This window comes from Lampetra fluviatilis, chromosome 27 (assembly GCF_964198595.1).
Source record: "Lampetra fluviatilis chromosome 27, kcLamFluv1.1, whole genome shotgun sequence".
NCBI classification, from domain to species: Eukaryota; Metazoa; Chordata; class Hyperoartia; order Petromyzontiformes; family Petromyzontidae; genus Lampetra; species Lampetra fluviatilis.
The window spans coordinates 8,085,190-8,344,925 of record NC_136301.1 but is presented as its reverse complement, the minus strand read 5'-3'; the positions used below and the strand labels follow the sequence as shown (position 1 = coordinate 8,344,925).

General features: G+C 50.2%; 13 protein-coding genes and 3 pseudogenes across 17 annotated transcripts; 10 read left to right on the top strand and 6 right to left on the bottom strand.

Annotated features, from left to right (window-relative positions):
- The first annotated feature begins 1,250 nt into the window (after window positions 1-1,250).
- DEF8 (differentially expressed in FDCP 8 homolog) lies at window positions 1,251-17,169 on the top strand. Its single transcript, XM_078869184.1, has 11 exons — window positions 1,251-1,821; window positions 5,287-5,378; window positions 6,786-6,935; window positions 7,817-7,958; window positions 8,994-9,158; window positions 9,857-9,984; window positions 10,262-10,375; window positions 10,652-10,732; window positions 12,483-12,623; window positions 13,413-13,522; window positions 13,752-17,169. The coding sequence occupies exons 1-11, from the start codon at window positions 1,650-1,652 to the stop codon at window positions 13,993-13,995; spliced, it is 1,539 nt and encodes a 512-aa protein (XP_078725310.1). The 5' UTR covers window positions 1,251-1,649; the 3' UTR covers window positions 13,996-17,169.
- A 3,225-nt stretch (window positions 17,170-20,394) lies between these two features.
- LOC144942548 (baculoviral IAP repeat-containing protein 3-like) lies at window positions 20,395-26,963 on the top strand. Of its 4 annotated transcripts, none has more exons than XM_078869409.1 (5): window positions 20,395-20,457; window positions 21,710-21,979; window positions 22,615-22,668; window positions 24,324-24,428; window positions 25,351-26,963. In XM_078869409.1, the coding sequence occupies exons 1-5, from the start codon at window positions 20,442-20,444 to the stop codon at window positions 25,446-25,448; spliced, it is 543 nt and encodes a 180-aa protein (XP_078725535.1). In that variant the 5' UTR covers window positions 20,395-20,441; the 3' UTR covers window positions 25,449-26,963. The 4 variants fall into 4 exon arrangements, with proteins under 4 accessions (XP_078725535.1, XP_078725537.1, XP_078725534.1 ...); XM_078869411.1 differs by having other exon boundaries at window positions 25,346-26,963; XM_078869408.1 differs by having other exon boundaries at window positions 24,315-24,428.
- A 2,017-nt stretch (window positions 26,964-28,980) lies between these two features.
- Window positions 28,981-36,405, top strand: LOC144942358 (nicotinamide/nicotinic acid mononucleotide adenylyltransferase 1-like). Its single transcript, XM_078869183.1, has 7 exons — window positions 28,981-29,362; window positions 30,747-30,925; window positions 31,926-32,109; window positions 32,810-32,904; window positions 33,178-33,357; window positions 33,823-34,025; window positions 35,012-36,405. The coding sequence occupies exons 2-7, from the start codon at window positions 30,799-30,801 to the stop codon at window positions 35,339-35,341; spliced, it is 1,119 nt and encodes a 372-aa protein (XP_078725309.1). The 5' UTR covers window positions 28,981-29,362; window positions 30,747-30,798; the 3' UTR covers window positions 35,342-36,405.
- Window positions 36,406-45,571: 9,166 nt separating this feature from the next.
- LOC144942547 (trace amine-associated receptor 365-like) lies at window positions 45,572-48,904 on the top strand. Its single transcript, XM_078869407.1, has 2 exons — window positions 45,572-45,738; window positions 48,040-48,904. The coding sequence occupies exons 1-2, from the start codon at window positions 45,572-45,574 to the stop codon at window positions 48,902-48,904; spliced, it is 1,032 nt and encodes a 343-aa protein (XP_078725533.1).
- Window positions 48,905-56,525: 7,621 nt separating this feature from the next.
- LOC144942457 (trace amine-associated receptor 365 pseudogene) lies at window positions 56,526-60,183 on the top strand (annotated as a pseudogene).
- Window positions 60,184-68,222: 8,039 nt separating this feature from the next.
- LOC144942546 (trace amine-associated receptor 365 pseudogene) lies at window positions 68,223-69,548 on the bottom strand (annotated as a pseudogene).
- Window positions 69,549-83,434: 13,886 nt separating this feature from the next.
- LOC144942545 (trace amine-associated receptor 365-like) lies at window positions 83,435-84,763 on the bottom strand. Its single transcript, XM_078869404.1, has one exon. It carries the CDS (start codon window positions 84,761-84,763, stop codon window positions 83,435-83,437), a length of 1,329 nt encoding a protein of 442 aa, XP_078725530.1.
- Window positions 84,764-97,321: 12,558 nt separating this feature from the next.
- LOC144942456 (trace amine-associated receptor 365 pseudogene) lies at window positions 97,322-100,759 on the bottom strand (annotated as a pseudogene).
- Window positions 100,760-106,214: 5,455 nt separating this feature from the next.
- LOC144942455 (trace amine-associated receptor 365-like) lies at window positions 106,215-108,504 on the bottom strand. The gene is made up of 2 exons (XM_078869325.1): window positions 108,200-108,504; window positions 106,215-107,073 (listed from the first exon to the last, which is right to left on the bottom strand). The coding sequence occupies exons 1-2, from the start codon at window positions 108,502-108,504 to the stop codon at window positions 106,215-106,217; spliced, it is 1,164 nt and encodes a 387-aa protein (XP_078725451.1).
- A 22,027-nt stretch (window positions 108,505-130,531) lies between these two features.
- LOC144942454 (putative ATP-dependent RNA helicase Pl10) lies at window positions 130,532-160,941 on the top strand. Its single transcript, XM_078869324.1, has 20 exons — window positions 130,532-130,553; window positions 131,698-131,843; window positions 134,855-134,912; window positions 135,473-135,523; window positions 136,445-136,642; window positions 137,130-137,361; window positions 137,545-137,731; window positions 138,089-138,264; window positions 139,059-139,158; window positions 139,851-139,986; window positions 140,559-140,653; window positions 141,593-141,691; window positions 142,582-142,742; window positions 144,299-144,443; window positions 145,023-145,167; window positions 145,555-145,736; window positions 145,995-146,112; window positions 146,261-146,411; window positions 146,629-146,807; window positions 148,000-160,941. Exons 2-20 carry the CDS (start codon window positions 131,826-131,828, stop codon window positions 148,092-148,094), a joined length of 2,526 nt encoding a protein of 841 aa, XP_078725450.1. The 5' UTR covers window positions 130,532-130,553; window positions 131,698-131,825; the 3' UTR covers window positions 148,095-160,941.
- Window positions 160,942-164,127: 3,186 nt separating this feature from the next.
- CEP19 (centrosomal protein 19) lies at window positions 164,128-171,001 on the bottom strand. Its single transcript, XM_078869403.1, has 4 exons — window positions 170,822-171,001; window positions 168,543-168,678; window positions 166,275-166,378; window positions 164,128-165,211 (listed from the first exon to the last, which is right to left on the bottom strand). The coding sequence occupies exons 1-4, from the start codon at window positions 170,999-171,001 to the stop codon at window positions 165,029-165,031; spliced, it is 603 nt and encodes a 200-aa protein (XP_078725529.1). The 3' UTR covers window positions 164,128-165,028.
- Window positions 171,002-171,431: 430 nt separating this feature from the next.
- On the top strand, window positions 171,432-178,857 carry RPL8 (ribosomal protein L8). The gene is made up of 6 exons (XM_078869182.1): window positions 171,432-171,511; window positions 173,089-173,231; window positions 174,872-175,013; window positions 176,954-177,172; window positions 177,883-177,998; window positions 178,555-178,857. The coding sequence occupies exons 2-6, from the start codon at window positions 173,094-173,096 to the stop codon at window positions 178,711-178,713; spliced, it is 774 nt and encodes a 257-aa protein (XP_078725308.1). The 5' UTR covers window positions 171,432-171,511; window positions 173,089-173,093; the 3' UTR covers window positions 178,714-178,857.
- A 3,686-nt stretch (window positions 178,858-182,543) lies between these two features.
- On the top strand, window positions 182,544-194,586 carry COPS6 (COP9 signalosome subunit 6). 2 transcript variants are annotated; one of them, XM_078869181.1, is made up of 10 exons: window positions 182,544-182,647; window positions 184,473-184,598; window positions 185,661-185,792; window positions 186,528-186,616; window positions 187,372-187,434; window positions 189,151-189,198; window positions 191,090-191,204; window positions 192,607-192,699; window positions 193,284-193,384; window positions 193,997-194,586. In XM_078869181.1, exons 1-10 carry the CDS (start codon window positions 182,578-182,580, stop codon window positions 194,135-194,137), a joined length of 978 nt encoding a protein of 325 aa, XP_078725307.1. In that variant the 5' UTR covers window positions 182,544-182,577; the 3' UTR covers window positions 194,138-194,586. The 2 variants fall into 2 exon arrangements, with proteins under 2 accessions (XP_078725307.1, XP_078725306.1); XM_078869180.1 differs by having other exon boundaries at window positions 192,607-192,705.
- Window positions 194,587-205,577: 10,991 nt separating this feature from the next.
- FBXO36 (F-box protein 36) lies at window positions 205,578-210,318 on the top strand. Its single transcript, XM_078869189.1, has 4 exons — window positions 205,578-205,730; window positions 207,420-207,528; window positions 208,953-209,125; window positions 210,005-210,318. The coding sequence occupies exons 1-4, from the start codon at window positions 205,635-205,637 to the stop codon at window positions 210,257-210,259; spliced, it is 633 nt and encodes a 210-aa protein (XP_078725315.1). The 5' UTR covers window positions 205,578-205,634; the 3' UTR covers window positions 210,260-210,318.
- Window positions 210,319-212,604: 2,286 nt separating this feature from the next.
- LOC144942364 (55 kDa erythrocyte membrane protein-like) lies at window positions 212,605-231,728 on the bottom strand. The gene is made up of 10 exons (XM_078869188.1): window positions 231,426-231,728; window positions 230,436-230,509; window positions 229,499-229,623; window positions 226,513-226,575; window positions 225,359-225,465; window positions 221,579-221,659; window positions 221,368-221,448; window positions 219,830-220,092; window positions 218,752-218,835; window positions 212,605-217,228 (listed from the first exon to the last, which is right to left on the bottom strand). Exons 2-10 carry the CDS (start codon window positions 230,505-230,507, stop codon window positions 217,076-217,078), a joined length of 1,029 nt encoding a protein of 342 aa, XP_078725314.1. The 5' UTR covers window positions 230,508-230,509; window positions 231,426-231,728; the 3' UTR covers window positions 212,605-217,075.
- Window positions 231,729-236,527: 4,799 nt separating this feature from the next.
- On the top strand, window positions 236,528-253,978 carry LOC144942354 (uncharacterized). The gene is made up of 8 exons (XM_078869178.1): window positions 236,528-236,730; window positions 240,671-242,622; window positions 243,620-243,758; window positions 244,847-245,028; window positions 247,345-247,504; window positions 249,172-249,295; window positions 250,671-251,727; window positions 253,262-253,978. The coding sequence occupies exons 2-8, from the start codon at window positions 242,134-242,136 to the stop codon at window positions 253,511-253,513; spliced, it is 2,403 nt and encodes an 800-aa protein (XP_078725304.1). The 5' UTR covers window positions 236,528-236,730; window positions 240,671-242,133; the 3' UTR covers window positions 253,514-253,978.
- Window positions 253,979-259,736: the final 5,758 nt, after the last annotated feature.

The following is a 259,736-nucleotide window of genomic DNA, read 5'->3' as shown; positions in this document are numbered from 1 at the left end:
ATGCAGTATAAATTACCACGGTCCCTTGCCAATGCAGTATAAATGACCACGGTCCCTTGCCAATGCAGTATAAATGACCACGGTCCCTTACCAATGCAGTATAAATGACCACGGTCCCTTACCAATGCAGTGTAAATGACCACGGTCCCTTACCAATGCAGTATAAATGACCACGGTCCCTTGCAAATGCAGTATAAATGACCACGGTCCCTTGCCAATGCAGCATAAATTACCACGGTCCCTTGCCAATGCAGTATAAATGACCACGGTCCCTTGCCAATGCAGTATAAATGACCACGGTCCCTTGCCAATGCAGTATAAATGACCACGGTCCCTTACCAATGCAGTATAAATGACCACGGTCCCTTACCAATGCAGTATAAATGACCACGGTCCCTTACCAATGCATTATAAATGACCACGGTCCCTTACCAATGCAATATAAATGACCACGGTCCCTTACCAATGCAGTATAAATGACCACGGTCCCTTACCAATGCAGTGTAAATGACCACGGTCCCTTACCAATGCAGTATAAATGACCACGGTCCCTTGCAAATGCAGTATAAATGACCACGGTCCCTTGCCAATGCAGTATAAATTACCACGGTCCCTTGCCAATGCAGTATAAATGACCACGGTCCCTTGCCAATGCAGTATAAATGACCACGGTCCCTTACCAATGCAGTATAAATGACCACGGTCCCTTACCAATGCAGTGTAAATGACCACGGTCCCTTACCAATGCAGTATAAATGACCACGGTCCCTTGCAAATGCAGTATAAATGACCACGGTCCCTTGCCAATGCAGTATAAATTACCACGGTCCCTTGCCAATGCAGTATAAATGACCACGGTCCCTTGCCAATGCAGTATAAATGACCACGGTCCCTTACCAATGCAGTATAAATGACCACGGTCCCTTACCAATGCAGTGTAAATGACCACGGTCCCTTACCAATGCAGTATAAATGACCACGGTCCCTTGCAAATGCAGTATAAATGACCACGGTCCCTTGCCAATGCAGCATAAATTACCACGGTCCCTTGCCAATGCAGTATAAATGACCACGGTCCCTTGCCAATGCAGTATAAATGACCACGGTCCCTTACCAATGCAGTATAAATGACCACGGTCCCTTACCAATGCAGTATAAATGACCACGGTCCCTTACCAATGCAGTATAAATGACGACGGTCCCTTACCAATGCAGTATAAATGACCACGGTCCTTTACCAATGCAGTATAAATGACCACGGTCCCTTACCAAGAACTGTGTAAAAATGATCGCAGGCTGCCTTGGCTCATCGGATTTCAGGGTCGAGTTGAACACCGCGATGGCGATTTAATGATCAGGGAGAGGAGGTGGTTGGTGATGGGGTAAAGACGATCACCACCAGCGCTTGTGCCAGGCTAGGTGTACCCTTGCGAAGGGCAGGCACAGATCTACATGCACGGGATGACAGACGCACACGGAAACGGACTAAACGGTCACATGTGCAGACGCACTGACGAGACACGGAGACAAAGTGACACACACACAACATAGACTCCGCGTCGTCGTCGGTTGGGGGGGGGGGGTTGTCGCTTGCCGGAGTGAGCTGTGGGGAGGCGAGGGGCAGTTTAAGGGAAGCGATTTCGCGGATCATGTCTGAAGACTACGAGGGGAAACTCGAGAGGTTCCGAAGGAGCCTCACGAACCCCTTCAACTCATCCACGTCGTCCGGCACCACCACGACCACCACCCTCCACGACGACGACTCCACCACCACCAACAGCGACATGGAGGAGACGGCGGAGGGAGGAGGCCAGTCGCACGGTGACCACCACTGAAGTTTGTGTGTAGAGTGTAGTGTGTGTGTGTGGTTTGTGTGTGTGGTGTGTGTGCCTGTGTGTGTGTAGTATGTAGTGTGTGTAGTGTGTGTGTGTGTTTTGTGTGTAGTAGTGTGTGTGTGTGTTTTGTGTGTAGTAGTATGTAGTGTGTGTGTGTGTGTTTTGTGTGGACAGTAGTAGTATGTAGTGTGTGTGTGGTAGTATGTAGTGTGTGTGTGGTAGTATGTAGTGTGTGTGTTTTGTGTGTAGTAGTATGTAGTGTGTGTGTGTAGTAGTATGTAGTGTGTGTGTGTGGTAGTATGTAGTGTGTGTGTTTTGTGTGTGGTAGTATGTAGTGTGTGTGTGTTTTGTGTGTGTGGTAGTATGTAGTGTGTGTGTGTTTTGTGTGTAGTAGTGTGTGTGTGTGTTTTGTGTGTAGTAGTATGTAGTGTGTGTGTGTTTTGTGTGGACAGTAGTAGTATGTAGTGTGTGTGTGGTAGTATGTAGTGTGTGTGTTTTGTGTGTAGTAGTATGTAGTGTGTGTGTGTAGTAGTATGTAGTGTGTGTGTGTGGTAGTATGTAGTGTGTGTGTTTTGTGTGTAGTAGTATGTAGTGTGTGTGTGTTTTGTGTGTGGTAGTATGTAGTGTGTGTGTTTTGTGTGTAGTAGTATGTAGTGTGTGTGTGTTTTGTGTGTGGTAGTATGTAGTGTGTGTGTTTTGTGTGTAGTAGTATGTAGTGTGTGTGTGTTTTGTGTGTAGTAGTATGTAGTGTGTGTGTGTTTTGTGTGTAGTAGTATGTAGTGTGTGTGTGTTTTGTGTGTAGTAGTATGTAGTGTGTGTGTGTTTTGTGTGTGGTAGTATGTAGTGTGTGTGTTTTGTGTGTGGTAGTATGTAGTGTGTGTGTGTTTTGTGTGTAGTAGTATGTAGTGTGTGTGTGTTTTGTGTGTGGTAGTATGTAGTGTGTGTGTGTTTTGTGTGTAGTAGTATGTAGTGTGTGTGTGTTTTGTGTGTGTAGTAGTATGTAGTGTGTGTGTTTTGTGTGTAGTAGTATGTAGTGTGTGTGTGTTTTGTGTGTGGTAGTATGTAGTGTGTGTGTGTTTTGTGTGTAGGTAGTATGTAGTGTGTGTGTTTTGTGTGTGGTAGTATGTAGTGTGTGTGTTTTGTGTGTGGTAGTATGTAGTGTGTGTGTGTTTTGTGTGTGGTAGTATGTAGTGTGTGTGTGTTTTGTGTGTGGTAGTATGTAGTGTGTGTGTGTTTTGTGTGTGGTAGTATGTAGTGTGTGTGTGTTTTGTGTGTGGTAGTATGTAGTGTGTGTGTGTTTTGTGTGTAGTAGTATGTAGTGTGTGTGTGTTTTGTGTGTGGTAGTGTGTAGTGTGTGTGTGTTTTGTGTGTAGTAGTGTGTGTGTGTGTGTGTTTTGTGTGTGGTAGTATGTAGTGTGTGTGTGTTTTGTGTGTGGTAGTATGTAGTGTGTGTGTGTTTTGTGTGTGGTAGTGTGTAGTGTGTGTGTGTTTTGTGTGTAGTAGTGTGTGTGTGTTTTGTGTGTGGTAGTATGTAGTGTGTGTGTGTTTTGTGTGTGTGGTAGTATGTAGTGTGTGTGTGTTTTGTGTGTAGTAGTGTGTGTGTGTTTTGTGTGTAGTAGTATGTAGTGTGTGTGTGTTTTGTGTGTGTGGTAGTATGTAGTGTGTGTGTGTTTTGTGTGTAGTAGTATGTAGTGTGTGTGTGTTTTGTGTGTGTAGTAGTGTGTGTGTGTTTTGTGTGTGGTAGTATGTAGTGTGTGTGTGTTTTTTGTGTGTAGTAGTGTGTGTGTGTTTTGTGTGTGGTAGTAAGTAGTGTGTGTGTGTTTTGTGTGTGTGGTAGTATGTAGTGTGTGTGTGTTTTGTGTGTGTGGTAGTATGTAGTGTGTGTGTGTTTTGTGTGTGGTAGTATGTAGTGTGTGTGTGTTTTTTGTGTGTAGTAGTGTGTGTGTGTTTTGTGTGTGGTAGTATGTAGTGTGTGTGTGTTTTGTGTGTGTGGTAGTATGTAGTGTGTGTGTGTTTTGTGTGTGTGGTAGTATGTAGTGTGTGTGTGTGTGTTTTGTGTGTAGTAGTATGTAGTGTGTGTGTGTTTTGTGTGTGTGGTAGTATGTAGTGTGTGTGTGTTTTGTGTGTGTGGTAGTGTGTAGTGTGTGTGTGTGTTTTGTGTGTAGTAGTATGTAGTGTGTGTGTGTTTTGTGTGTGTGGTAGTATGTAGTGTGTGTGTGTTTTGTGTGTGTGGTAGTATGTAGTGTGTGTGTGTTTTGTGTGTGTGGTAGTATGTAGTGTGTGTGTGTGTTTTGTGTGTGTGGTAGTATGTAGTGTGTGTGTGTGTGTTTTGTGTGTAGTAGTATGTAGTGTGTGTGTGTTTGTGTTTTGTGTGTAGTAGTGTGTGTGTATTTTGTGTGTGGTAGTATGTAGTGTGTGTGTGTTTTGTGTGTGTGGTAGTATGTAGTGTGTGTGTGTTTTGTGTGTAGTAGTATGTAGTGTGTGTGTGTGTGTTTGTGTGTGGTAGTATGTAGTGTGTGTGTGTGTTTTGTGTGTGTGGTAGTGTGTATTGTGTGTGTGTTTTGTGTGTAGTAGTGTGTGTGTGTTTTGTGTTTTGTGTGTAGTAGTGTGTGTGTGTTTTGTGTGTGTGGTAGTATGTAGTGTGTGTGTGTGTTTTGTGTGTGTGGTAGTATGTAGTGTGTGTGTGTTTTGTGTGTAGTAGTGTGTGTGTGTTTTGTGTGTGTGGTAGTATGTAGTGTGTGTGTGTTTTGTGTGTGTAGTTGTGTGTGTGTGTTTTGTGTGTGTGGTAGTATGTAGTGTGTGTGTGTTTTGTGTGTGTGGTAGTATGTAGTGTGTGTGTGTTTTGTGTGTGTGGTAGTGTGTAGTGTGTGTGTGTTTTGTGTGTAGTAGTGTGTGTGTGTTTTGTGTGTGTGGTAGTGTGTAGTGTGTGTGTGTTTTGTGTGTAGTAGTGTGTGTGTGTTTTGTGTGTGTGGTAGTATGTAGTGTGTGTGTGTTTGTGTGTGTGGTAGTATGTAGTGTGTGTGTGTTTTGTGTGTAGTAGTGTGTGTGTGTTTTGTGTGTGTGGTAGTATGTAGTGTGTGTGTGTGTTTTGTGTGTGTGGTATTATGTAGTGTGTGTGTGTGTTTTGTGTGTGTGGTATTATGTAGTGTGTGTGTGTGTTTTGTGTGTGTGGTATTATGTAGTGTGTGTGTGTTTTGTGTGTGTGGTAGTATGTAGTGTGTGTGTGTTTTGTGTGTAGTAGTATGTAGTGTGTGTGTGTTTTGTGTGTAGTAGTATGTAGTGTGTGTGTGTTTTGTGTGTAGTAGTATGTAGTGTGTGTGTGTTTTGTGTGTGTGGTGTGCTACAAACCCGGTTCAGATAATTGGTTCTGGTGCTTCCCTTAGGTCGACTCAGCCTCACGTCACTTGGTGGTGATTGTGTGGTGTGGCTGATGTTGCTGATGCATTTGCAGGAACCAGCGACTCCGAGTCTCGGGAGACGGAATCGGAGTGGGAGTTGGGGGCGGAACTGGGGCTCACGGAGAATCATTTTCCTCCCCCGCACGTGAGAGCCCCCCCCCCCCCACAGATCCCCCCCCCCCCCCCTTCAGATACCCCACCACCACAGATTTCTCTCCCCCCCCCCCACAGATCCCCCCCCCCCCACAGATACCCCCCCTACAGATACCCCACCCCACAGACTTCTCTCCCCCCCGCAGAAATCCTCCCCCCCCCCCACAGATCCCCCCCCCCTACAGATACCCCACATATTTCTCTCCCCCCCACAGAAATCCCCCCCCCCCCCACACAGATCCCCCCGCTTCAGATACCCCACCCCCACAGATTTTTCTCCCCCCCCCCCCCCACAGATCCCCCCCCCCCCCCTACAGATACCCCACATATTTCTCTCCCCCCCCCCCCCGTGTGGTCGTGAGTGGTAGTGTAGCGGTGATTGCGCTGTGCTACGAATCCGGCGACCCGAGTTCCATTCTCGCTCACGGCCAACACCGGCGTCGATTATCTGAACTGGTCCTGGGCCTCCCCAAAATGCGGCCGGGCTTGGTGCCGGTCACCCACCCCTCGTGTGTCGTGCCAGGTGCTGCTCACTAACAGCACTTCCCCCAACAGTCTGTTAAGGCTATACGGGGGTGTCTTTGTATCTATGTGTGTGTGTCCTGTTTATACAGTATATCCGTGTCTATCTGTGTGTGTATCTCTGTTGTATATGTAGAGACTAATTCGGAGACGCTAAGAGTTGGAGGCACGTCTTTATTAACAAGCACCAACGGGGTGAACACTTTTATAATAATCAGTCCGTCAATGGTCGGCGACGTTACTCAGTCCGGACAGTTGGTAGGCTGCCTGAGACGACGACGACGACAAGAAGGATGGTGAAGAACGACGAGAAGAATGGTGACGGCTTCAGCAGCACAACAGCGATCCCACTCCATACGACAGCCCTGAGGTCCCCTACAGGGGCCCTTCTTTTACTCTCAGTGTGGCCTGGCTCCGCCACCGGACACGCCCCCTTTCTAGAACCTACCAGCGGGTTCTTGGTGTGCCCCTTCTGTGACCTTTCCCCTGGTGTATCACGTGGCCTGCTGACGTCAGGGCTGCCGAAGCTGCATATCCCCTTCCTTGCCAGCAGCCAGCGCTACGCTGCTACATTACTATTATTCTATGCCACTACATATATATAGGGGAGTGGTATCACCAGTGACGACTATCCGGACCGGTCCTGGGCCTCCCCATTGGTCGACTGAGCCTCAAACGAGTACCTGGTGCGGTGTGTAAACATCGGTAGCTAGGGAGACAAAGGCGGCCGGGCGTGGTGTTGGCCACCCACCCCCTCGTGTGCCGTGCCGGCCTTCATATGTGCTGCTTGCTCACGGCACTTGCCCCAACAGTCTGTTCAAGGCCACGTGGGGGATCTTTGTCGGGTATAAATCCGTGTGTATCTGCGTGTGTGCAGGGCCTGGCCCACGTGAGCCGGCTGGAGGAGCTGGAGCACGCCGTGGAGATGTGCAAGGTGTCCGTGCTGGAGGCCTCCGAGTTCTCGGCTCGCCGCGAGCAGGCCCTGGCCAGGCTCGTCCAGCTCCGCATCAAGATCCAGGAGCTCAAGGCACACGGGGGGAGGGGAGGGTGGGGGTGGGGTGGGGGGTGTGGATGTTATCTCCCTCGCCTAGTATGCAGAAGGTCATGGGTTCGATCCTGAGCCCGACGCCTGTATATATGGTGTCTGCGTCTCTCTCTCTTTCCCCGTGGTCACGTGGATTCTTCTACAGCTCCTCTGGTTTTTCACCTTCCCACTTAGTATCTGGCTTCTGCTATGAATTTCCACTTGAGAAGAAGCCACTTCGTTGAGCAATCATTTGTGGCTACATGGCTCAGTGGGGTTTACCTGGTAAATAATAAAAATAGATATTCTTGCTTGTTTCGGTAAAGTCACGCAGAAGGGAAAAAATTTAATAATATAAATATAAAACAATAAAAAATTGTCACGACGTTTCGACTGCAACACAAGCAATCGTCATCAGGTGTGATGATCAGGTGTGATGATGATTGCTTGTGTTGCAGTCGAAACGTCGTGATAATTTTTTATTGTTTTATATTATTTTATTTTTTCCCTTCTACGTGACTTTACCGAAAGATCCAAGAACCAGAATCGATGCAGTCACGAAAGCTTTAAATAAAAATAAATAAAATAGGGTTAGTTTCATTTTAGTTTACTGAACCAGTCAATTGAGCCCTCCACTGGCTCTCTTGCACTCATGTGGACACCTCAGAATCAGTTGTAATGGGAACGCAGTACCTGCCCCTGTGTAGCGTCTTGAGCCACGGTCGCATTCACATGCCACGCTCATCTACATAGTCAATAACGCCCGTTCACAACCCTCCTCTCCCTCATCTTCCCCTCCCACAACCTCTCTACCCCTTCCCTTCTCCCCCACTACCATCCCCCCCTATCTACCCCTTCACCGCTCCCACTCCCCTCCCCATCAGGAGCCAGAGGACGAGGAGCCGGACGTGAAGCTGCTGCTGGATCACCGCTTCCGCAAGCGGCACAGCCGGAGTGTGAAGCACAGCTGCGAGCGTTGCAGCACGCTCATCTGGGGCGTGCTGCAGACCTGGTACACCTGCTCAGGTGAGCGGGCGAAGCCGGCAGAGTCGACTGTCGTGGCCCGCCCGATCAACTGCTCGCCAGCACAGAATCCGCGAACCGCTTACCAGCACCCGCCACGGTTGCGGGGGTTGCGGAGGTTGCGGGGGTTGTGGGGGTTGCGGAGATCACCGTACAATTTCACGGAGGTGGCGGGTTGGCTCGGAGGTCCGAGGCTTGCAGCTGGCACTGCTGAGAGCCTGGATGCCAATCCGGGTTTGAGCCCTGTGGACCCCAGCAACTACAACAGGTTCTCCAGTGCAAGCGAGTTGATGCTCTCAGCCCAGAGACACGTAAACTCGCATAGAGACCTGTAGACTCTTATAGAGACCCGTAAACCTACATATGGACCCATAGACTCCGTAATCGGTGATCCGGGCTGAGACCTTCAACTCGCTGCACTTGAGATCCCAGTTTAATCACAAGCCAGTCTATACAAGTGCCTGCGGGTTGCTATGCGAGTGTGTGTGTGGGTTTTTATGGGAATCTATGGGTCTTTAGATAAATCTATGGGTTTCAATACGAGTCTGTGGGTGTCTATGCGAGTCATTCGTGACCAGAGTTTAACCCAGTTTCAACTCTGGTCAATGCCGGCACGGCGTCTCTGATCACCGAGCCAAACTGCCACCCTTAATATTCATGCGTATAATTGTGTTTTTCGATTTAAAGCTTTCGTGACTGCAGGGATTCATCTTCTTGGTTCTTTTGGTAAAGTCACGTAGAAGGGAAATAATAAAATAAAACATAATAAGATAATTCTCACGACGTTTCGGCCACAACGCAAGCAGCCGTCCTCAGGTGAAGACCAGGTCTGTCGGGGAGACAAGTCCTGGGCCTCCCCGACAGACCTGGTCTTCACCTGAGCACGGCTGCTTGCGTTGTGGCCGAAACGTCGTGAGAATTATCTTATTATGTTTTATTTTATTATTTCCATTCTACGTGACTTTACCGAAAGAAACAAGAAGGCGTATAATTGTGTCTGTATCAACACAAGTATATAACACACGTCTCCTGCCACAGGCTGCCACTTCAACTGCCACAGCCGATGCCTGGACTCCATTGTCAAGCGCTGCGTGAGGGTGAAGGTTAGCCACCAGTCTGAGTTTGAGCTCCGCATTTGCCCGGAGCAGGGCCTGGACCGCCAAGGCTTCTGCTGTGCCGAGTGCCGTACGCCCATTGCCATGGGTGAGCTTCCACCCCCCCCCCCTCTCTCTTCCTTACCCTAGCCGGCTGCCTGCCTGGCCCCTTCTTCGAGTCCAGGACCAAGACGGTCTCACTCTCTCTCTCTCCCTCCCTCTCGCTCTCCTCTGCCTGTGACTGGCTGCGTCATGTGCATGTATGTTGAACTTTGCGCCGTACGTAGCCGACCGTGCTAATCGGAGGTGCGGGGGAAGGCCATCTTAGCCTCAATTGAGTACCTGGTACGATGTGTAAAAAAAACATTGCCTCTAGGGAGACAAAGGCGGCCGGGCGTGGTGCTGGCCACCGACCCCCCTCATGTGCCGTGCCGGCCTTCATAGGTGCTGCTTGCTAACAGCGTTGGTCCCAACAGTCTAAGACTATAGGGAGGATCTTTGTCTCTGTGCATATTGTGAGATGCGGTAGCGAAGTGGTTAGCACAATCCACTCCGAACCTGGCGACCCAAGCCAACGTCAATGAAAAATATCTGAACCAGTCCTGGGCCTCCCCTAAGTCGACTCAGCTTCAAATAAGTATTTGGCGCGGTGTGTAAGCATTACCACTGCGATAGCGTGGTGCTGGCCACCCCCCCCCCCCCCCAGTGTGTAATGCCGGCCTTCATTGGCACTGGCTGACATCACTTGTCCCAACAGACTGCTAAAGGCTACCTGGGGTATCTTTGTCTCTGTGTGTGTGGGTGCAGGCCTGGTAGCCAATGAGGCCCGTCTGTGCGATTACTCTGGCCGCTACTACTGCCCCAACTGCCACTGGAACGACGCGATGGTCATCCCAGCACGGGCCCTGCATAACTGGGACTTTGAATCTCAGAAGGTGAGGACGGCCAGAGGTGAAGGGGGTGGGGAGGAGGGGGGGGTGCAGGTCAGGTGTGGTGCCCAGGGGAGGGAGTCCCCCCCCTCTTCACTGGGTGGATGAAGCCCAAGAGAGCGCTGAGTGACAAATGTAAGTTATATGAATGTTCTAGAAGGGCTCGAGCGCTGAGCGAATGACAAATGTAAGTTCTATCGATGTTCTAGAAGGGCTAGAGCGGCGAGCGAGTTGTGTGTGTGTGTGCATTTGCATGCGTTTGCGTGACGCCGCTGTGGTCCAGGTTTGCCGGTCGAGTCTGCGCTTCCTGACGCTCATGCAGGGCCGCCCGGTGCTCAACGTGAGGCACATCAACCCGTTGCTCTTCAAGCACGTGGAGGAACTGGCGCAGATCAAGGTGAGCCGTCGGTGAGGCGCGGGGATAGTTGGGGACGGTTTGTGCAAATTTGGCTCGGGGGGGGGGGGGGGGCGGGGGGTAGGCGGTCAAGCAGTGCCAGGGGTGGGGCTAGCGATGCGGTTACTTCGAGTGATCGATGCCAGGGCTGGCTCGGCACGGCTCTGTTCTGCAGTGGGAAATAAATATAGCCACCACCACTTCTAAAAATATAACCACCACCACTTCTATAAATCTTCTCTAAACCCACCTCCTCCTCTTCCTGTGTGCGGACAACAGAAGCTGCGATCGGACATCCTGAAGATGAAGCCGTACCTCGTCACCTGCACAGACGCGCTGGAGTCCAGAATTCTCCTTGAGGTCGGTACCAGTGGTTGCCCAAGTTATTTTGTTTCGGGGTCCCCCCCCAAATTCAGTTTGAAGGCACTGCCGCCACATTGGTGCAACGGTCAGCAGAGCGTCGGGCCTGCGATCCAGAGGTGGTGGCCGGTTCGATTCCATCTCCTGACGCGGCAGTTGAAAGGACGGTGCAAGTTGGTTATTATTTGCCCTTTTTCGGAAGTGACGTGGCCACAAATGATGGCTCAACGAGCGGTGGCTTATGTGGAAATTTCTCGCAACCAAATACTCGAAACGCATGATGTTGATTCTAAATGTGGAGGGGGAAAAAAACGGAGAACCCGGAGAAAAATCTGCGTGACCACTGGGAGTGAGAGACACACAAACTCCAAATATACAGCAGGCGTCGCCAGGGTCTGGGTCAAACCCACGACCTCCTGTACACCAGGCGAGGGAGTTAACCCCCTACCCCCCACCCCTGCCACCTCTTTCCACCCAACAGTAGCAATGGATGCATCGCAGTGAATTGATCGGCAGGTCGCGTGTGGGTTTGGTAAAGCACGAGTACTTCCATCGTGTACTCCCGTAACACAGCAGACGCTCGTTCATTGGACTCGCTTGCTCTGCCATTGCTCGTGCCACTGCTGGGAGAACGGCTTCCACCATAAACCATCATCCACATGAACTCCGGTCATCCTCGCAGCAGCAGCAGCAGCAGCAGCAGCGGATTTTGACTTAAGCCATCGAAAAAAAGGCGGCCACCGTGTCGCGCGCTTTCAGATGCACTTGTGTGGCCGTCTGGAACGCTCTTCTGATATTCGGAAGCCACTGGAGCTGTGCACTTTTGAATGATCTGGATTGAAAACTCATTTCTTTAGAACTGATTTTTGTGCTTAGTTTGTTGTCCTTCCCTCCCCCCGCGCCTCCGAATAGCACGGTTGGCTATGTATGGTGCAAAAGAAGTTCAACCTGTATATGTTCTTTCAACTGCCGCACCGGGAAATCAAATGCAAATGCGGACCCACTGGAGTGCGCTTCTGGTGTGCTCACCACGGCATCACGGTGGCGTCTGCAAGCTTGCAATTAATCTACTTTGTAAATGTTGTTCTTCTGGAGGCCTCATTCATTGGATCTAATTGATAGCTTGTAATGTATCTCTTGTATGTACACTACGGTATGTAGCTTTTTTTTTCTGGAGGCACTGTCACTGAATCGCATTGGCAGCTTGTAATTCGTTTTCCCTGCTCACAGGAGGCTCTCTCATTGGACCTGACTTAGCAGCTTGCAATGATTTGTCATTGTCTACTTTTACTGGTAGGAACCTCCTGGTTACACTAGCCCGCAGGGGATTATTGTGTCCGTCCGTCGTGCAGGGAGGGGCAGGGTGGGGAGGGGTGGGGAGGGTGGGGAGGGTTTGGGTGGGGAGGGTGGGGAGGGGTTGGGTGGGGAGGGTGGGGACGGGCTGGGTGGGGAGGGTGGGGCTGAGTGGGGGGTGGGAGGGGTGGGGCTGGGTGGGGAGGGGCTGGTCACCCCGTGGTGCCCTTATAAAACTCAACGTTTAACCTACTCACGCCGGCTTATGCCCGCCCTCACAGTCGGGCATATTTTCGGAATACACCATGCCGCCGTTGACCCTGGACATTGACTGAGCAACCCAACGTTCCTACCAGCTCCCTCCGCAGGAATGTGTTTTGGAGGCTCTCTCGTTGGACCAGTTTGGCGGCTTGTAATGACTATTCTTGTTCTTGCTGCTGCTGCTGCTTGTCCCCAGCTGCAGGAGAGGCAGCACTTCGTGGAGAATGTGGACATGTACTCCATGCAGGACCTCATCGACGTGGTCTTGGGGCGGTTGAGCTCCACCCTCACAGACGTCCACACGACCTTCGCCAAGCACATCAAACTCGACTGCCAGGTGCACACACGCACACTTGGGTGTATGGGGCCGTCCATAAATGATGTCACGCACCTGGGGGGGCGGGGGGTGGGGGTCGGACATTTGTGACGATGCGTGACGAGGGGGGGGGGGTGTTTGAGAAATGTGACCTCTCATCAAAATGCGCAACTTTAAATAAATATAGACAACGCGTTCTACTTAATTAAATAGACTTTTTGATAAATGTTTTCTCCTACAACATCAGAGTGCAGCGCCACATTAAATACGCACTACAATGACAATAGTTTAAAGCGATTTTTTTTTTTTGGGGGGGGGGGGCAGAGCTTTGTGACATCATTTTTGAGGGGGGTTTGACTTCTTGTGACGCCATGTGACGGGGGGGGGGGGGTAAAAATCGTCCAAAATCGCGTGACGTCATTTATGGACGGCCCCGAAATACACACACACACGTTAATGTACAACACACACAACGGCAAAACACAACGGCCGCTGTTCAGCGCTCGGTGGAGGTGACGTCACCCTGGCGCTCGTGCCAGGTTAGGGGCACGTTGAGGCGAGTAGGAGGAGGTCACGTGAGAGATCCAGGTCAGATGGGTTGACTGACTCCGATGACGGGCAGATGCGCCACCCGTGCTCCCCACTGTTCCAACTATGATGCGCTCCATTTTGAGCGTTGCTCCTCCATCCCCCCAGTTTTGTTGGAGGGCGACTGCCTCCAACTGCCCAGGAGCCATCCTTCACACTAGCTGACACACACCCGCACTTTCTCGCTCTCTCTCGCTCCCTCTCACACTCTCTCTTTCTCAGCGATGCCAGGCCAAAGGCTTCATCTGTGAGCTCTGCCGCCAGGGGGAGGCGCTCTTTGCATTCGACAACCACACGGCCGTGTGTCCCAACTGCTCGGCTGTTTTCCACAGGTCAGCAGCATCACCATCATCAGCAGCACCATCAGCAGCACCAGCATCATCGTAATCCACAGCACCATGATCATCATTGTCGTCATTAGCAGCAGTATCGTAATCATCGGGGAGGCTTTCATCCAGCAGCGGATATATCACAACAATGACAATGATGGTGGGTAATTGTGACGATGGTGAAGACGGCGAAGACGATGATTAGTGTGAGCGTGTTTGTCTGTTGCTGCAGGGACTGTTACTATGACAACGCCACTGTGTGCTCCAAGTGCCGGCGCTTAGAGGCGCGGAAGAAATCCCTGCAGCATGCCCCACGCGGTGGGGGGGAGGGGACCCCAGGGGAGGGGGCCCCTCGAGATGGTGGGGGGGAGGGGGCCCTAAGCGGTGACAAGGAGGAGGGCCCGTGCGACGCAGAGGTTGGTGACGAGGATGGCGATGATGACGACCTTGACAACGAAGTTGACGACACACGATGACAGCCAATCACGTGCAAGCGGTCTTGTATGTAAGCCAATTACAGGGGAGCAGTCTAAAACAATTGACCAATCTTGAGCGGGAATCAAAAGGGTTTGACCAATCACGTTTGAGTGTAAATTACTGAACAATCACGGGCGGAATGCAATTTCCCAATCGCGAGCGAGCGGTCTATGCATTTTGATGAATCGCAAGCTCGCCAGTCGTGGACTATTCACTCTTCCTTCACCTCGTTGACATTTCCCCACTCGGGAAGTTTTAAACTCGCCGTCGGACAGCCCAGGAGATGCAGCGTAGTCTCTACAAGATGCGAGTTCCCGAATTGAAGACGACCTTCACCAGCACGCAGCACTTCCCGTCATGTGAAAATTCACAGCACTGTATTTAACAAACACAATCCATTCTCTTGCACCCCAGTGGTACGTGTCCAACGTTATCCCAACGTTGGCTTGTGGTCGGAACTGTTGGCCCCTAACGTTCCATGTTTTACTGGGATGTCGTCTCACTAGCGGGACGACATTCGATTGTCCTGATTGAGGATCGCGATCCAATTCAAGAATCGGTTCCTTGTCTCATTTGTATTGTTTCTCGAAGGATTTCTCTTTTTTGACGATTGCACAGTTTTTTTGTTCAGTCCGCTAGCCTAATGGAATCGTTACGGCTTGTAGAGTCCTGTGGCGACAGTTTTACGTTGAGTGAACTGCACTTTAAATGTTTTTAAATGAATCTTTGTTCGTACCTGGAAGTTCAGCAAAGCACAAAATCAATACAATCAAAATGTGAAATGCAATTACGAATATACAGTAGACTCTCGAATATCTGCACTGATAGGGAGGATGGCCGTGGATAATTCAAAAATATCCATTTTCCGCGGATCTCTATGCCAATAACCACTAATATAGGTATAAATTATAATTTCGTAAATTAAATGTCACAAAATAAATGATGGGATACATCCCTCAATGAAGCGCAACTGACGATTTCGTTTCTTATTATTTTGTTTTAGAACGAATACTAACAATCGACCGATCAGTGGCGTGCCGAGTGATAACACTTTCTTGCTTCCGCGCAGAAGACTACCCACTAAGTGGATAGCAGAGCCACACCAATCAAAATCAGACTCCGCTGTTGTAAAGATATGCAACTATTGTACTGTAGCGGCAATCGCGTGGATTTCAGATTAACCGGCGCACACACATTTGTTCGTTTTAAGAACGGGACTTGTGATAACCATTTTCAAGAAGAACAATGTTTCACTGTTTTTAGATTCGTACTCTTTGGTTTCCTTCGGTAAAGCATGTCAATGTCAGAGAGCCGGGCGCTAATCTTCTCATTGGCACGCCTCCGGTGGTTGGGCCGTCTCACATTGACATGGTAATCTCTCACATGTACAGCTTCAAATCAAGATTGACGTATAAATTTCTTCTCTAGTTCCGCCCACTTTTACCCTTGGGTTGAGCCCACCAAAAATCCTATATAAACTCTTGTTGCAGCAGCTGTTTCTCCTACGTCAGCAGTCCTCCTGCTGTGTTTGTTTGACACCTGATGACGGTTGCTTGTGTTGCGATTGAAACGTCGTGATCTATTATTTGTGACTTTACCGAAAGAACTAAAGAGTGGATTCCTGCAGTCGCGAAAGCTTCAAATCAAGATTGTTTTTAGATTATTTGGGCTTAATCGAAATTCTATGAGTTATTAATGTACGTCAATCTCAGGTGCTCGGTAATCCGCAAATCGGATAAACTGCATGCGGATGATCAAAGGTGTCTACTGTATATGGAAAACTGATCCCGCAGTAATCGGCAAGAAAATTAATATCGTATCGTGGAAAACCTGGTGATAAGTGATGTTCAGCGGGGTCACCAATAACGATGCAAACCCACATCACATGATATCTGGTGCTGAAATGAATTTGGCCAAAGTCCAGCTCTTGAGAGTGAAAATATCGGTTTGACATGCATGCGACTTACCTCCCTCTCGTATGTACAGCAAGTGAGATAGTGCTGCCCTCTACTGCGTAGACCAGAGGTCGCCTTTAAGAAGGGCTCTCCGAGGTGGCTCTGTGATATCCACTTCCGTGACTTGTTTCTAGCACAGAGGAGGGGTCGCGCATTGCTCTCTGCAGGAGAGTTTCTGAACGGATTCTTCATGTCGTGACGACGCGAGGCCGAAATGATAAAATAAAACTAAATTAAATATCACTCCGTAAAACTCGTAGGCTTTCGCGACCAATATCCACAAGATATTTTCTTTGGGTTCGATCGCGTAAAATATAAATGTGTCGTTAACCTCGCCACCACCCAACACAGGCAGTTAAAAAGGTTTGTCAGATAAACAAAATATGTCAACCCTGGTGGTAATAAGTGGTGTTCAGGCAGGTCACCAATGACTGTGCAAACCCACATCCCAATACATTTGGTGCCGCAATGAAATTTTGCTAAAGTCCAGCTCTTGAGAATGAAAATATATAAAACCAACCAAAAAAATATCACTCACTAAAACGATAAATAAATCGAGATTATTCGCTCCAAATCTCTTGAGAGCCGACAAGCAACTTGTATACCTGGGAAATATTGTCTGTGCTTTCGTCTTGACTGATGTTTTCTTACAAAGCCACGAAGCCAGTGGTTCCCAACATCCCCGCGTAGCCCCTAATACACCCTCAACCGTTCACCTAACAGCACCCACACAGCACTAACGATAATTAAATTATGCACATTTAAATAATTTAACAAACGCAACTAAATATTTACGCTTTAATGTGTTTTATTTTTAAATGCTACCGTTCACTTTAATTATAAGACTGATGATGAAGATGATTTCAACTTGTAAACGCGCCGCACAGTATTTCTCTCGCAGAGAGAGAGTGAGGGAGGAATCGCAGACGAGGACTGTAACGTGGAGTGGGAGTTTCTGCGTTCCACATGGAAGGCAAACCCACGTTGACGATGGATTTGTCCAAACATTCTAGTGTGACAGGGGACCCTCCGAACACAAGTCTCGTCACTCGCGGAAGCTCTTTTGAGTAATATCGTAGCACTGTTATTTGTATTATTATTATTTGAATTAAGTTAACTTGCAATTAGTACAACGTGAGCTTAAGACACGTACGAAATTATTATGGTTCGATGGCCAATGCAGCCTTTGTCTTTGTCCGAATAAAGAAGTCAAGTCACCGAGCTGGAGTCGGAGCGATTGTTTGTTTGGGCGCCACGGTGGCTCGGAGATGTTAACTACCTCGCCTGGTATACTGGAGGTCGTGTGTTCGATTCTGACCCTGACGCATGCTGCTGTATATTTTGAGTTTAAAGTATTGTAATGCTTAACATTTCCACATGATAATCCACTTCATTGAGTCATCGTTTGTAGCCAGGTTGCTTCTGAACACGAGCTATATAGTTCAGTGGGCCTTATCTGGTAAAATAGAAAAAGTTTGAGGATAATACGTCGTTAACTAAAGATGTCTCTGTCTGCTGGCCGTCTGGGTGGAGGGGCAGCTATTCCGTTGCCATGATATTCGACTGCTGGTGGAGATGATGCTTTAATTTCAGTCGTTCCGATAATTATTTTGACACCCACTAACATCCATGCCCCGCCCAATACAATTGCTTATCACGGACAGACGTGCTTTGCACTATAGTGGTAGTAGTAGTGCCTTGCGCCAACAATCCCTACTCCAAGCCAGCAGAAGCAGCGTTCCGTAATTATGAAGATCTTAAACTGAGAGCTCATTTTATCTCCTCGTACGAAATGTTTGCGAGAAAAATATATACAGTATGTTGAACTTATTTCGCGCCGTACGTAGCCAACCGTGCTAATTGGAGGTGCGGGTGAAGGAGACCAAACTAAACACAATAAACTCCTTTTAAAAGTTTTTTTTTTTTTAAACAACGGTTTTATTAACAACTTCGTTTAACTCGCGGTCGAGAAGTACGCCAATGGCACCTGAGACACGTGGCACCTGCTTTTTGTGCGAGCCGATTCCACAGTTTAGGAACCTCGGTGTTTTTGACCTACACAAATATATATAAATAATAAGGCGTCCATACAAAATGTAAATTGCTTTAAAGTAGCGAAGTAATTGATTAATTGATGCCGATTTTCATACAGGCATGCATTGTCACCGGATCTGAGTACGTGTGCAAAATGTGGAATTGATTGGACAACGGGAAGTGGGCGAAATTTTGATTACAAGATTTGACCACGACAAACAGGAATCAAGTTAAGTAAAACCGTTGAAAAAAGCAGAGTTAATGAACGCAAATGTATTGTAAGTGAATACCTCGGTGGGCTTTGGTAGGTTGGGGATGGTTTGGTTGTATTTGTACGCGTTTCGGCGATTTGCTCACATTTCTTGTACTATGCACTCCTGTACTGTGTCTTGTAACGCTCTTACCCCGTGGCCCGGCTGGACATCTGTGGAAAAAATCCTCCAGTAGAAATAAATATTCTGATTCGGAATTGAACAACTCCTCCTATGCGTTGTACGAGAGCCTCCCCTTAACTGATCACACACTATTGAAACCTCCTTTGCCAATAGCAAAATATGATGATTGGTTTTTTACCCTTTTATCTGGCAACAAAACTGACACCTTTTTTTTTACAAGGAGTCATGTTTGCATTGACCACAATACCTGCGGTCATCTGGTCCAACACCATGTGAGACTAGGCTCTAAGAAAAGCTGTCTCGGGTGTGGACCAATCAATTTCAAGGACGGTGCATACGTTATCAGAGTTGTGTTTTTTTTGTTTGCATTCCGACCGCAGGTATTGTGGTTAATGCAAACATGACTCCTTGTAAAAAAGGTGTCAGTTTTGTTTCCAGATAAAAGGGTAAAAAAAACATTTATGATCACACACTGGTTACGTGAGGTCATCGTTTCCTATTTAGATTAAAGGTGACCTGTAACTGCGTCGTAATCGCTGCAGATTTCTTCATATTTCGTATGGCTGATGTAGATCATACCGGTCAACCCATACGGTTTACCCCGTATTCTTGTACGGGGGAAATAAGTTGTCAAGTCCATACGGCGTAAAGCCGTTTGAATACGGGCAAAAATAAAAATAAAATGTCTTGTCTATCTGTGTTTCTCCCTTGTGATGGGATTTTGTCGGATGAACGTTGTGATGTATAAGGGGGCACGGGGTGACCAATAAGGTCTGAATTGGTCTTCAATAAGGTAGGGCACTGATAAGGGATTGACAGTTGCGATGTAGATGCAGAGCTACAACTACAATTTCACGTTCAGGTGGGTCAAGCCAACAGACAACGGTGTCAAGAGCAGCAGCAGAGTTGTATCGCTGCGATGATGTCACCTTCGTATTTGTGGGCATCCCTCTCGCTGTGATCGAGAAGGACATCCAGCCCGTCAATGCAAAGACATCCAACCTCATAATGCAACTCAAGAGAGCCGGCTAAAATCACAGGAAGGATGGAAACATCACAGCAGGTTAAGACTTTACCTGGTTAAAATCACGTCCTTCCAATGGTTGCTCAATTTGTACCCATCTTCTCGGTTGAAGTTGTGTCTGTGTTTTTATATCTGGATGGCTAAGCTCGTGCATTGCCACGCTAATCTCTCACAATACAATAGCCACTTCCACAGCCTCAGGGAGACCATTTCTAGCCCTGCCCTCTTACCCTGAGGCTTCACCCATCTCAGTCCTATATAAGACCTCGTGTCTCAGCAGTTTTCTCTCTCTCTCACCTGAAGACGGTCGCTTGTGTTGCGATCGAAACGTCGGTGATCTATTAATTTTCTCTCTACGTGACTTTACCGTAAGAAGCAAAGAGTGTCTATCTCTCTGTATGCTCACGGGTTTGGAACAATGGTTTTATTCATTTATTATTTCATTCCCATGCGGCTCTTCAGTCGGGTGCAACCGCAACAAGCAAAATATGAACAGAGAACATCTTAAAGCGACGACGCGCAACAGAAACATCCTCGATAAACCAGCAAATCTTCCACACAAAAAAAACCCACCGTCTTACAACGCTGTGTGCAAAAATCCCAGTGTGATGCAAGTCAAACAATAACAACCATAAGACAATTTAGATTAAAGTTATCAGGCCAACTCCGCACTTCCGCAAGAAACATCCCACTGGGATTTTTGCACACAGCGTTGGTGTAAGGGGTTTTTTCTGCAATATGTGCTGTCTTTTCTTGGATTTTCTGTTTGCACTCAGTCACATATTCACTTTAAAATGTTTTTTTGTTCATGTTTTTGTTGTTTGTTTGTTGCGGTTGCACCCGATTCAAGAGCCGAATGGCTCACAGGGCAAAACCTAATACATGAACTTGAACTACCTCCTTGTGGGAGGCGGGGGGAGGAGGGGGGTCGGGGGCGGGGCTTGGGGATCGGGGGGGCGTGACGTCACCGCTCGCTGTACCGGCAGAAGGCGGAAGTAACCCCGCACTGTGCGAGGAGCGCCGTCTCCGCCTTCCACATGGCGCGCCCTGCGGGTACGGTGGTGGTGGTGGCCTCTCTCTCTGTCTGTCTCTCTGTCTGTCTCTCTGTCTGTCTCTCTGTCTGTCTCTCTGTCTGTCTCTCTGTCTGTCTCTCTGTCTGTCTCTCTGTCTGTCTCTCTGTCTGTCTCTCTGTCTGTCTCTCTGTCTGTCTCTCTGTCTGTCTCTCTGTCTGTCTCACGCATTCACTCTCACTGGAGTCGTCTCACTAAAGTCTCACTCACTCGTCTCGCGAGACCCGCTAGAGTCTTAACACTCGTGGCCACAAACGACGGCACAACGAAGTGGCTTACCGCGTAGGTATTTATAGCCGCAGCGATATTCCAAACGCGTGGTGTTGAGTCTATGAGTCTAAACGTGGACGCAAAACAACGGAGAAGAATTCACGCGACCTACGGGGAGAGAGAGAGAGGCGCGAACTCCAAATATACAGCAGCAGGCGTCGTCAGGGTCGAGATCGAACCCACGACCTCATGTAGACCAGGCGAGGTAGTTAACATCTCCTAGCCACCGTGGTGATGATGGTGAGAGAGACACGCAAACTCCAAATATACAGCAGCAGGGGTCAGGGTCGGGATCGAACCCACGACCTCCTGTATACCAGGCGAGGTAGTTAACATCTTCTAGCCACCGTGATGATGATGAGAGACACGCAAACTCCAAATACACAGCAGCAGGCGTTAGGGTCGAGATCGAACCCACGACCTCCTGTATACCAGGCGAGGTAGTTAACTTCTCCCCACCGTGGTGCCCCAAAGAGACTTGAGATTGGGGCGCGGAGAGAAACTCGTTGAAAGACAAAACACGGAGTTTGTGATACGACTGTGCTGGCTATAAGATCAGAGCACACATTTGACAGATGTGAGATTCAACGGCTCAAGTTGCACCAAATTCGACCAGATACCAGATTATAATGCTCACGTGATAAGTTCCAATTAGACCAGCTTTCAAAGTAATACAGCTGAGATTCGATCAGCTACCTTATTAGCCAGTTTAGACCAGGTATAATATACCAGCTGGAGCAGCTCAGATTATATATCAGATTAAACAGGTCAAATCAGACCATATCAGATTAAACCAGATGCCAATCGGATGCAAGAAGACCAAATTCATAATCCACTTGTCCTGCAAGTCATCATCTTCACTCACCCCGCACCCCCCTTTCCCCGACCTACCAAATACCCCGTTAACCCTTGAAACCACGCACCCTCGGTCCTGACCTCTGACCTGCCCCCCCCCCCCCCCCCAGGGTCTGGAGACCTGCTTCGCTCGCACTCGTACACGCTGGCCATGAGCCTGTCGGACACGTCGGTGTTGAGCATCACACAGAGCCTGCTGAGCGCCGGCGTCCTGAACCGCCACGAGTGCGACGCCGTGCACGCCAAGGCCACGCCGCTGGAGAAGGTGTCGGCCCTCACGGCGACCATGATGCGGAAGGGTCCCTCCGCCTACCCGAACTTCTACGGCGCGCTGGAGGAGTGCGACCCAGCACTCTACGAGCAGCTCACGGGAATCAAGGGTGCTTGGATCGTTCGCTCGGTCGCTCGGTCGCTCGATCTCGGAGGCCTGTGAAGTCTGCCGATCGGTTGGTCGGTCATTGGGTCGATGGGCCGCTAAAGAGGGTTTCGTTCTCTACACTGGTCACCCACCCACGGTGGCGAGTTGTTAACTTCCTCGCCTGGTATGCAGGAGGTCGTGGGTTACATCCTGACCCTGACGCCGTTATATTTGGAGTTTGCATGTGCTTTCTCCCCGTGGTCGCGTGGATTTTACTCCAGGTCCTCCGTTTTTTTCCCCCTACATTTAGAAACGTGGTGTTTGGATGTTTGGAGTATTTGGCTGCTACAAAATTCCACGTGATGAGCTAATATTTGTGACCAGGTCGCTTTTGAAAAGAGCTGTATAGCTCAGTGGGCCTTATCTGGTAAAATAAATTGTTTTAGTTTCGTTTTCTCCCACTGTCACATAAATATTAAGATTGCCAATAGTTGTCGCGCCCTGGCCGATGTATCCTCCCTCATCTCTCATCTATCCCGGATTGTGCAACCCTTCGCTCCAGCACGCGATAGCTCATTGCTGATGGGTAAGTGTAAAGCGAGTTGGCATTCACGAGTTGAGGCTAACGATGCTTGCTATTCGTCTCTGTCTCAACAGCCAGAAGACCGCAGATACATCCACAAACGCCGGCCACCACCACTGCTCCTTCGGGTGAGCTCCTTCACACGGCTGTGGTGCCCTCATGGAGCTCCGTCACACGGCTGTGGTGCCCTCGCGGAGCTCCGTCACACGGCTGTGGTGCCCTCATGGAGATCTGGCCAATCCCATTCTGAATGCCTCCCCTCTCCCTGCCGCCCCCTTTCCCTAACCACTGCTACCATTTTGTCTTTTTCTTTTCCATCCTTTTCCCCTATTATTTCCCATTCTTTTGCGTCTCTGTTTTCCCCAATTGTCTTTTTCCATACATTACATCCTTGACACAATTCTCCTTCCCGTGTCGCGCCACAGGCAAGCAGTTGCCATCGTATAACCTCGTATCCACCGCATCTTCGTATCCACCACATCACGGCAACCGTACCAAACGGTTTTCTCACCTCGCCAGGAGAGTGGTCGTCACCGCTCGGTAGAGGAGACCTATAAAACTGGACGAATTATATTTGGTGTTCGCCCCATTCTTAGAGCGCAAGCCTATCACAACGGCTCCTATATCACTGGTCAACAAAAAAAAAACATTTTTTTCTGGCCTGGACTTTTGCAGCTGTTTTAGACTAATTTCAGGGTGCTGATTCCAAATCTGATCTCAGATTTGCTCTATCACATCATTTTTATGCTATCGGCATACCCCATTTTCATTGATTTTACCTGAAATTTACTCTGTCACTTATGATTGCAAGTTGTTGCGAGTCAGTGACTGCTTTAGTGTTAAAATATGGTGCTGTATTTTAGGACAGTGTGTTTATAATATCATTTTATGTAGATATCCACATTTATTTAATATTTTTCTTCTGCAGTTTTTATTGAAAATGCAATATTTGATATCTCAAAAACCTGATGTGATAGACAAAAACTGATGCCAGATTTGGAATCAGCACCCCAAAATTACCTTAAAATCGTTGGAATACCTTAAGCCAGAAAAAAGTGTGACCAGTGTATTTTGTAGACGACTGAAGTCTGCAGTAGTTTCACAGAAAGGGATGAAGATGGAGTAATTTGCTTTTATTTTTTTTTCAAGAAAGGCCAATTTGGACCGTGATGCTGGCCACAGATGGCTTACTAATTTTTTAATGAAGTTGCGGGCTTCGGGGAGATTGCAACGGGCTTGAGGGAGTCAATAGCGTTACTAACATGGGGGCAGCGGGTGCCTTGGCCTCCTCCCCCCCCCCCCGTGGTGGGCAAAGCAATGAGTTGGGGCCCCCTTGACAACCACAATGAGATGTTTTTCAACAGGCGCCACTGTGGCGAGATGTTAACGACCTCAACTGATATACAGGAGGTCGTGGGTTCGATCCCGATCCTGATGCCTGCTGCTGTATATTTGGAGTTGGCACATTCTCCCCGTGGTCGCGTGGATTTTTCTCCGGATCCTCTGCGTTTAGAGTATTTGGCTGCTATACATGTCCACATGATAAGCCACTTCATTGGGCTATCATTTGTGGCCATATCGCTTCTGAAAAAGAGCTATATAGCTCAGTGGGCCTTACCTGGTAAAATACAAATTTAGTTTGTTAACAGTCTTGAGGCTCCACCTGACCGATTGCTGCACCCCCTGAGCTGATAATGTAGTTACGCCACAGGGGGAAGGCCTTCATTTTTCAGTGGATTCATAAATGAGCGATCTGTGTTGTGTTTTTCGTGAGATTCCACAGTCACTTACATCAGCATCTACGACTCCACCATCACGAACTCAATCGTGGGAAATGACAACGAACTGCATCTGCCCACCACAAGTTATCCTGTGGCACGGGAAGAAGGTAAGGCATGGGGCTCGCGGAGTCGGCATAGACTGGGGTTTTGGCCGGGTCCACACGTCAGTTGCTTGCAACTTAATTGCACGCAACTGAATCGGCCGTATGTGGACGTCTCTGCATCCAGATGTGAGGCGTTGCCTCACCGATTGCTCACCGTACAGACGGACGTTGCGTTTGAGCAATCCGCTTACATGACACCTGTGAACTACGATTGGCTGTAATTTCCTTGTTGCGTAACCACTCGCTCAAATGTGGACAAAGTAATTGCAGGTGATGACTTGAGTCGCACGATCTAGAGAGCGACTTGCTCGTGAAACTGAGTGCCCTGCACTCGACGTGTAAGAAATCATGACATGGCCGTGTGGCTGAGAGGTTATAGATGAGAGCCACTGAGCACCACCACCCCTGGGTTAAAAACTCGGATTCATCTCCCCAACCGTGATGAAAGCAGGTTTCCAAGTGCTCGTGTACATCACTCCCCCTCTTCATAACAGTGTCCAGATATCCATCCATTTTTCTATCCATCTGTACATGTCTTGGTCCGTCCATCTTATTGTTTATCTGTGTGCGTGTGCATGTGTGTGTGCCCATGTGTGCGTGGGGAGCGGTGGGAGCGGTGGTGTAGCGGTTAGCGCGCTGCACTACGAACCCAGTGACCCACGTTCAATTCCCGCTCACGGCCAACATCAGTGACAAGTATCTGAACCGGTCCTGGGTCTCCCCTAGGTCGACTCAGCCTCAAATGAGTACCTGTTGCGGTGTGTAAACATTGCCATTAGGGAGACAAAGGCGGTCGGGTGTGGTGCAGGCTACCCACCCCCTTGTGTACCGTGCCGGCCTTTGTAGGTGCTCGCTAAATGCACTTGCCCCAACAGTTTGTTCAGATTATACAGGGGGCCATTGTGTGTCTGTCTGTCTAGGTTAGGTCCTCCAGGACAAGGCTGTCCGTCGTGGAACACATGCAGTGGACAGACGGAGGAGACAACAGCCTCCTTCAGAGGGGACACAGATGCGCCACCTTGAATAATCGTCCACCCTGCTCTGCCTTTCAACTATCTCTCCCATCCCTGCTCCCCAGAGGTCGCAAATGGGTTTTGATTCCTTACCCGTACCCGGCCGCACCAGGGTCGCAAACGGGTACCCGTACCCGGCCGTATCCATACCCTTCCCACCTCTCTCTGATCCCCCACCTCTTACCCCCACTCTCAGCTCTCTGTCTATCTCGCAGTAACCCACTGAAAGATATCAACGAATGAAGTCTAATATAGAAAATTTGCCGTGTGTGTATATAGACACGTATGTGAACGTGGTTAAAATGATAGAATAGGAAAACACGTTTTCACTTTTTAGTACGATCTTTGGTTATTAATCCCTGGACTGCTTTACCATTCTAACATTTCCTATAGTGTTATGCGAGCCCCGTTTCAAAATCATATAATATGTCTGCACTGATGGGAGATGCGTGTGTGTGTTTGTGGGGAGTGGTAGTGAAGCAGGATAGCATGCTGCACTACGAACTCGGCGACCCGAGTTCGATTTCCACTCACAGCCAAACAGAACTGCTAATGTGCCCTCCCCTAGGTCGACTCGGCCTCAAATGAGCACCTGGTGTGTGTAAACATCACTAAGGAGACAAAGGCGGCTGGGTGTGGTGTTGGCCCCACCCCGTATGCCGTGCCGGCCTTCATAGGTGTTACCCACTAACAGCACTTGCCCCAACAGTCTGTTATGGCTGCAGGTACAAAAGGCAGCTATGAAAGCTATTAGTTTTATCTTGTATTTTTTTTAGTTTGTTCCTGAAATGTACCCCCGTTATGCTATCAGCACCAAGTCATTACAGGAAATATCCGTCCGGATCGCTCGCTGAGCAGTGCAACCCTTTTTGCTGGAGAACAGCCCACGGAAGTGGATAGCACAGAGCTACAGCTTGTTATCTCTTCAAGGAACCTCTGGTCCATCGAGTAGGGTACAGCACTTTCCACACACCGCTCTGCGTACGCTTTTGCAGTTCGTCGCATGGCAGCCAAGACAATATGTAACTTCTTGAGAGATGGAATTTTTGCCAAAGCAAGTGCAAAGAGTCAAATTTAACATTTTTTGTTTTGCGTGAAATCACTTGCGACCGGGCTGAGACCATCGACTCGTTAGAGAACCCACTCTAATCACAGGTGGCTAACACCCGGATATTAAAAGCCAGAATCTCGGCAGTGGCGAATTCCTGATGAGGGTCAAGTGAGCGTCACATCAACTCGTCCCTGGACGGGCTGTGAAGTGATGTCAACCTAGGAGCTGTGGTGGAATATTTTAACCGTGGTTTTGAGGTTTTTTTTTTTCGTGAACGAAGCCGAACATTTCAGACAGCCGAGTTGAGTAGCTACAACATACGAGCTGACGTTTTATTCTGTGCTATGCAAGCAATATCAATCGCAATGGTGTAAATGATTAATATTATTTTTCTACCGTTTCATACAATTACGAAGAGATGTATAATTGTGCTGTTGCTTTAATATGCTTGAATACAAATGATGCAAGTGTCATCGTTACACGCTGCCTACGCCTGTTGATTGGTGAATCGATTAAAATTGTTTCTTACGATCGCGAACCACGCACACGCATTATAAGAATCACTTTACACGCATTTTTAATTTGTGGTGTTTTTATATTCTTTGGGTTTTTCGATAAAGTTACGTAGATAGGTTGAAGGTTGAAAGAAACAACAAAACACTACGGCGTTTTGATCACAACACAAGCAATCGTCATCAGGAGGAGAAAAAAGGAAAGCTGCTGAGGCAGACAGTTTTAAAGGTTTAAAATGGGTGTAGCCCAAGGGTCATAAACAAAGTGGGCGGGGCTAGTGATGTTAATGTGAGAAATTAGCATGTTAATGTAAGATCGGAGGGTGACGAGGGCGCGGAAGTCGCTATGTTAATGTGAGATCGCTTCTAAATCAGAGCTATATAGCTTAGTGGGACTTACCTGGTAGAATAACAAAAAAAATTGTTTAGCTCTAAGTGATTTGTTTACCTTTCCCATACTTTTCACTCCTATGCTGTTTTTGTGTTTGTTGTAACGTTGTTACCTGCCTCGACTGGACATCTATTATTTTTCTATCTACGTGACTTTACCGAAAGACCCAAAGAGTATATGCTTTATAGCTCATCGGATTCCTTTTGTATTTTTGTTCATTTTGTCCTTTAATTTTTGCCTGGGCGTTGGCCCCGCCTACTCATCCTTCAACCCCGCCCACTGCTCATTGAAGCCCCGCCCTCTGCCGACGTCGCGAGGCGGTAGTTGTTGACTACGAAAGCAGTGGGAGCGCTCGCTCATCGCTAGGTTTCCGATTACGCTTTAGTGGGAGCGCTCGCTCATCGCTAGGTTTCCGATTACGCTTTAGTGGGAGCGCTCGCTCATCGCTAGGTTTCCGATTACGCTTTAGTGGGAGCGCTCGCTCATCGCTAGGTTTCCGATTACACTTCAGTGGGAGCGCTCGCTCATCGCTAGGTTTCCGATTACACTTCAGTGGGAGCGCTCGCTCATCGCTAGGTTTCCGATTACGCTTTAGTGGGAGCGCTCGCTCATCGCTAGGTTTCCGATTGCAACACCGAGAGCGCTCGCGCTGGTAACGTGATCATCACTTGAATCCGCAGAATGAATAATAAATTATGTTAATGATGAGGCCCATATATGGAGTAATGGAGCGTGGGTTTGTCCGTATATAAGGAAGTCTGGCACGGGAATCGACGTGTTTTTAACGATTCAAGGTTCGATTCAACGGGAATCTACCGATTTTGAACGATACAAAGCTTGATCCATGATCGAACATTTTTTATCGTTAAAGTGATTCCTGGATCTAAAGAGACGATTTGTGGATCGAAAAAGCCGACATCACGCCGCCCCTTGACGCGCATTGGCTTCCTTCACATGAACATAATTTATAATTTATTCTGTCACGGGTTCATTTTAGCCTGTTACAGCGCGCGTCGGTAGAACGCCGATTGACATCGTCTCGGGAGGCCGCTGGTGAGTTACGTTTTCCGATTACGGTCGACGTCTATCTTCTCGCGCATCGCTAGGTTTCCGATTACATCACATTCAGCGCTCACGCGTCGCTAGGTTTCCGATTACAACACATTGAGCGCTCGCGGATCGCTAGGTTTCCGATTAAAACGCATTCAGCGCTCGCGCGTCGCTAGGTTTCCGCTTACATCACATTCAGCGCTCACGCCTCGCTAGGTTTCCGATTAAAACGCATTGAGCGCTAGTGCATCGCTAGGTTTCCGATTACATCGCATTGATCGCTCGCGCGTCGCTAGGTTTCCGATTAAAGCACATTCAGCGCTAACGCGTCGCTAGGTTTCCGATTACAACACATTGAGCGCTAACGCATCGCTAGGTTTCCGATTAAACCACATTGAGCGCTCGCGCATCGCTAGGTTTCCGATTACAACACATTGAGCGCTCGCGCATCGCTAGGTTTCCGATTAAACCACATTGAGCGCTCGCGCATCGCTAGGTTTCCGATTACAACACATTGAGCGCTCGCGCGTCGCTAGGTTTCTGATTAAACTCGTGCGTGGTTACGCAGTCGCTTTTCGCAGTGGTGCATTCGCGAAGCGTGTATCTGTATATTCATCATTTTTCGCGTGTGCGCCTAGCCAGGCAAGCAGGCACGCTCATAATTCCCTTGAGTTGGCGACGTTTCGGGATTTCCTCTATCCACAGCCATAGCCCCCCCCATCACCCCCTAGCGACACTTCCGCCATTGACACGACCGGGAACTCCGTCCAAGAAGCGAAGTGAAACTTGGCGAGAAAGACGCACAAGAAACCTCGCCGGCAGTGGCGACTTGAGTTTCTTCGCGGTGGTAATTCAGCGATAATTAAGGGTCAGCGAGCGGTAATTGGACATCGAGTTTTGTTAGCTAGGGACGTCCACAGGTGGGTCTTTAACGTGCGCTGTGGTGATGATGGTGGTGGTCGTGGTGCGTGTGTTGTGATCGCGAGCAGCACTTCCCACCAAGTCTGTTCAGCCTGTAGTTGTGATGATGGTGGTGGTTCGTGTGATATGATCGCTAGCAGCACTTGCCCCCAAGTCTGTTCAGCCTGTACGGGGGATCTTTGTCTTTGCTTAACAGTGGTGGTGGGGAGCGGTGGCGGAGCGGTTAGCGCGCTGCACTACGAACTCGGCGACCCGATGACGATTCCTGTTCACGAGGTTTACTATCGACGACAGAATTTCTGAACTGTTCCTGGGTCCTGGGCCTCCCCTAGGTTTACTCGGCGTTAAATGAGGACCTGGTGTGGAGTGTATAAACATCAGCAGCGGGGTCGGGCTGAATAGCCCAACATTCTCAAGTCTATACCTCCACGTTAAATATCTATTTTAGTGGTGGTGGTGGTGATGATGGTTTTGTTGTGTGATGCTGTTTGTTTGAAATGGTGGTGGGGATATCGTGCGTGGTGTCGTCTGTGTGATAAGCGCGGTTGGCTACGTACGGTGCGAAAGAAGTTCTACTTAAAATATATATTTGGTGGTGGTGTATTGTGTGTGTGTGTGATGGTGTTTGTTTGAGATAGTGGTGGTGGTGGTGGTGATATTGTGCGTGGTGTCGTCTGTGTACCCAGCCGGGTACGGGTAGCCGTTTGCGACCCTGGTGCGGCCGGGTACGGGTAAGGAATCAAAACCCGTTTGCGACCTCTGCCTCGAACTTCCGTGTGTTCTCTTGGTCCGCGGGTCCCTCTTGCTGTGCTCCCCAGTGTCATGCCAAGGTGTGCCACTCTCCAGGCTTCGTTGCGTGTTCCGTTACTCCCCTGCCCATTGGCAAGTCCGCGGCTCAAACTCTCCATCCTGTCCAGGCTTGAGCTTTCTTCATTTCACTGAATGGATCTCGGTGTTGAGATGTTACGTTCCTCGCCTGGTATGCAGGTCGTGGGTTCGATCCCAACTAACGTCTGTATGTTGCATGTTTCTCTCTGTGATCACGTGGATTTTTCTCCAGGTTCTCTGGTTTATCCCTCTACATTTCGAATCGTACGTTTCGAGTATTTGGCTGCTGTGAATTTCCACGTGATAAGCCACTTCGTTGAGCTATAATTTGTGGCCAGATCGCTTCTGAAAAAGAGCTACATAGCTCAGTGGGCTCTAGCTGGTGAAAGAAAAATATAATAGATTCAGCAGCATTTCATATTTCTTCGCGGACTTTGCGACTGCTCTTTTTTAATAATTATTTTGCGTCCGTCCATTGACAATACCGTGATCATTCAGAGATAGGGATGACACGCCTCATCTGACCTTGTGCGCTCTCTATCTCTCTGTCCCCAGATTCCTCGTGAACGGAGACCTCTGGGCTTCTGGTTGGGTGACTGAGCCGCCGATGTTAGCTGGTGCAAGGATGGGTCCCCCGGTGCCCGTGGTTCTCCTCTCCTGTGGTTCCTTCAACCCGATCACCAACATGCACCTTCGCATGTTCGAGTTGGCTCGCGACCACCTGCAGGCCACAGGTGGGACAGCGAGAGAGAGAGAGATAATCCTCTAGGGCAGTGGAATAACTCTTCCCCTAATTGCCCCCCCCATTACCCTACTGTGTGTATCCTATTCTTAGGTTTTTTTGGTAAAGTCACGTAGGTAAAACATCAAAATTAATGAAAATAAAATAAAATAAAAACAAAAATCACGACGTTTCGGAGGCAACACAAGTCTCCGTCATCAGGTGGGACCGTCACAGACGGAGACTTGTGTTGCCTCCGAAACGTCGTGATTTTTGTTTTTATTTTATTTTCATTAATTTTGATGTTTTACCTACGTGACTTTACCGAAAAAACCTAAGAATATGATTCCTTGCAGTCACGAAAGCTTCAAATCTAGAATGTGTGTATCCTCATGGCATGTGCTACGACTTAACGATGTGATGCAGGGGGTTTGGGGTTGGGTACGTCGGTTGATGTTCGACCCTTTAAATACAATAAACCCTCTCTAACTGCGAGGGTTTACGGTCTTGAAAACACTCGCGGCTGCAGAATTTTAAAACGCAGAAACCTTGTTCCAACGGGGAAAAAATGGGGTTACGTTCCTGGTACAAAGTGCGAGATGCGTACGCAGGCTGAACAAAGACCAAGGGTACATGAGAAGCATCCAGAAGCAACCAGCAGCATCCCATCTTGTGTGATGCTACGCAGAGGCAGGCGTATAACCGCTTATTCCTACTTGCGCTGCGTAGTTCTGCTCACTCAATCGCGTTATATCCAACTCGCATCGGCGTTATAAAAAATGTGTTCCCTAATGAATGAATTGCGTTATATCCAATTCGCGTTATGAAAACACGCGGCATTATTGGAGAACTCACTATACATTTGGTAACTCGCGAATATGCGAAACTCGCCAATCCAGAGCTCGCAAATAACGTGGGGTTGGTATCATAATGCTGATAATGACACTCTCCCGTCCATCCCTCCCTCCCCCTCCGCCCGCCTGCCCGACCCACGTTCGCATGGCACGTCCCAGGACAGTACCGTGTGGTGCAGGGGCTGCTCTCTCCTGTGGGGGATGAGTATGGGAAGCCCGGGTTGGTCGCGACCGTCCACCGCATGGCGATGGTGCAGAAGGCCGTGGCGACCTCCGGGTGGCTCGGCGCCGACCCATGGGAGAGCGAGCAGGGCAGCTGGCTCGAAACCGTCAAGATCCTCAGGTGGTGATTGACGTGGCTCGCGTGGCTCATCATGGGCAGCTCGGAGAAAACCCCTGTCAGCAATGCTGAGGCGACGCCGATTCGGGCAGTGTTCTTCGCTCATTTTCAGGCGGGCGGGGGGAGCCACTTTCACCGATAAGACATCGTCAGTGCGAGGGCCGCCACACATTTGAAACTATTGGGGTTTGACAGCACGATGATGACGGGGTGGCGTTTTCAATTTTGTGCATTGTCAGCGGCCGTACGTCGGGGGCCGCTCTAAAAGCCACCAGGGGCCACACTAAAGACCACCAGGAGCCACACTAAAGGCCACCAGGAGCCACCAGTGGCCCACAGGCCTTGCAATGAAGAACACCGTGATAGAGGATGGATTTGAATCTGGGTTTCGGCGGCACAGCCGTTATTAAACGTGGTTCTCAAGCGTTGCGAGTTGGCGGCCCAGCGACCAAAGGCTTCCAAATGAATCCACAAAGAGGCGCATAGACTCGAAACAGATTTGCGTAGATTTGCATAGAGACTGGAAGACTCCTACAGACCCATACAGTCACACAGAGTCCCATAGACTCTCACGGAGACCCACAGTTTCGCATAGATACCCATCGATTTGCAGAGACTGAGCTGTGATGAAACTGGCTTCTCCACTGCACTGGCTTCTCCACACACCGTCTCCTTCTAATAACGCACGTTTCCCTGCGCCCAGACACCACCACAACCGCATCCTGGAGGAGGGGATTGTGCTGGGCAAAGCTGCCACTTCGGGCGTGACCACGACCAAGCAGGAGGACCTGGTTGACGGTGAGGCCTCCCAGGAACACCGCCACCACCTGCGCCCTCGTCTTGAGATTTTGACCGTCGTAGAAAGGGGGCGGGGGGGGGGGATCACTCGCCGGATAACAAACCAAAAAAATATTTTTAAAAAAATCTTGAAAAAAAAATCTAAATTTTTTTTTTTAATATATATATTTGTTGACATATGCCACCTTTGGGTGGCACCGACTGAACAAGTGGCTCAAGGACCTTGAACACCCACCACCCCCGTGCCCCCCCCCCATCTCCTGCGTTTCTTAGCATCCCATCCTCGTGGCGCCAAACGGAAGCAGAAGTGGGAGAGCGGCGGGTGTGTGGGGAAGAGGGTTAAAACCGTGACAGGGGACGAGCACACGGGCAGCGACGGCGTGGAGCAGCAGCAGCAGGCGGAGTCGGCGGTGGCGGTGACGGAGCCAACGGGCGGCGAGACAGCGCCGGCCGGTGAGGGAACCACCGGCAACTCGCTCGGCGCCGTCGGTGGTCGCAATGTCCAGAGAGTGCCACCGTGTGGCAGAGGTCGCAAACGGGTTTTGATTCCTTACCCGTACCCGTACCCGGCCGCACCAGGGTCGCAAACGGGTACCCGTACCCGGCCGGGTACGGGTAGGGTACGGGTATCGGGTACCTGATTGCGACCTCTGGGATGAAGCCATGTTGCAGGCGCGGGTGGGTTGATTCTAGGAACTTGAATTGTGAGAAGAGACAAGACGTTTGGAAATGAGTGACAAACAGTTACTCACCAATGACTCACGGTCTACCCGTACCCGGCCGCACCAGGGTCGCAAACGGGTAGCCGGGTATCGGGTAGGGTACGGGTATCGGATACCCGGTTGCGACCTCTGCCGTGTGGACCGCTGTGGCGTGACAAGTAGCTGCGTTGCGTGTGCGTGCGTTCGCCGGTGCCAGGCCAGCCGCGCGTCATGCTGCTGTGCGGGGCCGACCTGCTGAAGTCGTTCCAAGTGCCGGGCCTCTGGGACCTGGCCGACGTGGCCGAGATCGTGGGCCGGTTTGGCATCGTGTGCGTGTCGCGCTGTGGCTACGACTGCCCGAAGATTATCTACGAGTCGGAGCTGCTGTGGAAACACCGCAACTCCATCCACCTGGTGCAGGTGGGCGAGACTGGGCGGATGAGACCCCCCCCCCCTCCACAAACACAAAGATCCCCCGTATAACCTGAACAGGCTGTTGGGGCAAGTGCTGTTAGCGAGCACCTATGAAGACCGGCATTGCACACGAGGGGGTGGGTGGCCAGCACCACGCCCGGCCGCCTTTGTCTCCCCCGGTGGCGATATTTTTACACACTGCAACAGGTACTCGTTACGGTGCTGAGTCGACCTAGGGGAGGCCCAGGACCGGTTCAGATAATCGTCACTGGTGTTGGCCATGAGCGGGAATCAAACTCGGGTCGGCGGTTTCATAGCGCAGCATGCTAACCGCGACACTACCGCATCCCCTCTCCCACCTCTCCCATCCTTGCATCTGGTCAACTCACATGACCTTTATGGGAGTGCATAATATCAGCAGCATTGCTTCAACCCATGCGAACGCCAGTTTCGACATTCAGCCAGGCCTGCTTCAACCAATGCTGGTGAACTTTCAGATGGGAAAGCGCGGCAAGGACCCCGCCTCGATGCAAAACTATGTAATGCAACAACTGAAAGTAATCCGTAGCGTCGTTATGAGAATATGTCTTGTACCTGCACACCCAGGCTAGTTAAATAAACTAGACTTTTTCTATGTTACCAGATAAGGCCTACTGAACTATATAGCTCTTTTTCAGAAGCGACCTGGCCACAAATGATAGCTCAACAAAGTGGCTTATCACGTGAAAATGTATTGTAGCAAAATGCTCTAAACTCATTGTTTCTAAATGTGGAGGGAAAAACCGGAGGACTCTCAGACCAATCCACGCGACCACGGGGAGAGAGACACGCAAACTCCAAATATACTGCAGGTGTCAGGTTCGGGATCGAACTCACGACTTCCAGGCGAGGTAGTTAACATCTTGCCACCGCGTTGCCCCAAATAAAAACACTGCTCTTTGCAATGCGTCACCCCCGCCCCCCTCCTTCCTCTCTCCTCTCCCCCCGGGTAGGAGTGGGTGACCACAGAGCTGAGCTCAACGCACGTGCGCCGCGCGCTCCGCCGCGGTGCCAGCGTGCGCTACCTCGTGCCGGACACGGTGGCCGAGTACATCTCCCGGCACGGCCTCTACCAGAGCGACGAGGAGGAGGGGAAGGACCGCTTCGCCCTGCTGGCGCCGCTCGCTCGTCTCCGGCAAGACGCCGACGGCGCCGCAGAAACAACCGCTGACGTCGCAAACGACAACGCCGTCGCCGAAACCACGAACCGCACCACCGGGACGGCCAGCGTCACCGTCACCGGTGTCACCGGCACCGGCGTCGCCGTCGCCGCCTTGAAATAACGCGCAAAGAAGTTGACACGTTTGTTGATGATAGCCGCCGCGCCATGCTCGCGCCGGGTGTGGGGCCCTTAAAGAGAATAATGTGTAAGAGGCAGCATTTGTACGAATGTATGTGGAGTGACGTGCAAACTCCAAATATACAGCAGGCGTCGGGGTCGGAACCGAACCCACGTCCTCCTGCGTACCAGGCGAGGTAGCTGTATGTAATATATGTTGAACTTCTTTCGCACCCTACGTAGCCAAACCGTGCTAAAGGTGCCGGGGAAAGGACAACAAACTAAGCACAAGAGGCTCAAGGACTGAGTTTTCAATACTAGTTGATTTTTAAATGCATGGCTCCAGTGGATTCCTAATATGGGAAGGAAGAGCTGTTCCAGACGGCCGTAGAAGCGCATCTGAAAGCGCGCCATGCGGTTGACTGTCTTTGGTTCGACGGCTAGCCAAAAGCTGCTGCTACTTGCGAGGATGACCGGAGTTCGTGTGATGTTGGTTTATGCTCATTGACGAGATCGGTGAGGTATTGTGGTTCGCTTGTGGTCATGCACTGACAGAGAAGTGACCGAGAGCTGTGTGCGCATGAACGTACGGTTGCAATCGGTTTCTTACGGGTCACGTCGTTTGGGGCGTCAAGTCAACCAGAGGCTTTGTCCCCTCTACCACCCGACGCGGCCAGACCAGCCTGGTTGCTGTCACGTGGGCTCGCGTGCCAAGCGGCTTCGGGTCTTTTCGGCGAACCAGGCGATGGGGATGTAAAGCAAACCACAATTTTTTTGGTCAAAGTTTACGCGACAGCCTTCGCTGGAGGTGACATCGTACAGCAGTGTCGACGTCGCTTTGCTTTGCAAACTCCTTCCTCCAGTCTGCTGGAAAAAATAACAAATCGATTGGCACAATTGGCCCCCTTGACTTGACAACTTGATTTTATTGGCTTTGTCAACATATATGCATTTCACCACGACGATCTCATCCCAAGAGTGTGAATTATGAAACATTTCACTGAATTGTTACATGATGTTCCATTTGACATGTGAATAAATTTGACATTGTGTGTAATTGTATGTTTTTGTGCGCAGTCATTGGTGGCTTTGGTTGAGGATGGGGGGAGTGGCGGTGTGGTGGTTAGCGCACCGCCACCGTGCTAACCACCGCCAGTCAGCGACGTCCATTCATGAGCGTTGGGCAGAGGTCGCAATCAGATACCCGATACCCAGCTACCCGTACCCGGCCGGGTACGGGTACCCATTTGCGACCCTGGTGCGGCCGGGTACGGGTACGGTTAGGCCGTGAGTCACTGGTGAGTAACCGTTTGTCACTCATTTCCCGACGTCTTGTCTCACAATTCAAGTTCCTAGAATCAACCCACCTGCGCCTGCAACATGGCTTCATCCCAGAGGTTGCAATCGGGTACCCGATACCCGGCCGGGTACGGGTAGCCGGGTATCGGGTACGGATACGGGTACCCGATTGCGACTGGTGCGGCCGGGTACGGGTAAGGAATCAAAACCCGTTTGCGACCTCTGGCGTTGGGGCATTGTTTACATTCAGCCTCTGCTGCGCTTTGAAGTGGAGACATCTTGAAACACGTTCCTTCGGAGTGGGCAGATAGGAACTTGGTTGGACAGTGCGGCATTCAGGGGGGGTCAGTTGGATGAGTGGGCATGTTGACCCTTCCCCACCACCCTCTCCGACATCGTCAAACAATCGCGGCGTAGCTCGGTGATCGGTGGGGAGGTGCATGGGTGGGCGGAATTCCGTGTATGCACGACAGACAGACAAATGATCCCTGGTGGGCAGTGTGGAACCTGTTATTCCTACCTGTATTATCAGTGGACTGTATTTCCTATTGCTGTCGTTATGAGGGGTTACATTGTAATAGGTAAAGGTGCAGCCCTGGCATTGCTGGCTCACGCCACTGCTGTCAGAAGAGCCGTATCCAGAGGGATATCTTGGGAGCCCCCCCCCCCCGCTTGCCCCGAGAGGGTAACAGAGATGCAATCGATATTAAGCATTTGTTCAGCCATTTCTCAACAACGTTATCTCGTCCCACTTGCTGTACTGCATTTCAGTGGCGGCTCCTGCAAAATCTCTCAGGGGGGGCAAATGTCTGGATGATTGATAAGGATAAGGTCCACCCATGCAAAGGATAAATTAACAGCTTAAGCATGTAAAGGCAACTTCACTTCTTTAATATTAATGAAAAATAAAGTGACTCTTACAATACATCTTGTTTGTTTCTATACTCACTATTAATACAATCCACTCATGTTTCTTTTATTAAAGATTCCACTAGGTGGCGACAAATAATTTTGTTGGATGAAACGTGCTTACGTATGATGACGTAAGCACGTTAGTGCGAGCCCTCCCGGAAGCCATAGAGAATGCATTGCAGCGCCCCCCGTTCGAAAAAAAAACATCTTTGAATGTAAGTCTATGGGACCACTCGGGGCGATTCTCAGCCGGAGGGAAATCGCCCAAAAAGAGGCGGTACTCCACAGAACGTAGCATGACGCTGATTGGACTATATCCAGAGGCACAGTGACGGCTAGCGTGACTCTGTGGTTGAATGACATTGGTGGTGCGTCGCCCAATCGCCCTAATGAAGAAACCGCCCCTGCTGCATTTTATATATTTTTACACAAACCTTTTGACGGTGGCATTGTCACGCATTGCGACGTCGCCATATCCCAAGGCTCGTTCGCAGGAGCGTGCTGCTACGCTGGGATGTGTTGGCCAAGGATTGGATCCGATGAGAGTTGAACTTCGCGCTGGGAGGAAACCAGAGAGCCCCCCCGGAGAAAAGCCCACCAACAGACACACGCAGACGAGGTGGGATAGTAACCCTCGCACTCCGTTACACACGGATGGCACCGATCCTACTTGCCGTACCTCCTCGTAAATTTGATTCATCCCACCTACTCGAGCTGCACGAACCGTGCTAATGGTCGTGGGTTCGATCCCGACCCTGACACCTGCTCTATAATTGGAGTTTGCGTGTCTCCCCGTGGTCGCGTGGATTTTTCTCAGGGGCTTTCGGATTCACCCCCCCCGCCCCCCCACATTTCCACACGATGAGCCACTTCGTCGAGCTATCGCTTCAATAGTTAAAATAATGGCTTCAATCGAGATTTGAAGTTTTCGTGACTACAAGGATCAATACTCTGGTTATTTCAGTAAAGTCACGTAGATATAAAATAAATAAATTAAATCACATAATGGCTTCCTCGTTAGTGTTGTGAGAGGGTTGAAGGGGGCAATATATGTCCTGGTGTCCGTCTCGTGGCGTCTCCATGGTGTTTGTTGACGTTAATCCGCGCTTTGAATACCGTGTTTCTGTCGATTATACGGTGCTCTGGAAAATAAGACGCCACTAATTTGTGTCCAGTGTCAATAAACGTCATGGTCACGCGCACACATGCACATACCGGATTAAAACTACACAAGTTTTTATTTTATTTTACCAGGTAATGCCCCGACTGAGCTATGTAGCTCTTTTTCTTCAGTAGCGGCCTCGCCACAAATGACAGCTCCACAAAATTGCCTCATCACGTGGAAATGTATAGCAAACAAATGCTCTAAATGCGCGTTGATTCGAAATGTGGAGGGGAAAAAAACTGCAGAAGCCGGAGAAAAACCCACGCGACCACGGGGAGAATATGCAAGCTCCAAACATGCAGCAGGCGTCAGGGTTGGGATCGAACCCAGGTCCTGTATCTGCCAGGCGAGGTAGTTAACAGCTCGCCACTGTGTCACATTGTGGTACACGCTCGCAATATCGGCAACCCCCCCCCACCCACAACTGTGACAACTTGGCAGGGCCCTCCTCTGATGGAGCCATCAGACTCTGCGAGGTTTTCCTGGGTAACAGGCGTGGAACACAGGGAGATAGCGTCAATTTTCCGAAGAACGTGGTATTTGAGGTACCACAGTTTAATCCCGTCGATGTCGGCGTTATCAGACGAAGAATCCGTTCGGATTTCTCGCAGAGCAGCGCAGCGTTCGTGTCGGAGAACAACCTGCGGAAGCGGATGTCGCAGAGCTACCTACGATATCCTTTCAGGTGACCTCCCACTCTCCCTGCCACGTGAAAAGTTCGTCTCGTGACCGCCAACCCGATGTTTTTTTTTAAATCAATCTCGGAGCTGGACTTCTGCCAAACCAAGTCCAGAAGCTAATTGAATTTAACCGGCTGAGTGGTGCTGGCAATGCACGTGGCATGTAATCCATCACTGTGGAGGCAGCGAGGGTTTTGTGGATCGCACAGACGTTGTGAAGCAACGGGGAGCGTGAACACGCAAACTACAAATACACAGCAGCAGCAGGCGTTCGGGTCGGGATCGAACCCACGACCTCCTGCATACCAGGCGAGGTAGTTAACATCTCCTAGCCACTGTGATGATGATGAGAGAGAGACACGCAAACTTCAAATATACAGCAGCAGGCGTTCGGGTCGGGATCGAACCCACGACCTCTCGCATACCAGGCGAGGTAAATTAGTGTATGTTGGACTTCTTTCGCACCGTACGTAGCCAACCATGCTCACCGAAAGTGCGAAGGAAGGACAACAAATTGAACAGATGAAGCAGTTCTAAAGAAATGAGTTTTCAATCGGGATTTCAAAGTCATCTGAAAGCGCGCGACGCGGTGGTCGTCTTTGTTCGATGGATAAGCCAAAATCCGCTGCTGCGAGGATGAGCGGAGTTCTCGTGAAGACGGTTTATACTCCTTGACGAGATGAGCCGAGGTGTCGCAGTTCGTTCGTGGCGAGCACTTTGTGCGCAACGAGTCATGATGAGCACGCAACCTCACGATGTGTTCGCGGTTCGGCCAGCCATCGAACACTCTTCGCCACCGTGGTGCCACAATTATTAAAACGCCGTCCCCCAAATTAGCACGACCTCACCCTGGGAAACACACGAGGACCGGTGGGGAGGGGGGTGATGGTGGTGGGGGGGGGGGCATGAGGGGGGGGGGGCGAGAGTCACGGACATCGCCGGGGTAGTGGGGGGGCAGATAGGGGGGCAGTGAATTGGAAGTGGGGACAGGGGCGTGGAGAGACTGCGGGTGTCACATTCAGAGTGGGGGCAATTCTTGACAGTTCATTAATGATGGGTGTGGGGGCAGTTTTCACGCGGTTGGGATGGGGGGGGGGCTGGAGTGGCAGTCCCGGGGGGGGGAAGGGGGGGAGGGTAGGCAATTAAAAGTGGGGGGGGGTAGGTAAGTCAATCAGGGTGGGGGTAGCTGTCACAGAGTAGAGAGGGGGGTGGAGTGGCAGTGCCGGGGGGAGGGGGTCTGTCATGGTGTTGGGGGGCTGACAGGGGGTGGGCAGGTGTCATGGGAGTGGGGTGGAAGGGGGGGGGGGTGTCGTGGGGGGGGGGGGGGGTGACAGTCACGTGGGCAGTCACGGAGGATAAAGCGCGTGTCGCGCCAGAGGGGTTGCGAGTCGTCCCCTGGTTCGAGCCATCGCCGTTGGAGGAGAGGAGCGGTGGCGCAATGGTCACACCACTCGTGCCTAACGACGACACGACTCGGAGTTTGTATTCCTCTACCCCCCCCCCCCCCCCGTTCTGCACCGGGTTCTCCGGTTGTCTCTCATTACGCAAATAAACGCGCGGACGATGTCAGACTCAGAATCTTCACTGGTACTGCAGGGATCCGATGAGCTATGAAGCGATTTCTTTCACAGGTGCAACTGGCATTGGACAAGCATCCCAATGCAAGAACCCTCCTGAAAACATGAGTCTTCGGACTCGGTGTGTCTCTAAGAACGTTACGTTGTATTCATGGCTCCACTGGCCAGATACGGCCCCCCTCCGTTTCGAGGTCCCCAGACCGAGCACGTGGACACCAGGAAACCGGGAATCAGATTGTTCACGGAAATGCATCATTGAACACGAGCCAATTTTTCTTTGAACGGAGCGAAAAAAAACGCGTTGTTACCGCAAATGGCTCACGGTGAGCGATTGGCGCATTCGCGATAGCAAATGTTCAGAATCGCCCACGAAAACCTCTCTTGAGTCGCGTGATGCTTTATTTTAAGGAGGGCTGTTGGGGATCTTTGCTGCTGCTGTGTGTGATCCGAATCGAGTAATTTGCAGGTACTGTACTGTAATGCTTCAGCATTGGGATGTTTGTCAAATATCGGTTCCACAACACGTGTGTTTGTGTGTGGGGGGGGAGTTGAGCTATGGGAGAAAACTATCACACCCACTCACACTCTGCAGAACAGGGGGAGATCATACAAACTCCACTCACTCTCACTGCGGAACAGGGGGAGATCATAAAACTCCACTCACTCTCACTGCAGAACAGGGGGAGATCATACAAACTCTACTTACTCTCACTGCAGAACAGGGGGAGATCATACAAACTCCACTCACTCTCACTGCAGAACAGGGGGAGATCATACAAACTCCACTCACTCTCACTGCAGAACAGGGGGAGATCATAAAAACTCCACTCTACTCCCTCACTCTCACTGCAGAACAGAGAGAGAACATACAAACTCCACTCACTCTCACACACACTCACACACTCTGCAGAACAGGGGGAGATCATACAAACTCCACTCACTCTCACACACACTCACTCTCTGCAGAACAGAGAGAGAACATACAAACTCCACTCACTCACACTCTGCAGAACAGGGGGAAATCATACAAACTCTACTCACTCACACTCTGCAGAACAGGGGGAGAACACACAAACTCCACTCACTCTCATACACACACCCTCACTCACACTCTGCAGAACAGGGGGAGAACACACAAACTCCACTCACTCACACTCACACTCTGCAGAACAGGGGAAGATCATACAAACTCCACTCACTCACACTCTGCAGAACAGGGGGAGATCATACAAACTCCACTCACACACACTGCAGAACAGGGGGAGAACACACAAACTCCACTCACTCTCACACACCCACTCACACTCTGCAGAACAGGGGGAGAACACACAAACTCCACTCACTCTCTGCAGAACAGGGGGAGAACACACAAACTCCACTCACTCTCACACACACTCACACTCTGCAGGACAGGGGGAGAACACACAAACTCCACTCACACTCTGCAGAACAGGGGGAGAACACACAAACTCCACTCACTCTCACACACACTCACACTCTGCAGAACAGGGGGAGAACACACAAACTCCACTCACTCTCACACACCCACTCACACTCTGCAGAACAGGGGGAGAACACACAAACTCCACTCACTCTCTGCAGAACAGGGGGAGAACACACAAACTCCACTCACTCACACTCTGCAGGACAGGGGGAGAACACACAAACTCCACTCACACTCTGCAGAACAGGGGGAGAACACACAAACTCCACTCACTCTCACACACACTCACACTCTGCAGAACAGGGGGAGAACACACAAACTCCACTCACTCTCACACACCCACTCACACTCTGCAGAACAGGGGGAGAACACACAAACTCCACTCACTCACACTCTGCAGGACAGGGGGAGAACATACAAACTCCACTCACTCGCACACACACTCACACACTCTGCAGAACAGGGTGAGATCATACAAACTCCACACACTCACACTCTGCAGAACAGGGGGAGAACACACAAACTCCACTCACTCTCACACACACTCACACTCTGCAGAACAGGGGGAGAACACACAAACTCCACTCACTCTCACACACCCACCCACTCATACTCTGCAGAACAGGGGGAGATCATACAAACTCCACTCACACACACTGCAGAACAGGGGGAGATCATACAAACTCCACTCACACTCTGCAGAACAGGGGGAGAACACACAAACTCCACTCACTCTCACACACCCACTCACACTCTGCAGAACAGGAGGCGAGCCTACGAACTCCACGTCAGAAAGACGCCCGAGTTTCGAATCCAACCCCGGTGCTTCTCGCTCAGCCCGCGTCGTTGTGCACGCTCACGCGTCTCGTCTCGTCATGGTGTCGTCATGGAATGTTCTCGTCTGTAATGTCAGCAAACATGAACACTGGTAGTCGTAATGAACGTAATAAAAATGCAGGCATAATACAACTCACCTGCATAACAAGTACGCAGTATCGAACGAATGCTCGAATGGTGTACAATTCTGCGTCAAAATCCACTGCTGGATGATGATTTTCCCCACGCCGTTGCCAGTTGTGGCGGTGTTTGACCATATTTGACCACACTAATCAGTGTGGTAAAATATGGGGGAGGTTAGTCAGTTACTAATTTATATAATATATATCTCGTAACTGATGACAGCTGGGCAGTCGTGGCACAGTGCGCTAACCGCTGCGCCACCGCTCCACCCGATGTTACCTTTTGTTTTAATCCCGAGTCTTCTCAAAAGGAAGTGATGAAATTCCGCTTCGTCTGAAGTTGCCCTCAACTGCTTACAACTGGAATAGGTAATTCATTCACTTTCATTCATTCACTCACTCATTGCAGCACTAACTCTGCAATCTTGTCTTTCTCGACAGACCCGGCTCTCGTGGCTGCAACTGCCGTTGCTGCTGTTGCTGTCTGGAGCGGAGCGGTGGCGCAGTGGTTAGCGCACTGCTCCCAGCCACAGCGAGCATCGGTGGCGAGCGATATCCGAACGATCAGCGTGGTCACGTGGGGAGACCTTCATTCAGCAGCGGATTGAGAAAAGACGGTGTTTATGTTCATGTTTATTGCTGCTGCTCCGGCTGCTGTTATCACTTCTGCTCCCGCTGCTATTTTTTCTTCTATTGCTGTTGTTGCTACTGCTGTTGTTGCTGGTTCTATTGCTGTTGTTGCTACTGCTGTTGTTGCTGGTTCTATTGCTGTTGTTGCTACTGCTGTTGTTGCTAGTTCTATTGCTGTTGTTGCTACTGCTGCTATTGTTACTACTGTTGCTGCTACTGCTGTTGTTGGTGCTACTCCTGCTGCTGTTGCTGCTACTGCTGTTGTTGCTGGTTCTATTGCTGTTGTTGCTACTGCTGCTGTTATTGTTGCTACTACTGTTGCGGTTATTGCTGTTGTTAGTGCTATTACTGCTGCTGTTGCTACTGCTGATGTTGCTGCTGTGCTATTATAGCTACGACTATAGCTGCTACTACCGCTATTGCTGATACTGTCGCTGCTACTGCTGCTGTTACTGCTGCTGTTGCGACAATTGCTACTACTGTTGCTTCGGGTAACCGTCGAACAAAGGCGGTCACTACATTGGGCGTTTTCAGATGCGCTTCTGTGGCCGTCTGGAACGCTCCTCATTGCGACATTAGGAAGCCACTCTAGCTATGCACTTTTAAATAATCTCGATTGAAAACTCTTTTTTTTTTAACTCATTTGGTGTTTCCTTCCCCCTCACCCCCGATTAGCACGGTTGGCTACGTACGGTGCGAAAGAGGTTCAACATACATACGTACTACTGCTGCTGTCACTTGTTACTGCTGCCAACATTTTTTCTTACCGCTGTTGCTGTCTGTTACTGCTGCTCCGTATGTCATTGTTGCTCCTCCTGTTGCTACTGCTACTACTGCTACTGTTGCTGCCACTGCTGGAACCCTTGCCTGATAGAGGTGGTAGTGCACTAGATTGAGGCGAGGGTTAAGGTCAGGCCAAGTTGAATGAAATTTTGGTTGAGGTCAATTTTAGGTCATGTCGGGTCGCGATCAGACCGTGTCATGGTTCGGATCAAGGGCAGGTCAAAGTCAAATTTAGATTAAAGTTGAAACATCGTTGGTGAAATGTTCACTTTCAACGTTTAACAGTGGATACGTCTAAGGTCAAACGTGAAGGAATGAGATGTCACGTGGTGTAGAGTTAAATAAAGAAGATAGAGTTGGACGTTGAACATTTAAAATTCAAGGGTAAGGAGCGAGACTTTACATTTGAAGTGAAATGTGAATGGTTGAGGATGAAACGTTAAGTGCGGTATGGTCTAAGGTGGAAAGTTAAAAGGTTAAGGGTGAACATTTAAATGGTAGAAGGTCTGAAGTGAAGGTTGGAAGGTTATTGATGACATATTAAAGTGAACGTTAAGTGTCAAAGGTATAGGGTGAAACGTGAAAGATGAAATGTTAAATTTACAGAAATCTTTAGGTTTGAATGATATAGTTTTACTTTGAAAGTAAAAATGTTAAGGGTGTAAAGGTTAGCGTGTTTGTGGATGAAGGCGGAGAAAATGTTATGAGTGAAGGGTGAAGTTCAGATCGTGCTCGGAGTTCAAGGTTATCAGTCAGAGGTCAAGGCAGGAGGAAGTGTTGGGGTCATGACCCTGGCAGTGCAGTGCTCACTGAGCCAGGATGGCCGCTTCAACTGCTCCGCGCCGTCGCTGGGCTCCGAGGAGAGCCGGGCGCTGGCTTTCCTCTGCTTCTCTCTCGCCGCCCTCACGGTCATGGGCAACCTCCTCGTGGTGGCCTCCATCGCCTTATTCAGGTGAGGGTCAAAGGGGTAACGTGTTTAAACTAAACTTTTGTTTTCATCTACTTGGTTCTTTCGAGAAGACAGACTCTGACCTATTCCTCACCTGAGGACGGCTGCTTGCGTTGTGGCCGAAACGTCGTGAGAATTATTTTATTATGTTTTATTTTTATTATTTTATTATTTCCATTCTACGTGACTTTACTGAAAGAACCAATAAGATGAATCCCTGCAGTCACGAAAGCTTTAAATCGAAATGTTGTTTTCATTTTACCAGCTCAGGCCCTGGCTTTCGTTAATTATAGCTCAACGAAGTGGCTTATCATGCGGAAAATTTACAGCAACCAAATACTCACCTCCGTTGCCAGTAGCATACCTTGGTTGGCAGGTGGTCCTGTTTGAGAGATGGGCAAAAACAAGGATACATCCATTAACTCGATTTTTTTCGATACATCATTGTTTTTGACAATGATCCCTCCCATGACATCAGAACAACGATGTTGTGTTTTACATACATCTAGCCAAAATAAACCATATATCCCGACCACATATCTGCCACATTAATTTCAGGCTTTTTTTTAGGACAATAAAGTGGGCCCTTTCCAAACGTCGTTGACAGGCACATCTCCGATGAGCACGGTTGGCTACATACGGTGCGAAAGAAGTTTCAACATCCATCCATACAGGCGCATCTGATAGGTTTAACGTTAATATTCTGGATGGTGGGGCTATGCAAGTTTTCTGCTGGTTGACTGTTGACCCTTAAGCAGAAGCGGCCTGGTGCCATTGTATTGTTTTTTGGTGGGAAATGTGGCAGCGACCACTTCCTTCCTGAGGGCATCTGGCAGCCTGGAGCAGGTCCCACTGCTGGCTCGCTTGGAGGTCCATTGGCCACACTCCACTCAAGTGGTTCTTTGCGGCCCTGCTGTGCCCCATATCCCAGAAGTCTGCAAAGTGCGGCTCTTTACGTATCTGCTTCGTGACGCTATATATGTATGCATGTCTTCACGTGCATTGCGGCTCTTAAAATATTCCGTTTTGTGCCAAATTCGAGGAAAGAATTTATCTTGTTATTTTTGATGCAAACCCCTGCCCTAGCCGCAGGAACCGTGGGTGGGTGGTGGATCACACATTGGCACGGGTGGCTCCATCAAATTCACGGCCTTTATTTATAACTTTCACGTGACGAGGACGAGAAGTGGCAGCGAGCATGGGAACCAAAGATTCGCCACTCTTGGTAAAGCCTGCCTCTATGGACATCTCTAAACGTGATTACACTGGTCAACACACTTTTTCTGGCATACGGTATTCCAACGGTTTTAATGTAATTTTGGGGTGCTGATTCCAAATCTGGCATCAGTTTGTGTCTATCACATCAGGTTTTTGAGATATCAAATATAGCATTTTCAATAAAAACTGCAGAAGAAAAATATTTAATAAATGTGGATATCTACATAAAATGATATTATAAACACACTATCATAAAAATACAGCACCATATTTTAACACTAAAGTAGTCACTGACTCGCAACAACTTGCAATCATAAGTGACAGAGTTAATTTCGGGTAAAATCAATGAAAATTGGGTATGCCGATAGCATAAAAATGATGTGATAGAGCAAATCTGAGATCAGATTTAGAATCAGCACCCTGAAATTAGTCTAAAACAGCTGCAAAAGTCCAGGCCAGAATTTTTTTTTTTACCAGTGTTATCGACTCGGCCAGGAATCTTTAACCTCCACAATGCATTAAACAGGAATCATCTCCATAGCTCGTCAACAACAGTGGCCCCTTCCCATTGTCTGTGTGTGTCTGTGTCCATGTGTTTATTGAGTTATCCACGAGGCACCGGGTTTGTATGCTTGCTTGACTTCCTTTACTTTATAAACCGTGCAGTGTGCCGTGCATGCTTGTTCAAGTCCCGTGTTTACAATGTGAACAAACGTCCTGGTTTGCCTCGGAAAGTCCCAGGGCTTCCAGAAAGTCTGTCTCCAAATCCCCCAAAAAAGTTATTGGGGAAAATAGATATTTTGTCCCCAGTTTTAAAATCATGTTGAACCCATACAGGCAGAGCTGCCTGAGTAGCGGGCGGAGTTTGCAGAGGAGTGGGCAGGGCTCTTGTCAGAAACAGCGAAGAAGCCACTCTCTGTGTGTGCGTGGCCAGTGATCAAGTGGGCGTGGGCATTACGAAGTAGGCAGGGCAGAGGGAGAGGCTTCCAGCTCACCACGTGTCCCAGTTGAGCCTTCCAGGAATTGTGCAGCTTTACCAAAAGACTAACAACCCCGACTCTTGCCCTCCCGCCTACCCACCTGCAGACAACTACAGACACGCACCAACGCCTTCACGCTGTCTCTGGCCGTGGCCGACCTTCTGGTCGGACTCCTGGTCATGCCGTTCAGCGCCATGCGCTCGCTGTACGGCTGCTGGTTCTTCGGGCGAACCTTCTGCAAGGTGCACACGTGCCTCGACGTCCTCCTGAGCACGGCCTCCATCGCCCACCTGGGTGCCATCGCCTTCGACCGCCACACGGCCATCTGCGACCCCCTGCGCTACCACCAGCGCCTCACAGCCGGTCGCGCGGCCGCCCTGGTGGCCCTCTGCTGGGTGGGTTCGGCCCTGCTGGCCGTGGGGCCCATCCTGCTCGGGTGGAACACGGTGGGCATCGAGGAGCTGGTGGCCTCATCCTGCCCAGACGCCTGTGTCCTCCTAATGAACGCCCCTTTCGCCATTGCCGCTGCCACCTACTCCTTCTTCGCACCGAGCTTCGTCATGGTGGTCACGTATATGCGCATCTACCGGGTGGCGCTGCGCCAGGCGCGGGCTGTTCGCAACGTCGTCCCAGTGTCGTCCGTGGCATGGGAACATAGCGACATCAACTCAAGACCGGAAAAGAGAACGGACCAGAGACGGGATCGTAGTGCCACCAAAACCTTGGGAATAATCATGGGGGCCTTTGTCACCTGCTGGTTGCCCTACTTCTCACTCACCCTGCTCGATCCATTCACGGGGTTCTTGGCTGAGCCCTGGGTGTGGGAGTCGACTGCGTGGCTCGCGTATATGAATTCAGCGCTCAATCCCATCCTCTACCCAGCCTTCAACCGGGCCTTCCGTCAGGCCTTCCGCCTGGTGTTCACATGTGCATGGCGTTCGCGGAACGTGAGGCGCGCCAACCTGGCCTAGTGAAGGATGGGGCGCGCTTCACCATACCTTCCTTCTATGCAATATTGACATCTGATTGTCTGTCAAGATATTACTCTAACAACGTGACCACTGCCACGTCCGTTCGGTTCAAGTATAGATTATCCTTTTGGTAAAATCAAAATTTGGTTTTGGACCGATCTTACGATCTCACCACCACCTTCCGCTTCGTCGCCGACCTCTGGGTGCCACCTCTTTGTTTCGGTAACTCGGTCGTCTTTAGCAGAGACCACTGTGACAGCTGCAATGGGTAGCTACTTAGGTCGCAAGCCCTCGACGTTTCTAGCCCCTCCCGCTTCGACCATTTCACCCCCACAGTCCGGGGTATGGGGCAGACAGTCAAGTAGGACCTGGTCGTTAAGGCAGGAGGTAGGGAGAAGTAAGGAGAGAGTGTTATAGAAAAGGGGCAGGGCTGACTTTGGTGGCAGCACCTCGCCCGTAAATCACGTGCTGCTTCCCGTGCTGGAAGAAGCTGCACCTGGAAAACTTGTTTAAGTTAAAATACTGACCAGGTGAGGTAGTTCCGTCAAGATAGTTGGAAAAGATAGTGAGGTGGCTGATACCACCAACGAAGAAGAAGGCTGAGCGTTTAGCCGAGCCTCCCAGGATACAATTGACGGTGCTGTGGCAAGGCCTGTTCCCCACGTGGTTGCCTGCACACCTGGCTGCGAGACGTCTCCTCAAGGACAGCTGCCCCTGGGCTATCGGCCCTGCACCACTCAATGCAGTCCACACTCAGTGTGCGTGGGAAGCATAACAGTTTTGGAATTTTAAGTTCTACATTATTTTATGGAGTTGCAACCGAGGCACCGAAATAGGGAAGTCTTTATTGGCCACGGTGATGTCTGAGTGATTTTTTTTTATAGACGTGGCATCTAGCGTGTTATTGTTTCACAACTATTAACTAGAGACCTAGAACCAGAGACAAAGAGAGTGAGGCAGAGACGCACAGAGGGACACAGAGTGAGACAGTGACACAGACAAAGTGAGAGAGAGATAAACGTAGGGACAGAAACACGGAGACAGAGTGAGTCACAATGAGACACACAGGACCACACCGAGAGACACAAAGTGATAACAATCCGGAGAACAGAGATACAGGTGAGCCTGAGAATTACAAAGTCGAACTCAACATTCTTGATGAAAGTGATCCCGAGCCAATGCGACATAGAACCGGAGTAGCAATTTCGTGAGTACCGAAGCTTATCAGTCTAACTTTTCTTACATTGTGGTTGTGTTACTAAATAAATGGTGCATATATTAGCAGTACAAGATAATTAGTGGTGATTAAACCTTGTGAATGTTGCTGGGTCACAGTTGGCTTAGAATAGGCCACGCCCTTCGTCAACCTCTCAGAATAGGCAGTCACGTGACTCAATTGCCAGAGTCACGTGACCACTAAAGGAGGTGAGCTGGCAGATAAATTTTGCTTAACTATAACATTTTAATTCGTAGCCATCTTTAATAATAAAATTAACATCAACACATACATTTTTATATATCTTATATTCGTGAACTTGCAAAAGTAGATAATCCTGAAATTTTAGAAAATATTTTAACATAAATTAAAATATGTAAATCCCATGGTATGAGATGTATTCCCTATGCATTTTGAAGAGAGGAAGATCTGTGAGAATAGGGTTTTTCCCCTTTTTTCTGGCAACAAAAAACACCTTTTACAGGAAATCATATCTGCATTAACCACAATACTTGTGGTCAGAATGCCAACAAAAACATACCCTGATAATATATGCATTGTCTTTGAAGCTGATGGTCCACACCAGAGACAGCTTTCTTTTGAGCCTCATCTCAAACGGTGTTAGACCAGAGGACGCCAAAGGCTGGCGTGGCGCGTTGTCGTACCTGTGAGCTGTGAGCCAGACAAATAAACATGACATTTTTGACCCTCGTCAACCTCTCTTAAAAGTCCTTGGGTGCATGTGACCGGTGTTTGGAAGTGAGAGCGAGTCGTGTCACAGTCGAAGAAGGATCACGCAGCGGAACCAAGAAAAACAATGCAGAGTGCTACCTAAACTTTCATTTCATCATTTATTGTCGACCGCCCCGTGTCCTCGATTACGATCACGGCCAGGAAAGGTCGAGGCACAGTGGGCACGGGTCACAATTGCTACCGTGACTCAGTGCGACATGGGGCAGGAAACCCCGGAAAGACAAATACAAAGCAACCCGTCTCTTGGTTAAATGGTTGGCATAACTTTAGGCCATAGGCTAAGATATCAAGTTGTTGGGCGCTTTTAGCCCCCTGTTTCCAGGCCTCTGAAGTTCAAGGCCATCGTCCACTCGGGGTATTTTCAGCATGAGCCGTTCCCTGACACCACCCTGGGCCCTATTCTGCTTGTGCCGTTACCCTGGAAATTGTCTTCTCCAGAGCGAGGAACCACAAGGACCTGCGACTGAAACTCCCATGGACTGACGTGGCGGGTGCCATACAACTGCGGGCGTGTTGTGAAAAGTGGTTTTGTTAAAAAATTATATTGTTGCCCTGATGCGCCTTGCTATTCAGCATTAGGACTTTCCTTCTGACGCTTGACGCATGTAGCAAGTTGTGTCTATGGGACCGATGCCAGTATGAAAATGACGAAATAAGAATAGTCTTCACCCTTTGTGGCAACAACACAGCTGTGGTGGTTTGGGTGATTGATAAAAGAGAGATTCCCTGCCACGGAGTTTTGGTCTCAGCACAGTAATACCCCGATTTACGCCTCCAACTTTTACGTAGTTTCGCAAATACGTCGTCACTGTAATACCATTGCCTGATTCGGGTCGCCTCACCCCGCACGTCGCTGACAGCATCATCCGTCCTTTCTCGTATTCGCCTCCGCCTACCCAGTAAATCGCTTTGATTTACGTTTCGATATTCGTCGCACATTTCAGGAACGCATCCCCGATGTTAACCGGGGTATTACTCTACCGTGCGGGTGGACGTGGCGGTGCGAAAGGAGGGGAGACCGACACCCTCTGTCTCAACCATTATGAACGACACATCTTGTGCTGTGTGTGTGCTGCCGAGAGTGTCATCACCACTACCACCACGTCCATTGAGTTCGCCTCTTGGCACAGAGGTTCACAGTTCGAAATCCAGTGACCTCAAACTCTTAAACTAAACTTTTTATTTTACCGGGTAAGGCCCCACTTAGCGACCTGGCCCCAAATGATAGCTCAAAAAAGTGGCTTATCACGGCATAATCTATCGCAGCCAAATACTCTCAATGTATGTTTCTAAATGTGGAGGCTAAAACCGGAGGACCCGAAGAAAATTCCATGCAAGCACGGCGAGAACATACAAACTCCAAATATACACCAGGTGTCAGGGTCTGAATCGAACCCACGCCCTCCTGTATACCAAGCGAGTAAGTTAATATCTTGCCATGGCGGCGAGATGCAGGTGAGTGTATAAGTAGACCTTAGGATTCTAGATTTGAAGCTTTCGTGACTGCAAGGATTCATATTCTTAGTTTTTTTCGGTAAAGTCACGTAGGTAAAACATTAAAATTAATAATTTCAACCGTGATGATGGTTACAAACTGAGTAATTATTGGAAAAATGTGATTAACCATGCAAAAAAGATTTAACTACACTTATTTGGACCATCTTATTTGACAGACAACTATTACAGGTTATTGATAGACAGCCAGGCTTGTTTTACCATGTTTAGTTTGTTTCTTTTTTCACACTATTGTTATGTAGGCCAGGCTTAGTCACAAACCGTACCTCTCCATAACAAAGGCTCAGCCTCTTAAGCCTCACCTTACCATATTAATAAAAAGTGTGCCGTACTTGGCCCTTTCCCCCTCTCCAACCATTATATATACGGAGTGGTAGCTCTTGTAATCTCTTATTTACTTGATACAGCTGTCGTGGCTGTGACGGTTCCACCTGAAGATGGAAGCTTGTGTTGCCTCCGAAACGTCGTGATTTTTATTTTATTTTACTTTTATTAATTTTAATGTTTTACCTACGTGACTTTACCGAAAAAACCTAAGAATATAGACCTTAGGAGCCTCTGTTGTGTTACCAGTTTCATGGTTCCATTTGAAAACTTACCCACAAATTCCTCGGTGGGAATGGATGGTGCAAATTTATAATTGCTGCCTTGTACTTGGCAGAACCCTCCCTCCTTGAGAGTTGTGAGACTCAGAAAAACGTTCCTGGATAAACAAACGTAATTATATATGTGAAGTTAGTTAGTTTTTATTCGGTACAATCCAGGGAGTCTATGGTGTATGAGCTCCAGGCAAAAGGTTGGGAATAACTATCTACGATGATTACTTTCTAATTAATATTTGTCTTGTTGATCATTTTAAAAATGATCGATTCCTCGAAGCAAATGTAATCAATAAACATTCCAAGGCTGTGAAACGTTACACCGTCCCTTCATTTTAACATTGTCCCTTTCATCCCTCTGGGGGTCGATAAAACAGATACCACTTCGTGTGGAAGTCAACCGTGGTTCCCCTATAGACGATACTCATTCCCGTCATAAAAATGGGGAATTTCCACCACCGCCTCGGGGCTGTAAACTGGAAATCACGTCGTGGATTGTACCACGGGGTGTTTGTTTAAAGGGCTCGTAGACAGCAACAATGTTGTGCCTGGACTTGGGAGTAAAGCGGTTGCTGCTTTAAAATGTGCGAATAAATTAATACATTTTAAAGGAGCTGCTTGGGTTGGATTAAACAAATATAACCTTTTATTTAACAAGATAAGGCCCGTGAGATATACAGCTCTTTTTCAGAAGTGACCTGGCCACAAATGATAGCTCAACGAAGTGGCTTATACTGGTAGGAACCTCCTGGTTACACCAGCCCACAGAAAATTATTGTGTCCGTCGTGAAACCAAAAATGGGAGGGGTGGGGCTGGGTGGGGAGGGGAGGGTGGGGAGGGGCTGGGTGGGGAGGGGCTGGTCACCCCGTGGTGCCCTTATAAAACTCAACGTTTAACCTACTCACGCCGACTTGTGCCCGCCCTCAAAGTCGGCCATATTTGCGAAATACACCACGCCGCCGTTGACCCTGGCCATTGACCGAGCAACCCAACGTTCCTACCAGCTCCCTCCGCAGCAGGAATGTGTTCACGTGGAAATTAACAGCAGTAGCCAAATCCTCTAAACGCACGTGTAGGTTCCGTGAGGTCCAGCTAGTATGGATGTTGACCTTCTTTCGGACCGTACGTTGCCAACCGTGCACATCGGAGGTGCGTGTATAGTTAGCGCGGCTGTCACATTCAGAGTCGGGGCAACTGTGACGGGGGGGGGGGAAGGGCGCAGTTAATTAGGGGTAGCGGAGTTATTACGGGCGGCGGGGGCTGTCACAAAAAAGGGGGGAAAGGTGGTTGACGAGTCAGTCTCGGGGGGGGGGAGAGGACGGAAATTAACAGTGGGGAGGGGGCTGTCATGGGCGAGGCAAGGGTGGTGACAATCATGGAGGTGGGGGGGGGGGGCTCAGTTGCTAAGGGTGGGGGGGAGCTGTAAAAGAGTAGAGAGGGGGGTGCGGTGGAGTGGCAGTCCCAGGGGGGGGGGGTGGGCAGGTGTCATGGGGATGGGGGACAGACGGGATGGGGGGTGGAGAGTTGTCATGGGGGTGCAGACGGGGTGGGGGGCCGACGGGGTGGGGGGGGGGGTGTCATGGGGGTGGGGGGGGGGGTGACAGTCACGTGGGCAGTCACGCAGGATAAAGCGCGTGTCGCGGCAGAGGGGTGAGTCCCAGACTGGCGGGGCGAGTCGTCCCCTGGTTCGAGCCCTCGCGCTCGCCGGAGGAAGAGAGGAGCTGTGGCGCAGTGGTCGCACCACTCGTGCACAACGACTAGACGGCTCGGGCGCTTCTCTCCGTCTGGAGTTTGTATTCTCTCCCCATGTTCCGCATGGCTTTCCACGGGTTCTCCGGTTTTCTCACCATGACTAAAACATACACGGACGATGTCAGAATCAGAATCTTTATTTGTGCTGGAGGAATCCGATGAGCTCTAAAGCTCTTTTTCACAGATGCAACTGGCATTGGCCAAGCATCTTTAGACTCACTATGACTTTCCTGGGTAAATTCGCAAATAAAAGAGGATGGAAAGAGTGAAGGAGCGGAGTGATTTGAGCACTTTTCTGCGAACCCTGCCACCTGAGTTTGATTCCCGGTCACGGATAATTATCAGCGGCGGATCAGTGCTGGTTGGTGTAGTCGTGGCACGGAATCGAACTTGGGTGGGCAGGTTCGTGGCGCGGTGTGCCAACCACTGTGCCACCACTCCACCCCATGTTAACCTTTTTTATATCCCGAGTCTTCTTAAAGGATGTGACAAAATCTTGAAATATCTTAAGTTGCCCTCACCTGGTTACAATTGGAATAATTCATTCATTTTTCTTTCATTCACTCTCTCACTCATTGAAAGTACTAACTCTGTAATCTTGTCTTTCCCAACAGACCCGACTCACGAGGCTGTGACTGCAACTGCCGTTGCTGCTGCTACTCTTGCTGTCGGGAGCGGAGCGGTGGCGCAGTGGTTAGCGCACTGCGCCCTGAACGCGATGACCTCGGTTCAATTCCAGGTCATGGCTAGCATCGGTGGCGAGTGATATCTGAACTGGTCCGGCACCTATCCGCGTGGTGAAGTATGGTCAACCAATCTACGATGACCGACACGGCGTAGGGAGACCTTCATCCAGCAGTGGATTGAGAAAATACTCTTTTTATTCAGTTTTACTGCTGCTGCTGTTGTTACTGCTGCTGCTGTTTCTATTGCTGCTGCTACTGCTGCTGTTATTGCTGCTACTACTGCTTTTGCTGCTGCCATTGCTACTACCGCTGTCGCTACTGCCATCGTTGTTGCTGCTCTTGCTGCCGCTGTTACTACTGTTGCTGCTGCATTCTTGTAGCTTCGACTATAGCTGATAATACTGACAATGCTGATGTTGTCGCTGTTACTGCTGCTGCTGTCACTGCTGCGACTACTGCTGCCGCCATTCCTTCTACTGCAATCGCTGCTACTGCTGCTACTTATGTGATTGTTGCTACTTCAGTTGCTACCACTGCTGCTGCCACTACTGGAAGACTTGCCTGGTAGAGGTGGTAGCACACTAAGTTGAGGTTCGGGTCAAGGTCACGTCAAATTGAATTGTAATCCGACTCGGGTACATTTATTGTCATGCCAGAATCAGAATCGAGGTCATGGTATGGGTCACGGGCAGGTCGAAGTGAACGTTCAGTTAACGTTGAATGGTCGTTGGTGAAATGTTCACTGTTACCATTGAAAGGTTGAGTTGTTATGCGGTTCTAAGGTGACAAGATAAGGGTTGAGTCGTTACGTGGAATAGGGGACGAATCGGAAAGAAGGTTAAACATTTATAGTCGAGAGGTTAAAATGTAAGTTAAGGCTGGAAGGTGAAAGGTCAATGGTTAAAGATGAAATGTCAAACGTTAAAGATTCAAAGTTAAAATCTTCAGGACACTGAAATAATTTGACTTAAAAAGTTGAAAGTTTCTGAGCTTACAAGTTAGCGTATTTTGGGTGAAGGCGGAAATGTTGCGAGTGAAGGGTGAAGTGCAGGTCGGCTAGGAGTTCAAGGTTATCGGTCAGAGGTCAAGGCAGGAGGTCATGACCCTGGCAGTGCAGTGCTCACTGAGCCAAGATGGCCGCTTCAACTGCTCCGCGCCGTCGCTGGGCCCCGAGGAGAGCCGGGCGCTGGCTTTCCTTTGCTTCTCTCTCGCCGCCCTCACGGTCATGGGCAACCTCCTCGTGATGGCCTCCATCGCCTTATTCAGGTGAGGGTCAAACGTGCTTAAACTAAACGTTTTATATTACCAGATAAGTCCCACTGAGTGTCTATAGCTTATTTTCAGAAGCGACCCTAGCTATCTCAAATGATAGCTCAGCGAAGTGGCTCATCATCATGTAAACATTTACAGAAGCCAAATGCAAACATATGTCGATTCTAAATGTGGAAAACTGGATGACCTGGAGAAAAAAAATCCACGCGATCACGGGGCTAGAGACATGCAAATTCCAAATATACAGGCGTCAAGGTCGGGATCGAACCCACGTCCTCCTGTATACCAGGCAAGGTAGTTAACATCTCGCCACCGCGGCGCCCCTAAAGAACAGTAATACCCCGGGTTAAATCGAGGAGATGTTCTTGAAATGTACAACGAATATTGAAACGACGTTAACGCGATTTAAAGGGTAGGTGGAGGCGAAGACTGACACGAGAAAGGACGGATGATGCTGTCAGCGACGTAAGTGTGAGTTGAGGCGACCCAATTCAGGTCGTGGCATTGATAAAACGACGGCGTATTTGCGATACGACGTACAAGGGGAAGACGTAATTCTGGGTATTACTGTGTCATGAAAACACATGGCAGATTGGCCGTGAGAAGGCTACCATCTCCCTCCCACAATCATCAGATGTCGTTCAACGGGGCACCAATTGTATACTTTCAGGGTACAACTCGCCGGTTTTCGCAGCCGCAAGACAATGATGAACAGTGCTCGGTATATGAGCACAGTCGCTGCCGACTTAAGCGCCGATCAGCCTTCTTGGATCGCGTGGTCACCATCCTAGAATCTTACCCAGATCCAGAAGAACGCTGGCAAACGGAATAGAACAACATAGACGTCCAAAACAAACAAACAAAATGCCTCATTCGTGACCAAAATATCACACCTCCTGGCGTTGAAATCTTTGAAGACATTGCTGTGCCATTAACCACATCAGGAAATCAACAGACCGATGCGCACACCTCCGTCATAAATGCGAAATTAAAGACACAAACCACAATCGTGTAATTGTTGGAATGTAACCGAAATTTTTGACCGTATAGTAAACTACAATTGTCTGCGCTCCTTCAACGGCTGAATACCAAAACCCAACGAATTATCTCCTGAAGCCCTCTCATGGCCAGGAGACCTGGAGATTGCCATCCACCCCCTGAACATATTGCGTAAGACTAAATGGAATTGACAACTTTCACGTGACGAGGACGAGACGTGGCAGCGAGCAGCGGTACCGAAGGATCAACACTTTTAATAAAGCTCGCCTCTAAGGACATTTGGTAACGTGATTATCGTCTCAGCCAGGAATGCTTAGTTGTAACTGTCGATTAAACAGGAGTCATCTCCGTCGCTAGTCAACAACATTGACCCCTTTCCATTGTGTGTGTCTGTGTGTGTTCCATGTGGAGAGCGGTGGTGTAGTGGTTTGTGCGCTGCGCTACGAACCCAGCGGTCTGGGTTCATTTCCCGCTCACGGTCAACACAAGTGACAATTATCTGAACCAGTCCTGTGCCAACCCTAGGTCGACTCAGCCTTAAATGCTTGACTGATGCGGGGTGTAAACATCGCCACTGGGGAGACAAAGGCGGTCGGGCGTGGTGCTGGCTACTCACCCCTCGTGTGTCGTTCCGCCCTTCATTAGTGCTTACAGCACTTGCCCCATCAGTCTGTTAAGGCTATACAGGGGATCTTTGTCTGTGTGCATTTAGCGGGATATTTTTTACGTGGTGTGGTGGTAAGCAAATTGAAGGTGAAGGGGTTACCAGCCCCTCGAACGATATGGAGCTAAGTGGAGCCAATGACTGGTACCAGCGGTGTCAAGTTCGGCCTCTCTGGAGTAGGATCGTGAAGGACGCTACTGGGCAGTTGGAGGCAGTGGTCCTCCAACAACAACGGAGGGCAGATGAGCGGCGATCACAACAACGAGCGGACCGCCGGGTGGCTAAAACACAGCAAGCTGGCACAGGTGGTGCATCTGCCAGTCATCTCAGTCAGTCAACCCATGGCACATGGGTCTGTCCCGTGACCTCCTGCCAGCAGGCGTTCGACACTTCACTTGGCCTTAAAGTGCACATAGCCTGGCACAAACGCCATGCTGACGCCACCGCCATTTAGAGGCGAGTGGCGGTTGTTGTTTTGTTGTTGTCTGTGTGATGTGTTTATTGAGTAATCCAAGAGGCATCGGGTGTGTTCGGTTGATTGGCTCGCTGTGTCCTGAGGTCACGTGGACTCTATGATCTGTACATGGTTACCGTGCGTGCCTGTCCCGTGTTTACAATAAGAACAATACGAACAAACGTCCTGATTTGCGCTTCCAAAAATCCAGTCACCATATCCAAAACATAAAATTGATCTGAACTCATGCGGGCGGAGTTCCCTGAGTAGCGGGCGGAATTTGCAGAGTAGGCAGGTCTCATGTCAGAAACAGCGAAGAAGCCACTCTCTGTGTGTGCGGGGCTAGTGATCAAGTGGGCGTGGGCATTACGAAGTAGGCAGGACAGAGAGAGAGGCTTGCAGCTCAACACGTGTCCTAGTTAAGCCTTCCAGGAATTGTGCAGCTTTCCCAAAGACTAACAACCCCGACTCTTGCCCTCCCGTCTGTCTACCTGCAGACAACTCCAGACGCGCACCAACGCCTTCACGCTGTCTCTGGCTGTCGCGGACCTTCTGGTCGGACTCCTGGTCATGCCGTTCAGCGCCATGCGCTCGCTGTACGGCTGCTGGTTCTTCGGGCGAACCTTCTGCAAGGTGCACACGTGCCTCGACGTCCTCCTGAGCACGGCCTCCATCGCACACCTGGGCGCCATCGCCTTCGACCGCCACACGGCCATCTGCGACCCCCTGCGCTACCACCAGCGCCTCACAGCCAATCGCGCGGCCGCCCTGGTGGCCCTCTGCTGGGTGGGTTCGGCCCTGCTGGCCGTGGGCCCCATCCTGCTCGGGTGGAACACGGTGGGCATCGAGGAGCTGGTGGCCTCGTTGTCCTGCCCAGATGCCTGCCCCTTCTTCATGAACGCCCCCTTCGCCATAGCCGGCTCCACCTGCAGCTTCTTCGGGCCGAGCTTCATCATGGTGGTCACGTATATGCGCATCTACCGGGTGGCGCTGCGCCAGGCCCGGGCCGTTCGCAACGTCGTCTCGGTGTCGTCCGTGGCGCGGCAACGTTGCGACATCGACTCAACACCGGAGCAAGGACGGGACCAGAGACGGGAGCGAGGTGCCACCAAGACCTTGGGCGTGATCATGGGCACCTTCGTCATCTGCTGGTTGCCCTTCTTCTCGCTCACCTTGCTCGACCCCTTCACGGGGTTCTTGGCCGAGCCCTGGGTGTGGGAGGCAGCCACGTGGCTGGGGTACGTGAATTCAGCCCTCAATCCCATCCTCTATCCGGCCTTCAACCGGACCTTCCGTCGAGCCTTCTGCCTGGTGTTCACATGTGCGTGGCGTTCGCGGAACGTGAGGCGTGCAGACTTGGCTGAGTGAGGGTCTGGGCGCGCCTCGCCATCGATTCCTTCTCACCGTCTGTCAAGGTCTTACTCTGACATTGTTGTCACCTTCTTGGCGAATAGACAATGCGTCCCGTATATCACAATTTTGGTGTTGGGTCTTCTTCTCCGCGCACAGTCGACAGGTCCTTCAAGGACCCCTCTTCCAATGCCACCACCACCAGCACCTTCCTCTTGCGCGTCTACCTCTGGGTTGCCACTCCTTGGTCTGTTTCGGTAACTCGCTCGTCTGTGGCAGAGGCCATTGTGAACCGCACGTCCCGTACGCGATGCACAGAGACTGAGACGGGTGAGGGGGTTGTTCGATGATTCGTGGAATCACGGGGAGATGGAGATGAACAGAAAGATGAAAAGTGGTGAGGTGCGTGCTTTGGAATTCGACTTAAGAGACAGGAAGAGGAGCACATATCGGATGGCATATGTACGTTAGAGACGCGTCAAACGTCATCGCTCAGTGGATGATGATGTGCAAGATGGAAATTGCACAAAGATACATAGTGATGAACACATGGAATAGAAAACTTAAGAAAAGAAAGTGGGCTTAGGCAGGACACGTCACGGGTATAACGGACACCGAGTTGACGGGTGCTTGAAACTAACGAGGGAGTAGCTGCAAAAGAAGGGAACACATCCGAGAGGAGCGGAACACATCCACCGAGGAGATGGAGCGATACAATCAGAGCGTATGTAGGCGCGATATGGATTGTTGCATCACAAGACCATGCCAGATGATGACAATTTTTCAGTCTTGTGTCATTCAGCAACGGATAGCGCCTGGTTTGTGATAGTATGCTGTTGATTCTAGATTTGAAGCTTTCGTGACTGCAAGGATTCATACTCTTTGGTGTTTTCGGTAAAGTCACGTGGGCTAAATGTTTAATTAAATAAATGAAAACAACTAAATTAAATCACGACGTTTCGGAGGCAACACATGCTTCCGTCTTCAGGTGGAACCGTTACAGCCAGAATCACTGTAGTAAGTGAAGAGAGCTAACCGTAAGACGGAAGCTTGTGTTGCCTCCGAAACGTCGTTATTTAATTTAGTTGTTTTCATTTACTTTATTTTAATTTTTTACCTACGTTACTTTACCGAAAAAAACTGTAGTATGCTGTTGGTTAGGCGTGTGTATGTGTCTACTCTGCCTGGTTTATCTATTCGCGTATGGAAGAGTACATGACGTGATGTGAGCAGTGTCTGTACACGTGTCTTCGTGTGACAGAGAAAGCCACGGTTTCTGTCCCAATACACTGGGGAAAGTTTGCATCTCCGGCACGAAAGGTATTCTGCCTTCTACACGTTCTTTTTTTAAATCAACAGGGTATGCCTTTACACTATGAGACCTCCTTTACCAGTGGCAAAATATAGTAATAGGTTTTTACCCTTTCAACTGGTACAAAAACTGACACCTTTATACAAGGCATCATGTTTGCAATAACCACAACACAAGCAGTCATAATGCAAACCAAAAGAAACAACTCTGATGATGATGATGATATGCACTGTCCTTGAAGTTGATTGGTCCACACCTGAGACAGCTTTTCTTAGAGCCTAGTCTCCATTGGTGTTGGACCAGATGACGCCAAAAGGCGTACAACTTTTTGCATCATCTGGTCCAACACCAATGGAGACTAATGGAGACTAGGCTCTAAGAAAAGCTGTCTCGGGTGTGGACCAATCAACTTCAAGGACAGTGCATATCATTATCATCATCAGAGTTGTTTCTTTTTGTTTGCATTATGACTGCTTGTGTTGTGGTTATTGCAAACATGATGCCTTGTATAAAGGTGTCAGTTTTTGTACCAGTTGAAAGGGTAAAAACCTATTACTATCAACAGGGTATCTCAACCTCTATAGGCCTGCCCCTTCCTCTTTTTGGCCTGCCCCTTATACATTATTCTTGGGGTGGAGCTTCTCGGTTCTGCACCTTTCATGTTTATGCCCCGCCCCCTTCTATTTTAGGCCCCGCCTCTTTCTGGTTAGGTTCCGCCCCTTCCTCTGGACACTGGGTCGGGCCGGTTTTGGTAGAGGTGGGGGTTGTGGAATGTGGGGGAGGGGGGTGCGAAGTAGAGGCAGGGATGGGGTCAGTGGGGGTAGGGTCAATAGGGGTGGGTGGGGTTAGTAGGGGTTCGGGGGGGGTTAGGGTCAACAGGGGTGGGTGGGGTTAGTAGGGGTTCGGGGAGGGGGTAGGGTCAACAGGGGTGGGTGGGGTTAGTAGGGGTTCGGGGTGGGGTCAGTAGGGGTTAGGCGTGGGGTCAGTAGAGGTAGGGGGTGAAGTGGCTTTACGATGACCACAATCCCTCTTAAGAGCGGCTGTATAATAATAGTAGTAGTCGTAAAAGCAATAAAATAATAGATGGTACAAGACGCACAATAATCGTATCGTCCGTTTTTAGAAAAAAATATCGTCATATCGAGATTATGAAGAAGTTCAACGTAAATACATTATCGTCCGTTAAGAAAATTAAGTGTGTTCTTTCCTGACCGAAAAATGTATGTGATAACAGTCAATTGTTAAATGTGTAATACTGGTAGGAACCTCTGGGTTTCATCAGCCCACAGGGGATTATTTTGTCCGTCGTGCAGGGAGGGGCTGGGTGGGGAGGGAGGGCTGGGTGGGGAGGGGAGGGTGGGGCTGGGTGGGGAGGGGCTGGGTGGGGGGTGGGGGGTGGGAGGGGTGGGGCTGGGTGGGGAAGGAGCTGGTCACCCCGTGGTGCCCTTATAAAACTCAACGTTTAACCAACTCACGCCAGCTTGTGCCCGCCCTCACAGTCGGGCATATTTGCGGAAAACACCACGCCGCCGTTGACCCTGGCCATTGACCGAGCAACCCAACGTTCCTACCAGCTCCCTCTGCAGGAGGAATGTGTTTAAATAGCTACTCGGTGAGGCTTTGCGTTACCGGCTACAAAGGTCAGAATACTCATGGCAGGGCCTCATGGTGAATGAACAGCAGTTGAGCGACTCGACAGCGACTCTTTATTCGGACTAAAAATCGAGTATACAGCAAAACGCAGCGATATAAAATGTTTGATACAAAATGTGAATTTTGATTACAAACGTGTGGGAAGACTGGTATCGCGATAGTCGTCATAGCGTAGAAATTGAGATCGTACCATGTGGTGAAAAACTACATCGCGGCAACACTGCAATTATTCGCAACAAAATAAAATCAATACCGTTTGGAAATAATAAAAAGTGTGGCCTTAAAATATACAAATATATAAAACAGGCGACGTGTTGGTGAATATGCCTTATTTTTAGCACACGAAGGGTCAAAAAGGACCATTGCCCGAAACGTCGCCTATCAGAGATGCTTCGTTTTTAGATCACACGCACCAAGCGTTATTGTCAGGGAAGGTGTGGAGTTGTGTTGTAGTCTGCCGACGTAGCAGCAGCAGCAGCAGCAGCGGCATCACCGGATAATTCGTCTTGATTGCCATCGGCCTGAATGTAACATTTGCAGATGATTTGGACATCGATTTCATAATAACCTACCAGCCCCTTTGTCCATCCACTGCTGGGTTAAGGTCTCCCAAAACCCCTGTCGGCCGTAGATGTTGCTTGACCATACTTCACCACACAGGGATCCAGGACTCGGCTCAGATGTCACATTCGCCACTGATTTTAGCCGTGACCGGGAATCCAACTCGGGAGGCTGGGTTCATAGCGCACTGCGCTCACCGATCCGCCACCGCCCTCCATAACAAGCACAGATTCTTTACAAAAGACAATGATCCCCCGTTTAGCCTTAACAGACTGTTGGGGCAAGAGCTGTTAGCGATTACCTATGAAGGCCGGCACGGCACACGAGAGAGTGAGTGGCCAGCAACCACGCCCGGCCGCCTTTGTCTCCCTAGTGGCGATGTTTACACACCGCACCAGGTACTCATTTGAGGCTGAGTCGACCTAGGGTAGGGCCAGGACCGGTTCAGATAATCGTCACTGGTGTTGGTGGCCGTGAGCGAGAATCGAACTCGGGTCGCCAGGTTCGTAGCGCAGCGCGATAACCGCTCCACTACTACTATACATACACACTGACACACACACACACACCTATAAATAAACACACACACACAGTTATAAATATAGCCCAATTTGTATTCTAACACAAACCAATTAACTCCTAATTGGTTCGCCATACTCGTAATCCCCAAGCGTCACACCTTCAATTATCACTCACCGATTACCAGCCTCGGGGGGGGGGGGGGGGTCCGTGAAGAGAGGGAAGAGGAGGGAGGGGGGGCTAAGTGTGGGGCGAGGGGGGAATTATTCCGACTCCCATCACCACTCCCCCCAACCCCCCCTTCTCCACTCCTCCCACCCTCCTATTTCCCTGATCGCTAAGCGATAGCAATCATGATAATGCTGCCGATGTTCATAATATAGAATTTGACGTTATGATGGTAATGAAATCCATGATGATGCTGATGATGCTGATGTTCCTGATGATGATCAGGGTGTTCATGAAATTGATGTTGATGATGGTAATGAAATTCATGATGATGAATGTCGAATTTCTATCGCACCGTACGTAGCTAACCGTGCAAATCATCATCATGCTAATGTTCCTGATAATGATCAGGATGTTCATGAAATTGCTGCTGCTGCTAATAATGTCAGTGCGATTTGTGATTACGACGATGGTTATGCAATCTTGATTTGAAGCTTTCGTGACTGCAGTAATCCATACTCTTTGGTTCTTTCGGTAAAGTCACGTAGGTATAAAATAAAATAAATCACGACGATTCGGGCGCAACACATCATTAGCTGATCCCGAAACGTCGTGATTTATTTACTTTCATACCTACGTGATGGTTATGCAGTTGATGTAGCTGATGACAAAATTGCCTTCGTGAGCAGCTCCTGTACAACAGGGTGGTCCACATGTCTCGTGAACCCCAATTAATTTCCCCCTGAAAATAATTCCTTTGCGTATTCATTTATGTTTTAAATCAACCTTATGTAAAATAAAAAATAGGGAATTCTAGGGAATTCAATGTAGGGGTCACAAGACATTCGGACCACCCTCTGGCTCGTTAACCACGTGGTCAGCATGGGAGTGGAATGGTTTCACATTCGTGACACAGAGAATCGGAGTTCGACGGCGAGTCTGATTTTAATTAACAAAATACACGAGCAGACGACGTCTACTTCACATCTCTGTCTCTCCACATATTAAAACAATGTTTGTACATCCCACCAGCCGCCACACGGGAGGCCTGTGAGTGTCTATGTCCAGATGGCTTTAACTCAAGTAACAAGTATAACCCGTAAAAACAAAGTTTTTGACTATAAATCCTTTATATGCGTCCTCTGGCTTGAGATGGCTGCCACCTATGGGTCAGATGATTGCATGGCAGCATTCAGCAATTGGTAATTAAATATAATATTTTTGTCCTAAAAAGTGAAAAATTTTGGAAAAAAATTTTCACGAACATTAATTGTCACGCACAACGAGTCTGTGTGGAAAATGTCAGCTCGATTGGATCACGGGAAGTGGGTTAAAAAACGACCGAAAGATTTGCACGGTCGTAAGCAAGCAAGTGAACTTAATATAAAAGATTAAAAAAAACATAACTCTGGACCGGTTTCGACATCTAATGCCTCATCAACATCAGTCACAACAATAGGTTTACCTCTTCTTGGTTTTTTCGGTAAAGTCACGTAGAATGGAAGTAATAAAATAATAAAAATAAAACATTGTTTTATTTTTATTATTCTACGTGACTTTACCGAAAAAACCAAGAAGATGAATTCCTGCAGTCACGAAAGCTTTAAATCGAAATAGGTTTACCCTTTCTGGCAATAAAACAGGTGTGAAGATGTTAAAACACGAAGCAGAATCCTTTTTATTTCCAAATGAATCCTGCATGAACATGCAAACAAAAAACATGCTCTGATAATATATGAATTGTCTTTGAAACGGATTGTTCCACACCAAAGACAGCTTTCTTTTGAGCCTAGCCTCTCAGCCTTGTCTCAACGTTTTAGGCCAGAGAACGCCAAAAGGCGAACAGCACAAAGACAATGCCACTATTATGGCATTTATAGCTCGGGGTGAGCAGCTACAACATGGGACCGTTCTTACAAGTATCAAAATATAACAATAGGTTATATGTTAAAACATCAAACACGGATTGCCAGAAAGGGTGAAACCTATTGTTATATTTTGATACTGGCAAGAAAGGTCCCATATTGTCACGTTTGCTCTGGTCAATGCGAGTGATCTTCCAGATGTTTATAGGCAAGGACACCTTCTCCCTTTCCACGTCTCTCTATCTCTCTCTCTGTGTTTTAGATATGGGTCCTAGATCCACGCGAAACTAGAAACGTAATACACAAATTAAAATGACCACTCGGGTCGTGGTGAAGAATCATGCTATGTGGTAGAACCCTACGCAGCATCACTCAACATCTGCTTCGAACAACAAAGTTTCGAACTGTTACAGCCTCACGTCAGTTCTCTGCTGTCGCCCTCTCGGTATGGAACTCTGTCCCGTTGTACATCCGCAACATCGAATGCACTCTGACTTTTAAGAAACACCTAAAGGCCTCTCCTGTTTGAGGCAGGCTTTCGAGGAGTCGTGAGCTTGGCTCCGCGCCTCTGAGTTGTTGACCTGTCTGTAAAATCTGGCGCGTTCTAAATATCTGTTTTAAATATTTACTCGCTGGCTGGTTGCTGGTTAAATGACACAAAATATCCGCAATGTCTCCTTCTCTCCACATACAAAATAAATGTGTTTTTCACACACAAAGTTATCGTGTGCGTCCCTATATCTCATTAATCATATTCTCTACACAACCACGGCAACGCTTTGCGTTGCGTTCTTTCACGCGGCATCTTACGATCGGGAGAATACGGTACCGCATTGGTGATTGTTAAACAACTGCTGCTTCTGTTTCCTGCGGTTTCTGCTGCTGCTACGTGTTGTCCTTTAGCCGCACCTCCGATTAGCACGGTTGGCTACGTACGGTGCAAAATAAGTTGAACATACATACATGCTACGACCGCCGCTGTAATCATCAGCAGCAGCATTATCAGCAGCAGAAAAAGCATCAGCAGCATTGCCATTATCAGCAGCAGAATCCTCGGCAGGATCATCAGCAGCATCATCAGCAGCACAATAATCAGCAACAGAATAATCAGCAGCATCAGCAACAATATCAACATCATCATCAATCAACGAAACTACTATTGTATTTAGCAGGTAAAACCCACTGAGTTCTTAGCTCTTTTTCAGAGGCAATTTGGCCACACAGATCATAGCTCATCGAAGTGGCTTGTATCATCACACGTGGGGGATGTATAGTCGCAGCCTAATGATCGAAGCGTGTGATGAGGGCAAACCGGAGGAACCGAGAAGAATATTAACGCGAACACTACAGGGAGAGAGCGAGAACACGCGGACTGCCAATATACAATAGCATCATCATGATCATCACCGTCATCACGTACATTGGCATCATGATCACCAACATGATGACCATCAGCATCATGATGATCATCACCATCATCAAGAACACTAGCATCATTATCATCACCATCAGCATCATGATGACCATCTGCATCATGATGACCATCAGCATTATGATGATCATCAGCATCATGGTCATGATCATCAGCATCATGGTCATGATCATCAGCATCATGATGACCATCAGCATTATGATGATCATCACCATCATCAAGAACACTAGCATCATGGTCATGATCATCAGAATCATGGTCATAATCATCACTATAATGATGACCATCAGCATCATGGTGACCATCAGCGTCATGGTGACCATCAGCATCATGGTCATGATCATCAGCATCATGATGACCATCAGAATCATGGTGACCATCAGCGTCATGGTGACCATCAGCATCATGGTGATCATCAGAATCATGGTCATGATCATCAGCATCATGATGACCATCAGAATCATGGTGACCATCAGCGTCATGGTGACCATTAGAATCGTGGTGACCATCAGCCTCATGGTGACCATCAGCATCATGCTCAAGATCATCAGAAGCCGAGCTGCGCGTCTCTCGAGCCGGCCCGGAACGCGCTCCTGGCCGCGATGGCCCTGAACGCGGCCCTGAAGTTCGGGCTAAAGATCCCGTAGATGACGGGGTTCGCGGCTGAGTTCGCGTATCCTAGCCACGTCACGGCCTCCCAGACGCGCGGGTCGATGGAGTAGCCGAGGAGAGGGTCGGACACGTTCACAAGGAAGAAGGGAAGCCACGAGGCGAGGAAGATGCCCACCACGATGCTCAACGTCTTCGTGGCGTTGCGTTCGCTCTTCGCGTCCGCCGTCCGTCCTCCTGCCCGGGTCGATTTTCCTGCTGCTGCTGTTGGTCTTCCTCCATCGAATACCGATCCTATTTTTCCTACAGTTCCTATTCCTTCTGCTCTTCCTCCTATTCTTTCGTCTATTCCTCCAATTCCATCCACTTTTCCAATGATTCCTTCACTTCCCGTCATTTCTCCTCTCGCTCCTCCTAGTCCTCCTTCGCACGCCCGATCCTCCTGTCGCCCCTGCTGCTGATCTTCATTCTGTTGCTGCTTCTCCTGTTGCCTCTGGTATCTCCGCTGCTCGCAGGCGATGGCTCTCCCCTGCCGGCGCGCCTCCCGCAGGATCCGCGTGTACGCCACCACCACGAAGGCCGCGGGCCCGAAGAAGCTGATCACCGAAGAGCCGACGGCGTAGGGCGCTCCCAGCAGGAAGTCGCAGCTGTCGGCGCACGACGCCGCCACCACCTCGTCGGGCACGCCGATCACGTTCCAGCCCAGTGACACGGGCACTACCGAAATGACGGCTGCGCAGCACCATGAGAGAGCGACCATCGCGGCGACGTGGCGCGCCGCGACCCGCTGCGCGTAACGCAGTGGGTCGCACACGGCCACGTGCCGGTCAAAGGCGATGCAGGCGAGGTGCAGGATGGAGGCGGTGCACAGCGCGATGTCCAGGCACGTGTGCGCCATGCAGTAGGCCGTCCCGTAGAACCAGCAGCCGTAGGCCGAGCGCGTCATCTTGAAGGGCATGACCAGGAGACCCACCAGGAGGTCGGCGACGGCGAGCGACGCCGCGAACGCGTTGGTGCGAGTCTGCAGCCGCCTGAAGTGCAACACGGAGGCGACCACGAGGAGGTTGCCCAGCACGGCGGACGCCACAGCGACGCTCATTGTGGCTAACCACGCGGCCCTCTGCGCGGAGCTGAGCGCCGAGCCGGGGCACGAGAAGGAGCCCTGCACTAGTGCGCAGTGAGGAAGAGGAGGAGGTGCCTCCCAGCTCGAGTTGCTGCTGGCAGGCGACGAGGGCGCGGCGGCACTGGAGGATGGAGTGTCCATCGTGGGTTGTTTTGGTCAAGTTGAGTTGGCGGTTGCGGCTAGAGTTGTGCGGATAGAGGGGTTGTGGTTGGAGCAATGCTAGACGTCGTGGTTGTGGCTGGGGTGGTGATAGCCACTTTGTTGAGATCGTGGTTGAAGGTTATTGAGATCTTGTTGAGGTTGTGGTTGAAGGTTGTCGTGGTTGAAGGTTGTTGGGATTTTGTTAGGTACCTGGTCGTGGTTGAAGGTTGTTGAGATCTTGTTAGGATCCTGGTCGTGGTTTAAGGTTGTTGAGATCTTGTTGGGTAGCTGGTCGTGGTTGAAGGTTGTTGAGATCTTGTTGGGATCCTGTAGTGGTTGAAGGTTGTTGAGATCTTGTTAAGATCCTGGTCGTGGTTGATGGTTGTTGAGATCTTGTTGGATCCTGGTAGTGTTTGAAGGCTGTTGAGATCTTGTTGAGATTCTGGTCGTGGCTGGAACCTTGTCACATCAGGGATGGAGAAGAGGTGCAGGAGGTGGAGAGAGCATCTGGTTAGCGAGCGCGGTAGGGGGTGTTAATGAAGAGAAGAGCAACACCCTGACGGGCGCTTGCTACACGGGGATGATGGACGGTGACCTAGAACAATGATCAGAATCAGAATATTTATTTACACTGGAGGAATCCGATGAGCTAAGAAGCTTTTTTTCACAGATCTCCAGTAGGATGGAGCGGCAGTCAAGGAATGGAACGTGTTCCAGAGGGCGTCTACCGAGGGGATGGAGCTATGCAATCCGCTCGTGTGCATGTTCTGGGGGGATTAATCATAAATTGCACGATCGCGAGAGGCTGTAGGGGCGCCTTCGGGAGGCCTTCATCCAGCAGTGGATTCAGCATGGTTGACGATCATGATGTATGTTAGCGTTTATAAGGCGGCCAGCGTGGTGCTGGCCACCCACACCCTCGTGTGCCATTCCGGCCTTCATAGGTAATTCTCACTACTAGCACTTGCCCCAACAGTCTCTGAAAGGCTCTACGGGGATAGTTGTCTTTGTTGTAGTTGGGAGCGGTGGCGTCGTGGTTAGCGCACTGCGTTAGGACAAACGTCGACCCAAGTTTGATTCTCTCTCACAACCAGCTTCAGTGACTATCCGACTGGTTCTGGGTCTCCCTTATGTCGGCTCAGCCTTTAAATTAGCACCTGCTGTAGTATGTGACCGTCTGCACTGGGGAGACAAAGGCGGCCGAGCGTAGTGTTGGCTAGACCACCCACTCATGCGATGTGCCAGCCATAATAGGTCCTCGCTAACAGCACTTGCCCCAACAATATGTGATAGTCTCTACGAGTGGGCGTCTTTGTACGTGTCAGTATTTGCAACGTACTTACCTGCATTGCTTTGTGATCCCAACGCACTCCTACACACCGCTATTTATACACATAGTACCTGCACCTATATACAAAAGACAAAGATCCCCCGGATAGCCTTTAATAGGCTGTTCACACGAGTGCGCTCAGGGCACTAACCACTCCGTTACCGCATACCAAAATACACACACACACGTCACACATACACACGCAACAGCATATCAACCAAAAACATAACGTGAAAATGAAAATAATAATCATATTTATAATATATTTATAAAATGACATCTCTCTCTGCACACACACCCAAAGATATCACGCATCTATATATACACACACACGTGTGTAAACATAAACATACACATCTCTACATACACACAAGTGCACACGCCTCCTAACCAAAGCAGTCCCACGCGACCCAATTAATTATCCCCCTCCTCAAAGGGACCCCTCCACCTCCAGTGAGGAGGGAGGTGTGGAGTAGGGGTAAGCGGGATGGGGGGTAGGGGGAGGTGCGTGCAGAATATTTGCTAATGGAATAATTTGTCTAATTACCAGTGGGGAAACAGTACCTGTTGCTTCCAATTAGCGTGGCAAGGAGGTTTGGTGGGGCAGGGGGGGGGGCACTAAAGTCCCTTAAAACCTCTCCCACCCCACTGTTGGGCCCCTCCACTCTTCTCTTTCCCCCTCCTCCCTCGCCCTTCCCCCCTCCCACCCTCCAACAACTTGCACCACAACGCCCCAAGGCGCGCATCGGTGAGTTCAACAGGTTACGGCGCTGGTCACGATACCTGTGTAGGGACAGCGTGGAAATAGAGAGACCGTGCGTGAGTGGAGACAATGAGAGGATAGGGACAGTGCGTGGCCAGGTCGTCACGTGGGATAAGTACAGGAGAGAACCACGGGGGCATGTTTGGGTTGGGCTGAGCCAGTTCGAGAAACAGGGCGTGGCCGGGGGCGGGGCGAGGCCACGCAGGGGGGAATATAAGGCGGAGGCTGAGAGAGCTTGGGGCCGCCCTGGGATCGGGATGGACTGGTTCTACGCCGTTATCGTCTTCCAGCCGTCCCTGTCTCCGTGCCGTCGCTGTCTCCATGCGGTCTTTGCTTGGGTGCTGTCCTAGCCCAAGTATCTGAAATTATCCTAGCCCAAGTATCTGTTGTTATTCTAACCCAGTACTGTATGCTAGTCATAGCTAAGTAGTGTAGGATATGAGAGTACGTAATCTGCGCGACGCGCCCTAATAAATAAAGAACAAAAACAAGGTGTCCGTGAGTCATTACACCTGTGTAGCGAGTCACTCAGAGACACTAGTGGTAGGAAGAACTCTATTTATTACAGCCTTCACAGGTACATGGGGTAACTACACTATGGTCAGGACAGCTAACAGGCTTCTTGACTAACAACGCCGGGGAGGTGAAGACGGTGATGAAGACTCCAGCAGCACGACGGGATCCACTCCAATCAACAGCCCCGAACCTTCGATCGGGGTCCCCTTTGATCCACCCAGCAATTGCCTCGCTCTACCTTCGGCCACACCCTCTTCTAGAACCTACTAGAAGGTTTCCGGGCTTTACCTCACATGCCCCCGCTATCGCCTTTGCCCCACATCCCTCTGTCTGGCTTATCACATGACCTGCTGGCAGACAGGACTGCTCCAACTGCAGATCCCCTTCTCTGCCAGCAACCAGCGCTATGCATCATAGTGACCCATTAAATGTCACTACATCACCCCCCCCTGTGAAAAGAATTTCAGCCATCTCGGCTGACCTCCATACCTCGCGTAGCAGGACAATGAAAACAACCACCTCCATCCCACCCATGAATCGAAAAAACAATAATAACCGGAACAATTTACAATCGTGAAATGCATGGCAATAAACCTGCCCCCCAGGGATACAACACAGCCCGCGAGCACAGGAAGGACCTCAAATCAACCGACAGCCACAGTCCGGCTCGCGTCTGCGGCCACCCGCCAGACGGCGTCGGAATAAATAGAATAACGGGAAGGGGCAGGTTATTTTAACCGAACAGTTTTGGAACGGGTCCTCGTCACCGGGCCCCCAGGCGGGACAAGATTTGTAAATGGCCTAACGGGTCTGGCCCCTCCCGGGAAGAAGATGAAGGGGAAGAAGAAGCAGAAGCGGATGGTGACCGTTCCTCATCCCCGGTCCGTTTGTGGACGGCGCCGCCGGTGGTTCCTCGGGGGCCAGGCGTTGGGATCCTGTCGGCAAAAGAGTCCCACCTAAGGCGCATCCTCTGCAACCATACGCCCGGGCTCGTGGGACACATCAGGGTTTCAGCCATGACAGGTGCACATACCAACGCCTGCGAACGACCTGGATTCACACGCACTGCGGCCTCCTGACTTCAATCACCTCAACCGGGCCCTGCCATGGCTTGTGCAATTTAGGGGACATGCCCAGGGCACCCGGGGGCAATGCAGCCATGCCTTGTCCCCAGGGTTCAATGGGGTTCCGAATTCATGGAATGCTGCAAGCTTTTCATTGGCGGCTTGCCGTTTGGCTAAATTACCCCGAGATGTCTCCCGTGCTTCCGTCAGCCGCCTGATTGAAACCTGCATGGACATGGGCACAGTGACCTTCTTTTTGCCTGGATCTATATTCAATTGAACTTCCATGGGGGGGATCACATTCCCTCCTATACATGAGGAAAAAGGGAGCAAACCCAGTTGAGGCGTGAGGTGCCATTCTGTATGCGGCAAGAACACACGGAACGTGCAAATCCCAATCGGACTGCGCCTCGTTGACCTGTTTGCAGAGCATGGACGTCAGAGTCCTGTGCAAGCACTCTACCATCTCGTCATTCTCGGGATGGTAGGGTGACATCCGGATCTTTTTAGTACACAGGGAGTCGCACACCTTTAATAATTTGGAATAAAAATTCCGACCTTGGTCTGTAAGGAGACGTTCCGGGGCTCCCTTATCTAAAACATAGCCGTGTAAGAATGCGACCGTGATGGATGCGGCTGACTGATCCGGCAAAGGCCATGCCACCAGCTACTGGGACAGGTACGAGCAAAAATTTGTTTCCCTTTGGAGTAATGGAAAATGGGCTGAGGATGTCAAGAGCAACGAGCTCGTTCACACGGGAAACCTTGATGGATTGCAACGGTAGTCGGGCCTGCCTCGGCATTGGCTTTCGGTGAGCGCACTCAAAACAACTCTTAAACATGTTGTGTACATCCTCTGACATTCTGGGTCAAAAGAAGTTGCAGTTCAGGGTCAAAATTTTCCGCACCCCAAGGTACATCAACCGCACATGGACTGCCCGCATAACTCTACCCCGCAGAGCAGTTGGCACAACGATGCAATAACGCTGCACCTCCTCATCCCACCTCATCAGCAACCCATTACGGAGGACCACGAGGGACATTCCCGCTGGACCCTTTCTACCGCCCTTCGTTCCGATGCGATGCCACCATTTTAAGAGGGAGGCTTCCTCCATCTGGAGGCGTCCCCATTCCGCGAGCGTGAGACCAATCGGGTTGTCACAGGGAACGGTTGCTGCAGATGGTGAAACGTCAACCGACGCTGCGACAGTGCATGGCAATCCTGCAACCACAGGTTTACATTGGCTGTCACCCATCAAACACGCACCTTGGCTCCTCAGCGGAAATCGCGACAATGCGTCCGCATTACAGTGACAAGTACCTTTCTTGTAGGTGACCGGAAAGGAATAATCTTGTAAAATTTCCAACCAGCGGGAGAGCTGGCTGGTCAACCCACAGCGCATTTTGAAGAGCCTCGTTATCCGTTCATACAACAAACTGTCTATCATAAAGGTACGGACGCTAATGTTGTACGAAATTTATAATAGCCAATAATTCACGGCGCGTCACAATAACGCTGCTCTGTGGGGGACAGTACACGGCTCCCATAAGCAATGATCCTCTCTACCCTGGTTACCGCCTGTAATAGCACAGCGCCGATTCCGGTGTCGCTGGCGTCTGTTTCCATCACAAATGGTAAAATAAATTCGGGGTACCCAAGGGGAGGTGCGTTAACGAGGCCGTCGCGCAGCGCGACAAACGCGACCTCCTCCTCCCCCCACCGAAATCTTTGGCCTTTTACGGTGAAAGCGGGCAGCAGTTTCGTGATTGTCGCAAACTTGGGTACAAAATGGCAGTAATATGACGCGACCTGACAAAACTGCGAACTTCACCCACCGACATGGGGATTGGCCATGTGCACACGCACACAGTTTTGTTGGGGTCCGTGGCTATCCTAGAATCGCTGACAATGTGACCCAAGTAGTGAACCGATGTCTGCAAGAGGTGACACTTCTGCGGTTTGAATTTAAGATTGGCCACCCGCACCTTGGTAAACACCAAGGCGTCCTCTACAACGCGCGCGATGTGAACACATCCGATCCCTATAAGAACTCACGAACATTTTTGAACAACCGATTGCAATTTAACACAACAAAATGTCTGGCGATCCGTCAACGGAATGTTGAGCACTTTGATCGAGTTCTCAATGCTGGTCCTTCATTCCGGGTGGGTTGCTGTCCTTCTCTGGCCAATGGGGGTTCGCACTGAAGCCCGGGAGGGGTGGACTCATCGGCGGTCCTCTCTGAAGAGCCTCTCTCGGAAGTGCCTGAAAGGTCTTCTGCCGGCGGTCCCTCGTACGTGGAGGACTTTTGGGGCTCCCCTGACATTAGCGACTCGAGAACTGCGGGTGGCACAACACATTTTCCTCGGCATCCGATTACTTTGGCCAACGCCCTGACTTGTCAGACACACAAGACCCCGGCCGCACAGACACTGGAAATGAGTTATCTGGCTGGGGATGCACATAAGGTTTTAAGCACGACCGGTGGACAAACCAGTGGTGACGTCCCATCCGCACTCGCACACACTGTGGCTACCGAGCTTCTATCATTTCCACCGGCCCTTGTCACGGCCGGTGCAATTTGGGGGACGGGTTATGCAGTAACGCTGCTCTGTGGTTGACAAGACGCGACGCCTGTATGCCACTACTCTTTAGATACCGTTTTTAACCTGTGACAGGACAAGCCCCTATGCCTGTGTCACTAGCATGTGTCTAAAATGAAAGGCAAGGAAAAATCCGGATACTCCAGGGGAGGTGCGTTGGTAAGGCACTCACGCAATGCAACAAATGCAGCCTCCTCCCCCTCCTCCCATCTAAACTTCTGGCCCTTTGCTGTCAAAGCATGGAGAGGCTTGGCAACTGTCGCAAAAAAACCTTCGGTAATAGAACGCGAACCCGACAAAACTGCGCACCTCCCCCACCATTTTAGGAGTTGGCCAGTTACGCACACACGCCGTTTTGTCGGGGTCTGTCGCTATCCCGGAATCACTCATGATGTGGCCATAGTACCGCACCGATGTTTGCAACAGGTGGCACTTGGCAGGTTTGAATTCAGGATTAGATGACTGCCCCCTAGATAACACTGAACACAACCATTGCAAGTGCTCCTCATAAGTGCGGCCAAACACAATAACATCGTCAAGGTAAATGAGACATGAGTCCCACTGCAAGCCTGCTAGAACTAATTCCATTAACCATTGAAAAGTGGCCGGAGCTGAATGTAAGCCCATCGGATAGCAATTAAAGTGGTACAACCCTTGCAGCATACGGAATGCTGTTTTCGGCTTGAATGACTCATCCAGGGGAAGTTGCCAAAACGCATCCAGGGAGTCGTCCATTCGCGGGAGCGGGTATTCGTCCGCGACTGATACTTTATTTCATTTCCGGAAGTCGACACAAAACCGCAGCGTGCCATCGGCTTTCTTTACCAATAGAACAGGAGCACCCCAAGGTCTAGGGGAGGGAAAAATAATGTCCGCCGCTAACATTTCCTCCACCGCCAGTTGTACACTTTATTTTTCCCGCTGGCTCAACTTATACGGATTCTGTCGAATAGGAGCTGCAATGCACGTGTCAATATGGTGTTGCAGCAAGGAGGTGCGGCCGATGTCAAATTTTCTTTTACTGAACACCTCCGAAAATTATCGCAACAGAGATCACAACTCAGCCTGCTGCGCCTGGGACAACTAATGGTTCTCCTCACACAGTTTATCAATCCATGCCTTGTCAGCCTCAACAGCATGCACCACCCCTCTTACCACCGTTTCTGCGGCGGATTCGAGCGCCTTGCTCCCTGCTGCCATCGCATGGGCCTGAACCACCACTGTTCCAACACCCACATTAAGGACTTGCAGGAACGGTTCTTGATTTCCCCTCAACAGTGATTGCACCCCGACTAGCATAAGCCTCCGGTTCACTGCCTTAGATGGGGTAAGGAGGACCCCTGCCTCCGGGTCTGCTAGGTCCAAAAGCCTGCGATAACGCAATGGGACCAATGCTTGCATGCTGGGCAGGATCTCTAGAGATTCCCTCACCAGAGCCTGAACCGGGATGTTCTGCGCTGCGCGCTGATGCGGGGAACCCAAGAAAAACACTTGTCGCCCCGATGGCATCTGAACACATCCCTTGTCAGTAAAAATTTGCAGGGACATCCTGCTCAATAGGCAGGGCACAGCCAGCATCTTTGAAATCAATACTGGCCCTGACATCTCAATCTCTCCCAATCTGATGCAAGTTTCTACCTGCCCAACAATTCCCAAACTCTCCCCATTGGCCGCCAAGCACACTTTCCCCACCGGCGTTACACAAAGATTCTTAAAGGGCAACGTTTCAAAAATCACTTCGGATATGATGGTAGCCTAGGCACCCGTGTCCACCAAGTTGGTTGGCCGGCAGAACCATCCCCCGACCGAGGTTTCCCGGTCCACGCCGCCAACCGTGTCTGCTTCCGTAGGGTTTTGTGTGCCTGCAGGCACCTAGCGGCCCACAAGGACGTCTGCGCGTCCTCATAGATCACCGGCAGCACGACTCCCATTTCGGATGCCAGCTCCAACATCTTCTCCGTCATGAGGGAGTCGAGCGCCGCTTGATCCAACCATGGGTTAGGCCACCAGCCCCAGTGCCATTAGTGCACCGCGGTAGGCAAGAGGTGTCTCAGCCTCCCCTCGACTCCGCTGGAGAAACTTGCCACATGTAGTAGATGGTGGGTCATACACTGCAGCCATCTCCTTGTAGGCATCCCGGAGCGTGGCCATCTTCTCCTCGGAAATGGCCAGGAACACTGCTAGGCCATTGTCATCAAGAGCCGTGGGTAATCCTGGCAATGCCTCTTCTTCCGTCCAGTCGACAGAGAGGTATGCCGCTCCAAATTGGCGAGTGAAGGCACTCCACCTCCGCTGCTTCCCATGCAGGTCACAAAATGGCGACCGTAGGTCGCGTTGCCGCCTGCGAAATAGTGGCTGATGACCGCGTGGCTCCCAGTGCGGGAACCACGACCGCAGGTGGCCATTCCTCCATCCCCAGCCAAATCTGCGGCTTGTCCTCGGCCGCATCAGCTTTTGATGTCGCCGCGCCCATCACCGCCACGAGCTGAGTGATGGTCGAGCGGAGCAGGTCTACCTCCGCCACCAGCTGCCGCCATCCCTCCGTGGCTTTTTGCTGGGGAGGAGGGGTTCCCGCCTCCCCCATTGCCGGTGGCACCCGCAACTTCTTTAAAACTTGTTGCTTGGGCGGAGCGGTGGCCACCACCTCCGTCACAGGTGCTCTCTTTCCCGCACCCTTGGGGTTTGTCACCAGGACCCCGGTTCCCGGGGCTGCTTGGGGGATCACTTTGGTCATCCTCTTCCTCCTCCTCTGAAGATGCTACAGGTGGGTTCCCGCGCTTCCCTCTCTTCGGCATTTTATAATGGCCACTTCTGACACCACTGTAATGTGGCACTCAGAGACACTGTCTTGTTCAAGTATGTTTATATATATTGTCTATTACAGTCCGCCCAACTCGATGACATGTTAACGGGTAGACAGTGGGTAACTTTATCTAACTGAGACACGACGTTCACCTATAAAGCTGCCTGACTATATAGGAGCCGATGGAGTAGCAGCTACGGCGACGGTATAAGATCTCCCCGTATGTCTTCCAAGATGATAAGGCGACCCGCTCCTAAACAGTCAGGTCGATCTACTCCAAGATGACGACAACTACGACGGTCCAACTTTGAATCCCCACAGCAGCCCTGAGCCCCGCTCCGCGCTGCCTTGTATCTTCCCCTACGGCTCAGCCACGCCCCTCGACTCAGCCATGCCCCTTTTCCCAAACTCTCTCTCGCTTCATTTGACCCTGCCTGTCCCTGTTGCTTAAATTATTATTTAAGACTACTTGACTCCTTACTGTCCTTACACATACACACTGACACACACACACACCTATAAATACACACACAGTTATAAAAATAGCCCAAATTGTATTCTAACACAAACCAATTAACTCCTAATTGGTTCGCAATACTCATAATCCCTGAGCGTCACACCTTCAATTATCACTCACCCATTACCAACCTCGTGGGGGAGGCCTTGAGGAGAGGGAGGAGGAGGGAGGGGGAGCTAAGTGTGGGGCGAAGGGGGAATTATTCCAACTCCCATCACCACTCACGCCAATCCCCCCCCCCACCCCACTGCTTCCAACCTCTTATTTCCCTTATCGCTAAGCGATAGCAATCATGATAACGCTGCCAATGTTCATAATATAGAAATTGATGTTATGATAGTGTAATGTAGCTCTCAGAGACGCCATCTTGTCTTCTGTATATTTATTATGAATAAAGTCCACTGACAACTCAACAAGTAACCGCGAGTGACTCTGTACACTTGGGTAATGAGACAACTCTATTCAGAGACAACATAGCTTCTAGTCTCAAGACAACTCACAGACGATGGAGACGACCCGATCCAAGGCGACGACGACGACGGTTTCCCACACCAAACAGCCCACAGCTCCGGCTGGTGCTGGTTCTTATCCTCGCCCGGTCCAGCCACGCCTTTATTACCGAATTCTCCTCGCCACACCTGCTCTTGTCAATTACCGCCCTAATTACACTTTCCTGCCATTGGATCCCGTGCTCCCCCTCACGTGACCCTGTCAACGCTCGTCCCATCAATCATCATTAGCACGTCCATTAGTAACTATGGTCCGGGGGAACCTTACTGTCCCGCTATGCTCTGCACTGTCTTTACAATAGTAATGAAATCAATGATGATGCTGATGATGCTGATGTTCCTGATGATGACCAGGATATTCATAAAGTTGATGTTGATGATGGTAATGAAATGTACTATGATATCGAAGTTCTATTGCACCGTACGTAGCCAACCGTGAAAATCATCATTATGCTGCGGCTGCTGCTGATAATAATTCCACTACGATTTGTGAGCACGACGATGGTTATGCAGTTGAGGATGAAGATTTATATGTGTTTGAATATTGATGTAGCTGATAACAAAATTACCTTCGTGAGCAACTCCTGTACAACAGGGTGGTCCACATGTCTCGTGAACCCCAATTAATTGACCCCTTAAAAAAAGTTCCTTTGCATATTCATTTATGTTTTAAATCAACCTTATGTAAATAAAGATAGTTTACGTTCTAGAGAATTCAATGTAGGGGTCACAAGACATACGGACCACCCTCTGGCTCGTTAACTATGCGGACAGCATGGGAGTGGAATGGTTTCACTTTCGTGACACAGAGAATCGGAGTTCGAGGGCGAATCTGATTACACGCTTTTTTTTATTAACTCTGTTGTTGTCGTTGTTATTGTCGTTGTTGTATCCTTAAATCTTGTAACTCAATTTTAACCCACTTACCAATGTGGTATCGACTGCAAACTTGGTATACTTATGTCATACTGATGACAATACTATATTCTATCATTTTTATTTTTCAACATTCTATTTTACATGTTATGTTTCAGCTTGGGTCTAATTGTCCACGATCAACTGACGTTGGCTGTATTTGGCCACGGCCCCTTACGTTATGGCAAGCTTCGGGGCCACTTCCTTGAGTCGTGGAGTTCTGCCATTACTCGTACATTACATTTCATTAAAGCGTGTTTTTAAAAAAGTTTGTTTTAATATTACTATTTTATTGAACAAAATACACGATCAGACGACGTCTCCTTCACATCTATGTTTCTCCACGTACCAATAAAATGTTTACACATCCCATTAACCGCCACACGGACGCCTCGGAGTGCATAAGTTTAGTTGGTTTCAACTCAAGTAAAAAAAACTCTGGACCGGTTTCGACATCCAAAGCCTCATCAACATCAGTCACAATATAACAATAGGTTTGACCCATTCTGGAAATAAACCAGTTGTTAAAATGTTAAAACACCAAAGATAATCCTTTTTTCCCCCCCAAGGAATCCTACATGCATTCACCGCACGTACTTGTGGTGGACATGCAAACAAAAAACATGCTCCGATAATATAAGCATTGTCTTTGAAACTGATTGTTCCACACCAAAGACAGCTTTCTTTTCAGCCTAGCCTCTCAACCTAGTCTCAAAGTGTTAGACCAGAGAATGCCACAGGGCGAACAGCAAATAGACAATGCACTATCAGGGCATTTATAGCTCGGGGTGAGCAGCTACAACATGGGACCTTTCTTGCCATTATCAAAATATAACAATAGGTGAAATGTTAAAACACCAAACAAGGATTGCCAGAAAGGGTGAAACCTATACAGTGAGGGAAAAAAGTATTTGATCCCCTGCTGATTTTGTACGCTAGCCCACTGACAAAGAAATTATCAGTCTATAATTTTAATAGTAGGTTTATTTGAACAGTCGGAGACAGAATAACAACAACAAAATCCAGAAAAAACGCATGTCAAAATTTTTATAAATTGATTTGCATTTTAATGAGGGAAATAAGTATTTGACCCCCTCTCAATCAGAAAGATTTCTGGCTCCGAGGTGTCTTTTATACAGGTAACGAGCTGAGATTAGGAGCACACTCTTAAAGGGAGTGTTCCTAATCTCAGCGTGTTACCTGTATAACAGACACCTGTTCACAGAAGGAATCAATCAATCAGATTCCAAACTCTCCACCATGGCCAAGACCAAAGAGCTCTCCAAGGATGTCAGGGACAGGATTTTAGACCTACACAAGGCTGGAATGAGCTACAAGACCATCGCCAAGCAGCTTGGTGAGAAGGTGACAAAAGTTGGTGCGATTATTCGCAAATGAAAGAAATACAAAAGAACTGTGAATCTCCCTCGGCCTGGGGCTCCATGCAAGATCTCACCTCGTGGAGTTGCAATGATCATGAGAACGGTGAGGAATCAGCCCAGAACTACACGGGAGGATCTTGTCAATGATCTCAAGGCAGCTGGGACCATAGCCACCAAGAAAACAGTTGGTAACACACTACGCCGTGAAGGACTGAAATCCTGCAGTACCCGCAAGGTCCCCTTGCTCAACAAAGCACATATACATGCCTGTCTGAAGTTTGCCAATGAACATCTGAATGATTCAGAGGACAACTGGGTGAAAGTGTTGTGGTCAGATGAGACCAAAATGGAGCTCTTTGGCATCAACTAAACTCGCCGTCTTTGGAGGAGGAGGAATGCTGCCTATGACCCCAAGAACACCATCCCCACCGTCAAACACGGAGGTGGAAACATGCTTTGGGGGTGTTTTTCTGCTAAGGAGACAGGACAACTTCACTGCATCAAAGGGACGATGGACGGGGCCATGTACCATCAAATCTTGGGTGAGAACCTCCTTCCCTCAGCCAGGGAATTGAAAATGGGTCGTGGATGGGTATTCCAGCATGACAATGACCCAAAACACACGGCCAAGGCAACAAAGGAGTGGCTCAAGAAGAAGCACATTAAGGTCCTGGAGTGGCCTAGCCAGTCTCCAGATCTTAATCCCATAGAAAATCTGTGGAGGGAGCTGAAGGTTCGAGTTGCAAAACGTCAGCCTCGAAACTTTAATGACTTGGAGAAGATCTACAAAGAGGAGTGGGACAAAATCCCTCCTGAGATGTGTGCAAACCTGGTGGCCAACTACAAGAAACGTCTGACCTCTGTGATTGCCAACAAGGGTTTTACCACCAAGTTCTAAGTCATTTTTTGCAGAGGGGTCAAATACTTATTTCCCTCATTAAAATGCAAATCAATTTATAACATTTTTGACATGCGTTTTTCTGGATTTTGTTGTTGTTATTATGTCTCTCATTGTTCAAATAAACCTACCATTAAAATTATAGACTGATCATTTCTTTGTCAGTGGGCAAACGTACAAAATCAGCAGGGGATCCAATACTTTTTCCCTCACTGTATATAGATCATCGAAGTGGCTCATATCATCACACGTGGGAATGTATAGTCACAGCCTAATAATCTAAGCGTGTGATGAGGAGGGCAAAACCGGAGGAACAGAAATAATTTCCATGCAACCACTACAGGGAGAGAGAGAGAACACGCGGACTCCCAATATACAACAGCATCATCATGATCATCACCATCATCAAGAACATTAGCATCATGATCACCAATATGATGACCATCAGCATCATCATGATCATCACCATCATCAAGAACATTAGCATCATAATCACCAACATAATGACCATCAGCATTATGATGATCATCAGCATCATGGTGAACATCAGCCTCATGGTGACCATCAGCATCATGGTCATGATCATCAGAAGCCGAGCTGCGCGTCTCTCGAGCCGGCCCGGAAAGTGCTCCTGGCCGCGATGGCCCTGAACGCGGCCCTGAAGTTCGGGCTAAACATCCCATAGATGACGGGGTTCGCGGCTGAGTTCGCGTATCCCAGCCACGTCACGGCCTCCCAGGCGCGTAGGTCGATGGAGTAGCCGAGGAGAGGGTCGGACACGTTCATGAGGAAGAAGGGAAGCCACGAGGCGAGGAAGACGCCCACCACGATGCTCAACGTCTTCGTGGCGTTGCGTTCACTCTTCGCGTCCACCGCCCGTCCTACTGCCCGGGTCGATTTTCCTGCTGCTGCTGTTGGTCTTCCTTCTTCGAGTACCAATCCTATTTTTCCAACGGTTCCTATTCCTTCTGCTCTTCCTCCTCTTCTTTCGTCTAGTCCTCCAATTTCATCTCTTTTTCCTACGATTCCTCCACTTCCCGTCATTTCTCTTCTCGCTCCTCCTCGTCCTCCTCCAGCCCGATCCTCCTGTCGCCCCTGCTGCTGATCTTCATTCTGTTGCTGCTGCTGCTTCTCCTGTTGCCTCTGGTGTCTCTGCTGCTCACAGGCGATGGCTCTCCCCTGCCGGCGCGCCTCCCGCAGGATCTGCGCATACGCCATTACCACAAAGGCCGCGGGCCCGAAGAAGCTGATCACCGAAGAGCCGACGGCGTAGGGCGCTCCGAGCAGGAAGTCGCAGCTGTCGGCGCACGACGCCGCCACCACCTCGTCGGGCACTCCGATCACGTTCCAGCCCAGCGACACGGTCACCACCGAGATGACGGCTGCGCAGCACCACGAGAGAGCGACCATCGCGGTGACGTGGCGCGCCGCTACCCGCTGCGCGTAACGCAACGGGTCGCACACGGCCACGTGCCGGTCAAAGGCGATGCAGGCGAGGTGCAGGATGGAGGCGGTGCACAGCGCGATGTCCAGGCACGTGTGCGCCGCGCAGAAGACCGTCCCGTAGAACCAGCAGCCGTAGGCCGAGCGCGTCATCTTGAAGGGCATGACCAGGAGACCCACCAGGAGGTCGGCGACGGCGAGCGACGCCGCGAACGCGTTGGTGCGAGTCTGCAGCCGCCTGAAGTGCAACACGGAGGCGACCACGAGGAGGTTGCCCAGGACGGCGGACGCCACGGCGACGCTCATCGTGGCCAAACACGCGGCCCTCTGCGCGGAGCTGAGCGCCGAGCCGCGGCACGAGAAGGAGCCCTGCACCAGTGTGCAGTGAGGAAGAGGAGGAGGTGCCTCCCAGCTCGAGTTGCTGCTGGCAGGCGACGAGGGCGCGGCGGCACTGGAGGATGGAGTGTCCATCGTGGGTCGTTTTGGTCAATTTAAGTTGGCGGTTGCGGCTAGGGTGGTGCGGATAGAGGGGTTGTGATTGGAACAATGGTTGACGTCGTTGTTGTGGCTGGGGTGGTGATAGCCACGTTGTTGAGATCGTGGTTGAAAGTTATTGAGATCTTGTTGAGGTTATGGTTGTGGTTGAAGATTGTCTTGGTTGATGGTTGTTGAGATCTTGTTGGATACCTGGTAGTCGTTGAAGGTTGTTGAGATCTTGTTAAGATCCTGGTCGTGGTTGAAGGTTGTTTAGATCTTGTTGATATTCTCGTCGTGGTTGACGGTTGTTGAGATCTTTTTGGGATCCTGGTCGTGGTTAAAGGTTGTTGAGATCTTGTTGGGATCCGGGTCGTGTTTGAAGCTTGTTGAGATCTTGTTGAGATTATGGTCGTTGCTGGAACCTTGTCACGTCAGGGATAGTGAGGAGGTGCACGAGACAGAGCATCTGGTTAGAGAGGGCAGTGAAGGGGTTAATGAAGAGAAGAGCAACACTCTGACGGGCGCTTGCTACACAGGGATGATGGATGGTGATCTAGAACAATGATCAGAATCAGAATATTTATTTACACTGGAGGAATCCGATGAGCTATACAGCTTTTTTTCACAGATCTCCAGTAGGATGGAGCGGCAGTCAAGGAATGGAACGCGTTCCAGAGAACGTCTACCGAGGAGATGGAGCGATGCAACCCGCTCGTGTGCATGTTCTGGGTGGATTATTAATAAATTGCACGACCGCGAGAGGCTGTAGGGGCGCCTTCGGGAGGCCTTCATCCAGCAGTGGATTCAGCATGGTTGACGATCATGATGCATGTTAGCGTTTATAAGGCGGCCGGCGTGGTGCTGGCCACCCACCCCCTCGTGTGCAATTCCGACCTTCATAGGTAATTCTCACTACTAGCACTTGCCCCAACAGTCTCTGAAAAGCTCTACGTCTACGGGGATAGTTGTCTTTGTTGTAGTTGGGAGTGGTGGCGTAGTGGTTAGCGCACTGCGTTAGGACAAACGGCGACCCGAGTTCGATTCCCTCTCACAACCAGCTTCAATGAAATATCTGACTGGTTCTGGATCTGCCCAATGTCGGCTCAGCCTTTAAATTAGCACCTGCTGTAGTATGTAACCGTCTGCACTGGGGAGACAAAGGCGGCCGAGCGTGGTGTTGGCCAGACCACCCACACGTGCGATGTGCCAGCCATAATAGGTTCTCGCTAACAGCACTTTCCCCAACAGTATGTGATAGTCTCTACGAGTGGGCATCTTTGTACGTGTCAGTATTTGCAACGTACTTACCTGCATTGCTTTGTGATCCCAACGCACTCCTACACACCGCTATTTATACACATAGTACCTGCACCTATATACAAAAGACAAAGATCCCCCGTATAGCCTTTAATACGCTGTTCACACAAGCGCGCGCAGGGCACTAACCACTCCGTTACCGCATCCAAAAATACACACACACACACGTCACACATACACACGCAACAGCATATCAACCAAAAACATAGATTGACAATGGAAATAATAATCGTTATTATATAAATATATTATAAATCTATGTCTCTCTCTGCACACTCACGCACACCCAAAGATAGCACGTATCTATATATACACACACAGACGCACATATGTAAACATATACATACACATCTCGACATACACACAAGTGCACACGCCTCCTAACCAAAGAAGTCCCACGTGACCCAATTAATTATCCCCCTCCCCAAAGGGTAGGAGGAGGGATGGGAGGAGGGATGGGGGGAGAGAGTGGGGGGTGGGGGGAGAGAGTGGGGGGTGGAGAATATTTGCTAATGGAATAATTGCTCTTTATTATAATTGTTTATTGTTCCTGGGTAGTAAGTATTATTTCCTAATTGCTTATGCCTCAAAAGTACAGAAAATGGCTATTATTCCCGACAAACTTTGTTTTTGTGACCAGGACATTGATATTTTGAAATGTACCTATTTTCCAGTGCATTCCAGATAGATGCAGTGCTGAGTAAACTTGGAGTAACTTATAGAACATTTTTTTACTTTCCAGTAATATAAATAGTAGTATAAATACAGGGGCCTTAAGCCCACCAGTTCAGTTTAGTTCCAGCTGCCTAAGGGGATACATATCTGCATTTTTCTGAGATGGCATCTAGAGGCTGCAAGCATCCAGCAGATGCATTTTGCTATGTCTGCGTCCAATTTATCAAGACAAGAACGTAAAAATACTCTGTGGAAGCATCTGCTAAGATGTGTGAGGCCGACAAGGCATATTTCGGCATCCCTGTCGGGGATCAAGACAAACCCTGGGCACCTAATTTCACCTGCGAGCAATGCAAAAAAACTCTGGAAGGTAAGATGGACAATTGTTGCTCAGAATTTTATGTTATTAAATTTGTCGAAAATTTTACAATTGTTAAAGTTTTTAATTTTAAAATGTTTTACAATTTTCAATGTTATTGAAAATATATATATCATATATGAAAAATGTTGCGAGAATCTCTTATACATTAGTCATGGGTGACATAAATGTTTTTTTGTAGGATGGTACAGAGGGGAAAAAAGAGCCATGAAGTTCGCTATCCCAATAATTTGGCGGGAACCCACTGATCACTCAAGCAACGGCTACTTCTGCATAGTGGACCCTTCCAAACGTCGGACTGGCAAGAATGCACCTGCTATCACGTATCCAGACCTTCATCAATCACCCCGGTGCCATACTGTCATGAGCTCCCTGTAGCAACTCCTCCGGTTAGAGAGCATCCGTCTTTAGAAGAGAGCAGAAAGTCAGAGAGCGAGGAAAACGACAATTTCAGAGGTGGAGCTGAAGAAAGAAACCCATACTACCCCAACCAAAAAGACCTCAACGACTTGCTCAGAGATCTTGGTCTCACCAAGTCCAATGCCGAGCTTTTGATGTCTAGGCTCAAGCAGTGGAACTTGTTGGATGAAAGTGTGCAAGTCGCAGATCAGAGAACGCGTCACCAACCTTTTTGCAGCTTCTTCACCCGTCAAGATGGGCTCTGCTTCTGCCACAATGTGACCAGTCTGTTCGAGGCAATCAGAATCGCCTGTAACCAGAATAAGGGGCGCCTTTTCAATGACAGCTCATCCAGGAGCCTCAAAGCCATGCTGCTCCATAATGGTAACAAGTACCCATCTCTTCCCCTGGCTCACTCGGTGCAAAGAGGATTACAACAGCATCAAGACCTTGCTGGACGCCTTGAAGTATGATGAGTGTGGCAGGGAGGTCATCAGAGACTTCAGAATGGTGGCATTCCTGATGGGTCTCCAAGGCGGTTTTACCAAGTTTCCCTGCTATCTTTGCCTTTGGGACAGCAGGGACACCAAGGCGCACTACCACAGGCGGGACTGGCCACAGCGGACTAAGTTCTCTGTGGGGTGGAACAACTTCAAGTGGGAGCCACTGGTGGACCCCCGGAAGGTGCTGATGCCACCACTGCACATCAAATTGGGCCTTATGAACCAATTTGTCAGAGATGTAGATAAGGAGTCGGCAGCCTTCAAGTGACTTCAAGACTTCTTCCCTAAGCTGTCTGAGGCAAAGGTCAAAGCCAGTGTCTTCGTCGGACCACAGATAAAGAAGATCCTGGAGTGCAATGAATTCCCCAAGAAGCTCACTAGTCATGAAAAAGTGGCTTGGGACAGCTTTGCCGCAGTGGTCCGTGGCTTCCTAGGCAATCACAAGGTCGAAAACTATGTGGAGCTGGTTGAAACTCTGGTGAAGAACTATGGCAAAATGGGCTGTAGGATGTCCCTCAAAGTCCATATCCTTGATTCTCATCTTGATAAATTCAAGGAGAACATGGGAGCGTACACGGAGGAGCGTACACGGAGGAGCATGGCGAGCGCTTCCACCAGGATATACTGGACTTTGAACTTTGCTACCAAGGACAGTATAACGAGAACATGATGGGAGACTACATTTGGGGGCTGATTCGTGAAAGTGATTTACAGTATAATCGTAAATCTCGAAAAACTACTCACTTCTAAATGTTTTGTAGTCATTTTTGTATTACTTTAGTATAAATACTAGTTAATTTTGATTCATATGTTGTTTTTTCTGACTTTATGTGTACGAAAAGAAAAAAACTTTGCCCGTTTTCTCATTGACAATAGGTCAATTTCAAAATATCACTGTCCTGGTCACAAAAGCAAAGTTTGTAGGGAATAATAGCAATTTTCTATACTTTTAAGGCATAAGCAATTACGAAATAACACTTACTACCCAGGAACAAAAATGGTGTTACAAAGTGTTACCAGCGGGGACACAATACCTGTTGCTTCCAATTAACGTGGCGAGAAGTTTCTGTGGTGCAGGGGCGCTAACGTGCCTTAAAAGGCACCCCCACCCCGCTGTTGGGCCCCTCCCTTCTCCTTCCCCCCTCGCCCTTCCCACCCTCCACCAACTTGCACCGCAACCCCGCAAGGCGCGCATCGGTGAGCGCAACAGGTGACGGGCGCAAGTCACTATACCTCTCTATGCACCCCGTGTACGTGTGTGTGTGGTAGGTGCGCGCTACGAACCCGGCTACCCGAGTTGGATTCCCGCTCACGGCCACCCACACCAGTGACGACTATCTGAACCGGTTCCGGGCCTCCCCAAGGTCGACGCAGCCTCAAAAAATGAGTACCTGGTGCGGTGTGCAAACATCGCCACTGGGGAGACAAAGGCGACCGGGCGTGGTGCTGGCCACCCACCCCGTCGTGTGCCGTGCCGGCCTTCATGGGTGTTCGCTAATAGTACTTGCCCCTACAGTCTGTTAAGGCTATTACTACAGTACTATAATGAGCCAAGAATTGCTGTTTGTGTGTAACGCGCGTGACGTCACTCCACATGCCGCACCCCCCCCCGCCCCGTCATTAATATTCATGAGCGGGTGGCTTTTTCCACTCACGCAGAAGGTCGAGCGGAAAAAAAAAATGTTTCTCGCAAATTCGCTTTAAGTTTGACGTTTCTTTATTGAAAGTGAATCTAATCAATTATTTTACGCTGCAACAAAGTGGCGTTGGTGTTTTTATTTATGTCTTCAGCACTTGAGACAAAAGGTAAGTCAAATTTTTTGCTTCTACATTATGGTAAAATAGACATTTTTCGGTGATTTTACAGATATTGTATCGAATTCCAATTTATCTCAACTCCAGCGACTGATAGCAGAAGAGAATAAAGTATCAGAGCAGTGAATTTGAACAAATTGAAGGTCACTTATATACAGTGCTACAGTGAACTGCAGTGAAGTGTTTGATGACATACTTTTTGTGCAAGAATCACTGCCATAAAATTTACACAAGATACAATTATACTCTGCTCAATTTTTTCGTAAATATTACAGCTTCCGTCCGTGGACGGGCAAACAAGCGGGGAATATTTGTCTTTGTAGGTGCACCTAGCCTGGCCCACGCGAAGTGGTTAGGGGCCGTCCATAAATGACGTCACGCACCTAGGGGAGGGGGGGGGTCAGACATTTGTGACGATGTGTCACGACGGGGGAGGGGGGGTTGAGAAATGTGACGTCACATCAAAATGCGCAACTTTAAATAAATATAGACAACACGTTCTACTTAATTAAATAGACTTTTTAATAAATGTTTTCTCCTACAACATCAGAGAGCAGCGGCACATTAAATACGCACTACAATGACAATAGTTTAAAACTATTTGAAGCATGTTTTATTGGGGGGGGGGGGGGGCAGAGCTTTGTGACGTTATATTTGAGGGGGGGTCTGACTTTTTGTGACGTCGTGTGACTAGGGGGGTGGGTCAAAAATCGTCCAAAATCGCGTGACGTCATTTATGGACGGCCCCTTAGCGCAAAGAGCCACGAACTTGACAACCGAGATTTTATTCCCGGCGATGACTAACGTCATCAGTGGCGAGTGATAATCTACTAAGCCTCCCCCTATGTCGACTTCGGTCTAAATGAATCCCGGGTGCCATGTGCATGTGTGTGTAAACATTTGCCCTGGGGAGACAAAGGCATCTGGGTGTTCTGTTGGCCGCCCCACCTTCCCTCGTGCGCCGTGCTCATTTACGGCACTCTCAGTACACATTCTACGTAGGTTACAAGGGGCGGCTTTGTCTGTATCATACGTATGTTCTGTATTGTGTGAGCGTCTTCCCGATTTTCGGAATAATCCGAGAATGGGGAGCGAGATACAAAATGTCCCCCACGGCAAGTGACGTCATAATAGTGACGTCCCCGACCGCACTTTCCCGCCAAAAGTGGTGTCACGTGGCATCGGTCGACGTCACTCGGGTTAGCACGAAGATATTTTAACGTGGGACATTGAAACTGTTATAAAATATATTATTTTCATCTGAAATCTCCGCCATCCTCGAGTACACGGTATATTTACGTGCGAGTGGTAGTGTAGTGGTTAGCGCTTTGCGCTACGAACCCGGCGACCCGAGATCGATACCTGCTCACGGCCAACACCAGTGACGATTATCTGAATCGGACCTGGGCCTCCCTCTAGGTCGACTCAGCCTCAAATGAGTACCTGGTGCTCATCATCACTAGGGAGACAAAGGCGACCGGGCGTGGTCCACCCTCTCGCGTAACGTGCAGGCCTTCAAAGATGCTTGCTAAGAGCACTTGCCCCAACAGTCTGTTAAGGCTATACGGGGGGGGTCTTTTTCTTTGTATTAACATGAAACGAAAATGCTCGATTTAAATTCACATCAAATTTGTTTAACATACGAGTGAACAGGGAAGCGGTTAGTGCACTGCTCTGTAAACCCAACGACGCAAGTTCGATTCCCGATCACGAATAACATCAGTGGCGAGTGATATCTGAACCGGTACTGGACCACAAACCCTTGCCCCACCCCCTCACAACATGCATTGACCAGCTTGGTGAAGTACGGTCGGACAACCCGCACGAACGATACGCCGTGGGGATGCCTTCATACAGCAGTGGATTGACGAAGGGGCTATGACTCAACCAGTAATGAGTTGGCATTGGTAGCGATTAACAAGCCTCTAGCTTGAGTCTTCCGCCGTTGCCGATCATTGCTACAACGCTGTGGGCTCTCATGATATTGTCTTTTCCGAGATCAAGGTGCTCTGCAAACCTTCTGGCTACCATCAAAGGTTTGTACACGAAGCCATCCAGATATACAAAAAAAGACATAACTTCAACCGTGATGATGGGTACAAACTGAGTAATAATTGGAAAGATGTTGTTAACCATGATAAAAAGATTTAACTACACATATTTGTACGAACTTATTTGACAGGTACTATTCTACTTTACCGAGTGTTGACATCTCCAGCGTTCAACAGTACCGCTTTCTTTTATGCTTATTATCAGCCAACACCGGCCACAACCCTGAGTCGATGTGCACCATTGTTCTCTTTTAGTCTCGCCCCCCCACCCACCGTGCCATTCTCTGGCTACCACATTCAGATAAGCCCGCCCCTCCCCCTCAACTTGTATTTAAGAGCTTGTCTCTTGAATTTTTCCTCACTTGATACAGTAAATTTAGCTGTGACGGTCCCACCTGATGACGGAGACTCGTGTTGCCTCCGAAACGTCGTGATTTATTATTTTATTTCTATTATTATTTCTATTATTTGTATTTTTTTTTGTTTTTTAGCTCTTAAATTAGTGAGTATTACAGAGGCGTTCCTCAATGGCTATGTTCTGGATAAGGGTGCCCCCGAGCGCCTCTTGACGGATTAAGGCAAAAAAAATTTGTCCAAGCTGCTGCGTGAGGTTTGCGATTTGCAAACCTCACGTATGCACGTCGCCATACCACCCGCAACGGATGGCATGGTCGAATGCCTACACCGGACTATGACCTCCATGTTGAGTCACTTTGTCAGCGAGTCACAATTCGATTGGGACTGCATATTCCTGCGGTTCTCGCCGCTTATAGGATGACCCCTCACGTGTCCACCGGCTACTCTCCCTTATTTTTGATGTATGGGAGAGAGTATGATCCTCCCATCGATGTGCAGTTACAAGCCGCGCCCGCCCCGAAGGTGTTCAAAATTTCTGATTCGATTCGGTTCACACTTTGCAAACTTTCTCGAGGCGCGGGAAGCTGCCACTGTTAACTCTCAGGCCAGACAGTTGGCCAACGAGCAGCTCAAAGGTGCCCGTGTTTCCCTGTGCGATTGGTCGCCGGGGGACAGGGCCTAGTTGCATTGTCCACAGGTGCCGGTGGGCACATCTTCCAAGTTGCTGCAACCATGGAGAGGGCCGGTTGATGTGGTTCGGGTTGTGCAGCTGCAATGTGTCCAGATTCGGTTAGGTAAGCGGAGCAGGTTTGTACACCCCTCTCGTCTTAAGCCGTTTATCGCGCCGTGTGAGTTTGTTTCATCTCCATATTGCAGGGGGGTAAGTGTTGGGTGTGTCCGACGAGCTGGGGCGTATGTCTGCCGACGCTGGTCCTCAGGAGAGTGTTTCTGTTCCACCCCCAGGCGCCGCGCAATTGATGCCTCGCACGCGGCCGCTCGTGTCGGCCTCACGTGCTCTGGACGTGAAGGACCCGACGTCCCGGTCTACTACTCTTCGTGAGGAGCCAGCTTCATCGGGTCGATTTTTTGTTCCCCCCGGCCCTTCCAGGGCAGACAAGCCCAAACTGCCTGGAGGGCTGGCATCACAGACTCGTTCGAAGACTCGATTCGCGTGATCCACGTGCATTGCACACTCCCACAACGTCATGGGTTGTCGTACTCGCATGAGTCGTGGCGAGTATTTGGCTGATCCTGCTTGCCATCGAGCTCATAGGCGATGTTACACGTTGTGGGAGCCTTCGGGAAAGAGCTCGAGAGATCTAGAAGGTGGGCGGGGCGAGGGGTGGAACCAGCACCAGCCCAGGCGGATATAATGGGGGCCCCTTGAGGGGCTTAGGGTTCTTCGGGGTTGCTGGTGAAGAAGATCCACGTCGGGTTAAAGCCTTTAGCCACGCGGTCCGGGGCCCAGCTTGTGGTCCAGGCCGGGATAGAGAACCGTGTCTAGTTCTGCCGTAGCATGGCTAGATGGGCAATAAACACCAAAGTGTAGGTTGTGTTATGTTATTTTTAGTTGGTGAAATAAATAGTGTTACTCCCAAGACAAAGTCTGCAACTCAGTTGGGCTCACTACACATGTTTGCATAGAAACAATGGCATCTTGGGGGGAAAGTATGGGATATTTATAATCACGTTTTTGTCTAATAGAGAGAGATAAGACAGTTTGACATAGGCAGTGGAGAGTAGGAAGGGCTTTTTAAAACCTGGACTGGGAAAAGGTGGGGCAGGGAGTGGACAGCACGGATGGCTGGGAGGAAAGTGAGATCCAGGGGTAGGTGACATGGCCGGGTGGCAGCGCGGTTCGGTCTGCGGTTCAAAACTCGCCCGGCCGCCCTGGTTACTGTTGCGGGTGTGTTCACCGTAAAATACCACGCACCAGAAGCCACTGGAGCTATGCACTTTTAAATTTTGATTGAAAACTCATTTCTTTAAAACTGCTTTTTTATACTATCTGGTTCTTTCGGTAAAGTCACGTAGATAGAAAAAAGAAAACACGAAGTTTCGGTCGCAACACAAGCGTCCGTCTTCAGGTTCATCTGCTTTTTTATGTTTAGTTTGTTCCCCCGCACTTCCTATTAGCAGGGTTGTCTTTGTACGGTGTGAAAGAAGTTCTACATACATTCCATTATCACGGTTGGCTAAGTACGGTGCGGAAGAAGTTCAACATACACACCTCCGACTAACACGGTTGGCTACGTACGGTGTAAAAAAAGTTCAACATGCACAAACACTGAATCAGAATACGTATTTATACTGGAGAAATCTGATGAGCTATTAAGATATCTTTCAAAGATGCCCAGTAGGGGCAGATAAGAATGTTATAACAACGAACAATACAAAAACATGATAGTCGTACAAAGTACAAGAAAGGTAAACAAATTACAAACAAATACAACTAAACCATCCCCACCGTCACTGGCGGAGCCAGTGGGGGGTGGGGTGGCACGTGCTCTCTCTAGTAATACATCGGCATTTTGCGACCCCCGCTGCCACTGTATAGAATATTATTACCTGCCAGGGACTCTATGAGATGATAGAATAATAGTCTGAGTCCATAACTGGCAATAAGTAATGGCAAAGCAGTTGTAAGTGACTCAGAATTGTAGAGTACACGACGTCCCTGAAGACATACCTTCAGCGAGCGCGATGCCGATCACACACGGTCGAATTCGACCCTCGATCGATGGCTGCGCCATCGCCGCACATGCGTCGAATAAAAAGCAAGGGACAAGTCCTTACTTACTAACAACTCCTCTATCATGTTTCATTGCCCCCCCCCTACCTGAAAATCCTGACTCCGCCATTGCCCACCGTAAAAGGCAAAGCCCACTGAGGTATTAGCTTACTTTTCAGAAGCGACCTGGCCACTAATGATAGCTCAACAAAGTGGCCCCTCACTATTGGAACCTCATTTTACTGGCAAATGAGGTTCCAATGGTGTAAATGCTTACCCCGAGCTCTCATACTCTGATGGTGCATTGTCTTTGAGTTGTGCGCCTTTTGGCGTCATCTGGTCCAACCCATGTGAGACTAGGCTCTAAGGAAAGCTGTCTCGGGTGTGGACCAATCAACTTCAAGGACAGTGCATACATTATCATAGTTATGTTTTTTGTTTGCATTATGACTGCAGGTATTGTGGTCTATGCAAACATGTAAAAAAGGTGTCAGTTTTTGTTGCCAGATAGAAGGGTAAAAAAACCATTATCAAAGTGGCCCATCATTTGTACATGTATACAGTGCGATAAGAAGTTCAGCATACCCTACATAGACGATATCGTCACATTGTTCAGGAGAGAGTAGGAGGCGCTCTCTTTGTTAGCTGGTGTCGTGGTCTAAGTTTTCCAATGTTGGAAAAAAAAACTCGCAAACGAATTGCAATTCACAAATATCGACATCGCCCTCTACCGCCAGACTGATGCCCACTTGCAGGCCGGTGCTGTGCACACGGGGACAGCTGTCATCGGGAGGTCGTCGCCGCAGTGGCGAGATGTTGACTACCTCGCCTGGTATGCAGCAGGGCGTGGGTTCGATCCCGACCCTGACGGCTGCTGTATATTTGGAGTTTGCGGTGTCTCTCTTTCACCGTGGTCGCGTGGAGTTTTCTCTGGTGCCTCCGGTTTTTTCCCCTCCACATTTATAAGAAACATGCGTTTATAGAGTATTTGGCTGCTATAAATTCCCACGCGAAAAGCCACTTCGGTGGGCTATAATTTGTGGCCAGGTCGGTTCTGAAAAAAGAGCATAGCTCAGTGGGTCTTACCTGGTAAAAGAGAAAGTTTAGTTTCGCGATAAAATGATCAAACCGACTGTTTGGAATTATTGAGATGTAAGGAGCTTAGCGATGCTGGGGCATATAAGTGCTCAATACACGCCGATGAATTTTTAAACACGAGGGGGGCAGTAGAGGAGATTGAGTGACCTCTCACTCACCACAATCACCACCACCATCAACCTCCATCACTTCATTTTCAGAATCGACCTCTATCGCTTCTGAATAAGAATCCAACAGGTCAGTGGGCCTTACCTTGCAAAATACAAATTGTGAGTTTAGTGAAAAAAAGCTTCGTAGCTCATCGGATACCTCCAGTATGAATACAATGTTCAGATTCTGAGTTCTTCAGCCGCAGGTAGAACAAAGTCAACCTGGGAGCCGAACCCCCCCCCCCATCCCCCATCATTACCACATGCCGTCTCACGACCAGAGGTCGCAAACGGGTTTTGATTCCTTACCCGTACCCGTACGCACCAGGGTCGCAAACGGGTACCCGTACCCAGCCGTGACCCGTACCCTACCCGTACCCTGCCGGGTACGGGTAGGGTACGGGTATCGGGTACCTGATTGCGACCTCTGGGATGAAGCCATGTTGCAGGCGCGGGTGGGTTGATTCTAGGAACTTGAATTGTGAGAAGAGACAAGACGTTGGGAAATGAGTGACAAACAGTTATTCACATACCTGCATTTCCCATATCCCCTCCCTTTGATGTTGCTAATCCTGCATAATACACGGGCATAAGTTGTACTAATCACATACCTGCATTTCCCATATCCCTTCCCTTTGATGCTGCTAATCCTGCATAATGCACAGGCATGAGTAGTACTAATCACATACCTGTATTTCCCATAAATATGCTAAATGCCTCTTGATATGCATATTCTTTTGTCAAGGCGCCCTTTTCCCCCCTTCCAACCCAGCTTATATATATGCTCCAAGCACGTGTGCTGTTTCATTCAGACGCTGTCGCCTCGACAGACCTGGTTTTCACCTGAGGACGGCTGCTTGCGTTGTGGCCGAAACGTCGTGAGAATTATTTTATTATGTTTTATTTTTATTATTTTATTACTTCCCTTCTACGTGACTTTACCGAAAGAACCAAGAAGAAGTTACTCACCAGTGACTCACGGTCTACCCGTACCCGGCCGCACCAGGGTCGCAAACGGGTACCCGTACCCGGCCGGGTACGGGTAGCCGGGTATCGGGTACCCGGTTGCGACCTCTGCTCACGACTCGCTCAGGTCTAGCCGCCTGGCGCTCGCCTTGAACGCGCGTCGGCTGAACAGGAGGCGGAAGGCAGTGCGGAAGCTGCGATTGAAGCACGCGTAGAGGACGGGGTTGATGGCCGAGTTGGAGTAGCCCATCCAGAAGAAGGCGTCCCACGCCACGGGGTCGATGGCGCTGCTCGCGGAGAAGGCGCTCGCGATGCTCGAGGCGTAGTACGGGAGCCAGAGGACGAGGAAGACGCCCATGATGATGCCCAGCGTCTTGGTGGCGTTGTGCTCGCGCCTGAGTGACGTCCTCGCCTTTAGTTTGCCTCCAGCCCGCTCGTCTGATGAGAATCGGAAATGTGTATTTTTATACTGGAGGAGGAATCCGACATGAAGTTCTTTTTCACAGTGGAGGGCACGGGGGGTCAGAACGTTACAACACAAACAATACCAAAAACACGATAAGTTAGGAAACGTCGTATTCTATTGTTATTTCATTTCTTTACCGAAAGAACCAGAGAATAATTCCTGCAGTCACGAAAGCTTCGAATCTAGTTTGAAGTTAGGAAAGGTAAACAAATCAGTTATTATATATATAAATAAGACTGATTTTTTTTTTTATCAGGTAAGGCCCACTGAGCTAATACATCTCTATCACAAATTATAGCTCAACGAAGTGGTTAATAGTGTGGAAATTTATACTATGAATGCGTATTTATAAATGTGGAGGGAAAACCCGGAGGACCTGGAGAATATTCTTATTTATATTGCCGAATGTATTATTTACTTATTCATTTCAGTGTATTTAATTAATATTTTATTGATGTTTATCTTTCTGTGTAAAATAATGGTTTAAAAAAATCCAGAGTTCACTATACCGAAACATGCTAGATTTGAAGTTTTCGTGACTGCAAGGATCCACATACTCTTTGGTCCTTTCGGTAAAGTCACGTCGGTGAAAATAAATAAATGCCTATATAAACTAGCTTTTATTTACTTTTATTTTTCACCTACGTGATTTTACCGAAAGAACCAAAGACTATACCGAAACATCCCTGCACACGCTGTTGTGTTTTTATTCTCAGCAGCATCATCGCCATGCTGACACTCACCCACGCCGCGGCCTCTGTTGGCCTCCGCGCGGACGCGTCGCGACTGCGCCCTCGCCACGGAGTAGACCCTCGCGTAGGCCACCACCATCCCCACCATGGGCGCGTAGTAGCCGCATGCGGCGGACGTGAGCGCGAAGGCTGTGTTCAGGTAGAGATCGCAGTTGCCCGGGCAGGATGAGCGCGCCACCTCCTCCTCGATCCCCACCAGGTTCCAGCCGAGCATGATGGGCACCACGTAGAGAAGAGCCACGAGCCAGCACAGCGCCACGAGCAGAGCCACCGTGCGGCGGCTCACGCGGGCGCCGTAGCGCAGGGGGTCGCAGATCGCCACGTGGCGGTCGAAGGCGATGGCGCACAGGTGGAAGATGGACGAGGTGGTGAACAGGAAGTCCATGCACGTGTGCACCTTGCAGAAGGTCGGTCCGAAGAACCAGCAGCCGTACAGCGAGCGCGTGGCGCTGAACGGCATGACCAGGAGGCCCACCAGAAGGTCGGCCACGGCCAGAGACAGCGTGAAGGCGTTTGTGCGCGTCTGGAGTTGCCTGGAGGTCGGTGGGGAGGGGGGGGGGGGTCAAGATCAGGGGGTTTGGGGGAGGGTAGCCCAGAGCAAGGGGTGGAGGATGCCACCTTGCTCTCCACGGTGCCGACTGCCACCCGGCTTTAGCGGGTGGTGGTTACCCATCCAGACGATTGTCCGGTTTGACCGCACGAGGACGAACGCTGGGGCGTTTGCCGCTTGTTTTAGCAAGAAGATTTTTTAAAAGATCGAATTTGGTAAAAAATAAACTCAATATTTCAACAGCCGCAACGCATGTAAATTCTAGATGGTCGTTAATAAAAACGTCACTAAGCAACCCTTACGGAGCCGCAGGTTGCCGACCTCTGTTGTAGAGGTTCGCGGATCGGGACCCAGCGGCCGCCCTGGTTAATCGTTGGATGAATCCCTCTCCCCAAAGCCCCCGCTGTCACCGCCTATCGCGATCGTGCGATGGCACCAATCCTCCCGCCCGGGGCCCGCAAACACGGAGCTGAATTCCTCGCTGGACACACTCCTCATCCATTGTTGTTCTTGGCGAGCGATGGGAAACTGACATCGCGATCTCATTTCGTATCGTGAACAAACTACGTCGCGGCAAACCCTATCCCTGTGGAGCGAGTATTGTTCGGGCACAAAGTCCGACGTTTCGCTTCACGTTCTGGGGAGCTTCTGCAAAGCTCTGTCCGGACCAGGCACCGTGTGTGTTGTGCAACGGTTAGCGCACCGCTCTACGAACCCGGCGACCCGGGTTCGATTCCCGCTCACGACCAACACCTGTGAACGGTCCTCCCCTAGGTCGACTCAGCCTCACGACTACCTGGTGCGATGTGTAAACATCGCCACTGGGGAGACAAAGGCGGCCGGGCGTAGTGCTGGCCACCCACACCCTCGTGTGCCGTGCCGGCCTTCATAAGTTATCTTCTCTAACAACACTTGCCCCAACAATCTGTTCAGGCTAGACGGGAGATCTTTGTCTTTGTCTGGTGGGGAGCGGTAGTGCAACGGCTAGCGCGCTGCGCTACAAACCCGACGACCCGGGTTCGATTCCCGCTCACGACCAACACCACAGTAACAATCATCTGAACCGGTCCTGGGCCTCCCCTAGGTCGACTCAGCCTCAAATTAATACCTGGTGCGATGTGTAAACATCGCCACTGGGGAGACAAAGGCCGCCCTCCATAGGTGCTCGCGAACAGCACTTGCCCCACCAGTCTATTAACGGCTATAAGGTTGGCTCTGTACGGTGTAAAAGAAGTTCTACATACATTCGATTATCACGGTTGGCTACGTACGGTGCGGAATAAGTTCAACATACACACCTCCGATTAACACGGTTGGCTACGTACGGTGTAAAAGAAGTTCAACATACACAAACACTGAATCAGAATACGTATTTATACTGGAGAAATCCGATGAGCTATTAAGATATCTTTCATAGATGTCCAGTAGGGGAGAATAAGAATGTTCCAACAACGAACAATAAAAAACATGATAGTCGTGCAAAGTACAAAAAAGGTAAACAAATTACCCAAACAAATACCACTAAACCATCCCCACCGTCACTGGCGGAGCCAGTTGGGGGGTGGGGTGGCACGTGCCCCCTCTAGTGAACCTTTTCTGTGGCTACCTGAAGGTGACCACAGCGGTCACCACGACGGCGTTGCCCATCACCGTGCAGCACGTGGTCGCCGCAAGCAGAGCGGCCACGGCGGCGGCCACGTGCGCCGAGTGGGCGGGCAGCGAGCAGTTGAGGCCGTGCGAGAGGGAGCACGTTGGGCCCGTGGGGTGCTCCTCCGAGCTCATGGTTGAACCCGAGGAGAGGAGGCGCTATATGGGTCGGCACACACCGAGCGAGCAAAGGATTACGGCAACCGATCCCCCCCAGCACCACCAAGTGCGGCCGGCGTGTTGGTTCCTTGTCCTTTGCCTCCCCGCAACCTCCATATTTGCACGGTTGGTTACGTACGGTGCGAAAGAAGTTCAGCACACACACGCACATGCATTCGTCGCGTTGGGTCAGCTCTTTGTGACGGAAGATCCTTCAACCGATAACGCGCGACTGGCAGTCATGGGCTTTAACAATAATCATAAAAAAACAAGTCTTTAAGACGAAAAAAAGGAAGGGAAAAGAACAAGTAAGCCTTCGCGCTTCCCTATATGAATTTGAAAATTGTGATAAAAGAGTATTTAAAAAACATACATACGTCACGTGGCATCGGGTGACCTCACTACTCATCTTCTTGGTTCTTTCGGTAAAGTCACGTAGAAGGGAAATAATAAAATAATAAAAATTAAACATAATAAAATACAATTCTCACGACGTTTCGGCCACAACGCAAGCAGCCGTCCTCAGGTGAAGAACACTACTGTTAGCACAAATACATTTTAAAGTGGCACAAAATGTAAATATCCCAAAAAACTAAAAATCCTAAATTGTAAAAAAATTTAAACTAAATCCTTTCATCTGAAATCCCCCGTGCACCTCCTAGTACACAGTATCGTTACTTATTTCGCACCTCCGATTAGCACAGTTGGCTACGTATGGTGCGAAAGAAGTTTAACACGTAGGCTTTCGCAAAAAATATTATCCATTAAATGTGTTTTTGGGGGGTGGGGGGCGTTAGATTGCGTAAACAATTCTGGCAAATCGCCTGATGAAGTTGGTTGTAATCACCAGCGAAACGTCGAACTCAAATTATAGATGTTGTGGGTGTACTCTTCCAAAACACCGGTTGTAACAAATTGGCACTTTTCGTTTCCGTGACAAACCTTACTTAGTGGCTGTGTCGGGTGGTGGCGGGTTTGCGACACATTCAGTTTTACGCGACCTAATGAAAAAAAACATTATCGAAAGAGGCTTCAACATACGTACATACGTAAAAGTGCGCGGCTCAACTGTGAGTTCCAGATTTATTTTATTCAAATAGAGCTGCACTATCGATCATCTGTCATCTCACTCAAAGTCAAACACAAACGAACGTGACAGCAAATTAACACGAGCACCCCGCATCTCTCTTCTCTCATCTCCCTACCTTCATGCTGTATGTGTCTTCGTTGAACGTATCCCACTATATCTCGCGTCTTCGTCTCTCCTCTCTAGAATGCCGCGCATTCTATCGGGTGGCGCGGTCAGCACCACCACGCCCGGCCGCCTTTGTCTCCCCATTGCTAATGTGTTATACACCTCACGAGCGCTCATGCAAGACTGAGCTGACCTAGGGGAGGCCAATGATCGATTTGTATATATGACTATCCAGTGATGTTGGCCGCTGTCGGTAATTTAATTCGGGTCACCGGGTGAGTAGAGTATTTGAGTATCTTTCGGTAAAGTCACGTAGGTATAAAAAATAAAATACATTTAATCACGACGTTTCGGGCGCAACACAAGCAAGCGTCCGTCATCAGGTGGGACAACCACAGCAAGAAACAATTTATTTTATTTTTTTATACCTACGTGACTTTACCAAAATATATTTTTAGGGTTTTTCGGTAAAGTCACGTAGGTAAAAAATTAAAATTAAAATTTATAAAAGTAAAATTAAAAAACCTTAGAATATGAATCATTGCAGTCACGAAAGCTTCAAATCTAGAATTTACCGAAAGAACCAAAGAGTATGGATCCCTGCGCTCACGAAAACTTCAAATCTATTTGACTGCTGTACATTTCCGGATGAAAAGCCGCTTCATTGAGCTATCATTCGTTGGCCAGGGACGCGGGGAGGTGAGGGACGTGATGGAGGAATGGACGAGGTTCTCAGCGGCAGCTGGAGGAAGGAGGTGGCCAGCGCGCAGGCCCTGCGGGTGTTGAGACACGTGGGGCGAGAACGAGCGCTCGGGATTCGTGACGGCTCCGGGCTTTCGCGCGCCCTCTCTGCCGCGTGCTGCCCGCTTGAGCCGCCACTGAGCATGTACCTTGAGGAGCGCTGTGGTGCTGGCAGCATTTACCCGGAGGAGGTTACAACCGCTCCACGGTCAAACGACGAGACGGCGTCAAGGCGGGGTGGGAGAGCGGGCCGTGAGCCTGGGTCCATGAAGGAGTATGCGGGTGTGCGAGTTCCCCTAGGTCGACTCAGCCTTAAATGAGCACCTGGTGAGATGTGTAAACATCGCCACCCTCGTGTGCCGTCCCGACCTTCATAGGTACTCGCTAGCAGCACTTGCCCCAACAGTCTGTTAAGGCTATATGGGAGAAATTTGTCTAGGTCGACTCAGCCTTAAATAAGTATCTGGTGCGGTGTTTAAAAAAACACTGGAGAGCCAAAGGCGGCCGGGTGTGGTGCTACTCTCACCACCCCCTCGTGTGCCGTGTTAGCCTTAATAGGGGCTACTCGCTAACAGCCCTTGCCCCAACAGTCTGGTAAGGCTATACGGGAGATCTTTGGCTTTGTCCTTCATGTGCGGAGCGGTGGCCTAATAGTTGGGTGCGTTGCACTACGAACCCCGTCGCCTGAGTTCGGTTCTCGGCCACAAATAAAAAATAAATGGCGAGTTTATAACCGAATCGGTCCTGGGCCTCCGATAGGTCGACTCAGCCTTAAATGTACTCGATGTTGAACTTCTTTTTCACCGTGCGTGGCCAACCGTGCTCATCGGAGGTGCGTCAATGAGTGGCTGGTGTGGTGGTTAAAACATTGGCGGCGGGGAGACACATGCGGCTTGTCGTGATGCTAGCGGTTGCGGCCTTGAAGAGGTGTTCGCTTTCAGCAATTGCCGCAGCAGCATTGAAGGCTTTGGGTCATTGCATTTCTGTGAAATTCATAAACTGAGAGTGCTCGGTCACTGATTGGGTCCCATAACCGGCACACGCAATCAGTCTAATCTGATCATTAACGCTTATTTTATTTCTCTTTTTTTTCGTACCAGGTAAGGCCCACTGATCTACACAGCTCTTTTTCAGAAACGACCTGGCCACAAATATTAGCTCAACGAAGCGGCTTATCACGTGGAAATTCATAGCAGCTAAATATTCTTAATGCATGTTTCTAAATGTAGAGGAAAAACCAGAGGACCCGAAGAAAAATCCACGCGACCACGGGGAGAGAGAACACGTAAATATACAGCAAGCGTCAGGGTCTGGATCGAACCCACGGCCTCCTGCATACCAGGCGAGGTAGTTAACATTTCGTACTGTTAAAACAAAATTTCATTAACTTACGGTATGCTTTTATTTGTACCATGCATCTTTGTATTCTACCCGTGATATACTTCAACACGCATTGCTAAACCCTGAAGCATTATAAACAGACACAAACTTCCCCCATAAAAATCCTTCTTAAACCCCCACTCACCTTGTCCTGATGTTTGCGAGTGACTATTAGGTCACTCTTATTTATGCATAAACAGACCCCCCCCCACCACAGTTACCATCCGACCCTCTAACGCCCACCCTTCTCCTCCACCCTGCATCCATGCGCTAATAGGCAATTAGCACTAACTAGAGGGACGCCCCTGGCGAGTTCACGCCTCTAATCAAGGGCGACATGGGACAGACAGGTGGGACATGTGGGTGTGGGTGTTGGTGGTGTGGGCGGCTCACAGGGAGGAAATCGCCCAGGTGAGAGGAGAGGCGATGGTCTCAGGTGAGCGGTGAAGTTTGGTGGATAATTGAGAGAGTATTTAGCTCGGTGAGCCTTACCTGGTATAGATATATATTTTTAAAGTGTAGTTTTGTATTATCCAGAGAGCATTCAAACATCCACGACTGTTCCTCTTCTCATACGCCACGCTTGGAGCCATGCCGACCAACACGCCCACGTGGAGGGGGAGGAGGGGGGGGTGGGGTGGTCGGCGTGGATATTTTCCGGAGCTCAGCCCCAAACAACTCCGGCTGAAATTAAGCTCGGGCAACACAACGCATAGTAATGATGCTTCAGCTTTAATCTCTATGACTTATGAGTGCTACAGGCCACCGGTATTGCGTGTCAACTATTAGAAAGCAGTATTTCCACACAATCTCTCTATCATGTATATATATAATCCAGCCCTGAGTAAGGATGGCGATTCAAGGATAAGGTTTGCATTTATAGGGTGCGTAAACGCCTCTTTTATATCTCAAAGGGCTTGACAACATTCGTCACTGATGTTTGTGCAAGCTCGCCGCTTAAGTAAAATGTTGCGTCTTAAACCCCTCCTCCACCAATTAATAAAGTTGTCATGTGATGAAAAGACGTGCCAATGTATAAACGCTTCATCAGCACCACCGGTGTGATCCTGGAAAGCGATCCACACACACATAACAGTCTGGTTCGACGTTTCCCTGGTCGTGACTATTATTTTTTACGAGCTAAGGCCCATTGAGCTATATGGCTCTTTTTTAGAAGCGACCTGGCCACATATTATAGCCCAAACGAAGTGGCTCATCACGTGAAAATGTATAGCAGCCAAACACTCCACGTGACCACGGGGAGAACATGCAAACTCCAAATATACAGCAGCAGGCGTCAGGGTCGGGATTGAACCCACGACCTCCTGTATACCAGACGAGGTAGTTAGCATCTCGTCACCACGGCGCCAATGTATTACCGCTTCATCAGCACCACCGGTGTGATCCCGGAAAGCGACCCATACACGCGCGTAATAATCTGGCTTAACTAGATTTCGGACGATCCGAAGAACGTTGTTTTTTTTGGATCGATCGGAAAACTTGGAGTGATGTCACGAAAATGAAGTCATGACCACGTTTTTCTGGACATAAGTTTGTGGCGCGTGGCATCGGTGACGTCGCTAATGGTCGCACAGAAACACTGTTGACATCAGTTTACGTGACGGAAAATTGAAGGTAAGTCGGGCGATGGTGGCCACGCACCCCAAACCATGGCCCATATAATAAAACGATTGTAGTCTGGGCTCCTTCAACGGAGAAGAAGGAGAAGGGAAAGCAAAACTACATCAACTCTCTCCTGAAGCCCTCTCGTCGTGACCAGCAAGACCTCGACGTTGGCCTCTAGCTCCTGAAAACATTTTACCACACGCGACATTTTACCAGACACACCTATTTGCGTCTAGTTTGTTGTCCTTCACCCCACACTTACGATTAACAGGATTGGCCACGTACCGTGCGAAAGAAGTTCAACGTACATACATACAAGAAAAAAAGGATCTGTATTTTTTCCGAATCCGGAAAATCCGAAACATATCCGAAACTGAGATGACCCAATACGAAATTATTCCGACATTCTGAAATGTTGACCATCGGAAACTCATTCCCGAAGCAGGCCTCCTGACACCTGACCCCCCCCCCCCCCCCCCCCCGTTTCTATCAGGAGTCGCTCTCTTCCTCCAGGCACGCGGGCGGAGGAGGTCGAGGCCGGCGTCTGTCCCTCCACGCCGCGGCCACCATCACCACCACCGCCGCGTTCCCTTTCCCTCGGCAGAAGATGCGGCTGAAGGCGGCCCTGAAGCGGCGGTTGAAGGCGGCGTAGAGCACGGGATTGAGCGCCGAGTTGGCGTAGCAGAGCCACAGCGTGGCGCTCAGCAGCGTCGGCTCCGTGCTGAAGCCCACGAACGGGTCGACGGCGCTCGCCACGAAGTACGGGCACCAGCAGACTACGAAGGCGCCCAGGATGATGGCCAGCGTCTTGGTGGCGTTGTGCTCGCGCTTCATGGTCCTCCTAAACGTCGCCTGCTGCTCAGTGCCCTGCTGTTGGAGGTGGTTTTGCTGCTGCTGCTGCTTCACGCTGGCGGCCACCACCGACACGGTGCCGGTACTCGACGCGGCGATCTGCCTCGCCTGCCTGCGCGCCACCCGGTAGATCCTGGCGTAGGCAACGAGCATGAGCGCGGTGGGCGCGAAGAACGCGCAGCACGTGTCAACGAGGGCGAAGCCCACGTTCTTGAGCACCACGCAGCTGTCGGGGCACGAGAGGCGACGCGCCGCCTCCTCCACGCCGACCACGTTCCAGCCCAGCGACACGGGCGGCACGTAGAGGAACGGCAGCAGCCACGAGGCGGCGAGGAGGTGGGCCACGCGGCGCGGCGTGATCCTCTGGCGGTAGCGCAGCGGGTCGCAGATGGCCGTGTGGCGGTCAAAGGCGATGGCGCCCAGGTGCAGGATGGAGGCGGTGGTGAACACGTACTCCAGGCACGTGTGCGCCTTGCAGAACGTGCGACCGTAGTACCTGGCGAGGACATCACTGGGCGATGATGCGTTCCGTGTGGCTATGAGCAGGGCCATTTCCCGAAACGTAACCTATTATGTGTATGTGTTTGCTCTAATTATATATTTATTATATTATTAAGGCCACATTGTTATTGACAAATGTGTTGAAGTTTGTTTTTTGTTTGGTAGTAGGGGCCGTTCATAAATGACGTCACGCGATTTTGGACGATTTTTGACCCCCCCCCCCTCGTCACACGGCGTCACAAAAAGTCAGACCCCCCCCCCTCAAATATGACGTCACAAAGCTCTGCCCCCCCCCCCCCCCAAATATATAAAACATGCTTCAAATCGCTTTAAACTATTGCCATTGCAGTGCGTATTTAATGTGGCGCTGCACTCTGATGTTGTAGGAGAAACCATTTATTAAAAAGTCTATTTAATTAAGTAGAACGTGTTGTCTATATTTATTTAAAGTTGCGCATTTTGATGTGACGTCACATTTCTCACTCCCCCCCCCTCGTCACGCATCGTCACAAATGTCTGACCCCCCCTAGGTGCGTGACGTCATTTATGGACGCCCCCCTACATAGCTGTGACTCGCTATCAATACTTGCCACGACAGCCTGTGTCTATACGGGGGATCTTTGTCTTTTGTTTGGTTTACGTAGACACATCAAAACTTGTGCACGGAGTGCATCATGTTCTAACTATATGTATCTTTACCTCTCTGTGTGTATCGATATCCATCTATCTAAGTGTATCTATATGGTGTTAGTAACTACATGTTTGTATCGCTATATGGTACCAGCCGTGTCAAGATCGGCCTCTATGGATGAGTCTATTGAAGGACGCCGCTACTGGTCAGTTGGAGGCAGTCGCCCTCCAACAACAACGGAGAGCAGAGGAGCGACGCTCACAACGACGAGTGTAGCACCGGGCGGATACAAACGCAGCAAGTTGGAACAGCAGGGGGCACAGCTGGCACATCAGCCAGTCATCTCAGTGGGGTCAACCAATGGCACCTGGCTCTGCCCCGTGACCTCCTGTCAGCCAGCCTTCGACACTTCACGTGGCCTCAAAGTGCACCTGGCCTGGCACAGGCGCCGTGGTGGCGTCACCGTCACTTCGTGGGTGTGCACACTCACCAGCACTGGTGCACGGAGCGCATCATGCTGTAGGGCATCACCGTCAGCCCCACGAGGAAGTCCGCCACGGCCATGGAGGCGATGAACGCGTTGGTCTGGGTCCTCAGCTGGCGCGACGTGGCCACGGCGATTATGATGAGGAGGTTGCCCGCGACGGTGGCGGTGATGAGGAGCGTGAGGAGGCCCTGGATGACGGCGCGGACCTGGGCCGGCGAGGAGGCGACGGAGCAGTTGAGGAAGAAGTCCCCGACCTCGCAAATCGCGGCCGGTGGGAGCCACGGGGGGTCTGGCCTGGACCCGTTCATCTCTCCTCTATCAGCAAAAAAATAATAATAATTTCGATTTAAAGCTTTCGTGACTGCAGGGATTCATCTTCTTGGTTTTTCGGTAAAGTCACGTAGAAGGGAAGTAATAAAATAATACGAATAAAACATAATAAAATAATTCTCACGACGTTTCGGCCACAACGCAAGCAGCCGTCCTCAGGTGAAAACCATAATAATAATAAAAAGACGTAAAATGTGCACAGAAATTAAACACACGCATACAGTCTTCGCTCTCGAAGAGAGAGAGAAAGAACGTCTCGGAGACGCGAGGAGGAATCACAGACGAGAAGGAAAGCAACCTAGGGCCTCCTCTAGGTCCACTCAGCCTCAATTGAGTAACTGGTATGTATGTTGAACTTCTCCTGCACCGTACGTGGCCAACCGTGCTAATCGGAGGTGCGGGGGGTATTAAAGGTGTTACCGGCCAATTCGTGAGCGCTTACATGTGGGAGAAAACCGGAACACTCTGAGAAAACCAACGCGCGCGACGGAGAAACGTTACATCCCATACAAACGGAACAGGTGGAATTTGCAGTTTTGCCCTACCGCCTTCTCCTGGCGAGCCAGGGTATGGCACCCCTTCGACGCGCAATGTGGAAGTGAGTTTGACATTTGTGAGATCCACCCACCGTCGCAGGCCCCAGTGCTGGATTGAAACCCACGTGCATAGCCGCCACCCGCCCGGCTAGAATCAGCAGTAGCAGAATCACCACCATGAGCAGTATCGAAATCATTTATTGGAATCATTGTCAGCAGTAGCATCAGCATCGCCATCAGCGTTATCATCGACAAGCAGAATCAGTATAGCACCCTCAGCAGCAGCAGCAACAGTAGCACCAACAGCAGCGACATCAGCATACGTTGTTAACATTGTAATCGGCTGTAGCATCATCATCATTATCGGCTGCAGAATCGACACGATCATCATCACTTTTATAATCGACATTAGCATCATCAGCAGCAGCATCACCATACGCATTCTCGTTATCCATCATCAGTGCAGTGGCCATCAGAATAATACACACCAGTGGTTCTGCAGAACTGTTGCAGATGCAAATTAAGGTCACTACGTACCAGATGCTATTCCCAAATTCCTCGATGATGCTGTTGCTGCGATAACAAAGGCGCACAAGTACAATTAACAACAACAACAAAACACTCAACACATTCGTCAATGCCACTGTGTTTATAATAGGCGACGTTTCGGACTACGGTCCTCCTTCGTAGCACACAGAGCATCTGTGTCCTGTCGAGAATGTATGTGCTGTCAAGAAGGGCGGTTGCCCGAAACGTCACTTAATAGTTATCATCATCGTCATAGTATAGCGTGTTTAAAAATGATAGACCCGATTTGAAATCGCTATATCTCTGCAACCACGAACCGTCCGTGAATGAAACTCTTACCTCTTGAAAGGGCGGGGCATAGAGTTTCAAATGATTACCGCTAGATGCCTCTCCCAGCGCACAAACAGCCCCTAGCCGCAGTCATTCGCGAGACGCGCTGCCTCAACGTTGGATAGGTCGCACAGGACCCCAAGACTTGGCGCTACACTCTTAGCCCCCAAGATCCCCAGACATCATCACACCCTGCGACTTTTTCTAGTGGGGATACACGTCAAGACCGTGTTTCTGTGCCACCATTAGCGACTAATCTGGATGACCTAAAAAACAGAATCACGGCAGCGGTGACTTCAGTGGAAGAAGACACTTTGAGAGGCGTTTGGGACGAATTCAACTATCGTCTCGATGCTGTCCGTACAGCAGGTGGAGGGCACATAGAGCATTTATAAAATGGTTAGTAAAACTTGATAACTCGACTTTTTGTGTAATTGTAACATGTCGCAATCGTGAAATATCCTACTTTGAATTTGGGTCAATCTTTTTAAACACCCTGTATAAGCATCATTATATTCGTCATATGTTTACTATCAACTGCTGTACACGTAGAGTCAAGGATGTAACGCATGGAAAAATAATTACAATCAAGCAACGCAGAGGGAAGATAGAAGAGGAGCATTGTGGAAATGGAACGGAGAAACGGGAGCAAAGGGTTTAGGAAAGTTGAGAATCGGGACAAGAGGCTAGAAATGTCCCCGACGCTGCTGCACGGAGCGGCGTCTGTTTTTAAAGTGGGCGGCGATGAGAGGGGATAGGATCAGAGTAGGAGTGGCCACACCCAATCCACGTGATTTACGGAAGGCTTAAGCTGATTTAAATAGCATACATATGTGTGTACTGACGGCTACGTTATTGACGATTGTGTTGAGTTCCCAGATAGTTTTTTCCTGCGTGGTGATGCCACGCGGATGTGTGTCGAGGGATGGCATTGGCCCGCGGTGCAGAAACGTTGGGTACTACTAATCCAACATCATCGACATCATCGACATCGTCATCATCAAAATCGTTATAGTCATCATCATTATTTTATAAACTTAACTAGATACAAATTGTATTTTACCAGGTAAGGTCCATTGAGCTGTATAGCTCTTTTTCAGAAGCGACCTGGCCAAAAATGACAGCTCAACAGAGTGGCTTATCACGTGGATATATACATCAGACAAACTACTCTAAACGCATGCTTCTAAATGCGGTGGGACAACCGAAGGACCCGGATGAAAATCCACGCGACCACGGGGAGAACATGCAATCTCCAAATATACAGGCGTCGGGGTCGAACCCATGACCTCCGACATACCAGGCGCCCCTCATAATGATCGTCATCGTTTTCATCTTCATCAGTCATCATCTACTTCAACAACTGCGTTATCTCTATCAGTAATATTCTGTTCAGCAGCAGTAACGGTTGCATCAGCATCACGTCCTCGCAACCACCATCATCGTCACAATCAGCGGCAGCAGTATCATCAACAACACGATCATCACCAAAGTCGCTATCATCATCATCATCACCACTACCAACACGATGGACATCACCTGTATCAGCAAAACACAATTGTTACATTACCACTCTCATCACCACAACCATCACCGCATCACTACCCCTCACCTTTTTTCGATTTAAAGCTTTCGTGACTGCACGCATTCATATTCTTGGTTCTTTCGGTAAAATCACGTAGAAGGGAAATAATAAAATAATAAAAAGAAAACAATCAAATTCTCACGACGTTTCGTTTGCAACACAAGGAATCATCATCAGGTGTGAAAACCACAGCAAGAAAAACATTTCGTCGTGATAATTTAATTGGTTATTTTTATTATCTTATTATTATTATATTTCCCTTCTACGTGACTTTACCGAAAGAACCAATGATATGTACTCCTCGCCTCTTTCAATACCCCGAATCCCATTTCACCCTCCCCATCCCTCACGTCCTCTGTATCTCACCTACTCTCTCTCTGTCACCAGCCCTTACCTCATTGTTCTCTCTTCATCCCTCACCGTCTCTCTTTATCACCATCCCACACCCCTCTCTCTCACCATCCCTCACCTCCTCCCACCCCTACCTCTTCGTCACCCATCCCTCACCTCCTCTCTTTACCACCATCCCACACCCCTGTCTCTCTCACCATCCCTCACCTCCTCCCACCCATACCTCTTCGTCACCCATCCCTCACCTTTTCTCTTTATCACCATCCCACACCCCTATCTCTCTCACCATCCCTCACCTACTCTCTTTCTCGCCATCCCACGCCTCTTTGCCACCATCGCTCACATCATTTCTCTATCCGTCACCTCTCCTTCTCACCATCCCTCACCCCTCTCTCTCTCTCACCTTCCCCCACCTCCTCTCTCAATCGCCTCATCTCTTTATCTCACCAGCCCTCGCTCTATCAAAATCCCTAACCTCATCTCTCTTATCATCCTTCACCTCCTCCCACGCATCATCCCTCACCTCCTCGCTCTCGCCATCCCACAGCTCTCAAAATCCCTCACCTCACTCCCTCACCTCCTTTGTATCTCACCATCCCTCACTCTCTCACCACCCCTCACCTCTTCTCTCTCTCTCACCATTCCTCACCTTCCACCTCTGCAAATTCCCTCGGATTTTTTCTCAACCTCTTCCCCCGCGCCTTATGCGACAGCGTTCACCCTCAAACCTCCCACTTAAATACCTCGTCCGCCTTTGTCCCTCTCTGTGTCTGTCCCCCTCTCTCTCTCTCGCCACAGAAGCATCGCCCGGCCTTACCCACGCTTATATGGCACGAGTTGGACAAGGAACGCAGTCTCATGGGACCATTTCTCGTCAAAAGGCGATGACAGCCAAATTATGGCTCCATTTCCCGTTCAAAAAAAATGTGTCTCGTTAAAGATGAGTCGCCCAATTATCACCTGCCATCAACTCCCCCCACCACTCCTCCTCACGAGCCCCCTCAGATATTTTAAAAGAAAAGTGACACTTATTTAAATATATTTTTAATAGTTCCATCTTTGAGGTAATTGAGTGACTCTAGGGAGTTACTAATGGCTATACCTGGGACAATCAGCCAGCATTGGCGAGATCGTCTGGGTTAGAATTCCCGTTCACCGCCCGTGGTTATACAGCGTTCTAAAGTTTGACGAGTCGATAAAACTAAACGAAACATGTTTTACTGGTAGGAACCTCCTGGTTACACCAGCCCACAGGGGATTATTGTGTCCGTCCGTCGTGCATCCAAAAATGGGAGGGGTGGGGCTGGGTGGAGAGGGGAGGGTGGGGCGGGGCTGAGTGGCGAGGGTGGGGAGGGGACGGTGGGGAGGGGCTGGGTGGGGGGTGGGAGGGGTGGGGCTGGTCACCCCGTTGTTCCCTTATAAAACTCAACGTTTAACCTACTCACGCCGGCTTGTGCCCGCCCTCACAATCGGGCATATTTGCGGAATACACCACGCCGCCGTTGACCCTGGCCATTGACCGAGCAACCCAACGTTCTTACCAGCTCCCTCGGCAGGAATGTGTTAAATGTAGAAGGGAAAACCCGGAGACAAATCCACTCGACCACGGGGGGAGAGAGAAAGAGAGACACAAACTCTAAATATACAGACGAAGTATTGACTTAAAACTTTCGTGACTGCAGGAATTTATATTCTTTGTTTCTTTGGGTAAAGTCACGTAGAAAAAAATAAGAATATCAAATAAAGTGAATACAAAATAATAAAATAATAAACAACAAAAAACACTAATGTCGACTGTAGCCTGGTTCTTAATCGGAGTGGATGTCCTGGCTACAGTCTATATTGTAGACTGCCAATACACTCACCCAGCTTAATAACCATTGCTACAGTCTACATTATAGACTGCCAGAACACTCACCCAGCTTAATAACCAGGCTACAGTCTACATTATAGACTGCCAGTACACTCACCCAGCTTAATAACCAGGCTACAGTCTACATTATAGACTGCCAGTCCACTCACCCAGCTTAATAACCAGGCTACAGTCTACATTATAGACTGCCAGTACACTCACCCAGCTTAATACCCATTGCTACAGTCTACATTTTAGACTGCCAGTACACTCACCAAATATAATAACCGGGCCACAGTCTACATTATAGACTGCCAGTACACTCACCCAGCTTAATAGCCATTGCTACAGTCAACATTATAGACTGCCAGTACACTCACACTGATTAAGAACCAGGGTACAGTCCACTTTAGTGTTTTTTGGTGTTTATTATTTATTTTAATTATTTTTATTCACTTAATTTGTTATTATTATGTTTCTATCTACGTGACTTTACCGAAATAAACAAAGAATACAGATGAAGTAGTTAACATCTCGCCGCCGTGACACCGCAGCCCACACACCAACGACTCACGGTCACAGTTCCTACGATCACTGTTACATTGCTTATGGCTTTATTTTGGTAATTTCAAAAAGTTGTTTGGTTTGGCCATGTTTGTTTGTTTGTTGTAGTACCGAGTTAGAATGATGGCTTTAATCTAAGTTGTCTTGTGGTTGTTGTTGTTTGACTTGCATCCCACTGGGATTTTTGCACACAGAGTTGGTGTACGGTGCTTTTTTCTGGAAGACTTTGCAGGTTTTTTCCTGGATTTTTCTGTTTGCGCATAGTCACTTTAAGATGTTTTCTTGTTCATGTTTTTGTTTTTTGTTTGTTGCGGTTGCACCCGATTTAAGAGCCGAATGTCTCACAGGGCTATACCAAATAAATACAACTGAAAAACTGAAACGCAGAGACCCATAGTTTCACATAGAGACCCACACACAGAATTACTTAGAGACTCATCGGTTGACATAGACTGAGTTGTTCTTAAACCAGGGTTTCAAGTGCAGTGAGTTGGTGATCTCAGCCCGGTCACCAGTGATTCGCATAGAGACTCATGGACTCACAGAGAAATCCATCGACTTACACAGAGACCCATAGTCACAAACATCCCATAGAATCACATAGTTTGCATTGAACTTGGTTTCAAGTTTCAGCTGCCCATGATAAAATCGGGTCTTCGTATCCAGTGAGTTGATGGTCTCTCCTGGGTTCGATTTCCGACTTGTGGAGTTTGTATGTCCTCTCCCCGATCTGCAGTGTGTGAAAGTATGGAATGGTTTCCCCGCACATTCGATTAGAGCGGTTGGCTACGTACGGTGAGAAAAAAGTTCAACATACATGCATGGTGTGTGAGTGAGCATGTGTGAGTGTGTGGGGAGCGGTCGTGTAGTCTTTCGCACACTGCGCTACGACGAGTTCGATTTCCGATTTCGACCAATAGTAGCAAATATTTGTGCCGGATGAGTACCTGGTGCTGTGTGTAAACATCGCCACAAGGGAGACAAAGGCAGCCGGGCGTGGTGCTTGCCACCCACCCCCTCGTGTGCCGTGCCGGCCTTCATAGGTGCTCGCTAACAGCACTTGTTCCGACAGTCAGAGGTACTACAGATCAATCTGTAACAGGATGACGTTTCGGGATATGGCCCATATTCACAGAGGAGAGAGGGAATTATAAATTGGCTGACTTACAATAGTTCCAAATCGCTCTGTTTCAACTCTGTGGGGCCCTGCGAAAATCTGGCCATGTTAATAAACACTGTGGAAAATGAACAGGTTTTGAATGGCTAGACCGGTGAACTAACACGCAGCTAAGTCATTTTATGAATATAAAATAATATATTCTTGGTTCTTTCGGTAAAGTCACGTAGAAGGGAAATAATAAAAATATAAAACAATAAAAATTCTCACGACGTTTCGACTGCAACAATTTTCTTGCTGTGGATTTCACACCTGATGATGATTGCTTGAGTTGCAGTCGAAACGTCGTGAGAATTTTTATTGTTTTATATTTTTATTATTTTATTATTTCCCTTATACGTGACTTTACCAAAAGAACCAAGAATATGAATCCCTGCAGTCACGAAAGCTTTATATCAAAATAAAATAAGATGTTTATATCTACCGTATGTGAAGACACAAAACGAACCTCTGCTTGTATCGCGATTTTACCGATAAGGCCACAATGCTCCACTGCACCGCATGGATTTTGTGACGGACGTGGTAAAATACGTCGGGGATGGGTTTTCCTGAAACGTGCGACGAATATTGAAACGACGTACATCGAAGCGATTTTCAGGGCAGGTGGAGGCGAAGGCCGAGAAGACGGACACGAGAAAGGACGGACGATGCTGTCAGCGACGTAAGTGTGGATTGAGGCGACACAAATCGGGTCGCGGTGTTAATAAAGTGGCGACGTATTTGCGAAACGACGTAGAAGGGGGAGAGAGGCGTAAATCGGGGTATTACTGTATTTGGAAAATAAATATAAACTCAACAAATTGATCAATAACACTGTGACCCTAATACGCGACGTTTCGAGCAATGGACCTTCTTCACATTTCCAAAACATCACGATCCACGGGCAGATAGCCCGTGGATGTCCACTGCACATTTCGTCATTTTCTTGGTTATAATAAATTAATAAAAATAAAACATAATAAAATCATTCTCACGACGTTTCGACCACAACGCAAGCAGCCGTCCTCAGGTGAAGAACAGGTCTGTCGATAAGACAGAGTCTGAACGATAAGACAGAGTCTGAACGTGTCATTCAGACTCTGTCTTATCGACAGACCTGTTCTTCACCTGAGGACGGCTGCTTGCGTTGTGGCCAAAACGTCGTGAGAATGATTTTATTATGTTTTATTTTTATTATTTTTTTATTTCCATTCTACGTGACTTTACCGAAAGAACCAAGAAGATGAATCCCTGCAGTCACGAAAGCTTTAAATCGAAAATGTATTGGTTCTTTCGGTAAAGTCACGTAGAAGGGAAATTATAAAATTATAAAAATAGAACAATTAAATTCTCACGACGACATTTTTTTCTTGCTGTGGTTTTCACACCTGATGATGATTCCTTGTGTTGCAAACGAAACGTCGTGAGAATTTTTATTTATTATGTTTTATTTTTATTATTGTATTTTTTCCCTTCTACGTGACTTTACCGAAAGAACCAAGAAGATGAATCCCTGCAGTCACGAAAGCTTTAAATCGAAATTTTGTCATTTATTTCCACTTTCCTCTTGCCTTGTGCCAATCCAGTGTGCCGAATTAGTGCGCACATATTTCTGTCACCAATCTCTTATGTCGTCGTTCTCCGTTAGGTCTAACTCTTTTTCCGATTCCTCCAGGTTATCCGCTTTCCTAATTGACCTGATTTAACCGGGCTCAAGCAATGGGATTGATCTCCTTTCATCTTCATTTGAAGCTTTCGTGACTGCAGGAATCCATACTCTTTGGTTCTTTCGGTAAAGTCACGTAGGTACAAAATAAAATAAATCACGACGTTTCGACCGCAACACAAGCGTCCTACGTGACTTTACCGAAAGAACCAATGAGATTGATCTCCTTTATTAACCAAGCGAGGAGATGTAGACTCATGGACTCACAAGAAAAGCACCACTCTATCCCTTCGAGACGGAACAGGCGGAGTCCACACATCCGCTGTACCGCCTTTTCCTGCATCCCACTGGGATTTTTGCACACAGCGTTGGTGTACGGTGGTTTTTCTGCAATAGTTTGCTGTCTTGTCTTGGATTTTCTGTTTGCACTCAGTCACATACTCACTTGAAGATGTTTTTTTGTTCATGTTTTTTGTTTTTTGTTTGTTGCGGTTGCACCCGATTCAAGAGCCGAATGGCTCACAGGGCTATACCTAATAAATGAACTTGAACTCCTGGCGAGGCAGGGTAATAATAAAAAAGAGCTTTATAGCTCATCGGATTCCTCCAGTACAAATACATATTCCGATAGTACGGCACCTCTTCGACGCCCAACGAGGAAGGGAGTTTTACAACGTCTGCGTGGTCGTGATCCACCAACCCGTTGCCGGCAAGCAGCTGGATTCCAGGCCACGTGCGTAGTAGCCACCATTGCCCGGATGAATCATCGCCCCCTGCTGCTGAACAAGAGCAATGAGACTGAGCCGGGTTCTCCCTGGGTGTGGGAAGGAGTTCATCCAGCAGTATATTGGGACGCAAAGGCTCGCACGTGTCCAACCTGGTGAGTGCCTATTGTACAGCGTGGTTCAAATGTCTTGTGACCCCCTCCATTTAATTCTCTAAAATGTAATGTAGAGATTTTTTTAAAAGCAAAATTTAAAACAGAATATGAAAAGGAACAAAAATGTTAGGGGTCAATTAATTGAGGGTCACGAGACATCTGGACCACACTGGTACAGTAATGTATTGCATTTAACCATGTGGAAAGGCCGTTGAGATTAATGACCACGATGTCTAATTCGGATTCCATTTAGACATTAACCACACGTGAGTGCGTTCAGTTGGAAGTCCTTTATTCAACCAGGCCTGAGCACATTCCGGTTGATCTTCTTTATTTAACCACATGGCAGCAGCAACATTGAGACTGTACATTCATGCAGCACGGCGTCCTTCACTCATTTTCAGGGCCACTTTCGCCGATAAGGGGCCGTCCATAAATGACGTCACGCACCTAAGGGGGGAAGGGGTCAGACATTTGTGACGATGGGGGGGGGGGGGTTGAGAAACATGACGTCACATCAAAATGCGAAACTTTAAATAAATATTGATAACACGTTCTACTTAATTAAATAGACTTTTTAATAAATGTGTTCTCCTACAACATCAGAGTGCAGCGCCACATTAAATACGCACTACAATGACAATAGTTTAAAGCAATTTGAAGCATGTTAATATTTTTGGGGGGGGGGGGCAGAGCTTTGTGACGTCATATTTGAGGGGTGGTCTGACTTTTTGTGACGCCGTATGACGATGGGGGGAGGTAAAAATCGTCCAAAATCGCGTGACGTCATGTGGTGGGACTTTGTAGGTTGAACGTTGACATTTATAAGGCACACGGGGTGACCAATGAGGTCTGAATTGGTCTATAATGTAGACCAGGGGTCCTCAAACTTTTTAAACAGGGGGCCAGTTCACTGTCCCTGAGACCGTTGGAGGGCCGGACTATAGTTTAAAAAAACTATGAACAAATTCCTATGCACACTGCATATATCTTGTTTTGAAGTGAAGAAACAAAACAGGAACAAATACAATATTTAAAATGAAGAACAAGTAAAGTTAAATCAACAAACTTGCCAGTATTTCAATGGGAACTATGGGCCTGCTTTTGGCTAATGAGATGGTCAATGTCCGGTTCCATATTTGTCACTGCTAGTCGTAACAAGTGATGCAAGTGTGCATCCGTTAGTCTAGATCTGGTTGGAGATTTCAAATGTTTCATTCTGGAAAAAGTCTGTTCACAGACATAAGTGCTGCCAAAGATGGTTGCCATTTTGAGTGCATGGTTCCTGAGATGAGGATATGTCTCAGAGGGGACAGATGCATAGAAATTATGAAGGCTGCTTGACTTGAATGCGTCTTTCAGAGAGTCACAATTCTGCAGTTTAGCCAGTTCCATTTGGTAAATTGTATCCACATTTTCAATGTCAATATAAAATGGGTTACGGAAAAGCTGTATGTCCTGTTCATGGAGATGAAGCTCTTTACATCTAAATTGGAACTCCTTTTGCAATTTTTCCAGTGAATCCACACATGTTTTATTTGGGAATTGCAACCAATGGTTTTTCCGCTAACAGATTTTGAGTTGTGGGGAGATGGCAGAAGTTTTACTCCTTAACTTGTTTGATGAGGAGGCCTAATTTTACTTCAAATGCTTTGACATGTGATTGCATATCACAGAAGAGCTTCCCCTTTCCTTGAAGTTGCACATTGAAACTGTTGAGTAGCTCTGTTACATCTGTCAGAAAGGCAAGGTGCCATTTCCATTCTGAATCATTGAGCTCTGGTACTTCTTTGTTTTTTGAAAGCAGAAAAGCTGTAATCTGTGGAAGTAAGTCATAGAAACGTTTCAAAACTCTCCCTCGACTCAGCCAACGGACTTCTGTGTGGTACAGAACATCTTCATAGTCAACATTTAGTTCAGACAGAAATTCCTGAAATTGTCTGTGGTTTAGTGCATGAGCTCTAATGAAGTTAACACAAGATACCACAATTTTCATAACAGAGTTCCACTTCAGTGATTTACTACACAGCGCTTGTTGGTGGATGAGGCAGTGTATGGCTATTGGATGAGAATGTTTATGTTTGTCCATCTCTTGGTTAATGCGAGCAATTACTCCTTTCTTAGACCCCACCATGCTAGGAGCACCATCAGTTGTCACACTGGCTAGTTTAGCCCAATTCAGCTCCAAACCATTCACAGTTTGGCAAACCTTTTCATAGATATCCTCTCCTGTAGTTGTTCCTTTGATGCTTTGCAGTGCAGCAAGCTCTTCTGTGACTTCGAAATAGTCATTCGTCCCACGAATAAAAATTAGAAGTTGTGCAGAATCACGAACATCATTGCTTTCGTCGAGTGCCAAAGAAAAATAGGAAAGTTTTTTTGTGGAGTTTTGCAAATGCTGATGCAATTTGTCTCCCATTTCTTCAATCCTCCGTGTAATTGTAGGTCCTGAAAGACTCACTGTGCTAAATAAATCGGCCTTCTCTGGACACATCTCTTTGGCAACAGAAAGAAGGCATTCTTTAACAAATTCCCCCTCCACGAATGGTCTGCCAGTGCACGCTATTAGCTTGGCAACTTAAAAACTTGCTCGCATTGATGAAATATTTAGCTGCTTCTGCTTCACAAAAGTATTTTGCTGAGTTGTTAATGCATTTTTCAGTTTTAATATTTTATCTTTTCTCACTTCTCCGACCAAACAATCATATTTATCTTCATGTTGAGTTTCATAGTGTCGACGTAAATTGTATTCTTTGAACACAGACACTATATTCTGGCATATCAGACACACAGCTCTTCCCTTGTACTGCATGAAAAAGTAATCATAAGTCCACTTTTCTTTGAATATCCTACACTCCGAGTCAATTTTTCTCTTTCTTGACATCAGTTTCCTAGGGAGTCAAAATTTCTATTAGTAAAATACCAATATATATACAGCGCTACAAAAACAATATACCAGCAATAACTTTGCCCACACAGAGACATACAGACTGCACTGCCCATCAATGCAGTCTGATTGAGGGAACTCCGCTTTTACACCAGGCTCACACTGGTGCCGGTGCCATTAAAACGTTAATTACACCTGCAGTTTTGTTCACAGATCGCAGTACATCCCCAGCACACAGGAATATCACTGGGAGTGGAGCCGAGGGGCAAGTGAGGGAGCTGAGGGAGGGTTGAGCCAGTCAAGCGCAGCCAGGGGAGGGCTGGCAGCCTTAGGCCTGGGGGGCAAGTTCAGTCAATTGGCCCATTGAACTGTGGGGGCCGTTGGCCCCCGGGTTCCCCCCCGCCATCATCCCCTATTCCGCTTATGTTACCCCACCTCCCTAATACCCGCTAGGGTTTCGCCGGCATTCTAACGCGACGCCCCTACTGTTGCAGCCTCGCGCCGCGCTCCCACGCTGCGAGCATACGTGCGCACAGCATCATCAATCAAACGCCGCACTCCCCCTCTTTACACCGCTACGTACAGCTCTTGCACACTGCGAGCATGCGCCCGTCTACAGCCCTGTGCGGCACTCGCCTCCACGTCGAATAACCACGTTACCAATGCGCATCCGTATCCGAAACGTAACGAACGTATGCGCACTCACGCACACAGCTCTCCGCGGCACTCACTCACCACTGAATACTCGCGTTATGATCGCGCACCTGTATCACACACTGAGTGAACACACGCGACACCCACTCTCGCACCGCTCTGCGCAGCGCTCCCCCGAGGCGAGCCGCAGCGCTACAGAACCACTGTGTACACACGCTCACCCACGCGCTCAGCTCCGCGCAGCGCTCACTCACGTGGCGAACCACTGTGTACACACGCGCACCCACCCGCTCACACTGCTCGACAAGATCACGCGAGGCCACGCTTCGCTATTAATGATTTATTATCTGCTACCTGGTAATTTAATGTTATGTCAGTATGAGTCGACGAGGCTGGCCTATCCTACTTCCCCTGGACCTTGTTGTATCCTAACCCTTCTTCCAAACTTGATATTTTTATATATTATTTTTTTTACTTGATGTATAATGAATGAAAACACACCAAAGCACAGCAAACTGCAAAACACCAGGTGTTGTTAAGTGATGAACTGGAGGAGGGCTGGGATGACAGAATTTGCAACTTTGTCTCAAGGAAGATAAATCCAGGGTGAGTGGTCAAATGAAGTGGGTCAGCAACGCTGTGTGCACAGGGGAGGGAGCTGATTAACAACCCTGCCCGGCTGAACGTGAGGGGGCCTTTGACCTGAAATTAAGAATAACACTCCCAGAGCAGAAGGTTGGGTGGCCACAGTGAGACGAATAAGAGCGTTGTATATCAAGGCTGCAGGCTCAGCTGAATAACAAGGCTGCGGAGGTTACCAGGAGTTCGCGTTCGCCTAGTTAAGTCAAAAAGCTCAATTATTCTGTATTGCTATTAAAGTAACGTTAAAGTCGGAATTTAACAACAGGGTAGGCTAAAGTTATTGATATTCACACCCACTCCAATTAAACCAGGCCACAAGTTACGCCTACTGAACCATCACCATCATTAAGTCAATATGAAATGTTATTTCCATACTTTAAAATACAACTCGACCCAAAGCATATGACAATCAGAACCTTCCTAAGTCAAAATTGAATCGCACCCAGACAGGAGCGAATAGTCGATATAAGGTTGAAGAAGGAAGGAAATTAAGAGCACGGCGAACTGCAAACGTAAGCAAAAAAGCCGGGAACAACACACCAAGCCCAGCAACAGCGAGTCGGGCTTCGACAGGCCATAAAAGTAGGAATGATAACTCCCGGGGTCAGGGGACATCAGAAAAAGCAAGCAGACAAAAACCAGAACTGACTCCAAGGTTCAACCGCCCTCACCTACAAGGAGTGACGGAAATTAATGAGGCCTTGAGTTAACGGCGTCAGCTGGACAGCAACAACAACGGCGAGCAGAGACAGAGTGAGGCAAAAACCTGCGAGGCTATGAAATGCAACTTCATGTCAGTGAAGCCTGACCAACAAGTTAAGTTAATGACATCACAATACATAATATCGTACATAACATCAATGTTAACGCTATTCACCGTCAACTATATTCCGCTTATATAACCATGCAGACACCAAGGAATACGAATTCCTAGGATCAAGAAACTTACCCCTTAACCTAAGATATCGGAAATAAATTAATAATAATAAGCCTATGCATGAAAGACAAAAGTAAAACTTATGAAAAGCCAGGATAGCGGGATAAATCACCACCAGGTCGAAATAAAATACATAATAAAAGAGCGATGTTAAACCCAGGGTCGGAGAGAAAGGGAGATCCCGGCCGTCTTTGTATCCCCGCAGCGCGGGATGGGAGTGTGTATGTGCTCGGGGAGGCACCGCCACTTGAGTCAAGCACCACGATGGGAAATGACAGACCTTAGGCTACATACAGAATCATAACTGGAAATGGTAAGGGACAAATGTTAAAACTTTTAATCATTTCTTCATGCGTCAGCGAGGGTCGGGGGGAGTGTGCCCCTCCCTCCAGGTGGTGCAACACGGACAAAGATGCCTATGAGACGATTTGTAACGTCTGTGTTTTGGTTCATGAAGAAGGCCAAACAAGAGATAATATCGCACCCAGACAGAGAGACGACTTCGAGGCAATTTGTAACATCTGATTGTTTGCTCATGGATTTTATGGAGGGAGTATGACAACGGAAAATACCATGGGTGATGCACACAAGGACACACGGACGTACGGACACACACGTGAACACACCTACACACGGACAGATCCTGACACAGTAAATCAAAAGAAAACCCCGCCTTGTGGGCAGGACCCAAAGGGATTTTTCGGCATAAAAGAAAGGACTCTGAGCATTGGAAACCAGTTCGACCAGGAGAGTCAACTCATCACGAGTGCGACCAACGGGTCGACTCATGAGCGAGCTCGACCGGAAGGGTCGGCTCGACTCATCAGCCGAGTTCGACCAGGAGAGTCAACTCAGCCGAGCTTGACCAGCGGGTCGGCTCCGGAGCGAGCTCGACCGAGCGGGTCGGCTCAACTCATCTTCAGCTCGACCGAGCGGGTCGACTCAAGGGCGAGCTGCGACTAACGGGTCGGCTCGACTCTTCAGCTTCTGGGACTCAGCCGAGTTCAGACGGCTCTCGGGGCTCGACTCAAGCGGCTCCCCGTCTCCTCTGCAGGCGGGCAAGACCCGCTTGACAGCTCAACTCGGCCGCGACAGGCCAACCTCTGCCGAGTCGAAGGTCGCTCTGCAGCTGAAGGTCGCGGTTTGGCGACGAGGTGCTGACCCAGCACTGCGCGCTGCGAGCGAGCTGTGGGCGCCACCTACCGACCGGGTTCCGAACTACGACAGCGTATCAACAGGCATCCAACCAATTCCCCACGGCGACAGAGGAGCGACTAATACGTATGACGCGCACCGCCCCCTCACCACACAACCCCAGGCATCTGTTTGACATAAAGAACCGACTCCGAACACTGACTATTGAAGACAACTCTTACCACTCAAACCCACTCGAACCCATAAGCCATCCGTGGCTGTGAAGAAACACTCGAGACCGAGTGATGGCCATCCGTCGTTTATAAGAGTATTCGTAATTTTATCTTTAATATTTAGTGGGCTGTACTCTTAATCGCATAAATTCCCAACAGATCCATCAATATGAATTGATTCTTGGCACCTCCTTCCGCCGAGCAACGCTCACGTGGGGAGTGGTGGCCCACCAGATCCTTAACAGGTGATCTGGTCCCCAATTAGTAAATTTGATATAAGATAACGATCTTCGGAAAAGGAGCATCGTCGCCGGCCCTTACTCCGAGCCATTCTGTTGTCAGATAACCTGCCGATGTATCTGTTGAGATTGGTGCCTTTAAGAATAATAACTGTTTTGATTGTGTTTTATCGCCGTATAATCTTTCAAGTATCTTTCATTCATTAACGTTAAGGTTTTCTTAGCATAGTATTTGCATGTTTTAACGACTCTCTCTCACTAACAACCATCGCGTTACGCGGGATCCATGTGCCGTTGTCAAGTGAAATCAGACAATCATTGATGATACTGTATTGATGCCGTGTTGACGTTCCGGGATTGAGAGTTCGCATACTATATCATAGTTGAGGTTGAATTAGTAATAAATTGATTAATACAGAAGTGGTTGGGTGATTCTTTCCTGAAGTCTATGCATAAGATCTGCTTCTGCGTTGAGATCTGAACTTGGTGACCTTAATAAACACACTAACACATACTCAATAAATGTTAAAGCGATAACGGGGTGAACCGGGGACCTAAAATAAGCGAGAATAAGACGAACCTAGACAACGATGCCGAGTTAATCTAAGTTAATCTTGCATACTTACACCACACCTGCATAACTGCATACGATTAATTGCCTTATTCCGATCGATAACCCACCCTCGTCACCGAGGCGGGGTCTGGTTATCATAACGACTGGCATTATCATAATTACACCCACTCGCATAATTACTACAATTACCTCTCGAATTGGCATAATTAAATGTGCATAATTACATAAAATTAACATATTTCCGGATAATTACACATTTGGCCAAATTTCATTTGATTACTATTATTTTCACTGAATATTCATAACCCACATATACAACATAATAATTTCACCCACGCACGCATACAACATATCTAAATTTTCACACCCAACATATACAACAACCTATTCCCTATTTATCGGCTTACGATACCCTACTTCACCTTCTTACTCCCTGTTAGATGCCCACGGCGGTTCGTTGATCCCGTACTCGCAGCGTGCCTCGATGCGTCTCACGGACGTTCGGGTCGCTGGACTGGAGAGCGTCCTGTCGCCTGGCGCTGGAGAGAAGAGAGCCCGATTTCCCCTTTGCGCCCACTATTTATCCTCCCTACCTCAAAGGGAATGCGGCTCTGGACAATAGGCTCGCGACCCTCTGGCACGCGCACCGCGGTTCCGGGCGCTTTTGATATGCTACTCAATGCTCAACCTGCGCGGCGCAAATTCCAATCAATTCGCTTTTGATATGCTACTCAATGCTCAACCTGCGCGGCGCAAATTCCAATCAATTCGCTTTTGATATGCTACTCAATGCTCAACCTGCGCGGCGCAAATTCCAATCAATTCGCTTTTGATATGCTACTCAATGCTCAACCTGCGCGGCGCAAATTCCAATCAATCCCTTTCTCACGCAGGCCCCCCCCCCATTATCGCAGTTTATGCGGCGGCGTCCGTCACAAAGGTGCGCCGTGGGAATTTGTGCACGGCTCCCCGCGTGACCCCGCTCTCCCGATTACTCATACTAACAGCCTTATCCTTTAACTCCCCTAACAATGGTGCCTGCGTGCCCGAGCGTAATTATGCCGTCCCTCCGCTCCCTGTGCGGGGGTGCCTGATTATGCAATTCAGATGCGCTGCGTGTTTTCTCATGATGCTCCTCCATCACAATGCTTATTCCCTCTGCCTGCCCCGTCGATACTTGCGTGTGTGGGGTGTGTGGGATGCGTTTCACCCGCGGTGGCCGAGTGGCCCCTCGCTGCGACCTTGCAATCTTAAGGCCGGTCGCAGCGCCGCGGTGCAAAGTAGCGTCGGGGGAGGTCGTCCAATTCCCTGGTCGCCGGAAACCGTGAAAGTTTAATCCCGGTAAGGGCTTCTCGGATAAAATCCGGTCGGCCAGGTGACTTCCCCTAGGAGCTCTATGGGGGGGAGTAATGCGTGCGGGTGTGTTCATGTGAGGTGAGGTGAGGGGGACGCGGGGTCGGCTCCGTCGCTTGGTGGTGGCGAGGTCGGAGATGGGGCGCCTGCTGAACGGCTTCGTGGCGGCGGCATCACAGAACCATTCACCAGCGCAGCCCAATGAGTGCCCACAGCCGCAGCTCAATCAGTGCCCACCGCCGCAGCTCAATCAGTGCTCACCAGCGCAGCCAAATCAGTGCTCGCCACCGCAGCCCAATCAGTGCCCACCACCGCAGCCCAATGAGTGCTCTCCAGCGCAGCCCAATTAGTGCTCACCAGCGCAGCCCAATTAGTGCTCACAAGCGCAGCCCAATTAGTGACCATGGGCCGGATAAATGTCCTCGGTGGGCCGCATGTGGCCCGCGGGCCGTAGTTTGAGGACCCCTGATGTAGACACTGGTAAGGGGTTGACAGGTGTGAGTTTCCTGAACAAAGACAAAGATCCCCCCGTGTAGCCTTAACAGACTATTGGTGCAAGTGCTGTTTAGCAAGTGGCACGGCACATGAAGGGGTGGGTTGGTCAGTCAGCACCACGCCCGGCCCGTCTTTGTCTCCCTCGTGTGCGATGTTCACACACCGCGCCAGGTACTCATTTGAGGCCGAGTCGTAGCCGCGGCGTGCTAAAAGCTTCACTAACCGCTCCCCGCACTGCTTTTGCCTCGACGAACTGTTGGAAGTAAGGCCGTAGCCATGGAGTCAACATTGGGGAGGACCAAATCTTCCAGGGGGTCTGGGGGCCCTCGCCCCAGAAGAAAAAAAAAAAAATCTAAATTTGAAAACGAATTTTCTGCCATTTCCTGCTTAAAATAGAAAAAAAAAATTCACTAACACATGGGATGGACTTTTTATTTATTTTTTACAATAATGTCTAATAGTGTATTGTATTACATTTCTGTTTTTTTCTCTTTTTTACCTTTTATTGTTTTATTGTATGTAATGGCACAGATATAAAGTACAACCATGACCACAATCATATCAACAGATATCTATCCATTGTTATATGAAGACAAGTCCAGATAGTGTGGCCAAGGTTTAGCAAATTGGTCTTTTTATTTCCATAGCATCGCAATTATTATTTTAAAAAATATTTGTATAGCGATATTTTGGGGGGGGAACATTTTGAGAATATTTGATTATGGGGGGGGGGGGGATGTCCCCCCCCCCCCAATATGTATTATAATTACAGCCTTGGTTGGAAGTAATTTTTATCTATTTAAATGTATGCCACGCTTATCCGATTTAGAAAATACGCGGCACGCTGTCGCTTGCACGTTGCGAATTCCAAAGCTCTCCCGTCGTACGCGTGTGCACTGGGAAATGTTAAAGTCGACGTTCCCGCCGCGCTTATCCGCGCTACGAAATAAAAACGGAGAGCAGCCTCAACGGAGGGAGCGGTGGGCGCAATGATTAGCGCGCCGCGCTATGAAAACCCGCCAAGCAAAAACAAAACCCGAGTTCAGTTTCAGTTTCATTTATTTGGTATGTATAGCCATGTGAGCCATTCGGCTCTTGAATCGGGTGCAACCGCAACAAACAAAAAACAAAAACATGAAAAAAAAACATCTTAAAGTGACTATATGACGATGTGCAAACAGAAAATCCAGGAAAAAAACTGAAAAAATTCCAGAAAAAGCACCGTACACCAACACTGTGCAAACATCCCAGTGGGATGCAAGTCAAACAACAACAACAACAACCACAAGACAACTTAAATTAAGGCCATCAGTCTAACTCCATAGTACAATAAACAAACATGGCCAAACAAAAAAGTTTTCGAAATCACCAAAATAAAGCCATGAAAGCAATGTAACAGTGATCATAGGAACTGTGACCGAATTTTCACAATAAACGACATAAACAACATGTACCACCAAACCCTGCAAGCCATAGCTGGCTGCATGAGTCACTCCACAACAGCAGGGGCATCAGTCGGAGTATCAAATTTTTCAATGCACCTTTAAGATCAGCACACTAAATCAAAACACAGATCATACTTTGCAGCGGTCATCCGGAGCAAAACATTTTATTTTAGGCCACTGAACACATTCCTGCGGAGGGAGCTGGTAGGAACGTTGGGTTGCTCGGTCAATGGCCAGGGTCAACGGCGGCGTGGTCTATTCCGCAAATATGCCCGACTGTGAGGGCGGGCACAAGCCGGCGTGAGTAGGTTAAACGTTGAGTTTTATAAGGGCACCACGGGGTGACCAGCCCCTCCCCACCCTCCCCACCCAGCCCCTCCTCACCCTCCCCTCCCCACCCAGCCCCACCCTCCCCACCCATCCCCTCCCTCCCCTCCCCACCCAGCTCCTCCCTGCACGACGGACACAATAATCCCCTGTGGGCTGGTGTAACCAGGAGGCTCCTACCAGTAATAGCAGTGCGGTGAAGTATGGTCATAACGACGTGGGGAGGGAGGCCTTTCATCCAGCAGTGGATTGTGAAAAGGATGTTTACTGGACCGCGATTGCATTCGATCAGATTTGAAGCTTTCGTGACTGCAAGGATTCGTACTCTTAGGATTTTTTCGGTAAAGTCACGTGATTAAATTGAGTTATTTCTAATTTTTTATTATTATTTCATTATTATTTTTACCTACGCGACTTTACCGAAAAAAAAACCTAAGAGTATGCATTCGATCACTGCGTTCACGATTAACCTCGTTGCTGTGTGTATAGTCGAGAGAAGAGAGAGAGAAAAAAAGTTTGGAATCGAAGGTATTAACGCTCCATTCGTTAATCCGCTGCTGGATGACCGCCCCACGCCGTGCAAAGTCGCGGGATGAGTTATTTCACCATACTTCACCACGCTGGTCAACCTATACGACCTGCTATTATCACTACGGATTGCAGGTGGCTCAGCGGTTGACTGCCCAATCATCGGTGGGTTGTGATGGATCGCATCGTCCCCGCCATAGGAATGTGGAGTTTCCAACACTGTCTCGAGGCCGTATGCGGGAGATGGGCACCAATGCCTCAGTGCTGCTCCATGGAGGTGGGGGGGACATCGCTTTGAACTGCGTGGTGGTCACTCCTAAACCCACACCCTTTATCAATACCCTATCTTATTAGAAACCTTACTGGTCACCAAACAAATAAGACAAACTATGGGGGTGGGCTTTCTTTTGCCCACATTGACTATTGAAATGTGCTGTACGCCGTATGGACCTGAAAACTACATTTCCCCGTACAATAACACGTAGTTATAAACAGCTGTTTAAAACCAGGCTCGGTTTTTTTCTCCCTGCTTAGCTTCCGAGATGTCGCAGCCACATTGGGCCACGTTAAGCGTCGCGTCCAAAGTTGTACAGTGATCGTGGACGGAGCGCATACGATCTATGAATTTCAATTGCACCCGTCTTCCGTAGCTTATCCGGTGTGTGTAATCTAAATCAAGCTTGACCACGCGTCGAAATACAAAGGCTACGCTTATCCGAGGTGGGAATTTAAGACGTTGGGTCCTATCAAGTTTAGCATTTTGAAACAGCCCTGTTTCCATCAGTTATCTGCTGTGTGGATCGATACTTGTCCAGCCACGTGACAATCCACTGCTGGATGAGGAGCCGTGCGGGTCGTTGTTGAACAACCATACTTCACCGCGCCGGTCAGTGCAACCTGAAGTCCGATTAATGACGCTTAAGCGCACTGCAAAATCAAGTTACGCCTATCAGGTGTACGAATTCTTATCGTTTCCTATCACGACTACGAATTTCAAACCACGTTTTGTATAGTCTTTGATTCTTTCGGTAAAGTCACGTCTTGTGTGTTTTTGTGTGTTTTTGTTTGTGTGTGCGCGGCGAGGATTAATTTCAGCCGGATCCCAACACGAAGAATATTCTTCAGCACCCGGTACAACAACATCCTGTATCTTCTTGGTTCTTTCGGTAAAGTCACGTAGAAGGGAAGTAATACAATAATAAAAATAAAACATAATAAAACAATTCTCACGACGTTTCGGCCACAACGCAAGCAGCCGTCCTCAGGCGAAGAATGAGACATTATCAAGCTAGGAGCTTATATAGGTCTAGCTTGATAATGTCTCATTCTTCGCCTGAGGACGGCTGCTTGCGTTGTGGCCGAAACGTCGTGAGAATTGTTTTATTTTTATTATTGTATTACTTCCCTTCTACGTGACTTTACCGAAAGAACCAAGAAGATGAATCCCTGCAGTCACGAAAGCTTTAAATCTAAATTTAACATCCTGTATCCCTGGTGCATTATGGAAACACATTTACTTGACGTTGCTTGGGTAGGGCAGTTGTGTGCAACCCAAAAAAGCCGAAATGTTCGACAATAACAACGGATGTGGCTTTAAAATGGGAAGAAGAAAAAACATAGGCGACGTTTCGGGCAATGGTTCTTAAAAACACAAATGACTCTACCTCTTTGGTCTCTCTATGTGCAGTGAAGAGTGTCACGCAGCCCGAAACTTAGCCTATTATATATTCCTTAAGACATTACCATTGATGAATGTGTTGTGGTTAAATTTCGATTTAAAGCTTTCGTGACTGCAGGGATTCATCTTCTTGGTTCTTTCGGTAAAGTCACGTAGAAGGAAAATAATAAAATAATACAAATAAAACATAATAAAATAATTCTCACGTTTCGGCCACAACGCAAGCAGCCGTCTTCAGGTGGAGAACAGGCTGCTTGCGTTGTGGCCGAAACGTCGTGAAAATTATTTTATTGTTTTATTTTTATTATTTTATTATTTTCCTTCTTTACCGAAAGAACCAAGAAGAAGAAGATGTGTTGTGGTTGTTTTTTACCCCGTGCTTAGAAATTAACCCACATCCAATCTCGTCTACGAATTAAAAAAACCTATCCCCCTCCAGCAACTAATCTAGTCTATGAAATCCAAACCCACATCTAATCACCAAATCTCATGCTCTGTAGCTCCCCCCCCCAACTCTCGCGAGACTTCCTGGGGGGGAGGGGGGGTGGAGTGGTCACATGACCCCTCCTCACTATGGCCCCTCCCCCTCTTCTACAGCCCCTCCCCTCCGGCTGCCAAGACGCGGAGAGCAGGAGTGGCCTCCGCAGCTTCCGTCGACTCGTGCCGTTTTCCATCTTTTTCACAAGCTACGCGCCCGCCCAACCGGGCCACAACCCTTCGCCGCGATGAGTCTGGAGCAGCAGGCGAGTGCGACGCGCGGCGCGCGGGCTTCCGAGGGGAGGGGAGCGGCGATGCGGCGACGGCTGCCGAAAGCCGAGCCGGGGCCTGGGCCTCTAAGATGGCGGCTGAGGCCTCGAGGGTTGCGGGCGGGAGGGAGGGAGGGAGGGGGGTGGAGGGGCGGGGGGAGGGGGACCGGCTCAGGAAGGGAGCCCCCCCCCCTCTCTCTCGCTTGTTACCACGCCTACTTTTTTTAGCTCCGCCCCTGAATTCCTTTAGCTCCGCCCCGTTGTTGGCTTGGCTCCGCCCACTTGGCCCATTTGGGTTTTGCCGCCTCTCGGTCGTCCCAAGTTGCTCTCCTCCCCTCGCGCGCTGCGATTGGACGGCGACGGCGTCACGTGACCAGGGGGAAGGGGGCGGGGGATCGGGGCGTGTCACGTGGTCGCGTTGGGGGTGTTCTGGGGCCGAAGCAGTGAAGGGGGGGTGGTGGTTCGACATCAATTCAAATAAACTCCACACATTCGTCAAGAGCACTGTCTTAAAATAACTAAGAGATAAGAGGCACGTAAACATATTTAATTATCATTTTAAGGCCCACACACGCACACACCTGCCGTTATTGACGAATGTGTGTGGCGTTTATTGTTCGATCTCGGCACCCATTGCCAGCCCAAGCGCATCGGGCCTAAGTAAATCGCCGTGTTTCATATCGAAAACACGCCAAGGTGAAGGGAAGAGGCGCTCGGTGGGGAGGGTTGACGAAGCGTGGGACGACGACGAAGAAGAAGCATCGGCGGGGTGGGCAGGGTGACATCTCCCTTGTGTTGGGAGAGCGAGAGAGGTGGCGGAGGAGGAGGGGGGTGGTAGCACAAAATGGACGCGGAGGCTTTAGTTGTAACAGGACCTCAGCCACCTTAACAATGCGGCGTTTAAGCTTACTGATATTGCAACGTAAACTAACTACATTCTACTAAATTGTGACCTTTTATGATACTGGCAAAAAGGTCCCATTTATTGTGCTGCTTACCCCGAGCTATGAATACTCGTAAAGTGCCATTGTCTTTGTACTTCAGTTTAGTTTAATTAATTTGGTGTAGCCCTGTGAGACATTCGGCTCCGCAACGAACAAAAAAACAAAAACATGAACAAGAAAACATCTTAAAGCGTTCTCTGGATCTTGCACTTCTAGTGAGACTAAGCCATTAGAAAAGGCTGCCGGTCTCTGTTGTCGGACAATCAGTTTCAAAGACAATGCCGTATCGTGTATCACAGCATGTTCAACACGCACGTGTGGTTAATGTACTACTTGATTCCTTGCTAAAGGTTTCTATTTGGTGTTTGAACATCTTAACGCATGTTTTATTGCCATAACGTGTCAACACCTATTCTTATTTTTTTTTAATACAGAGACATCCATTTATAGATGCCCCACTAGAAATAGTACAGTTATTAATGTATATGGGCAACTTTTTTTTATTCAAATCGTCTACATTTATCAAAGTTCGCCAATGTCAACACTTCACTTTCTGCTCTCTTTTTGATGCGCTTCGTCTAGCAGTGGGTTGTGCATTTGCCTGCAAGCGTTTCGATTATTGATTTAGCTGAAAGTAGTCGAACTCGATCGGGGGATCTATAAATTACCAAATAAATAAGCCACTTCTGAATTTTTATACGTTCCTCCACATAAAAGTAACATACGCAGCCCACAGCCTAATTTCAGCAGCATTCGTACCGGGTTTCATCAGCAGTCGGCTTGCTTAAATCAATGATCAATGAACTACCAGATGGTAATCGGCAAGGACTGTTTTCTTTTTTAATGTGGACGGACAGATAAATGAAGTAGATATATTTCAGCCTATTTATTTTGTTCTTTTAATTATTATTTTGTGTTCTCTATAAATGGATCGATCACCCTGTATTTGGTTTATTAGTCATTATGGGTACTGATGAATGTTATCAACAGTTTGCTTAAACTTAAAAGTGTTAAAACAAAAATTCTGACTGCAGGTGCTTTTTTTACAAGACAGAATGTTCATGTTTTATTATAATAGTTTTGACCAAAGCTTTTTAATATATCAGCTGCCTGGGGTTGAGCTATAATTCTGAAATACATTATACACGTCGTGTGTGTTGGAGTAAAGTGTGGGTACTCCTAGCTCGTTTAAGATGTCAGGCCTGCATTGAAGAGTAGGCCAGATCACCTCCAGGGAGGCTCTTAGAGCTGCTAGTGGAGGCCCTTACACCAAGAGTGCGTGAGCAAGCAATTGCAGGACTGCACCTTGCATTAATATGATTAAACGGCTTTAATCTCGGATTACCTTAAAAGGCTTGGACAGAGAGCTGTGGCACAAAACCACTGTGCTACGAAACCGGTAACCCAAATTCTATATCCGACTAAGGCCGAGTCTTCACTGAATCTGTCCTGGCTAATTTCACCCACCCCGTGCCACGACCATAAACCCTCCCCGTGATGAGTGTGGTGAAGTATGGTCAATCAACCCCAACGATCGACACGGCGTGCTGAGGCCTTCATCCAGGAGACTGTAAATGATTAACTATTATGTGTATGTAAGTGTATGTGCTACACTGTCTATTTCAGTGGATGGGGTGATAGTGCAGTGTTTGGCGCTGTGCTACGAACCGGGCGACCCGAGTTAAATACCTGCTTACGGCCAATATTAGTGATGATTATCTGAAACAGTTAGTCCTGGGCCTCCCCTTCGTCGACTTAGCCTCAAATTTTCTCTTGTGCTGTGTGTGAAACTCATCGCTAGGGATACAAATGCGTGATGCTGGCCACCCACCCCCTCGTGTCCCATGCCAGCCTTCATAGGTGCTGCTCGCTAACAGCACTTTCTACAACAGTCTTTTAAGGCTATACGGGGGAATCTTTGTTATTTTAGTGTATTACATCAATATCAGTGCCAGTTCGAAGTACAGTGGAACTTTTGTCATGGGCCACTGGGTGCACAATGGAGTCCTGTGGTGGGGTGGCCATGTCTGTTGATCGCTCACCGTGTTCTGTGTCTCTCCACAGTTCATGGCCATGTCAGTGGCAGAGATGGGAGACCAACGTGGCCGAGGAGGGCCTCCCCGTGAGTGGCGCTCAACATCACTTCCACTACCGCCTCATCATAATACCTCCTCATCATAATACCTCCTCATCTATCACCCTATCGTAATACATCCTCACCCTGATGTCGCATCGTCCATGAAATCCTCTTTCTGATTTCCACCGCATTGTGGTTCCACATCTCCCTCTTCCTTCTATCGCCGCCCCTTTCAGATTCCTCTTATCCTGATTACACCCCATTCACGTCCTCGCCATGATTCCTCTTCCCCCTGATACGTCAAGTCCTTAGGATCGGGGGAATGTGAGTCATTGTCTAATGCACATCTTTCTCTTGCTTACCCTCCCCTTCCTTTCCCCTCCCCTCTTTCCCCCCCTATCCTCCTCCCTCCCTGCTGTGCTCCCCCACCCCCTCTCATTCCTTGTTCCCCTCTTCCCCATCCCCAATCCTTTTCCTCCATTTCCTCTCCCTTCTACCCCCAACTTCACCCAATCCCTCCACCCTCTCAAATCTTCCCACTCCTTCCTCTCTACCTCTGACTCCTCCCCCCCTCCCACCTCCTATCTCCCCTTTCCCTCCTGCAGGCGGGCGCTACAATACTATGCACTACCGCGGACGTGACGGGCCGAGACAAGGTAAGCACTGCCTTGGATTGTGTGCATGCGGTGGTTATGTAACTTTGTGTGTAGATGGGTATGTGTAGGTATGTTTGCATGTGTGTGTCTGTCTCCATGTATGTGTACGCGTATCCTTTTGTGTGCAGATTTTTCGGTATATGCATGTCTGTACATAATAAGTGTGCAAATGTCCAAGTGTCTGTGTCTGATAAAGGCTGGATGGAGATTTTTTTCCTGTTGTGTGAGTGTATGTATTAAGATGGCTCTGTGTATGTTGTGTCTCTTGGGGAGTGGTAATGTAGTGGTGACGTAAGCACAATTTCCTGCTTACGACCAATAAGAGTGGAGAATATTTTAATCGGTCCTGGACCTCCTCTAGGTCGACTCGGCCTTAAATGAGTACCTGGTGCAATGTGTAAACATCAGCATTGGGGAGACAATGGTTGCCGGGTGTGGGGTTGGCCACATCTCTCCCTCGTCTGCTGTGCCGGCCTTTAAAGGTGCTTGCTAACAGCACTTGTCCCTACAGTCTGTTGAAGGCAATAAGGGGATCTTTGTGTGTGGGTGGGTGTATGGATGTGTGTGTGTGGTGGGGAGTGGTGGCACAGTGGTTAGCACGCTGCGCTATGAATCTGGCTACCCGAGTTTGATTCCCGCTCACGACCAACGCCAGTGATGATTATCAAAACCGGTCATGTTCTTCTCCTAGGTCGATTCAGCCTCAAAGTGAGTACCTGGTGTGGTGTGTAATCATCACCACTGTGGAGACAAAGGCGGCCGGGCGTGGTGCTAGCCACCCACCCCCTCGTGTGCCGTTCTGGCCTTCAAAGGTGTTAAGGCTATACGGGGGATCTTTGTCTTTGTTATGGTTCTCTGTTCATATATTTGTATGTACAGTGTCACACTAACCACACCCCCTTACCCCTCCCCCCTTACCAGATGGTAGTTGGGAAGCGAAGGGCGACGCGGGCAGTGGTGGCATATACATCAACGGCTATGGCCCGGACGTAACGATGCTGACCAACGGCTTCGAGCGGGGAGCTGTATATGGCGGGCGTGGGGGGCGCGGAGGGGATCGGGGCCGTGGGGGTTTCCGTGGCCGTGTGGCATACCCGCACGGAGCGCCCGCCAACACCGGTAAGGCTTGGCACACTGTGACCAGAGTCAGCCACAACCACACGCAACCTCACCACAACAACACACATCCATACCACATACAGCCACATGGCAACCACACCCAGCCACATCTGTCACGCACAGCCACCGCCACACAGCACACTACACACAGCAAAGACACCACACCCACCATACTACAACCACGCCCAGAAGAATCGCTGAATCCACTTTACAAAACCATATCCACACACTGCAGTCGTCACTCTCCATACACTCCCCAACCGCACCTACCACACCCCCACTTCTACACCTGCCACTCCGTGAAAGAGGCAGCCCACCCAATAGAACATCGACCGTGGAGGTTGAGCGATGTAGATAATCTCCTGTGCAGGCGCAAGGTGTAGATCGTTGCATCGCGTGACTGAGGGATGCTAGCAACCGGGGAAAGTCCTTCAACAGTGGTTAGGTCGTGGCTGGCAATGATGGTGTGTAACCGTGTCTTTTGCAGGCTACATGGTGTACGAGCGACGTGATAATGGCACGGCCGCGTGGGGCGCTCCTAACGAGCCCTTCGCAAACTACCCCGGCGTCGGCGGAGGCATCGGTGGCGGCATGGGAGGTGGCATGGGCGCGGGAATGGGTGGGGGCATGGGTGGGGGCATGGGAGGGGGAATGGGAGGGGGCATGGGGGTTGGCGGTGTCCCGCGCGGCGGACGTGGGGGAGTAGGGCGCCCCACACGGTGAGAGGGACGCGCACGCATGTATACACACGCGTTCGCATGTACAGAGTAGTTTAATAGACATATCCAACCTGTGGCCGGGACCATTCCGAGCCACCCCAGCGGTGCTCCGATGTTCCAGTGCAAAAGAGGTACGGAACAGCTGTAAGTGATCTTTAAGCGGCCGTGTCGCTTGGCCTGCAGCTACGAGGGCTCGCGTGGTGGAGTGGGCGACCAGCAGCGCGTCTACCGTGGCTCCTTCCCCGGAAATCGCTTCGACCGCAGCGCGGCGGCGCAGCAGCAGCAACAGCAGCAGCCGGCGCAGCACCTGGACTGCAACACGTACCAGCCACCACCGGCGAGAGATGGAAACACATATCAGCCCCCGCAGGTACAGCCCGTCATGTCGGCATAGAATTATTCACCGTGTGGCTCTCCGTCGCTTTCCGTGTGTCTCTCCATGTCTCTGCTTGTGTTTGCTACTTGTTTCACTCCTTGTGTGTTCTACGCACCTCTCCTTATGTTCCCTCCCATCTCTCCCTGTGTCTCCATCTCTACCCATGTTTCTCTCCACTCATTCTAGTGTCCTCCCGCTGTATCCCTCCCCGTGTTGCCCCGTTTCTCCATTTCTCACTGTGCCCATCCCAGTATCTCTCACTGTCTCTGCCTGTCTCTCCCAACTTATCCCTCGTGCGTCTTCCTCCATTCTGACATTGCCTCCCTGTGCCGCGTATCTCTTGTGGTACAGGCTAGCAGTGGAAGCTCGTACCAGCCACCAGCCCGTGACGGAGTGAGCTCCTTCCAGCCGCCGCTGCCTCGTGACACGGCCACGGCGGCCGGTGGGGGCGGCGGTGGAGGAGGAGGGGGCGGGCCCGGATTGGACGACTGGACCAAGCCTCTCCCTCGCAATGACCGTATTGAGAAGTGAGATCCCCAACTAGGGGTAGGGTTGATGGGTGGGGATAAGGTTATTGTTTGGGTTAGGGTTAAGGATTAGGGGTTAATTGCTTGGGCTGGAGTTATGGGATAGCGACACGGTTAGAACTTCGATGTTAGGATTAGACTTGGGGGGCTAGCGTTAGGGGCTCGGGTGAGGGGTCAGTATTAAAATTTGGAATAAGGTTAGTGTTAGAGTGACGGACACTGTTTTAGGGATTTCAGTGATGCATAACATTGATGATTATGTTCGTCGGATATTTATAGAACCGTGCCTGTACAAATCGATAATTTATAATTCATCGTGCTTCTATTGATTTATTGAAAGATATGTGCCCTCTACCCAACTCTCAACAACTTATCCTGATCCTGCTGTTGGGATTTATATCCCGAGACGAGATGTCCGTTGAGAGTCTCACAAAGGAGTGCATTACCCCGTGTTAGGGACCCACGGAAGCAGATGTCGCAGAACTGTTTGCAATTTATAGCACACAAAATATTTAACAGATCTAAATAACCATAACTTTGAGGTACGGAAACGAGCTCCGCGTCACTCGGAAAGCCTGGCCAACGAGGCGGGGCATATAAGTGTCTCTTTTAAGAGGTGTTGATTGAACGCTGCTGCATTTGTGCAGTGGGGTGGCTTTCGAGATGGAAGAGCTGTCATGGAGAAACAACGCCTGGTAGGAGACGGTTGTTGGTCCTCGGTATAGATTATTGCCATCACACTTCTCCTTACTTGCTTCTGTACGTGTTACACACCCCCCCCCCCCCCACCACAGGGAGCTGTTTGCCGGCAGCAACACAGGAATAAACTTTGAGAAATATGACGACATCCCGGTGGAGGCTACGGGTAACGACTGCCCTCCGCATATCGAGAGCGTGAGTAGCTCACCATGTGACCATTGCTTCTCGCAATGCATTCCTCTCATTGCCATTCGCACCTGTGATTGGTACGGTTGGCTATGTATGTTGCGAAAAAAATTCAACATAAAAAGACAAATATCCCTCCTATAGCCTTAGCATTGACTGTTGGGGCAAGTGCTGTTAGCGAGCACCTATGAAGGCCGGCACGGCACACGAGGAGGTGGGTGGCCCGCACCACACCCGGCCGCCTTTGTCTCTGTATACATACATACATTCATCAACATACATACATCTACACCGTGCAATGCTCACAGTACAATCCTTATCACAATCGTCACAGTGCCGTTCACACCGTACAGTCTACGCAGCGCAATCCACACTACGCAATCCTCGCAACAATTCTTGCCGACCAGAATTTTACTCCCAAACGTTTTTGGCCATGTTCTGTCGATGTGCAATAATAGTAATCTATTGTATTTGCCGGGCTGGTCGGTAGGTATCAGCCTCAGAGCTAGATGGCTGATCTCAAATTGTTTTTCTGGCTGTGGGCTAAGGTCCACCCTTGGGCTGATGCTGCGTCCTTCCGGCCTTAATAGATGTTTTATCTTAGTGTGAGCATGTTTGTGGAGGCATGTGTTTACACGTGGCCGTGCATGTGTATGCGCATAGAGCGATTGTTGATGTGTGCCTGTGTGCACATGTGTCAGTTCCACGAGCTGGAGCTGGGAGAGATCATCATGAGCAGCGTGACGCTGTGCCGCTACGAGCGCCCAACGCCCGTGCAGAAGTACGCCATCCCTATCATCAAGGCCAAGCGTGACCTCATGGCGTGTGCACAGACCGGTGCGTGGCCGTTTCTCACATCGCCATAATTAACCCGTGTGACTCAGCCGTGTCGTCACGCAGGCAAAGCCCTCGGTGTCTGTACCCAGAGGGCTTTGCATTTAGCCAGATTATCGTGTGTCTCTACTCGGAGGGAACATGTATCATTGTGCAGAACGTTTGAGCCGGCTCCGCTGACAATCCTGGTTTTGAATCCCGGTTCTCGAGTGTTGCAAATGGACTGCACAAGAAAACCATGATGTTAAATTTGGTTTTGCACTAAAATAAAAAAAAATCTGTTAGACTTGTGATGTACACAGTCTCATAGCAGAGTGGGGGAAAGTGTGCCCCTTAGTGTGTGAAGGATACAAAGGCCACTTGAAATAATCAATTTGTTGAAATCTCGTGAAAAATCTCTTCCGCAGCCATTGTGACACACTGTTCTGAGGGATTTCAAATTTATTCTTAGTCTTGTGATGTGGCCAAGGTGTAATATATTTGGAGAAAGAAAAGACAAAGAAAAATAATGGTCTGTATCATATTTTCTCAAACGTTTAGTGGCGCTAACTCTGTTGGTGAACACTCGTCCACAGGCTCTGGAAAAACGGCTGCTTTCCTCCTACCGATCCTAAGTCAGATCTACACCGGAGGACCAGGCAAGGTGGTGGAAGACACCAAGAACCCGCAGGTAAAGGAATTCGTCACGTGGCCTAGAGATCAGAAGGCCTGAGCCAGCACCGCTTCAACCCTGGGTTGGACTCTGTTTAAGCCGCCGCCCCAACATTAGACCAAGTAAACGAGATTGGCGAGTGACTAAGAGGTCGGAGACACTGAACCCAGGACAACTGTGATTCTGGTTTGGAATCCCAGTTACAGATGCCCCTGCTGTTGAACAGGTCCTTAAGTGGTTCAGAGCTCTGGTGCAGAGCCAACGGACTGGGTTAAAATCCAACATTTCAGCCGTGCATCCTTGATTGAACCGGATTCTGAAGTGTATTGAGCTGATGGTCTCAGACCCTTCGCCATGTATTAAAATGAATGCTTATGCTCACCATACAATAATCAAGTCAAATGTAATAATAGTTTATATAATTCATATTTGGTTTGTATATGTTCTGTTAATTATTTTACCTTCCCACTAGAGCCTCTGGAGGTGTTAGATTCACCATAATGCAAAAATACTGCTAATTATCAGTATCTCAACCATGAATCATGATGATTAATTGAAACGCGAGCAGGCTGTCCTTTGACACATGGTAGTACGCTGCTGTCTGCAAGAGTTAAAAATGCAAATATTTTGACATTCTAATAATGCCCCTAGCACAATTGGAACATGTAATTGTGGAACCCCAAAACCAATTGGACTGCAAGGTGGCCCAGGATATACGACTACAGCAAGTACATTTTTGAAATCCATCTGTGCAGAGCTTTATTATCCTTTAAGTGTGGTGGGTTTCTCCAGTTTTCTTCAGTTAATCCCACACAAAGCCAAGCGCATGTTAACGGGAATCATGGCCAAGTAATCCCGGTGTAGCAGGATACTGCCGACAAAATCTTGAGACTGTTACATTGTAAACCAAGGACACTGTTAAATTGTTTTCATCGAAACGTCTAGCTTCTGCCACAGGAGACGGTGAAGTATGGGCAAAGGAAACAGTACCCCATGTCGCTTGTGCTGGCGCCAACTCGGGAGCTGGCGCTGCAGATTTACGACGAAGCTCGCAAGGTACGGGGACCGGAAAAACTGAGGAACTGGGCTTGGGCCCTGGGTCTGGGTGCCTCTATAAGAGGTTAGGGGGGGTTATAATCGCTGTGTCAGAGACACTGAGCTTGACACTTCTGAGGGTCTGGCCTTGAGCCCTTTGGATCTCTAAATTTCTTTGTTAGGAGGTTCATAATTGCCATATCAGAGAGAGAGAGCCAGCACCGTAGAGAATATTGTGCATGTGGACTTGTGCTTTAAACCTACACTTGGTACATGTACGTTGTGTGTGGGAGTGCGTATGTATGTGTACGTGTCATTTTGAGGGGAGTGGTAGTGTAGCGGTTTTTAGCGTGCTGCGCTATGGACCCGTAGACCCAAGTTTGATTCCTGCTCACAGGCTACACCAGTGACGATCATCTGAACCGGTTCTGGGCCTCTCGTAACTCGACTCTGTCTCATGAGTACCTGGTGAGATGTGTAAACATCGCCATGAGGGAAACAAAGGCGGTCGGGCGTGGTGCTGGTCACCCCCATTGTGAGCCATGCCAGCCTTCATAGGTGCTCGCTAACAGCACTTACCCCAACAGTCTGGGGATCTTTGTAATTGTGTCATTTTATACGCACGTACATTGTGTGTGCGTATTTGTGCTTACTGGATAGTCTTACACTTCGATTTAAAGCTTTCGTGACTGCAGGGATTCATCTTCTTGGTTCTTTCGGTAAAGTCACGTAGAAGGGAAGTAATAAAATAATAAACGACGTTTTGGCCACAACGCAAGCAGCCGTCCTCAGGTGAAGACCAGGCCTGTCGGGGAGACAGCGTCTCTTTTATTACTTCCCTTCTACGTGACTTTACCGAAAGAACCAAGAAGATGAGTCTTACACTTGTGTGTGTGTGCGTGCGCGCGTAGTTTGCGTACCGCTCGTGCGTGCGCCCTTGCGTGGTCTACGGGGGAGCGGACATTGGGAACCAGGTGCGTGAACTGCAGAAGGGCTGCCACCTGCTCGTGGCCACGCCGGGCCGCCTCGTCGACATGATGGAGCGCGGCAAGGTCGGCCTCGATCACTGTCGGTCAGTAAATCCGCCTACACACTCGGTAGCCCACCTACACACTCAGAAGCCCATCTGCACACTCAGAAGCCCACCTACACACTCAGAAGTCCATCTGCACACTCGGTAGTCTCCCTGCTACTCGCTGACCCAGGGCTCGACAATCGCATCAACAAGAAGAGCTGTGTTTTTCGAATTTGGTCAAAATAACTATTTGAGGAGCCGCAATGAAAACGAGATGGTGGCGCTTAATAAATAACGTGACGAAGCAGTCCTTAAAGAGCCTCACGTGGCTCCGGAAACCGCAGGTCTCCAACCCCTGCGCTCGCCCATCAAAATGCCCCCCTATTCCATCCATATTTTTGTCCGTCGACATGCCAGCCTATATTCACACCCACTATCCCGTCCACAAGCCCACTAGCCCGTTCCGGTGTTAAGTCGGCATTTTTATTTTAGTCATAGTCTTAAGCTAGTCGATGACAACCCATGGAGTGTTCGTCAAGTCTTCGTCTGTGGATTTCACTTGGTAATTTTATTCGTTTAGCCGGCTAAGAGCAGTCAGACATTTAGAGTGATCCTGGCTAGGACGGCTCAAGTTAGCCAATCAGAGAACTCGGTGTATCTTTGTCTACACATATACATCTAACTAGCTTTACCACCCGGCTTCGCCCGGGACTTAATTCACTACGCCCGGCCGCCTTTGTCTCCCCAGTGGCAATGTTCACACAGAACACCAGTTAATTGTTTGAGGTTGAGTTGACCTAGGGGAGGCCCAGGACCAGTTTTAAATAATCTTCACCGGTGATGGCCATGAGCGGGAATCGAACTCTGGTCGCCGGGTTCGTAGCGCAGCGCGCTAACCGCTACACTACAATGCGTGACGCTTCCACATGCGCGGGTCACGTGACAGATTTGACGTCACAGCTCACTTGCCGTGCAAAAAATAAATGCATTATTGAGCTCCCCCCCCCCCCCCTCAAAAAAACCAAAAGTGTATTTTGATAATTTTGCATGATGTACAGTCTGGAAAGTACCCACATGGCAAGTTTCCAGTTTGTTGCATGTCGGGAAGTACGCTAAGCATTTTGAACAGACGCACATATTCACAACTTTGCCTTTTACATATATGGAGATTACCATGTTTGGTATTCCGCGGTGTACCCCGCAGTCTCTTTAAAGCGTTTCTAAACTATCTTAATGTGCAATCTTCACTCGACTCTTGAACTGCGTCTCGTCACGAGTTAGCCACGCTGTGATGTTTGGTGGGCAGCAGTCATAGTCATCCCGCTTTGGTGGTTTTCATCCACATGTAGTTGTACGTTGACTAAAACGAAGCACGTTAATGGTTATTTTCATCGCACATTTCGTGAACATAATTTCCAAATTGATTATCAAAAAGTCGATCATCAATTATTGCATAATCAATTTTGGACAAACTTGCAAACGAAATATTCCATGTCGAGGGATTGTCCAGGTAAATAATTTAAGTTTTTTTTATTTCATAAATTATTGTTTACAACGATCCCATTGTGCGCGTGATTGATTGTGGTTGTTGCCACCACACCCCTTCCACTCAGGTACCTGGTCCTGGATGAAGCTGACCGGATGCTGGACATGGGATTTGAGCCGCAGATCCGCCGTATCGTGGAGCAGGACGTGATGCCGACCAAGGGCGATCGCCAGACCCTGATGTTCAGCGCCACCTTCCCCAAGGAGATCCAGGTGAGACACGGTTGAAAGTCTACGGTTAGAGGAGGTGGCGGAGAGCAGATGAAATATCTTAAGCTTTGGGCTTAAAGAAAATTTAAACCCAAAATAACAGAAATAGCTTTCAGGAGTTTCTAACGTTGAACATGTTTATGTGTCCGTAAGGCACACAGCACTTGCACCACTAATTTAGCTTTTGCACTTAATATGGCTAAATTCCAGTTGTTGAGAATCTTCAATGTCGATGCGCAGGATTTCTTGACAGATCTTCTGATGTGTTTTGGGGGGTTGTTACCGAGTGTTGTTCGGCACTGCGTCCTTCATTTTGCTCCACGTGCTTGGAGCTTCAAACGATGTTGGATTTACTGTCATGTGAAAGAACATTTACTCTCGGTGGGGGAAAAGTGCTGCCCAGCCCCACTTTGTGGAACAGTGGTTACTTGAAGGATCTCAGAGGTAGCTCTCATGGAATGTTCACAGCTTTTTGAAGATAACAATAAACCGGGTTGTCCCCTTCCATACCCCTCCACGCGTTGCCATTGCGCCGCCCACGTTTTTGACTGCCGCCATTGCTGCCCCCCGTCCCTCACCAAGATCCTGGCGCGTGATTTCCTGGAAGACTACATCTTCCTGGCGGTGGGGCGGGTGGGATCGGCCTCGGAGAACATCACTCAGAAGGTCGTGTGGGTGGAGGAGATGGACAAGCGCTCGTTCCTGCTCGACCTCCTCAACGCCACCGGTGATGGTGCTGCCCTCGCTGCTCGCATTCCTCGCTGCTGTTCGCCAATCACTGCTCACCCCCCCCCCCCCCCACGACTCTCGCGTCTCACTGATACACTCACTGGTGATGCTGCCGCCCACTTGTGATGCAAATCACTCGCGCCCTTCTCAGCGCGCGCCGCCACTCACTCCTCGCCACGCCGTTCTCACGTCGGATTTATTTAATCTCTCACCTGCTGCAGCTGCATCCGCTACCACTGCTGTTGTTTCCCGTAATTGATGTTGCTGCTCTAACAGCTGCTAATGTAGCAACCATTATCGCCAGCATCGTAGACGTCACTGCTGCTGTAAAACCTACTGGTGCTGCTATCGTCGTCATTGCCGTCGTCGTTATTCCATTGCTCAGGGCGGGACTCGCTCACACTGGTGTTTGTGGAGACGAAGAAGGGAGCGGACGCGCTGCAGGGCTTCCTGTGCTCGGAGGGCTACTCCTGCACGAGCATCCACGGGGACCGCTCGCAGCGCGACCGCGAGGAGGCGCTCAGCCTCTTCCGCACAGGCCGCCGGCCCATCCTCGTCGCCACTGCGGTAAACATTCCAGCCGCCGTGTCCGTGGGGCACTGGCCTTCCTGGATGGATTGAACGAGTCGGCGTTTTTGCAAACGAGGCAGCCATTGAAAACGAGATGCGACAGTTCAAGCAACTCGAACAAAACGAGATCAACAATAATAATCCATCCTTGAATTGAATCGAGGACCCTCCAAAATCGTGACAAATTGCCCAATCGCCGAGGAAATGAATGGTCACATGACTTCCGCTTTACCTCACCCACCTGCTCTCCCCCAGGTGGCAGCACGTGGGTTGGACATCCCGAACGTGAAGCACGTCATCAACTTTGACCTCCCGAGCGACATTGAGGAGTATGTGCATCGCATCGGACGCACGGGACGAGTCGGCAACCTGGGTAAGCGCACGTGTACACACATCCACAGCTCCTGCACGCGCTGCACTGGCGTGCACAGGTACACGCACACAGCTGCTGTAAACTCACGCACACACCTCCGCCACCCCCTCCCCTCTCCGTCCCCCCTTGCCCACTCGACCTCGTGCAGGCCAAGCGACGTCGTTCTATAACGAGAAGAATGAGAACATGACGCGGGAGCTGCTGCACCTGCTGGTGGAGGCGCACCAGGAGGTCCCCTCGTGGCTCGAGACGATGGCTCAGGAGCACCGCAGCAAGCCGGCACGCGGGCGCCCCAAGCGGTGACCACCACACCAAACAGCCAACCACCGACACCGCAACATCAGCCACTGTGCTCGCAATATAATGCATTACTCACAGCTCGCTCGCATGACAATTCACTGAATGTCCGTTGATGGTGGCGGCGTGCGTGAACTGTGATACACGGTGCCCGGTGTCATCACCAACCCATGTGTCCTCCCCTTCTTGTTTTGCCAATTCTTCCTCCACCACCACCAGCTTTGCCGGAGGATTTGGTGGGCGAGACTACCGGCAGACGAGCGCCGGTAGTGGCGGAGGGACGTACAACGCTCACCAGCGCGGGGGCCCGCGGGGGGCACCAGGGACCACGACCGTGTGCAACCCGGGCATGGTGCGCGGGGTCGGGGCTGGGCAGCCCACACGGGGGTTCAACCGCGGTGAGAGAAGGGGGGAGAGTTGGTGGTGGGGGAACAGCGGACAGAAACACATTCACATTTATTCACACACTGGTACAGAGAACAGCGATCGAGATTAAAAACACGGACATACAGACACACGTGCGGTAAGTCCTCACTTAAACGCGTGGTGTTCACGCAACCCGTTTTCACTAAAACGCGGTTCTTCCATTTGGGAATACTTTTCGCACAATGCGGAAAGCGTACCGTTATAACGCAGAACGCGCACACCATTATAACGCGGTTTCTGAACGGTCCAACGATGGACTATTTTTTTGAGCTGCGCAGCTGAGCAGTACGACACAGTATGGGGAATGATACAGTAACAGCGCGTACCCTCCGTGATTTGTCCCACCATCTTAACGTGTGTGCTTATATTGTATCGCACCAAACTTTATCGCGACATTATTTATGGGGAATTGTTTTTCGCTTTACCTGGCACTTTTCAGGAACACATTTAGCGTGTTAAACGAGGAGTTACTGTACAGGGACAGACACTGGGACCAAGATTAAGACAAGACAAAGACACATACCAGGGACGTTTGAGGGATTAATTGCTGTGTGAGGTGGGCAGGCCTACGAGCACACAAAGACAAAGATCCCTTTTCTAGGCTTAACAGACTGTTGGGGCAAGTGCTGTAAGGCCCGAACGGCAAATGAGGAGATAGGTGGCCACAGCACCACATCCACTGTGCTTTGTCACCCCAGTGGCGTTGTTTACATACTGCACCGGGTACTCGTTGGAGCCTGAGTCGACCTAGGGAAGACCCAGGACCGAATCAGATAATTGTCACTGGTGTTGGCCATCAGTGGAAACTGAACTCAGGCCGCCGTGTTTGTAGCGCAGTGCACTAACCACTCCCCACGCACACACACACACACATACGTACATACACGGACAATACAGGAACGTACACAGACATGTGCGTGCACGTGCGTTTACATGTATTTTTATGCGTGCGTTTGCACTTCACCCATAACACTTGACGTGCCCTCAGAGTGAACCTAACCTGGCACAAGTGCCGTGTTGACCGTCGCTGGCATTTAGTGTTGAATGGTATTTGTTGTTGTTGTTTGTGTCGCTGTGTTTTTTTAAATAATGTGTGCTTGTGTCCATACATGCGCACGTGTGTTCTCGTGTGTAATACATGTGTCTGTGTATCTGTGTGTGCAGGTGGCTATGGGAACTTTGGCCACTTTGCCCCCCAGCCTATGCCAGGCGGGTTCCCTATGGCGTACGGAGCCCCCATGGATTGGTGGACCAGTTAGGCCGGCCCGGTACATGGCACGAGTACACAGCCAGAGTACACGAGAGAGATGAATTTCACGAGCACACGTCGTGCGTACACAGTAGTGACACACATGACAACAACACGAACACACAGCCTCAACAACACAAGTACACAGCGAGATGAGCACACAGCAACAGCTTGTACATAGCTCGAGTCAGCAAGCTAGCACAGCAGAATTAATATTGTGTGCACGGTGGGATGAGTATACGATCATAGAACGTGAGTACACACTCACAGGTAGTGCAAGCACAAGTTGCGTAGTAGGACATGAGCACGCAGTGCAGGTATACGAGGCTGACGCACGAGTGTGCAGCAAACGCACACGTGTGTATGTACGCATGTGTAAACACAGCCTTGTACACACGTTCTCACAAGCTTACTAGCTTACATGCGTACTCGCTTGTGTACACGCGCACGCACGCAAGTACACACACACACGTACGTGTCTACGCATTTGTGCACATTTACACACACGTACACACTTGCGTACAGGCGTACGCACTCGCACGTACACACACCTTTACAAATACTTGCATGTACGCGCACACACAGGCTCCCCTCCGACCTTGTACTCGTGTTTAACAAGACATAGTTTAAACGTATAACAAGTACCGACTCCTAATCTTCTTCTCTTCTTCTTGATGATTAATTCTGATTTGCTTATTAAAGTGTTACATTGACTTAGCTGCGTTTGAGGTTAGAGTAGCGGTTCCTTAAGTGATTACAAAAAAAAACGCGTTTCGCTAGCGGCATAACGACGAGGGGACAGAAATTTTTATTTTTCTTCTTAGATTCTTTTCTCTTCGATGAAACGTCGACAAAGGTTTGCATGGGAATCCAACCGATGCACTCGCACCTCGGGGGAGAGGGTTTAGCCCGGCACCACGACACGACGCAGAGTGGACCGAATGGGCCAAAGCACCACCAACACCCACACCACGTCACGTTACGGGGAAACAATTTTCAGTGTCGCTCCGCCTGTCTCAAAGTTCGATTGACGTAGAGAGGCGCCGGGATTTAGCGTCGCTCCCACTGATGTTCCTCGTTGGTTGGGGATGTCTTGATATCTTGACCTCCTGACCTTTCCTTGTCCCCGCAAAGCCCTAACCTGTGTATCTCTAATCCTAAACCCAAAGCAGCCCGAACCAGCTGAGCCTCATTGTCTAACACGGAGCTGGTTTGGTCTCGTATGATTATAGCGGCAAACAGGCCCACATCCTCTACACTGGGTCTGACCCAGCGGCTCTGAATTAAAAACGAAATTCAGCGAAGGGTTTTCGTTTGCTCGCGTTAATGAGAAGGGAAAGACAAACCAGAGAGAGAGAGAGAGAGTCCGAGGCAGTTGCACTCTACAGACATACAGGATGCACAGGCACATGACATAGCGTGGAACACACACACACAAGGCATAAATGCACTGACCACACACACATGCACTGACCTGGGCATGCACAAACACACGCATAGAATTAGATACAGGATAACGCAAACGGCACTCGCACATACTACACAAACACTCACTAAAGATAAACGCACACAAAGAGCACATAGGACACGCCACACACACAGCACATGTCCATCCACAATCCTGTGCGAGTGCAACTGTCGATTGCAAATATTGGCTATGTGAAGATTTTTTTTTATGTATAAATAGCCATTCTTACTGCTCTGCTAGCACCTCTCTCTCCTCTCACACGTTACCAATGTTGGGTTTTGTTGAAACGGTAAACGGGCGGCAGGAACAAACACCCGTGAACTCTCAAAATTCCCGGAAAAAAACTCCTCTGCCGCGCTTACGCGGCGGTAGCATTGAGGTGATGGTGGTGGTGCGATCGGGCGCCAATTCGCGCCGACGCACGCGCACACTCGTCTCCCTTGGAATTCTCCGCATCCACCTACGCACACACATGCACACCCTGTACTCACACCAGGAACGCTGTCAAGCAGGACAGGACGTTCACGATGTTTGGGTGTGTGGGTAATACGTGCAGGTGACTGAGTGGGGAGTTTTCCAGGCACTCGTTTGTATCTCAAGCTGTCTTGCATTTTGCAGTTCCAGGTGAGGCGCGTGGTGGGACGGCCTGTGCCGCAGCGGGTGAGGAGGTGGTGGTGGTGATTTTCTGATTGGTTAGCGAAGTGATGAGTTTATGCTTGTGCCGACGGTTTTTGGTCGGCAGGCCCCGCTTGGGCTTTTTTTTGTCAGTGAGAATAGTTGGTATGCGGTCAGGCAAGTGTCTGTCTGCCGCTGTCGACATGCCGGCTGTCTCCGCCGAGGTGTGTGCGTGTCTCTTGTCCGTGGAGTTGTCTATCGGGCAAGGCGAGTCGAATCGCCGGAGGATTTGGGTTCGCGGTCAAGTTGTATCCGTCCGCGGTTTAGATCCGCGGATGTCTTTTTTTTTTACTTTCTTGGGCGAGATAAAACGTGCGCACTTTGCTGCCAGCGCGACTTAACGGCACCTCCATATTACACAGAGCTTTTAAAAGAAAAGAAAAATGATAATCGATTCTTTTAATGGGAACTTTGATCACAACTCTTAATGGTGCGATGGTTTTTTTTTCTGTATGTCGTCAAGTTTTTGTTCTGTTTTTAAAAAGAGTCCAAAGCTGTGACGCTGCGTGTGGCGTCGTAAGGGTATGTGTTTGAACTTTTCGGGCCGATGTTGCGGCCGATGACCTTGCCAGAGAGCGGCTGTGTTCATTTGTAAGAGTTTCACCGTGTTTGGTCGTTAAAGAGAGAGTAAGGGGGCGTGTCTTAGGTGATGGCACTAACACATGTATGCACAGACAGGTTTAGACACACACACACGGGGCTATAGTTAGGTGTCTTAAACAAACAAGGGTCAAGACGGGAAAATACCACATGTGGTGTTGGAATGGACGCTTTAAATGCATCCGCAAATAATAGGTAAAAATAATTTTACGAAAAAACATGTAAGCAAAACCTAACGGAAAAGTGCGCGGAATAATACAATGTGGAATTAAAACGCGACATGTAAACGCAAGGCGGTGGGAATGAAATGCGATCCGAGGGCAGGGACCGTCGGAGACTCTCGAGTGTCCGCAACGTTTCTTTCCGCAAAACTCAAACCACGGAAGGAAAACCTATTTAATGGAAGTGTTACCACGCGAACCGCATCCCCCTCCGTTTTCTCCGTCTGCCGCTCTGCTGCGTCGGTGGGGAAAAGATTAACAAGCGACTCGGAGCACCCGCGTTCACCGCGAACAAACGTGCGAGTGAAATAGAATAATTAATATTAACGATGACGATGATGACGACAGAGACCCCCCCCCCCCATCCCTTCCCACCGGTTGACCCCATGAAGTCATTAATTCTGGCAAGATTCTGGTCATTTTAGATTCTGTTTTCTAGCATTAGTTTTGGTTGTAGCTGAACGTCACCCTTTAGTCCTGACGGTTTTACAAAAGCGCCAATTTTTCTGAGCCATGGACTGTTGGTGCTCGGAGAAACCCAGAACTAACGTGACGGGTGGAAGTTGCCTTATTCCGTGACAGGCTTAATGCTTGGCCTGTTTTGCATCTTTGGTCGAAAGGGTTAAAATTACAGCGAGCTGAAGAACCAATCGACCCTGCTCATATGGGACAACTGACACCTCCCATCCTCATGCTTTAGGTGCCTTAGCTTGGCTTGAGGAGTTCTCCGATTGTCTCCGGTGAGTGGCGGTAATCAACCCGGGCCCTAAGCAAATGTGCCCGTGAGAGAATGGGGTCTTTTTCTCCGTCGTTTGTGACTTATTGCGATTTGCTACAGAACACGCGATTAGTCTCGGTTTACAAAAGTGAGCATCGATAGCGGTTCCGTGTAATTATTAGGTTTGCACCTGTGGGTCTGGAGTTCTCGGGACCGCTAGATATCTTGGGAGTAGGGTCTGTGTCAAATCAGTATGCTGACAGGTTCTTATCTCCTGAGTCGCGAATGCTTGTTGTACATATGCGACTGCATAATGCTACTCGCTACAATGGGGGGTGCCGTAGTGAGATTTTGACCTTTGCGCTTTCCCTTGTAACACGTGGAGTATGCTTCGCTACTACTAGTCACGTGCCACCCGCTCCAGCCTACCAGCGACTCGGAAAATGTTGAGCGAGAAATTATGTCCTTTGTCATCATCGTCATCGATTGTAGGAGTGTAGTGAGTCGATGTGTCTCAGCCCGGTCACCGATGACTTGGCACGTACAAAACAAAAATGCACTTCCATTTCTGAAACGTGTCAACGAAAGGGCCTGCCTGTTTTGAGTTAGTTTACTTTGCGTTAAGTTTGTGTAAAAGGTTTAAAGAGGCTATTAATGCTAAACTATGATAGCTGCTGTGGGTTTGACGCAGAGGCGCCGTCTGTTTTTTTTTCGTTAATATCGTGGAAATAAAATCTAGCGGGAAATGTTAGCGATTTTTTTTTGTTACACTCGGCCTAACGCGTGAACTTGCGTTCATCCCTTCCCACCCCCCTTCCCTGTTTATATAGCGAAAACTGAAATGTGACAATATAATGAATAAATTGCGCGATAATTTAAAACAAATTCCAAAAAGCACGACCAGGAAGGCCGGAGGTGTAAACGATGCACCAATACAAATCGATTCTCGCCGTCGCGATAAATACACGTGCCGAGTCTCTGTTGTAGGTGATCGATGCGTCTCGATCCGTATGCTTTGTACGTTCTGGGATGACGTGATTCCCCTGCAACCTCCGGAGGACGCGTTCACCGCAATGTTTACAAAAATAACCGGTCATCGAATCGCGACAATTCATCGATTCGTCGGCGGTGCGTGGGGGTAGAGATCTGAATGTCTCTCAAAGTCGGCATTGTTAGTAGTTAGTCGAAGCAATAATAAGAATGGTGATGATGTCATATTTTGTGTTTAGATGCAAAAATGAATCTGAAACTTTGTAACAAAAAAAAATTGGCGGCTAGACGTAAGTGGGACAAGTGGGGTTCATCATCACTTGAGCTGTTCAGTTTATTTCTTGGCCAAAAGAAATAAATCCTCCGCAGTGGTAATTTATACGCGGAGTTAACCCTCGATTATCCGTGGGCACATTATTGAGGCGCCAGATGAAAATGCGCTTACCAAGTTTGGCCTGGTTTAACCATTACCTGCTTTTGCATGATGGGGGGGGGGGGTTCAGGAGAATTGGCACCCACGTGACCGCAAAGCACGCACATAAACGGATTACTTTTAAGAACCCCCCTCATTCGACATCGGTAAACACTCGGAACAGCCTAATCTCCATACCTTTGGCAACCGCCGCCTTATCCTGGATTCCCCGGCCCCCCCTCCCCCTTATCCCGGATAAGCGAGCGTTGACTATTTCCAAAACCGAAGCAGCAACCACATTTTGTTTTAAGAGCGCGAGTATTTATATCGTCGCGGAATGTTTTTTTTATTGGAAGCTAAAGTGAAGGAAGACGTCAACTTACTTGAATTGGGTTTAACCTTTAACCTTCGCCCTTGCGCTGCTTCGAGAAGTGACCTTTTATTATGTGCGCACACACCGTTGTTTAAGCTTGCGGGCCCGACCTTGCGTTCGATAGAAGTTTCCTGCCAGACTGCGTCATCGGAGAGCGACGAAAGATTAATGTGGTGCCAATCGTTACAAAAGGTAATTTTAAAAAAAGGCTTAAAAGGTGCTCACGCCACTGCTTGGCTGTACAAGGACCTCCGCTCACGGGAGCTCTTGAAAGCCTCTGTGGAGGTTATTTAAGAGTAGTGATAATTATAATTTCATTTGTTTTATCTGAAAAAGCCTCACCGAGTCTCAAGGCTCTCCCCTTCTTCATAGGAGTTGTCCTGCGATGTTGGGATGTTTTGGCCGATTTAACGTTATTGTAATGTATGTTTAATTGGACGAGTGGTTTGGCTTCAAGATGCGTTATGAAATCGGAGAGCCCGGAGAAATCCCCACCCGCGTGTGCACACGAGGGGGGGGGGTGGTGGGGTAATAACGCTTGAAAAAGCTCCGCTATACGGATGGGTTTGGCGATCCAACTTGCTGTGTTGCCATCTCGGGATGATTGACAGCTCGTGACGGCAATGATCTCTAGGTTAGGGTTGTTGGCGTTGTTAGTCTTAGGGTTAGAGTTCATAGTCTTAATGTATGATTAGCAAGGTCAGTGCCGATAATTGTTGGGGGAGAGTTGGCACTGATGATTGTATGGAAGGATAGGTTTTTTAGTTTTAAGGGTAGGGGATAGGCTTATCCTTGTTGATTCGTATGGTGGTAGTGTTCAGATTAAAGTTATTGGTGTTGAGAATAGTATTCATAGGGTAGGAGTCAATTGGCGTTAAGATTGGAGAAAATAGGAGGAGCGTTTTTGTGAATGGTCGTGTTGGGGGAAGGGTTGTATTGTAAGGGATATGATTAGGATTGACGTTATTCAAGTTAGAGTTAATACTTATTACCTGGTGATATAAAGGTGTTAGGGTTATGATTTACGACCTATAGTATGAGTGTTAGGATTATTACACGAGGGTAAGCTCAATGTTTTGATAGTGTTAGGACTTGGGGTATTGGTTAACTATAATGTTACTAGTGTTAGTATTCTGACTAGGACTTGCGTCGTTAGGGTTATATTCAGGGTAGAGGTTATGGTTGAGCATTAGAGCAGTGCCCGAATGTAAAGACTTCAGGTTAGGACTGCCAAGATCGTTGACATTTTAACACGAAAGTCATTTAACTCGCTAAAAGGGAGTCCGTATAGTTGAGACTTAAGTGGTCAACACTCCAACATGCAAAGCAATTCACTGCACATGACATGTGCACGCGTGTGTACATTTGCACAGCCCAGTGCATGTGTTTATACACACACACGTACACGGGTGTGTTTGCGCGCGTGCGCGTAGCAGTGTGTGCAATACGCTGAGTGTGGGTGGCTGCGTAAGCTGTATGGTGTCTGGCGTGGTGCCGTGTGTGCACTACGAGGTGTAGTAAGAGTGTGCGCGCGCCGTGCATCGTGCATACGCCATGGTGTGTGCACGTGTGTACGAGTGCGTGTGCACTGTGTGGTGTGTATTGCATACACTCGGGGGAGTGTGGTGTGCACTGTGCGTGGTGCATACACTTTGGTGTGTGCGTACGAGCGTGTACATTAACATTGAGGCCTGAGCTGCCGTGCAGCCAATCTGTGCCCCATAGGGAGTTTTACCTTTGAGGTCGGATTTCTTATCTCTGCGTTTGAGCCTTGGGACCAAGCCCCTTGCATTAACTCTCATTTACCTCCCCACTCCTCCATGCTGCATTTGTATCTCGTGCAGTCCCGATTGTTAGCAGGGCATTACGAGTTATCACAACCAAAACACCCTGTCGGATCGACTCGGCCTAATTATCATCATCGTCTCTGCCGTGGCGGATAAAACGAGCGGATAAAACGAGCGCACACCGCTCCATTGGGCAGTCGATGGGGAAGACAGGTTGTTGCCATAGGAATGTGGAATTTGCAGCACTGGCTCAGGTCTGACCAACAGAAAGTGAGCGCCACCCAATGCTCATTCAATCGGGGTGGGGGGGGAGGGGGGAGACACTTCAATACTTTTTCTAAATTTTAAAACAAAAAAACGTATTGAGAACGATAAAGACGATTAACCTCCTTTTTTTAAGCTGCCGTTTTTTGTACGATGAAACACAAAGATAGTAATTTATTTTTTTGCACCTAAGCTGAGAAGCCGACGTGGGGTGGTTTGGGCGTTGCGAGTGTGGTATTTTATTTTTATATGAAAAAAAAAACCCAATAACTGGAGAGAAGCGGCTTGGGGGGGGGGGGGCGGGGTTTGGGTCGGGCTACCCACGACCTCTGCGTGCGCGTGACCTTGCCCGTGACCTCACGGCCACAGTCGCCACCGTGGAACCCGCGTCGTGTGTTTTTGTAACGCAGGGCAGCGCTGCCTCGTTCCACTTTAAGCTCGGCTGCGACGATTTTGCCTTCAAACAAATTTAATCCGTCGGCATCAAAATGCTTTGCTAAGGCTGAGCTTTTGTAGTTGTCGTTGTTGGAAGCGAGAGTGGCGTCTGTAACGACCAGAGCTGCTATCCCAGTGCGAGAACCCACCCCGGTATAGAATCAACGGAGCGTATGATAGAATGCTTGTCGAGTTTAAGTCGTAGTCGAGAATTGGTGCAGGAGCCTCATTCCGTTGATTTTAGAAGCTTCGTCACTTCTGATGCCCTCATTTCATCCAATACATAATCCTCCTCACCACATCTAATACAAAACCCTAATCACGTGCAATATTGAACTCCAAAAACGGAACCCTTATCAGACACAGAATCCTCATCTCATCCAGGACAGATTCTCTAGCCCCATGAAAGTCACAGCCTTCATCTCATCCAATTCATAACGTTTGATCCATCGGATATAGAACTCTTACCCCTTAAAATTTAGCACCATCATCAAATGAAATAGTGAATCCTTGACCTATCTGCTACAGAATCCAGGTCTCATCAAATACAGAACCCTGCATCATACTCTACTACAGTATCCCTCCTCATCTCATTAGTCTGCCTCAGCTCAGCCCACAAGTTAAACCGCCGGTTTGGCGGAATTAATGAGTCGTCATCCTCGTGCAAATCCTGAGACGTTGCCAACTTTGTGAAAAAGTTTGGTTTGGCTTCGAAAAAGTGTTTTTATTTGGCTTCGAATCGGCGATACACTGGGCACAGTTAAGTGGCTCATCGGCAATCCACCGTGGGCCACATGCAAACTTTGCTCAACTGCGCGATTGCTCATTTACAGACGTTGTTGCGGCTCCTGTGTTTCACGTCATCTGAACGAGAAAATGTTAATTTATTTCATGAGGTCGGGTTCCCATGAGCTCAAAGGTTCAGGGTAAACAGTTGAGGTTGGGTGTTTAAAGATGAAATTAAAGAAGCTGGCACGAAAGTTCACATCGGGCAAGTTAAGTTATTATTCCCGCATCCCTTTTCCACACACTCAAGTCTGGACAAACGGCCCAGCGGTGTGTACGTGCGTGCGTGAGTGCGTGCATGCATGCGTGCAGCGATTGCCTAACATGTGGATGGCATCCTTTGTTTAATTAGGTGAGAGCCCTTTTGGATTTATATTTTTTTTTTGCAAGGGGAGGCACTGATGGGTTGGAGACGCTTAAAGAAGGACGGTTACTGACGTTTTAATTCTTGTCCCCAGTCGAGGGCAACATTAACGCACAGGCTACACAATGGCCAGCTCTTGCGAATGGTGTCACGGGGTTCCGAAACATCCACGTTACAGCTGGCTGCGGGCTTCGGCAAAACAGAAAATTTTCCCTCGTGAACCGAACGACGTGTGGCTATACCTGGAGTCGAACCGTGCTCAATGGCAGCAGTGGCTGTCTGATTGCCACTGGGCCACGCACCGAGCCCCCAACCCTGCAGACAATTTGGCTGATTAGAGACTTGAATGGGGCTGGTGTTGGTTAGTCGGGGTTAGGGCTACGACCCCTAACCCTGACGTGGTGCAGCAATATTGGTAAACTATGTCAGGGTTAGGCAGGGTTAGGGATATTACCATAACCCCTGACCTGGTTTAACCTGGTGGTGTTGAGCTGGGTCAGGTTTAGAGTCAGGGAAAGGGCTATTGCTGTAAACCACAACCCGGTTTTACCTTTCGTGCTCGGCTGGCGTAGAGTAAGTACGTGAGGCAAGTGCGAGATTCACAGCCCCAGCCCAGTCCCTGTCCAGACTTGCGTTGGAATTAAAGAGTCCAGGCCCTATGTAAGACACCTCTCTATAAATACACGTAAATATGTAAGGTATAAAATAAATCCTCAGCAGTTGTGCAGAAATCCATGGATGCCGTTTAACAGAAGAACCTTTGTTCGCCAGGTGCTTTTTACGTGCAATTAATATGCAAACAGTGGCAACCATAAAACGTTGACTGGAATTGGGCAGGGGCAGCGAGACAATTTGGTGGCGATTATCGTAAGGACGGTGATTTTTTTTTATTTACCACAAATTTCTGTCGCTCGGTTCGTCGACGGTAACAGCGGAAATGGAAAGGTCACCGGTTTAGGACCGCGAGCGAGGATAAGTTCATTTCAGTTTTAACGGACTCGTTCAACTTGGTGCGCGAGACAAACGAAAGCGAGATGGCTCGAACGTCTACGGAGTTGTGACTTAATTTAAAAAGGAAAAAAAAAAAATCCAAAACTATTATTTGCGCGTTTGTCGTAACTTGGGACGGATCACGTAAAAACAACACGCTTAAATGTGCGGGCGGGCGAGTGAGCGAGGTGGCCTGTGCAGCTCCTGCAATGGCGAGAATAAAACCGCAGTCCGTCGTTCATTTACCCAGGAAAGCCTCACTGAGCTGTGACTCGCTTCCAGGAGGTTCCTGCTACATTCGGACATTAGGCCAAGGCAATCGGATATGACAGAAATGTCCTGTTTGTTGTACCGCCTTCGGCCACCTCGCCGCCCCCCTCCTGCCCCCCCCCCCCGTAGTTTGGGGGTCTCGTGCACATATTAATGATTGTGCGCGATCCACCAACCCTGCCTTTGGCACCAGATTACGACAGCGTAGGAGATTTTAAGGCAGTGTGGGGAGCTGTGTAAACTCCTTGAGTTGGAGGGGGGAATCGACAAGTGAAAAGGGCAGCGATTGGGCACTTAGAGGAGGAGCCTCATTGCTTTCAAGCAGAGCCTGGCCATAACCCGGTTCGGGTTAATTCCAACGATAACAAAATCGATGCCCTAACCACGCTAGTCAACCAAATCCCTCGCCCTGAAACTATCCCTAGCCCTCATTGGCCAAGCGGAGCATCGCCCTGATCCTCCCCTAACCACGGGAGACAATTACAACTGGCCCTACGCCAAACAGTGCTCCAGTGCCTCCACGCAGCCCTCTCGCTTGGGATTCTCCCATCTCACTGGAGTCTCTCTCGACGCCCTCCGCGCCAGCAGCAGCATCCGTTCGGTACGCGACGGTAAGAGTCGTCCGCGCCCGTCCGTGGCAGCGCCGTGCGCCGCGCCACGGCCGCGTAAACCCAGTAGCGAAGCGAGAGCCTCCCCTCCCTCACGCACATGTGGTCGGTCTGTCAGGCACACGGGCACACGGGCGGGCAGACAAAGCTGCTTCCCAGACAGGAACAAACTGCCAGAAAGACAAACTTGCCTCTAGGCAAGCCATTTTAGCCGATGGTTGGATTTGCTGGCTAACGGCTTGGCTGACTGGCTGGCTTGTTGTATTGACTGGTTGGCTGGCTGGCTTGCGAACCGGCTGGTTGGCTCGCTAGATGGATAGCTCTTGAAACAGCTGCAGGGGGGGGGGGGTAGCTGTCTGGTCGACCGGATGGTTGTATGGTTTTCTGCTTGGGAAATTGTCCGGTTGTTTAGCTGGCTGCTGAGTTGCTTGGATAGCTACCGAGAGTAATTGGTCCTTTGATGTGGATTGGCCAAGCGAATTGGTTGTCTGGTAAATTGCCGGTTGGTTTGTTTATCGAGCTCGTTAAACCGACTGGTAAGCAGGTTGGCTGTTATCTGGATTTGCGAGCCGTCTGGCTCCGATACATCTGTTGTTTGATTAAGTTGGTTGGTAAGTAATCTGGTCGATTAACCAATTGGTTGTCTGTCTGCTGAGTGAGCTGGTTGGTCGTGTGGCTGGTGGACTGGTCAGTTACCTTAGTCAATTGGTTAGCTGGATTAAGTTGTGACTGTATTAGTGGTTGGTTAACTCGTTGATTAGTTAGCTGTTTGATGAGCTATCTGGCTGGTTTAGCTGTTGGTTAGTGCAATAGTATCGCTGGTTGGCTGGTTAGTTAGTTATTTAGTAAGTTGCCTGGCTGCAGGATCAATTTCCTGATCGGCAGCTTCTATCACTCGGTCTCACGTTCTCCACAAAAGATGGGCCCTCTTCGATCTGGCTCAAAATCGCCAGGCCAGGGCAAGGCGCTCCTCCTTGTTCAGTGTGTGAACACGTCACTCACGCACGCATGCACGCACGTATGCACGCACGTACGTACGCACGCACGGAGTTTAAAGAAAAGTAATAATAAACGTAGCAAAGTCCCCATGCAGTCGTCTTTTAAAAGGAAAAACAAAAGTAATATTAAGAATCGTTATTTGTTAATCGCACCCTCACAGTGGAAAAATTGATACCGTGTACGCCTGACATTTTTTTTACTTGAATTTCACACGGCGGCGATAATGGCGACGACGTTGCTGATGTTATTAATCCTAAGCGTGTGGGTCAAGTAAGACGACACCCTCCCGCTGTGTGGTGAGTATACACGCAGGACCGCAGCAACTTCAGTTAACCCAAGGGGGTGGGGGGGGAGTGTGTGTGGTGTTTCGTTATGGCTATCTCACGGTGCGTTCCCATTTAAGTTTATAGAGGCTGGCCCAACTAAACTCGGGAGGTTGACCAACGAAAAAATGTAGTCGCGCGTCGAGCAAAAAGGCGGAATTAACCGATTACTGAACTGATGCATGAACAATGGAACGAATGAATGGATAATTCACCCAACTCCTTCCCACTGTTTCACTATCGAGGCGCGCACGCTCTGCGAGAGCCACGTACGCGCGGTTTGTTGCGGGTCGGCGAGTAGCTAAATAAAAAACAATCGACCGATTGATAATTGTGTGAGGCGCCAACGAGGGTGGGTGGGGGGTGGGTTTCGTGGTGTAAACGCCCGCAGAGTCACGCGCAATGCACCGTTCCGGCAACCGTGGCCGCAGGTGGAGTTTGTTTTTTCTTACTCTTTACGTTTTCGTTCCCCCACCTACCTACCCACCCACCCTCCCTTTTCCGTGTTGTGCTGTTGAAACGCGCATTGTTTTTTTGCCCGCCCCCTCCCCAAGTTAATAAAGACGCTGGAAAAAAAAAAGACTCCCATGTCGATGCGTGTGCACACGTGGACACATTTTTGTTGGCCATGCATGCACGCTCACACGCACGGCTCGTTTAAGCACACGCTAATAATGTATCGGATTGTCCATCGGCTATTATTATATTGAATGGAATTAATAATTAATAATAAGTAATATTTAAAACTTTTTTTCAAAAACAGGCTATAATGAAATGTACCGTACGAGTAATTGCAAAACTCCACGACTCCAGGAAGTGGCCCCGAAGCTTGCCATAACGTAAGGGACCGTGGGCAATTACAGCCAACGTCAGTTGAGCGTGGACAATTAGACCCAAGCCGAAACATCACATATAAAAAAGATTGTTAACATTTTTTTTAATGATAGAATATAGTATTGTCATCAGTAAGACATAAGTATACGATGTTTGCAGTCGATACCACATTGGGGAAGTGGGTTAAAATGGAGTTACAAGATTTGAGGATACAACAACAGAGTGAGTTAAATAAAAGCGTGTAAAAACACGTGTTCTGCCTAAATGATTTTAATCTAATTAATTAACAAATCTGTTGTCTTATCTGCTAAGTTAGCTGGTTGTCATGTGGCTGATCAATTGGAAATATGGCTTTTTCTCCGGGTTCTGTTTTTCCCTCTACATTTAGAATCAACATGCATTTAGAGTATTTGGCTGCTATAAATTTCCACGTTAAGAGCCAATTCGTTGAGCTATCATGTGTGGCCAGATCGCTTGTGAAAAAGCGCTACGTAGCTCAGTTGGCCTTACCTGGTAAAATAAAAAGTTGAGTTGATCGTTATACAAGTGTGTTTTAGCAGTTGTAGAATCCAAAAAATCTATTTCCATATATGCCCGGCAACCCTGTCAATACTTAAAACGAATAGCACGATGTGATTTATCAAACCATGTACAGCTGTTTGAGTTAAGTTCGTACTACTTGCCGAATGAAACTGGACGCTCCGGATAAAAAGTGGTATCAAAGTAAACATTTAGGTATTTTTTTATATTGTATTTTATTGAACTTCACAGTTACATGTATTCTCTGGATTTTAAGACACTTCACCCTGTATTTTAAAGAAAAAGTTGGGAGTGCGTCTTTTAATCAAGTAGCAGCGTGCGTGTGTAGACAGATTTTTAAAAAATCATTTTTTATTGGTAATGGGAACAGGTCTGGGGTGAGTTTTGTTTATTGGAGTAATCTGGAGAATACAGCTCCACGCGTCCTGCTCCATTGGACCAGAAACACGAAAAACAGCCTGGAGATCATTGTTATTGTTTATTTACTCAAGAAAGGCTCGCGGAGTTCTTCAGGCTGTCTTTCAGAAGAGTCCTGCCATGTTTTCAAAGTCGGGTGCCATTTTGCTTTGTGTAATCACAACTTGAATGTTGCAGTTAACCTTTCAGCATTGAGATGTTTGGTCAATACCATTTACACTATATGTTTTAGCTGTGTGAGGAACCCATGCACAACAGGGGCATAACGTATCAACTCCACGTGGAAAGGCACCCGAGTCAGGAATCAAACGCCGCAGGCCCTTCTTGCAGCGATGTGCACAAGTGTTCCCGTTGTCCCACCCTGCTGCCCAACTCCTGCCAAATTTTTGACAGCCTGTTTGGGGCAGCCTCCTAGAGGTCGAGATTCTTGAGGCTGTAAACCCCCCCCCCCCCCATCTGTCACATCACCTACACGAATTGCACAACTAAAACATGGAAGTAGCGCAACTCTAATACAAGGACGGAGTTGAAGAAAAGACTCGTGAAGGCTGGTATGGAGTATAGTGTAATATGCTCACAAGCGTTGACTCGTGAAAAAGGGCAGACCTTAAGAGACTGGAACATCATTGGAACCTCATTTGCCAGTAAAAAATATAATTGGTTTTTTACCCTTTTATCTGGCAACAAAACTGACACCTTTTTTACAAGGAGTCATGTTTGCATAGACCACAATACCTGCAGTCATAATGCAAACAAAAAACAACTCTAATGTATGCACTGTCCTTGAAGTTGATTGCGCCTTTTGGCGTCATCTGGTCCAACACCATGTGAAACTAGGCTCTAAGGAAAGCTGTCTCGGGTGTGGACCAATCAACTTCAAGGACAGTGCATACATTTTCAGAGTTATGTTTTTTGTTTGCATTATGACTGCAGGTATCGTGGTCGATGCAAACATGACTCCTTGTAAAAAAGGTGTCGGTTTTGTTGCCAGATAAAAGGGTAAAAAACCAATTATCAGACTGGAACATCTAAGATGTGGGGATTGTGTGCCACCGCATGGGAGAAAACAATAGAAAGAGGAATGAGGGAGTTTGAGATCTGACTCGGAGAGAGAAGCCTCGTGAGAACATCTCGACCAGGTAAGTGATGTGGTCTGGGCACATTTTGCAAAGTGGCCGCCTGATGAAGGAAGTTGGGAAAGAGGCCAAGAGGCAGGAGCAGACATGCTGCTCGATTTGAAGGAAGTGGGAGGATGTGTGGGGGGGGGGGCGGGGGGGGGAACTTACGGTCACATGGAGAAAAGTTTAAGATCGGACGAGATCGAGGGAGATTGGGCCAAACACCGGCCACTGGGCAGAGACACATCAAGGAGGAAGATGCTACAGCATCAGTGGATGCTGCCATGTCTACTTTCAGGTTGCGGAGCAACAAAAACGAGACCCTGGTTTGGAAACTTGACCTCATCAACAACACAACCTGGGAGGACTGGCTGCACCTCAGAAATCGCCTGTTTTCAACTATGTGTAATGCGAGCAAGGATTGAGGGGGGGCGGAATCTGGGTCACGTGGGGAGTGGGTGGAGTTAGGGTCACGTGGGGGAGAGGATTTAGGGAGAGAACCGGAAAAAAAGGGGGAGTTGAGACGGAGTGAAACACGAGGAGGCCACGCTGGGCAAGAGGGAGAGTGGCGCGGTCGCCACGCGGTGGGAGACGTCGACACCGACAGCCATCGGTGTCAGACGAAGAGAGCTAACGGGGCAGTGAGAGGCTAGCTGTGTACGGGGCAGCAGTGACGCTAGATAGCGGAGCAGCGGTGTGGCTGCAAGGATTGCCTATCGGAGCAGCAGGGAGACTGCACAACGGAGCAGCCGAGGGCTGTGGAGAGGTCGTCGAGCGGGATGCGGGCCTGAGCGAGACGCCGTGGTACGGAGATTCTACGAACCCAATAAAGGACAACGGAGATCGACATCTGAGAGAGAGTCCTTTATTACATATGTTTTAAATTTTGTGAATGATCATTGATGTAAACTTTGTAACTCCCAACAGATTAACACAGGATCCAACAACATTGACAATAATCAGTAGTTACTTTTCAACATTTTCCCCCCCCTGACACAACTGGATTTGTTGCAGAAACACTGAAAACACATCGGAGAGCGAGCGGCACCGCACAACCAAACAAGTGAATTTAGCAGCATGCATTGCTCGCCTAGGCCACCAGCCTCGACAGCCGATCGTACGACTGCCAAGGGTCGAGAGCCATTGCATGTGCAGCGCGGTGGTAACGCTCGCGCCTCACGGCAAGGAGTTCATGCGTGGAGTTTGTGGTCTGTTCTCCTGTCCTGCACGGATACTAAAACTAAACTCAGCTATTTAGCTCTTTTTTAGAAGCGACCTAACCAGAAATTATAGTGCAATGAAGTGGCTTCTGTCGAAATTTGTAGCAGCCAAATACTCTTAAATGCACGATTCTAAATGTGGAGGGGAAAAACCGGAGGACCCAGAGAAAAATGCACGTGACCACGGGGAGAGACACGCAAACTCCAAATATACAGCAGGCGTCAAGGGTCGGGATCGAACCCACGACCTCCTGTACACCAGGTGTCTGTCTACTTGACGGACCTGTTCTCCACCTGAGGACAGCTGCTTGCGTTGTGGCCGAAACGTCGTGAAAATTATTTTATTATGTTTTATTTTTATTATTTTATTACTTCCCTTCTACGTGACTTTACCGAAAGAACCAAGAAGACAGGTGAGGTAGTTAACATCTCCCCACCGCGGATACAGTCATTACAAAACGCATTCGCAAGATAAGTCTGCCAATGCTCGATAGAACCGTGCGGGGTGAGGGGGGGGGGCATTGGCAACAGCTCAGTCGCTGTCCCACTCACTGGGTGCAAGCGGCATGAAGTCGCGCGACACGTCGTACTCGTAGCCTGCGTCGCCGGGCTTCAGGCGCCGCCGCTCAAAGCCGTGGTCCATCTCGCGCTTGCTCAACACCAGCGCCGCGTCGCTCACGGCATTGAGGTCCTCGCCGCACCCGCCCAGCGACTCCTGCCGGCCACGTGGTGACGGTGTGAATCCCGTCCATGTATAATAAAGGACGTTGACGACACACAGCTTGGTCTCCGTCTCTGTCTTTATTCTTATGCCGCTCACACTCCGCTGGACCCGACCGTGGACCGGCTGTTCCACTGTCGCGCCCCGCGCGCTGTTTCCGTCAGTTGCACTCCCGCACACCGCTGGCTGACGGTGTGCTTGGAGCTCCAGCCGTCTCCAGCCGCTACGTGGCCGATGGCGCTCAAGACCTCCCACGGCTCGACGTGGTCCCGCTTCGAGTCTATGCCAACTGCCACGAGCCTCTTCCGGATCCCCCCTTATATTCCCCTCTCTCGTCATCCCGTCTCCACCTTCCACCACGCCCTTTCCCAACCTTCCAGATCACGCCCTTCACTTAGCGCTAGGCCTCGGCAAGGTAAGGTAAAAGTGTAAAAACAACGAGCCTACCTTTACCCTACCTTTTACCTTACCACAATACAATCACTCTACCCTACCTTTTACCCTTTAGCAGGTAAGGTAAAAGGTATAAAAGCAACGAGCCTACCTTTACCCTACCTTTTACCTTACCACAATACAATCACTCTACCCTACCTTTTACCCTTTAGCAGGTAAGGTAAAAGGTAAAAAGCAACGAGCCTACCTTTTACCCTACCCTTTACCCTTACCCCTTGGCATGTCGACACCTTTACCCTTTTACCCGGTAAAAAGGGTACAATTACCTTACCTTGCCGAGGCCTACTTAGCGCCGCCCCCCCCCCCCGGCTCCGCCCCTAGGCTCCGCCCCTGATCATCCGAGCATCCGATTGGACCGGAGGTGGGCGGCGGACCTCCCCATATGCCCACCTTACTGGGCCCCGCCCCCAATACTCCGGGCGTCCAATTGCCCCAGAGCTGAGCGGCGAAACCTCGCTTACGCTCGCATTACACATGCGAGCCGATCTGGAGATTCTCGGCAGCTCGGGATCCCACGCGATAGAACACTGGAGACAACCCCTGGGTGAACTGCAACGTCTCGAATGCACATCGGATCGCTGAGTGTGTGTCGATGTGTGCTCACCCGTATTTTCAGCAGCAGGCGAGTGAGTTGAGTGGTGGACAGCTGTCGGATCAACTCTCCATGTCGCTCACTCTCCCTGAGTCTCTCCACGGTTTGAGGGACATCTACCTCACACACACACACAACATCAGCATCTTAACAACTCACTATCATGCCGCTTGTTTACCGAGGAAAGCCTCACTGTGCAATTCCAATTGAGTAATTTTCAGGTATCATCTTCTTGGTTCTTTCGGTAAAGTCACGTAGAAGGGAAATAATAAAAATAAAACGTAATAAAATACAATTCTCACGACGTTTCGGCCACAACGCAAGCAGCCGTCCTCAGGTGAAGAACAGGCCTGTCGGAAAGACAGCGTTTGTCTTTCCGACAGACCTGTTCTTCACCTGAGGACGGCTGCTTGCGTTGTGGCCGAAACGTCGTGAGAATTGTATTTTATGTTTTATTTTTATTATTCCCCTTCTACGTGACTTTACCGAAAGAACCAAGAAGATGAATCCCTGCAGTCACGAAAGCTTTAAATCGAAATTAAATTTTCAGGTACTTTTTCAGAATTGGGATATTTAGCCAATGATAGTTAACACTGCATGGGAGGAAACCTCAGAACGTGGAGAAAACCCATGCAGGACGGGAGAATATACAAACTCCACGCAGGAAAGCGCTTGAGTCGGGAATCGAACCCAGGGACTTCTTGCTTCTAGATTTGAAGCTTTCGTGACTGCAAGGATTCATATTCTTAGGTTTTTTCGGTAAAGTCACGTAGGTAAAACATTAAAATTAATAAAAGTAAAATAAAATAAAAATCACGACGTTTCGGAGGCAACACAAGCTTCCGTCTTCAGGTGGAACCGTCACAGCCACGACAGCTGTATCAAGTAAATGAGAGATTGCAAGAGCTACCACTCCGTATATATAATGGTTGGAGAGGGGGGAAGGGCTCACCCTCTTAAGCCTCACCTTACCATATGAATAAAAAAGTGTGCCGTACTTGGCCCTTCCCCCCTCTCCAACCATTATTTAAACGGAGTGGTAGCTCTTGCAATCTCTCATTTACTTGATACAGCTGTCGTGGCTGTGACGGTTCCACCTGAAGACGGAAGCTTGTGTTCCCTCCGAAACGTCGTAATTTTTATTTTATTTTACTTTTATTAATTTTAATGTTTTACCTACGTGACTTTACCGAAAAACCCTAAGAATATGACTTCTTGCTTGTGATGCGGTGTTGCACGTGCAATGCTCTCAACCCTCCAGAATCTGAATATTTATACTGGAGGAATCCGATAAGCTTTTAAGATAAGCTCATCGGATTCCTCCAGTATAAATGTGTGCTCCTAATCTCAGCTGTATAAAAGACACCTGGGAGCCAGAACTCTTTCTGATTGAGAGGGGGTCAAATACTTATTTCCCTCATTAAAATGCGTTAAAAAGCGTTTTTCTGGATTGTGTTGTTGTTATTCTGTCTCTCACTGTTCAAATAAACCTACCATTAAAATTATAGACTGATCATTTCTTTGTCAGTGGGCAAACGTACAAAATCAGCAGGGGATCAAATACGTTTTTTCCCTCACTGTAAATTAAGCTGAGGGTAAGAGGAGTGAAGTAACCAGGGAGGACTCACTCACAATCCTCACCCGATTCTACTCTTGCGTACAGGCGATATGTTGCGCAGCGAAATGCCAAATGCGAGGTCTGCTAGCCGACGCCTCCGTTCAATGACTCCAGTGGTTTAATATATGTCCGAACAGTTTGGGCTGCATGGCCACAATCGTACTACTCTGGCTTGTGTCTTTAATTTTCCGTGTATGATTCCCAGTGTGGTAACTACATTATCAGCTCAGGGGGTGCGGCAATCGATGAGGTGGAGCCCCAATATCTGAGTTGTCTCGCTGGGTCGCACCTAGAGGCTATTTTATATCACGGCTCCTCTTGCATAACCACAATCTTTACTGCTCACGGTCTCGAACATTCAACGCTGTAGGGGCGCTCCATCTTCGCTTTTGTTGACAACAAATCTCACGGTGGTTGTCAAGGCGGTTCCAACCGGGGGGGGGGGGGCAAGGCACCCCCAGCCCCCACGCTCGTCATTCTACAGATGATTCCACTCGTGAAGGAGATGTACGCATCGTCCCGTTGATGTTCTTTCTGATGCGCTTGACAATTGTGACCACCGTCGCCTTCGAGGAGGAGGAGTGTCAAAGCCAGGACGAGGTGCGATGTCGAATGAGGGGGGAGGAGGGAGGGGGGTGTTTTGTGTTTTTTTCTTATCTCACCGGAGAACGCGGAGAACGCGCGGAGCGGGACGATTCTGCGCCGCACGCGGCTCGAGTCGTGCTCCGCGTAGTCGAGAACGAGCGCGGGGGGGCTCAGCCGCACCCCACAGCGCAGCGGCACGTGGGGGGGCATGGGCTGTGACGGGGTGGGGAGGGCAAAGACATTTTTTTAATTTCAAAATCCCCCGTATAGCCATAACAGAACGTTGGAGAAAGTGCTGTTAGCGAGCACCTTTCAAGGCTGGCACGGTACACGAGGGAGTGGGTGGCCAGCACCATGCCCAACCGCCTTTGTTGTCCCCAGTGGCGATGTTTTTGCACACCGCACCATGTACTAATTTGAGGCTGAGTCGACCTAAGGGAGGCCCAGGACTGGATCAGATAATCGCCATTGGTGTTGGCCGTGAGCGGGAATCGAACGCGGGTCACCATGTTCGCAGTGTAGCGCGGGTCGCTTACTGCTACACTACAGACTGGGGGTGGACACATACAGACACACGTACACTCGTAACACAGCTCAACATTCGTGCACAACACGGTGGCCTTAAAAGAAAACATTAAGCAGACGACGTTTCGGGCAATTGTCCTTCATAGCTCTTCACAGCACCAGATAAAGTGGAGAAGAGTTAGATACTTAAACGCACTTGTTTACACCACGGGGCCTGGTTAGAAATGTTTGGGAATTCAGTTCACCATGGGAGTCCAGTTCACCATGGGAGTCCAGTTCACCATGGAAGTTCAGTTCACCATGGAAGTTCAGATCACCATGGAAGTTCAGTTCACCATGGAGATTCAGTTCACCATGGGAGTCCAGTTCACCATGGGAGTCCAGATCACCATGGTAATTCAGTCCACCATGGAAGTTCAGTTCACCATGGAGATTCAGTTCACCATGGGAGTTCAGTTCACCATGGGAGTCCAGATAACTATGGTAATTCAGTCCACCATGGAAGTTCAGTTCACCATGGAGATTCAGTTCACCATGGGAGTCCAGTTCACCATGGTAATTCAGTCCACCATGGAAGTTCAGTTCGCCATGGAGATTCAGTTCACCATGGGAGTTCAGTTCACCATGGGAGTCCAGTTTACCATGGGAGTCCAGTTCACCATGGAAGTTCACCATGGTAATTCAGTTCACCATGGAAGTTCAGTTCACCATAGGAATTCAGTTCACCATGGGAGTCCAGTTCACCATGGAAGTTCACCATGGTAATTCAGTTCACCATGGGAGTCCAGTTTACCATGGGAGTCCAGTTTACCATGGGAGTCCAGTTCACCATGGGAGTCCAATTCACCATGGTAATTCAGTTCACCATGGGAGTCCAGTTCACCATGGAAGTTCAATTCACCATGGGAATTCAGTTCACCGTGGGAATTCAGTTCACCATGGGTAGGGGTCAGCAACCTGTGGCTTCGGAGCCGCACGCGGCTCATTAAGGAATGTTTAGTGACGTTATTTATTAAGATCTCGTATTCGCCACACGCATCGCGTGCATTGTCAGTAGACCCCCCCCCCCCGCCATAGGGGCCGTCCATAAATGACGTCACGCACCTAGGGGGGGGGGGTCAGACATTTGTGACGATGCGTGACGAGGGGGGGGGGAGAAATGTGACGTCACATTAAAATGCGCAACTTTAAATTAATTTCGACATTACCGAAAGAACCAAGAATACGTGTGTTTTATTGTTTTATTTTTATTATTTTATTATTTCCCTTCCACGTGACTTTACCGAAAGAGCCAAGAATACGTGTATTTTATTGTTTTATTTTTATTATTTCATTATTTCCCTTCTACGTGACTTTACCGAAAAAACCAAGAATACGTGTATTTAATAGTTTTATTTTTATTATTTCCCTTCTACGTGACTTTACCGAAAGAGCCAAGAATACGTGTATTTTATTGTTTTATTTTATTATTTCCCTTCCACGTGACTTTACCGAAAGAGCCAAGAATACGTGTATTTTATTGTTTTATTTTTATTATTTTATTATTTACCTTTTACGAAACTTCACACTCGGCAAAGTTTGCGCGTTCGGTCTCCGCGAAGGCGGATTTAGCTGACGTTTAACAAAGCGTGGCTCCGTTGCGATAACAGCCCAAATTACTCACGACTTTGACGCTTTTTAACACAGCCAACTAGTAAGGGTTGTCGCGTAAACAGAACGTGCCAATTCGTGGCGGGTTTTAACGACACATTTATATATTTACGCGATTTAACCCCAAAAAACCTCTTTTATGGACGACGTTGACGCTGACAATTCATTTAAGCGTCCCTACCGTCCGCTTGCTTTTCCCAGTCCGTATAGGCGCCAGCACGAAGCTGATTGGTCGAGCCACCCGTTGCTGGTCACGTGCTCCTAACCGCGCGCCCATGCGCACTACGAAATGTAAAGTGGGCGTCTCCCGGGGCAACAGATGCTCAATGACGTCACTACCGTTCGTGAAACGTGGACTCATTTTTTTTTGTATAAACATGTTTTTTTTCTCTCTATCTTTTTGTAACTCGTGCCGCGGTATACATATAATTGGTATTGGTTTTGTAGATACTTTTGAATGATCAAATAAAGTCAATGTTGATTTTTTTTTCAACTAAAGTTTTACAACGTCCGTGCTCACGTGGCGAGGGGAAGACGACGCCATAGCGCGTGCACAATACATTATAACCACAATTATGTTTAAAATACGAGGTTTTCACCCTTAAAAGATATACAATTGCTTATAATAAATCATAATTAATCTATAATGTTTAATGAAAGTTTTTGGTGTAAATTGTAATAACGTCCGGTTACGGCGCGCGGCTAATGACGTCACTTCCGTTCTCGCGAGTCGTGGGAAGTTTGGTGGGAGGGGCTGAGTGGGAGGGGTTCGAGATCTCGCGAGAGTTCGCGGGGGGAGGGGGCGGGGGTCACAGGCTCGAAATATCGCGAGATTTCCAACGAGATTCCCTTTCTCCTCCGGGATCTACAGGTAATGGCTGTGTGTCGCCTCGCTCGCCGCCCTCAATCCGTTGTCAATCTCTGCCATCCGCCCCCATCGGGGCGACGTTTCCGCGCGAATCGCTCGGCGATGGCGAGGGGGACCTTTCTTCTCGCTCTTGTTTCAGCTATGAGCGATTTTGGACACGAACCCACTTAACGCGACTTCGTTGTGTTGGGAGGCCTGTGAATTTCGGGCCTGCGTTAGCGAGGCTTCAGTCTTCGTTAGAGCCCGAGTTGTGATTAATGTTTGCACTTTGTGGTTTTGTTTTGGCTGTTAATGGTCTACTGATGTGGTGGCAATTGGCTTATTTGATCATTAGTTTTAAGTGTTTTACCGGTAGGCCACGTTCGACCTATCGCTTCATAGATTGCTATATTGTACTGCACTTTGGTTAAATGTGTCGATTCTTACTAAAACGCCTGCGACAACATCACTGGGCAGTGCACCAGGCCTCGTCGGATGGTTGTTAAAGCTAAGCGGGGTTGCTTCTGGAGAGTACTTGTATGGGCGACTGCCGTGCATAACAGGGTGTTATAGGTGGCCCACATTAAGTTGTCGGCATGGGAGCGCAGTGCAGCAAGTTCAGTTGTGCAGTACCTCCTATGCGCCCACATCCAATGTTCCACTCTACGGTCTCCGTACTGTCCGGCATGGTGAATTATTGATATCGTATAACCACCAACAGAGAGGCCCTCACCCAGGAGTGAATTGAGACCGTGAATGGATTTGTCCATTGCCTCCGAACTAAAGAGACAAACGAGACAGAGTACACACCAGACTGAATTGATGGTTACAGTCTTTGAATTCTACATTAAGCGATTCAGTGGTTAAATACCACATGTAAGAACGGCTTGTGCGTACTTGTCCAGGAGACACTTGCTTGAAGGGCCTTGTGATATTGGGATATCGCATCCAACGAGCGGTTAAAGCTTTAACAAACAGAAATCTGTGCACAGATGGATTCAGGAATATTGCTGCACTGGTATTTTCATGCCACCTCGCAGCCCCAAGCATGCACAGTTTTATACTCCCAGGCAGTCTCTCATCCCGAGTACTTGCACTGCTTTGATCTCATGGTGTTTTTGCCGTACGCGTGCGTTCGTTTGACTGTACGTGCATGGGCGGCCTGGCGTGATGCTGGCCAGAAAAACCCCTCGTGTGCCGTGCCGGCCTTCATAGGTGCTCGCTAACAGCACTTGCCCCAACAGTCCGTTAAGGCTATACGGGGGATCTTGGTCTGTGTACGTGCACGTGTGAGGATTGGTGGCGCAGTGCTTAGCAAGTCGTCGTGTCTGGGTTCAGACCTCCCGCTTGGTCGACTGGGCACTTAAATTGAGTAACCCGGTGCAGTGTGTGTAAACATCCGCACTGAAGAGACCTCTACCCAGTGGGAAATCACCGGCACCGTGAGGGGGCCCCCGTTGTGTGCCAGTGAAAACTAGGATATAAAGTCACGACTAAAACTTTCTGTGGGCGGAGGAAGGGGGGGTGAACATTCTGCGGCGATGAAGACTCGTACCTCACGCCGGCTGTAACAAGTGCTCTCTCTCTGCTGTGTGTTGTAGGAGCCATGGGGCGCGTGATTCGCAGTCAGCGCAAGGGCGCCGGGTCCGTGTTCCGAGCTCACAACAAACACAAGAAGGGGCCTGCGCGCCTCCGCGCCATCGACTACGCCGAGAGGCACGGATACATCAAGGGCATCGTCAAGGTGGGCACACGGCTGCTGCACGCTCCACATTGAACGCAACCGCACTAACGACTCGAAACACATGCACCAGGTGCGCTTTATGGCCACGCGAAGTTAGGAAGGCTCACTGTTTATAGGTTACAGGACAGACCCAGGTGTTCGGGGTTGACTAATTTAAATGACTGGCAGATCCACCACCTGTGCTCCTCGCTGTGTTTTAGCTGCCCGGCGTTCTATTCGTTGTTGTGAGCATCGCCCCTTCGTCCTCCGTTGTTGCTTGAGGGCGACAGCCTCCCAACTACCCAGTAGCGTCCTTCACGAGCCACTACATCAGGGGTGGGGAACCTTTTTCCTGCCAAGGGCCATTTGGATATTTATAACATCATTTGCGGGCCATACAAAATTATCAACTTACAAATGTGCCTGTTATATTTGGTAAAACATTTCATTAATTAACTGACCCCTAATGTGATGGCTGGAATTCCTTCTCTTTGGTGAGGCATGTGATGTTAGCTGGTATTGATGTTGCTGCTACTCGCAACTGCTTTTCCAAGTTTGCTTCGAGATTTATTGAATTTCGAGTCCCGCCTGCGGTTGCCTTGGCAGGGCCACACCAAATGATTTCGCGGGCCTCGTACGGCCCGCAGGCCGGACGTTCCCCACCCCTGCACTACAGCACCACCGTGCACAACTACAGCAACCCCAATTAGTCATACAGTGCCGAACACGCACCATAATTAATACACCACTAATACTAGCACACGGCATACTTGCACACGGCGAGGGTAAGGCTTGTCACCAGAGGTGTGGACTCGAGTCATGTGACTTGGACTCGAGTCAGACTCGAGTCATGAATTTGATGACTTGCGACTCGACTTGGACTTGCATAACAATGACTTTGTCCCACCTATGAGATGTGGACTCGAGTCATGTGACTTGGACTCGAGTCAGACTCGAGTCATGAATTTGATGACTTGCGACTCGACTTGGACTTGCATAACAATGACTTTGTCCCACCTCTGCTTGTCACTGATGGTGATGTGCTGTCACTCGGTGGTGCTATGAGGTGGAGCCTGTAGGAGTTAGTGCCGTGCAGAAAATAGGTTAACAACTGTCCCCTCCTGTAAATAAATAAAGATTGGAAAAACTTTCCATGAGGACATGTGATGCTTTCCAAAACGCTTTTGTCTTCAGAAGTTTTTCGCTGGCAGTACAGAAGCTGTTGGGAAATATGTGTTTACAAATATCCAATTAATCTTCTTAGCGCTCTGTTTCAACTTGAATGGGATAAGTCCCTAATAGCAACAGAACTTTACACTCGCGTTTCATTCAAATTGAATCATCTTCACTCAATTTATTTTGTCCCCCCTTTTGCAGCCGAATGGAGCCTATGCATGAACGCATTAAATATACTTTGGAAAGTGTTTTAAAGCTTCTTGGTTCTTTCGGTAAAGTCACGTAGAAGGGAAATAATAAAATAATAAACATAAAACATAATAAAATAAGTATTATATATTATTATATTGTATTATATTATGTTTTATTATTTTCCTTCTACGTGACTTTACCGAAAGAACCAAGAAGATGAATCCCTGCAGTCACGAAAGCTTTAAATCGAAAAATGATTTAAAGCTGTACATTTTTTGTGTGTCTAACCAAAGGATATCATCCACGACCCTGGCCGCGGAGCTCCCCTGGCTAAGGTCATGTTCCGGGACCCGTACCGCTTCAAGAAGCGCACGGAGCTCTTCATCGCGGCCGAGGGCATCCACACGGGGCAGTTCGTCTACTGCGGCAAGAAGGGTACGGCCTCGCCACGACACTCGCCACGACACTCGCCACGACACTCGCCACGACACTCGCCACGACACTCGCCACGACACTCGCCACGACACTCGCCACGACACTCGCCACGACACTCGCCACGACACTCGCCACGACACTCGCCACGACACTCGCCACGACACTCGCCACGACACTCGCCACGACACTCGCCACGACACTCGCCACGACACTCGCCACGACACTCGCCACGACACTCGCCACGACACTCGCCACGACACTCGCCACGACACTCGCCACGACACTCGCCACGACACTCGCCACGACACTCGCCACGACACTCGCCACGACACTCGCCACGACACTCGCCACGACACTCGCCACGACACTCGCCACGACACTCGCCACGACACTCGCCACGACACTCGCCACGACACTCGCCACGACACTCGCCACGACACTCGCCACGACACTCGCCACGACACTCGCCACGACACTCGCTATACTACTCGCCATTAAACTCACGACTCGCTATGCTACTCCCCACGACGTTCACTATAATGCTTCACCACAATGCTCACGAAACCACTCGCTGTGCCACTCGCCCTGTCACTCATTCCACTGCTCGTGACAAGGCTCAATATACCACTCATCACGAGGCTTGCTATATCCCGACGCTCACCTCACTTCTCACCCCTCAGCTCACCTCACTAATTTCATGTCTCTTTATACCATGATGCTGTACGTACTCGGACAAACTGACTTACTCGGACAAACTTGACTTCCACCCACACTGGAATGGTGGTGCATTCAATTGCACGTTTGTGCAAATGAAATTTTACCATACATTGTAGCGCTACGTGGGGAGCGTGAATGTATGCATTTTGCACTTCTTTCGTGCCGTACGTAGCCAACCCGTGCTAAGCGGAGGTCCGATTGTGTGACGGTAGTTCTCGCCCTATAGTAGCAGTACCAGCCCTGTAATGTACGTGTTACCCACTAGCCCAGCTAAGCATGGTTGCTCCTATGAAGAGCTACATCAGTAGCTTTAGTAAATGGGGTTGGCGTTTGGTCCATCAGTTAGCCCAGCTGGGTGGGGCAGTATGCGGTCTGTGATTTGTGGATGCTGTCACCACTGTGGTTAATGTGGATGTGATGGATGCTGATGGGCTCTATGAAGGGGGTTGTTATTGTGCTTGGGTTGGTTACGTCTGTTCTGTTACTGTGATGGCAACTGTTCGATTTCCATTTACGGCCAACAACAGCAAATATCTGAACCGGTTCTGGTCTTCCCCTAGATCGACTCAACCTTAAATGAGTACTAGGCGTGTGTGTGTTGTGTAAACATCAACACTGGGGAGACAGACGGCTGGGTGTGGTGTTGTCCACCCAGCCCCCTGTGTGCTGTCTCGGCCTTTATAGGTGCTCGCTAACAGCACTTGCCCATTGGATCATTATGGCGGTACCCCGGGGTACCAAATAATACAAAATGGCCGAGGCAATTAGATATATTATTTCTGGGACAGTTTTTTCCAGGGGTGTACTTAACTCCGAAATCAGTGCTACTCCGCGATATTGAAACGCAGCGAGGACGATTGCGCTGAAACCCTGAACGCTCGTACGCACCGTAGTGCATCGTGTACAGCTCGTCGAGATGAGTCGATTGCCGCATCGCCGACCATCAACAGACTATAAAAATTACTGCATCACGGACATTATGCGAGAGCCGGGGTACTATGGTACCCCGGGGAACCATGGTACCCCAGGGAACCGCCATAAGGGTAATTTGTTGAAGGCTGATATTGGAGATATTTGTCTTGGGTGGTAATTGTGAATGTGATGGTTTCTCTGAATATAGTTGACACTAAATGCGGTGAGTACTGTGAATAATGGTGGTTATTGCCAATGCGGTGGTTATTGCCAATGCGGTGATTACTGTGGTTGTTTCTTGCCACCTGCAGCCCAGCTAAGTGTGGGGAACGTGCTGCCTGTGGGCGCGATGCCCGAGGGCACCATCGTGTGCTGCGTGGAGGAGAAGAGCGGAGACCGGGGCAAGTTGGCGCGCGCCTCGGGGAACTACGCCACCGTCATCTCGCACAACCCCGACACGCACAAGTCCCGCGTGAAGCTGCCCTCGGGCGCCAAGAAGGTCATCTCCTCCGCCAACCGCGCCGTCGTGGGTACGTGACACTAGCGGGGTGGGTGGCTGGTGGGATGTGCATGGAGCGAGGGGTTTGTGGGCACGAGGTTTTGTGTATGTGATGTCTTGTGTGTGTGCCGGTTGTGGTGTGCGTGGGGAGCGGTAGTGTAGCAGTTAGTGCGCTGCACTACGAGCCCGGCGACCCGAGTTCGAATCCCACTCACGACCAACACAAGTGGCGATTATGAGAACAAGGTCTGGGCCTCTCCTAGGTCGATTGAGCTTCAAACGAGTGCTTGGTGCGGTGTGTAGACATCGCCACTAGGCAGACAGTCGGCCGGGCGTGTTGCTGGCGACCCACCCCCTCGCATGCTGTGCCGGCCTTCATAGGTGCTCACAAACAGCACTTGCCCCAAAAGTTTGTTAAGGCTGTAAGAGGGATTTTTGTCTTTGTGGTGTGTGTGGGGTGAGTGTGGTGTTTTTTTTCATGTCTGTGTAGAGTGTACATGCGTGTGCATGGGTACGTGTATGTGCGTTTGTGTGTTGTCTCAAAATTGAATCTTAAATCAACGGCCCTTACCTGAAATAAATTGACCTCTGTTATGGTATGTGTACTGTGTGGTGCGCATTTTGTGTCGTCTGATTTGGGGTGTGATGTGTGTGGTAAGTCCGTGTTGCGGTGTCACTGATGATGTTGTGTCTAATATGATGGGTGTTTGGTGGTGTGGGTCTCTGTTGTGTTGCCTCCAGGTGTTGTGGCCGGGGGTGGTCGCATTGACAAGCCGATCCTGAAGGCCGGTCGGGCCTACCACAAGTACAAGGCCAAGAGGAACTGCTGGCCTCGCGTGAGGGGTGTGGCCATGAACGTACGTCCTTGCACACGAGCACTCGTGCACATGCGCATTGAAACACAAGCACAATCACTTGCATATACACGTGAGCACACTTACAAAAATCCACAGTTTAGCCTTAACAGACTGGGGGAAAGTGCTGTTAGTGAACGCTTTTGCAGGCTGGCACGGCACACAAGGGGGTGAGTGGCCGGCACCATGCCCGGCCTTTATCTCCCCATTGGCGATGTTTACACACCATAGCAGGTACTCCAATTAGCACGGTTGGCTACGTATGCTGCGACAGACGTTCAACATCCATACATACTCAATTTAGTCTGAGTTAACTTAAGGGAGGTTCAGAACCGATTCGTAGCACTGCGCGCTAACCTTTGCACTGCCGCTCCCCACCGTCACATGAGCACATTCTCAACAAGTCAGCGCGGAAACGAACACACTGAACGCGGCTGAAATATCAAATGATTTTATTTAACAGCCAAAATAAAAATGTTCAATTCAATATTGGTTGGTTGTTTACCAAACCCATCGATCTGTGCTCACTCAACGCTTGCATTGTCCACCACCACCACAGCCCGTGGAGCATCCATTCGGTGGAGGAAACCACCAGCACATTGGCAAGCCGTCCACCATCCGCAGGGATGCGCCGGCTGGTCGCAAAGTGGGTCTCATCGCTGCGCGGCGCACGGGTCGACTGCGCGGAACCAAGGTGGTGCTGGACAAGGAGAGCTAAGCGCCACCGCCATGCGACCGTGTGCCGGCGGGACAGTCCACGCGACCGCCAGCATCACCACCGTCGTCACGGTCACCGCCGGCATTTGCGTGCGTCTGCATGTGGTGCCGTCAATAAAGACTTCCACGTTTTTGGAAAAGAGGAGTGCTTGAGTGGTGTGGTGTTCTTTGTGGGTTTCTGGTGGTGGTGGTGTTGGGGCTTGTACAGAGGTCTGCAACCAAAACAACAAGAAGAGCATTTTTTTAATTGCGTAAAAGCTATTTTAAGAGCATGTGGATACAAGACGGTCCTTAAATAACGTCGCTTTAGTCTTTATAGAGCCGCAAGTAGCTCTGGATTTGTAGGTTGCCGACCCTGGGCTAGTGTGTCTAGATTTGGAGAGCGACGGTGCAGGGTTTAGCGTGCTACACTACAAACCCGGCGTCATGAGTCGGAGTCCCTCATGCACAACACTCGTGATGAGTTTGAACCAGTCCTGGGTCTCCCCTAGGCTTGACCGGTCTCAAATGAGTACCTGATGCAATGTATAAACTTCACCATTCGACAAAGTGATATGTGGTGCTAACCACCCTAATGTGTGCCTTGGCCGGCTTTTATAGGTGTTTGCTAACGGCACTCACCTCAACAGAACGTGAAGTATGATATTGTGCGGATCGAAGGATCTATTCTCTGTTGTATTTAACGAAGCTGTCGCCACCCCCCAATCCTGCATTTCAACAGTCCGTCTAGCGCCAAGAATACTTTGTAATAGCCTTTACTCAGTCCACTACAGGATGAAGGCCTCCATGCTGCGTCGGGTTTTTTTTTACCACAGTTCACACTGACCACATGGTGTGGGTTAGCAACGGATGGGGGTCCAGGTTCGGTTCAGACATCGCCGCTGTTTTGATAGTCGTGACTTGGAATTGAACTCCGATTTGTGGCTTCAAAGTTCAGCGCGCTCGCCACTGCGCTGGCGTTACACACCAGTAAGAGTACACAGGTGAGTCGCGTCTGTCCTTCCACAATGTAACGGCAATATGCCAATTCGCTCAAAAACTTTATCAATTCGGGCGATACTCCATGCTATGACATGGATAAATGTGCATTGACCAAGAAAATGTAACGATCCGTGTAAACTACAGAGGCCGGAAGATATGCAGGCTTGTAATTTACACAGGAGACGGGGATTCGAGAAATGCAACCTTTTTGTGGCACACCACGAGAAGGGGAGTAGAGGCAGACAAGCGAATAGGAAAGGGGAATAGAAGTCTTACTTGTAGGAACCTCCTGATAACACCAGCCCACAGGGGATTATTGTGTCCGTCGTGCAGGGAGGGGGTGGGGAGGGAGGGGCTGGGTGGGAGGGGCTGGTCACCCCGTGGTGCCCTTATAAAACTCAACGTTTAACCTACTCACGCCGGCTTGTGCCCGCCCTCACAGTCGGCCATATTTGCGGAATACACCACGCCGCCGTTGACCATGGCCATTGACCGAGCAACCCAACGTTCCTACCAGCTCCCTCCGCAGGACAATGTGTTTAAGACGGACAAAGTGGGGGGATGGCACGAGACGAGCATCAGGAAGAGCCGCTGGGGGAACGAGGAGAATGAATCAGTGACGTTGGGGAATGAGAGTGAGACCGGAAAATCGGCAGTGAGCTTGCACCGAACGGCGTCGGTTTTCACAGTGGGCGGGGCTAGTGGAGGGATTCAGAATGGGGGTGGTCACACGACTCGAGTGTGTTTTTTATATTACCGGGAGATTGAACAGAACTAGAGGCATCAACGCGTCGTCTGTTAAGAAAAGCAGCGTGCGAATGGGCTCGGACGCAATTGTGTCGCCAGCAGGTGCGATGGCCGAGATAGACGACGGAGCAGCAGCTAAAGGTGCGGAAACGTCCAAGAGGACGGTGCGACCAAAGGGAGATGGAGCGATGCATTAGGCTCGTGCGTGCAGGAGCGAGATTGATTAATTGCAGGGTCACGGGAGATCGTGAGGTCCTTCACCCAGCAGTGGACAGATCGTGGCTGATGTCGTCTGATTGCGAGCCAGTGGTGGGGAAGAGGAGGATGAGGAATCCATGTCAATGTTGAGTCACAGTCGTTTCCGACTTCGCAATTGCCAACCCCTGATCAGCGCCCTGCCTTAACACATTCCTGCGGAGGGAGCTGGTAGGAACGTTGGGTTGCTCGGTCAATGGCCAGGGTCAACGGCGGCGTGGTGTATTCCGCAAATATGCCCGACTGTGAGGGTGGGCACAAGCCGGCGTGAGTAGGTTAAACGTTTAGTTTTATAAGGGCTGACCAGCCCCTCCCCACCCAGCCCCACTCCCCCCCCCCTCTCCACCCAGCCCCACCCCTCCCATTCAGCCCCTCCCCACCCAGCCCCACCCAGCCCCTCCCCACCCCCCTACCCAGCCCCACCCCCCACCCAGTCCCTCTCCACCTAGCCCCACCCCACCCTCCTCACCCAGCCCCACCCTGCCCACTCAGCCCCTCCCCTCCCACCCCCTCCCCACCCTCCCCTCTCCACCCAGCCCCACCCTCCCCACCCAGCCCCTCCCCTCCCACCCCCCACCCAGCCCCTCCCCACCCTCCCCTCTCCACCCAGCCCCACCTCACCCATTCAGCCCCTCCCACCCCCTCCCCACCCTCCCCTCTCCACCCAGCCCCACCCCACTCAGCCCCTCCCTGCACGACGGACGGACACAATAATCCCCTGTGGGCTGGTGTAACCAGGAGGTTCCTCCCAGTATTACAGCCAAATTCAGACGTGACCGGTGACCCCGTGCCCCTTACACATCTCAACGTTCATCCTACAAAGTGCCATGACAAGCGAGAAACACAAATAAACGAAACATTTATATATTTTCTTACCCATATTGAAACGGCTGTACTTAGTATGGACCCGAAAACTCAAATTCACATGTACGATCTTGATTTGAAGCTTTCGTGACTGCAGCAATCCATACTCTTTGGTTCTTTCGGTAAATTCACGTAGTTTTATTTTTTTATTTCCCATGCACTGTATACGAATATGGGGTTTTAAACCGTATGGGTTGACGCGTAATGCAATTGCGTTAAGCAGTCCACGGTAGGTGGTACTCATTTTAATGACCAAGAAGAGACGATGATGAGGATGAGGGTTGGGTAAAGGCGATCACAAACAACCTTATTTTGGATTGGAACCAACAGTAGTTTCACAAACTCAGGAATACTATACTTGTCAGCAATAGCAATTACAAAAGCTCTCCCAGTCAGTGCGTTTATCGAAGCTACCAAATGCAATCACCTCGCTGCGTAAACGCATTACCGCTTTCCGTTGTTGACAGATTCGCACGCTTGCCCCCATAATTTTTAAGATCGATGCGTTTATCGATTAAAGTTATGGAATATATTACGCGTGCAAGCAGCCAAAAAAGCTCGCTTAGTTCTTCTGGAGAATAGTGTTAATATTAATACTATTTATACGGTAACATCATTTTGGTGATGCTGCTTTGACAGTGGTTCGCACAAAAACACAAAAAAAAACCTCAACACATTCGTCAACAACAGCAACAACGTGTGTGTGTGGCCTCCTTAAAAGTAAATAAATATAACAGGCGACGTTTCGGGCAATGGCCCTCCACCCGAGTGAGTACAGTCCAGGATGGCAATGTCCAGATGTCTTGTGACCCCCCAATTAATCAACCACCCACAAGATTTTAATTGTTCCTTTGCACAGTAACTTGTTTTAAATAACAACCTTACTTTAAAAAAAAAATGTAAACACAAGACGTAATGAAGTTGTAAAGATTTACAAGTATCTGTACCACCCCAATGGACCAATTCATCAGTGGCGAATGTGAAGCCGCCCAATCGGGAGACATTCGCGAGGTCAACGATGGCAGCAGCAGCGGCAGCAGCAGCGATGGCGGCTCCGGTCAGCATGGAAGTCGACACGGGCACCCCGGGTAACAACAACAACAACAACCACCACAACAACAACAAGCAGAGAACAACAACAACAACCACCACGAGCACACCGGGCACAGACGGGAGAGGCTCGATGAGAGGCGGGCGATGTCCGGGCTCGATGCTGTCGTGTTTATCACGCCCGGCGGCCGCTGCATCCGCGGGTCAACTCAGTCGGTCAACTCGCTCCGTCTCATCTCGTCAACTCGCTCCGTCTCAACTCGCTCCGTCATCTCGCTCCGTCATCTCCGTCAACTCGCTCCGTCTCAACTCGCTCCGTCTCAACTCGCTCCGTCAACTCCGTCATCTCGCTCCGTCAGCTCGTCATCTCGCTCCGTCAACTCCGTCATCTCGCTCCGTCAGCTCGTCATCTCGCTCCGTCAACTCGCTTCGTCAACTCCGTCATCTCGCTCCGTCAACTCGCTCCGTCAACTCCGTCATCTCGCTCCGTCAGCTCGTCATCTCGCTCCGTCAACTCGCTTCGTCAACTCCGTCATCTCGCTCCGTCAACTCGCTTCGTCAACTCCGTCATCTCGCTCCGTCAACTCGCTCCGTCAACTCCGTCATCTCGCTCCGTCATCTCGATCCGTCAACTCCGTCAACTCGCTCCGTCATCTCGCTCCGTCAACTCCGTCAACTCGCCCCGTCATCTCACTCCGTCAACTCCGTCATCTCGCTCCGTCAACTCCGTCAACTCGCTCCGTCAACTCCGTCAACTCGCTCCGTCATCTCGCTCCGTCAACTCCGTCAACTCGCTCGGTCAACTCACTCGGTCAACCCATGGCACCGCGTCTGTCCCGTCACCTCCCGCCGCCGGCGAGCGAGCCCCCGACGCTTCCCCCGGTGTGGCCTCAGAGGTGCACCCAGCCTGGCACGGGCGCCGCGGTGACGTCACAGCCACTTCGCGGCGGGGCTGTTGTTGTTGTTTACACCGACAGGGGAGGAGGCGCCGCAGGGATCCGTGGAGTGATTTGTGACGAAGTTTTGTTCACTCATAGGGGTTCAACGTCCGCGCGGTGGCGGTGGTCGTTGTGGTGGTTATAGCAGCGGTGGTTATGGTCGTGCTGGTGGTGGTTGTGGTCGTGCTGGTGGTGGTTGTGGTAGTACTGGTGGTGGTTATGCTAGTGCTGTGGATGGTGGTGATTATGGTAGTGCTGTGGATGGTGGTGGTTATGGTGGTACTGGTGGTGGTTGTGGTAGTACTGGTGGTGGTTGTGGTAGTACTGGTGGTGGTTATGGTAGTACTGGTGGTGGTTATGCTAGTGCTGTGGATGGTGGTGATTATGGTAGTGCTGTGGATGGTGGTTATGGTAGTACTGGTGGTGGTTGTGGTAGTACTGGTGGTGGTTATGCTAGTGCTGTGGATGGTGGTGATTATGGTAGTGATGTGGATGGTGGTTATATCAGTGATGTTGGTAGTGGTTATGGTAGTACTGTTTGTGGTGATGGTGGTTATGGTAATGCTGTGGGTGGTGGGTGATGTTGGTGGTAGTGCTGATCGTGGTTATGGTAGTGCTCTTGGTGATGTGATGATCATGTTGATGGTGCTGATGTTAATGCTTAAGCTGGTGAAGGTTGTGAGTGTGCAAACCCTGAGTTACCAGAGTGGTGATGTTGTTGTTGGTGGTGATGGTGATGATGTCGATGGTGATGTTGTTGGTGGTGATGGTACACTTGGTAGCACGATGGCAGTGATCGTGATGTCAGGGTGATAACGCTGATTTCCGCAGTGTGCTGATGGTGCTGTCGGCGATGCGAATGTTGTGATGTCGGCGTTGTTGATGTTGAAGATGATGTCGGTGGTGATGTTGGTGATGGCTGCAGGGGTGAGCGTGATGGCAGTGGCTGCGGTTACGGGCAGCGTCTCCGTGTCCCTCCACCCCCTCGTCATCCTCAACATCTCCGAGCACTGGACCCGACTTCGAGCCCAGGAGGGGCGGCCTATGCAAGGTGCCTCCTCCTGCTCCGCTTCATTATCCTGCTCCTCATCCTCCTCTCTATGCTTAACCTCATCCTTTTTGATCCTCAATCTTCTCAGAATTGTTAACCTTAAAATCCTAATCTTCCTCCTCGTACTTGCGCCCCGGCGGCGAGATGTTGACTACCTCGCCTGGGATATGCAGGAGGTCGTGGGTTTAATCCTGACCCTGACGACTGTATTTTTGGGAGTTTGCATGTTCTCCGCGTGATCGCGTGGCTTTTTGTCCAGGTCCCGCGGTTTTTCCCCTCCGCATTTAGAATCAACACGCGTTTAGAGTATTTGGCCACGAGAACATTTCCACGCGATAAGCCACTTCGTTGAGCTATCGTTTGTGGCCAGGTCGCTTCTGAAAAACAGCTGTTTCGCTCAGTGGGTCTTACCTGGTAAAATAAAAAACAAGTTTAGTTTTACAAATCTAACTTCTAATCCTATCTTTCCTTCATCCCTCCTTCCCGATGATCTCTCCCTCTTCATAATTTCGTATTTTTCTTCTCGCACTCCTCTTCGTAGCTTCTCCTCAACCTCGCCCTTCTCAGGCCCACTCTCTATGCCGTTATTACGTGTGAGGCCACTCGATTTTCGAGCTTACTACCGTACATGATGAAGCTCCAAGCAGTTTCGGTGAAACGTCACCGTGTGTTGATGTTGGATTCAGTCGGGAAAAGTCTTAAGCCAACAGCGCCACCACCACCATTCGTGTGGAGGAGCCGCTTCATTGGTAAGTATCCAATCGCCACATTGGCCAATATATGTGTAAACGAGACAATCTTGTCGGGTGGTGGAGGGTTAATGACAAGAGTTTCGGTGTAAAACTACCACGTGGCCTGACCCCAAAAGCATATACGAATCAGTGTGACGTCATCTTTCATCGCGATGATATCGTGCGCTGCGTGACGTCATCCCGCGAGGCTTGAGACGTAACGATCGCTACCCACGACTGAGTGGCTTCCGGGGTCAGAGCCGTGCATTGGCGAGCGTTACGGAGTCCACGCGCGCGCGGGTGATCCGTTGTGCTTTGTGCCCGGGGTCAGTCGTGGGAGCGCTGATCGGGAAGCAGGAGGGGAGAAACATCGAGGTGATGAACTCGTTCGAGCTCCTCTTCACCGAGACGGACGGACGCACGGACATCGACAAGGAGTACTACTACACCAAGGAGGAACAGTGTAGGGCATCGCACACGTATACGGACACACACACATATACTGACACTATTTTTTCCTGGATTTTTCTGTTTGGTCGTAGTCACTTTAAGATGTTTCTTCTTCATGTTTTTGTTTGTTGCGGTTGCACCCGATTCAAAAGCCGAATGGCTCACAGGGCTATACCAAATAAATGAAACTGAAAACTGATGCACACCCATATGTATACGGACACACCCACATATACGGACATACACACACATGTATACGGACACACACACACGTGTATACGGACACGCACACGTATACAGACAAACACGTAATACGGACACACACACATATGTATACAGACATATACATATGTATAAGGACACACACACATATATGTACACACACACCCAAATGATCACCCTATAGTCTTAACAGACCGTTGGGGCAAGTGCTGTTAGCAAGCACCTATGAAGGCCAGCACCGCACACAAGGGAGTCGGTGGCCAGCACGAAGCCCTGCCGCTTTTGTCTCCCCATGGCGATGTTTACACACCGCACCAGGTCCTCATTTGAGGCTGAGTCGAGGCCCAAGGCCAGTTCAGATGCTCACCACTGATATTAGCCATGGCCATGAATCGCACTCGGTTCCCTGATGTCATAGCACAGTTTGCCAACCACTGCGCCACCTCTCCCCTAGCACACACACACCCATGTACACGGTGGTAGTGAGTGTGTGTAATGAGCGCCGTGTGCGTGTCTCTTTGTGAAGTCAAGCAGGTGTTCAAGGACCTGGACTTCTTGGGCTGGTACACGACGGGGGAGACACCCAACCCCTCCGACATTTACATCCACAAGCAGGTGCATGGGGCTCACTGACCATCAACTCATCCACTCACCCACTCACCCACTCACCCACTCACTCACTCACCTCCTGACTCATCTACTCGCCCATTACATCCACAAGCAGGTGCATGGGGCTCACTCACCCTCCACTCATCCACTCACTCACCCACCCACTCACTCACCCACTCACCTACTGACTCATCTACTCGTCCGTTACATCCACAAGCAGGTGCATGGGGCTCACTCACCCTCCACTCATCCACTCACTCACCCACCCACTCACTCACTCACCCACTCACCTACTGACTCATCTACTCGTCCGTTACATCTACATCCACAAGCAGGTGCGTGAGGCCCACTAACAACTCCACTCACCCACTCACTCATCCACTCACCCACTCACTCACCCACTCAACTACATCCTACACACTCACCCACTCACTCATCCACTTACTCACCTACTCGCCCATTACATCCACAAGGAGGCACGTGGGGCTCACTCACCCTCCACTCGCCCACTCGCCCACTCATCCACTCACCCACTTATTCACCCACCCACTCGCACCATTACATCTATATTCACAATCAGTCACGCAGTATCGAATATACATTTCAGGTGTCCTTTGTCAGACGTTGTTTCTGTCTCGTCTGTACTGCTTGTGTCGTTTGTACTCTCCCTCTTGTTTGTCCTGTCTATCTTGTTTGTATGTGTGTATGCTCTAACTATAATCCCCAACCACCCGAACACTTTGTGTTGTCTTTGTGCGCAGATTTGTGAAATCAACGAAAGCCCGATATTCCTGAAGCTCAACCCTCAAACCAAACACACGGACGTGAGTACAGATGCGCATGCACACACGTGCACAGGTGTACATAAACGCACTCGCATACACACACAGGTATATACGTGCACACAGAGACAAAGAAACCCTATATAGCCTTAACAGCCTGTGCTGTTTGTGAGCAGCTACGAAGGCCGACACGGCACACGAGGGGGTAGGGCACCGCGCCTGGCCACCTTTGTCTCCCTGTACTGATGTTTACACGCCGCACCGACGATATTGTTCGCGTGATACAATCCCAACGCAGCTGAACCATTTAATAGTAGGGGGGGGGGGCATTATGGGGAAGGGGGTCCGTGGCCGCCGTAAACGGGAGGCATCACGACAGAGAGAGGGTGCGTTATTTGAATGGGGGGGGGATAACTGGGGAACCCCGCACCTCCGATTAGCGCAGTTGGCTACGTACGGTGCGAAAGAAGTTCAACGTACTTGCATATAAACGCCCCTAAAAACAATCGGCGTACATACGGCCGATGTGCGTTTGTATTTCCCCTCCGCATATGATGTACTCACTTGAGACTGAGTCGACCAGGGAGAGGTCCAGAACCAGCGAGGATAATCGTCACCGGCGTTGGCCGTGAGCGGGAATCGAACTCGGGTCGTCGCAGGTTCGTCACGCCGTGCGCTAACCCACTTCGCCGCCGACCCCCCCCACGTACAGGGATACTCAAACAACAACCCGGAGTCTTGCACAACAGCGACAAGGCAAAGACACGAACACACACACAGCGAGTTGACACGGTGGGCAGCACAGGTGGTGCATCTGCCAGTCGTCTCATTCATTCATAACAGAGGTTACGTTTTTTTTAGTCAACCCATGGCACCGGGGTTTAGAGCAGGGGTCGGCAAACCTGCAGCTTCGGAGCCACGTGCGGCGGCTCTCTTTAGGGGTTTCTGCTCCGTGATGTTATTTACAAATGACCACCGTCTCGTATTCACATTGCATTGTGGCGCCTCTTGACGCGTTGTTTTTTTTTACCGAAATTCTGAAGAACGAAAAATGGCTCTTGTTGTTATTTTGGTTGACAAACCGCGTTGTGGCCGAAACGTCGTGAGAATTGTATTTTATATTTTATTTTATTATTTCCCTTCTACGTGACTTTACCGAAAGAACCAAGAAGATGAAACCACCTCTTGGCTGCTATGCACTTCCACGCGATAAGCCACCTTAGTTGAGTTACCAATTTTTGCCAGGTCGCTTCTGAAAAAGAGCTACATAGCTCAGTTGGGTCTTACCTAATAAAATTGAAATAGTTTATTATACCAGGTAAGGCCCACTGAGCTATACGGCTCTTTTTCAGAAGCGACCTGGCCACAAATGACAGCTCAGCGAAGTGGCTTATCACGTGGACATTTCTAGCAGCCAAATACTCTAAAGGCACGTTTGTAAATGTGGAGGAAAAAACCGGAAGACCCGGAGAAAAATCCACACGACCACGGGGCAAACACGTAAACTCCAAATATACAGGCATCACGGTCGGGATCGAACCCATGACCTCCTGCACACCAGGCGAGGCAGTTAACATCTTGTGACCTCTTGCCGACAGCAGTGAACCTTCCACACTTCACATGGCCTCAAAGTTCACTGAGCCTGGCACAAGCGGCGTGGTGACGTCACTGCTACTAAGTGGCGAATGGTTGCCGTTGTTGTTATGTGTCTATGTGTATGTGTTTACACGTGTGTGTGTGTCTGTCTTAATGCCACAGTTGCCGGTCAGTGTCTATGAGTCGGTGATTGACCTCGTGAACGGAGAGGTGAGAGAGACCTGCGCGCAGCACACCTTGAACACAGCCTGCACACGGATACCACAAATAGACAACGCACGCAGACACCGCACACAGACACTGCACACAAACACCGCACACAGACACCGCACACAGACACCGCACACAGACACCGCACACAGACACCGCACAGAGACACCGCACACAGACATCGCACACAAACACCGCACACAGACACCGCACACAGACACCGCACACAGACACCGCACACAGACACCACACACAGACATCGCACACAGACACCGCACACAAACACCGCACAGAGACACCGCACACAGACACCGCACACAAACACCGCACAGAGACACCGCACACAAACACCGCACACAAACACCGCACACAGACACCGCACACAGACATCGCACACAGACACCGCACACAAACACTGCACAGAGACACCGCACACAGACACCGCACACAGACACCGCACAGAGACACCGCACACAGACACCGCACACAGACACCGCACACAAACACCGCACACAGACACCGCACACAAATACCGCACACAGACACCGCACACAGACACCGCACACAGACACCGCACACAGACACCGCACACAGACACCGCACACAGACACCGCACACAAACACCGCACACAGACATCGCACACAGACACCGCACACAGACACCGCACACAGACACCGCACACAGACACCACACAGACACCGCACACAGACACCGCACACAGACACCGCACACAGACACCGCACACAGACACCGCACACAGACACCGCACACAAACACCGCACACAGACACCGCACACAGACACCACACAGACACCGTAGACAAACACCGCACACAGACACCGCACACAGACACCGCACAGAGACCGCACACAGACACCGCACACAGACACCGCACAGAGACACCGCACACAGACACCGCACACAGACACCGCACACAGACACCGCACAGAGACACCGCACACAGACACCGCACAGAGACACCGCACACAGACACCGCACAGAGACACCGCACACAGACACCGCACACAGACACCGCACACAGACACCGCACACAGACACCGCACAGAGACACCGCACACAAACACCGCACACAGACACCGCACAGAGACATCGCACACAGACACCGCACAGAGACACCGCACAGAGACACCGCACACAGACACCGCACACAGACACCGCACACAGACACCGCACACAGACACCGCACACAGACACCGCACACAGACACCGCACACAGACACCGCACACAGACAGCGCACACAAACACCGCACACAGACACCGCACACAGAGACACCGCACACAGACACCGCACACAGACACCGCACACAGACACCGCACACAGACACCACACAGACACCGCACACAGACACCGCACACAGACACCGCACACAGACACCGCACACAAACACCGCACACAGACACCGCACACAGACACCGCACACAGACACCGCACACAGACACCGCACACAGACACTGCACACAGACACTGCACATCACACAGACATCACACACAGACACCACACACACCTTGTACACACCCACCACACAGACACCGCACATCACACAAACACCGCACACAGACACCGCACACAGACACCGCACACAGACACCGCACACAGACACCGCACACAGACACCGCACACAGACACCGCACACAGACACCGCACACAGACATCACACACAGACACCACACATCACGCACACCCCGCGCACAGACACAACACCACACACACACGGACATATTGTGTTTGTACGTCACACCACGTTTCTTATACTGTATCCTCATGTGCATGTATCGCGTATCTAATTGTTCTCCGTGCGCAACCATGCGGTGTGCGCGTGTGCATCGCCTGCGTATCGTCACCGTGCTGCACGTCATGGCGGACCAGGCGACGATGCTGCTGGTGGAGCTGCCATACACACTCGCCACCGAGGAGGCTGAGAGGATCGGGGTCGACCACGTCGCGCGCATGAGCAGCACCGACTCGGGGGACGGCTCCACGGGTACCGCAAGCTCCGGTCGCCCGCTAGCCGACTCGCTCGCTCGCCCGCACGCTAGTCCACTCGCCCGCACGCTAGTCCACTCGCCCGCACGCTAGTCATCACTCACACTCGTTGCTCTCTCACTCACCCTCACATTCTTCACTCGCTCATTCACCCGCACACTCATCACTCACTGATCCGCACGCTCATCACTCACTCACCTGCACACTCATCACTCACTGATCTGCACGCTCATCACTAACTCACCCGCACACTCATCACTCACTCACTCACCCGCACACTCACGACTCACTCACCCGCACACTCATCACTCACCCACACACTCATCACTCACTCACCCACACACTCATCACTCACTCACTCACCCACACACTCATCACTCACTCACACAATCACCACTCACTCACCCCCACACTCATCACTCACTCATCCGCATGCTCATCACTCACTCACCCCCACACTCATCACTCACTCACCCGCTCATCACTCACTCACCCACACGCTCATCACTCACTCACCCGCAGACTCATCACTCACTCACCCGCAGACTCATCACTCACTCACCCGCACACTCATCACTCACTCACCCGCAGACTCATCACTCACACACCCGCACACTCATCACTCATCCTCACACTCATCACTCACTCACACTCATCACTCACTCACCCTCCCACTCATCTCTCACTCACCCACACACTCATCACTCACTCACCCTCACACTCACCACTCGCTCACCCACACGCTCATCACTCACTCACTCGCACACTCATCACTCACTTTCCTGCACACTCATCACTCACTCACCCGCACACTCATCACTCACTCACCCGCACACTCATCACTCACTCACCCGCACACTCATCACTCACTTGCCCACTAGCCCACTCGCTCACCCGCATTCATCACTCACCCTCATACTCATCACTCACTTACCCACACGCTATCACTCGCTCACCCGCATGCTAGCTCCTCACTCGCTCACTCACCACACACAAGTCAAAACCGCTCACGAACTCAATCACCCGCTCATTCACTCATTCAACAACAACCGCCATTCACCACTAAGTGGTGGTGACGTCACCACGATGCTTGTGCCAGGCTGTGTGCACCTTGAGGCCACGTAAAGTGTCGAAAGCCCGCTGGCAGGAGGTCACGGGGCAGACCCAGGTGCCACGGGTCGACTGACTGAGACGACACTCATTCACACACTCGCTCACCTGCTTACCTCACTTACTCACTCACTCACATACTCATCTACACGCTCACCCACACAGAGTCTATATAATTGCTGGTCGGGAGATTAATTTATTGTTGAATGTCTGTTGGCTTCTGCAGTGCACAGTGGTGGTGGTGGTTGTAGTTGTCGTTGCTGTGTTTGTTGTTGTGGTTTGCGCGGTAGTGGCTGAGCACCTGTTGGCACAGCACAGCGCCATCAAGATGCTGCACAACCGAGTGAGGGTCATCCTCCAGCACATGCGCGCCATTCAAGCCGGTACTCGTGCGTGCACACACACACACACAACAACAACAACAACATTCCCCACTAAGTGGTCGTGACATCACCACGGCACCTTGTGCCAGGCTAGATGCACGCTGATGCTGTCACGTGAAGTGAGAAAGGCTCAATGATCAGGTCACCAGACAGAGCCAGGCGTTATGGGTTAATTAAGATGGTTGTCATAAAAATCACAAAGACAAATATCCCCCCCATATCGCCTTTAACGGACTGTTAGGGCAAGTTCTGCCCCGACACCTCCCTTGTGTGTAAAAATTCACACGAGGGGGTGGGTGGCCAGCACCAACGCCCGACCGCCTTTGTCTCCCTGGTGGCATCGGTGGCCGTGAGCGGGAATCGAATTCGGCTCACCGGGTTCGTAGCACAGCGCGCTAACTGCTACACTCGCGCTCGCCATACGTAAATGCACACACACGGACACATTTGCCGGTGTTCATAGCTGCTCGCTAACAACTTCTTGTCCCATAAATCTGTTCACGGCCATACCGTGGAACCTTTGTTTTGCGTTGTTTGCGTGCACGTGTCCATGTTTCCGTGTGTCCGCGTGTCTGCCCTCGCAGGTGAGCTCCCAGTAGTTCACGAGATTCTGCGCGATGCGAACAGCCTGTGCCACCGTCTGCCCGTCATCAGCACCACCTCCTTCCAGGAGGACTTCTTCGACGTAAGTCGTACAATTGTGTCTTCATCAGCCTCGCCATCGCCACCGGCAGAAACCGTCCTTTGTTGGAACCCTTTCGGTCACAACGCTGGTTTCACCGCAGCGGGCCGGCCGTGCGGGGATACGCCCCGGACGACGACGTTGAGGAGTAGAATCCGCAGTCCCTGATACTAAACTGTAGGCTCAACTTGTTGTTTTAACAGGTAAGGCTCACCGAGTTACATAGCTGTTTTTCAGAAGCGATCTGGCTGTCGCAAATGATAGCTCAACGAAGTGGCTTATCACGTGCAAATTAATAGCAGCAGCGAAATACTCTGGAACGCACTGTGATTCAAAATGTGGAGGGGAAAACTGGAGGACCCGGAGAAAAATCCACTTCACCACGGGGAGAGGGGGAGAGACGTGCAAACTCCAAATAAAAAGGCGTCAGGGTCGGGATCAAACCCACGACCGCCTGTATACCCGGCGAGGTAGTTAACACCACCACTACCATTGCACCACCACCAGATGTTGTTCATAGTGCGTCGCACCAGTCTTAATTAGTTTCTCGCTAACAGCACTTGCCCCGACAGTGTGTATAGGCTGCATGGGGTTTCTTTGTCTCTGCGTGAGCAGCAATGCAACGACGTGGCACTCATGGCGTACCTCGGAGCCGTGACCCGCAGCTGCAACACAGGAAACCTCTTTGTGAACAAGTTCAACACCCTGTACGACCGGCAGGGCGTGGGACGGCGCATGCGGGGGCTGTTCTTCTGAGAACGCGGGAGGCGCGCACACACCGCACACACCGCACACACCGCACACAACGCACACACCGCACACACCGCACACACCACACGCACACTCAGCACGCGCACCACACGTGCACCACATGTGCACACACAGCAGACACACCAGACACACGCTCCGCACACACGCAACTATACGTGCACACTCCACACACACACACACACGTACAACACGTGTGCACACACCGCAGATACACCACACAGCAGACACCACACACGTACTGCACACGTATGCACACTCCACACACGAAACACACACACTCGACAAAACACACGCGCACCACGCCCTTCGCAATCCCAACTGTGACACGAACGCGTTCGCACACAGGCGCGCTGAAGCAGTGCCGCTCGCACTCGGCGCACACAGGAAGCAAGGAGGAGCAGCTCTGCAGCAAGGGCACGGAGGCGTTTATTTGGGGGGGGGGGGGGGGGGACTGTGACCTCGTAATAAATTCTCACATTCGCACTCGAGAGGTCGTGTCGCGAGCTGTGGCGGATGCGTGCGTGTGGGCATACGAGAGCGAGCGACTGCGTGCAACGTTAAACTCTACCCACCTGCGCGGTTACCCCTCTGGCCAATAGTTGCAACGACGAAGCCGCGGTTGTAACGATCCGTCGACCGACGCCGATTCTCACGCCGGCCAACCGAGTGGCAGCCAAGGGTAGGGGGAAACATGCCCGGAGAGGGGCTGCGTGCGTCCCAGGAGACGGAGCGGTGGAATGGGATCGCGTGCAGGCGTGCCCGGTGGGTGGATCGCTGCGTCGTCGCAGCAGCACACAGAGTTGAGGACAGAACTCGATAGTTGGTCCTGGACCTCGATTGGCGGTCGCGGTGCGAGTGGGGGTCGTGTGCCCGCTGCATCGTGCTGGGTAGGTCGTTACCGCCGCCTCACTGCGCTTTACCCCGCTTGCCCGCATTGAGCGACGTGGCTTTGCCCGTCGGCGTCACCACCGGTGCCGCCGCTGTTGCCGACGCCGCCGCCACCTTCTTGCCTGCTCCCTGTGGCCTGGCCCGGAGCTGCGGTGCGGCCGGAGCCGCGGGCAGTGCTGGCCGGAGCGGAGGGCCGGGACGCGGCTTGGTGCGGTAGAGCAGCTGGCGCGAGAAGAGCAGAGGGACGCGGCCCCGGTAGAGGAACACGGCGAGGAGCGCGCCTGCGTGGGGCGTGGGGACGCGGGTGGTGGGGAGAAGACACCTGTGAACTGAAACTAAAATACTTTATTTTACCAGTGAAGGCTCACTGAGCTATGTAGCTCATTTTTGTTCCGAAGCGACCTGGCCACAAATGACAGCTCAACAGAGCGGCTTATCGCGTGGAAATGTCGAGCAGACAAATACTCAAAACGCGTGATTTTGATTCCAAATGTGGAGGGGGGAAAACCCGGAGAAAAACCCACAACCTCCTGCGCACCGGGCGAGAGAGTTACCATCTCACCACCGTGGCGTCCCATGTCAGCAAAAGCCTCTAATCCAGCCACGCAATTCCAATACCCGCCATTTGCCACGAAATAACGGTGACGTCACCACGGCGCCTGTGCCAGGCGAGGTGGACTTTGAGGCCACGTGAAGTGTCGAAGCCTCGCGAACGGGAGGCCACGGAACAGACCGAGGTGCCGTGGATTGACTGAGATGACTGGCAGATGCACCGGGCGTGGCCCCTACTGTGCCGTCATAGACATACTTAACAGCGCTTGCCCCAGCAATCCATGCGAGGCTGATTCCAGTGGGATATTTGTGTGCCTGGTGTAGTTCGAGTGGCGTGGGTTGGCGATCGCTGTCTCTCTCTCTCTCTCACAGGTTGAGTACCTAGCACAGGTGCGAGTAGGTAGACGAGTCCCAGCCTGGACGGGGACGGAGCGGAGCAACCCCACATCAGGGCCAGCGCCACCGCGGGGTTGAAGACGCCCAGAGACGTTGACTCCACTGCGCAGCGCACAGCAAGACCACAAGATCGCACCGCCACATTCATCAGTCAGTCTTTGAGTTGCCATACCCGTCAACCCCTTGGCAGTGCCCTACCTTATTACAGACCAAATTCAGACCTTGGTGGTCACCCCGTGCCCTCTTATAAATCTCAGCGTTCATCCTACAAAGTCCCATCACAAGGGAGAAACACAAACAAATAATAAAAAAAATTAACCCGTAAAAAGAAAGTTTTTCACTATAAATCCTTTATATGCGTGGCGGCTAGAGTCCTCTCGTCCTCTGGCTTGAGATGGCTGCCACCTCTGGGTCAGATGATTGCCTGTCACCATTAAGCAATTGGTAATTAAATATAATTTTTTTTTCCTAAAAAGTGTAAAGTTATGGAAAAACATTTTCACGAAAATAAATTGTCACGCACAACGAGTCTGCGTGCAAAATGTCAGCTCGATTGGATCACGGGAAGTGGGTTAAAAAACGACCGAAAGATTTGCACGGTCGTAAGCGCGCAAGCAAGCAAGCAAGTAAACTTAATATAAAGGATTTTAAAAACACGTTTTTTATGTTGCCCGTATTGAAACGGCTGTACGCCGTATGGACTGCACAGCGCACACCCAGAGGCGCAGCTGTATATGTTGAACACGGCTCCTTCCTGATTTGCAGATAGACCCGAGTTTGAATACTCGGTAAATCAATTTGCGGATGAACAGCTTTGTGGAATGGCAGATTACAATTCCTTATAGGGGAAATAAATACTAATTAACTGATTACTAACGTAGCATATAATTACAATAACACATTACAACTAATTACTAATCTACAACTCATTACTAATCGTAACAATTGACTGATTACCAATCTGTTATATAATCAAATCCTTGCACCTGAATGAGTTCAATGATGACGAACTGAATTTCGATTTAAAGCTTTCGTGACTGCAGGGATTCATCTTCTTGGTTCTTTCGGTAAAGTCACGTAGAAGGGAAATAATAAAATAATAAAAATAAAACACAATAAAATAATTCTCACGACGTTGCGGCCACAACACAAGCAGCCGTCCTCAGGTGAAAACCAGGTCTGTCGAGGCGACAGAGTCTACGTGACTTTACCGAAAGAACCAAGAAGATGACGAACTGCCCGATGATGCTGGATGTAATTACCAGCGTAAGTTGTGGATTCACTCTTCAACACACCGGTGGAGTACAGCAGTGAACTATTTGTCTTTTGTCAACGTGACACTTTTTTTGCTGATTGGCCGTGTCGGGTGGTGGAGGGTTACGACACATTTATAAATAACGCGATCTAACCCAAAAACGTTTATTATGAAGATTCTCAGATGTTAAAAAAGAGACATACATATGATCACATAGCTGCCAATCCAAATCGCAGGCACGCGAACCGTGTCCTTCCCCCGCGCCTCCAATTAGCACGGTTGGCTACGTACGGTGCCAAAGAAGTTCAACACAAAGACATTCACGAGTCGATTTGCGGATAAACGGGGAGTTTGGCGGCTGAACGAGTGACGCAGCCCAGACTCACCGATGCAGCTGAGCGTGGCCACGCAGGCCGCGACGAGCAGGGCGCGCGTGCGTGACACGGGGACCACGTCGCTGCTGCTGCTGCTGCTCCTGCTGCTGGTGCTAGTGCTTGTGCTTGTGCCGACGTCACCGCTGCTGGTGGTGGTAGCGGCGGTAGATGCTCCACCAGCCTTGGCCGAGGAGGTGGAGGAGGGCACCCCGAGCCTCAACACCACCAGCGCTAGCACCACGGACAGCGCCGCCTCTGTGAGCATGGCTTCAATCAGCGCCTGGTGGCCACCATCGGCTGTGGTTGTGGTGGTTGTGGTGGTTGGCACCACCGCCGCCACCACCACAGCCGGCGGCGGCGTCACCACGCACTCTCCGGCGCGCGCCAGCATGTGGCGGATGACGTGGTGGAAGGAAAATTGTGTCGCCCAGAGGCGCAACACGCAGAGTCGCCCCACTAAGGCGCCCACTGCCTGGGCCACGAGCAGCACCGCGAGGTGGAGACACGGGAGGGATGCGTCCAGGGTGGACACCAGGGCCAGCACTGGATGACCCTGGGGGGAGGGGGGGGGCGGTGAGGGGAGCGGTGGCGCAGTGATTTTACTCAAGTTGCCCGGTATGCAGGAGGCCGTGGGTTCGATCCCGACCCTGACGCCTGTATATGTGGAGTTTGCAAGTCTCTCTCTCCCCGTGGTCGCGTGGAGTTTTCTCCGGTCCTCCGGTTTTTCCCTCCACCCTTCCTTAAATTCCCCCCACCAACTTCCGTCACATCCCCAACCCTCATCTCTCTTTCCCCTCGCCTCCCCACCGCTCCCCTCACCTCCCACCTCTCCCCTCACCTCCCACCTCTCCCCTCATCTCCTTCCACTCAACCTCCACACTTCCTTTAATTCCCCCACCAACTTCCTTCACCTCCCCTCACTCATCTCTCTTTCCCCTCACCTCCCTACCGTTACCCTCACCTCCCACCTCTCCCCTCACCTCCTTCCACTCAACTTCCACCCTTCCTTTAATTCCCCCCACCAACTTCCCTCACCTCCCCTCCCTCACCTTCCCCCTCCCCTCCCTCACCTTCCCCCTCCCCTCACCTTCCCCTCCGCTCCGCTCACCTCCCCTCCCTCACCTTCCCCCTCCCCTCCCTCACCTTCCCCCTCCGCTCCGCTCACCTGGGTGAGGGGGTGCGAGCCCGCGTGCGCCACGGCCAGGGCTCCCGCTGCCCCCGCGGCGAGCTCGAGAGCGGCACGCACCCCGCGGGCCCCGCTGCCCTCCGCGGGGCCCGCCAGGGCGCGCACCTCCAGGGCGCACGCGGCCCACTGCGCGGCCACCAGCGACTCGCGCGTCGCCAGCAGCGCCCAGCGGAGCAACGAGGACGAGGAGGAGGATGAGGAGGGGCAGCAGAGGCGGCACAGGAGCGAGAGCGTGCGCAGCAGCAGCGCGCAGGACGCCACGACCACGAGCAGGGAGCCCAAGCACACGTTCAGAGACATGGTGGTGAGGTGGTGGGGAGATTGGGGGTGGGGGTGAGGTGATGAGGTGACGGGCTGACGAGGGCGACGAGGGGATGGACGCGCAATGGGGATGGAAAAGCCCGGAGCGGAGACACACGGAGAGACACCGGGAGGCGGAGGAGACACGTGGAGATAGAGAAGACGCAAGGGGTGGTGGGGGGGGGTACTAGGGGACACGTGAATACGGGGGAGACAGGAGACAAGGGGGGAGACACGTGAGTTGGCGCGAGAAGAGAATTGTAGAAACACGGAGAGACAAGGAGAGAGAGAGAGAGGAGCGGGAGATGGAGGCGAGAGTCCAAGAGAGGAGGGGAGATAAAGGAGAGGGAGGGGGGGGCAGAGAGAGAAGGTGAGGGCGTAGTTATTGTGCATATAAGTGAGTAGAGGGGGAGGAGAAATGTGATTATGGAGGTGGGGGGGAGAGTGGATAGAGTTCACGGGTGGAGGAGAGAGGGCGAGGGAGAGCGAGGGGGGGAGAGAGGGGGGGGGACAGGGGCGGGGGGCGTGGGAATGCGGGCAGGTGCATTGAAGGTCACCTGTGCCACGTCGTGTTAGGGGTGTGGGTGGTGTTAGGGGTGTGGGTGGTGTTAGGGGTGTGGGTGGTGTTAGGGGTGTGGGTGGTGTTAGGGGTGTGGGTAGTGGTAGGGGTGTGGGTAGTGGTAGGGGTAGTTAGTGATGTTAGTGGTAGGGTTATAGAGAGGGGTAGTGTTATGGGTAGTGTTATTGGTAGTTAGTGATGTTAGTGGTAGGGTTATAGAGAGGGGTAGTGGTAGTGTTAGGGGTATGGGTAGTGTTATGGTTAGGGGTATGGGTAGTGTTATGGTTAGGGGTTAGTGTTAGAGGTATGGCTTGTGCTATCAGTCGGGGTAGTGTTATGGGTATCGGTAGGTTTCGAGGTAAGGCGAGTGGCGGGGTTCGGGCTGAGTGTAAGAGAAGAGTCTTCTATTTTCTAGTAACACGGCAACACCTCCGTGGGTATATATCGAGCTCAGGCATCCGGTCAACATCACGATCATCAACATCATCATCATCATCATCGGATGTGGAACTTTCGTTGTCCCGCACCAGAGGGGAGGGAGTGGGGGGGGGGGCGACTGTTCACGACGTTTCTCGTTGTGTGAAGTTCCTGGTGTCCTGGTGGCCTTTAGTGCGGCCCCTGACGCATCCCATCATCGTCGCTGCTGTGTCACAAACCCAACAATGGTTTCAAACGGTGTGGCGGCCCTCACGCAACTGATGATGTCTTAGGAGCCGTCCATAAATGACGTCACGCGATTTTGGAGGATTTTTGACCCCCCCCCCCTCGTCACAAAAAGTCAGACCCCCCCCCCTCAAATATGACGTCACAAAGCTCTGCCCCCCCCCCCCAAAACCATATTTCCATTTTTAAAATAAAACATGCTTCAAATGGCTTTCAACTATTGTCATTGTAGTGCGTATTTAATGGGGTGCTGCACTCTGATGTTGTAGGAATGTTGTTAAAACAATTCTATATTTATTTAAAGTTGCGCATTTTGATGTGACGTCACATTTCTCAAACCCCCCCTCGTCACACATCGTCACAAATGTCTGACCCAACCCCCCCCCTAGGTGCGTGACGTCATTTATGGACGGCCCCTTAGCGAAAAGTGGACCCCCCCCCCCTCCCTTCTGAAAATGAGTGACGGACACCGTGCGACACGAATGTGCAATCTCAGTGTTGCTGCTCCCACGTGGCGAAAGAAAGGACATCAACCTGAACGTGCTCACGCGTAGGTGACACTCAGGGTTCTAGATTAGAAGCTTTCGTGACTGCAAGGATTCATACTCTTAGTTCTTTCGGTAAAGTCACGTAGGTAAAAAATGAAATTAAAATTAGTAAAAAATAAAATAAAAATCACGACGTTTCGGAGGCAACACAAGTCTCCGTCATCAGGTGGGACCGTCACAGCCAGATTTGTTGCACACGAGGTACATCCTCGCTCACCCCCCCCCGCCCCCTTCTTAACCTGTATACAAAACAGGTCCCTGCGGGGTGGGCTGGTAGGAACGAACAAATGAATGCCTATAATAAAATGAAATGGCGGGGGTACAATACGAAGGGAGAGTTTGAGGCCTAGTTCTAGGCTTTAGGCCTAGCTGTAGGCTTTAGGCCGCTGTGAGTTAATTTTTAATTTAAATGTTTTAATTAAAAACTATCTCAGGGAATTATAAGGGAATGTTACACTTGTTTAGCCAGGAAAGCCTCACTGAGTCTAAAGGTTTTTGTAGGGTCCTGCCAAGTGTTTGCAGTAGGGGGCGATGTTGCTACACCTAATCGGACATCGGACGGACGGACGGACGATATAATCTATTGTAGGCTGGTTCACTTCGTTCCTACCAGTAACAGGACCCTGCGGGGTGGGCTGGTAGGAATAATACTTAGTACCGGTACAGGGATATCGACCGGGTATAGAGGAGTTAAAGAAAAAATTACTGTATTCTAGTGTAACGTTAATTAAAAGTGTTTGTTTTGACAAGAAACGCTGTGAGATTTAAAGACCCCCCAACACCACCCTCAACACCACCCCTCCCACCAGCCCTCCCTCCCACCCCCCACCATCACCCCCCACCACCACCCCACCACCCCCCACCACCACCTTCTGCACTCGGCCTCGCGAAGCCTGCCGCACTAGGCCTCGCGAAGCCTGCCGCACTAGGCCTCGCGCCGTGCTTTTCGTGCACAAATAAGGCGATTAAATGTATCTCGTCTCTGTGTTAATAAATGTTTCTTGTCTCTGTGTTAAAAAAAACGTGCTGCGTTTCAGTAAAGTAATTTTTTTTTTAAATAAACGTGCTGCGTTTCATCTCTGTGTTAATAAGCCTCCCGCACTAGGCCTCGCGAAGCCTGTCGCACTAGGCCTCGCGCCGTGCTTTTCGTGCACAAATAAGGCGATTAAATGTATCTCGTCTCTGTGTTAATAAAGGTTTCTTGTCTTTGTGTTAAAAAAACGTGCTGCGTTTCAGTAAAGTATTTTTTTTTTAAATAAACGTGCTGCGTTTCATCTCTGTGTTAATAAGCCTGCCGCACTAGGCCTCGCGAAGCCTGCCGCACTAGGCCTCGCGCCGTGCTTTTCGTGCACAAATAAGGCGATTAAATGTATCTCGTCTCTGTGTTAATAAATGTTTCTTGTCTCTGTGTTAAAAAAACGTGCTGCGTTTCAGTAAAGTAATTTTTTTTTTAAATAAACGTGCTGCGTTTCATCTCTGTGTTAATAAGCCTCCCGCACTAGGCCTCGCGAAGCCTGTCGCACTAGGCCTCGCGCCGTGCTTTTCGTGCACAAATAAGGCGATTAAATGTATCTCGTCTCTGTGAATAATAAAGGTTTCTTGTCTCTGTGTTAAAAAAACGTGCTGCGTTTCAGTAAAGTATTTTTTTTTTTAAATAAACGTGCTGCGTTTCATCTCTGTGTTAATAAGCCTGCCGCACTAGGCCTCGCGAAGCCTGCCGCACTAGGCCTCGCGCCGTGCTTTTCGTGCACAAATAAGGCGATTAAATGTATCTCGTCTCTGTGTTAATAAATGTTTCTTGTCTCTGTGTTAAAAAAAAACGTGCTGCGTTTCAGTAAAGTAATTTTTTAAATAAACTTGCTGCGTTTCAGTAAAGTAATTTTGAAGCGAAGTTTAAAGTTTTGCCGTGATGCGCCGGAAGCGACGGCCATCTTGTTTAATTCACAGATCGCAGGGGGAGCGGGCGGCCATCTTGTCGGACAGGGTCATGCCAAGTGTTTGCAGTAGGGAGCGATGGTGATACAAGGACGGACGGACGGACGCGGACGGACGGATGGACGCGGACGGACGGACTGACGGACGGACGCGGACGGACGGACGGACGCGGACGGACGGACGGACACATTCATCTATTGGTGGTCTGGTCCACTTCGTTCCTACCAGTATAATCTCGTGTCTCTTAGAGATCTCTTCACTTGATGCAGCAAATATGGCTGTGACGGTCCCACCTGATGACGGAGACTTGTGTTGCCTCCGAAACGTCGTGATTTTTATTTAATTTTTACTAATCTTAATTTCATTTTTTACCTACGTGACTTTACCAAAAGAACTAAGAGTATGGACACTAAGGGTGTCTGAATGGGATCCCGCCTGGATAAACAATGGTCTTTAATCTCAATTAACGGCGTCTATTTCGTTTGTTTCCCTCCCCTTAGTTATGGTTAACAATACAGTTTGATTGTGCATGCTGTTGTCACCAAGACATGCCATATTTAATCAATCATGTTGACGTTAAATTATGAAGACTTTTGACTTTTTTTTTTCATGGCTACCCGCAAGGGAGAAGCCAACGAGCCGTATGCGGATTCGGAGCCGCAGGTTATCAACCCCTGATCGAGGTGATGATTTAAAAGCGCACAGATCCAGTGGCTTTTTAACATCGGAAGGAAGAGCGTTCCAGACGGCCCACCCGCGCAACAACCAGCCAGCAAAACTTTTGAAAAGGTAATACGGTAATTAAGGTTAAGTTTGTGCACTGCGTCCGATTTCCTCCTTAACGCGGTTGTTTTTGCTCTGATTTAAATTTGCTTCATTGCTCGACTTTGTACTCTTTGGTTTTTTCGGTAAAGTCACGTAGGTAAAACATTAAAATAAATTAAATCACGACGTTTCGGAGGCAACACAAGCTTTTTACCGACGTGACTTTACCGAAAAAACCAAAGAGTATGAATCCTTGCAGTCACGAAAAACTTCAAATCTAGAATAAATGCTCGACTTTGTTTTTCATTTAATTTGTCATTGCGGTGATCTCAGATTATTCTCGCAAAATGAGACTCCTCTGGAGTTTTAGGCTGGTCCACAGAGCACTCGAGACTTCAACCCCTCCCCCCCTACGTCTCCCCTGCCCCCCCCCTCGGCGTCCCTTCCCGCCGCCCCTCCCCTCGCCCCTCCCTCGCCCCGCCCCCCGGCGTCTCCTCCCTCCGCCTCCCAACGTCTCCTCCCCCCGCCCCTCCCCCCAACGTCTCCTCCCCCCGCCCCGCCCCTCCCCTCCCCCTAACGTCTCCCCCCCCCCTCCCCAACGTCTCCTCCCCCCGCCCCTCCACCCCCAACGTCTCCTCCCCCCGCCCCTCCCCTCCCCCCAACGTCTCCTCCCCCCGCCCCCCCAACGTCTCCTCCCCCCGCCCCGCCCCCCAACGTCTCCTCCCCCCGCCCCGCCCCAACGTCTCCTCCCCCCGCCCCTCCCCCCCCAACGTCTCTTCCCCCCGCCCCTCCCCAACGTCTCCTCCCCCCGCCCCGCCCCCCAACGTCTCCTCCCCCCGCCCCCCAACGTCTCCTCCCCCCGCCCCCCCAACGTCTCCTCCCCCCGCCCCGCCCCCCAACGTCTCCTCCCCCCGCCCCGCCCCAACGTCTCCTCCCCCCGCCCCTCCCCCCCCAACGTCTCCTCCCCCCGCCCCTCCCCAACGTCTCCTCCCCCCGCCCCCCAACGTCTCCTCCCCCCGCCCCTCCCCAACGTCTCCTCCCCCCGCCCCTCCCCAACGTCTCCTCCCCCCGCCCCCCCAACGTCTCCTCCCCCCGCCCCCCAACGTTTCCTCCCCCCGCCCCTCCCCAACGTTTCCTCCCCCCGCCCCTCCCCAACGTCTCCTCCCCCCGTCCCTCCCCAACGTCTCCTCCCCCCGCCCCCCCAACGTCTCCTCCCCCCGCCCCCCAACGTCTCCTCCCCTCGCCCCTCCCCAACGTCTCCTCCCCCCGCCCCCCAACGTCTCCTCCCCCCGCCCCCCAACGTCTCCTCCCCCCGCCCCTCCCCAACGTCTCCTCCCCCCGCCCCCCCGCCCCCCCCAACGTCTCCTCCCCCCGCCCCCCAACGTCTCCTCCCCCCGCCCCCCAACGTCTCCTCCCCCCGCCCCCCAACGTCTCCTCCCCCCCGCCCCTCCCCAACGTCTCCTCCCGCCGCCCCCCAACGTCTCCTCCCCCCCGCCCCCCAACGTCCTCCTCCCCCCGCCCCTCCCCAACGTCTCCTCCCCCCGCCCCCCCCAACGTCTCCTCCCCCCGCCCCCCAACGTCTCCTCCCCCCCGCCCCCCAACGTCTCCTCCCCCCGCCCCTCCCCAACGTCTCCTCCCCCCCGCCCCCCAACGTCTCCTCCCCCCGCCCCCCAACGTCTCCTCCCCCCCGCCCCCCCAACGTCTCCTCCCCCCGCCCCCCCAACGTCTCCTCCCCCCCGCCCCCTCCCCAACGTCTCCTCCCCCCGCCCCCCAACGTCTCCTCCCCCCGCCCCTCCCCAACGTCTCCTCCCCCCGCCCCCCCAACGTCTCCTCCCCCCCGCCCCCCAACGTCTCCTCCCCCCGCCCCCCAACGTCTCCTCCCCCCGCCCCTCCCCAACGTCTCCTCCCCCCGCCCCCCAACGTCTCCTCCCCCCGCCCCCCCCCCCAACGTCTCCTCCCCCCCGCCCCCGCCCGCCAACGTCTCCTCCCCCCCGCCCCGCCCCCCGGCGTCTCCACGGTTGCCCCGGGAGACGCGGGCGGCGTCTTCTTGGCGTGTGGCTCATGGCGGCGCTGCTCCCCGATCCGCTGCTGGAGGCGCGGGACCAGGCGCGGGCTCCCCTCAAAGACTTCTGCCAGATCGTGGTGACGAGGAGCGAGGTGAACGGGGAGACAGGGTAGAGGAGGAGGGGGACGACGACGACGAGGTGGGATGGAGAGGGGAGACGGAGGAGAGTGGTTTGTGATGATTTGTAACGGGAGCTTTACCGTGTTGTTGTTGTTGGTGATGATGAGAAGTTTCTGTCAGATCGTGTTGACGAGAGGAGAAGTTGACGAGGCGGTTGTTGTCGTTGTGGTAACCGTGATGGTTGTGGTGAAGAGGAGACGACGCGTAGGGGGTGGGGTGTTGACGAGGTGCCTTGTGATGATTGTTCTAACAACTGAATTGTAATTGTGTTGAAATGATGACAACGATGCTATGTCGTGATGTTGATATTATCTTGTCGATCAGTGTGTGATTGAGGGGATTGTGTTCATAGCGGTGATGTTGATGGTGCGGGCGATGGGTGCAGCGGTTAGCGCGCTGCGCAACGAATTGGCGATCCGAGTTCGATTCCCTTTCACGGCCAACAGCGGTGACGATATATTTCAACCGATCCTGGGCCACCACTAGGTCGACTCAGCCTCCAATGAGTACCTGGTGCTATATATATAAATATCGCCACTAGGAAGACAAAGGCGGCTGGGCGTGGTGCCGGCTTTCATAGGTGTGCTACTCGCTAGCAGAACTTGCCCCAATAGTGTATTAAGGATGTACGGTGGATATTTGTCTGATGGTGAAGGTGATGTGGTTACATTCGTCTTTTTTTCCTGATATAATTGAGCACCATGAGGGTAACAATTGATACACATCAATCAGCCCCCCCCCCCACCCAATGTCATCGTTCTTAACACACCACAGTATTACCGTATGGAAACCTCGCTAAACCCATAACAGCTGGGTGGTTCTGACCCTATGAATTCACGTCACGTCCTCAGAGTGCAACCTAGCCTGGCACAATCGCCGTGATGACGTCACCGCGTCTGTGGGCTGTTGTTGCAGGTGATATGAATATTAGATGGTGGTGTTGATGGTGGTGACGGTGCAGGTGATATTAATATTAGATGGTGTTGATGGTGGTGACGTTGGAAATGGTCCAGGTGATATGAATATTAGATGGTGGTGCAGGTGATATGAATATAAGATGGTGGTGGTGATGGTGGTGCAGGTGATATGAATATAAGATGGTGGTGGTGATGGTGGTGCAGGTGATATGAATATAAGATGGTGGTGGTGATGGTGGTGCAGGTGATATGAATATAAGATGGTGGTGCTGATGGTGGTGCAGGTGATATGAATATTAATTGGTGGTGATGCGGGTAATATGAATATTAGATGGTGGTGGTGATGGTGGTGCAGGTGATATGAATATAAGATGATGGTGATGGTGGTGATGGTGGTGGTGCAGGTGATATGAATATTAGATGGTGGTGATGGTGGTGGTGCAGGTGATATGAATATTAGATGATGGTGATGGTGCAGGTGATATGAATATTAGATGGTGGTGGTGATGGTGGTGCAGGTGATATGAATATTAATTGGTGGTGATGCGGGTAATATGAATATTAGATGGAGATGGTGCAGGTGATACGAATATTAGATGGTGGTGATGATGGTGATGGTAGTGCAGGTGATATGAATATTCATTGGTGGTGATGGTGATGCGGGTAATATGAATATTAGATGGTGGTGCAGGTGATATGAATATAAGATGGTCGTGGTGATGGTGGTTGGTGATGGTGGTGCAGGTGATATGGAGGTGGTGGCAGGTCTCTCTGCGTCACGTGGGTCGGAGCACAAGACCTGGGGAGACGAAAGAGACTCACGCGGAGTTTCTGGAGGACAGAGTCCTGCAGGGTGAGGACACACGGGGAGACATGGGGGGAGGTGAAACACCGGGGGAGACACAGCGCAATACGGAGAGAGACGGGGAGACACACATTTCATGAGACGCGGTGGGACACGGGGAGACGTGGGGCTACTTGAGGAGTGACATGGCGGGAGCCGAGGAGATACAGAGATACGTAATCAGGTGACAAAACGAGGGAACACGGAGGGAGACACGAGGCATCAGCATAGGGGAGACAAAGGCGGCCGGTCGTGGTAGCTGCTAACCAAACCACCTCCCTTATAGGTGAACCGTGTCGTAGGATATGCGGGCGGAGTATGTTTGTGTGTGTGAGTAGCGGTGCGCCGAATCCGTCGATTCCCGCTCACGGCCAACACCAGTTGCAAATATATTTTTTAACCGGTCCTGAACCTCCCTTAGTATGTACCGTGTATGTTGAACTTCTTTCGCATCGTACGTAGCCAGCCGTGCTAATTGGAGGTGCGGCAAAGAAAAAACAACAAATTAAACGCAGAGAGTAGTTCGAAAGAAGTGAGTCTTCAATGTAGATTTCAAAGTGCGCAACTCCAGTGGCTTCCTAACATCGGAAGGAAGAGCGTTCCAGACGGCCGCAGAAGCGCGTCTGAAAGCGGGCGATGCGTTTCAACGTCGACTCGGCCTCAAACGAGGACTTGGCGATCGGGAGACAAAGTGCGGCCGCGCGTGGTTGCTGGCCACACCAGCCCCCTCGTGCGCCGCGCCGGCCTTCATAATCGGTGTTTGGCTAACGGCAACTTTCCCCAACAGTTCGTCAACGGCAATAGGCGGTCTTTGTCTTCTTCTCCTCTCTCTCTCTCTGTGTGTAGTGAGTTCAAGGAGACGTAGACGACGTAGTCGGAGGCACACTTATTTATTATAACTTTACACTCAACACAGGCGAATGTATACAACACTCGAAGGGGTAACGGCCCCTTCACCCATCTAACAGGGAGACCCCACTAACACTAGCCCGGCTAGCCTGCTCCCAGGTCCTCCACTCGAGAGCTAGGGGAGGCTAGCTGATCCAGCTCTGGCCAAGCTAGGATCACGGCACCCTTAGCCAACCAGACCGGCTCTTGCAAGAACATCAGCTCTGGGCTCTCGGGGCCGCGCCACTGGCTTGCCCTGGTCGGTCCTTAGAAGGACAGCGAGCCAGGGGAGTACCAGGGCCTATCTAGCCGGTCTTCACTCTTCACTGGTTAAGCTGAATACTGAACCCCGAGCCCACCGACTCTCCGCCTTATATAGCAACTCCCCCCCGAGGGGTGGGGCCGTGGGAAATCACAGCGCCGTTACAGCCCCCCAGTGCTAACCCATGCGGACGTGGATGTAGGCACCCTTACGCGTGCGGGCGTAACCACCCCTTGTGTGTTTGTTTGTCCTCCCGTAACACCCCGACATGTGTGTCCCGCAGGCCGCGTGCTCGCCGTGTTCGGGCCCGAGCTGCTGTCGAGAGCCCAGGACGCGTGCTCGGGCCGCCACGACTTCCTGTCGCGCCTCCCAGCGCCGCTCGGCGTGCGCGTGCTCGCGCTGCTGCGCCTCGAAGACCTGCAGAGCGTGGCGCGCACGTGCACGCGCCTGCACGCGGTGCGAGGGTGGTGTGGGGGGCACGGGGAGGGGGGTTCGGGGGTGGTGTGGGGGGCACGGGGAGGGGGGTTCGAGGGTGGTGTGTGGGGCACGGGGAGGGGGGTTCGAGGGTGGTGTGGGGGGCACGGGGAGGGAGGTTGCACTGGGGGGGACACGGTGGAGACAAGCAGACGAGGGAAGACATGGGCATCGCGGTCGGCCAGATGTAAACTACCTCGCCTGGTATATAGGAGGTCGTGGGTTCGATCCCGACTGACGGTGCCGACTGTATATGGAATTTGCGTGCATCTCTCTCGATCATCACGGTGGCTATGAGATGTTAACTACCTCGCCTGGTATACAGGAGGCCGTGGATTCGATCCCGACCCTGACGCCTGCTGCTGTATATTTGGAGTTTACGTGTCTCTCTCTCATCATCATCACGGTGGCTAGATGTTAACTACCTCGCCTGGTGTACAGGCAGTCGTGGGTTTGATCCCGACCCTGACGCCTGCTGCTGTATATTTGGAGTTTGCGTGTTACTCTCCGCCGTGGTCGCGTGGATTTTTCTCCGGGTCATCCGGTTTTTTCCCCTCCACATTCAGACTGAACATGCTTTAGCAGTATTTGTCTGCTATACATTTCCACAAGAGCCACCTCGTTGAACTATCATTTGTGGCCAGGCCGCCTCTGAAAAAGAGCTGCACAGCTAAGTTGGACCTTATCTGGCAAACTAAAAAGTTTATATTTTTGGGGGGAAAATCATACACAGCGAGAGACTCACAGAGGAGATGTGGGAAGGCACACGGGGAGCAAAGGGAGATAAAAGGGGGAAGGCACAATGGGACACACAATAACAATGTGGCACGCGTGTCCCGTGTGTGTGCGTGTGTCCATCAGCTGTGTGAGAGTGACGCGCTGTGGGAGGCGGTGTGCTGCGGCTGCGATGGCTCCTGCTCGTCGTCGTCCTCCTCGCATCGCGAGTCTCTGCGCGCCTTGGCTGCGGACATCGGCTGGAAGAAAGTCTTCTTCTCCAGCAAGCTCCACCTGCAGCTGCAGCTGCGGCGACGGCGCCAACGCAACGACAACAGCGACATCAACGACGCGCAGCAGCAGCTTGCGCTCCCGGCACCGGAGGCCGTCCCAGCGAATTGATCTGCGCCCGCTCGCTCGCGTGCCGGCAGGAAATCGCAGGTTTTTTTCCTGCTCGTTGCTTGGTGGAACGGCGGTTGAAATGTGTTTTTTTGGTGGAAAGCGGATGGTTTCTTTTGTCATGCTTTTGGTGGAGGAAGAGTTGGGGGATTTTTTTTTCCGTGGTTTGTTTTCGATGCAAATGCGGATTCTGCCGATTTTCGTGAGGTTTTATTTCTGGAGTGGAAGGGGTGGGGGTGTGTCCGTGAGTTAAGGAGGAAAGACCGTTTTTTTTGTTAGCCACCGTTTCCGTTTACATCGGTGAATGAGGTTAAATGAGTTTTGGCGGAAAGGACTGTTTGCCGTGGGTTTTAGGTGAAAGGGAGCCATGGTTTCCGTGTACATCGGTCAATGAGGTTAAAGGAGTCTTGGCGAAAAGGAGTTTGCCGTGGGTTTTAGGTTTAAGTTTCATTTTATATTAAAAAAGGGGGGGGGGTGGTAGTTTCACCCGCATTTGAGGAAAGGTGGTCGATGCCAGATTTAGGTTCTGAAGTTTCCATGGAATTGTATGAAATGATTTTGAACAAGTGCACTTCTTCAGGAACTGCTGACAGTAATGCACATAGGGTCGAGTGGTTTTATTTTTTTGTGGTTTTCAAAACGTATGGCTTTCTGGCCTGTACTGTTACTCTGTTAGGGTGGGGCTTTTTCACTCGTCAGTTACAGATGTTATTGTTTGTGTTTGGCATTAGTCCCGCTAATGGGCCCCAGAGTGTAGTCTCCATATACATGGCTCCCAGAGGCAGACTTTGCAGCGGTGAGCATCGGTGACGTCGTCCGTCTCCGTCTCATCGCTGTCTGTCCCGGCGGTCACGTTTGCTCGAATATATTTTGATGGTGACGTAAGACAAGAGGACCACAATGCAGTTCTTTAGGAACGCTTGATGGTTTTTGCATAATGCACAAAGGCAACCTGTTTTGTACGCGTTGCTGTGTCTGTTTTTGGTGAGGGGGAGGGGGCCGAAAACACATTTAACATTGCCATCCTTTTCTAATTGTGCAATTCGTTCATTAAAATCGCTTCTAAGAGATGCGTTGAATTGTATCAGAATCGATGGAAATGCGATGTTTTGTCCGTTTGCACGTACAGCGCACTTATACGACTCTACAGATTTAAGCGGCTGTAGATTCAGTGAGCCGTGTGGTCTTTCTACTGCCGGATGCAGGCATCCCCAACACAGTCACCACTCACCATCCCTCAGTCCTGATATGCCACAATGCATCGCACTCTCTCCTTCCTGCAGCCAAACCGATTTCATTGCTCCATCTCTGCAGCGGACGTCCTCATTGGCCACCTGTAGCCATGACCGGCTCAAGCCCCCGGACTTTTCTCAGCAACATTTACAGTTTGGATTTACACGGTGGCGTCGACTGGACATCTGTGAAAAATTCGCTTTGTAGCTCATCAGATTCCTCCAGTATAAATCGTCTGAGTCTGGTGTCTAAAATACAACGGAATCTTAGTCCACTGTAGTGGGATTATACTGGTAGGAACCTTCTGGTTACACCAGCCCACAGGGGATTATTGTGTCCGTCCGTCGTGCATCCCAAAATGGGAGGGGTGGGGCTGGGTGGAGAGGGGAGGGTGGGGAGGGGTGGGGAGGGGCTGGTCACCCCGTGGTGCCCTTATAAAACTAAACGTTTAACCTACTCACGCCGGCTTGTGTCCACCCTCACAGTCGGCCATATTTGCGGAATACACCACGCCGCCTTTGACCCTGGCCATTGACCGAGCAACCCAACGTTCCTACCAGCTCCCTCCGCAGCAGGAATGTGTTTTATTCCAGAGGTAGTCATATGTATGTATGAGGTTCTCGCCGTCTCTCTGTGGGTCTGTGTGTGTAAGGGTCGGGTCTCCATGGTGAGTCTATGGAACTACGATTCTTTGGGTCTCTCCGAGTCAATAACAACACGGACGTATAGAGCGGTGTCTAATTGCGACCGCGTCTGGACATCTGTGAAAAAGATCTTCATAGCTCATCAGATTCCTCCAAGATAAATATTCTCATTCTGATCTGAAGATGTCGTACACAAGCAGTGGCCATATTTATGTTGTAGAGAGTGGCCATCAATCGTAGGCAAAGTAGAAGAGGAAAATCTCGAGCAGGGAGTCGTCAGCACGGGTGGCTGGTGGGGGGTGGGGGGGCATTTCCAGACAGTGGGGGCAGCAGAAGAACAGGAGTAACCTCCCACGGAGCGAGGGCGTTCTCATTCTGTCTCTCGTTCCAGGTCTCTCGTATTAAGGCAGAGGAAATCATAGATGCATGACGACAACCACGGACTAAAACACAACGAAATGCACATTAAAGTTTTGAACAAAAAACATTGATTTTTTTACTTTTTTTGGTTTATAAAGTGAAATCATTTCTTGTCGCAACACCAGTGGTTAAGTTAAAGAACCAGGGACGGTGGGGGGGGCTAATCAGGAATGAGGAGGGTGGGGGGGCAATTTCAGAAGCTACCCCACTCCCCCCCACCAATTGAACCCCCCCATCCATGACCCCACACTCCAGTACAATCACAAGTATATAACGCCCGTCTCTAAAATGATCAAGTGAGAAAATACGACCGTTAAGCGAGCGGTTTGCAACACAAAAGATACAGGAGCAAAAAAACAAATCTGCCGCTCTTAAAATGACACAAGTGGCACTTTGCGGTTTCAGATTCGGTTAAAAATTATTTCCTCAAACACGTCGCAGTGGGCAGAAACGGCCGCCCGTCTTTGGTCACTGGAGCGGTGATGTCACCACCACCACCATCATCATCACCACCCCCATCTACTCCACCGTCAAACTCCAATACCCATCAATGTCGACATCACCAGTATCGCAGCCACCACTGCCACCATCACTACCACCTCCCTCTTCCGTAAGCAATTCAATGCAATTCTCATCATTGGACGCATGGGGCCTGCTTAGCGTTTGTGGAAACTGCGTTTTCTTTTGGAGAACATTTGGTTCCAACATAAAGCAGTGGAAGTCAGGGCCCTGCCAACACTTTCACGCGAGCGATGCGCACGTGCAATCGGAAACGTTCGCTCGGGCGGTAAAAACACCGAAACTTTACTTTGTCCGCGGCGCTGTCTTGACCGATTACTCGGAAGCATTTCTGTGAAAGAGCAGCTGCTGCTCGGAGTGCCTCTGGGAGAAATCGCAGATGCCACTCATTGGTAACCGCGACCCGTGTCCTTAGAAAAAAGAAAAACGCGAGAGCTCCGTGAGATAAAAGTGCGGAGTTCAGGCCACCCCCTCTCGAGGAGCAGCGAGTCATCCGTCTGTCCCCAATCAAAACGAGAGGTCAAATCGAGAACTTTTAAAGACACAACAGTGGTTTTTTTTGTTTCCCTCCACCTGCCAGGAAAACCCGAGTCTCAAAGACTCCGGTCATCCTCGGAACAGCGGCGGCTTTTGGCTAAGCATTGAAACAAAACACGGTCACCGCATCGCGCGGCGCTTTCAGATGCGCTTCTGCGGCCGTCTGGAACGCTCTTCCTTCCTATATTAGGGGCCACTGGAGCTGTGCACTTTGAAATCATCATCTAGATTCTAGATTGACACTCATTTCTTTAAAACGGCTTTTTGTGCTTAAGTTTTTTTGTCCTTCCCCCGCACCTACGATTAGCACGGTTGGCTACGTACGGTGCAAAAGAAGTTCAACATACATAGACATAAAAAAAATCAGCACGGTTCTGTAAAGTTTTTGCAAAAAGGGGGACGATGTTGCCTGCCAGTAAATATGCAGGCAATGTTTCAGCACTGGGATGTTTGGCCGATACCAGTTGCATTGTTCATTTTCTTTTTGCGATGGTCGGGGGGAAACCGGAGAACGAGGAGGAAACCCACGCAGAGTAGGGGGGGGGTTAGTGAAGAATGCACAAACCCCACGCGGGAAGGCGCACCGAGACGGGAATCTAACCCAGAGACCCTTGATCGACGCGAGGCACGAGCGTTCACAACGCGCTCACCACCACCACCAGGCTCGAGTCGGCAGCGAGAACGCAGCTCCCCGCACTCGACACGAGCTCACGGGGCCAAACAAGGCATCGTGAGACTCCAAAGTCAAGGGGGCGCTGGGTGTGAACACGTCGGCTGGGAGAGTTCGCGATGCACTGGTGTGGATCAATATATCGATTGTCTTAAGCTCACGGCGTTCGTTTGCCTGCAACGGACGCGTCGACGTTTTGTCGATTCGTCCTACGAAATAGGTCTAACACACGTCACCCCCCGCAGCCACTCGAGACCGCTACATTCACAGCGATGCCGAGAAAAATATGTTGATTCTTGAATTGAATCACCCCCCCCCCATCCCCGCCACCCCCCCAGAGTCGGCAGGTGGACGCCACGTGGACAAGGTGGTAGACAGGCAAAGGCCCATTCTGCCATGCTGATGATCGCTAACAACGGTGAAACGCAAAGGCAGTTCAAGGCGAAGGGCGCGGCTCGACGTCGCGTTTGGCTTTCCCCTTTTGAAGCGTTGCTAGCGGTGAGTTTTTGCGCCGGGGGGGTGGGGTAACCTGCTACGGCCCACGGGCCACGGTTGGGACTCCACGACTTGCGTTGCAAACGGCCCCCCCCTGCAAATGACGACAGCGACGTCACCACCAAGCAGCGTGGGTGCGCCGATCGCGAAGAAGAGGGGAATATTCGACGACCTGGCAGGGTTGCGTTTCGAAATTTCGGCGCGCCTCGGTCACCCGTAAAAGGTGAGAGCGAACCATATTCCGCGTTTGATAACGTCGAGGCGGAAATGTGTGGTAGATCGTGAAAAGGGTTTACGTACTTCAGACCTCAAGAGGTAACTCGTCACGGAGGGCTTTCCTAACCTCCAGGCACTAGCCCCCCCCCCCCCCCCCCAGACTCGTCAGTTTACCAATCATCTGACGCGCACGGCGTGTTCGACAAGTTCAGTTTCGAGTGGTGGGGGCGCGAGGAACGGAGTTTGCAGCAACAACAACAAAAAACAAGTGCCGAGAGGGCGACCCCTTCTCCTGTTTACATCCCTGAGCCAAGAGTGGATATTCCACATTCCTATGGTGGGGGCCAGACTGTGGTACGGGTTTATTGACCCCAAATGGATCGGATCGGTTACAACCACTGGCAACATGGAGTTCGTTTTTGCACTAATTCGACCGTCCGTCGATACCCGAACCTCCACTCGGCGCTAATTTCACCGCCGCGTGAGGCATTCGCGGAATGGCTCCAGCAAGCCATCGCCACGTGCTGTTCGGCACGATGTCCGGCGTTTCGAGCTACGTGCTTGGGAGAGAAAAAAAAACCCGATAAACGCTTATTGTCCCCGCTCCAAATCACGTTGTAGCATGCACTCTCAAATGACGGCAAACACGTGTGCATTTTGGAAACGGGAAAATTCGAATGTAGTTCATAGATCTTGCGATGAAGACTCGCCTGTCCCAGTGCCCCCTTTGTTCCGCAAAGTTCGACGGACAAAACAGCTTCGGATAAAGAGCGACATTGCGTGCTGTGTGCGTGCCGTGTAAAACGGCCGGACGCGCAAATTGCACTTTTGAAATTTTGAGATACAGAGTTTGATTGATTTGATCCTCGTTTGAGGGAGTAAGTCAAGTGGCGGTGCGCGGCATTGCTTTCAGCTGTGAAACTCTGGACCACGTCTTTTTTTGGTGTTTCTTTAAAGTGAAATGTCAAATCTACCCTCCCCTATGTCTATGGGAGCTTTTTTCCAGTATCCAAAATGATGACTTTTTACTGTCTTTTGGCATTCTCTGGTCTAACACTGGTGAGACAAGGCCATAAACAGGGGTGGGGAACCTGTTTCCTGCCAAGGGCCATTTGGATATTTATAACATCATGTTGCTATGAAAAAAGCTCCTAGATTTATTGAATTTCGAGTCATGCGGTTGCCTTGGCAGGGCCAGACCAAATGATTATGCGGGCCTTATATGGCCCGCGGGCCGGACGTTTCCCACCCCTGCCATAAAGAATGCTGCCTCTGGTGTAGACCAATCAGTTTCAGAGACAATTAATATATTACGAGATAATGTTTTGCCACAAGTACGTGTGGTTAATGCAGACCTGATGCCTTGCGAAAGGCACCTATTTGGTGTTTGAACAGCTAAACGCCCGTCTTCTCTCCCCCTGTTTGTGACCCTGAGCCAGCTCTGGAAATTTCCACATTCCCATGGCGGGAGCGAGAGAGACGATATCAAATTCGGCAACAACAACAACAACGGCAGGAATGTTAAACATTTGAAACTTGCGCAACAAAAATCAACGAATCAGACAAGCCACGAGAAATGAACATTTTTGAAATGTGATTTGGGAACGAAGCGGCGTGAAAGAGACCGTGAGAACGAACGCGGCTGGCCGCTAAACGCCCCAGAACATGGGACACAACAACGCAGAGCAGTGCTGGTGGGGGGTGGGGGGGGGGGGGGAGCACAGTGGCCGTCAGCGCTGGGGCAATTGCAGCGTCGCCCCCAAGGGTTTGCCAGAGCAGAGAGCCGAGTTGCCGAGCGTGCAGGGGAAGCGAGCGGCGTGGTGCGGAGGCTGACGGTGCGGTACCACACAGCGGAGCGACGCTTACCGCCTCAGCAATGTCACGCAGTGCCAACGGGGCAATGCCAGGCATTGCTAGGCCATGTAACGCATTGCTAGATAATACCATGCGCTACTTTGCAATACTAGGCATTGTTTGGCATTACTAGGCAATGCCATGCATTTGCTAGGCATTGCTGGGCAATACCAGGTAGTGCGAGGCAGTACTGAGCAATGCCGGGTGGTGTCGTGCCAGGCTGGGTGCCCCTCACAGGAGCCAGGAGAGCGGCACCCAGTTGTGCGTCTCCCCGGCGGTGCGCACGGCGCTGGCGATGAGGGTGGCGCTGTCGTGCGTCACCTCGTTCACCACGACGAGGTCGACGAGGTGCATCACCGAGGCCTGCAGCTCCCGGGACTCCGCCTGCACGCGCGCGTGGCGGGTGGACACCCAGAGTTAATCACCGCGGCAGAGGTCACAATCGGGTACCCGATACCCGTACCCTACCCGATACCCGGCTACCTGTACCCGGCCGGGTACGGGTAGGCCGTGAGTCACTGGTGAGTCACCGTTTGTCACTCATTTCCCAACGTCTTGTCTCTTCTCACAATTCAAGTTCCTAGAATCAACCCACCCGCGCCTGCAACATGGCTTCATCCCAGAGGTCGCAATCGGGTACCCGTACCCGTACCCTACCCGATACCCGGCCGGGTACGGGTACCCGTTTGCGACCCTGGTGCGGCCGGGTACGCGTACGGGTAAGGAATCAAAACCCGTTTGCGACCTCTGCACCACGGCCACCTGTATTTAACCGCCAGAGAACTTGAATCGATCACCGCACGGACCTTAAATTCGCTGATTCTACGGTAAAAACGTTGCACCGTTCCTGCTGTACATCTGTTCTGCCTGGTTTGTGCTGTCCATCCCGTATCGTCCATCTCGCACATTTCCGTTTGTACTGTCCATCTCGCTAGCTCCATTAGCCGATAGGTATCATTTGGCTAGACTCTGAATAATCTATTCTCGCGGACAAGAATCAGTAATGAAATCTGTAAATGACGAGAAAAAGCCATAATCATAATGGAATAGTAGTGCGGGCGTGGTAAATCACGAGTTTCCAACCACGCACAGACATGCGTAACGCACACACGACCTCTGTGCATTATGTAAAAACCATCAGCAGTTCCTGACAAAGTGCACGATGGTCCTCTTGTCTAGCTGTGTCACTGCTGCTGTCGGTCGACGGTGTCGCATTCGTGCAAAAGTATTTTGATGCCACGGTGGCGAGATGCTATCTCCCTCGCCTGGTATGCAGGAGGTCGTGGGTTCGGTTTAAACCCCGACGCCTGCTGTGTATTTGGAGTTTGCATGTTTCTCTCCCCGTGGTGGCGTGGAATTTTCTACGCATCCTCCGGTTTTTCGCTCCACATTTAGAAACATGCCCTTAGAGTATTTGGCTTTTTATAAATTTCCACGTGATAAGCCACTTCGTTGAGCGATCATTTGTCATAGCCAGCTCTTGATTTAAAGCTTTCGTGACTGCAGGGATTCATATTCTTGGTTCTTTCAGTAAAGTCACGTAGAAGGGAAATAATAAGAACCAAGAATATACATAGCGAGGTCGTTTGTGAAATAGACCTATAGAGCTCAGTGGGCCTTACCTGGTAAAATAATACCATACTATGCAGTTCTTGAGTCATTTGAAACACGAGATGCAATGTTCGATATTTACTTAACCCTCGTTCGCCCTGGAGCGACTACAATGTCCCTTTCACTTAACACACACACACACAATGCAAACCTGCAAGAACTCCTCTCTAGCAGCTACGCACCCAGGCTGCAAGTCTCGGCCTCTCCCTATGTCGTGTGATGCCACGTCAACGAACGGCGGCTCACGGGGTGCGATCGTGTGACCCGTTGGGGGACTGGTCACGTGACGCCGGTACCTGGAAGGCCTCGCCGATGCTGGCTGGCGGAGCCACGAACACGACGAAGGGCGCAAAGTCGGGCGAGCGTAGAACCTTCAGGGCCTGGGGGCATGACACGCAACTCCAGGTCAGGGAGCAGGGGGTTGACTGACCCTCACTCGCTCGCTTGCTCACCTCACAAAGTCAAGCACAAACTCTAGAATAAAATTCAATTGAATTTGCGCTTTCTTACAGCGCTAGGCTATCACGAAGGTGCTGTGTTTCACACAAGAGTATTAGTCTGCTGTAGTTTCACAGTAGCGGGGCAATGTTGGTATGGGGCTTTGACCCAATGAGGTAAAATGAGAGTTTTCATGTCTAGACCATGACCCCAGCACACAGTGGCTTCGAGTAACGTCACGGATTCTGAACGTCAACTTTGAAACAGTGGCACTATTAACCAGGGCGGCCGCTGGGTTCGAACCAAGAATCATCTGTATATGAACGGCAAACGCGCGGGGAGTGTACTTTATTTTTTGTGACATAAATGCAATTTTTTTTAATGAGAGACCACCTAGGACAGCACGCAGCATCCAAGGGAACTGGTTCATGGAATTCCATGCAATAAAGATGCACATGGCTTCAGATTGATAGCGCACACAGGCACTCCATCTCCTACATACGCACCTTCCATCTACTGCTCGCAGGAAGTGACATTACATCATCACATACAGGAAGTGATCTCATACTTCAAGGAATCTCACGAAGCACACAGGAAGTGACCTTTCATGCTATGCACAGGAAATGACCTCACACCACGCACATTCACTTCACATGGTCCACAAAGGAAGTGACCTCACACACCGTGCACAGGAAGTGACCTCACACAGCGCAAGCAGGAAATGACCTCACACAGCGCAAGCAGGAAATTACCTCACACAGCGCACGCAGGAAGTGACCTCACTGCGCATGCAGGAAGTGACCTCACACAGCGCACGCAGGAAGTGACCTCACACAGCGCACGCAGGAAGTGACCTCACACTGCGCGCACAGGAAGTGACCTCACACGGCACCCATAGGAAGTGAGCTCACGGCTGGTGCGCAGGGCAGCGCTCACCTGCGGTTGCACATCGAGCACGCACACGGCGTCTCCCTGCATGATGTCACGCACACACTGGAGGCGCAGGCCCAGCATGGCCTCCCCGTGGTTCCCGTACTCCACCATCTCCCCACGCGTCACCCACCCACGCATCTCCACGTCCGACACCAGCTGATACGGGCCAGAATCTTGCGCAGCCCCACCCGCTTTCCCCGGTGCCGCCCCTGCCCCGGAGTTGGGGGCAGCGTCGCCGTTCGGAGAGGTTGGGTGCTCCGTCGTGTCTGAGGGAGTTCGGTGAAAAAAAAAAACTTGACCGATCCCGCTGGCGTCAACGCAGCGAGCCCGTTGGCGGTTCTTTGACAGTTACAGGCTGGTCGCCGATGGGCTCTGCAGCCGAGATAGAGAATGCCGCCTGTCCACTTGCGGAGTGATCTCCCTTCCCCAGATTTATCCCGATTGCGCAATGAGCAGTGCGTCTTCGCGAGCCAACAGATCCATTTAGAACGCTCGCAGAGGGCAGCGCGACCCTTTGCGTTAGTGAATCAGCCCGTGGAAGTGGACGTCGCAGAGCTTCCACCATTATCCTTTCGTCATGTGACCTCCGTTCCACACCCTGTGAGATGCATGTTCAAGTAAAACAATTAATGTGACGGTTCTTTTGTGCAGTCGTAGGCGACCGGTCTGACAACACCTGACTGTCTTAATCAGCTGGGGGCCGATGAGATCGGAATCCAAACTCGGCATCTCAGCAGTGCCGGCTCCACATCTCCTGAGCAACCGGGCCTCACTCGGCGTCGCCCTCAAACCAACCCATAACCTCGCGTTCCCCACCGCCGCGGTGGCGAGATGTTAACTCACCCGCGGCCTGATATGCAGGAAGTCGTGGGATTGATCCCAACTCACGAGGGCCATATATTTGGAGTTTGCATGTTCACTCTCCCCGTGGTCTCGCGGATTTTTCTACGGGCCCTCCGTTTTTTCCCTCCGCATGAAGAATCAACGCGCATTTAGAGTATTTGGCTGCTATAAATGTCCACGTGATAAGCCACTTTGTTAATTTATCATTTGTGGCCAGGTCGCATCTGAAAAAGAGCTACATAGCTCAGTGGGGCCTTACCTGGTAAAATAAAAAAAATATTTAGTTGAGTTTGGTAGAGTAGTCCCTCAGTTAACAGCGATATCGGTTCACAGTTTGTTTCCGCCTCCCATAGAACTCCATGGTTTCGACTAATTTTAACATTTTGATTAACGGCATGTTTACTTTACGATACGCGGGTGCTAATTTCAGCCAATCAGAGCGCTCGTAAGTGGGCTGAGCCATGCCCTCAGCCAATCAGAGACACCCATTTATGAGCTTTAGGCCTCGAGACTGGCTCATATTACCTTTTGTGCGCTGGAAGCAGAAACAGCTCTCTGGCTTTGAATGGATTAATGCTATCAACATCAAATTCCTCTATTCGATTCATAGTAAATTCAGTTAAAAGTAGCTTTCGTGGAACGGATTAAAAACGTTAACCGAGGGACTGCTGTATCTGTATGCAAGGCTCATTACTCACAGAGCACCGGAGTCTTGAACGTGTCAGGGTCGGTGGAGAGCAGTACGGACTTAATATGACTCCTGCCGACACCGGGAGCTCCTGGGGGGAGTGGGGAGGGGGAAAGAGAGAGGGGGGGGGGCAGTCAGGCATAGGCAGAGAGGAACAGAGGAAGGGTTTCTGAGCCGGACGTCGCAGCAAGCGAAATATCCGTGGGCTGCGCTCATCTCACCCAGCAGCACGAGGGTTCTCCGTGGGAACGGAGGAAGCTTGACGACCTCCTCGTACGACAGCGTGTCCAGATCGTCGAACACTGCGCACCGCACCGCACCGCATGGGCAGAAAGCAAATATCGAGTGGGTGAGCGAGGAGACGCGCAGGCGAGACAGTGAGTGAGTAAACGAGCAGGTGAGCGAGCAAACGATGTGTGATGTATGCACAGTACGTCACCAACCGTGCTAATCGGTTGGTTACGTAGAGCGAGGACCAGGTGCGTAAGCAAGTGCGGGAGTAGACTCGCTGGCGAGTGGGTGACTACACGCTGGCGAGTGGGCGAGTCGACTCGCTGGTGAGTGGGTGGGTAGACACGGAGGTGAGTGGGAGGGTAGACACGGAGGTGAGTGGGTGGGTGGACACGGAGGTGAGTGGGTGGGTGGACACGGAGGTGAGTGGGTGGGTAGACATGGAGGTGAGTGGGTGGGTAGACATGGAGGTGAGTGGGTGGGTAGACATGGAGGTGAGTGGGTGGGTAGACACGGAGGTGAGTGGGTGGGTAGACACGGAGGTGAGTGGGTGGGTAGACACGGAGGTGAGTGGGTGGGTAGACACGGAGGTGAGTGGGTGGGTAGACACGGAGGTGAGTGGGTGGGTGGACACGGAGGTGAGTGGGTGGGTAGACACGGAGGTGAGTGGGTGGGTGGACACGGAGGTGAGTGGGTGGGTAGACACGGAGGTGAGTGGGTGGGTAGACACGGAGGTGAGTGGGTGGGTGGACACGGAGGTGAGTGGGTGGGTGGACACGGAGGTGAGTGGGTGGGTGGACACGGAGGTGAGTGGGTGGGTGGACACGGAGGTGAGTGGGTGGGTAGACACGGAGGTGAGTGGGTGGGTGGACACGGAGGTGAGTGGGTGGGTAGACACGGAGGTGAGTGGGTGGGTGGACACGGAGGTGAGTGGGTGGGTGGAAACGCTGGTGAGTGGGTGGGTGGACACGGAGGTGAGTGGGTGGGTGGACACGGAGGTGAGTGGGTGGGTAGACACGGAGGTGAGTGGGTGGGTGGACACGGAGGTGAGTGGGTGGGTAGACACGGAGGTGAGTGGGTGGGTGGACACGGAGGTGAGTGGGTGGGTGGACACGGAGGTGAGTGGGTGGGTAGACACGGAGGTGAGTGGGTGGGTGGACACGGAGGTGAGTGGGTGGGTGGACACGCTGGTGAGTGGGTGGGTAGACACGGAGGTGAGTGGGTGGGTAGACACGGAGGTGAGTGGGTGGGTGGACACGGAGGTGAGTGGGTGGGTAGACACGGAGGTGAGTGGGTGGGTGGACACGGAGGTGAGTGGGTGGGTGGACACGGAGGTGAGTGGGTGGGTGGACACGGAGGTGAGTGGGTGGGTAGACACGGAGGTGAGTGGGTGGGTGGACACGGAGGTGAGTGGGTGGGTAGACACGGAGGTGAGTGGGTGGGTAGACACGCTGGTGAGTGGGTGGGTGGACACGGAGGTGAGTGGGTGGGTGGACACGGAGGTGAGTGGGTGGGTAGACACGGAGGTGAGTGGGTGGGTAGACACGCTGGTGAGTGGGTGGGTGGACACGGAGGTGAGTGGGTGGGTGGACACGGAGGTGAGTGGGTGGGTGGACACGGAGGTGAGTGGGTGGGTAGACACGCTGGTGAGTGGGTGGGTAGACACGGAGGTGAGTGGGTGGGTGGACACGGAGGTGAGTGGGTGGGTAGACACGGAGGTGAGTGGGTGGGTGGACACGGAGGTGAGTGGGTGGGTGGACACGGAGGTGAATGGGTTGGTGGACACGGAGGTGAGTGGGTGGGTGGACACGGAGGTGAGTGGGTGGGTGGACACGGAGGTGAGTGGGTGGGTAGACACGGAGGTGAGTGGGTGGGTGGACACGGAGGTGAGTGGGTGGGTAGACACGGAGGTGAGTGGGTGGGTGGACACGGAGGTGAGTGGGTGGGTGGACACGGAGGTGAGTGGGTGGGTAGACACGGAGGTGAGTGGGTGGGTGGACACGGAGGTGAATGGGTGGGTGGACACGGAGGTGAGTGGGTGGGTGGACACGGAGGTGAGTGGGTGGGTGGACACGGAGGTGAGTGGGTGGGTAGACACGGAGGTGAGTGGGTGGGTGGACACGGAGGTGAGTGGGTGGGTAGACACGGAGGTGAGTGGGTGGGTGGACACGGAGGTGAGTGGGTGGGTGGACACGGAGGTGAGTGGGTGGGTGGACACGGAGGTGAGTGGGTGGGTAGACACGGAGGTGAGTGGGTGGGTGGACACGGAGGTGAGTGGGTGGGTAGACACGGAGGTGAGTGGGTGGGTAGACACGGAGGTGAGTGGGTGGGTAGACACGGAGGTGAGTGGGTGGGTAGACACGGAGGTGAGTGGGTGGGTAGACACGGAGGTGAGTGGGTGGGTAGACACGGAGGTGAGTGGGTGGGTAGACACGCTGGTGAGTGGGTGGGTAGACACGCTGGTGAGTGGGTGGGTAGACACGGAGGTGAGTGGGTGGGTAGACACGGAGGTGAGTGGGTGGGTAGACACGGAGGTGAGTGGGTGGGTAGACACGGAGGTGAGTGGGTGGGTAGACACGGAGGTGAGTGGGTGGGTAGACACGCTGGTGAGTGGGTGGGTAGACACGGAGGTGAGTGGGTGGGTAGACACGGAGGTGAGTGGGTGGGTAGACACGGAGGTGAGTGGGTGGGTAGACACGGAGGTGAGTGGGTGGGTGGACACGGAGGTGAGTGGGTGGGTAGACACGGAGGTGAGTGGGTGGGTAGACACGGAGGTGAGTGGGTGGGTGGACACGGAGGTGAGTGGGTGGGTAGACACGGAGGTGAGTGGGTGGGTGGACACGGAGGTGAGTGGGTGGGTGGACACGCTGGTGAGTGGGTGGGTGGACACGGAGGTGAGTGGGTGGGTAGACACGGAGGTGAGTGGGTGGGTAGACACGGAGGTGAGTGGGTGGGTAGACACGGAGGTGAGTGGGTGGGTGGACACGCTGGTGAGTGGGTGGGTGGACACGGAGGTGAGTGGGTGGGTAGACACGGAGGTGAGTGGGTGGGTAGACACGGAGGTGAGTGGGTGGGTAGACACGGAGGTGAGTGGGTGGGTAGACACGGAGGTGAGTGGGTGGGTAGACACGGAGGTGAGTGGGTGGGTAGACACGGAGGTGAGTGGGTGGGTAGACACGGAGGTGAGTGGGTGGGTGGACACGGAGGTGAGTGGGTGGGTAGACACGGAGGTGAGTGGGTGGGTAGACACGGAGGTGAGTGGGTGGGTAGACACGGAGGTGAGTGGGTGGGTAGACACGGAGGTGAGTGGGTGGGTAGACACGGAGGTGAGTGGGTGGGTAGACACGGAGGTGAGTGGGTGGGTAGACACGGAGGTGAGTGGGTGGGTAGACACGGAGGTGAGTGGGTGGGTAGACACGGAGGTGAGTGGGTGGGTGGACACGCTGGTGAGTGGGTGGGTGGACACGGAGGTGAGTGGGTGGGTAGACACGGAGGTGAGTGGGTGGGTAGACACGGAGGCGAGTGGGTGGGTAGACACGGAGGTGAGTGGGTGGGTAGACACGGAGGTGAGTGGGTGGGTGGACACGCTGGTGAGTGGGTGGGTGGACACGGAGGTGAGTGGGTGGGTAGACACGGAGGTGAGTGGGTGGGTGGACACGGAGGTGAGTGGGTGTGTGGACACGCTGGCGAGTGGGTGAGTCGACTCGCTGGTGAGTGGGTAGACACGGAGGTGAGTGGGTGAGCGAGTGGGTGGGCAAGGGCAGTTGTACCCGAGCAGTGCTGGGCCATGTAGGGTCCGCGCAAGCCTTTGGCCCGGGTCAAACCCAGGAAGCTGGACTTGGGCTGAGGCTCGACAGGTTTGGAGCTCACGCTGTGACTGAGAGAGACAAACAAGACAAAGACCCCCCGTGTAGCCTTTAATGGACCATTGGGGCAAGTGCTGTGAGCGAGCGCCTCGAAAGGCCGGCACGGCCGCCTTCGGGGTCCCGCGGTGGCGAGATGTTAACTCCCTCGCCTGGTACGCAGGAGGTCGTGGGTTTGATCCCCACCCTGACGCCTGCTGCTGTATATTTGGGGTTTGCGTGTCTCTCTCCCCGTGGTTGCATGGATTTTTCTCCGGGTCCTCTGTTTTTTCTCTCCACAGATTATTTGGCTGCTATAAATTGCCACGTGATAAGCCACTTAGTTGGGCTATAATTTGTGGCCAGGTCGCTTATTAAAAAGAGCTGTATAGCTCAGTGGGCCTTACCGGGTAAAATAAATATTTTTTTCGTTTTTTTTTTAATACGGCAGCAGCGAACTTTGCTGGACGTCCTTGTACTGATGAGTCCCAATTATGACAAAGCCACGACAACATAACCACCACACATTCGGTCACCTCTTTTGAGCTGAAGGTCTGATGCTATCATTTGTGATAGAGATATATTGCTCAGTGGGTCTTACCTGGTAAAAATCTCAATAAATGGTTTAGTGTCCCCAATGCTGATGTTTTCACCCCGAGTTGACCTGGATTGTGCCCAGGTCCGGTTCAGATATTTCTCGACACCGATGTTAGCTATGGCCAGGAACCAATCTAAGGCTGCGGGGTTCAGCAGCACAGTGTGCAAACCGTTGCACCACCACTCCCCGCATTCACACACAAACAAACATGCGTACACACGCGTACACAAACACAACAGAAGCCAGTGATATTCCAACCCAGTCCTGGGGCCTTCCCTAGGTCGACGCAGCCTTCAATGAGTATGCGGTGCGATGTGTGTAAACATCAGTACTGGGAAGAGTGTTTCTACCACCCCACTCATAGTCCATGCAGTCTTTATAGGCAAATGTTAACAGCACTTGGCTCAACAGTTTATAGAAGGCAATGGTGGGTGGGTGGGGGGGGGATCTGTCTGTGTGCAAGTCTGAATCTGTTGGACTGTACCATTCCACCAGGTCTCGGGAGGGTATCATCCCGGTCGAACCATCTTCCGTCTCCCCCTCCCACCTGCAAAACAAGTTGATTGAGAACATTCGTTATAAGAGTACTCACGTCTGCGCGTGTGCGTCTGTCCGTTCGTGTACGTGTGTGTGTGTGTGCACGTGATTGTGTGTAACAGAGACGATTATCTGAACCGGTCCTGGGTCTCCCCTAGGTCGACTCAGCCTCAAATGAGTACCATGTGCAGTGTGCAAACATCGCCACCAGGGAGACAAAGGCGGCTGGGCATGGTGCTGGGTATCCACCCCCACGTGTGCCGTGGCAACTCTCATAGGTGCTCGCCAACAGCACCTGCCCCAACGGTCTGACGAGGTTAGCGAGGTATAATATTTATTCATCTTCTTGGTTCTTTCGGTAAAGTCACGTAGAAGGGAAATAATAAAATAATAAAAATAAAACATTATAAAATACAATTCTCACGACGTTTCGGCCACAACGCAAGCAGCTGCCCTCAGGTGAAGAACAGGGCTGTCGGAAAGACAGCGTCCGAAACATGTGACTTTACCAAAATAACGAAGACGATGAATCCCTGCAGTCACGAAAGCTTTAAATCGAAATTTAATATTTATTCAGATGTGTGTCTCTCGTCTCCCGTGCGTGCGTCCAAGTGTCTCTGTATCCCTATCTGCGTGTATATACATGTCAGGTCACGCTCAACGCCCATTGCTGGTATTTTCATATGCCCACGACAAGCGCTGAGGTCCGTACACACACACAATCGCTGTTAGACGATCCACAAAATAGTAACTGCTTTTATCTGCCCCTTGGGGATTACTCTCTGCCAACCTGGAGTAGAGGGACATTTGGGTCGTTTCATGTCAACTCACTCGGGGCCCAAAATCTGACCACCTCCAATGGCCTGTAATGTTGAACTTGAAAAACATATTTTGTTTGCAATGACCCATAACTTGTAAGCCGTTGGACGCAGTGACCCCCCCATTCTGAAGCTGTATCGTGTCTCCCTGTTACCCACAACCATGCCAAATGTGTTCACGATTGGACTTGGTCACATATTTGTTTTCAGTGATCTGATGCGAAAATTACCCAGATTATACAACAACACTCAAAGACATCGTCAACAACATTGCGGCCTTAAATTATACGAATAGGCGATGTTTCAGGCAATGGTCCTTTTTAAATCCTTTATATTAAGTTCACTTGCTTGCTTGCGCGCTTACGACCGTGCAAATCTTTCGGTAGTTTTTTAACCCACTTCCCGTGATCCAATCGAGCTGAAATTTTGCACACAGACTCGTTGTGCGTGACAATTTATTTTCGTGAAAAAATGTTTTCCAAAATTTTCCACTTTTTAGGAAAAAAAAAATTTCATATTTAATTTAAAATACCAATGTGATAAAAGTGAAACTCTTACTCAAGAAAAACAGAAATGAATAATAAAATAAAACCGATGCCACGCATATAAAGGATTTACAGTGAAAAACTTTGTTTTTACGGGTTAATTTTTTCAGAGCTAAAACACAGAGGTGTGGATGACACGAGTTGGAGACTGCACTTGTTAACACCATGGAGCCCTGATGAGAATCACAATTTTAGAAATGTTCCGTGGTGACAAGTTAAAAAAACTTACCACGTGTATAGTTACACCGATCGTAGCCATTAGGCAGCTCTATTACAGCAACACCCAGAGGAACCACCTACCAGGCAGGCCAGCAGAGCCGGTTTAAATCTACATTGCAGGTGACGGGATGTCTCAATTTGGATAGCGAACTCGTTGTACTTGAAATTTGCTCAGATTTATGTCACGCCCTCTTTGTCGAGCTAAACTCTCGTGTGCTGCCGTTCGTCTCCCACGGACGTCGCGATGGCCAGATCTGAAGGAAAACCTGAAGACAGCCAATGTTTTCGCCGCTAAGTTCACGCCTTTGGTTTCTCCAACACAATGTTGGGAGAACATCTTATAGCGTTACCGTGAAAGTGCAGACAAGCAGTGAGGGGGTGAGTCAGGTGAGTGAGTAAACACACAGATAAGGAAGTGGTTGAGCAGGTGAGTAGACATGCAGATTAAGGAACAAGTGAACAGGTGAGCGCGCGGATACGCAGGTGAGCAGGCAAGTGGGTTGACAAGCTATGAAATTTGGATCAAAATTCTGACGGACAGCGACCAAAGAAAACGGAGCGAAAGTGTGAAAGTGCACAAAGGACTATTTTTTTTTTAAACTACTTTTTTTTTAAGCAGGTGAGGCCCACTCAGCTATATAGCTCTTCTTCAAAATTGACCTGGCCATAAATGATAACCCAACGAAGTGGCTTATCATGCGGACATTTATAGCAGCCAAACACTCTAAAGGCATTCATATTCTTAGGTTTTTTCGGTAAAGTCACGTAGGTAAAAAATTTAAATTAATAAAAGTAAAATAAAAAATAAAATAAAAATCACGACGTTTCGGAGGCAACACAAGCTTCCGTCTTCAGGTGGAACCGTCACTTGATACAGCTATCGTGCTGTGACGGTTCCACCTGAAGATGGAGGCTTGTGTTGCCTCCGAAACGTCGTAATTTTTATTTAAATTTTTATTTTACTTTTATTAATTTTAATTTTTTACCTACGTGACTTTACCGAAAAAACCTAAGAATATGAATCCTTGCAGTCACGAAAGCTTCAAATCTTAAACTCTAAAGGCATGTTGATTCTAAATGTGTAGGGACAAACCGGAGGACCTGGAGAAAAATCCACGCGATTACAGAGAGAGAGACACGCAAACTCCCAATATACAGGAGGCGTCAGGGCCGGGATCGAACACACGACCTCCTGTATACCAGGTGAGGTAGTTAACATCTCCAAGCCACCGTGGCCGACGGAAGCCACAGATTCGGTTTGTACGCGCGGGAGCCCGACGGTTGGCGGCGTCGGCAGCGACGACGCGTGGAGACCTTCATCCAGCAGTGGAGACAAGGTCGCAAGGCTCACCAGTCCCACTTGGCGCGCGACTTCACGCGGAGGACGTCGCCACTGCGGAAGGCGAGACCGTCGTGGGGACGGTTCAGGACGCCCTGCGACTTTGGGTCAAAGTTGAACTGGGCACGCACGAACGTCTGGGTGCAAGAAAAGCCGCGGGGGGGCGGCGGGGGGGGTTCATAATGGCCAGGTCAGAGACACTTTAGATTAAACGTTCACGAAGGCCAAGTCACAGTCACCACACCGGCACCAATAGACGTGACGTTAACCATTTGGGAGAAAGCGTGAAGGATAACGTTGACGCAACCGTTGACGCCAAACCCAGACTCATAACCCCGACTATATGGCAGAGGCCCAATCCTAACACTCGAACTCGAGTCTGATCATAACACTTACCCCGAGCCCGAACTCTAGTCCTCGCCACAACCCAAACAATAACGCTAATCTTGTGTTGCGCCCGAAACGTCGTGATTTATTTTATTTTATTTCTACCTACGTGACTTTACCGAAAGAACCAAAGAATATGGATTCCTGCAGTCACGAAAGCTTCAAATCCAGACTTAACCACTAACCCTAGCCTCTACTTAACCCTGACACAAACCCTGACCCGATTCCCTAACCCCAACTCCTACTACCCTCATAACAACCCGAACCAAAGTCCCTAACCCTTACCCAACTCGAATATTATACCTGGCCCCCAACTCAAACCATAACGCCAACTCGGGTTGGCTACGTACGGTGCGAAAGAAATTCAGCACACACACATTCCATACGAAACTCCAACCTTGACCCTAACAATGGCACGAGTTTTAATCTTAAACCCTCCATCCCTAAACCTAACCCCCTAGCACCGACTCCTCCTGAAACCTCTTCTCTGACCTTACCACCAGGGTGACCTTGACCGTGACCCCCCCGTGACCTTGACACCCCCCCCACCCACCCCTCTTACCTTGACAGCACGTGCCCTGCACACCTGCGTCACGTGGTCCAGGTACAGCTCCGACAACTTCGCCGACGTCATCTCTAGTGGGGGAGACACGGGGACAGGGGCAGGCAGACAAGAGGGTCAGAGACGAGCAGACACCGAGATGCAGAGACACGTGGACTGACACGCACACACAGACAGACACGGAGACCAGCGGGCAGACACAGACACGGACACAGGGGCAGAGATAGACGCAGAGACAGGCACAGTGGCAAAGAGACAGGCAGGCAAGGTGACGGGGACACGCGGAGACACACAGAGAGACACAGAGACACGTGGGAGACACGCAGAGACACACACAGAGAGACACACCAAGACACAGAGACACACAGGGACACACACAGGGACACACACAGAGACACACAGGGACACACAGAGACACACCGGGGACACACAGAGACACACACAGACCCACAGAGACACACAGATACCCACAGAGACCCACAGAGACACACACAGACACACACAGAGACACACAGAGAGACACACAGGGACACACAGATACACACAGACCCACTGAGAGACACACAGGGACACACACAGAGACACAGAGACACACAGACCCACTGAGAGACACACAGGGACACACACAGAGACACAGAGAGACACAGGGACACACACAGAGACACACAGACCCACTGAGAGACACACAGGGACACACACAGAGACACAGAGACCCACAAAGACACAGAGACACACAGGGACACACACAGAGACACACACAGAGACACACAGAGACCCACAGAGACACACAGAGACCCACAGAGACACAGACCCACACAGGGACACACAGGGACACACAGGGACCCACAGAGAGACACACAGAGACCCACAGAGACCCACAAAGACACAGAGACACACAGGGACACACACAGAGACACAGAGACCCACAAAGACACAGAGACACACAAAGACACAGGGACACACAGAGAGACACACAGAGAGACGCGTTACCGCTGTGAGCAGGTTCCTTGGGTTTCAACCTCGCCGCCGCGCTCTGCCCCAGTGAACGGGAGTCGAAAGTCCGCGGTCGCGCTGTTAAATAAATAAATAACGAAAACCACCGCGTCTTTAAAATGTTTTTTTTTTAAACCGTTCCTACTTTTCCTTATCGTCGCGGCGGACTTTGTTCCGATATCGCAATAATGCGAAGAATAATAAAATAATAAAGCCTCCCCCACGCCGAATTGGAGGCGAGACGCGGATCACCGACGGAGCGCCGACTCAGCGGAACGGGCGAGACCATCTGGGAACGACGGGTAAGGAGGGGGAGGGGGGTTTAGTAACAACCGCGTAAAAACTCAACTAACTAGGAGGATAACGACAACGTGGATTTATTAAAAGGAGATGAGGTGAAGAGTTGACTGTTTGTTTAAATCTAAAGGAGAGAAATGCGCTTCGGTGGCAATAATTGTCGAGTTTTAGACATTTACACACGAACCCGCGGTGATCGATGGTTCAGTCCGTGGGCGCGTGACTCGCGAGCAGCTGATCGGTCACGTGACGTTGTTTTCGAGCACGCGAGTTGTTGGGTTTCAGCGCTACGTATAATTATTTATTATTAATGTTGTTTCGATCTTATTCTTGGTTATTTCGGTAAGGTCACGTAGAAGGGAAATAGTAAAATAATAAAAACAGTAAAATACACGTATTCTTGGTTCTTTCGGTAAAGTCACGTAGAAGGAAAATAATAAAATAACAAAAATAAAACAAAATACACGTATTCTTGATTCTTTCGGTAAAGTCACATAGAAAGGAAATAATAAAAAAAAACAATCAAATTCTCACGAAAACCACACCTGATAGATGCTAAAATTCTCACGACGTTTCGATTGCAACACAAGCAATCATCATCAGGTGTGGTTTTCGTGAGAATTTTATTGGTTTTTTTATTTCCCTTCTACGTGACTTTACCGAAATAATCAAGACTATGAATCCCTAAAGTCACGAAAGCTTTAAATCGAAAAATTGTACGATCTGATAACGTCTATATTACTTTATTATTGTGCTCGTTAACCCACGAAAGCATCACAGAGCCTCAAGAGTTTTCTCACTCGGAGACTTTTCTGCTGCTGCTATGAGGCCGTCCATAAATGACGTCACGCACCTGGGGGGGGGGGTCAGACATTTGTGACGATGTGTGACGAGGGGGGGGTGTGAGAAATGTGACGTCACATCAAAATGCGCAACTTTAAATAAATATAGTCAACACGTTCTACTTAATTAAATAGACTTTTTAATAAATACTTTCTCCTACAACATCAGAGTGCAGCGCCACATTAAATACGCACTACAATGACAATAGTTTAAAGCGATTTGAACCATGTTTTATTTTTTTGGGGGGGGGCAGAGCTTTGTGACGTCATATTTTTTTGGGGGGGTCAAAAATCGTCCAAAATTGCGTGACGTCATTTATGGACGACCCCTATGTGTGTGTGTGGGCGCCGTGGTGGCGAGCTGTTAACTACCTCGCCTGGTATACAGGAGATCGTGGGTTCGATCCCGACCCTGACGCCTGCTGCTGCTGTGTATTTGTATTTAAAGCTTTCGTGACTGCAGGGATTCATCTTCTTGGTTCTTTCGGTAAAGTCACGTAGAAGGGAAGTAATAAAATAATAAAAATAAATAATAAAAATAAAAACGTTGTGAGAATTGTTTTATTATGTTTTATTTTTATTATTTTATTACTTCCCTTCTACGTGACTTTACCGAAAGAACCAAGAAGATGTGTATTTGTAGTTTGCGTGTCTCTCTCTCTCTCGACCCCTGGTCGCGTGGATTTTTCTCCGGGTTTTCCCTCCACATTTATAAACGTGCGCTTTGAGTATTTGGCTGCTATACATTCCCACGTGATATGCAGAGGTGGGACAAAGTCATTGTTATGCAAGTCCAAGTCGAGTCGCAAGTCATCAAATTCATGACTCGAGTCTGACTCGAGTCCAAGTCACATGACTCGAGTCCACATCTCATAGGTGGGACAAAGTCATTGTTATGCAAGTCCAAGTCGAGTCGCAAGTCATCAAATTCATGACTCGAGTCTGACTCGAGTCCAAGTCACATGACTCGAGTCCACACCTCTGGTGATATGCCACTGCGTTGAGCTATCCCAAACGAGTCATTTGCAGGCGATGTCTCGCGGCATTCCCATGCGATTTGTCCACTTCCTGATCCACTGTGGGTGTAGGTTTAGCTGTGGTTTGACCACTACCAGTTAACACTGTGGGTGTGGGATTCGCTATGGGAGGAGGAAACCAGAGGACCATGCAGAACAGGTGGAGAGAACGCACAGACTCCAGTTCCGATTTAAAGCTTTCGTGACTGCAGGGATTCATCTTCTTGGTTCTTTCGATAAAGTCACGTAGAAGGGAAATAATAAAATAATAAAAATAAAACATTAAATAATTCTCACGACGTTTCGGCCACAACGCAAGCAGCCGTCCTCAGGTGAAGACCAGGTCTGTCGGAAAACAGCGTCTGAATGACGCTGTCTTTCCGAACAGGTCTGTATGAATGACGCTGTCCTTCCTACAGACCTGTTCTTCACCTGAGGACGGCTGCTTGCGTTGTGGCCGAAACGTCGTGAGAATTATTTTATTATGTTTTATTTTTATTATTTCCCTTCTACGTGACTTTACCGAAAGAACCAAGAAGAAGACTCCAGTTCATTTATTGGGTACTAGCTGTACTCCCCATTGGCAATGTTCACACACCACACCAGCTACTCGTTTGAGGCTGAGTCGACCTAGGGGAGGCCCAGGAGCGGTTAAAATAATCGTCACCGGTGGTGGCCGTGAGCGGGATTCGAACTCGGGTCGCCGGGTTCGTAGCGCGGCGCGCTACCCACTACACTACAATGCGCGACGCTTCCACGTGCGCGGGTCACGTGACAGATTTGACGTCACAGCTCACTTGCGTTGCAAAAATGTATGCATTATTGAGCTCCCCCCCCAAAAAAAATCTAAGTGTATTTTTATAATGTTTGCATGGTGTACAGTCTGGAAAGTACCCACATGGCAAATTTCAAGTTTGTTGCATGTCGGGAAGTACGCTAAACATTTTGAACAGACACACATTCACAACTTTGCCTTTTATATTTATGGAGATAGCCCTGTGAGCCATGCGGCTCTTGACTCAGGTGCAGCCGCAACAAACAAAAACATGAACAAACATGAACAAACAACAGACGTGAGAAAATCTTGACTTAAAGCTTTCGTGACTGCAGGAATTCACAGACTCCACACTCGCTTAAAATCAAACTCTCTTGCACACACACACACATGTCTACGGAAGAGGATGAAAGCATACAAACTCCATTCCACACACAATCACGCCCACACACACACAATAATACACAATCATTCCACACACAATAATACACAATCGTTCACACACATAATCACGCCCACACACAATCACACACAAGCACTCACAATCACACGCAAAATCACACTCATACACACAATCACGTTCAACAACAACAACAACAACCGCCATTCGCCACTAAGTGGCGGTGACGTCACCACGACGCTTGTGCCAGGCTATGTGCACCTTGAGGCCACGTGAAGTGTCGAACGCCCGCTGGCAGGAGGTCACGGGGCAGACCCAGGTGCCACGGGTCGACTGACTGAGACGACCGACATAATCACACACAATCACACATATAATTAATCACGCACACACAATCACACAATCATTCTCACACAATCATTCTCACACAATCACAAACAAAGACAACGATCCCCCGCATAGCCTTAGGCTGTTGGGGCAAATGTTCGCGAGCACCTATGTCGACCTTCATAGGTGCTCGCTAACAGCCCTTGCCCCAACGGTCTGTTAAGGCTATTAAGAGGGTGGGGGTGGGGAGGGGCTGGTCACCCCGTGGTGCCCTTATAAAACTCAACGTTTCACCTACTCACGCCGGCTTGTGCCCGCCCTCACAGTCGGCCATATTTGCGGAATACACCACGCCGCCGTTGACCCTGGCCATTGATCGAGCAACCCAACGTTCCTACCAGCTCCCTCCGCAGGAATGTGTTTTTAGTAGCGACCTGCCCATCACAAGTTATAGCTCAATGAAGTGGCTTAGCAGAATGCAGTGGTAGCACATAAGCACAAACAAAACACGTTCCCTCTCAAAATAACACCGGTGTGCGGCCTTACAACTATTTTAAAATAATGTGCGATTTATATATAGTGCTTTTGACAAACGTGTTAAGATTAGTTACTATTGTATATACGAATACGGCACAGTATTGTACAGTATACGCTTGACCTGCATATATAATGCCAAATATATATTACCGGAGCATGTTTTTGTTTGCATGTTCACAACCAGTACCGTGTGTGGATTAATGCAGACTGATGTTTGAACATTTTCACACCTTCCTGTTTTATTGCCACAAAGGTTAAAACCAATCCTTATTCCTAACTACGTGGCTTCAACGAAAGACCCAAATAATCGTCCTTATCAAGGCCGTAATTATAATATATATGTTGGGGGGGGGGTCACATTCCCCCCACCCCAATAAATTGCTATAAAAAATGATTGCTGCTATGTAAATAAAAACAAGTTGCTAAACATTGGTCACAATATCTGGACTTGTCTTCATATAAATCAACGCATAGATTTCTGTTCATATGATTGTGGTTATGGTTGTACTTAAACAATCCCTAATCTCTGCCATTACATACAATGAATCAAAAAATGGTAAAACAAAGTTAAAACATAGCAATGTAATACAATACACTATTAGACATTATTGTAAAACAAAACAAAAAGTCCATCCCATGTGTTAGTGAATTTTTTTCATATTTTAGGCAGGAAATTAGTTTCCAAATTTAGATTTTTTTTCTGTGTTGGGACCCCCAGACCCCCTGAAAGATTTGCCCCCCCCCCTCTTCTACCCCCACCACCTTTCCTCCCTACGCAAGATGGCGACCGAAGTGCGTCACCGACGGTGACGTCACCAAATAAATGCGCGGTGATTGTCCCCCCCCCTCCACCACCACCACCCCCCCCCCGGGGCGCGGCCGCTTCACCTCCCGAGTGTGTCTGTGCACTTGCGCGGCCACCGCCATCGTTCCGCGGGGCTCGCGAAAATAAGTCCGCTCCGTGTCCGACGTCAAAATCCTCTCCCGCGGACCCCACAGACCCTGCCCACACCCGTCAGATGTTTGCCGGAACGATCGTCGACTTCTTTAGAAACTTTTGATTTCTTCACGAAACTTTTATTTTTCAAATCGATGTTTTACTCCAGAGGTGAGGAGATGTCGATCACCGCCCCCCCCCACCACCGCGATCGATTCTAATCGATTGGGGCTTAACGATAAAAAGATCGATTATTCGCGTCGCGAGTCCTGTTACGTCCGTGTCGCCTTTTTATCTTCTCGTCTCCCTCAGCTCGGCTGTTGTCCCCCCCTCATCATCATCCTCCTCCTCCTCCATCATCATCATCATCCTCCATCATCATCATCCTCCATCATCCTCCTCCCCCTCATCATCATCATCCTCCTCCATCCTCTTCATCATCCTCTTAATCATCCTCCTCCATCATCATCCCCCCCCCCTCCATCATCCTCGTCCTCCTCATCCTCCTCATCCTCCTTTTCCATCATCCTCATCCATCATCATCATCCATCATCATCCTCCATCATCCTCATCATCCATCCTCCTCCTCCATCGTCCTCATCATCCGTCATCATTATCCTCCTCCTCATCATCCTCCTTGGCTTCATCGCGCGGGGGAGCGGTCGGATCGATGTTGGGGGGGGGCGGGGGATGCTGTCGACGCGTGATTATCGATTATCGATAACGAGGGCGATGGTGGGGAATGACTCACAGTTGTCAACCCCTTCTTCTTGTAACAGGGACATTGCGTTTTCAGGTCCAGGCGACGTACAGACGTTTCAATACAAACTGTGTTTCTACCTTGTGGTGATGGACTTTGTAGGGTGAACGTTGAGATTTACAAGGGCCTCTGTAGGGCACTAATAAGGGGTTGACAGCTATGGAATGAGCAACTTTTGTTTTAAAAGAAATAATTCGCTGGTCATGTCCCAACCGCGTTGTGTCGCTTTAACTCCGCGGGCAAGGCCCTCTGACCTGTGTAGATATTTTTCAGAAGCTACCTGGCCACAAATGATAGCTCAACGAAGTGGCTTATCATGTTTCATTTCAGTTTTCAGTTTCATTTATTTGGTATAGCCCTGTGAGCCATTCGGCTCTTGAATCGGGTGCAACCGCAACAAACTAAAAACTAAAATATGAAAAAGAAACATCTTAAAAATAAATCTTAAAAATAAATAAAAAGATAATAGAATTAATAATATAAATAATATAAATCACTGATTTGTTATTTTATTTATTTTATTTCTATTATATGTTTGTTTTTTTACCTACGTGACTTTATCTTAAAAACCTAAGAGTATGAATCCTTGCAGTCACGAAATCTTCAAATCTAGAATCTTAAAGTGGATGCGCAAACAGAAAAATCCAGGAAAAAACTGCAAAAAATGTTTAGCGGCAGCCAAATAATCTTAAACGCGTTGTGATGTTGATTCTAAATGTGGAGGGAAAAACCGGAGGACCCGGGAGAAAAATCCAAGCGACCACGGAGAAAAATTTTAACTCCAAATATACAACAGCAGGTGTCAGGGTCGGGAGCGAACGCCGTGACCTCCTGTGTACCAGGCGAGGTAGTCAACATCTCGCCATGTACATACAACATAGTTCGGGGCTCTTGGTGGCTGTAAAAAAAAAGTTGGCTTAGCGGATTTTTACGTCTCGCAAGCCGTCAAATCGTGGTCGCGTGGCGGCAAGGTTATCCTGACGCGAAGAGGGAACGTAAAAAAACCCATCCGGGATTAGCAATTAAGGACGAGGGCAGGCATCAGAATTCATGAACCCGATCATAAGCAGATGGGGTGAACACGCGAGTTCAATGCTGCAAGCTTGGCACTGTCTTGTTAGCACAGCACGTGTACGACTGAGTTCCGGTTTTCAATGTTTTGAAATTTCAAATACAATTTCGGGCCTTGTTCGGATTATTTCCGTTAGATTTTAATGACAAATATCTTCTTGCCAACAATAGTGACGTCGCCCAAGGCCACTTGACACCACTTGTGGCAGGAAAATCGCGAAAGTGACGCCGTTATTAAATTAACTGATGGTTTTTGGATCAATTAAACTTTTTTTTGGTATCATCCTAAATTTCGTGTCTGGGCCTAACTTTCGAATTTTGTGAATTAATCCAAGATTTGGGAGCATATCCCTGCCTTGATTCACATCCATGGTGTTCCTCCAGTTCTCGGTGGCGAGATATTAACTACCTCGCCTGGTATACAAGAGGTAGTGGGTTCTATCCCGACCCTGACGCCTGCTGTATTTGGAGTTTGCCTGTTCTCCCTGTGTTTGCGAGGATTTTTTTCTGGGTCTTCTGGGCTTTCCCTCCACATTTAGAAACATGCATTGAGATTAGTTATTGGCTGCTCTAAATTTCCACATAACAAGCCACTTTCTTGAGCTGTCATTTATGGCCAGGTCGCTTCTGAAAAAGAGCTAAAAGCTCAGTGGACCTTACCTGGTCAAAATTTTTTTTTTAAATAGTAATAGTTATTCCCTTCCTGAAATAAGACGCAAATTAGACCCAAACATCTCCACACCCAGCAGTAAAAAACGGTTACAGCACAGTTGGTCGATTGGTGTGGGTTACTCCCACGTCTGCCAACACGTCTGGTTGATATGGAAGAGTAGGCCAACTACAGTCTAGAGGGGCTCTAGCGCTTTCTTCAGCGGAGGCTTTTCCGCTGTTAGTGGCAGGAGCAAGCAATTGCATCACTTTACCTCTGTGAAGCTTTACTACAGGAGTCTTTAAATAAATATATGATGTGCTGTGGTCTGTGTTCAACTAATCACCTTAGGTTTGGCATGATACTCTGGAGGTTGACTTGGCTTGGTCTCATTCCTCTGGGGTCAATGGAGTGAGCACCACTTTGTGTGGGAAGTCAGCGGTGGTCATTCTTCAACGTGTAGAGGGAATGGCCCTCGGAAAATGTTGACTTTTCACCACTGGCTTGGGGCCTGCTGCCAGTGCTGAGAAGTTATGCAGCTCCATTGCCAAAGCAAGGGTAGGGGCTTCTGGCAGAGGTCGCAAACGGGTTTTGATTCCTTACCTGTACCCGTACCCGGCCGCACCAGGGTCGCAAACGGGTACCCGTACCCTAACCGGGCACCCGTACCCGGCCGGATACAGCTAGGGTACGGCTACGGGTACCCGATTGCGACCTCTGGGATGAAGCCATGTTGCAGGCGCGGGGTGGGTTGATTCTAGGAACTTGAATTGTGAGAAGAGACAAGACGTTGGGAAATGAGTGACAAACGGTGACTCACCAGTGACTCACGGCTTACCCGTACCCGGCAGAGGTCGCAAACGGGTTTTGATTCCTTACCCGTACCCATACCCGGCCGCACCAGGGTCGCAAACGGGTACCCGTACCCGTACCCGTACCCGGCTGGGTACGGGTAGCCGGGTATCGGGTAGGGTATCGGGTACGGGTACCCGTTCGCGACCCTGGTGCGGCCGGGTACGGGTCGCAAACGGGTACCCGTACCCGGCTGGGTACGGTTAGCCGGGTATCGCATAGGGTACGGGTATCGGGTACCCGATTGCAACCTCTGGCTTCTGGTCTTGCAATGGAGTTCAAATCCGGCAACAGGGTTGACTCGGCCTTGTTATCACCGCTGTGGGCATCATCTCTCTGGTACGAGTAGAACGGCCTCCTCCGAATGTATGGAATGAATGCATGGTTCTAGATTTGAAGCTTTCGTGACTGCAAGGATTCATACTCTTAGGTTTTTTCGGTAAAGTCACGTAGGTAAAAATAATAATAATCATCAGGTGTAACTGCTCCAGTAAAAATTGTACCACGCTACAGTAATTTTACTGGAGCAGTTACACCTGATGGCGGAGGCTTGTGTTGCTTCCGAAACGTGATTTAATTTAATTATTTAAATGTTTATTATTATTTTATTATTATTATTTTTTTACCTACGTGACTTTACCGAAAAGAACCTAAGAGTATGAATGCATGGTGCTTGCGTTTAAATCAGGATAGGCTGGGATCCTTTACAAAAAATGTTTGCGGGTCGACGCGAATGTTTGACCGACGGAAGTGATTTGCCACCGGTTCTCGCACTCCAGAATGTGCGGACGAGGAGCAGCGATCGTAGCGGAGTTGCACGGGGTGGGCCCGGTGGCACGGTGACACGGTGGGCCCGGTGACACGGTGACACGGTGGCACGGTGACACGGTGGCACGGTGACACGGTGACACGGTGACACGGTGACGGGGGCACCCTCAGGGACAGCCGCTCGTGGGAGTGACGTCGGGAGCGGTCTCCCGTTGCGTCTCCACAGTGCACCACCTTGAGCAACACGATGTTTGCGACCCAACAAAGAAGGAAAGCTACCTTGTCAATCTCACGTTTTTCCCCAATCGTCAAATATTTTGCAACGGAAAATTTAACAAATTATTTGGCGATGCTGCCGCCGCTGCTGCTGCATCGGCAGCGCTGAACAAGCACGATTAACTAAACATTCAACGCAGTCAATAATACCGACCTTCAAAAGAAAAAGTGTATAATCAATCTAATTTAGCATTTTATTAGTTGATTTGATATCTTGCTTCTCTCCCCCTCAAATATAACATCTTGAAAGTCTCGCTCTTTAACTTTCGCGTGAATTGTGGTTTTTCTAAAAAAAATTCTATCACCTTATCACAGTGTTTGTAGATTCCTTTTGCGACTCATCTGAGTTTTTTTTTCTTCTGTTCAGCCTATTGCACATGTTTTAATTAACAAAAAACTACAATCGCTATTCGAAAATGTTGAAGACATAAGGGATAACTTTTTTTTTTTTTATAAAAACCGTTAATAAACATGTCTAACATTTTATAATTGCAATAATTAAATTGCATTTGTATACAAATGCATATACAACATGTAATTGTTTTAAACAGCACATACTTTTGATTAAATATAAAAAAAAATTGAAATATCTTGGCGTAAAAACTTTCCAGATGCAGCTTTTTCAATTTCCTTCATTTGATGGAATCTTAACCCAAGATGTCATCAAATTAGTTAAATTGAATTTACGATGTATCAGCCTCTTCAATGGACATACTCCATTTAAATATAATAATCAATAGCAACCCACAACAGAACACCTGCAGCAGCAACATTGGTTGCAGCGTTAACAGTAACAGCAATTAGCAATACCAACAATATCACTGACAACAGCAGCAGCATCGTCAACATTGAAAATTGCATTTTGGGCAGTATCGCTGCAGCCTCAGCAGCGGTGAATGCAACAGTAGTGGGAGCAACAGCACCATCCGCCGCCAATGCAACAGCAGAACTGTAACGGCAGCGATATCAGCAATTGCAACAGCACTCATCATCATCATCGTCAGCATCAACAAGTCGGACCTGCATCGCAAACGGCAGCAGTACTTTTAGCCCCAAAAACATCAGTTACCGTCGACGGCATTGACCCCATTAACAGCAGCAGCAGCAGCAGCAGGCTAATGTGCAATCGTTAACTGCAATAGAAGCGGTGACATCAAGGGAAACGTTCGCTGCGACGAGAGAGAGAGGAGCGACAGCGATGTCGGGGGAGGGCGTGCGGGGGATGAGCGTGGAGATGCTCGCGTCTATGCTGGAGAGGGCGGTTCTTGGTGGAAAGGTGGTGGACCCAAGCGGCCGCGGTTGTTGCGGCGGGGGCGGCGGCGCTTGCGAATGCGTCGACGTTGGCGGCGCCGGCATTGACGACATTGCCGACGTCAACAATAGCGGGGTTGATTGTTTTGGTGTTTTCGGCGATGCCGGTGGCGGCGGCGGCGGCGACGATCCTGCAGCTGACGGCGTTAATAGTCCCGCTGACGTTGCCGATGGTCATGCCGAACATGTTGCCAAGCGCGAAAATAGCGTGCCAGCCCTGCTCGTGATCGACGGGCGAACGTTCGCCGAGTTCAACAGCTGCCACGTGGCGTCGGCGCTCAACGTGTGCTGCTCCAAGCTGGTGCAGCGGCGGCTGCAGCAGGACAAGGTGTCCGTGTTGGAGCTCGTGCAGCACGCAGCAACGAGCGGGTCTCAGGTGCGCTAACGGAGCTTTCGTGCTCCCCTTGTGTTGAAGAACTCTTCGCGCCTACGGATGCACGGTCGCTCTGTCTCCTCCGAGTGCAGGGGGTCGGCAACCAAAGTAACAAGGAGAGAGACTGCTTTTTTAGAATTTGGTCAAACAAAACCTCAATATTTCAAGAGCCGCAATGCAAGTGGTGATTACGAGACGGTGTGCTGCTTAATAAATAACGTCACGAAGCGGCCCTTAATGAGCCGCATGCGGCTCTGGAGCCGAGAGGTTGCCGGTCCCTGCTTGAAAGTGTAAACAAGTAAACCCGTAAAAACAAAGTTTTTCACTATAAATCCTTTATATGCGTGGCATCGGGGCGGCTAGAGTCCTCTCGTCCTCTGGCTTGAGATGGCTGCCACCTATGGGTCAGATGATTGTCTGGCAGCATTAAACAATTGGTAATTAAATATTTAATTTTCTTTTTCCTAAACAGTGTAAAATTTTTGAAAATGTTTTCACGAAAATGCATTGTCACGCACAACGAGTCTGTGTGCAAAATGTCAGCTCGATTGGATCACGGGAAGTGGGTTAAAAAACGACCGAAAGATTTGCACGGTCCTAAGCAAGCAAGCGAACTTAATATAAAGGATTAAAAAACTGAATGAAGTTAAAACGTTTTTAAATGGCTGCCCGCAAGGGGGCAGCAAAAGAACTGTAAGGGGTCAGCCAAAGAGCCGCAGTTTGGTGAGTGTGCGGAGTGTGCGGGGTGTGCAGAGTGTGCAGAGTGTGCAGAGTGTGCAGAGTGTGCGGAGTGTGCAGAGTGTGCGGAGTGTGCGGAGTGTGCGGAGTGTGCAGAGTGTGCAGAGTGTGCGGAGTGTGCAGAGTGTGCAGAGTGTGCAGCGTGTGCGGAGTGTGCAGAGTGTGCAGAGTGTGCAGAGTGTGCAGAGTGTGCGGAGTGTGCAGAGTGTGCGGAGTGTGCGGAGTGTGCAGCGTTGGCCGAGCGGTGTTTGTGGTCACGCAGATGGAGGCCGGTGGGCGCGTCGTGGTGGTGGTGTACGACCAGCGCTCGCCGTCCGCTGCATCGCTGCCGCCCCACGGCTTCGTGTCCGTGCTGCTGGGGAAGCTCCGTCGGACGTTCTCCGACGTCTACCTCCTCAATGGTGAGAATCACCTCCCTTCCCCCCACCCATCAAATCCAATCAAACCATTTACTGCATTCCGTACTCGTGCCATCCTAAAAGAGCAAGGCAGTCTGTGGAGTAACTCGATTTGCAATGTGGCGACGTGCTGGCGTGACGTTGCCGTGCGATCTCGTTGGGCCATTTGGAGCTGGGTCCAAGAAACACAAATGGGGGCCGGTGAGGACGAATCTGTGGGGCTGCCGAATATGGGGACTGAACGCTCACTGAGAGCGTAAATAAGCAACGAAGCGTGCACATTAGACCGGCCCACCGGCCCCTGAATGGACCGGTCCCCGGGCATTGTCCCTATGGACTGCTGCCCTGTGGCCAGTCCGGGCCTGGCTGTGCTTGACAGGCTCAGTCTGCAGTCGCTTTGCCCCAGGGGCCGATGATTGCTTTGTGTTCTCGCAGTTTGGTGACTTGCGGGTAATTTCCGCTAACTTTGCGGGTGGCTGTTGGGTAATTCTCTCGCTGTGGGTTCGTTTGCTTGGCAGACAAGCGCCATGAATGGGAGGCCTGGAATCGCCCACAAGGTGGCAGTCATGTCCACGTGGGCAAGTCAACGGTGGTTATCCTGTGGATTTCCTGCCTCCACCATAGGAATTAAGATTATTTATAATGGACTCAAGGCTGCAATGAGGGTGGGGATTAGCACTACCTCAAAGCATTTTGGAGCAAGAAATCGCCGAATGTTTTGCGTTGTTGAAAGCAGAATTTTGTGTGTGTATCTGTGTGTATGGGGAGTGGTGGTGTAGCGGTTAGCGCGCTGCGCTACGAACCCGGCGACTCGAGTTCGATTCCTGCTCACGGCCAACACCAGTAACAAATATCTGAACCGGTCCTGGGCCTCCCCTAGGTCGACTCAGCCTCAAATGAGTACCCGGTGTGGTGTTGATACATCGCCACAAGGGAGACAAAGGCGGCCGTGCGTGGTGTTCGCCACCCACCCGCCTTGTGTGCCGTGCCGGCCTTCATAGGTACTGCTCGCTAACAGCACTTGCCCCAACAGTCTGTTAAGGCTATACGGGGGGGATCTTTGTCTTTGTGTGTGCGCTGCATGTGTGCAGGTGGATTTGCTGCATTTCAGCTGCTGTTCCCGCAGCTGTGTGAGAATGCTAGCCGCGTGGACACTCGCACGCCACCTCTTGCGCAGCCCGTGTCCAGCCCTTCGCTGCACCTTCGCGACACTGGTCCGACCTGCATCTTGCCCTACCTCTACCTCGGCTCTCAGCGTGACGTCCTTAACAAGGCAAGTGGCTGCAACCTCACTCATGAATGTAAACGAGACAGACCTGTGGAGCACCTTGATTAGGAATGCTGCCTTGGTGTCGGAGATATCCTGACATATTTGGTCATTGGCTGTGTTGGGTGGAGTAGGCTCTACGGCACACATATTACTTACGCGACAAGACACATTGAATGAAATACGAATCGAAGTGTTGGTCGGGAATGCCCGCATGTTAGTAAACTCATCCACTTTCCTGTATCCTCCTTATACATAATCAGAATATTTATTTATACTGCAGGAATCCGACGAGCTATGAAGCTATTTTTCACAGATGTTCAGTAGGGGCACCTTGTAAGAACGTTACAACAACAAAGAGTGCAAAAACACGATAGTAGTGCAAAGTACGAGAAAAGCAAACAAATCACCCAAACGCAACTCAAACGAAACCATCCCCATCCTACCAGAAGCGACCTGGCTACAAATGATAGCTCAACAAAGTAGGCCATCATTTGGACATTTATACAGTGCCAAAATAATCTCAATCATCTCAATGCATGCTTCTAAAAGCAGAGAAATAACCGGAGGACCTGGAGAAAAAATCCTCGAGACCACAGGGAGAACAGGCAAGCTCCGAATATAGAGGAGTCGGGGGGTCGGGATCGATCTCCCGACCTCCTGCATCCTGGGCGAAGTAGTTAACATCAATTATAGATTTGAAGCTTTCGTGACTGCAAGGATTCAAACTCTTAGGTTTTTTCGGTAAAGTCACGTAGGTAAAAAATAAAATAAAAAGTTAATAAAAGTAATAATGGAAATAAAATAAAATAATAAATGACTTTTTTATTATTTTATTTCCATTATTACTTTTATTAACTTTTAATTTTATTTTTTACCTACGCGACTTTACCGAAAAAACCTAAGAGTATAGTTAACATCACACCACTGTGGCCCAATTGTTGACAATGAAGATTTACGCTGCGTCTATCTCCCCAAACCTGAGAGTGTACACAGAGGCATATGTATTTGTGCGTGCCTTGGTATGCAGACAAAGGAAAGCGGTCACTACGAACCCGGCCACCCGAGTTGAATTCCCAACCCACGGCCGACACCATTGACGAATATCTGAACCGATGCTGGGCCTCCCCCAGTTCGACTCGGCCTTAAACGAGGACCTTGTGCGGTGTACCAATGTCAGCATAGTGGAGACAATGTCAGCTGTGCGTGGTGCTGGCCATACACCTGCCTTCGTGTGGCGTGCCGGTCTTAACAAGTGCTCGCAAACAGCAGCACTTGGCCCTAACGGTCTTATAAAGGCTATACGGGAGGGGATCTTTGTCTTTATACTTTTAGCTTTTTTCGGTAAAGTCACGTAGGTAAAAAAATATTAATCATAAAATAAAATAATAATAAATGAAAATAACTAAATAAAATCACGACGTTTCGGAGGCAACACAAGTCTCCGTCTTCAGGTGGGACCGTCACAGCACGATAGCTGTATCAAGTGACGGTTCCACCTGAAGACGGAGGCTTGTGTTGCCTCCAAAACGTCGTGATTTTTATTTTATTTTTTGTTTTACTTTTATTAATTTTAATTTTTTACCTACGTGACTTTACCGAAAAAACCTAAGAATATGAATGAATGCCTTTAGAGTGTTTGGCTGCTATAAATGTCCGCATGATAAGCCACTTCGTTGGGCTATCATTTATGGCCAGGTCAATTTTTGAAGAAGGTGGGACTGTCACAGCTAAATTTACTGTATCAAGTGAAGAGAAATCCAAGAGCCAAGATCTTAAATGCTGGTTAAGGGGAGGGGGGAGGGGCTTATCTAAATGTGGCAGTCAGGGACTGGGAGGGTGGGCGGGGCTAGAAGGGAAGGTGGGCGGGGCTAGAAGGGAAGGTGGGCGGGGCTAGAATGGGGAGGTGGGCGGGGCTAGGAGGGAAGGTGGGCGGGGCTAGAAGGGAAGGTACAAGTGAAGAACCTCCACAGGGATTGCGGCCGATGTTGGCTTCCAAAACCTATTTTATTTTATTATTATTATTTTACCTACGGGACTTTACCGAAAAAACGTGGATAATCACCACCTGGACATTTGATAGCACAGCAAAATAATCGAAACGATACGTCGTCAAATTTCGATTTTAAAGCTTTCGTGACTGCAGGGATTCATATTATTGGTTCTTTCGGTAAAGTCACGTAGAAGGGAAATAATAAAATCATTTTATTTTATTATTTTTGTTCTTTTTTACCTACGTGACTGCAGTCACGAAAGCTTCAAATCTAGAATCTTTGTCTTTGTGTGCAACCCCCCCCCCCCCCCCCCGCATGCTCACCGCAGGAGGTGATGCTGCTGAGCGGCATTACACACGTGCTGAACGCGAGCGTTGGCTGCCCGCGACCGGACTTCATCCCCGAGGGGAACTTCCTGCGCGTGCCGGTGCACGACAGCTACTGCGAGAAGATCCTGCCCTGGCTCGATTGCACGGCAAACTTCATCGGTGAGCGCGTGACCCACATCTCGCCACCCCCCCCCCCTACTAAAAAAAAAATCATGACCCTTAGTGCGGCTCGGCTGGATGGCACATCTCATGCGGCACAGTGGCGAGATGTTAACTACCTCACCTGGTATACAGGAGGTTGTGGTTTCGATCCCGGCCCTGACTCCTGCTGCTGTATATTTGGAGTTTGCGTGTCTCTCTCTCTCTCACTCTTGTCATCATCACGGTGGCTAGGAGATGTTAACTACCTCGCCTGGTATACAGGAGGTTGTGGTTTCGATCCCGGCCCTGACGCCTGCTGTATATTTGTAGTTTGCGTGTCTCTCTCTCTCTCACTCTCGTCATCATCACGGTGGCTAGGAGATGTTAACTACCTCGCCTGGTATACAGGAGGTTGTGGTTTCGATCCCGGCCCTGATGCCTGCTGTATATTTGGAGTTTGCGTCTCTCTCTCTCTCTCTCGTCATCATCACGGTGGCTAGGAGATGTTAACTACCTCGCCAGGTATACAGGAGGTTGTGGTTTCGATCCCGGCCCTGACACCTGCTGTATATTTGGAGTTTGCGTCTCTCTCTCTCTCTCTCGTCATCATCACGGTGGCTAGGAGATGTTAACTACCTCGCCAGGTATACAGGAGGTCGTGGTTTCGATTCCGGCCCTGACACTTGCTGTATATTTGGAATTTGCGTGTCTGTCTCTCTCCTCGCGTAGTTTTTCTCTCCGGGTCCTCCAGTTTTCCCCTCCACATTTACAATCAATGTCCGTATAGAGTGTTTCGCTGCTATACATTTCTACGTGATAAGCCACGCGGTTGGGCTATCATTCTGGCTAGGTCGCTTCTGAAAAGAGCTATATAGCACAGTGGGCCTTACCTGGTACATGTTGTTTATGTCGTTTATTGTGAAATTTCGGTCACAGTTCCTATGATCACTGTTACATTGCTTTTATGGCTTTATTTAGGTGATTTCGAAAAAAAATTGGTTTGGCCATGTTTGTTTGTTGTAGTACGGAGTTAGAATGATGGCTTTAATCTAAGTTGTCTTGTGGTTGTTGTTGTTGTTTGACTTGCATCCCAGTGGGATTTTTTCACACAGCGTTGGTGTACGGTGCTTTTTTTCTGGAAGACTTTGCAGTTTTTTCCTGGATTTTTCTGTTTGCGTATAGTCACTTTAAGATGTTTTCTTGTTCATGTTTTTGTTTTTTGTTTGTTGCGGTTGCACCCGATTCAAGAGAGCCGAATGGCTCACAGGGCTATGCCAAATAAATGAAACTGAAATGAAACTGAAAACCTGGTAAGATAAAAATAGTTTAAATTTTGTTTAAATGTCATGGCCGATGCAAAGAGCGAGTGCTCACATGAGTTCTGGAGGTCCCGGCTGCCCGGAGCTTTTCAGCGGTGACACGCGCACGCACAGCCTCAATCCTAGTCGATGTCAGAATCCGAATCGGCAAATATTTATTAGTACTGGAGGAATCCAGTAGGACTTCCAGTAGGGGCACGGGCTCAGAGCGTTACAGCAACAAACAATACGGAAACACGGCTAGGAGCGCAAAGTATATGAAACGTAAACAAATCGCTTAAAATATATATATGCCTGTGTCTGCGTGTGCGTGCCTGGCTGCCCCTCCCTCCCTCCCCCACCACACGACCCGCTGTGCGCTCTTAGAGGGCGTGCGTGAGCGCGGGAGCCGCGTGCTGGTCCACTGCCTCGCCGGGATATCGCGCTCGGCCACCGTTGCGATCGCGTACGTCATGCGCTGCAAGCGCCTCTCATCGGACGACGCCTACAGGTCCTGCCGACTCACCCGCTCGCTCCGCCCCCCTCCCGCCCTCACCCACGTACCCCCCTCCACTCGCTCACCAATCCGTTTATTACTCACCTGATGGCCGGCTCACTCGCCCACGCTCTTACTTGTTGATGACGAGCATCGCGCGGGTTGAAGACATGGAGGGAAATTAGGTGGGTATTGTAACTTCTCTGGCTGGTGAGTTTTTGTAGGTGACGGCCGTTCAACTCTGCCCAAAGCGTTGCTTTTATGCAGGCGTCGATTTTTGGTTTCTTCGCTCCGTGAAATGTATCGCGGCATGTTGTCTTGGGTAAAATGAGATTGGGGCTGTTGAGCATGTTATGGGGGGGAAGAGCGTGGTACGTGGTTGGCAGGCTCAGGCGGTGGTTAACGGCACTAGCAACAAGTTTCAGCGGGCACCAGACATTTATGTATGGTTATAAACGAGCAACTGTGTACCTTTGCATGGAAAAAGAACGAGGAACAGGAAAGGGAACATTGAATCAGAATCCTTGTTTTAGACTGGAAGAATCCGACAAGCCATGAAGTTATTTCTCACGGATGTCCATTAGGGGCACGGGGTCAGAAGGTTATACCAACAAACACGATAGGAGTGCAAAGTATAGAAAAGATAAACAAGTTACTAAATACAAATAAAAAAAAGTGTATCAGTACAATTCTTTGGTTCTTTCGGTAAAGTCACGTATAAAGATAAAATAATAAATTAAATAATAGCATACGACGTTTCGATTGCAACACAAGCAATCATCATCAGGTATAATGAAATAGCGACATAAAATCTATTTAATTATACCTGATGATGATTGCTTGTGTTGCAATCGAAACGTCGTATGCTATTATTTAATTTATTATTTTATCTTTATACGTGACTTTACCAAAAGAACCAAAGAATAATTCCTACAGTCACGAAAGCTCCAAAATTAAGATTGTATCAGTACAAATTGTATAAGTACATCAATTCATGCCGAGAGAGTGAAAGGGAAATAAGAGGAAAAATTACGGATAAGGAACGGACAAAAACATGACTGGTGGGTCAGGAGAGATGGGGATAGGGAAGACGAGGCTGGGCAAGGGCCTCGACGTTGTCCGGAGCAGCGTGTCTTCACAGGGGAGAGGGGGAGGGATTCAGATGAGAAGTGGCCACACACAAGTCACGTGACGTACGGCGAGGCTCGAGCCGATTTAGACGAATAAATGTCCGTGTAAACATCCGCCCTCTCCATTCAGCGTATATCTCGAGCGCCTTCCAGCAGCAAACTCGCTGTCCTGTTAAGTTCAGTTTGGCGCAGGGACGAAGATTCTCGGCTCGTCACGCATCGACAGGAGCTGACGCTCGGTGCTCTGTGTGTGTGTGTAGGTTTGTAAAAGAGAAGCGCCCATCGATTTCACCCAACTTCAACTTCCTGGGGCAGCTGTTGGAGTACGAGCGTGAGCTGGGCACAAACCTCCACAGCCAGCAGCAGCACCAGCAGCAGCAACAGCACCAGCAGCAGCAAGTCCATCAACAGCAGCAGCAGCAGCAACAGCAACATTCCTCACACACATTGCACAGAACACAATTTCAGCATTACCTACAACTGCACCAGCAGCAGCAACAGCAGCAGCAGCAGAAACTCCACGGGCAGCTGCGGCAGCAAACGTCGCTCCAGACGCAGCTGCCGCACAGCGGGCAAAGCCCGTTGCCTTGCCAACAACAGCAGCATCAGCAGAAGTCGGACCAAGAACCGCGGCCGGCAGCGTCGACGTCGACTTGGTCAGGGCAGCTCGGTCAGCGGCCCGGCACGGCGGGCGCCTCGACGGCGCGGGGGGGCGACGCGGACGCTGCGGGCGACGGCGCCGCTCCGTGCTCACGACGCGAGTGGGGCGGGGAGGGGGAGCCAGCAGCGGCGGCGGCGGCGGCGGCGGCCCTCTGCCTCGACATCCACTTGCCCGTGACCCCCTCGACGTTTGCGCAGCCGCAGAAGCGAAAGCAGCCAACGGCGAAGCATTTCTCGCCAGTCATGGAGAACCCGGATTCGCCACTCGAGAGGACAGAGGGCGACGAGCCCAGCGCGGACACGCGCGTGAGCGCGCAGACACCGGTGAGCATGGGCACGGAGACGGGCGCGTGGGTGAAGAGGCAAGCGGGCGCACACGCGGGCAAGCGGGTGGAAGCGAACGAGCGAACGCGAGACTCCGCGGAGCCCCGGCTGCCGAGCGCTCCGATCCAGAGGAGCTGCAGCGTGGAGGACTACCTCGCCACGGGGCTGCTGCTGGGCATCACGTCCGGCGCGCACGGACAGCCGTGCCTCCACCAGCATTTGCTGCAGCACCGCTACTACTACCGCCAGCTCGGCCTGTGGGCCCACGCGCCGTCCGTGCCCTCGCTGACTGGGCCGTGGGATCCCAAAGTGGAGCTCCGCCGGAGGGACAAGGTGCGCTTGTGTGTTAGCGCGTAGCCTTTGTAAAGAACAGTGTTGACCGCATTCCGATTCCTCACTCTGACCACAACCATAGCCTTCAATATTCTAACTATTTTTATTTTACTAGATAAGGCCCACTGAGCTATATAATACCTATTTGTCAGACGCAACCTGGCCACAAATGATAGCTCAACGACGCGGCTTACTATCACGTGGAAATTTATAGCAGCCAAATACGCTAAACGCGTGATGCTGATTCTAAATGTGGAGGCACAAACTCGAGGACCTGGAGAAAAATCCACGCGACCACAGGGAGAACATGCAAACTCCAAATATACAGGCGTCAGGGTCGGGATCGAACCGACGACCTCCTGCATAATATAACTTGCGCACCACCGATAGTTCACGTATAGACTCAAGGGTCTCCTCCTCTCATCTGCTTGTGACTGACTTTCACCGTGAACCTGATCTGATTTTTACCACACTGGCACGTGTTGTCGACCGCCTATGCACTCCAATCATTGTGTTGGGCACGGTGGCCAGGACCACTCTTGGTTCATTGTTTTGGGAGGCTGGTGTTGGTGGATGGAACAGATATTCGTTTGTGTCGCACACCTACCGTTAGGAAAGAGAGAGATTCCTGTCAGGAGAAATGCAGCTGGGAGGCTGCTGAACTGTGTTGACTTTTGAGTGTCATCCCCTTGTACGCGTAGATTCTCTCCGCTCAGGTTTCCTCCCACACGTCAACGTACTCGGTAAGGGGTCGGCAAAACCTCACCGGGAGATTTTGTGAGGCCTCTTCTGTGGGTTAAATGATATTAGCAGGTCACACCCAAATGATGGGGGAGTGTTTGCCCAGTGGTTAGTGCACTGGTCTTAGCACCCAGCAACCCGAGTTTGATTCTCGGCCATGGCAAAAGATACCTAAATTGGGCCTGGGTCCCAAGTTCACAAAACCTGCACTGACCAGTGTGATGAAGCTTGGTTAAAAACCTTGATTTTCACGCACAGCATCGGGACAGTGGCTTGACAAAGGGCCAGAGGTCGCGATTGGGTATCCGATACCCGTACCCTACCCGAAACCCGGCTACCCGTACCCGGCCGGGTACGGGTACGGGTACCCGTTTGCAACCCTGGTGCGGCCGGGTACGGGTACGGGTAGGCCGTGAGTCAGTGGTGAGTAACCGTTTGTCACTCATTTTCACAATTCAAGTTCCTAAAATCAACCCACCCGCACCTGCAACATGGCTTCATCCCAGAGGTCACAATCGGGTACCCGTACCCTACCCGATACCGGGCCGGGTACGGGTAGCCGGGTATCGGGTACGGGTACGGGAACCCGATTGCAAGCCTGGTGCGGCCGGGTACGGGTACGGGTAAGGAATCAAAACCCGTTTGCGACCTCTGCAAAGGGCCTTAAATTATTTCGTAGTTACTTGAACTTAAACCGTAACCCCTAACACGAATGCTTAACCATAGCCAGGGTCAAACCGTGACATCTGTACCGCAACGACGCGCGTCCCGTTGTCCCCCCCTCCCCTTGCAGGCGTTGGACGGCCGCGGATCGCGCCGCAGCTGGCACGAGGAGACTCTCCTGGAGAAGCAGCGGCTTGCTCGGCGCAGCTGCCAGATGGAGTTTGAGGGCTCGGCGCGCCTCTTCCTCGCCGCCGCCGCCTCCTCCTCGTCCTCCTCTGCCTCGTCCTCTGCTCCGAGCTCCACCTCGCCGCTTTCCGCGCACGACCCTATGCCCAAGCGCGCCAGCTTTTCCGGCAGCGCCGAGCTAGTCCAGGTGTCCTGAGGTTGGCGTCGGCTAAACTTTCGCCGGCGATTTTCCCACCCGTGTTGGATCCCGATTGGCCGTGCACCGTCGATCAACTCTGCGTTTTAGCCCGATGCTTGGCCCCGATCACCCCACCGGCCTTCAGCTTCTTCCTCCTGCAAATCCTGCTCACGGAGTGGCGAGCGGACGGCCGTCAAGCGCTCATGCGGGAGCGGCCGTCGATCAGCCTGAGGACCTCGCGGCGACGGTCGGAGAGGATCCACACGTTGCCTTACTGCATCGGGGGGCTGACCATCCTCGAAGTAATTTGCGTATCCCGAGATTGAATAGCTGTGCCGTGACCGCAACGGTTGCCTTTGCACAAAAACTCTGCTTGTGCGGATGGAACGTCACGTGATCGATTACGTTTTTTTGGAATTTAGCCACTTGTTCTGAGCATCTAGCGATCGTTTGCTTTGTCTGTGCTGCACCGTCGTTTTGCGTGCCTCTGTGGGGATGGGGGGGGGTGGAAAGGGGGGCTCTCCTCGGCTGTGTGTGGCTGTGTGTGGCTGTGTGTGGCTGTGTGTGGCTGTGTGTGGCTGTGTGTGGCCGCGTTCGCTGTTCCCCTGCACAGACCTCGACCGTTGCCCGAATTTATATGGCGGTGGAGGCTCCTCAAAGAGCCATCCCGGTGCGTCTTAACATCGCTGTTACTCTCCGACCTTGATATCTCGAGTAACTTGTCCATTGACTGGGCTGTCTGTGGTTTGTTTAGCGACGTGCCATTATGTAAATGTGGGCAAATAAGGCGGTGTGTGCGTATGTGCGCGAGTGTGATCAGTAGCTCTGCATCCGCTTAATAGCATTTGATAAGAACGGAATGTCCCGTTTTTTTACGGTGAGGTTTTAGGCTGTACCATCTTTAACCTGTGTGTCGTATTCGTTTTGGGGTTTTCTTTGTGTTTGCAGAGCTGCTGAATTTGCAATGCTGTAACTTTCCAAGCCCGTTTCTCCCCCGCTATTTTGTCGTCGATAGTTTAACCACGCGAAGAAATGGGCAGTTTTAACGACTGTGGTGACGTGAATATGGATGTAATTGCGGTAACCGGTATACACTTTAAATGCTGGAGATTGAGAGATGTACTTGCGAGTGTGTGATGGATGTTGGGATGTGGGGGGCACATCTCTGGGCTTTCTCACAAAGATGCGAATGACCCTTCTGTCGTCTGGCTGCGTAATGCGAACGTGGAAGATCCCTGTCACTCACCCTTCCGACATTGAGATTTAAAATAAAACATGTCAACTTGTTGCGGACACGTGTACGTCACGGTTGAGATTTTTGGATAACTTCAAAAAAGCCTGCGCATTAAAGCAATACAGTAAACCCTTGTTAATTCGACACATGTGAGGCTCTGGCCTTGTCGAAATATCCAATATCCCGAATTACGTACAATGGTACTCGCCAATGCCTCCTGCCCCAATTAGAAACAATTCTAAATTTGTTTTCCCAACGCTTCACACACCATATGCATTGACACACACCCTGCATCAATTCTATCCAACACTTTGGATTTGTCTCTATTATTTTCTTGGGTTTTTTCGGTAAAGTCACGTAGGTAAAACATTTTAATTAATAAAAGTAAAATAAAAATTTAAATCACGACGTTTCGGAGGCAACAGAAGCTTGTGTTGCCTCCGAAACGTCGTGATTTTTATTTAATTTAAATTAAAAAATTTTTACCTACGTGACTTTACCGAACAAACCCAAGAATATGAATCCTTGCAGTCACGAAAGCTTCAAATCTAGAATTGTCTCTATTACTTCTTGATATAGGTGTGTAGACGACATTTCTGCGAGGGTTGGCTTGCACAGAGTGCACAAAGCGACGACGGGTCTGCACTAACGCTCGCCACGCGTGCCGCCACTGGACCGAGTCGTTACATTGGCCTTGGCGTGCGGCGTCGCTGCTGCACGTGCATGCCGACATTGGACCATTTGGCACGAGAATTCGGCTCGTCGCGAATTACAAATACGCCGAAAGCGCGGCTGTGCCTGCTTATCCCCAATTACGGATGATCATATACCGAAATAACGAGGTTTTACTGTATTTAGATATATTTCACCGCTGACTACTGTTTGTACCCACAGCGATGACACGCGCTTTCGCGTACGTTTACCCACAATGCATTTGTCGCACGAAAACTGGTGTCAAGGCGCCCTTCCCCCCCTTCCAACCCAGCTTAAATATACGCTCCAAGCATGGTGCTGTTTCATTCAGACGCTGTCTCCCCGACAGACCTGGTCTTCACCTGAGGCCGGCTGCTTGCGTTGTGGCCGAAACGTCGTGAGAATAATTTAATAATGTTTTATTTTATTATTTCCATTCTACGTGACTTTACCGAAAGAACCAAGAAGATGGTGAGTGCACGTCAGGGCCCCGTGTGATGCCGCGCTGATTGGCATGGTGAAGCGAAACGGGGGTCCAAGCACCACCATCTGTCGGCGACTCCTTGGATTTAAATCAACTCGGGATGTGAGCTGATTTTTATGATTATTTCTGCAGCGGAGATTGAATTACTGTGAAAACGGTGTCTGGACTTGTGCCCCCCCCTCCCCACCCACCCACCCACCCCCTGACATGCCGCACATGTCAGCGATCCAGCCGATAGGTAACTTCTTATTTTTACTTTATTAAATAATTAGCAATAATATTAATATAAATCCGTCAGTTGGTGTCCTTGTCATTTTTAATGGAGTAGGGAAGGGCAACTAAACTAAACTTTTCTATTTGAACAGGTAAGGCCCCACTGAGCTATAGAGATTTTTTTCAGAAGCGACCTTTGCCACAAATGATAGCTCTAAGAAGTGGCTTATCATCACGTGGACATTTGGAGGGTAAACCCGGAGACCCCGGAGAAAAAAAATCCTCGCGATCACGGGTCGAAAGAGTGAGCAAAACTCCCAACTATACAGCAGGCATTAGGGTCGGGATCGAATCCACGACCTGCATACCAGGCGAGGTAATGAACATCTCACCACCGGCGGATTTTTCGCTCATCGGATTCCTCCAGTATAAATATTCTGATTCCAACACACGCAACGCGCACGCGTAGTTACACCGACCGGAACAAAGAAACCCCCCTAAACTCCTGAGCGCGCGTGTCACCGATGCCGTTGTCAGACAATCGCCGAGATAAATGCGTGAGGAGCAGATGGTGCCCATTGTGGGTTGTGGCGGGACGGTGGGGGGGGGGCTGGGGGGGGGGCGGGGGATTGAATTCACAATCAAGAGGCACGGCCTCAAACTTTCTCTTATTGATGCGCGAACGTTAAGGGGGGAGGTGATGGTGGTGGTGGTGGGAGGAGGAGGAGAAAGGGAGAGAAAGACTGAGAGATAGGGGTGTGGAGTGATAGGAGGAGGTGGGGGGGTGTGCAAGATGGTTTCAAACAAAGGGAGCAAGGAGAGTGAAAGCGCGCACAGAGAGAGACAGGGATGGGGGAGAGGGGCTCCTATTGTGTGTAGAGGGGGGCGGGGGGGCTAAGTAATGGCACGTGAAGGCCCCTTGTTCAGCGCGCCACTAAATACCATGACGACGCATTCAGGGCGCTTTTCGTTGTTTACAGGACCATGTGTTCGCCACTGAATAGTCCTGGCACCGCGCGCACGCACGCGTTGTGCGTTTAAGAGTATTTGGATGCTGCTATAAATGACCCAGAGTGTTTGCTTGTCTTGCACCAATGCTGCTGCTGCTGTTGGAATAATGCACTCCCAGAAGAAAGTTGTGCGTGTGGCTGATGGATCGTGTAAGAAATATTGCTGCTTTTTTTCATCGTTTTCTAATAACATCTCGCCACGGCGGTGAGATGTTAACTACCTCGCCTGGTATACAGGAGGTCGTGGGTTCGATCCCGACGCCTGTATAGTTGGCGTTCGCTGTGTCTCTTTCCCTGTGGCCGCCGCGTGTATTTTTAATCGGGCCCTCCGGTTTTTTCCCTCCGCTTTTCGAATCAACGTGGGTTTGGAGTATATGGCTGCTATTGCATTTCCACGTAATAAGCCCACTTCGTTAAGTTATCATTTGTCATGGCCAGGTCGCTTCTGAAAAACAAGCTACGTAGCTCAAGTGAGCCTTAGCTGGTAAAATAAAACATTAGTTTAGTTTTAGGTCCACTCTACATGTATGTGTCGTTCACTGCATTATTGCTGTATTTTAATAAGCGAGCTCTTTGAGGTTACATGTCTGCCTTTGAGGTTACATGTCTACGGGATCTGTCTTTTCTCAAAGACGTCGGAGCATGGCCTTACTTCCATTCAGTGCTGACCACATACAGAACCATACACTGGCACAGAGACCCATAGACTCACTGAGACCCATATATTCACACTGAGACCCATAGACTCACGTAGAGACCACGAACTCACATAGAGACCTATGGGCTCACATAGAGACCCATAGACTCATACTGAGACTCACGTACTCACATAGAGACCCACGGGCTAAAATGAGACCCACAGACTCGCATAGAGACCCATAGGCTCGCACTGAGACCCACGGACTCAAATAGAAACCCATAGACTCGCACTGAGACCCACGGGCTAACACTGAGACCCACAGACTCGCATAGAGACCCATATACTCATACTGAGACCCATAGACTCACACAGAGACCCATAGACTCACACAGAGACCCACAGACTCACATAGAGACCCATAGACTCATACTGAGACCCATAGAATCACACCGAGACCCATAGACTCACACTGAGACCCACGGGCTAACACTGAGGCTCTTTACGGGCTGCTTCTTGACAATATGTACGTATGTACAGTATGTACTCAGATGCATTGCGGCTCTTGAAATACTGAATTTTGTACCGAATTGTAAAGAAATGGCTCTTCTTGTTATTTTGGTTGCCGACCCCTGCTCTAGGATGAAGAATTATTATGGATCGATTGCCGCTGCCCGCCTGTGCCTTGGAATGCCCCTGCGCACGCGGGCGCGGGGGCGTTGTCGGACCGTGACACCCCGGGGGGAGGGGGGGGGTGTGGAGAGGGTGGGGGAAGGGTTGGGGGGTGGGCCCAGGCCGTGACCTCCCCGCGCGTGACCCGCGACTCGGGCGCGGTGTCGGCAGCTGTCGCTCGCTCCGCGCTCCTCCTCCCGTCGGCACGGGTGGAGGCGGCGAGTCGCTCAGCGGGTGGACCAGAGGTGGCTAACGGGTTTAGATTCCTTACCCGTTACCCGGCCGCACCAGGGTCGCAAACGGGTACGGGTATCGGGTACCCGATTGCGACCTCTGGGGTGGACTCAGGGAAGCCGGGGCTTGGAGCACGTGGGCCGCATCTTATACCACGTCGCGTACAATTTACATATCGCCTTAACCACCTCCCATCTCTCAGCTACCCTGGGATGTTCGTCTCTCCCCTCCCACCTTCCCCCCTCTCAGCTACCCTGGGCTGTTGATCTCTCATCTCCCACCCTCCCGCCTCTCAGCTACCCTGGGCTGTTGATCTCTCACCTCTCACCCTCCCGCCTCTCAGCTACCCTGGGCTGTTGGTTTCTACCCCTCTCACCCTCCCATCTCTCAGCTACCCTGGGATGTTCGTCTCTCCCCTCCCACCTTCCCGCATCTCAGCTACCCTGGGCTGTTGATCTCTCACCTCCCACCTTCCCGTCTCTACAGCCGCAGCAGCTGCTGTCCATTGTGTCCCTTATGGGCTCTGTGGGGGTGGTGGAGGTCGCAGTTGGGGGGGGTGATTGTGTGGTGGTGATGAGTGGGGGTGGTACGTGTGTGTGTGTCTAGGAATGGTACGTATGTGTGTATGTGTAGGAGTGCTACGTGTGTGTGTGTAGGAGTGGTGGTGGTACGTGTGTGTGTAGGAGTGTTTGTGTGTGTAGGAGTGGTACGTGTGTATGTGAGTGGTACGTGTGTGTGTGTAGGAGTGGTACGTGTGTGTGTGAGTGGTACGTGTGTGTGTGTAGGAGTGGGGGTAGTACGTGTGTGTGTGTAGGAGTGGGGTGGTACGTGTGTGTAGGAGTGGTACGTGTGTGTATGTGTAGGAGTGGGGGTGGTACGTGTGTGTGTGTAGGAGTGGTACGTGTGTATGTGTAGGAGTGGGGGTGGTACGTGTGTGTGTGTAGGAGTGGTACGTGTGTGTGTAGGAGTGGTACGTGTGTGTGTGTAGGAGTGGGGGTGGTACGTGTGTGTGTGTAGGAGTGGGGTGGTACGTGTGTGTGTGTAGGAGTGGTATGTGTGTGTGT

What these genes read in the sequence shown, in the direction of transcription:
- CEP19 (XM_078869403.1), bottom strand. Translation starts at nt 171,001, where the DNA reads ATGAGTCCACGTTTCACGAACGGTAGTGACGTCATTGAGCATCTGTTG. An exon ending in CTGGGAAAAGCAAGCGGACG is followed by an intron (nt 168,679 to 170,821) that starts GTAGGGACGCTT and finishes ACCCCGTCACAG; the next exon opens with CCCATGCCCCCCCACGTGCC. An exon ending in GCCTGCTGCTGAAAATACGG is followed by an intron (nt 165,212 to 166,274) that starts GTGAGCACACAT and finishes CGTGGCCGGCAG; the next exon opens with GAGTCGCTGGGCGGGTGCGG.
- LOC144942454 (XM_078869324.1), top strand. An exon ending in TTTACGACGAAGCTCGCAAG is followed by an intron (nt 141,692 to 142,581) that starts GTACGGGGACCG and finishes GTGCGCGCGTAG; the next exon opens with TTTGCGTACCGCTCGTGCGT. An exon ending in GCACGCGGGCGCCCCAAGCG is followed by an intron (nt 146,412 to 146,628) that starts GTGACCACCACA and finishes CACCACCACCAG; the next exon opens with CTTTGCCGGAGGATTTGGTG.
- COPS6 (XM_078869180.1), top strand. Translation starts at nt 182,578, where the DNA reads ATGGCAGCAGCAGCGGCAGCAGCAGCGATGGCGGCTCCGGTCAGCATG. An exon ending in CTCAAACCAAACACACGGAC is followed by an intron (nt 187,435 to 189,150) that starts GTGAGTACAGAT and finishes TTAATGCCACAG; the next exon opens with TTGCCGGTCAGTGTCTATGA. An exon ending in TTGACCTCGTGAACGGAGAG is followed by an intron (nt 189,199 to 191,089) that starts GTGAGAGAGACC and finishes ATGGCGGACCAG; the next exon opens with GCGACGATGCTGCTGGTGGA.
- FBXO36 (XM_078869189.1), top strand. Translation starts at nt 205,635, where the DNA reads ATGGCGGCGCTGCTCCCCGATCCGCTGCTGGAGGCGCGGGACCAGGCG. An exon ending in TCGTGGTGACGAGGAGCGAG is followed by an intron (nt 205,731 to 207,419) that starts GTGAACGGGGAG and finishes ATGGTGGTGCAG; the next exon opens with GTGATATGGAGGTGGTGGCA. An exon ending in GGAGGACAGAGTCCTGCAGG is followed by an intron (nt 207,529 to 208,952) that starts GTGAGGACACAC and finishes TGTGTCCCGCAG; the next exon opens with GCCGCGTGCTCGCCGTGTTC.
- LOC144942455 (XM_078869325.1), bottom strand. Translation starts at nt 108,504, where the DNA reads ATGAACGGGTCCAGGCCAGACCCCCCGTGGCTCCCACCGGCCGCGATT. An exon ending in CGCTCCGTGCACCAGTGCTG is followed by an intron (nt 107,074 to 108,199) that starts GTGAGTGTGCAC and finishes TGTCCTCGCCAG; the next exon opens with GTACTACGGTCGCACGTTCT.
- LOC144942364 (XM_078869188.1), bottom strand. Translation starts at nt 230,507, where the DNA reads ATGACGTCGGCGAAGTTGTCGGAGCTGTACCTGGACCACGTGACGCAG. An exon ending in TCGCGCGCCAAGTGGGACTG is followed by an intron (nt 226,576 to 229,498) that starts GTGAGCCTTGCG and finishes CTTGTTTTGCAG; the next exon opens with GTGGGAGGGGGAGACGGAAG. An exon ending in GCATCGGCGAGGCCTTCCAG is followed by an intron (nt 217,229 to 218,751) that starts GTACCGGCGTCA and finishes GCGCGCGTGCAG; the next exon opens with GCGGAGTCCCGGGAGCTGCA.
- RPL8 (XM_078869182.1), top strand. Translation starts at nt 173,094, where the DNA reads ATGGGGCGCGTGATTCGCAGTCAGCGCAAGGGCGCCGGGTCCGTGTTC. An exon ending in CGTCTACTGCGGCAAGAAGG is followed by an intron (nt 175,014 to 176,953) that starts GTACGGCCTCGC and finishes TGCCACCTGCAG; the next exon opens with CCCAGCTAAGTGTGGGGAAC. An exon ending in TGAGGGGTGTGGCCATGAAC is followed by an intron (nt 177,999 to 178,554) that starts GTACGTCCTTGC and finishes CCACCACCACAG; the next exon opens with CCCGTGGAGCATCCATTCGG.
- LOC144942358 (XM_078869183.1), top strand. Translation starts at nt 30,799, where the DNA reads ATGTTAGCTGGTGCAAGGATGGGTCCCCCGGTGCCCGTGGTTCTCCTC. An exon ending in CGACCACCTGCAGGCCACAG is followed by an intron (nt 30,926 to 31,925) that starts GTGGGACAGCGA and finishes GGCACGTCCCAG; the next exon opens with GACAGTACCGTGTGGTGCAG. An exon ending in CGGCGAGACAGCGCCGGCCG is followed by an intron (nt 33,358 to 33,822) that starts GTGAGGGAACCA and finishes CGCCGGTGCCAG; the next exon opens with GCCAGCCGCGCGTCATGCTG.
- LOC144942354 (XM_078869178.1), top strand. Translation starts at nt 242,134, where the DNA reads ATGTCGGGGGAGGGCGTGCGGGGGATGAGCGTGGAGATGCTCGCGTCT. An exon ending in TTGCACGGCAAACTTCATCG is followed by an intron (nt 247,505 to 249,171) that starts GTGAGCGCGTGA and finishes GTGCGCTCTTAG; the next exon opens with AGGGCGTGCGTGAGCGCGGG. An exon ending in TCATCGGACGACGCCTACAG is followed by an intron (nt 249,296 to 250,670) that starts GTCCTGCCGACT and finishes GTGTGTGTGTAG; the next exon opens with GTTTGTAAAAGAGAAGCGCC.
- LOC144942548 (XM_078869408.1), top strand. An exon ending in GCAGCTCACGGGAATCAAGG is followed by an intron (nt 21,980 to 22,614) that starts GTGCTTGGATCG and finishes CTGTCTCAACAG; the next exon opens with CCAGAAGACCGCAGATACAT. An exon ending in TCCTGTGGCACGGGAAGAAG is followed by an intron (nt 24,429 to 25,350) that starts GTAAGGCATGGG and finishes TGTCTAGGTTAG; the next exon opens with GTCCTCCAGGACAAGGCTGT.
- LOC144942547 (XM_078869407.1), top strand. Translation starts at nt 45,572, where the DNA reads ATGACCCTGGCAGTGCAGTGCTCACTGAGCCAGGATGGCCGCTTCAAC. An exon ending in GCCTCCATCGCCTTATTCAG is followed by an intron (nt 45,739 to 48,039) that starts GTGAGGGTCAAA and finishes ACCCACCTGCAG; the next exon opens with ACAACTACAGACACGCACCA.
- LOC144942545 (XM_078869404.1), bottom strand. Translation starts at nt 84,763, where the DNA reads ATGGACACTCCATCCTCCAGTGCCGCCGCGCCCTCGTCGCCTGCCAGC.
- DEF8 (XM_078869184.1), top strand. Translation starts at nt 1,650, where the DNA reads ATGTCTGAAGACTACGAGGGGAAACTCGAGAGGTTCCGAAGGAGCCTC. An exon ending in ATCATTTTCCTCCCCCGCAC is followed by an intron (nt 5,379 to 6,785) that starts GTGAGAGCCCCC and finishes GCGTGTGTGCAG; the next exon opens with GGCCTGGCCCACGTGAGCCG. An exon ending in TGCTCGGCTGTTTTCCACAG is followed by an intron (nt 13,523 to 13,751) that starts GTCAGCAGCATC and finishes CTGTTGCTGCAG; the next exon opens with GGACTGTTACTATGACAACG.